This window comes from Tasmannia lanceolata, unplaced genomic scaffold (assembly GCF_043159265.1).
Source record: "Tasmannia lanceolata isolate RefF3 unplaced genomic scaffold, GAP_Taslan_0.1 ptg000018l, whole genome shotgun sequence".
In the NCBI taxonomy this organism is placed as follows: Eukaryota; Viridiplantae; Streptophyta; class Magnoliopsida; order Canellales; family Winteraceae; genus Tasmannia; species Tasmannia lanceolata.
The window spans coordinates 37,765,937-38,054,294 of NW_027518695.1; the positions used below are offsets into that span (position 1 = coordinate 37,765,937).

General features: G+C 38.2%; 1 protein-coding gene and 1 long non-coding RNA gene across 2 annotated transcripts; both read right to left on the reverse strand.

The window, feature by feature from the left end:
- Positions 1 to 250,687: 250,687 nt before the first annotated feature.
- LOC143850323 (uncharacterized) lies at positions 250,688 to 253,434 on the reverse strand. The gene is made up of 2 exons (XM_077359582.1): positions 251,122 to 253,434; positions 250,688 to 251,009 (listed from the first exon to the last, which is right to left on the reverse strand). The coding sequence occupies exons 1-2, from the start codon at positions 253,432 to 253,434 to the stop codon at positions 251,001 to 251,003; spliced, it is 2,322 nt and encodes a 773-aa protein (XP_077215697.1). The 3' UTR covers positions 250,688 to 251,000.
- Positions 253,435 to 253,918: 484 nt separating this feature from the next.
- Positions 253,919 to 261,018, reverse strand: LOC143852039 (uncharacterized). The gene is made up of 2 exons (XR_013236628.1): positions 260,684 to 261,018; positions 253,919 to 254,354 (listed from the first exon to the last, which is right to left on the reverse strand). It is a non-coding gene; the product is annotated as an uncharacterized LOC143852039 (long non-coding RNA).
- Positions 261,019 to 288,358: the final 27,340 nt, after the last annotated feature.

Genomic DNA, 288,358 nt, shown 5'->3' on the forward strand with positions numbered 1-288,358 from the left:
CCGATTGATTGACAATAACTCACTCAATTCAACTCAGAATTGAATCAAATTCATGGCATTGCGAAGATGTCGAAGTGTAGTTGGAAATGGAGATGAAAAACTCCAAGTAATTTAAGAGTTATGATGGTTATAGTTAGACTCGCGCTTTCGCCTAGCAGTTTACAGACATACCTCCGAGTCAATGACCATAACTCACTCAATTCAACTCGGAATTCATTGAAATTTGTTCCATTTTGAAGGACTCGAACTGTAGTTTAAAACGGAAGAAACGGAGATGAAAAAAGCCAAGTATTTTGAGAGTTATGGTGGAAATAGTTAGACTCGCACTTTGGTCTAGCAGTTTACAGACCAACCTGCAATTGATTGACCATAACTTACTCAATTTAGCTCGGAATTGATTCAAATTCATGCCATTTTGAAGGTGTGGAAGTGTAGTTTAAAACGAAAGAAACAGAGATGAAAAATTCCAAGTATCTTAAGAGTTATGATGGAAATAGTTAGACTCGCGCTTTGGTCTAGCAGTTTACAGACCTGCTTCCGATTCATTGACCATAAGTCACTCAATTCGACTCGGAATTTATTCAAATTCATGCCATTTGGAAGATGTCGAAGAGTAGCTGAAAACGAAAGAAACGGAGACGAAAAACTCCAAGTATTTTAAGAGTTATGATAGAAATAGTTAGACTCGCGCTTTCGCCTACCAGTTTACAGACCTACCTCCGATTTAATGACCACAACTCACTCAATTGAACAAGTAATTCAATGAAATTTGTTGCATTTCGAAAGAGTCGAAGTGTAGTTTAAAACGGAAGAAACGGAGATGAAAAACTACTTGTATTTTGAGAGTTATGATGGAAATAGATAGATTCGCGCTTTGGTCTAGCAGTTTGCAGACATACCTCCGATTGAATGACCATAACTCACTCAATTCAACCCGGAATTCATTGAAATTTATTCCATTTCAAAGGAGTCGAAGTGTAACCTAAAACGGAAGAAACAGAGATGAAAAAGTCCTAGTATTTTGAGAGTTATGACGGAAATAGTTAGACTCGCGCTTTGGTCTAGCAGTTTACAGACCAACGTCCGGTTGATTGACCATAACTCAGTCAATTCAACTCGGAATTGAGTCAAATTCATGCCATTTCGAAGATGTCGAAGTGTAGTTGAAAACATAAGAAACGGATATGAAAAACTCCAAGTATTTTAAGAGTTATTACGGAAATAGTTAGACTCGCCCTTTCGCCTAGCAGTTTACAGACCTACCTCCGCTTGAATGACCATAACTCACTCAATTCAACCCGGAATTAATTGAAATTTGGTCCATTTCGAATGAGTAGAAGTGTAGTTTAAAACGAAAGAAACGGAGTTTAAAAATGCCAAGTATTTCGGGAGTTATGATGGAAATAGTTAGACTCGCACTTTAGTGTAGCAGTTTACAGACCTACCTCCGATTGATAGACCATAACTCAGTCAATTCAACTCGGAATTTAGTCAAATTCATGCCGTTTCGAAGATGTCGAAGTGTAGTTGAAAACATAAGAAACGGAGATGAAAAACTCCAAGTATTTTAAGAGTTACGATGGAAATAGTTAGACTCGCGCTTTCGCCTAGCAGTTTACTGACCTACCTCCGATTGAATGACCATAACCCACTCAATTCAACTCGGAATTCATTGAAATTCGTTCCATTACGAAGGAGTCGAAAGTGTAGCTGAAAACGGAAGAAACGGAGATGAAAACTCCAAGTATTTTGAGAGTTATGGTGGAAATAGTTAGACTCGCGTTTTCGCGTAGCAGTTTACAGACCTACCTCCGATTGAATGACCATAAGTCACTAAAATTCAACTCGGAATTCATTGAACTTTGTTCCATTTAGAAAGAGTCGAAGTGTAGTTTAAAACAGAAGAAACGGGGATAAAAAAAACCAAGTATTTTGAGATTTATGGTGGAAATTGTTAGACTCGCACTTTGGTCTAGCAGTTTACAGACATACCTCCGATTGATTGACTATAACTCACTCAATTCAACTCGAAATTGATTCAAATTCATGCAATTTCGAAGATGTCGAAGTGAAGTTGAAAACGGAAGAAACGGAGATGAAACACTCCAAGTATTTTAAGAGTTATGATGGAAATAGTTGGACTCTTGCTTTCGCCTAGCAGTTTACAGACCTACCTCCGATTGAATGACCATAACTCACTCAATTCAACCCGGATTTCATTGAAATTTGTTCCATTTCGAAGGAGTCGAAGTGTAGTTTAAAACAAAAGAAACGGAGATGCAAAAAGCCAAGTATTTTGAGAGTTATGGTAGAAATAGTTAGACTCGCACTTTGGTCTAGTAGTTTACAGACCTACCTCCGATTGATTGACCATAACTCACTCAATTCAACTCAGAATTGAATCAAATTCATGGCATTGCGAAGATGTCGAAGTGTAGCTGGAAATGGAGATGAAAAACTCCAAGTAATTTAAGAGTTATGATGGACATAGTTAGACTCGCGCTTTCGCCTAGCAGTTTACAGACCTACCTCCGAGTCAATGACCATAACTCACTCAATTCAACTCGAAATTCATTGAAATTTGTTCCATTTCGAAGGACTCGAACTGTAGTTTAAAACGGAAGAAACGGAGATGAAAAAAGCCAAGTATTTTGAGAGTTATGGTGGAAATAGTTAGACTCGCACTTTGGTCTAGCAGTTTACAGACCAACCTGCAATTGATTGACCATAACTTACTCAATTTAGCTCGGAATTGATTCAAATTCATGCCATTTTGAAGGTGTGGAAGTGTAGTTTAAAACGAAAGAAACAGAGATGAAAAATTCCAAGTATCTTAAGAGTTATGATGGAAATAGTTAGACTCGCGCTTTGGTCTAGCAGTTTACAGACCTGCTTCCGATTCATTGACCATAAGTCACTCAATTCGACTCGGAATTTATTCAAATTCATGCCATTTGGAAGATGTCGAAGAGTAGCTGAAAACGAAAGAAACGGAGACGAAAAACTCCAAGTATTTTAAGAGTTATGATAGAAATAGTTAGACTCGCGCTTTCGCCTACCAGTTTACAGACCTACCTCCGATTTAATGACCACAACTCACTCAATTGAACAAGTAATTCAATGAAATTTGTTGCATTTCGAAAGAGTCGAAGTGTAGTTTAAAACGGAAGAAACGGAGATGAAAAACTACTTGTATTTTGAGAGTTATGATGGAAATAGATAGATTCGCGCTTTGGTCTAGCAGTTTGCAGACATACCTCCGATTGAATGACCATAACTCACTCAATTCAACCCGGAATTCATTGAAATTTATTCCATTTCGAAGGAGTCAAAGTGTAATCTAAAACGGAAGAAACAGAGATGAAAAAGTCCTAGTATTTTGAGAGTTATGACGGAAATAGTTAGACTCGCGCTTTGGTCTAGCAGTTTACAGACGTACGTCCGGTTGATTGACCATAACTCAGTCAATTCAACTCGGAATTGAGTCAAATTCATGCCATTTCGAAGATGTCGAAGTGTAGTTGAAAACATTAGAAACGGAGATGAAAAACTCCAAGTATTTTAAGAGTTATGACGGAAATAGTTAGACTCGCCCTTTCGCCTAGCAGTTTACAGACCTATCTCCGATTGAATGACCATAACTCACTCAATTCAACCCAGAATTAATTGAAATTTGTTCCATTTCGAATGAGTAGAAGTGTAGTTTAAAAAGAAAGAAACGCAGGTTAAAAAAGCCAAGTATTTCGGGAGTTATGATGAAAATAGTTAGACTCGCACTTTAGTGTAGCAGTTTACAGACCTACCTCCGATTGATTGACCATAACTCTGTCAATTCAACTCGGAATTTAGTCAAATTCATGCCGTTTCGAAGATGTCGAAGTGTAGTTGAAAACATAAGAAACGGAGATGAAAAACTCCAAGTATTTTAAGAGTTACGATGGAAATAGTTAGACTCGCGCTTTCGCCTAGCAGTTTACTGACCTACCTCCGATTGAATGACCATAACCCACTCAATTCAACTCGGAATTCATTGAAATTCGTTCCATTACGAAGGAGTCGAAAGTGTAGCTGAAAACGGAAGAAACGGAGATGAAAACTCCAAGTATTTTGAGAGTTATGGTGGAAATAGTTAGACTCGCGTTTTCGCTTAGCAGTTTACAGACCTACCTCCGATTGAATGACCATAAGTCACTAAAATTCAACTCGGAATTCATTGAACTTTGTTCCATTTAGAAAGAGTCGAAGTGTAGTTTAAAACAGAAGAAACGGAGAGAAAAAAAACCAAGTATTTTGAGATTTATGGTGGAAATTGTTAGACTCGCACTTTGGTCTAGCAGTTTACAGACATACCTCCGATTGATTGACTATAACTCACTCAATTCAACTCGAAATTGATTCAAATTCATGCAATTTCGAAGATGTCGAAGTTAAGTTGAAAACGGAAGAAACGGAGATGAAACACTCCAAGTATTTTAAGAGTTATGATGGAAATAGTTGGACTCTTGCTTTCGCCTAGCAGTTTACAGACCTACCTCCGATTGAATGACCATAACTCACTCAATTCAACCCGGATTTCATTGAAATTTGTTCCATTTCGAAGGAGTCGAAGTGTAGTTTAAAACAAAAGAAACGGAGATGCAAAAAGCCAAGTATTTTGAGAGTTATGGTAGAAATAGTTAGACTCGCACTTTGGTCTAGTAGTTTACAAACCTACCTCCGATTGATTGACCATAACTCACTCAATTCAACTCAGAATTGAATCAAATTCATGGCATTGCGAAGATGTCGAAGTGTAGTTGGAAATGGAGATGAAAAACTCCAAGTAATTTAAGAGTTATGATGGACATAGTTAGACTCGCGCTTTCGCCTAGCAGTTTACAGACCTACCTCCGAGTCAATGACCATAACTCACTCAATTCAACTCGAAATTCATTGAAATTTGTTCCATTTCGAAGGACTCGAACTGTAGTTTAAAACGGAAGAAACGGAGATGAAAAAAGCAAGTATTCTGAGAGTTATGGTGGAAATAGTTACACTCGCACTTTGGTCTAGCAGTTTACAGACCTACCTCCGATTGAATGACCATAACTCACTCAATTCAACTCGGAATTCATTGAAATTTATTCCATTTCGAAGGAGTCGAAGTGTAGTCTAAAACAGAAGAAACAGAGATGAAAAAGTCCTAGTATTTTGAGAGTTATGACGGAAATAGTTAGACTCGCGCTTTGGTCTAGCAGTTTACAGACCAACGTCCGGTTGATTGACCATAACTCAGTCAATTCAACTCGGAATTGAGTCAAATTCATGCCATTTCGAAGATGTCGAAGTGTAGTTGAAAACATAAGAAACGGATATGAAAAACTCCAAGTATTTTAAGAGTTATTACGGAAATAGTTAGACTCGCCCTTTCGCCTAGCAGTTTACAGACCTACCTCCGCTTGAATGACCATAACTCACTCAATTCAACCCGGAATTAATTGAAATTTGGTCCATTTCGAATGAGTAGAAGTGTAGTTTAAAACGAAAGAAACGGAGGTTAAAAAAGCCAAGTATTTCGGGAGTTATGATGGAAATAGTTAGACTCGCACTTTAGTGTAGCAGTTTACAGACCTACCTCCGATTGATAGACCATAACTCAGTCAATTCAACTCGGAATTTAGTCAAATTCATGCCGTTTCGAAGATGTCAAAGTGTAGTTGAAAACATAAGAAACGGAGATGAAAAACTCCAAGTATTTTAAGAGTTACGATGGAAATAGTTAGACTCGCGCTTTCGCCTAGCAGTTTACTGACCTACCTCCGATTGAATGACCATAACCCACTCAATTCAACTCGGAATTCATTGAAATTCGTTCCATTACGAAGGAGTCGAAAGTGTAGCTGAAAACGGAAGAAACGGAGATGAAAACTCCAAGTATTTTGAGAGTTATGGTGGAAATAGTTAGACTCGCACTTTGGTCTAGGAGTTTACAGACCTACCTCCGATTGATTGACAATAACTCACTCAATTCAACTCAGAATTGAATCAAATTCATGGCATTGCGAAGATGTCGAAGTGTAGTTGGAAATGGAGATGAAAAACTCCAAGTAATTTAAGAGTTATGATGGTCATAGTTAGACTCGCGCTTTCGCCTAGCAGTTTACAGACATACCTCCGAGTCAATGACCAGAACTCACTCAATTCAACTCGAAATTCATTGAAATTTGTTCCATTTCGAAGGACTCGAACTGTAGTTTAAAACGGAAGAAACGGAGATGAAAAAAGCCAAGTATTTTGAGAGTTATGGTGGAAATAGTTAGACTCGCACTTTGGTCTAGCAGTTTACAGACCAACCTGCAATTGATTGACCATAACTTACTCAATTTAGCTCGGAATTGATTCAAATTCATGCCATTTTGAAGGTGTGGAAGTGTAGTTTAAAACGAAAGAAACAGAGATGAAAAATTCCAAGTATCTTAAGAGTTATGATGGAAATAGTTAGACTCGCGCTTTGGTCTAGCAGTTTACAGACCTGCTTCCGATTCATTGACCATAAGTCACTCAATTCGACTCGGAATTTATTCAAATTCATGCCATTTGGAAGATGTCGAAGAGTAGCTGAAAACATAAGAAACGGAGACGAAAAACTCCAAGTATTTTAAGAGTTATGATAGAAATAGTTAGACTCGCGCTTTCGCCTACCAGTTTACAGACCTACCTCCGATTTAATGACCACAACTCACTCAATTGAACAAGTAATTCAATGAAACTTGTTGCATTTCGAAAGAGTCGAAGTGTAGTTTAAAACGGAAGAAACGGAGATGAAAAACTACTTGTATTTTGAGAGTTATGATGGAAATAGATAGATTCGCGCTTTGGTCTAGCAGTTTGCAGACATACCTCCGATTGAATGACCATAACTCACTCAATTCAACCCGGAATTCATTGAAATTTATTCCATTTCGAAGGAGTCGAAGTGTAATCTAAAACGGGAGAAACAGAGATGAAAAAGTCCTAGTATTTTGAGAGTTATGACGGAAATAGTTAGACTCGCGCTTTGGTCTAGCAGTTTACAGACCAACGTCCGGTTGATTGACCATAACTCAGTCAATTCAACTCGGAATTGAGTCAAATTCATGCCATTTCGAAGATGTCGAAGTGTAGTTGAAAACATAAGAAACGGATATGAAAAACTCCAAGTATTTTAAGAGTTATTACGGAAATAGTTAGACTCGCCCTTTCGCCTAGCAGTTTACAGACCTACCTCCGCTTGAATGACCATAACTCACTCAATTCAACCCGGAATTAATTGAAATTTGGTCCATTTCGAATGAGTAGAAGTGTAGTTTAAAACGAAAGAAACGGAGGTTAAAAAAGCCAAGTATTTCGGGAGTTATGATGGAAATAGTTAGACTCGCACTTTAGTGTAGCAGTTTACAGACCTACCTCCGATTGATAGACCATAACTCAGTCAATTCAACTCGGAATTTAGTCAAATTCATGCCGTTTCGAAGATGTCGAAGTGTAGTTGAAAACATAAGAAACAGAGATGAAAAACTCCAAGTATTTTAAGAGTTACGATGGAAATAGTTAGACTCGCGCTTTCGCCTAGCAGTTTACTGACCTACCTCCGATTGAATGACCATAACCCACTCAATTCAACTCGGAATTCATTGAAATTCGTTCCATTACGAAGGAGTCGAAAGTGTAGCTGAAAACGGAAGAAACGGAGATGAAAACTCCAAGTATTTTGAGAGTTATGGTGGAAATAGTTAGACTCGTGTTTTCGCCTAGCAGTTTACAGACCTACCTCCGATTGAATGACCATAAGTCACTAAATTCAACTCGGATTTCATTGAAATTTGTTCCATTTCGAAGGAGTCGAAGTGTAGTTTATAACGGAAGAAACGGAGAAGCAAAAAGCCAAGTATTTTGAGAGTTATGGTGGAAACAGTTAGACTCGCACTTTGGTCTAGGAGTTTACAGACCTACCTCCGATTGATTGACAATAACTCACTCAATTCAACTCAGAATTGAATCAAATTCATGGCATTGCGAAGATGTCGAAGTGTAGTTGGAAATGGAGATGAAAAACTCCAAGTAATTTAAGAGTTATGATGGTTATAGTTAGACTCGCGCTTTCGCCTAGCAGTTTACAGACATACCTCCGAGTCAATGACCATAACTCACTCAATTCAACTCGGAATTCATTGAAATTTGTTCCATTTTGAAGGACTCGAACTGTAGTTTAAAACGGAAGAAACGGAGATGAAAAAAGCCAAGTATTTTGAGAGTTATGGTGGAAATAGTTAGACTCGCACTTTGGTCTAGCAGTTTACAGACCAACCTGCAATTGATTGACCATAACTTACTCAATTTAGCTCGGAATTGATTCAAATTCATGCCATTTTGAAGGTGTGGAAGTGTAGTTTAAAACGAAAGAAACAGAGATGAAAAATTCCAAGTATCTTAAGAGTTATGATGGAAATAGTTAGACTCGCGCTTTGGTCTAGCAGTTTACAGACCTGCTTCCGATTCATTGACCATAAGTCACTCAATTCGACTCGGAATTTATTCAAATTCATGCCATTTGGAAGATGTCGAAGAGTAGCTGAAAACGAAAGAAACGGAGACGAAAAACTCCAAGTATTTTAAGAGTTATGATAGAAATAGTTAGACTCGCGCTTTCGCCTACCAGTTTACAGACCTACCTCCGATTTAATGACCACAACTCACTCAATTGAACAAGTAATTCAATGAAATTTGTTGCATTTCGAAAGAGTCGAAGTGTAGTTTAAAACGGAAGAAACGGAGATGAAAAACTACTTGTATTTTGAGAGTTATGATGGAAATAGATAGATTCGCGCTTTGGTCTAGCAGTTTGCAGACATACCTCCGATTGAATGACCATAACTCACTCAATTCAACCCGGAATTCATTGAAATTTATTCCATTTCAAAGGAGTCGAAGTGTAACCTAAAACGGAAGAAACAGAGATGAAAAAGTCCTAGTATTTTGAGAGTTATGACGGAAATAGTTAGACTCGCGCTTTGGTCTAGCAGTTTACAGACCAACGTCCGGTTGATTGACCATAACTCAGTCAATTCAACTCGGAATTGAGTCAAATTCATGCCATTTCGAAGATGTCGAAGTGTAGTTGAAAACATAAGAAACGGATATGAAAAACTCCAAGTATTTTAAGAGTTATTACGGAAATAGTTAGACTCGCCCTTTCGCCTAGCAGTTTACAGACCTACCTCCGCTTGAATGACCATAACTCACTCAATTCAACCCGGAATTAATTGAAATTTGGTCCATTTCGAATGAGTAGAAGTGTAGTTTAAAACGAAAGAAACGGAGTTTAAAAACGCCAAGTATTTCGGGAGTTATGATGGAAATAGTTAGACTCGCACTTTAGTGTAGCAGTTTACAGACCTACCTCCGATTGATAGACCATAACTCAGTCAATTCAACTCGGAATTTAGTCAAATTCATGCCGTTTCGAAGATGTCGAAGTGTAGTTGAAAACATAAGAAACGGAGATGAAAAACTCCAAGTATTTTAAGAGTTACGATGGAAATAGTTAGACTCGCGCTTTCGCCTAGCAGTTTACTGACCTACCTCCGATTGAATGACCATAACCCACTCAATTCAACTCGGAATTCATTGAAATTCGTTCCATTACGAAGGAGTCGAAAGTGTAGCTGAAAACGGAAGAAACGGAGATGAAAACTCCAAGTATTTTGAGAGTTATGGTGGAAATAGTTAGACTCGCGTTTTCGCGTAGCAGTTTACAGACCTACCTCCGATTGAATGACCATAAGTCACTAAAATTCAACTCGGAATTCATTGAACTTTGTTCCATTTAGAAAGAGTCGAAGTGTAGTTTAAAACAGAAGAAACGGGGATAAAAAAAACCAAGTATTTTGAGATTTATGGTGGAAATTGTTAGACTCGCACTTTGGTCTAGCAGTTTACAGACATACCTCCGATTGATTGACTATAACTCACTCAATTCAACTCGAAATTGATTCAAATTCATGCAATTTCGAAGATGTCGAAGTGAAGTTGAAAACGGAAGAAACGGAGATGAAACACTCCAAGTATTTTAAGAGTTATGATGGAAATAGTTGGACTCTTGCTTTCGCCTAGCAGTTTACAGACCTACCTCCGATTGAATGACCATAACTCACTCAATTCAACCCGGATTTCATTGAAATTTGTTCCATTTCGAAGGAGTCGAAGTGTAGTTTAAAACAAAAGAAACGGAGATGCAAAAAGCCAAGTATTTTGAGAGTTATGGTAGAAATAGTTAGACTCGCACTTTGGTCTAGTAGTTTACAGACCTACCTCCGATTGATTGACCATAACTCACTCAATTCAACTCAGAATTGAATCAAATTCATGGCATTGCGAAGATGTCGAAGTGTAGCTGGAAATGGAGATGAAAAACTCCAAGTAATTTAAGAGTTATGATGGACATAGTTAGACTCGCGCTTTCGCCTAGCAGTTTACAGACCTACCTCCGAGTCAATGACCATAACTCACTCAATTCAACTCGAAATTCATTGAAATTTGTTCCATTTCGAAGGACTCGAACTGTAGTTTAAAACGGAAGAAACGGAGATGAAAAAAGCCAAGTATTTTGAGAGTTATGGTGGAAATAGTTAGACTCGCACTTTGGTCTAGCAGTTTACAGACCAACCTGCAATTGATTGACCATAACTTACTCAATTTAGCTCGGAATTGATTCAAATTCATGCCATTTTGAAGGTGTGGAAGTGTAGTTTAAAACGAAAGAAACAGAGATGAAAAATTCCAAGTATCTTAAGAGTTATGATGGAAATAGTTAGACTCGCGCTTTGGTCTAGCAGTTTACAGACCTGCTTCCGATTCATTGACCATAAGTCACTCAATTCGACTCGGAATTTATTCAAATTCATGCCATTTGGAAGATGTCGAAGAGTAGCTGAAAACGAAAGAAACGGAGACGAAAAACTCCAAGTATTTTAAGAGTTATGATAGAAATAGTTAGACTCGCGCTTTCGCCTACCAGTTTACAGACCTACCTCCGATTTAATGACCACAACTCACTCAATTGAACAAGTAATTCAATGAAATTTGTTGCATTTCGAAAGAGTCGAAGTGTAGTTTAAAACGGAAGAAACGGAGATGAAAAACTACTTGTATTTTGAGAGTTATGATGGAAATAGATAGATTCGCGCTTTGGTCTAGCAGTTTGCAGACATACCTCCGATTGAATGACCATAACTCACTCAATTCAACCCGGAATTCATTGAAATTTATTCCATTTCAAAGGAGTCGAAGTGTAACCTAAAACGGAAGAAACAGAGATGAAAAAGTCCTAGTATTTTGAGAGTTATGACGGAAATAGTTAGACTCGCGCTTTGGTCTAGCAGTTTACAGACCAACGTCCGGTTGATTGACCATAACTCAGTCAATTCAACTCGGAATTGAGTCAAATTCATGCCATTTCGAAGATGTCGAAGTGTAGTTGAAAACATAAGAAACGGATATGAAAAACTCCAAGTATTTTAAGAGTTATTACGGAAATAGTTAGACTCGCCCTTTTGCCTAGCAGTTTACAGACCTACCTCCGCTTGAATGACCATAACTCACTCAATTCAACCCGGAATTAATTGAAATTTGGTCCATTTCGAATGAGTAGAAGTGTAGTTTAAAACGAAAGAAACGGAGGTTAAAAAAGCCAAGTATTTCGGGAGTTATGATGGAAATAGTTAGACTCGCACTTTAGTGTAGCAGTTTACAGACCTACCTCCGATTGATAGACCATAACTCAGTCAATTCAACTCGGAATTTAGTCAAATTCATGCCGTTTCGAAGATGTCAAAGTGTAGTTGAAAACATAAGAAACGGATATGAAAAACTCCAAGTATTTTAAGAGTTATGACGGAAATAGTTAGACTCGCGCTTTCGCCTAGCAGTTTACAGACCTATCTCCGATTGAATGACCATAACTCACTCAATTCAACCCGGAATTAATTGAAATTTGGTCCATTTCGAATGAGTAGAAGTGTAGTTTAAAACGAAAGAAACGGAGTTTAAAAAAGCCAAGTATTTCGGGAGTTATGATGGAAATAGTTAGACTCGCACTTTAGTGTAGCAGTTTACAGACCTACCTCCGATTGATAGACCATAACTCAGTCAATTCAACTCGGAATTTAGTCAAATTCATGCCGTTTCGAAGATGTCGAAGTGTAGTTGAAAAAATAAGAAACGGAGATGAAAAACTCCAAGTATTTTAAGAGTTACGATGGAAATAGTTAGACTCGCGCTTTCGCCTAGCAGTTTAGTGACCTACCTCCGATTGAATGACCATAACCCACTCAATTCAACTCGGAATTCATTGAAATTCGTTCCATTACGAAGGAGTCGAAAGTGTAGCTGAAAACGGAAGAAACGGAGATGAAAACTCCAAGTATTTTGAGAGTTATGGTGGAAATAGTTGGACTCGTGTTTTCGCCTAGCAGTTTACAGACCTACCTCCGATTGAATGACCATAAGTCACTAAATTCAACTCGGATTTCATTGAAATTTGTTCCATTTCGAAGGAGTCGAAGTGTAGTTTATAACGGAAGAAACGGAGAAGCAAAAAGCCAAGTATTTTGAGAGTTATGGTGGAAATAGTTAGACTCGCACTTTAGTGTAGCAGTTTACAGACCTACCTCCGATTGATAGACCATAACTCAGTCAATTCAACTCGGAATTTAGTCAAATTCATGCCGTTTCGAAGATGTCGAAGTGTAGTTGAAAACATAAGAAACGGAGATGAAAAACTCCAAGTATTTTAAGAGTTACGATGGAAATAGTTAGACTCGCGCTTTCGCCTAGCAGTTTACTGACCTACCTCCGATTGAATGACCATAACCCACTCAATTCAACTCGGATTTCATTGAAATTTGTTCCATTACGAAGGAGTCGAAAGTGTAGCTGAAAACGGAAGAAACGGAGATGAAAACTCCAAGTATTTTGAGAGTTATGGTGGAAATAGTTAGACTCGCGTTTTCGCTTAGCAGTTTACAGACCTACCTCCGATTGAATGACCATAAGTCACTAAAATTCAACTCGGAATTCATTGAACTTTGTTCCATTTAGAAAGAGTCGAAGTGTAGTTTAAAACAGAAGAAACGGGGATAAAAAAAACCAAGTATTTTGAGATTTATGGTGGAAATTGTTAGACTCGCACTTTGGTCTAGCAGTTTACAGACATACCTCCGATTGATTGACTATAACTCACTCAATTCAACTCGAAATTGATTCAAATTCATGCAATTTTGAAGATGTCGAAGTTAAGTTGAAAACGGAAGAAACGGAGATGAAACACTCCAAGTATTTTAAGAGTTATGATGGAAATAGTTGGACTCTTGCTTTCGCCTAGCAGTTTACAGACCTACCTCCGATTGAATGACCATAACTCACTCAATTCAACCCGGATTTCATTGAAATTTGTTCCATTTCGAAGGAGTCGAAGTGTAGTTTAAAACAAAAGAAACGGAGATGCAAAAAGCCAAGTATTTTGAGAGTTATGGTAGAAATAGTTAGACTCGCACTTTGGTCTAGTAGTTTACAGACCTACCTCCGATTGATTGACCATAACTCACTCAATTCAACTCAGAATTGAATCAAATTCATGGCATTGCGAAGATGTCGAAGTGTAGTTGGAAATGGAGATGAAAAACTCCAAGTAATTTAAGAGTTATGATGGACATAGTTAGACTCGCGCTTTCGCCTAGCAGTTTACAGACCTACCTCCGAGTCAATGACCATAACTCACTCAATTCAACTCGAAATTCATTGAAATTTGTTCCATTTCGAAGGACTCGAACTGTAGTTTAAAACGGAAGAAACGGAGATGAAAAAAGCAAGTATTCTGAGAGTTATGGTGGAAATAGTTACACTCGCACTTTGGTCTAGCAGTTTACAGACCTACCTCCGATTGAATGACCATAACTCACTCAATTCAACCCGGAATTCATTGAAATTTATTCCATTTCGAAGGAGTCGAAGTGTATTCTAAAACAGAAGAAACAGAGATGAAAAAGTCCTAGTATTTTGAGAGTTATGACGGAAATAGTTAGACTCGCGCTTTGGTCTAGCAGTTTATAGACCTACGTCCGGTTGATTGACCATAACTCAGTCAATTCAACTCGGAATTGAGTCAAATTCATGCCATTTCGAAGATGTCGAAGTGTAGTTGAAAACATTAGAAACGGAGATGAAAAACTCCAAGTATTTTAAGAGTTATGACGGAAATAGTTAGACTCGCCCTTTCGCCTAGCAGTTTACAGACCTATCTCCGATTGAATGACCATAACTCACTCAATTCAACCCGGAATTAATTGAAATTTGTTCCATTTCGAATGAGTAGAAGTGTAGTTTAAAAAGAAAGAAACAGAGGTTAAAAAAGCCAAGTATTTCGGGAGTTATGATGGAAATAGTTAGACTCGCACTTTAGTGTAGCAGTTTACAGACCTACCTCTGATTGATTGACCATAACTCAGTCAATTCAACTCGGAATTTAGTCAAATTCATGTCGTTTCGAAGATGTCGAAGTGTAGTTGAAAACATAAGAAACGGAGATGACAAACTCCAAGTATTTTAAGAGTTACGATGGAAATAGTTAGACTCGCGCTTTCGCCTAGCAGTTTACTGACCTACCTCCGATTGAATGACCATAACCCACTCAATTCAACTCGGAATTCATTGAAATTCGTTCCATTACGAAGGAGTCGAAAGTGTAGCTGAAAACGGAAGAAACGGAGATGAAACCTCCAAGTATTTTGAGAGTTATGGTGGAATTAGTTAGACTCGTGTTTTCGCCTAGCAGTTTACAGACCTACCTCCGATTGAATGACCATAAGTCACTAAATTCAACTCGGATTTCATTGAAATTTGTTCCATTTCGAAGGAGTCGAAGTGTAGTTTATAACGGAAGAAACGGAGAAGCAAAAAGCCAAGTATTTTGAGAGTTATGGTGGAAATAGTTAGACTCGCACTTTGGTCTAGGAGTTTACAGACCTACCTCCGATTGATTGACAATAACTCACTCAATTCAACTCGGAATTGAATCAAATTCATGGCATTGCAAAGATGTCGAAGTGTAGTTGGAAATGGAGATGAAAAACTCCAAGTAATTTAAGAGTTATGATGGTCATAGTTAGACTCGCGCTTTCGCCTAGCAGTTTACAGACATACCTCCGAGTCAATGACCATAACTCACTCAATTCAACTCGGAATTCATTGAAATTTGTTCCATTTCGAAGGACTCGAACTGTAGTTTAAAACGGAAGAAACGGAGATGAAAAAAGCCAAGTATTTTGAGAGTTATGGTGGAAATAGTTAGACTCGCACTTTGGTCTAGCAGTTTACAGACCAACCTGCAATTGATTGATCATAACTTACTCAATTTAGCTCGGAATTGATTCAAATTCATGCCATTTTGAAGGTGTGGAAGTGTAGTTTAAAACGAAAGAAACAGAGATGAAAAATTCCAAGTATCTTAAGAGTTATGATGGAAATAGTTAGACTCGCGCTTTGGTCTAGCAGTTTACAGACCTGCTTCCGATTCATTGACCATAAGTCACTCAATTCGACTCGGAATTTATTCAAATTCATGCCATTTGGAAGATGTCGAAGAGTAGCTGAAAACGAAAGAAACGGAGACGAAAAACTCCAAGTATTTTAAGAGTTATGATAGAAATAGTTAGACTCGCGCTTTCGCCTACCAGTTTACAGACCTACCTCCGATTTAATGACCACAACTCACTCAATTGAACAAGTAATTCAATGAAATTTGTTGCATTTCGAAAGAGTCGAAGTGTAGTTTAAAACGGAAGAAACGGAGATGAAAAACTACTTGTATTTTGAGAGTTATGATGGAAATAGATAGATTCGCGCTTTGGTCTAGCAGTTTGCAGACATACCTCCGATTGAATGACCATAACTCACTCAATTCAACCCGGAATTCATTGAAATTTATTCCAATTCGAAGGAGTCGAAGTGTAATCTAAAACGGAAGAAACAGAGATGAAAAAGTCCTAGTATTTTGAGAGTTATGACGGAAATAGTTAGACTCGCGCTTTGGTCTAGCAGTTTACAGACCAACGTCCGGTTGATTGACCATAACTCAGTTAATTCAACTCGGAATTGAGTCAAATTCATGCCATTTCGAAGATGTCGAAGTGTAGTTGAAAACATAAGAAACGGATATGAAAAACTCCAAGTATTTTAAGAGTTATTACGGAAATAGTTAGACTCGTCCTTTCGCCTAGCAGTTTACAGACCTACCTCCGCTTGAATGACCATAACTCACTCAATTCAACCCGGAATTAATTGAAATTTGGTCCATTTCGAATGAGTAGAAGTGTAGTTTAAAACGAAAGAAACGGAGGTTAAAAAAGCCAAGTATTTCGGGAGTTATGATGGAAATAGTTAGACTCGCACTTTAGTGTAGCAGTTTACAGACCTACCTCCGATTGATAGACCATAACTCAGTCAATTCAACTCGGAATTTAGTCAAATTCATGCCGTTTCGAAGATGTCGAAGTGTAGTTGAAAACATAAGAAACGGAGATGAAAAACTCCAAGTATTTTAAGAGTTACGATGGAAATAGTTAGACTCGCGCTTTCGCCTAGCAGTTTAGTGACCTACCTCCGATTGAATGACCATAACCCACTCAATTCAACTCGGAATTCATTGAAATTCGTTCCATTACGAAGGAGTCGAAAGTGTAGCTGAAAACGGAAGAAACGGAGATGAAAACTCCAAGTATTTTGAGAGTTATGGTGGAAATAGTTAGACTCGTGTTTTCGCCTAGCAGTTTACAGACCTACCTCCGATTGAATGACCATAAGTCACTAAATTCAACTCGGATTTCATTGAAATTTGTTCCATTTCGAAGGAGTCGAAGTGTAGTTTATAACGGAAGAAACGGAGAAGCAAAAAGCCAAGTATTTTGAGAGTTATGGTGGAAATAGTTAGACTCGCACTTTGGTCTAGGAGTTTACAGACCTACCTCCGATTGATTGACAATAACTCACTCAATTCAACTCAGAATTGAATCAAATTCATGGCATTGCGAAGATGTCGAAGTGTAGTTGGAAATGGAGATGAAAAACTCCAAGTAATTTAAGAGTTATGATGGTTATAGTTAGACTCGCGCTTTCGCCTAGCAGTTTACAGACATACCTCCGAGTCAATGACCATAACTCACTCAATTCAACTCGGAATTCATTGAAATTTGTTCCATTTTGAAGGACTCGAACTGTAGTTTAAAACGGAAGAAACGGAGATGAAAAAAGCCAAGTATTTTGAGAGTTATGGTGGAAATAGTTAGACTCGCACTTTGGTCTAGCAGTTTACAAACAAACCTGCAATTAATTGACCATAACTTACTCAATTTAGCTCGGAATTGATTCAAATTCATGCCATTTTGAAGGTGTGGAAGTGTAGTTTAAAACGAAAGAAACAGAGATGAAAAATTCCAAGTATCTTAAGAGTTATGATGGAAATAGTTAGACTCGCGCTTTGGTCTAGCAGTTTACAGACCTGCTTCCGATTCATTGACCATAAGTCACTCAATTCGACTCGGAATTTATTCAAATTCATGCCATTTGGAAGATGTCGAAGAGTAGCTGAAAACGAAAGAAACGGAGACGAAAAACTCCAAGTATTTTAAGAGTTATGATAGAAATAGTTAGACTCGCGCTTTCGCCTAGCAGTTTACAGACCTACCTCCGATTTAATGACCACAACTCACTCAATTGAACAAGTAATTCAATGAAATTTGTTGCATTTCGAAAGAGTCGAAGTGTAGTTTAAAACGGAAGAAACGGAGATGAAAAACTACTTGTATTTTGAGAGTTATGATGGAAATAGATAGATTCGCGCTTTGGTCTAGCAGTTTGCAGACATACCTCCGATTGAATGACCATAACTCACTCAATTCAACCCGGAATTCATTGAAATTTATTCCATTTCGAAGGAGTCGAAGTGTAATCTAAAACGGAAGAAACGGAGATGAAAAACTACTTGTATTTTGAGAGTTATGACGGAAATAGTTAGACTCGCGCTTTGGTCTAGCAGTTTACAGACCAACGTCCGGTTGATTGACCATAACTCAGTCAATTCAACTCGGAATTGAGTCAAATTCATGCCATTTCGAAGATGTCGAAGTGTAGTTGAAAACATAAGAAATGGATATGAAAAACTCCAAGTATTTTAAGAGTTATTACGGAAATAGTTAGACTCGCCCTTTCGCCTAGCAGTTTACAGACCTACCTCCGCTTGAATGACCATAACTCACTCAATTCAACCCGGAATTAATTGAAATTTGGTCCATTTCGAATGAGTAGAAGTGTAGTTTAAAACGAAAGAAACGGAGTTTAAAAAAGCCAAGTATTTCGGGAGTTATGATGGAAATAGTTAGACTCGCACTTTAGTGTAGCAGTTTACAGACCTACCTCCGATTGATAGACCATAACTCAGTCAATTCAACTCGGAATTTAGTCAAATTCATGCCGTTTCGAAGATGTCGAAGTGTAGTTGAAAACATAAGAAACGGAGATGAAAAACTCCAAGTATTTTAAGAGTTACGATGGAAATAGTTAGACTCGCGCTTTCGCCTAGCAGTTTACTGACCTACCTCCGATTGAATGACCATAACCCACTCAATTCAACTCGGAATTCATTGAAATTCGTTCCATTACGAAGGAGTCGAAAGTGTAGCTAAAAACGGAAGAAACGGAGATGAAAACTCCAAGTATTTTGAGAGTTATGGTGGAAATAGTTAGACTCGCGTTTTCGCTTAGCAGTTTACAGACCTACCTCCGATTGAATGACCATAAGTCACTAAAATTCAACTCGGAATTCATTGAACTTTGTTCCATTTAGAAAGAGTCGAAGTGTAGTTTAAAACAGAAGAAACGGGGATAAAAAAAACCAAGTATTTTGAGATTTATGGTGGAAATTGTTAGACTCGCACTTTGGTCTAGCAGTTTACAGACATACCTCCGATTGATTGACTATAACTCACTCAATTCAACTCGAAATTGATTCAAATTCATGCAATTTCGAAGATGTCGAAGTGAAGTTGAAAACGGAAGAAACGGAGATGAAACACTCCAAGTATTTTAAGAGTTATGATGGAAATAGTTGGACTCTTGCTTTCGCCTAGCAGTTTACAGACCTACCTCCGATTGAATGACCATAACTCACTCAATTCAACCCGGATTTCATTGAAATTTGTTCCATTTCGAAGGAGTCGAAGTGTAGTTTAAAACAGAAGAAACGGAGATGCAAAAAGCCAAGTATTTTGAGAGTTATGGTAGAAATAGTTAGACTCGCACTTTGGTCTAGTAGTTTACAGACCTACCTCCGATTGATTGACCATAACTCACTCAATTCAACTCAGAATTGAATCAAATTCATGGCATTGCGAAGATGTCGAAGTGTAGTTGGAAATGGAGATGAAAAACTCCAAGTAATTTAAGAGTTATGATGGACATAGTTAGACTCGCGCTTTCGCCTAGCAGTTTACAGACCTACCTCCGAGTCAATGACCATAACTCACTCAATTCAACTCGGAATTCATTGAAATTTGTTCCATTTCGAAGGACTCGAACTGTAGTTTAAAACGGAAGAAACGGAGATGAAAAAAGCAAGTATTCTGAGAGTTATGGTAGAAATAGTTACACTCGCACTTTGGTCTAGCAGTTTACAGACCTACCTCCGATTGAATGACCATAACTCACTCAATTCAACCCGGAATTCATTTAAATTTATTCCATTTCGAAGGAGTCGAAGTGTAGTCTAAAACAGAAGAAACAGAGATGAAAAAGTCCTAGTATTTTGAGAGTTATGACGGAAATAGTTAGACTCGCGCTTTGGTCTAGCAGTTTATAGACCTACGTCCGGTTGATTGACCATAACTCAGTCAATTCAACTCGGAATTGAGTCAAATTCATGCCATTTCGAAGATGTCGAAGTGTAGTTGAAAACATTAGAAACGGAGATGAAAAACTCCAAGTATTTTAAGAGTTATGACGGAAATAGTTAGACTCGCCCTTTCGCCTAGCAGTTTACAGACCTATCTCCGATTGAATGACCATAACTCACTCAATTCAACCCGGAATTAATTGAAATTTGTTCCATTTCGAATGAGTAGAAGTGTAGTTTAAAAAGAAAGAAACGGAGGTTAAAAAAGCCAAGTATTTCGGGAGTTATGATGGAAATAGTTAGACTCGCACTTTAGTGTAGCAGTTTACAGACCTACCTCCGATTGATTGACCATAACTCTGTCAATTCAACTCGGAATTTAGTCAAACTCATGCCGTTTCGAAGATGTCGAAGTGTAGTTGAAAACATAAGAAACGGAGATGAAAAACTCCAAGTATTTTAAGAGTTACGATGGAAATCGTTAGACTCGCGCTTTCGCCTAGCAGTTTACTGACCTACCTCCGATTGAATGACCATAACCCACTCAATTCAACTCGGAATTCATTGAAATTCGTTCCATTACGAAGGAGTCGAAAGTGTAGCTGAAAACGGAAGAAACGGAGATGAAAACTCCAAGTATTTTGAGAGTTATGGTGGAAATAGTTAGACTCGCGTTTTCGCTTAGCAGTTTACAGACCTACCTCCGATTGAATGACCATAAGTCACTAAAATTCAACTCGGAATTCATTGAACTTTGTTCCATTTAGAAAGAGTCGAAGTGTAGTTTAAAACAGAAGAAACGGAGATAAAAAAAACCAAGTATTTTGAGATTTATGGTGGAAATTGTTAGACTCGCACTTTGGTCTAGCAGTTTACAGACATACCTCCGATTGATTGACTATAACTCACTCAATTCAACTCGAAATTGATTCAAATTCATGTAATTTCGAAGATGTCGAAGTGAAGTTGAAAACGGAAGAAACGGAGATAAAACACTCCAAGTATTTTAAGAGTTATGATGGAAATAGTTGGACTCTTGCTTTCGCCTAGCAGTTTACAGACCTACCTCCGATTGAATGACCATAACTCACTCAATTCAACCCGGATTTCATTGAAATTTGTTCCATTTCGAAGGAGTCGAAGTGTAGTTTAAAACAAAAGAAACGGAGATGCAAAAAGCCAAGTATTTTGAGAGTTATGGTAGAAATAGTTAGACTCGCACTTTGGTCTAGTAGTTTACAGACCTACCTCCGATTGATTGACCATAACTCACTCAATTCAACTCAGAATTGAATCAAATTCATGGCATTGCGAAGATGTCGAAGTGTAGTTGGAAATGGAGATGAAAAACTCCAAGTAATTTAAGAGTTATGATGGACATAGTTAGACTCGCGCTTTCGCCTAGCAGTTTACAGACCTACCTCCGAGTCAATGACCATAACACACTCAATTCAACTCGAAATTCATTGAAATTTGTTCCATTTCGAAGGACTCGAACTGTAGTTTAAAATGGAAGAAACGGAGATGAAAAAAGCAAGTATTCTGAGAGTTATGGTGGAAATAGTTACACTCGCACTTTGGTCTAGCAGTTTACAGACCTACCTCCGATTGAATGACCATAACTCACTCAATTCAACCCGGAATTCATTGAAATTTATTCCATTTCGAAGGAGTCGAAGTGTAGTCTAAAACAGAAGAAACAGAGATGAAAAAGTCCTAGTATTTTGAGAGTTATGACGGAAATAGTTAGACTCGCGCTTTGGTCTAGCAGTTTATAGACCTACGTCCGGTTGATTGACCATAACTCAGTCAATTCAACTCGGAATTGAGTCAAATTCATGCCATTTCGAAGATGTCGAAGTGTAGTTGAAAACATTAGAAACGGAGATGAAAAACTCCAAGTATTTTAAGAGTTATGACGGAAATAGTTAGACTCGCCCTTTCGCCTAGCAGTTTACAGACCTATCTCCGATTGAATGACCATAACTCACTCAATTCAACCCGGAATTAATTGAAATTTGTTCCATTTCGAATGAGTAGAAGTGTAGTTTAAAAAGAAAGAAACGGAGGTTAAAAAAGCCAAGTATTTCGGGAGTTATGATGGAAATAGTTAGACACGCACTTTAGTGTAGCAGTTTACAGACCTACCTCCGATTGATTGACCATAACTCAGTCAATTCAACTCGGAATTTAGTCAAATTCATGTCGTTTCGAAGATGTCGAAGTGTAGTTGAAAATATAAGAAACGGAGATGACAAACTCCAAGTATTTTAAGAGTTACGATGGAAATAGTTAGACTCGCGCTTTCGCCTAGCAGTTTACTGACCTACCTCCGATTGAATGACCATAACCCACTCAATTCAACTCGGAATTCATTGAAATTCGTTCCATTACGAAGGAGTCGAAAGTGTAGCTGAAAACGGAAGAAACGGAGATGAAAACTCCAAGTATTTTGAGAGTTATGGTGGAAATAGTTAGACTCGTGTTTTCGCCTAGCAGTTTACAGACCTACCTCCGATTGAATGACCATAAGTCACTAAATTCAACTCGGATTTCATTGAAATTTGTTCCATTTCGAAGGAGTCGAAGTGTAGTTTATAACGGAAGAAACGGAGAAGCAAAAAGCCAAGTATTTTGAGAGTTATGGTGGAAATAGTTAGACTCGCACTTTGGTCTAGGAGTTTACAGACCTACCTCCGATTGATTGACAATAACTCACTCAATTCAACTCAGAATTGAATCAAATTCATGGCATTGCGAAGATGTCGAAGTGTAGTTGGAAATGGAGATGAAAAACTCCAAGTAATTTAAGAGTTATGATGGTCATAGTTAGACTCGCGCTTTCGCCTAGCAGTTTACAGACATACCTCCGAGTCAATGACCATAACTCACTCAATTCAACTCGGAATTCATTGAAATTTGTTCCATTTCGAAGGACTCGAACTGTAGTTTAAAACGGAAGAAACGGAGATGAAAAAAGCCAAGTATTTTGAGAGTTATGGTGGAAATAGTTAGACTCGCACTTTGGTCTAGCAGTTTACAGACCAACCTGCAATTGATTGACCATAACTTACTCAATTTAGCTCGGAATTGATTCAAATTCATGCCATTTTGAAGGTGTGGAAGTGTAGTTTAAAACGAAATAAACAGAGATGAAAAATTCCAAGTATCTTAAGAGTTATGATGGAAATAGTTAGACTCGCGCTTTGGTCTAGCAGTTTACAGACCTGCTTCCGATTCATTGACCATAAGTCACTCAATTCGACTCGGAATTTATTCAAATTCATGCCATTTGGAAGATGTCGAAGAGTAGCTGAAAACGAAAGAAACGGAGACGAAAAACTCCAAGTATTTTAAGAGTTATGATAGAAATAGTTAGACTCGCGCTTTCGCCTAGCAGTTTACAGACCTACCTCCGATTTAATGACCACAACTCACTCAATTGAACAAGTAATTCAATGAAATTTGTTGCATTTCGAAAGAGTCGAAGTGTAGTTTAAAACGGAAGAAACGGAGATGAAAAACTACTTGTATTTTGAGAGTTATGATGGAAATAGATAGATTCGCGCTTTGGTCTAGCAGTTTGCAGACATACCTCCGATTGAATGACCATAACTCACTCAATTCAACCCGGAATTCATTGAAATTTATTCCATTTCGAAGGAGTCGAAGTGTAATCTAAAACGGAAGAAACGGAGATGAAAAACTACTTGTATTTTGAGAGTTATGACGGAAATAGTTAGACTCGCGCTTTGGTCTAGCAGTTTACAGACCAACGTCCGGTTGATTGACCATAACTCAGTCAATTCAACTCGGAATTGAGTCAAATTCATGCCATTTCGAAGATGTCGAAGTGTAGTTGAAAACATAAGAAATGGATATGAAAAACTCCAAGTATTTTAAGAGTTATTACGGAAATAGTTAGACTCGCCCTTTCGCCTAGCAGTTTACAGACCTACCTCCGCTTGAATGACCATAACTCACTCAATTCAACCCGGAATTAATTGAAATTTGGTCCATTTCGAATGAGTAGAAGTGTAGTTTAAAACGAAAGAAACGGAGTTTAAAAAAGCCAAGTATTTCGGGAGTTATGATGGAAATAGTTAGACTCGCACTTTAGTGTAGCAGTTTACAGACCTACCTCCGATTGATAGACCATAACTCAGTCAATTCAACTCGGAATTTAGTCAAATTCATGCCGTTTCGAAGATGTCGAAGTGTAGTTGAAAACATAAGAAACGGAGATGAAAAACTCCAAGTATTTTAAGAGTTACGATGGAAATAGTTAGACTCGCGCTTTCGCCTAGCAGTTTACTGACCTACCTCCGATTGAATGACCATAACCCACTCAATTCAACTCGGAATTCATTGAAATTCGTTCCATTACGAAGGAGTCGAAAGTGTAGCTGAAAACGGAAGAAACGGAGATGAAAACTCCAAGTATTTTGAGAGTTATGGTGGAAATAGTTAGACTCGCGTTTTCGCTTAGCAGTTTACAGACCTACCTCCGATTGAATGACCATAAGTCACTAAAATTCAACTCGGAATTCATTGAACTTTGTTCCATTTAGAAAGAGTCGAAGTGTAGTTTAAAACAGAAGAAACGGGGATAAAAAAAACCAAGTATTTTGAGATTTATGGTGGAAATTGTTAGACTCGCACTTTGGTCTAGCAGTTTACAGACATACCTCCGATTGATTGACTATAACTAACTCAATTCAACTCGAAATTGATTCAAATTCATGCAATTTCGAAGATGTCGAAGTGAAGTTGAAAACGGAAGAAACGGAGATGAAACACTCCAAGTATTTTAAGAGTTATGATGGAAATAGTTGGACTCTTGCTTTCGCCTAGCAGTTTACAGACCTACCTCCGATTGAATGACCATAACTCACTCAATTCAACCCGGATTTCATTGAAATTTGTTCCATTTCGAAGGAGTCGAAGTGTAGTTTAAAACAGAAGAAACGGAGATGCAAAAAGCCAAGTATTTTGAGAGTTATGGTAGAAATAGTTAGACTCGCACTTTGGTCTAGTAGTTTACAGACCTACCTCCGATTGATTGACCATAACTCACTCAATTCAACTCAGAATTGAATCAAATTCATGGCATTGCGAAGATGTCGAAGTGTAGTTGGAAATGGAGATGAAAAACTCCAAGTAATTTAAGAGTTATGATGGACATAGTTAGACTCGCGCTTTCGCCTAGCAGTTTACAGACCTACCTCCGAGTCAATGACCATAACTCACTCAATTCAACTCGGAATTCATTGAAATTTGTTCCATTTCGAAGGACTCGAACTGTAGTTTAAAACGGAAGAAACGGAGATGAAAAAAGCAAGTATTCTGAGAGTTATGGTGGAAATAGTTACACTCGCACTTTGGTCTAGCAGTTTACAGACCTACCTCCGATTGAATGACCATAACTCACTCAATTCAACCCGGAATTCATTTAAATTTATTCCATTTCGAAGGAGTCGAAGTGTAGTCTAAAACAGAAGAAACAGAGATGAAAAAGTCCTAGTATTTTGAGAGTTATGACGGAAATAGTTAGACTCGCGCTTTGGTCTAGCAGTTTATAGACCTACGTCCGGTTGATTGACCATAACTCAGTCAATTCAACTCGGAATTGAGTCAAATTCATGCCATTTCGAAGATGTCGAAGTGTAGTTGAAAACATTAGAAACGGAGATGAAAAACTCCAAGTATTTTAAGAGTTATGACGGAAATAGTTAGACTCGCCCTTTCGCCTAGCAGTTTACAGACCTATCTCCGATTGAATGACCATAACTCACTCAATTCAACCCGGAATTAATTGAAATTTGTTCCATTTCGAATGAGTAGAAGTGTAGTTTAAAAAGAAAGAAACGGAGGTTAAAAAAGCCAAGTATTTCGGGAGTTATGATGGAAATAGTTAGACTCGCACTTTAGTGTAGCAGTTTACAGACCTACCTCCGATTGATTGACCATAACTCTGTCAATTCAACTCGGAATTTAGTCAAACTCATGCCGTTTCGAAGATGTCGAAGTGTAGTTGAAAACATAAGAAACGGAGATGAAAAACTCCAAGTATTTTAAGAGTTACGATGGAAATCGTTAGACTCGCGCTTTCGCCTAGCAGTTTACTGACCTACCTCCGATTGAATGACCATAACCCACTCAATTCAACTCGGAATTCATTGAAATTCGTTCCATTACGAAGGAGTCGAAAGTGTAGCTGAAAACGGAAGAAACGGAGATGAAAACTCCAAGTATTTTGAGAGTTATGGTGGAAATAGTTAGACTCGCGTTTTCGCTTAGCAGTTTACAGACCTACCTCCGATTGAATGACCATAAGTCACTAAAATTCAACTCGGAATTCATTGAACTTTGTTCCATTTAGAAAGAGTCGAAGTGTAGTTTAAAACAGAAGAAACGGAGATAAAAAAAACCAAGTATTTTGAGATTTATGGTGGAAATTGTTAGACTCGCACTTTGGTCTAGCAGTTTACAGACATACCTCCGATTGATTGACTATAACTCACTCAATTTAACTCGAAATTGATTCAAATTCATGTAATTTCGAAGATGTCGAAGTGAAGTTGAAAACGGAAGAAACGGAGATGAAACACTCCAAGTATTTTAAGAGTTATGATGGAAATAGTTGGACTCTTGCTTTCGCCTAGCAGTTTACAGACCTACCTCCGATTGAATGACCATAACTCACTCAATTCAACCCGGATTTCATTGAAATTTGTTCCATTTCGAAGGAGTCGAAGTGTAGTTTAAAACAAAAGAAACGGAGATGCAAAAAGCCAAGTATTTTGAGAGTTATGGTAGAAATAGTTAGACTCGCACTTTGGTCTAGTAGTTTACAGACCTACCTCCGATTGATTGACCATAACTCACTCAATTCAACTCAGAATTGAATCAAATTCATGGCATTGCGAAGATGTCGAAGTGTAGTTGGAAATGGAGATGAAAAACTCCAAGTAATTTAAGAGTTATGATGGACATAGTTAGACTCGCGCTTTCGCCTAGCAGTTTACAGACCTACCTCCGAGTCAATGACCATAACACACTCAATTCAACTCGAAATTCATTGAAATTTGTTCCATTTCGAAGGACTCGAACTGTAGTTTAAAATGGAAGAAACGGAGATGAAAAAAGCAAGTATTCTGAGAGTTATGGTGGAAATAGTTACACTCGCACTTTGGTCTAGCAGTTTACAGACCTACCTCCGATTGAATGACCATAACTCACTCAATTCAACCCGGAATTCATTGAAATTTATTCCATTTCGAAGGAGTCGAAGTGTAGTCTAAAACAGAAGAAACAGAGATGAAAAAGTCCTAGTATTTTGAGAGTTATGACGGAAATAGTTAGACTCGCGCTTTGGTCTAGCAGTTTATAGACCTACGTCCGGTTGATTGACCATAACTCAGTCAATTCAACTCGGAATTGAGTCAAATTCATGCCATTTCGAAGATGTCGAAGTGTAGTTGAAAACATTAGAAACGGAGATGAAAAACTCCAAGTATTTTAAGAGTTATGACGGAAATAGTTAGACTCGCCCTTTCGCCTAGCAGTTTACAGACCTATCTCCGATTGAATGACCATAACTCACTCAATTCAACCCGGAATTAATTGAAATTTGTTCCATTTCGAATGAGTAGAAGTGTAGTTTAAAAAGAAAGAAACGGAGGTTAAAAAAGCCAAGTATTTCGGGAGTTATGATGGAAATAGTTAGACACGCACTTTAGTGTAGCAGTTTACAGACCTACCTCCGATTGATTGACCATAACTCAGTCAATTCAACTCGGAATTTAGTCAAATTCATGTCGTTTCGAAGATGTCGAAGTGTAGTTGAAAATATAAGAAACGGAGATGACAAACTCCAAGTATTTTAAGAGTTACGATGGAAATAGTTAGACTCGCGCTTTCGCCTAGCAGTTTACTGACCTACCTCCGATTGAATGACCATAACCCACTCAATTCAACTCGGAATTCATTGAAATTCGTTCCATTACGAAGGAGTCGAAAGTGTAGCTGAAAACGGAAGAAACGGAGATGAAAACTCCAAGTATTTTGAGAGTTATGGTGGAAATAGTTAGACTCGTGTTTTCGCCTAGCAGTTTACAGACCTACCTCCGATTGAATGACCATAAGTCACTAAATTCAACTCGGATTTCATTGAAATTTGTTCCATTTCGAAGGAGTCGAAGTGTAGTTTATAACGGAAGAAACGGAGAAGCAAAAAGCCAAGTATTTTGAGAGTTATGGTGGAAATAGTTAGACTCGCACTTTGGTCTAGGAGTTTACAGACCTACCTCCGATTGATTGACAATAACTCACTCAATTCAACTCAGAATTGAATCAAATTCATGGCATTGCGAAGATGTCGAAGTGTAGTTGGAAATGGAGATGAAAAACTCCAAGTAATTTAAGAGTTATGATGGTCATAGTTAGACTCGCGCTTTCGCCTAGCAGTTTACAGACATACCTCCGAGTCAATGACCATAACTCACTCAATTCAACTCGGAATTCATTGAAATTTGTTCCATTTCGAAGGACTCGAACTGTAGTTTAAAACGGAAGAAACGGAGATGAAAAAAGCCAAGTATTTTGAGAGTTATGGTGGAAATAGTTAGACTCGCACTTTGGTCTAGCAGTTTACAGACCAACCTGCAATTGATTGACCATAACTTACTCAATTTAGCTCGGAATTGATTCAAATTCATGCCATTTTGAAGGTGTGGAAGTGTAGTTTAAAACGAAATAAACAGAGATGAAAAATTCCAAGTATCTTAAGAGTTATGATGGAAATAGTTAGACTCGCGCTTTGGTCTAGCAGTTTACAGACCTGCTTCCGATTCATTGACCATAAGTCACTCAATTCGACTCGGAATTTATTCAAATTCATGCCATTTGGAAGATGTCGAAGAGTAGCTGAAAACGAAAGAAACGGAGACGAAAAACTCCAAGTATTTTAAGAGTTATGATAGAAATAGTTAGACTCGCGCTTTCGCCTAGCAGTTTACAGACCTACCTCCGATTTAATGACCACAACTCACTCAATTGAACAAGTAATTCAATGAAATTTGTTGCATTTCGAAAGAGTCGAAGTGTAGTTTAAAACGGAAGAAACGGAGATGAAAAACTACTTGTATTTTGAGAGTTATGATGGAAATAGATAGATTCGCGCTTTGGTCTAGCAGTTTGCAGACATACCTCCGATTGAATGACCATAACTCACTCAATTCAACCCGGAATTCATTGAAATTTATTCCATTTCGAAGGAGTCGAAGTGTAATCTAAAACGGAAGAAACGGAGATGAAAAACTACTTGTATTTTGAGAGTTATGACGGAAATAGTTAGACTCGCGCTTTGGTCTAGCAGTTTACAGACCAACGTCCGGTTGATTGACCATAACTCAGTCAATTCAACTCGGAATTGAGTCAAATTCATGCCATTTCGAAGATGTCGAAGTGTAGTTGAAAACATAAGAAATGGATATGAAAAACTCCAAGTATTTTAAGAGTTATTACGGAAATAGTTAGACTCGCCCTTTCGCCTAGCAGTTTACAGACCTACCTCCGCTTGAATGACCATAACTCACTCAATTCAACCCGGAATTAATTGAAATTTGGTCCATTTCGAATGAGTAGAAGTGTAGTTTAAAACGAAAGAAACGGAGTTTAAAAAAGCCAAGTATTTCGGGAGTTATGATGGAAATAGTTAGACTCGCACTTTAGTGTAGCAGTTTACAGACCTACCTCCGATTGATAGACCATAACTCAGTCAATTCAACTCGGAATTTAGTCAAATTCATGCCGTTTCGAAGATGTCGAAGTGTAGTTGAAAACATAAGAAACGGAGATGAAAAACTCCAAGTATTTTAAGAGTTACGATGGAAATAGTTAGACTCGCGCTTTCGCCTAGCAGTTTACTGACCTACCTCCGATTGAATGACCATAACCCACTCAATTCAACTCGGAATTCATTGAAATTCGTTCCATTACGAAGGAGTCGAAAGTGTAGCTGAAAACGGAAGAAACGGAGATGAAAACTCCAAGTATTTTGAGAGTTATGGTGGAAATAGTTAGACTCGCGTTTTCGCTTAGCAGTTTACAGACCTACCTCCGATTGAATGACCATAAGTCACTAAAATTCAACTCGGAATTCATTGAACTTTGTTCCATTTAGAAAGAGTCGAAGTGTAGTTTAAAACAGAAGAAACGGGGATAAAAAAAACCAAGTATTTTGAGATTTATGGTGGAAATTGTTAGACTCGCACTTTGGTCTAGCAGTTTACAGACATACCTCCGATTGATTGACTATAACTAACTCAATTCAACTCGAAATTGATTCAAATTCATGCAATTTCGAAGATGTCGAAGTGAAGTTGAAAACGGAAGAAACGGAGATGAAACACTCCAAGTATTTTAAGAGTTATGATGGAAATAGTTGGACTCTTGCTTTCGCCTAGCAGTTTACAGACCTACCTCCGATTGAATGACCATAACTCACTCAATTCAACCCGGATTTCATTGAAATTTGTTCCATTTCGAAGGAGTCGAAGTGTAGTTTAAAACAGAAGAAACGGAGATGCAAAAAGCCAAGTATTTTGAGAGTTATGGTAGAAATAGTTAGACTCGCACTTTGGTCTAGTAGTTTACAGACCTACCTCCGATTGATTGACCATAACTCACTCAATTCAACTCAGAATTGAATCAAATTCATGGCATTGCGAAGATGTCGAAGTGTAGTTGGAAATGGAGATGAAAAACTCCAAGTAATTTAAGAGTTATGATGGACATAGTTAGACTCGCGCTTTCGCCTAGCAGTTTACAGACCTACCTCCGAGTCAATGACCATAACTCACTCAATTCAACTCGGAATTCATTGAAATTTGTTCCATTTCGAAGGACTCGAACTGTAGTTTAAAACGGAAGAAACGGAGATGAAAAAAGCAAGTATTCTGAGAGTTATGGTGGAAATAGTTACACTCGCACTTTGGTCTAGCAGTTTACAGACCTACCTCCGATTGAATGACCATAACTCACTCAATTCAACCCGGAATTCATTTAAATTTATTCCATTTCGAAGGAGTCGAAGTGTAGTCTAAAACAGAAGAAACAGAGATGAAAAAGTCCTAGTATTTTGAGAGTTATGACGGAAATAGTTAGACTCGCGCTTTGGTCTAGCAGTTTATAGACCTACGTCCGGTTGATTGACCATAACTCAGTCAATTCAACTCGGAATTGAGTCAAATTCATGCCATTTCGAATATGTCGAAGTGTACTTGAAAACATTAGAAACGGAGATGAAAAACTCCAAGTATTTTAAGAGTTATGACGGAAATAGTTAGACTCGCCCTTTCGCCTAGCAGTTTACAGACCTATCTCCGATTGAATGACCATAACTCACTCAATTCAACCCGGAATTAATTGAAATTTGTTCCATTTCGAATGAGTAGAAGTGTAGTTTAAAAAGAAAGAAACGGAGGTTAAAAAAGCCAAGTATTTCGGGAGTTATGATGGAAATAGTTAGACTCGCACTTTAGTGTAGCAGTTTACAGACCTACCTCCGATTGATTGACCATAACTCTGTCAATTCAACTCGGAATTTAGTCAAATTCATGCCGTTTCGAAGATGTCGAAGTGTAGTTGAAAACATAAGAAACGGAGATGAAAAACTCCAAGTATTTTAAGAGTTACGATGGAAATAGTTAGACTCGCGCTTTCGCCTAGCAGTTTACTGACCTACCTCCGATTGAATGACCATAACCCACTCAATTCAACTCGGAATTCATTGAAATTCGTTCCATTAGGAAGGAGTCGAAAGTGTAGCTGAAAACGGAAGAAACGGAGATGAAAACTCCAAGTATTTTGAGAGTTATGGTGGAAATAGTTAGACTCGTGTTTTCGCCTAGCAGTTTACAGACCTACCTCCGATTGGATGACCATAAGTCACTAAATTCAACTCGGATTTCATTGAAATTTGTTCCATTTCGAAGGAGTCGAAGTGTAGTTTATAACGAAAGAAACGGAGATGCAAAAAGCCAAGTATTTTGAGAGTTATGGTGGAAATAGTTAGACTCGCACTTTGGTCTACGAGTTTACAGACCTACCTCCGATTGATTGACCATAACTCACTCAATTCAACTCAGAATTGAATCAAATTCATGGCATTGCGAAGATGTCGAAGTGTAGTTGGAAATGGAGATGAAAAACTCCAAGTAATTTAAGAGTTATGATGGTTATAGTTAGACTCGCGCTTTCGCCTAGCAGTTTACAGACATACCTCCGAGTCAATGACCATAACTCACTCAATTCAACTCGGAATTCATTGAAATTTGTTCCATTTTGAAGGACTCGAACTGTAGTTTAAAACGGAAGAAACGGAGATGAAAAAAGCCAAGTATTTTGAGAGTTATGGTTGAAATAGTTAGACTCGCACTTTGGTCTAGCAGTTTACAGACCAACCTGCAATTGATTGACCATAACTTACTCAATTTAGGTCGGAATTGATTCAAATTCATGCCATTTTGAAGGTGTGGAAGTGTAGTTTAAAACGAAAGAAACAGAGATGAAGAATTCCAAGTATCTTAAGAGTTATGATGGAAATAGTTAGACTCGCGCTTTGGTCTAGCAGTTTACAGACCTGCTTCCGATTCATTGACCATAAGTCACTCAATTCGACTCGGAATTTATTCAAATTCATGCCATTTGGAAGATGTCGAAGAGTAGCTGAAAACGAAAGAAACGGAGACGAAAAACTCCAAGTATTTTAAGAGTTATGATAGAAATAGTTAGACTCGCGCTTTCGCCTACCAGTTTACAGACCTACCTCCGATTTAATGACCACAACTCACTCAATTGAACAAGTAATTCAATGAAATTTGTTGCATTTCGAAAGAGTCGAAGTGTAGTTTAAAACGGAAGAAACGGAGATGAAAAACTACTTGTATTTTGAGAGTTATGATGGAAATAGATAGATTCGCGCTTTGGTCTAGCAGTTTGCAGACATACCTCCGATTGAATGACCATAACTCACTCAATTCAACCCGGAATTCATTGAAATTTATTCCATTTCGAAGGAGTCGAAGTGTAATCTAAAACGGAAGAAACAGAGATGAAAAAGTCCTAGTATTTTGAGAGTTATGACGGAAATAGTTAGACTCGCGCTTTGGTCTAGCAGTTTACAGACCAACGTCCGGTTGATTGACCATAACTCAGTCAATTCAACTCGGAATTGAGTCAAATTCATGCCATTTCGAAGATGTCGAAGTGTAGTTGAAAACATAAGAAACGGATATGAAAAACTCCAAGTATTTTAAGAGTTATTACGGAAATAGTTAGACTCGCCCTTTCGCCTAGCAGTTTACAGACCTACCTCCGCTTGAATGACCATAACTCACTCAATTCAACCCGGAATTAATTGAAATTTGGTCCATTTCGAATGAGTAGAAGTGTAGTTTAAAACGAAAGAAACGGAGGTTAAAAAAGCCAAGTATTTCGGGAGTTATGATGGAAATAGTTAGACTCGCACTTTAGTGTAGCAGTTTACAGACCTACCTCCGATTGATAGACCATAACTCAGTCAATTCAACTCGGAATTTAGTCAAATTCATGCCATTTCGAAGATGTCGAAGTGTAGTTGAAAACATAAGAAACGGAGATGAAAAACTCCAAGTATTTTAAGAGTTATTACGGAAATAGTTAGACTCGCCCTTTCGCCTAGCAGTTTACAGACCTACCTCCGCTTGAATGACCATAACTCACTCAATTCAACCCGGAATTAATTGAAATTTGGTCCATTTCGAATGAGTAGAAGTGTAGTTTAAAACGAAAGAAACGGAGTTTAAAAAAGCCAAGTATTTCGGGAGTTATGATGGAAATAGTTAGACTCGCACTTTAGTGTAGCAGTTTACAGACCTACCTCCGATTGATAGACCATAACTCAGTCAATTCAACTCGGAATTTAGTCAAATTCATGCCGTTTCGAAGATGTCGAAGTGTAGTTGAAAACATAAGAAACGGAGATGAAAAACTCCAAGTATTTTAAGAGTTACGATGGAAATAGTTAGACTCGCGCTTTCGCCTAGCAGTTTACTGACCTACCTCCGATTGAATGACCATAACCCACTCAATTCAACTCGGAATTCATTGAAATTCATTCCATTACGAAGGAGTCGAAAGTGTAGCTGAAAACGGAAGAAACGGAGATGAAAACTCCAAGTATTTTGAGAGTTATGGTGGAAATAGTTAGACTCGCGTTTTCGCTTAGCAGTTTACAGACCTACCTCCGATTGAATGACCATAAGTCACTAAAATTCAACTCGGAATTCATTGAACTTTGTTCCATTTAGAAAGAGTCGAAGTGTAGTTTAAAACAGAAGAAACGGGGATAAAAAAAACCAAGTATTTTGAGATTTATGGTGGAAATTGTTAGACTCGCACTTTGGTCTAGCAGTTTACAGACATACCTCCGATTGATTGACTATAACTAACTCAATTCAACTCGAAATTGATTCAAATTCATGCAATTTCGAAGATGTCGAAGTGAAGTTGAAAACGGAAGAAACGGAGATGAAACACTCCAAGTATTTTAAGAGTTATGATGGAAATAGTTGGACTCTTGCTTTCGCCTAGCAGTTTACAGACCTACCTCCGATTGAATGACCATAACTCACTCAATTCAACCCGGATTTCATTGAAATTTGTTCCATTTCGAAGGAGTCGAAGTGTAGTTTAAAACAGAAGAAACGGAGATGCAAAAAGCCAAGTATTTTGAGAGTTATGGTAGAAATAGTTAGACTCGCACTTTGGTCTAGTAGTTTACAGACCTACCTCCGATTGATTGACCATAACTCACTCAATTCAACTCAGAATTGAATCAAATTCATGGCATTGCGAAGATGTCGAAGTGTAGTTGGAAATGGAGATGAAAAACTCCAAGTAATTTAAGAGTTATGATGGACATAGTTAGACTCGCGCTTTCGCCTAGCAGTTTACAGACCTACCTCCGAGTCAATGACCATAACTCACTCAATTCAACTCGGAATTCATTGAAATTTGTTCCATTTCGAAGGACTCGAACTGTAGTTTAAAACGGAAGAAACGGAGATGAAAAAAGCAAGTATTCTGGGAGTTATGGTGGAAATAGTTACACTCGCACTTTGGTCTAGCAGTTTACAGACCTACCTCCGATTGAATGACCATAACTCACTCAATTCAACCCGGAATTCATTTAAATTTATTCCATTTCGAAGGAGTCGAAGTGTAGTCTAAAACAGAAGAAACAGAGATGAAAAAGTCCTAGTATTTTGAGAGTTATGACGGAAATAGTTAGACTCGCGCTTTGGTCTAGCAGTTTATAGACCTACGTCCGGTTGATTGACCATAACTCAGTCAATTCAACTCGGAATTGAGTCAAATTCATGCCATTTCGAATATGTCGAAGTGTACTTGAAAACATTAGAAACGGAGATGAAAAACTCCAAGTATTTTAAGAGTTATGACGGAAATAGTTAGACTCGCCCTTTCGCCTAGCAGTTTACAGACCTATCTCCGATTGAATGACCATAACTCACTCAATTCAACCCGGAATTAATTGAAATTTGTTCCATTTCGAATGAGTAGAAGTGTAGTTTAAAAAGAAAGAAACGGAGGTTAAAAAAGCCAAGTATTTCGGGAGTTATGATGGAAATAGTTAGACTCGCACTTTAGTGTAGCAGTTTACAGACCTACCTCCGATTGATTGACCATAACTCTGTCAATTCAACTCGGAATTTAGTCAAATTCATGCCGTTTCGAAGATGTCGAAGTGTAGTTGAAAACATAAGAAACGGAGATGAAAAACTCCAAGTATTTTAAGAGTTACGATGGAAATAGTTAGACTCGCGCTTTCGCCTAGCAGTTTACTGACCTACCTCCGATTGAATGACCATAACCCACTCAATTCAACTCGGAATTCATTGAAATTCGTTCCATTAGGAAGGAGTCGAAAGTGTAGCTGAAAACGGAAGAAACGGAGATGAAAACTCCAAGTATTTTGAGAGTTATGGTGGAAATAGTTAGACTCGTGTTTTCGCCTAGCAGTTTACAGACCTACCTCCGATTGGATGACCATAAGTCACTAAATTCAACTCCGATTTCATTGAAATTTGTTCCATTTCGAAGGAGTCGAAGTGTAGTTTATAACGAAAGAAACGGAGATGCAAAAAGCCAAGTATTTTGAGAGTTATGGTGGAAATAGTTAGACTCGCACTTTGGTCTAGGAGTTTACAGACCTACCTCCGATTGATTGACCATAACTCACTCAATTCAACTCAGAATTGAATCAAATTAATGGCATTGCGAAGATGTCGAAGTGTAGTTGGAAATGGAGATGAAAAACTCCAAGTAATTTAAGAGTTATGATGGACATAGTTAGACTCGCGCTTTCGCCTAGCAGTTTACAGACATACCTCCGAGTCAATGACCATAACTCACTCAATTCAACTCGGAATTCATTGAAATTTGTTCCATTTCGAAAGACTCGAACTGTAGTTTAAAACGGAAGAAATGGAGATGAAAAAAACCAAGTATTTTGAGAGTTATGGTGGAAATAGTTAGACTCGCACTTTGGTCTAGCAGTTTACAGACCAACCTGCAACTGATTGACCATAACTTACTCAATTTAACTCGGAATTGATTCAAATTCATGCCATTTTGAAGGTGTGGAAGTGTAGTTGAAAACGAAAGAAACAGAGATGAAAAATTCCAAGTATCTTAAGAGTTATGATGGAAATAGTTAGACTCGCGCTTTGGTCTAGCAGTTTACAGACCTGCTTCCGATTCATTCACCATAAGTCACTCAATTCGACTCGGAATTTATTCAAATTCATGCCATTTGGAAGATGTCGAAGAGTAGCTGAAAACGATAGAAACGGAGACGAAAAACTCCAAGTATTTTAAGAGTTATGATAGAAATAGTTAGACTCGCGCTTTCGCCTAGCAGTTTACAGACCTACCTCCGATTTAATGACCACAACTCACTCAATTGAACAAGTAATTCAATGAAATTTGTTGCATTTCGAAAGAGTCGAAGTGTAGTTTAAAACGGAAGAAACGGAGATGAAAAACTACTTGTATTTTGAGAGTTATGATGGAAATAGATAGATTCGCGCTTTGGTCTAGCAGTTTGCAGACATACCTCCGATTGAATGACCATAACTCACTCAATTCAACCCGGAATTCATTGAAATTTATTCCATTTCGAAGGAGTCGAAGTGTAATCTAAAACGGAAGAAACAGAGATGAAAAAGTCCTAGTATTTTGAGAGTTATGACGGAAATAGTTAGACTCGCGCTTTGGTCTAGCAGTTTACAGACGTACGTCCGGTTGATTGACCATAACTCAGTCAATTCAACTCAGAATTGAGTCAAATTCATGCCATTTCGAAGATGTCGAAGTGTAGTTGAAAACATTAGAAACGGAGATGAAAAACTCCAAGTATTTTAAGAGTTATGACGGAAATAGTTAGACTCGCCCTTTCGCCTAGCAGTTTACAGACCTATCTCCGATTGAATGACCATAACTCACTCAATTCAACCCGGAATTAATTGAAATTTGTTCCATTTCGAATGAGTAGAAGTGTAGTTTAAAAAGAAAGAAACGGAGGTTAAAAAAGCCAAGTATTTCGGGAGTTATGATGGAAATAGTTAGACTCGCACTTTAGTGTAGCAGTTTACAGACCTACCTCCGATTGATTGACCATAACTCTGTCAATTCAGCTCGGAATTTAGTCAAATTCATGCCGTTTCGAAGATGTCGAAGTGTAGTTGAAAACATAAGAAACGGAGATGAAAAACTCCAAGTATTTTAAGAGTTACGATGGAAATAGTTAGACTCGCGCTTTCGCCTAGCAGTTTACTGACCTACCTCCGATTGAATGACCATAACCCACTCAATTCAACTCGGAATTTTCTGGTCGGGGTCTTGCCTAACCCCTCTTTACCGATCAAAAAAAAAAAAAAAAAAAAAAATTCAACTCGGAATTCATTGAAATTCGTTCCATTACGAAGGAGTCGAAAGTGTAGCTGAAAACGGAAGAAACGGAGATGAAAACTCCAAGTATTTTGAGAGTTATGGTGGAAATAGTTAGACTCTTGCTTTCGCCTAGCAGTTTACAGACCTACCTCCGATTGAATGACCATAACTCACTCAATTCAACCCGGATTTCATTGAAATTTGTTCCATTTCGAAGGAGTCGAAGTGTAGTTTAAAACAGAAGAAACGGAGATGCAAAAAGCCAAGTATTTTGAGAGTTATGGTAGAAATAGTTAGACTCGCACTTTGGTCTAGTAGTTTACAGACCTACCTCCGATTGATTGACCATAACTCACTCAATTCAACTCAGAATTGAATCAAATTCATGGCATTGCGAAGATGTCGAAGTGTAGTTGGAAATGGAGATGAAAAACTCCAAGTAATTTAAGAGTTATGATGGACATAGTTAGACTCGCGCTTTCGCCTAGCAGTTTACAGACCTACCTCCGAGTCAATGACCATAACTCACTCAATTCAACTCGGAATTCATTGAAATTTGTTCCATTTCGAAGGACTCGAACTGTAGTTTAAAACGGAAGAAACGGAGATGAAAAAAGCAAGTATTCTGAGAGTTATGGTGGAAATAGTTACACTCGCACTTTGGTCTAGCAGTTTACAGACCTACCTCCGATTGAATGACCATAACTCACTCAATTCAACCCGGAATTCATTTAAATTTATTCCATTTCGAAGGAGTCGAAGTGTAGTCTAAAACAGAAGAAACAGAGATGAAAAAGTCCTAGTATTTTGAGAGTTATGACGGAAATAGTTAGACTCGCGCTTTGGTCTAGCAGTTTATAGACCTACGTCCGGTTGATTGACCATAACTCAGTCAATTCAACTCGGAATTGAGTCAAATTCATGCCATTTCGAATATGTCGAAGTGTAGTTGAAAACATTAGAAACGGAGATGAAAAACTCCAAGTATTTTAAGAGTTATGACGGAAATAGTTAGACTCGCCCTTTCGCCTAGCAGTTTACAGACCTATCTCCGATTGAATGACCATAACTCACTCAATTCAACCCGGAATTAATTGAAATTTGTTCCATTTCGAATGAGTAGAAGTGTAGTTTAAAAAGAAAGAAACGGAGGTTAAAAAAGCCAAGTATTTCGGGAGTTATGATGGAAATAGTTAGACTCGCACTTTAGTGTAGCAGTTTACAGACCTACCTCCGATTGATTGACCATAACTCTGTCAATTCAACTCGGAATTTAGTCAAATTCATGCCGTTTCGAAGATGTCGAAGTGTAGTTGAAAACATAAGAAACGGAGATGAAAAACTCCAAGTATTTTAAGAGTTACGATGGAAATAGTTAGACTCGCGCTTTCGCCTAGCAGTTTACTGACCTACCTCCGATTGAATGACCATAACCCACTCAATTCAACTCGGAATTCATTGAAATTCGTTCCATTACGAAGGAGTCGAAAGTGTAGCTGAAAACGGAAGAAACGGAGATGAAAACTCCAAGTATTTTGAGAGTTATGGTGGAAATAGTTAGACTCGCGTTTTCGCTTAGCAGTTTACAGACCAACCTCCGATTGAATGACCATAAGTCACTAAAATTCAACTCGGAATTCATTGAACTTTGTTCCATTTAGAAAGAGTCGAAGTGTAGTTTAAAACAGAAGAAACGGAGATAAAAAAAACCAAGTATTTTGAGATTTATGGTGGAAATTGTTAGACTCGCACTTTGGTCTAGCAGTTTACAGACATACCTCCGATTGATTGACTATAACTCACTCAATTCAACTCGAAATTGATTCAAATTCATGCAATTTCGAAGATGTCGAAGTGAAGTTGAAAACGGAAGAAACGGAGATGAAACACTCCAAGTATTTTAAGAGTTATGATGGAAATAGTTGGACTCTTGCTTTCGCCTAGCAGTTTACAGACCTACCTCCGATTGAATGACCATAACTCACTCAATTCAACCCGGATTTCATTGAAATTTGTTCCATTTCGAAGGAGTCGAAGTGTAGTTTAAAACAGAAGAAACGGAGATGCAAAAAGCCAAGTATTTTGAGAGTTATGGTAGAAATAGTTAGACTCGCACTTTGGTCTAGTAGTTTACAGACCTACCTCCGATTGATTGACCATAACTCACTCAATTCAACTCAGAATTGAATCAAATTCATGGCATTGCGAAGATGTCGAAGTGTAGTTGGAAATGGAGATGAAAAACTCCAAGTAATTTAAGAGTTATGGGAAAAACCAAGATATGCTGTCAAAAGGGGCCAAGCCCTCCTTGCTCCTCTGTACAGCAAGAGTTCAATGGGTTAGTTCTTCCTCTTCCCTGATTCCTTGTCCCTGGTTTTAGTTAATTTTAGATAAGTTCCATTGTTTCTTTGTATCAAAGCTCCATTTCAAGATTTGGCAGCAATAGAGGATCAAATGGGTGATCAGTTTCAGAACTCTCCTGGTTCTGTTTTGCAACCTGAACCAGAGCGAAGCCTCTCTCACCATGTTGATTCCCTTAGTTCTTCGGGGATTTCGGATGACGAAATAGGAGCTTTTGCAGGGCTAAATAACTGGTCCCCAGGTCTAGCGCCAGCATCAGATTCCCTTCTGCAAGTTCCAAATGATGGACTCCTACCTGATGTCCTTGATGAAGAGCAGAATCCTTTGGACTCCGAGATGGGCATTACTAAAGGAAACTCAGATTCAGAACCTGAAAATCTCTCCTTTCTCCACCTGGTCAAATTCAAAATTGATTCCTTGTCTTCCCCAAATAGAACTCTACAGAGGCTTCATCTCCATATTTGTAATGGCGAACTGGATAACATTCATGCTTCTGTTCATGAAAAAATGGATTTTCTTAAAGCAGTTGATAGGGAGATCAAACTGTGCTCTCCCTTATCTAAAAAGAAGAAAAGCCACAAAAAGTCCAAGAAACTTGCAAAGTCCCATGTCAAGCATCACATAGAAGATGAAGAAGATATTTTCTCATCCTTTGATGATCGTCTGAAGCAGCTAATGAGAACTACCTCTACAAGAAGTGAAAGCCTGCCTTCAGATGATGATCCCACCAGTCCAGTGCAAAAAACCACCATCCTGAATCAGCAAACCACCTTCTTGAATTTCGAAAACCACTTCCCTGGTTTGGCTAATTCCACTGCTACTCCCTGCCATAAGGACAGCCCTAAATGGGTGAAAGACCAAATGCTATCTTCGCTTCCCCAAAAATTCGACCTTGGACCAGCAGGTTCTGCAGCCTATCCTCTGACGAGCAGCTCATCCCAGCTTGCATTACTTGAGCAAGTAAACAAAGGCCTCCATGTTGGTCCCAGTCTCTGTCCCTCAGCAGGCCACCTGCCAATTTCAGAGTCTACAGCAACCCACCTGCAAAGTTCTGTCCTTGCAGGCTGTGAAAAGGACCATTCCACTGGTCAAATGAGTCACCCATGTTCTCTTGATAGGACCTCTGCAGCAAGGACTTCTGGTTCTGGTACTATGGCAGAAAAAGTGATGGAGGGGACACCCTGCTGCCACCCTTCTTTGACTTCTAAGACCAATTCCAGCATGGCCCACGTCCTGGAAAAGGACAATGCACTCTTAGGACCAGTTAATGGTCTTATCTCACCCAGAAAACCACTCCTTGAAGCTGGATCTGAAAATCAAAACGTTGTAATTCCCGCCCAGCCCTCTCTTGTAAAGCAAAACACTTTGACTAAAGTGCAGCTTCCTATTGGCCAGGTTTTGCATCTGTCTGAATCAGTGGACCAGACCCTGGCTATAGACAATGAGTCTCTTCTATCTCATTTTGAAAACCCTTTTTCCCTCCCGGTCCCATCTCAAAATTTTGCTGAAACTTTAGATGGTGGAGAAACCAGGGAGAAGGAACATGTACACTCCAAATCCATAGAGAAGCAAAAGAATCCAACAGAACCCACCCCTCCAAAGACTGCAACAAATGGCATTCCCCCCAACCCTTGGAGATCTCTTTTTGCACCCCAGCCCACTCCCTCTGTGTCCACAAAGCTTAATCACCTCATACCTGGAGAGGAGGAAACAGCTAGTATGCAACTGCTATTCGAAGATGAGGAGATCAAAAATTCGATATGGGAAGATTGCCTTGTTGGGTACTTCTTGGGGAGAAAACCGTTCTTCTCATCTTTAAGAGATAACCTATCTCGTAAGTGGAAGCTCAGAGGTGACATGCAGCTGTTTGCCTTGGAAAATAATTTCTTCCTATTCAAATTTTCTGATTCAGATGACTGTTCTAGAATCCTTGAAGATACCGGCCATTCTTTTGGCGGAAGACCTCTTATCCTTCAGCGATGGGATCCAGAATCTATCCTCGAAAAGAAAAAGATTACGGCTGTTCCAGTTTGGATTCGGCTTCCAGGCCTTCACTTAAAATTCTGGAATCATCACTGTCTTAGCCGAATCGCTAGTATGTTTGGGAAACCTATGTATATGGATTCCCATACGGCTGAAGCCACTAGACTCAAGTACGCTCGATTTTGTGTCCAAGTAAGTGTTGATCAGATTCTTCCAGAATCAATAAAGCTCAAAACCTCATCGGGAGAGATAACTCAAGATATTATCTACGATTGGAAACCAAATGCCTGTAAATTCTGTAGTGATTTTAGTCACACAACAGATCATTGTGATTTATCTAGGCAGATTCTAGCTCCAGCCAAAAAGGAATGGAGGATTGTTCAAAAGAGTGCTGAGAGTTTGGCTGCGCCATCAGATCTTCCTCCCTCAAGTTCAAAGCAATTTTCAGAGGCTAAGGAAAGAATAGACACCCATCAGGATGAGAAAAGTTGTGCCAACAGATTCTCTGCTCTAGAAGTAAAAGATAGTAATCCTCCCTTGAAGTCGAGCATTCGGCAAGAGGAGAAGCTCAAGGAAAAAATGGTCATTTCTTCCCCCCCGATCCCTGATAATGGACCTTGGCATCTGGTTCGAAAAAAAAGGAGCAATTCCCCTTTCTCTCTTCTTTCTCCTTCAGCTAGGGGGCATCCATTGTTCCCTCTTGGAAGAAGATAGTTTGTCGGTTGTGGGTTTGCTACGGGATGATGCAGAGCTCTCATTTTTCTGATCGGATTTTGGGTCTTGCTGATCTTTCTTTTGGTATTTCGTCTAGGTCTTTACTTTTGTTGATCTGCTCGTCTAGCTCAAGATTCCTTGTGCCCGTTCTCTCTTTTGTTTCCCCCCTCCGCATGTGGTTGGGGTAGTTTTTATGTTTTTCTTGATGTAGTATCTATTCTCTTTCTAATATATCTGGTAGGGGTCTGCCTAACCCCAGCTTACCAATCAAAAAAAAAAAGTTATGATGGACATAGTTAGACTCGCGCTTTCGCCTAGCAGTTTACAGACCTACCTCCGAGTCAATGACCATAACTCACTCAATTCAACTCGGAATTCATTGAAATTTGTTCCATTTCGAAGGACTCGAACTGTAGTTTAAAACGGAAGAAACGGAGATGAAAAAAGCAAGTATTCTGAGAGTTATGGTGGAAATAGTTACACTCGCACTTTGGTCTAGCAGTTTACAGACCTACCTCCGATTGAATGACCATAACTCACTCAATTCAACCCGGAATTCATTTAAATTTATTCCATTTCGAAGGAGTCGAAGTGTAGTCTAAAACAGAAGAAACAGAGATGAAAAAGTCCTAGTATTTTGAGAGTTATGACGGAAATAGTTAGACTCGCGCTTTGGTCTAGCAGTTTATAGACCTACGTCCGGTTGATTGACCATAACTCAGTCAATTCAACTCGGAATTGAGTCAAATTCATGCCATTTCGAATATGTCGAAGTGTACTTGAAAACATTAGAAACGGAGATGAAAAACTCCAAGTATTTTAAGAGTTATGACGGAAATAGTTAGACTCGCCCTTTCGCCTAGCAGTTTACAGACCTATCTCTGATTGAATGACCATAACTCACTCAATTCAACCCGGAATTAATTGAAATTTGTTCCATTTCGAATGAGTAGAAGTGTAGTTTAAAAAGAAAGAAACGGAGGTTAAAAAAGCCAAGTATTTCGGGAGTTATGATGGAAATAGTTAGACTCGCATTTTAGTGTAGCAGTTTACAGACCTACCTCCGATTGATTGACCATAACTCTGTCAATTCAACTCGGAATTTAGTCAAATTCATGCCGTTTCGAAGATGTCGAAGTGTAGTTGAAAACATAAGAAACGGAGATGAAAAACTCCAAGTATTTTAAGAGTTACGATGGAAATAGTTAGACTCGCGCTTTCGCCTAGCAGTTTACTGACCTACCTCCGATTGAATGACCATAACCCACTCAATTCAACTCGGAATTCATTGAAATTCGTTCCATTAGGAAGGAGTCGAAAGTGTAGCTGAAAACGGAAGAAACGGAGATGAAAACTCCAAGTATTTTGAGAGTTATGGTGGAAATAGTTAGACTCGTGTTTTCGCCTAGCAGTTTACAGACCTACCTCCGATTGGATGACCATAAGTCACTAAATTCAACTCGGATTTCATTGAAATTTGTTCCATTTCGAAGGAGTCGAAGTGTAGTTTATAACGAAAGAAACGGAGATGCAAAAAGCCAAGTATTTTGAGAGTTATGGTGGAAATAGTTAGACTCGCACTTTGGTCTAGGAGTTTACAGACCTACCTCCGATTGATTGACCATAACTCACTCAATTCAACTCAGAATTGAATCAAATTAATGGCATTGCGAAGATGTCGAAGTGTAGTTGGAAATGGAGATGAAAAACTCCAAGTAATTTAAGAGTTATGATGGACATAGTTAGACTCGCGCTTTCGCCTAGCAGTTTACAGACATACCTCCGAGTCAATGACCATAACTCACTCAATTCAACTCGGAATTCATTGAAATTTGTTCCATTTCGAAAGACTCGAACTGTAGTTTAAAACGGAAGAAATGGAGATGAAAAAAACCAAGTATTTTGAGAGTTATGGTGGAAATAGTTAGACTCGCACTTTGGTCTAGCAGTTTACAGACCAACCTGCAATTGATTGACCATAACTTACTCAATTTAACTCGGAATTGATTCAAATTCATGCCATTTTGAAGGTGTGGAAGTGTAGTTGAAAACGAAAGAAACAGAGATGAAAAATTCCAAGTATCTTAAGAGTTATGATGGAAATAGTTAGACTCGCGCTTTGGTCTAGCAGTTTACAGACCTGCTTCCGATTCATTCACCATAAGTCACTCAATTCGACTCGGAATTTATTCAAATTCATGCCATTTGGAAGATGTCGAAGAGTAGCTGAAAACGAAAGAAACGGAGACGAAAAACTCCAAGTATTTTAAGAGTTATGATAGAAATAGTTAGACTCGCGCTTTCGCCTAGCAGTTTACAGACCTACCTCCGATTTAATGACCACAACTCACTCAATTGAACAAGTAATTCAATGAAATTTGTTGCATTTCGAAAGAGTCGAAGTGTAGTTTAAAACGGAAGAAACGGAGATGAAAAACTACTTGTATTTTGAGAGTTATGATGGAAATAGATAGATTCGCGCTTTGGTCTAGCAGTTTGCAGACATACCTCCGATTGAATGACCATAACTCACTCAATTCAACCCGGAATTCATTGAAATTTATTCCATTTCGAAGGAGTCGAAGTGTAATCTAAAACGGAAGAAACAGAGATGAAAAAGTCCTAGTATTTTGAGAGTTATGACGGAAATAGTTAGACTCGCGCTTTGGTCTAGCAGTTTACAGACGTACGTCCGGTTGACTGACCATAACTCAGTCAATTCAACTCAGAATTGAGTCAAATTCATGCCATTTCGAAGATGTCGAAGTGTAGTTGAAAACATTAGAAACGGAGATGAAAAACTCCAAGTATTTTAAGAGTTATGACGGAAATAGTTAGACTCGCCCTTTCGCCTAGCAGTTTACAGACCTATCTCCGATTGAATGACCATAACTCACTCAATTCAACCCGGAATTAATTGAAATTTGTTCCATTTCGAATGAGTAGAAGTGTAGTTTAAAAAGAAAGAAACGGAGGTTAAAAAAGCCAAGTATTTCGGGAGTTATGATGGAAATAGTTAGACTCGCACTTTAGTGTAGCAGTTTACAGACCTACCTCCGATTGATTGACCATAACTCTGTCAATTCAACTCGGAATTTAGTCAAATTCATGCCGTTTCGAAGATGTCGAAGTGTAGTTGAAAACATAAGAAACGGAGATGAAAAACTCCAAGTATTTTAAGAGTTACGATGGAAATAGTTAGACTCGCGCTTTCGCCTAGCAGTTTACTGACCTACCTCCGATTGAATGACCATAACCCACTCAATTCAACTCGGAATTCATTGAAATTCGTTCCATTACGAAGGAGTCGAAAGTGTAGCTGAAAACGGAAGAAACGGAGATGAAAACTCCAAGTATTTTGAGAGTTATGGTGGAAATAGTTAGACTCGCGTTTTCGCTTAGCAGTTTACAGACCAACCTCCGATTGAATGACCATAAGTCACTAAAATTCAACTCGGAATTCATTGAACTTTGTTCCATTTAGAAAGAGTCGAAGTGTAGTTTAAAACAGAAGAAACGGAGATAAAAAAAACCAAGTATTTTGAGATTTATGGTGGAAATTGTTAGACTCGCACTTTGGTCTAGCAGTTTACAGACATACCTCCGATTGATTGACTATAACTCACTCAATTCAACTCGAAATTGATTCAAATTCATGCAATTTCGAAGATGTCGAAGTGAAGTTGAAAACGGAAGAAACGGAGATGAAACACTCCAAGTATTTTAAGAGTTATGATGGAAATAGTTGGACTCTTGCTTTCGCCTAGCAGTTTACAGACCTACCTCCGATTGAATGACCATAACTCACTCAATTCAACCCGGATTTCATTGAAATTTGTTCCATTTCGAAGGAGTCGAAGTGTAGTTTAAAACAGAAGAAACGGAGATGCAAAAAGCCAAGTATTTTGAGAGTTATGGTAGAAATAGTTAGACTCGCACTTTGGTCTAGTAGTTTACAGACCTACCTCCGATTGATTGACCATAACTCACTCAATTCAACTCAGAATTGAATCAAATTCATGGCATTGCGAAGATGTCGAAGTGTAGTTGGAAATGGAGATGAAAAACTCCAAGTAATTTAAGAGTTATGATGGACATAGTTAGACTCGCGCTTTCGCCTAGCAGTTTACAGACCTACCTCCGAGTCAATGACCATAACTCACTCAATTCAACTCGGAATTCATTGAAATTTGTTCCATTTCGAAGGACTCGAACTGTAGTTTAAAACGGAAGAAACGGAGATGAAAAAAGCAAGTATTCTGAGAGTTATGGTGGAAATAGTTACACTCGCACTTTGGTCTAGCAGTTTACAGACCTACCTCCGATTGAATGACCATAACTCACTCAATTCAACCCGGAATTCATTTAAATTTATTCCATTTCGAAGGAGTCGAAGTGTAGTCTAAAACAGAAGAAACAGAGATGAAAAAGTCCTAGTATTTTGAGAGTTATGACGGAAATAGTTAGACTCGCGCTTTGGTCTAGCAGTTTATAGACCTACGTCCGGTTGATTGACCATAACTCAGTCAATTCAACTCGGAATTGAGTCAAATTCATGCCATTTCGAATATGTCGAAGTGTACTTGAAAACATTAGAAACGGAGATGAAAAACTCCAAGTATTTTAAGAGTTATGACGGAAATAGTTAGACTCGCCCTTTCGCCTAGCAGTTTACAGACCTATCTCCGATTGAATGACCATAACTCACTCAATTCAACCCGGAATTAATTGAAATTTGTTCCATTTCGAATGAGTAGAAGTGTAGTTTAAAAAGAAAGAAACGGAGGTTAAAAAAGCCAAGTATTTCGGGAGTTATGATGGAAATAGTTAGACTCGCATTTTAGTGTAGCAGTTTACAGACCTACCTCCGATTGATTGACCATAACTCTGTCAATTCAACTCGGAATTTAGTCAAATTCATGCCGTTTCGAAGATGTCGAAGTGTAGTTGAAAACATAAGAAACGGAGATGAAAAACTCCAAGTATTTTAAGAGTTACGATGGAAATAGTTAGACTCGCGCTTTCGCCTAGCAGTTTACTGACCTACCTCCGATTGAATGACCATAACCCACTCAATTCAACTCGGAATTCATTGAAATTCGTTCCATTAGGAAGGAGTCGAAAGTGTAGCTGAAAACGGAAGAAACGGAGATGAAAACTCCAAGTATTTTGAGAGTTATGGTGGAAATAGTTAGACTCGTGTTTTCGCCTAGCAGTTTACAGACCTACCTCCGATTGGATGACCATAAGTCACTAAATTCAACTCGGATTTCATTGAAATTTGTTCCATTTCGAAGGAGTCGAAGTGTAGTTTATAACGAAAGAAACGGAGATGCAAAAAGCCAAGTATTTTGAGAGTTATGGTGGAAATAGTTAGACTCGCACTTTGGTCTAGGAGTTTACAGACCTACCTCCGATTGATTGACCATAACTCACTCAATTCAACTCAGAATTGAATCAAATTAATGGCATTGCGAAGATGTCGAAGTGTAGTTGGAAATGGAGATGAAAAACTCCAAGTAATTTAAGAGTTATGATGGACATAGTTAGACTCGCGCTTTCGCCTAGCAGTTTACAGACATACCTCCGAGTCAATGACCATAACTCACTCAATTCAACTCGGAATTCATTGAAATTTGTTCCATTTCGAAAGACTCGAACTGTAGTTTAAAACGGAAGAAATGGAGATGAAAAAAACCAAGTATTTTGAGAGTTATGGTGGAAATAGTTAGACTCGCACTTTGGTCTAGCAGTTTACAGACCAACCTGCAATTGATTGACCATAACTTACTCAATTTAACTCGGAATTGATTCAAATTCATGCCATTTTGAAGGTGTGGAAGTGTAGTTGAAAACGAAAGAAACAGAGATGAAAAAATCCAAGTATCTTAAGAGTTATGATGGAAATAGTTAGACTCGCGCTTTGGTCTAGCAGTTTACAGACCTGCTTCCGATTCATTCACCATAAGTCACTCAATTCGACTCGGAATTTATTCAAATTCATGCCATTTGGAAGATGTCGAAGAGTAGCTGAAAACGAAAGAAACGGAGACGAAAAACTCCAAGTATTTTAAGAGTTATGATAGAAATAGTTAGACTCGCGCTTTCGCCTAGCAGTTTACAGACCTACCTCCGATTTAATGACCACAACTCACTCAATTGAACAAGTAATTCAATGAAATTTGTTGCATTTCGAAAGAGTCGAAGTGTAGTTTAAAACGGAAGAAACGGAGATGAAAAACTACTTGTATTTTGAGAGTTATGATGGAAATAGATAGATTCGCGCTTTGGTCTAGCAGTTTGCAGACATACCTCCGATTGAATGACCATAACTCACTCAATTCAACCCGGAATTCATTGAAATTTATTCCATTTCGAAGGAGTCGAAGTGTAATCTAAAACGGAAGAAACAGAGATGAAAAAGTCCTAGTATTTTGAGAGTTATGACGGAAATAGTTAGACTCGCGCTTTGGTCTAGCAGTTTACAGACGTACGTCCGGTTGACTGACCATAACTCAGTCAATTCAACTCAGAATTGAGTCAAATTCATGCCATTTCGAAGATGTCGAAGTGTAGTTGAAAACATTAGAAACGGAGATGAAAAACTCCAAGTATTTTAAGAGTTATGACGGAAATAGTTAGACTCGCCCTTTCGCCTAGCAGTTTACAGACCTATCTCCGATTGAATGACCATAACTCACTCAATTCAACCCGGAATTAATTGAAATTTGTTCCATTTCGAATGAGTAGAAGTGTAGTTTAAAAAGAAAGAAACGGAGGTTAAAAAAGCCAAGTATTTCGGGAGTTATGATGGAAATAGTTAGACTCGCACTTTAGTGTAGCAGTTTACAGACCTACCTCCGATTGATTGACCATAACTCTGTCAATTCAACTCGGAATTTAGTCAAATTCATGCCGTTTCGAAGATGTCGAAGTGTAGTTGAAAACATAAGAAACGGAGATGAAAAACTCCAAGTATTTTAAGAGTTACGATGGAAATAGTTAGACTCGCGCTTTCGCCTAGCAGTTTACTGACCTACCTCCGATTGAATGACCATAACCCACTCAATTCAACTCGGAATTCATTGAAATTCGTTCCATTACGAAGGAGTCGAAAGTGTAGCTGAAAACGGAAGAAACGGAGATGAAAACTCCAAGTATTTTGAGAGTTATGGTGGAAATAGTTAGACTCGCGTTTTCGCTTAGCAGTTTACAGACCAACCTCCGATTGAATGACCATAAGTCACTAAAATTCAACTCGGAATTCATTGAACTTTGTTCCATTTAGAAAGAGTCGAAGTGTAGTTTAAAACAGAAGAAACGGAGATAAAAAAAACCAAGTATTTTGAGATTTATGGTGGAAATTGTTAGACTCGCACTTTGGTCTAGCAGTTTACAGACATACCTCCGATTGATTGACTATAACTCACTCAATTCAACTCGAAATTGATTCAAATTCATGCAATTTCGAAGATGTCGAAGTGAAGTTGAAAACGGAAGAAACGGAGATGAAACACTCCAAGTATTTTAAGAGTTATGATGGAAATAGTTGGACTCTTGCTTTCGCCTAGCAGTTTACAGACCTACCTCCGATTGAATGACCATAACTCACTCAATTCAACCCGGATTTCATTGAAATTTGTTCCATTTCGAAGGAGTCGAAGTGTAGTTTAAAACAGAAGAAACGGAGATGCAAAAAGCCAAGTATTTTGAGAGTTATGGTAGAAATAGTTAGACTCGCACTTTGGTCTAGTAGTTTACAGACCTACCTCCGATTGATTGACCATAACTCACTCAATTCAACTCAGAATTGAATCAAATTCATGGCATTGCGAAGATGTCGAAGTGTAGTTGGAAATGGAGATGAAAAACTCCAAGTAATTTAAGAGTTATGATGGACATAGTTAGACTCGCGCTTTCGCCTAGCAGTTTACAGACCTACCTCCGAGTCAATGACCATAACTCACTCAATTCAACTCGGAATTCATTGAAATTTGTTCCATTTCGAAGGACTCGAACTGTAGTTTAAAACGGAAGAAACGGAGATGAAAAAAGCAAGTATTCTGAGAGTTATGGTGGAAATAGTTACACTCGCACTTTGGTCTAGCAGTTTACAGACCTACCTCCGATTGAATGACCATAACTCACTCAATTCAACCCGGAATTCATTTAAATTTATTCCATTTCGAAGGAGTCGAAGTGTAGTCTAAAACAGAAGAAACAGAGATGAAAAAGTCCTAGTATTTTGAGAGTTATGACGGAAATAGTTAGACTCGCGCTTTGGTCTAGCAGTTTATAGACCTACGTCCGGTTGATTGACCATAACTCAGTCAATTCAACTCGGAATTGAGTCAAATTCATGCCATTTCGAATATGTCGAAGTGTACTTGAACACATTAGAAACGGAGATGAAAAACTCCAAGTATTTTAAGAGTTATGACGGAAATAGTTAGACTCGCCCTTTCGCCTAGCAGTTTACAGACCTATCTCCGATTGAATGACCATAACTCACTCAATTCAACCCGGAATTAATTGAAATTTGTTCCATTTCGAATGAGTAGAAGTGTAGTTTAAAAAGAAAGAAACGGAGGTTAAAAAAGCCAAGTATTTCGGGAGTTATGATGGAAATAGTTAGACTCGCATTTTAGTGTAGCAGTTTACAGACCTACCTCCGATTGATTGACCATAACTCTGTCAATTCAACTCGGAATTTAGTCAAATTCATGCCGTTTCGAAGATGTCGAAGTGTAGTTGAAAACATAAGAAACGGAGATGAAAAACTCCAAGTATTTTAAGAGTTACGATGGAAATAGTTAGACTCGCGCTTTCGCCTAGCAGTTTACTGACCTACCTCCGATTGAATGACCATAACCCACTCAATTCAACTCGGAATTCATTGAAATTCGTTCCATTAGGAAGGAGTCGAAAGTGTAGCTGAAAACGGAAGAAACGGAGATGAAAACTCCAAGTATTTTGAGAGTTATGGTGGAAATAGTTAGACTCGTGTTTTCGCCTAGCAGTTTACAGACCTACCTCCGATTGGATGACCATAAGTCACTAAATTCAACTCGGATTTCATTGAAATTTGTTCCATTTCGAAGGAGTCGAAGTGTAGTTTATAACGAAAGAAACGGAGATGCAAAAAGCCAAGTATTTTGAGAGTTATGGTGGAAATAGTTAGACTCGCACTTTGGTCTAGGAGTTTACAGACCTACCTCCGATTGATTGACCATAACTCACTCAATTCAACTCAGAATTGAATCAAATTAATGGCATTGCGAAGATGTCGAAGTGTAGTTGGAAATGGAGATGAAAAACTCCAAGTAATTTAAGAGTTATGATGGACATAGTTAGACTCGCGCTTTCGCCTAGCAGTTTACAGACATACCTCCGAGTCAATGACCATAACTCACTCAATTCAACTCGGAATTCATTGAAATTTGTTCCATTTCGAAAGACTCGAACTGTAGTTTAAAACGGAAGAAATGGAGATGAAAAAAACCAAGTATTTTGAGAGTTATGGTGGAAATAGTTAGACTCGCACTTTGGTCTAGCAGTTTACAGACCAACCTGCAATTGATTGACCATAACTTACTCAATTTAACTCGGAATTGATTCAAATTCATGCCATTTTGAAGGTGTGGAAGTGTAGTTGAAAACGAAAGAAACAGAGATGAAAAATTCCAAGTATCTTAAGAGTTATGATAGAAATTGTTAGACTCGCGCTTTGGTCTAGCAGTTTACAGACCTGCTTCCGATTCATTCACCATAAGTCACTCAATTCGACTCGGAATTTATTCAAATTCATGCCATTTGGAAGATGTCGAAGAGTAGCTGAAAACGAAAGAAACGGAGACGAAAAACTCCAAGTATTTTAAGAGTTATGATAGAAATAGTTAGACTCGCGCTTTCGCCTAGCAGTTTACAGACCTACCTCCGATTTAATGACCACAACTCACTCAATTGAACAAGTAATTCAATGAAATTTGTTGCATTTCGAAAGAGTCGAAGTGTAGTTTAAAACGGAAGAAACGGAGATGAAAAACTACTTGTATTTTGAGAGTTATGATGGAAATAGATAGATTCGCGCTTTGGTCTAGCAGTTTGCAGACATACCTCCGATTGAATGACCATAACTCACTCAATTCAACCCGGAATTCATTGAAATTTATTCCATTTCGAAGGAGTCGAAGTGTAATTTAAAACGGAAGAAACAGAGATGAAAAAGTCCTAGTATTTTGAGAGTTATGACGGAAATAGTTAGACTCGCGCTTTGGTCTAGCAGTTTACAGACGTACGTCCGGTTGATTGACCATAACTCAGTCAATTCAACTCAGAATTGAGTCAAATTCATGCCATTTCGAAGATGTCGAAGTGTAGTTGAAAACATTAGAAACGGAGATGAAAAACTCCAAGTATTTTAAGAGTTATGACGGAAATAGTTAGACTCGCCCTTTCGCCTAGCAGTTTACAGACCTATCTCCGATTGAATGACCATAACTCACTCAATTCAACCCGGAATTAATTGAAATTTGTTCCATTTCGAATGAGTAGAAGTGTAGTTTAAAAAGAAAGAAATGGAGGTTAAAAAAGCCAAGTATTTCGGGAGTTATGATGGAAATAGTTAGACTCGCACTTTAGTGTAGCAGTTTACAGACCTACCTCCGATTGATTGACCATAACTCTGTCAATTCAACTCGGAATTTAGTCAAATTCATGCCGTTTCGAAGATGTCGAAGTGTAGTTGAAAACATAAGAAACGGAGATGAAAAACTCCAAGTATTTTAAGAGTTACGATGGAAATAGTTAGACTCGCGCTTTCGCCTAGCAGTTTACTGACCTACCTCCGATTGAATGACCATAACCCACTCAATTCAACTCGGAATTCATTGAAATTCGTTCCATTACGAAGGAGTCGAAAGTGTAGCTGAAAACGGAAGAAACGGAGATGAAAACTCCAAGTATTTTGAGAGTTATGGTGGAAATAGTTAGACTCGCGTTTTCGCTTAGCAGCTTACAGACCAACCTCCGATTGAATGACCATAAGTCACTAAAATTCAACTCGGAATTCATTGAACTTTGTTCCATTTAGAAAGAGTCGAAGTGTAGTTTAAAACAGAAGAAACGGAGATAAAAAAAACCAAGTATTTTGAGATTTATGGTGGAAATTGTTAGACTCGCACTTTGGTCTAGCAGTTTACAGACATACCTCCGATTGATTGACTATAACTCACTCAATTCAACTCGAAATTGATTCAAATTCATGCAATTTCGAAGATGTCGAAGTGAAGTTGAAAACGGAAGAAACGGAGATGAAACACTCCAAGTATTTTAAGAGTTATGATGGAAATAGTTGGACTCTTGCTTTCGCCTAGCAGTTTACAGACCTACCTCCGATTGAATGACCATAACTCACTCAATTCAACCCGGATTTCATTGAAATTTGTTCCATTTCGAAGGAGTCGAAGTGTAGTTTAAAACAGAAGAAACGGAGATGCAAAAAGCCAAGTATTTTGAGAGTTATGGTAGAAATAGTTAGACTCGCACTTTGGTCTAGTAGTTTACAGACCTACCTCCGATTGATTGACCATAACTCACTCAATTCAACTCAGAATTGAATCAAATTCATGGCATTGCGAAGATGTCGAAGTGTAGTTGGAAATGGAGATGAAAAACTCCAAGTAATTTAAGAGTTATGATGGACATAGTTAGACTCGCGCTTTCGCCTAGCAGTTTACAGACCTACCTCCGAGTCAATGACCATAACTCACTCAATTCAACTCGGAATTCATTGAAATTTGTTCCATTTCGAAGGACTCGAACTGTAGTTTAAAACGGAAGAAACGGAGATGAAAAAAGCAAGTATTCTGAGAGTTATGGTGGAAATAGTTACACTCGCACTTTGGTCTAGCAGTTTACAGACCTACCTCCGATTGAATGACCATAACTCACTCAATTCAACCCGGAATTCATTTAAATTTATTCCATTTCGAAGGAGTCGAAGTGTAGTCTAAAACAGAAGAAACAGAGATGAAAAAGTCCTAGTATTTTGAGAGTTATGACGGAAATAGTTAGACTCGCGCTTTGGTCTAGCAGTTTATAGACCTACGTCCGGTTGATTGACCATAACTCAGTCAATTCAACTCGGAATTGAGTCAAATTCATGCCATTTCGAATATGTCGAAGTGTACTTGAAAACATTAGAAACGGAGATGAAAAACTCCAAGTATTTTAAGAGTTATGACGGAAATAGTTAGACTCGCCCTTTCGCCTAGCAGTTTACAGACCTATCTCCGATTGAATGACCATAACTCACTCAATTCAACCCGGAATTAATTGAAATTTGTTCCATTTCGAATGAGTAGAAGTGTAGTTTAAAAAGAAAGAAACGGAGGTTAAAAAAGCCAAGTATTTCGGGAGTTATGATGGAAATAGTTAGACTCGCACTTTAGTGTAGCAGTTTACAGACCTACCTTCGATTGATTGACCATAACTCTGTCAATTCAACTCGGAATTTAGTCAAATTCATGCCGTTTCGAAGATGTCGAAGTGTAGTTGAAAACATAAGAAACGGAGATGAAAAACTCCAAGTATTTTAAGAGTTACGATGGAAATAGTTAGACTCGCGCTTTCGCCTAGCAGTTTACTGACCTACCTCCGATTGAATGACCATAACCCACTCAATTCAACTCGGAATTCATTGAAATTCGTTCCATTAGGAAGGAGTCGAAAGTGTAGCTGAAAACGGAAGAAACGGAGATAAAAACTCCAAGTATTTTGAGAGTTATGGTGGAAATAGTTAGACTCGTGTTTTCGCCTAGCAGTTTACAGACCTACCTCCGATTGGATGACCATAAGTCACTAAATTCAACTCGGATTTCATTGAAATTTGTTCCATTTCGAAGGAGTCGAAGTGTAGTTTATAACGAAAGAAACGGAGATGCAAAAAGCCAAGTATTTTGAGAGTTATGGTGGAAATAGTTAGACTCGCACTTTGGTCTAGGAGTTTACAGACCTACCTCCGATTGATTGACCATAACTCACTCAATTCAACTCAGAATTGAATCAAATTAATGGCATTGCGAAGATGTCGAAGTGTAGTTGGAAATGGAGATGAAAAACTCCAAGTAATTTAAGAGTTATGATGGACATAGTTAGACTCGCGCTTTCGCCTAGCAGTTTACAGACATACCTCCGAGTCAATGACCATAACTCACTCAATTCAACTCGGAATTCATTGAAATTTGTTCCATTTCGAAAGACTCGAACTGTAGTTTAAAACGGAAGAAATGGAGATGAAAAAAACCAAGTATTTTGAGAGTTATGGTGGAAATAGTTAGACTCGCACTTTGGTCTAGCAGTTTACAGACCAACCTGCAATTGATTGACCATAACTTACTCAATTTAACTCGGAATTGATTCAAATTCATGCCATTTTGAAGGTGTGGAAGTGTAGTTGAAAACGAAAGAAACAGAGATGAAAAATTCCAAGTATCTTAAGAGTTATGATGGAAATAGTTAGACTCGCGCTTTGGTCTAGCAGTTTACAGACCTGCTTCCGATTCATTCACCATAAGTCACTCAATTCGACTCGGAATTTATTCAAATTCATGCCATTTGGAAGATGTCGAAGAGTAGCTGAAAACGAAAGAAACGGAGACGAAAAACTCCAAGTATTTTAAGAGTTATGATAGAAATAGTTAGACTCGCGCTTTCGCCTAGCAGTTTACAGACCTACCTCCGATTTAATGACCACAACTCACTCAATTGAACAAGTAATTCAATGAAATTTGTTGCATTTCGAAAGAGTCGAAGTGTAGTTTAAAACGGAAGAAACGGAGATGAAAAACTACTTGTATTTTGAGAGTTATGATGGAAATAGATAGATTCGCGCTTTGGTCTAGCAGTTTGCAGACATACCTCCGATTGAATGACCATAACTCACTCAATTCAACCCGGAATTCATTGAAATTTATTCCATTTCGAAGGAGTCGAAGTGTAATCTAAAACGGAAGAAACAGAGATGAAAAAGTCCTAGTATTTTGAGAGTTATGACGGAAATAGTTAGACTCGCGCTTTGGTCTAGCAGTTTACAGACGTACGTCCGGTTGACTGACCATAACTCAGTCAATTCAACTCAGAATTGAGTCAAATTCATGCCATTTCGAAGATGTCGAAGTGTAGTTGAAAACATTAGAAACGGAGATGAAAAACTCCAAGTATTTTAAGAGTTATGACGGAAATAGTTAGACTCGCCCTTTCGCCTAGCAGTTTACAGACCTATCTCCGATTGAATGACCATAACTCACTCAATTCAACCCGGAATTAATTGAAATTTGTTCCATTTCGAATGAGTAGAAGTGTAGTTTAAAAAGAAAGAAACGGAGGTTAAAAAAGCCAAGTATTTCGGGAGTTATGATGGAAATAGTTAGACTCGCACTTTAGTGTAGCAGTTTACAGACCTACCTCCGATTGATTGACCATAACTCTGTCAATTCAACTCGGAATTTAGTCAAATTCATGCCGTTTCGAAGATGTCGAAGTGTAGTTGAAAACATAAGAAACGGAGATGAAAAACTCCAAGTATTTTAAGAGTTACGATGGAAATAGTTAGACTCGCGCTTTCGCCTAGCAGTTTACTGACCTACCTCCGATTGAATGACCATAACCCACTCAATTCAACTCGGAATTCATTGAAATTCGTTCCATTACGAAGGAGTCGAAAGTGTAGCTGAAAACGGAAGAAACGGAGATGAAAACTCCAAGTATTTTGAGAGTTATGGTGGAAATAGTTAGACTCGCGTTTTCGCTTAGCAGTTTACAGACCAACCTCCGATTGAATGACCATAAGTCACTAAAATTCAACTCGGAATTCATTGAACTTTGTTCCATTTAGAAAGAGTCGAAGTGTAGTTTAAAACAGAAGAAACGGAGATAAAAAAAACCAAGTATTTTGAGATTTATGGTGGAAATTGTTAGACTCGCACTTTGGTCTAGCAGTTTACAGACATACCTCCGATTGATTGACTATAACTCACTCAATTCAACTCGAAATTGATTCAAATTCATGCAATTTCGAAGATGTCGAAGTGAAGTTGAAAACGGAAGAAACGGAGATGAAACACTCCAAGTATTTTAAGAGTTATGATGGAAATAGTTGGACTCTTGCTTTCGCCTAGCAGTTTACAGACCTACCTCCGATTGAATGACCATAACTCACTCAATTCAACCCGGATTTCATTGAAATTTGTTCCATTTCGAAGGAGTCGAAGTGTAGTTTAAAACAGAAGAAACGGAGATGCAAAAAGCCAAGTATTTTGAGAGTTATGGTAGAAATAGTTAGACTCGCACTTTGGTCTAGTAGTTTACAGACCTACCTCCGATTGATTGACCATAACTCACTCAATTCAACTCAGAATTGAATCAAATTCATGGCATTGCGAAGATGTCGAAGTGTAGTTGGAAATGGAGATGAAAAACTCCAAGTAATTTAAGAGTTATGATGGACATAGTTAGACTCGCGCTTTCGCCTAGCAGTTTACAGACCTACCTCCGAGTCAATGACCATAACTCACTCAATTCAACTCGGAATTCATTGAAATTTGTTCCATTTCGAAGGACTCGAACTGTAGTTTAAAACGGAAGAAACGGAGATGAAAAAAGCAAGTATTCTGAGAGTTATGGTGGAAATAGTTACACTCGCACTTTGGTCTAGCAGTTTACAGACCTACCTCCGATTGAATGACCATAACTCACTCAATTCAACCCGGAATTCATTTAAATTTATTCCATTTCGAAGGAGTCGAAGTGTAGTCTAAAACAGAAGAAACAGAGATGAAAAAGTCCTAGTATTTTGAGAGTTATGACGGAAATAGTTAGACTCGCGCTTTGGTCTAGCAGTTTATAGACCTACGTCCGGTTGATTGACCATAACTCAGTCAATTCAACTCGGAATTGAGTCAAATTCATGCCATTTCGAATATGTCGAAGTGTACTTGAACACATTAGAAACGGAGATGAAAAACTCCAAGTATTTTAAGAGTTATGACGGAAATAGTTAGACTCGCCCTTTCGCCTAGCAGTTTACAGACCTATCTCCGATTGAATGACCATAACTCACTCAATTCAACCCGGAATTAATTGAAATTTGTTCCATTTCGAATGAGTAGAAGTGTAGTTTAAAAAGAAAGAAACGGAGGTTAAAAAAGCCAAGTATTTCGGGAGTTATGATGGAAATAGTTAGACTCGCACTTTAGTGTAGCAGTTTACAGACCTACCTCCGATTGATTGACCATAACTCTGTCAATTCAACTCGGAATTTAGTCAAATTCATGCCGTTTCGAAGATGTCGAAGTGTAGTTGAAAACATAAGAAACGGAGATGAAAAACTCCAAGTATTTTAAGAGTTGCGATGGAAATAGTTAGACTCGCGCTTTCGCCTAGCTTTTTACTGACCTACCTCCGATTGAATGACCATAACCCACTCAATTCAACTCGGAATTCATTGAAATTCGTTCCATTACGAAGGAGTCGAAAGTGTAGCTGAAAACGGAAGAAACGGAGATGAAAACTCCAAGTATTTTGAGAGTTATGGTGGAAATAGTTAGACTCGCGTTTTCGCTTAGCAGTTTACAGACCAACCTCCGATTGAATGACCATAAGTCACTAAAATTCAACTCGGAATTCATTGAACTTTGTTCCATTTAGAAAGAGTCGAAGTGTAGTTTAAAACAGAAGAAACGGAGATAAAAAAACCAAGTATTTTGAGATTTATGGTGGAAATTGTTAGACTCGCACTTTGGTCTAGCAGTTTACAGACATACCTCCGATTGATTGACTATAACTCACTCAATTCAACTCGAAATTGATTCAAATTCATGCAATTTCGAAGATGTCGAAGTGAAGTTGAAAACGGAAGAAACAGAGATGAAACACTCCAAGTATTTTAAGAGTTATGATGGAAATAGTTGGACTCTTGCTTTCGCCTAGCAGTTTACAGACCTACCTCCGATTGAATGACCATAACTCACTCAATTCAACCCGGATTTCATTGAAATTTGTTCCATTTCGAAGGAGTCGAAGTGTAGTTTAAAACAGAAGAAACGGAGATGCAAAAAGCCAAGTATTTTGAGAGTTATGGTAGAAATAGTTAGACTCGCACTTTGGTCTAGTAGTTTACAGACCTACCTCCGATTGATTGACCATAACTCACTCAATTCAACTCAGAATTGAATCAAATTCATGGCATTGCGAAGATGTCGAAGTGTAGTTGGAAATGGAGATGAAAAACTCCAAGTAATTTAAGAGTTATGATGGACATAGTTAGACTCGCACTTTGGTCTAGCAGTTTACAGACCAACCTGCAATTGATTGACCATAACTTACTCAATTTAACTCGGAATTGATTCAAATTCATGCCATTTTGAAGGTGTGGAAGTGTAGTTGAAAACGAAAGAAACAGAGATGAAAAATTCCAAGTATCTTAAGAGTTATGATGGAAATAGTTAGACTCGCGCTTTGGTCTAGCAGTTTACAGACCTGCTTCCGATTCATTCACCATAAGTCACTCAATTCGACTCGGAATTTATTCAAATTCATGCCATTTGGAAGATGTCGAAGAGTAGCTGAAAACGAAAGAAACGGAGACGAAAAACTCCAAGTATTTTAAGAGTTATGATAGAAATAGTTAGACTCGCGCTTTCGCCTAGCAGTTTACAGACCTACCTCCGATTTAATGACCACAACTCACTCAATTGAACAAGTAATTCAATGAAATTTGTTGCATTTCGAAAGAGTCGAAGTGTAGTTTAAAACGGAAGAAACGGAGATGAAAAACTACTTGTATTTTGAGAGTTATGATGGAAATAGATAGATTCACGCTTTGGTCTAGCAGTTTGCAGACATACCTCCGATTGAATGACCATAACTCACTCAATTCAACCCGGAATTCATTGAAATTTATTCCATTTCGAAGGAGTCGAAGTGTAATCTAAAACGGAAGAAACAGAGATGAAAAAGTCCTAGTATTTTGAGAGTTATGACGGAAATAGTTAGACTCGCGCTTTGGTCTAGCAGTTTATAGACCTACGTCCGGTTGATTGACCATAACTCAGTCAATTCAACTCGGAATTGAGTCAAATTCATGCCATTTCGAATATGTCGAAGTGTACTTGAAAACATTAGAAACGGAGATGAAAAACTCCAAGTATTTTAAGAGTTATGACGGAAATAGTTAGACTCGCCCTTTCGCCTAGCAGTTTACAGACCTATCTCCGATTGAATGACCATAACTCACTCAATTCAACCCGGAATTAATTGAAATTTGTTCCATTTCGAATGAGTAGAAGTGTAGTTTAAAAAGAAAGAAACGGAGGTTAAAAAAGCCAAGTATTTCGGGAGTTATGATGGAAATAGTTAGACTCGCACTTTAGTGTAGCAGTTTACAGACCTACCTCCGATTGATTGACCATAACTCAGTCAATTCAACTCGGAATTTAGTCAAATTCATGTCGTTTCGAAGATGTCGAAGTGTAGTTGAAAACATAAGAAACGGAGATGACAAACTCCAAGTATTTTAAGAGTTACGATGGAAATAGTTAGACTCGCGCTTTCGCCTAGCAGTTTACTGACCTACCTCCGATTGAATGACCATAACCCACTCAATTCAACTCGGAATTCATTGAAATTCGTTCCATTACGAAGGAGTCGAAAGTGTAGCTGAAAACGGAAGAAACGGAGATGAAAACTCCAAGTATTTTGAGAGTTATGGTGGAAATAGTTAGACTCGTGTTTTCGCCTAGCAGTTTACAGACCTACCTCCGATTGGATGACCATAAGTCACTAAATTCAACTCGGATTTCATTGAAATTTGTTCCATTTCGAAGGAGTCGAAGTGTAGTTTATAACGAAAGAAACGGAGATGCAAAAAGCCAAGTATTTTGAGAGTTATGGTGGAAATAGTTAGACTCGCACTTTGGTCTAGGAGTTTACAGACCTACCTCCGATTGATTGACCATAACTCACTCAATTCAACTCAGAATTGAATCAAATTAATGGCATTGCGAAGATGTCGAAGTGTAGTTGGAAATGGAGATGAAAAACTCCAAGTAATTTAAGAGTTATGATGGACATAGTTAGACTCGCGCTTTCGCCTAGCAGTTTACAGACATACCTCCGAGTCAATGACCATAACTCACTCAATTCAACTCGGAATTCATTGAAATTTGTTCCATTTCGAATGACTCGAACTGTAGTTTAAAACGGAAGAAATGGAGATGAAAAAAACCAAGTATTTTGAGAGTTATGGTGGAAATAGTTAGACTCGCACTTTGGTCTAGCAGTTTACAGACCAACCTGCAATTGATTGACCATAACTTACTCAATTTAACTCGGAATTGATTCAAATTCATGCCATTTTGAAGGTGTGGAAGTGTAGTTGAAAACGAAAGAAACAGAGATGAAAAATTCCAAGTATCTTAAGAGTTATGATGGAAATAGTTAGACTCGCGCTTTGGTCTAGCAGTTTACAGACCTGCTTCCGATTCATTCACCATAAGTCACTCAATTCGACTCGGAATTTATTCAAATTCATGCCATTTGGAAGATGTCGAAGAGTAGCTGAAAACGAAAGAAACGGAGACGAAAAACTCCAAGTATTTTAAGAGTTATGATAGAAATAGTTAGACTCGCGCTTTCGCCTAGCAGTTTACAGACCTACCTCCGATTTAATGACCACAACTCACTCAATTGAACAAGTAATTCAATGAAATTTGTTGCATTTCGAAAGAGTCGAAGTGTAGTTTAAAACGGAAGAAACGGAGATGAAAAACTACTTGTATTTTGAGAGTTATGATGGAAATAGATAGATTCGCGCTTTGGTCTAGCAGTTTGCAGACATACCTCCGATTGAATGACCATAACTCACTCAATTCAACCCGGAATTCATTGAAATTTATTCCATTTCGAAGGAGTCGAAGTGTAATCTAAAACGGAAGAAACAGAGATGAAAAAGTCCTAGTATTTTGAGAGTTATGACGGAAATAGTTAGACTCGCGCTTTGGTCTAGCAGTTTACAGACGTACGTCCGGTTGACTGACCATAACTCAGTCAATTCAACTCAGAATTGAGTCAAATTCATGCCATTTCGAAGATGTCGAAGTGTAGTTGAAAACATTAGAAACGGAGATGAAAAACTCCAAGTATTTTAAGAGTTATGACGGAAATAGTTAGACTCGCCCTTTCGCCTAGCAGTTTACAGACCTATCTCCGATTGAATGACCATAACTCACTCAATTCAACCCGGAATTAATTGAAATTTGTTCCATTTCGAATGAGTAGAAGTGTAGTTTAAAAAGAAAGAAACGGAGGTTAAAAAAGCCAAGTATTTCGGGAGTTATGATGGAAATAGTTAGACTCGCACTTTAGTGTAGCAGTTTACAGACCTACCTCCGATTGATTGACCATAACTCTGTCAATTCAACTCGGAATTTAGTCAAATTCATGCCGTTTCGAAGATGTCGAAGTGTAGTTGAAAACATAAGAAACGGAGATGAAAAACTCCAAGTATTTTAAGAGTTACGATGGAAATAGTTAGACTCGCGCTTTCGCCTAGCAGTTTACTGACCTACCTCCGATTGAATGACCATAACCCACTCAATTCAACTCGGAATTCATTGAAATTCGTTCCATTACGAAGGAGTCGAAAGTGTAGCTGAAAACGGAAGAAACGGAGATGAAAACTCCAAGTATTTTGAGAGTTATGGTGGAAATAGTTAGACTCGCGTTTTCGCTTAGCAGTTTACAGACCAACCTCCGATTGAATGACCATAAGTCACTAAAATTCAACTCGGAATTCATTGAACTTTGTTCCATTTAGAAAGAGTCGAAGTGTAGTTTAAAACAGAAGAAACGGAGATAAAAAAAACCAAGTATTTTGAGATTTATGGTGGAAATTGTTAGACTCGCACTTTGGTCTAGCAGTTTACAGACATACCTCCGATTGATTGACTATAACTCACTCAATTCAACTCGAAATTGATTCAAATTCATGCAATTTCGAAGATGTCGAAGTGAAGTTGAAAACGGAAGAAACGGAGATGAAACACTCCAAGTATTTTAAGAGTTATGATGGAAATAGTTGGACTCTTGCTTTCGCCTAGCAGTTTACAGACCTACCTCCGATTGAATGACCATAACTCACTCAATTCAACCCGGATTTCATTGAAATTTGTTCCATTTCGAAGGAGTCGAAGTGTAGTTTAAAACAGAAGAAACGGAGATGCAAAAAGCCAAGTATTTTGAGAGTTATGGTAGAAATAGTTAGACTCGCACTTTGGTCTAGTAGTTTACAGACCTACCTCCGATTGATTGACCATAACTCACTCAATTCAACTCAGAATTGAATCAAATTCATGGCATTGCGAAGATGTCGAAGTGTAGTTGGAAATGGAGATGAAAAACTCCAAGTAATTTAAGAGTTATGATGGACATAGTTAGACTCGCGCTTTCGCCTAGCAGTTTACAGACCTACCTCCGAGTCAATGACCATAACTCACTCAATTCAACTCGGAATTCATTGAAATTTGTTCCATTTCGAAGGACTCGAACTGTAGTTTAAAACGGAAGAAACGGAGATGAAAAAAGCAAGTATTCTGAGAGTTATGGTGGAAATAGTTACACTCGCACTTTGGTCTAGCAGTTTACAGACCTACCTCCGATTGAATGACCATAACTCACTCAATTCAACCCGGAATTCATTTAAATTTATTCCATTTCGAAGGAGTCGAAGTGTAGTCTAAAACAGAAGAAACAGAGATGAAAAAGTCCTAGTATTTTGAGAGTTATGACGGAAATAGTTAGACTCGCGCTTTGGTCTAGCAGTTTATAGACCTACGTCCGGTTGATTGACCATAACTCAGTCAATTCAACTCGGAATTGAGTCAAATTCATGCCATTTCGAATATGTCGAAGTGTACTTGAAAACATTAGAAACGGAGATGAAAAACTCCAAGTATTTTAAGAGTTATGACGGAAATAGTTAGACTCGCCCTTTCGCCTAGCAGTTTACAGACCTATCTCCGATTGAATGACCATAACTCACTCAATTCAACCCGGAATTAATTGAAATTTGTTCCATTTCGAATGAGTAGAAGTGTAGTTTAAAAAGAAAGAAACGGAGGTTAAAAAAGCCAAGTATTTCGGGAGTTATGATGGAAATAGTTAGACTCGCACTTTAGTGTAGCAGTTTACAGACCTACCTCCGATTGATTGACCATAACTCTGTCAATTCAACTCGGAATTTAGTCAAATTCATGCCGTTTCGAAGATGTCGAAGTGTAGTTGAAAACATAAGAAACGGAGATGAAAAACTCCAAGTATTTTAAGAGTTACGATGGAAATAGTTAGACTCGCGCTTTCGCCTAGCAGTTTACTGACCTACCTCCGATTGAATGACCATAACCCACTCAATTCAACTCGGAATTCATTGAAATTCGTTCCATTAGGAAGGAGTCGAAAGTGTAGCTGAAAACGGAAGAAACGGAGATGAAAACTCCAAGTATTTTGAGAGTTATGGTGGAAATAGTTAGACTCGTGTTTTCGCCTAGCAGTTTACAGACCTACCTCCGATTGGATGACCATAAGTCACTAAATTCAACTCGGATTTCATTGAAATTTGTTCCATTTCGAAGGAGTCGAAGTGTAGTTTATAACGAAAGAAACGGAGATGCAAAAAGCCAAGTATTTTGAGAGTTATGGTGGAAATAGTTAGACTCGCACTTTGGTCTAGGAGTTTACAGACCTACCTCCGATTGATTGACCATAACTCACTCAATTCAACTCAGAATTGAATCAAATTAATGGCATTGCGAAGATGTCGAAGTGTAGTTGGAAATGGAGATGAAAAACTCCAAGTAATTTAAGAGTTATGATGGACATAGTTAGACTCGCGCTTTCGCCTAGCAGTTTACAGACATACCTCCGAGTCAATGACCATAACTCACTCAATTCAACTCGGAATTCATTGAAATTTGTTCCATTTCGAAAGACTCGAACTGTAGTTTAAAACGGAAGAAATGGAGATGAAAAAAACCAAGTATTTTGAGAGTTATGGTGGAAATAGTTAGACTCGCACTTTGGTCTAGCAGTTTACAGACCAACCTGCAATTGATTGACCATAACTTACTCAATTTAACTCGGAATTGATTCAAATTCATGCCATTTTGAAGGTGTGGAAGTGTAGTTGAAAACGAAAGAAACAGAGATGAAAAATTCCAAGTATCTTAAGAGTTATGATGGAAATAGTTAGACTCGCGCTTTGGTCTAGCAGTTTACAGACCTGCTTCCGATTCATTCACCATAAGTCACTCAATTCGACTCGGAATTTATTCAAATTCATGCCATTTGGAAGATGTCGAAGAGTAGCTGAAAACGAAAGAAACGGAGACGAAAAACTCCAAGTATTTTAAGAGTTATGATAGAAATAGTTAGACTCGCGCTTTCGCCTAGCAGTTTACAGACCTACCTCCGATTTAATGACCACAACTCACTCAATTGAACAAGTAATTCAATGAAATTTGTTGCATTTCGAAAGAGTCGAAGTGTAGTTTAAAACGGAAGAAACGGAGATGAAAAACTACTTGTATTTTGAGAGTTATGATGGAAATAGATAGATTCGCGCTTTGGTCTAGCAGTTTGCAGACATACCTCCGATTGAATGACCATAACTCACTCAATTCAACCCGGAATTCATTGAAATTTATTCCATTTCGAAGGAGTCGAAGTGTAATCTAAAACGGAAGAAACAGAGATGAAAAAGTCCTAGTATTTTGAGAGTTATGACGGAAATAGTTAGACTCGCGCTTTGGTCTAGCAGTTTACAGACGTACGTCCGGTTGACTGACCATAACTCAGTCAATTCAACTCAGAATTGAGTCAAATTCATGCCATTTCGAAGATGTCGAAGTGTAGTTGAAAACATTAGAAACGGAGATGAAAAACTCCAAGTATTTTAAGAGTTATGACGGAAATAGTTAGACTCGCCCTTTCGCCTAGCAGTTTACAGACCTATCTCCGATTGAATGACCATAACTCACTCAATTCAACCCGGAATTAATTGAAATTTGTTCCATTTCGAATGAGTAGAAGTGTAGTTTAAAAAGAAAGAAACGGAGGTTAAAAAAGCCAAGTATTTCGGGAGTTATGATGGAAATAGTTAGACTCGCACTTTAGTGTAGCAGTTTACAGACCTACCTCCGATTGATTGACCATAACTCTGTCAATTCAACTCGGAATTTAGTCAAATTCATGCCGTTTCGAAGATGTCGAAGTGTAGTTGAAAACATAAGAAACAGAGATGAAAAACTCCAAGTATTTTAAGAGTTACGATGGAAATAGTTAGACTCGCGCTTTCGCCTAGCAGTTTACTGACCTACCTCCGATTGAATGACCATAACCCACTCAATTCAACTCGGAATTCATTGAAATTCCTTCCATTACGAAGGAGTCGAAAGTGTAGCTGAAAACGGAAGAAACGGAGATGAAAACTCCAAGTATTTTGAGAGTTATGGTGGAAATAGTTAGACTCGCGTTTTCGCTTAGCAGTTTACAGACCAACCTCCGATTGAATGACCATAAGTCACTAAAATTCAACTCGGAATTCATTGAACTTTGTTCCATTTAGAAAGAGTCGAAGTGTAGTTTAAAACAGAAGAAACGGAGATAAAAAAAACCAAGTATTTTGAGATTTATGGTGGAAATTGTTAGACTCGCACTTTGGTCTAGCAGTTTACAGACATACCTCCGATTGATTGACTATAACTCACTCAATTCAACTCGAAATTGATTCAAATTCATGCAATTTCGAAGATGTCGAAGTGAAGTTGAAAACGGAAGAAACGGAGATGAAACACTCCAAGTATTTTAAGAGTTATGATGGAAATAGTTGGACTCTTGCTTTCGCCTAGCAGTTTACAGACCTACCTCCGATTGAATGACCATAACTCACTCAATTCAACCCGGATTTCATTGAAATTTGTTCCATTTCGAAGGAGTCGAAGTGTAGTTTAAAACAGAAGAAACGGAGATGCAAAAAGCCAAGTATTTTGAGAGTTATGGTAGAAATAGTTAGACTCGCACTTTGGTCTAGTAGTTTACAGACCTACCTCCGATTGATTGACCATAACTCACTCAATTCAACTCAGAATTGAATCAAATTCATGGCATTGCGAAGATGTCGAAGTGTAGTTGGAAATGGAGATGAAAAACTCCAAGTAATTTAAGAGTTATGATGGACATAGTTAGACTCGCGCTTTCGCCTAGCAGTTTACAGACCTACCTCCGAGTCAATGACCATAACTCACTCAATTCAACTCGGAATTCATTGAAATTTGTTCCATTTCGAAGGACTCGAACTGTAGTTTAAAACGGAAGAAACGGAGATGAAAAAAGCAAGTATTCTGAGAGTTATGGTGGAAATAGTTACACTCGCACTTTGGTCTAGCAGTTTACAGACCTACCTCCGATTGAATGACCATAACTCACTCAATTCAACCCGGAATTCATTTAAATTTATTCCATTTCGAAGGAGTCGAAGTGTAGTCTAAAACAGAAGAAACAGAGATGAAAAAGTCCTAGTATTTTGAGAGTTATGACGGAAATAGTTAGACTCGCGCTTTGGTCTAGCAGTTTATAGACCTACGTCCGGTTGATTGACCATAACTCAGTCAATTCAACTCGGAATTGAGTCAAATTCATGCCATTTCGAATATGTCGAAGTGTACTTGAAAACATTAGAAACGGAGATGAAAAACTCCAAGTATTTTAAGAGTTATGACGGAAATAGTTAGACTCGCCCTTTCGCCTAGCAGTTTACAGACCTATCTCCGATTGAATGACCATAACTCACTCAATTCAACCCGGAATTAATTGAAATTTGTTCCATTTCGAATGAGTAGAAGTGTAGTTTAAAAAGAAAGAAACGGAGGTTAAAAAAGCCAAGTATTTCGGGAGTTATGATGGAAATAGTTAGACTCGCACTTTAGTGTAGCAGTTTACAGACCTACCTCCGATTGATTGACCATAACTCTGTCAATTCAACTCGGAATTTAGTCAAATTCATGCCGTTTCGAAGATGTCGAAGTGTAGTTGAAAACATAAGAAACGGAGATGAAAAACTCCAAGTATTTTAAGAGTTACGATGGAAATAGTTAGACTCGCGCTTTCGCCTAGCAGTTTACTGACCTACCTCCGATTGAATGACCATAACCCACTCAATTCAACTCGGAATTCATTGAAATTCGTTCCATTAGGAAGGAGTCGAAAGTGTAGCTGAAAACGGAAGAAACGGAGATGAAAACTCCAAGTATTTTGAGAGTTATGGTGGAAATAGTTAGACTCGTGTTTTCGCCTAGCAGTTTACAGACCTACCTCCGATTGGATGACCATAAGTCACTAAATTCAACTCGGATTTCATTGAAATTTGTTCCATTTCGAAGGAGTCGAAGTGTAGTTTATAACGAAAGAAACGGAGATGCAAAAAGCCAAGTATTTTGAGAGTTATGGTGGAAATAGTTAGACTCGCACTTTGGTCTAGGAGTTTACAGACCTACCTCCGATTGATTGACCATAACTCACTCAATTCAACTCAGAATTGAATCAAATTAATGGCATTGCGAAGATGTCGAAGTGTAGTTGGAAATGGAGATGAAAAACTCCAAGTAATTTAAGAGTTATGATGGACATAGTTAGACTCGCGCTTTCGCCTAGCAGTTTACAGACATACCTCCGAGTCAATGACCATAACTCACTCAATTCAACTCGGAATTCATTGAAATTTGTTCCATTTCGAAAGACTCGAACTGTAGTTTAAAACGGAAGAAATGGAGATGAAAAAAACCAAGTATTTTGAGAGTTATGGTGGAAATAGTTAGACTCGCACTTTGGTCTAGCAGTTTACAGACCAACCTGCAATTGATTGACCATAACTTACTCAATTTAACTCGGAATTGATTCAAATTCATGCCATTTTGAAGGTGTGGAAGTGTAGTTGAAAACGAAAGAAACAGAGATGAAAAATTCCAAGTATCTTAAGAGTTATGATGGAAATAGTTAGACTCGCGCTTTGGTCTAGCAGTTTACAGACCTGCTTCCGATTCATTCACCATAAGTCACTCAATTCGACTCGGAATTTATTCAAATTCATGCCATTTGGAAGATGTCGAAGAGTAGCTGAAAACGAAAGAAACGGAGACGAAAAACTCCAAGTATTTTAAGAGTTATGATAGAAATAGTTAGACTCGCGCTTTCGCCTAGCAGTTTACAGACCTACCTCCGATTTAATGACCACAACTCACTCAATTGAACAAGTAATTCAATGAAATTTGTTGCATTTCGAAAGAGTCGAAGTGTAGTTTAAAACGGAAGAAACGGAGATGAAAAACTACTTGTATTTTGAGAGTTATGATGGAAATAGATAGATTCGCGCTTTGGTCTAGCAGTTTGCAGACATACCTCCGATTGAATGACCATAACTCACTCAATTCAACCCGGAATTCATTGAAATTTATTCCATTTCGAAGGAGTCGAAGTGTAATCTAAAACGGAAGAAACAGAGATGAAAAAGTCCTAGTATTTTGAGAGTTATGACGGAAATAGTTAGACTCGCGCTTTGGTCTAGCAGTTTACAGACGTACGTCCGGTTGACTGACCATAACTCAGTCAATTCAACTCAGAATTGAGTCAAATTCATGCCATTTCGAAGATGTCGAAGTGTAGTTGAAAACATTAGAAACGGAGATGAAAAACTCCAAGTATTTTAAGAGTTATGACGGAAATAGTTAGACTCGCCCTTTCGCCTAGCAGTTTACAGACCTATCTCCGATTGAATGACCATAACTCACTCAATTCAACCCGGAATTAATTGAAATTTGTTCCATTTCGAATGAGTAGAAGTGTAGTTTAAAAAGAAAGAAACGGAGGTTAAAAAAGCCAAGTATTTCGGGAGTTATGATGGAAATAGTTAGACTCGCACTTTAGTGTAGCAGTTTACAGACCTACCTCCGATTGATTGACCATAACTCTGTCAATTCAACTCGGAATTTAGTCAAATTCATGCCGTTTCGAAGATGTCGAAGTGTAGTTGAAAACATAAGAAACGGAGATGAAAAACTCCAAGTATTTTAAGAGTTACGATGGAAATAGTTAGACTCGCGCTTTCGCCTAGCAGTTTACTGACCTACCTCCGATTGAATGACCATAACCCACTCAATTCAACTCGGAATTCATTGAAATTCGTTCCATTACGAAGGAGTCGAAAGTGTAGCTGAAAACGGAAGAAACGGAGATGAAAACTCCAAGTATTTTGAGAGTTATGGTGGAAATAGTTAGACTCGCGTTTTCGCTTAGCAGTTTACAGACCAACCTCCGATTGAATGACCATAAGTCACTAAAATTCAACTCGGAATTCATTGAACTTTGTTCCATTTAGAAAGAGTCGAAGTGTAGTTTAAAACAGAAGAAACGGAGATAAAAAAAACCAAGTATTTTGAGATTTATGGTGGAAATTGTTAGACTCGCACTTTGGTCTAGCAGTTTACAGACATACCTCCGATTGATTGACTATAACTCACTCAATTCAACTCGAAATTGATTCAAATTCATGCAATTTCGAAGATGTCGAAGTGAAGTTGAAAACGGAAGAAACGGAGATGAAACACTCCAAGTATTTTAAGAGTTATGATGGAAATAGTTGGACTCTTGCTTTCGCCTAGCAGTTTACAGACCTACCTCCGATTGAATGACCATAACTCACTCAATTCAACCCGGATTTCATTGAAATTTGTTCCATTTCGAAGGAGTCGAAGTGTAGTTTAAAACAGAAGAAACGGAGATGCAAAAAGCCAAGTATTTTGAGAGTTATGGTAGAAATAGTTAGACTCGCACTTTGGTCTAGTAGTTTACAGACCTACCTCCGATTGATTGACCATAACTCACTCAATTCAACTCAGAATTGAATCAAATTCATGGCATTGCGAAGATGTCGAAGTGTAGTTGGAAATGGAGATGAAAAACTCCAAGTAATTTAAGAGTTATGATGGACATAGTTAGACTCGCGCTTTCGCCTAGCAGTTTACAGACCTACCTCCGAGTCAATGACCATAACTCACTCAATTCAACTCGGAATTCATTGAAATTTGTTCCATTTCGAAGGACTCGAACTGTAGTTTAAAACGGAAGAAACGGAGATGAAAAAAGCAAGTATTCTGAGAGTTATGGTGGAAATAGTTACACTCGCACTTTGGTCTAGCAGTTTACAGACCTACCTCCGATTGAATGACCATAACTCACTCAATTCAACCCGGAATTCATTTAAATTTATTCCATTTCGAAGGAGTCGAAGTGTAGTCTAAAACAGAAGAAACAGAGATGAAAAAGTCCTAGTATTTTGAGAGTTATGACGGAAATAGTTAGACTCGCGCTTTGGTCTAGCAGTTTATAGACCTACGTCCGGTTGATTGACCATAACTCAGTCAATTCAACTCGGAATTGAGTCAAATTCATGCCATTTCGAATATGTCGAAGTGTACTTGAACACATTAGAAACGGAGATGAAAAACTCCAAGTATTTTAAGAGTTATGACGGAAATAGTTAGACTCGCCCTTTCGCCTAGCAGTTTACAGACCTATCTCCGATTGAATGACCATAACTCACTCAATTCAACCCGGAATTAATTGAAATTTGTTCCATTTCGAATGAGTAGAAGTGTAGTTTAAAAAGAAAGAAACGGAGGTTAAAAAAGCCAAGTATTTCGGGAGTTATGATGGAAATAGTTAGACTCGCACTTTAGTGTAGCAGTTTACAGACCTACCTCCGATTGATTGACCATAACTCTGTCAATTCAACTCGGAATTTAGTCAAATTCATGCCGTTTCGAAGATGTCGAAGTGTAGTTGAAAACATAAGAAACGGAGATGAAAAACTCCAAGTATTTTAAGAGTTGCGATGGAAATAGTTAGACTCGCGCTTTCGCCTAGCTTTTTACTGACCTACCTCCGATTGAATGACCATAACCCACTCAATTCAACTCGGAATTCATTGAAATTCGTTCCATTACGAAGGAGTCGAAAGTGTAGCTGAAAACGGAAGAAACGGAGATGAAAACTCCAAGTATTTTGAGAGTTATGGTGGAAATAGTTAGACTCGCGTTTTCGCTTAGCAGTTTACAGACCAACCTCCGATTGAATGACCATAAGTCACTAAAATTCAACTCGGAATTCATTGAACTTTGTTCCATTTAGAAAGAGTCGAAGTGTAGTTTAAAACAGAAGAAACGGAGATAAAAAAACCAAGTATTTTGAGATTTATGGTGGAAATTGTTAGACTCGCACTTTGGTCTAGCAGTTTACAGACATACCTCCGATTGATTGACTATAACTCACTCAATTCAACTCGAAATTGATTCAAATTCATGCAATTTCGAAGATGTCGAAGTGAAGTTGAAAACGGAAGAAACAGAGATGAAACACTCCAAGTATTTTAAGAGTTATGATGGAAATAGTTGGACTCTTGCTTTCGCCTAGCAGTTTACAGACCTACCTCCGATTGAATGACCATAACTCACTCAATTCAACCCGGATTTCATTGAAATTTGTTCCATTTCGAAGGAGTCGAAGTGTAGTTTAAAACAGAAGAAACGGAGATGCAAAAAGCCAAGTATTTTGAGAGTTATGGTAGAAATAGTTAGACTCGCACTTTGGTCTAGTAGTTTACAGACCTACCTCCGATTGATTGACCATAACTCACTCAATTCAACTCAGAATTGAATCAAATTCATGGCATTGCGAAGATGTCGAAGTGTAGTTGGAAATGGAGATGAAAAACTCCAAGTAATTTAAGAGTTATGATGGACATAGTTAGACTCGCACTTTGGTCTAGCAGTTTACAGACCAACCTGCAATTGATTGACCATAACTTACTCAATTTAACTCGGAATTGATTCAAATTCATGCCATTTTGAAGGTGTGGAAGTGTAGTTGAAAACGAAAGAAACAGAGATGAAAAATTCCAAGTATCTTAAGAGTTATGATGGAAATAGTTAGACTCGCGCTTTGGTCTAGCAGTTTACAGACCTGCTTCCGATTCATTCACCATAAGTCACTCAATTCGACTCGGAATTTATTCAAATTCATGCCATTTGGAAGATGTCGAAGAGTAGCTGAAAACGAAAGAAACGGAGACGAAAAACTCCAAGTATTTTAAGAGTTATGATAGAAATAGTTAGACTCGCGCTTTCGCCTAGCAGTTTACAGACCTACCTCCGATTTAATGACCACAACTCACTCAATTGAACAAGTAATTCAATGAAATTTGTTGCATTTCGAAAGAGTCGAAGTGTAGTTTAAAACGGAAGAAACGGAGATGAAAAACTACTTGTATTTTGAGAGTTATGATGGAAATAGATAGATTCACGCTTTGGTCTAGCAGTTTGCAGACATACCTCCGATTGAATGACCATAACTCACTCAATTCAACCCGGAATTCATTGAAATTTATTCCATTTCGAAGGAGTCGAAGTGTAATCTAAAACGGAAGAAACAGAGATGAAAAAGTCCTAGTATTTTGAGAGTTATGACGGAAATAGTTAGACTCGCGCTTTGGTCTAGCAGTTTATAGACCTACGTCCGGTTGATTGACCATAACTCAGTCAATTCAACTCGGAATTGAGTCAAATTCATGCCATTTCGAATATGTCGAAGTGTACTTGAAAACATTAGAAACGGAGATGAAAAACTCCAAGTATTTTAAGAGTTATGACGGAAATAGTTAGACTCGCCCTTTCGCCTAGCAGTTTACAGACCTATCTCCGATTGAATGACCATAACTCACTCAATTCAACCCGGAATTAATTGAAATTTGTTCCATTTCGAATGAGTAGAAGTGTAGTTTAAAAAGAAAGAAACGGAGGTTAAAAAAGCCAAGTATTTCGGGAGTTATGATGGAAATAGTTAGACTCGCACTTTAGTGTAGCAGTTTACAGACCTACCTCCGATTGATTGACCATAACTCAGTCAATTCAACTCGGAATTTAGTCAAATTCATGTCGTTTCGAAGATGTCGAAGTGTAGTTGAAAACATAAGAAACGGAGATGACAAACTCCAAGTATTTTAAGAGTTACGATGGAAATAGTTAGACTCGCGCTTTCGCCTAGCAGTTTACTGACCTACCTCCGATTGAATGACCATAACCCACTCAATTCAACTCGGAATTCATTGAAATTCGTTCCATTACGAAGGAGTCGAAAGTGTAGCTGAAAACGGAAGAAACGGAGATGAAAACTCCAAGTATTTTGAGAGTTATGGTGGAAATAGTTAGACTCGTGTTTTCGCCTAGCAGTTTACAGACCTACCTCCGATTGGATGACCATAAGTCACTAAATTCAACTCGGATTTCATTGAAATTTGTTCCATTTCGAAGGAGTCGAAGTGTAGTTTATAACGAAAGAAACGGAGATGCAAAAAGCCAAGTATTTTGAGAGTTATGGTGGAAATAGTTAGACTCGCACTTTGGTCTAGGAGTTTACAGACCTACCTCCGATTGATTGACCATAACTCACTCAATTCAACTCAGAATTGAATCAAATTAATGGCATTGCGAAGATGTCGAAGTGTAGTTGGAAATGGAGATGAAAAACTCCAAGTAATTTAAGAGTTATGATGGACATAGTTAGACTCGCGCTTTCGCCTAGCAGTTTACAGACATACCTCCGAGTCAATGACCATAACTCACTCAATTCAACTCGGAATTCATTGAAATTTGTTCCATTTCGAATGACTCGAACTGTAGTTTAAAACGGAAGAAATGGAGATGAAAAAAACCAAGTATTTTGAGAGTTATGGTGGAAATAGTTAGACTCGCACTTTGGTCTAGCAGTTTACAGACCAACCTGCAATTGATTGACCATAACTTACTCAATTTAACTCGGAATTGATTCAAATTCATGCCATTTTGAAGGTGTGGAAGTGTAGTTGAAAACGAAAGAAACAGAGATGAAAAATTCCAAGTATCTTAAGAGTTATGATGGAAATAGTTAGACTCGCGCTTTGGTCTAGCAGTTTACAGACCTGCTTCCGATTCATTCACCATAAGTCACTCAATTCGACTCGGAATTTATTCAAATTCATGCCATTTGGAAGATGTCGAAGAGTAGCTGAAAACGAAAGAAACGGAGACGAAAAACTCCAAGTATTTTAAGAGTTATGATAGAAATAGTTAGACTCGCGCTTTCGCCTAGCAGTTTACAGACCTACCTCCGATTTAATGACCACAACTCACTCAATTGAACAAGTAATTCAATGAAATTTGTTGCATTTCGAAAGAGTCGAAGTGTAGTTTAAAACGGAAGAAACGGAGATGAAAAACTACTTGTATTTTGAGAGTTATGATGGAAATAGATAGATTCGCGCTTTGGTCTAGCAGTTTGCAGACATACCTCCGATTGAATGACCATAACTCACTCAATTCAACCCGGAATTCATTGAAATTTATTCCATTTCGAAGGAGTCGAAGTGTAATCTAAAACGGAAGAAACAGAGATGAAAAAGTCCTAGTATTTTGAGAGTTATGACGGAAATAGTTAGACTCGCGCTTTGGTCTAGCAGTTTACAGACGTACGTCCGGTTGACTGACCATAACTCAGTCAATTCAACTCAGAATTGAGTCAAATTCATGCCATTTCGAAGATGTCGAAGTGTAGTTGAAAACATTAGAAACGGAGATGAAAAACTCCAAGTATTTTAAGAGTTATGACGGAAATAGTTAGACTCGCCCTTTCGCCTAGCAGTTTACAGACCTATCTCCGATTGAATGACCATAACTCACTCAATTCAACCCGGAATTAATTGAAATTTGTTCCATTTCGAATGAGTAGAAGTGTAGTTTAAAAAGAAAGAAACGGAGGTTAAAAAAGCCAAGTATTTCGGGAGTTATGATGGAAATAGTTAGACTCGCACTTTAGTGTAGCAGTTTACAGACCTACCTCCGATTGATTGACCATAACTCTGTCAATTCAACTCGGAATTTAGTCAAATTCATGCCGTTTCGAAGATGTCGAAGTGTAGTTGAAAACATAAGAAACGGAGATGAAAAACTCCAAGTATTTTAAGAGTTACGATGGAAATAGTTAGACTCGCGCTTTCGCCTAGCAGTTTACTGACCTACCTCCGATTGAATGACCATAACCCACTCAATTCAACTCGGAATTCATTGAAATTCGTTCCATTACGAAGGAGTCGAAAGTGTAGCTGAAAACGGAAGAAACGGAGATGAAAACTCCAAGTATTTTGAGAGTTATGGTGGAAATAGTTAGACTCGCGTTTTCGCTTAGCAGTTTACAGACCAACCTCCGATTGAATGACCATAAGTCACTAAAATTCAACTCGGAATTCATTGAACTTTGTTCCATTTAGAAAGAGTCGAAGTGTAGTTTAAAACAGAAGAAACGGAGATAAAAAAAACCAAGTATTTTGAGATTTATGGTGGAAATTGTTAGACTCGCACTTTGGTCTAGCAGTTTACAGACATACCTCCGATTGATTGACTATAACTCACTCAATTCAACTCGAAATTGATTCAAATTCATGCAATTTCGAAGATGTCGAAGTGAAGTTGAAAACGGAAGAAACGGAGATGAAACACTCCAAGTATTTTAAGAGTTATGATGGAAATAGTTGGACTCTTGCTTTCGCCTAGCAGTTTACAGACCTACCTCCGATTGAATGACCATAACTCACTCAATTCAACCCGGATTTCATTGAAATTTGTTCCATTTCGAAGGAGTCGAAGTGTAGTTTAAAACAGAAGAAACGGAGATGCAAAAAGCCAAGTATTTTGAGAGTTATGGTAGAAATAGTTAGACTCGCACTTTGGTCTAGTAGTTTACAGACCTACCTCCGATTGATTGACCATAACTCACTCAATTCAACTCAGAATTGAATCAAATTCATGGCATTGCGAAGATGTCGAAGTGTAGTTGGAAATGGAGATGAAAAACTCCAAGTAATTTAAGAGTTATGATGGACATAGTTAGACTCGCGCTTTCGCCTAGCAGTTTACAGACCTACCTCCGAGTCAATGACCATAACTCACTCAATTCAACTCGGAATTCATTGAAATTTGTTCCATTTCGAAGGACTCGAACTGTAGTTTAAAACGGAAGAAACGGAGATGAAAAAAGCAAGTATTCTGAGAGTTATGGTGGAAATAGTTACACTCGCACTTTGGTCTAGCAGTTTACAGACCTACCTCCGATTGAATGACCATAACTCACTCAATTCAACCCGGAATTCATTTAAATTTATTCCATTTCGAAGGAGTCGAAGTGTAGTCTAAAACAGAAGAAACAGAGATGAAAAAGTCCTAGTATTTTGAGAGTTATGACGGAAATAGTTAGACTCGCGCTTTGGTCTAGCAGTTTATAGACCTACGTCCGGTTGATTGACCATAACTCAGTCAATTCAACTCGGAATTGAGTCAAATTCATGCCATTTCGAATATGTCGAAGTGTACTTGAAAACATTAGAAACGGAGATGAAAAACTCCAAGTATTTTAAGAGTTATGACGGAAATAGTTAGACTCGCCCTTTCGCCTAGCAGTTTACAGACCTATCTCCGATTGAATGACCATAACTCACTCAATTCAACCCGGAATTAATTGAAATTTGTTCCATTTCGAATGAGTAGAAGTGTAGTTTAAAAAGAAAGAAACGGAGGTTAAAAAAGCCAAGTATTTCGGGAGTTATGATGGAAATAGTTAGACTCGCACTTTAGTGTAGCAGTTTACAGACCTACCTCCGATTGATTGACCATAACTCTGTCAATTCAACTCGGAATTTAGTCAAATTCATGCCGTTTCGAAGATGTCGAAGTGTAGTTGAAAACATAAGAAACGGAGATGAAAAACTCCAAGTATTTTAAGAGTTACGATGGAAATAGTTAGACTCGCGCTTTCGCCTAGCAGTTTACTGACCTACCTCCGATTGAATGACCATAACCCACTCAATTCAACTCGGAATTCATTGAAATTCGTTCCATTAGGAAGGAGTCGAAAGTGTAGCTGAAAACGGAAGAAACGGAGATGAAAACTCCAAGTATTTTGAGAGTTATGGTGGAAATAGTTAGACTCGTGTTTTCGCCTAGCAGTTTACAGACCTACCTCCGATTGGATGACCATAAGTCACTAAATTCAACTCGGATTTCATTGAAATTTGTTCCATTTCGAAGGAGTCGAAGTGTAGTTTATAACGAAAGAAACGGAGATGCAAAAAGCCAAGTATTTTGAGAGTTATGGTGGAAATAGTTAGACTCGCACTTTGGTCTAGGAGTTTACAGACCTACCTCCGATTGATTGACCATAACTCACTCAATTCAACTCAGAATTGAATCAAATTAATGGCATTGCGAAGATGTCGAAGTGTAGTTGGAAATGGAGATGAAAAACTCCAAGTAATTTAAGAGTTATGATGGACATAGTTAGACTCGCGCTTTCGCCTAGCAGTTTACAGACATACCTCCGAGTCAATGACCATAACTCACTCAATTCAACTCGGAATTCATTGAAATTTGTTCCATTTCGAAAGACTCGAACTGTAGTTTAAAACGGAAGAAATGGAGATGAAAAAAACCAAGTATTTTGAGAGTTATGGTGGAAATAGTTAGACTCGCACTTTGGTCTAGCAGTTTACAGACCAACCTGCAATTGATTGACCATAACTTACTCAATTTAACTCGGAATTGATTCAAATTCATGCCATTTTGAAGGTGTGGAAGTGTAGTTGAAAACGAAAGAAACAGAGATGAAAAATTCCAAGTATCTTAAGAGTTATGATGGAAATAGTTAGACTCGCGCTTTGGTCTAGCAGTTTACAGACCTGCTTCCGATTCATTCACCATAAGTCACTCAATTCGACTCGGAATTTATTCAAATTCATGCCATTTGGAAGATGTCGAAGAGTAGCTGAAAACGAAAGAAACGGAGACGAAAAACTCCAAGTATTTTAAGAGTTATGATAGAAATAGTTAGACTCGCGCTTTCGCCTAGCAGTTTACAGACCTACCTCCGATTTAATGACCACAACTCACTCAATTGAACAAGTAATTCAATGAAATTTGTTGCATTTCGAAAGAGTCGAAGTGTAGTTTAAAACGGAAGAAACGGAGATGAAAAACTACTTGTATTTTGAGAGTTATGATGGAAATAGATAGATTCGCGCTTTGGTCTAGCAGTTTGCAGACATACCTCCGATTGAATGACCATAACTCACTCAATTCAACCCGGAATTCATTGAAATTTATTCCATTTCGAAGGAGTCGAAGTGTAATCTAAAACGGAAGAAACAGAGATGAAAAAGTCCTAGTATTTTGAGAGTTATGACGGAAATAGTTAGACTCGCGCTTTGGTCTAGCAGTTTACAGACGTACGTCCGGTTGACTGACCATAACTCAGTCAATTCAACTCAGAATTGAGTCAAATTCATGCCATTTCGAAGATGTCGAAGTGTAGTTGAAAACATTAGAAACGGAGATGAAAAACTCCAAGTATTTTAAGAGTTATGACGGAAATAGTTAGACTCGCCCTTTCGCCTAGCAGTTTACAGACCTATCTCCGATTGAATGACCATAACTCACTCAATTCAACCCGGAATTAATTGAAATTTGTTCCATTTCGAATGAGTAGAAGTGTAGTTTAAAAAGAAAGAAACGGAGGTTAAAAAAGCCAAGTATTTCGGGAGTTATGATGGAAATAGTTAGACTCGCACTTTAGTGTAGCAGTTTACAGACCTACCTCCGATTGATTGACCATAACTCTGTCAATTCAACTCGGAATTTAGTCAAATTCATGCCGTTTCGAAGATGTCGAAGTGTAGTTGAAAACATAAGAAACAGAGATGAAAAACTCCAACTATTTTAAGAGTTACGATGGAAATAGTTAGACTCGCGCTTTCGCCTAGCAGTTTACTGACCTACCTCCGATTGAATGACCATAACCCACTCAATTCAACTCGGAATTCATTGAAATTCCTTCCATTACGAAGGAGTCGAAAGTGTAGCTGAAAACGGAAGAAACGGAGATGAAAACTCCAAGTATTTTGAGAGTTATGGTGGAAATAGTTAGACTCGCGTTTTCGCTTAGCAGTTTACAGACCAACCTCCGATTGAATGACCATAAGTCACTAAAATTCAACTCGGAATTCATTGAACTTTGTTCCATTTAGAAAGAGTCGAAGTGTAGTTTAAAACAGAAGAAACGGAGATAAAAAAAACCAAGTATTTTGAGATTTATGGTGGAAATTGTTAGACTCGCACTTTGGTCTAGCAGTTTACAGACATACCTCCGATTGATTGACTATAACTCACTCAATTCAACTCGAAATTGATTCAAATTCATGCAATTTCGAAGATGTCGAAGTGAAGTTGAAAACGGAAGAAACGGAGATGAAACACTCCAAGTATTTTAAGAGTTATGATGGAAATAGTTGGACTCTTGCTTTCGCCTAGCAGTTTACAGACCTACCTCCGATTGAATGACCATAACTCACTCAATTCAACCCGGATTTCATTGAAATTTGTTCCATTTCGAAGGAGTCGAAGTGTAGTTTAAAACAGAAGAAACGGAGATGCAAAAAGCCAAGTATTTTGAGAGTTATGGTAGAAATAGTTAGACTCGCACTTTGGTCTAGTAGTTTACAGACCTACCTCCGATTGATTGACCATAACTCACTCAATTCAACTCAGAATTGAATCAAATTCATGGCATTGCGAAGATGTCGAAGTGTAGTTGGAAATGGAGATGAAAAACTCCAAGTAATTTAAGAGTTATGATGGACATAGTTAGACTCGCGCTTTCGCCTAGCAGTTTACAGACCTACCTCCGAGTCAATGACCATAACTCACTCAATTCAACTCGGAATTCATTGAAATTTGTTCCATTTCGAAGGACTCGAACTGTAGTTTAAAACGGAAGAAACGGAGATGAAAAAAGCAAGTATTCTGAGAGTTATGGTGGAAATAGTTACACTCGCACTTTGGTCTAGCAGTTTACAGACCTACCTCCGATTGAATGACCATAACTCACTCAATTCAACCCGGAATTCATTTAAATTTATTCCATTTCGAAGGAGTCGAAGTGTAGTCTAAAACAGAAGAAACAGAGATGAAAAAGTCCTAGTATTTTGAGAGTTATGACGGAAATAGTTAGACTCGCGCTTTGGTCTAGCAGTTTATAGACCTACGTCCGGTTGATTGACCATAACTCAGTCAATTCAACTCGGAATTGAGTCAAATTCATGCCATTTCGAATATGTCGAAGTGTACTTGAAAACATTAGAAACGGAGATGAAAAACTCCAAGTATTTTAAGAGTTATGACGGAAATAGTTAGACTCGCCCTTTCGCCTAGCAGTTTACAGACCTATCTCCGATTGAATGACCATAACTCACTCAATTCAACCCGGAATTAATTGAAATTTGTTCCATTTCGAATGAGTAGAAGTGTAGTTTAAAAAGAAAGAAACGGAGGTTAAAAAAGCCAAGTATTTCGGGAGTTATGATGGAAATAGTTAGACTCGCACTTTAGTGTAGCAGTTTACAGACCTACCTCCGATTGATTGACCATAACTCTGTCAATTCAACTCGGAATTTAGTCAAATTCATGCCGTTTCGAAGATGTCGAAGTGTAGTTGAAAACATAAGAAACGGAGATGAAAAACTCCAAGTATTTTAAGAGTTACGATGGAAATAGTTAGACTCGCGCTTTCGCCTAGCAGTTTACTGACCTACCTCCGATTGAATGACCATAACCCACTCAATTCAACTCGGAATTCATTGAAATTCGTTCCATTAGGAAGGAGTCGAAAGTGTAGCTGAAAACGGAAGAAACGGAGATGAAAACTCCAAGTATTTTGAGAGTTATGGTGGAAATAGTTAGACTCGTGTTTTCGCCTAGCAGTTTACAGACCTACCTCCGATTGGATGACCATAAGTCACTAAATTCAACTCGGATTTCATTGAAATTTGTTCCATTTCGAAGGAGTCGAAGTGTAGTTTATAACGAAAGAAACGGAGATGCAAAAAGCCAAGTATTTTGAGAGTTATGGTGGAAATAGTTAGACTCGCACTTTGGTCTAGGAGTTTACAGACCTACCTCCGATTGATTGACCATAACTCACTCAATTCAACTCAGAATTGAATCAAATTAATGGCATTGCGAAGATGTCGAAGTGTAGTTGGAAATGGAGATGAAAAACTCCAAGTAATTTAAGAGTTATGATGGACATAGTTAGACTCGCGCTTTCGCCTAGCAGTTTACAGACATACCTCCGAGTCAATGACCATAACTCACTCAATTCAACTCGGAATTCATTGAAATTTGTTCCATTTCGAAAGACTCGAACTGTAGTTTAAAACGGAAGAAATGGAGATGAAAAAAACCAAGTATTTTGAGAGTTATGGTGGAAATAGTTAGACTCGCACTTTGGTCTAGCAGTTTACAGACCAACCTGCAATTGATTGACCATAACTTACTCAATTTAACTCGGAATTGATTCAAATTCATGCCATTTTGAAGGTGTGGAAGTGTAGTTGAAAACGAAAGAAACAGAGATGAAAAATTCCAAGTATCTTAAGAGTTATGATGGAAATAGTTAGACTCGCGCTTTGGTCTAGCAGTTTACAGACCTGCTTCCGATTCATTCACCATAAGTCACTCAATTCGACTCGGAATTTATTCAAATTCATGCCATTTGGAAGATGTCGAAGAGTAGCTGAAAACGAAAGAAACGGAGACGAAAAACTCCAAGTATTTTAAGAGTTATGATAGAAATAGTTAGACTCGCGCTTTCGCCTAGCAGTTTACAGACCTACCTCCGATTTAATGACCACAACTCACTCAATTGAACAAGTAATTCAATGAAATTTGTTGCATTTCGAAAGAGTCGAAGTGTAGTTTAAAACGGAAGAAACGGAGATGAAAAACTACTTGTATTTTGAGAGTTATGATGGAAATAGATAGATTCGCGCTTTGGTCTAGCAGTTTGCAGACATACCTCCGATTGAATGACCATAACTCACTCAATTCAACCCGGAATTCATTGAAATTTATTCCATTTCGAAGGAGTCGAAGTGTAATCTAAAACGGAAGAAACAGAGATGAAAAAGTCCTAGTATTTTGAGAGTTATGACGGAAATAGTTAGACTCGCGCTTTGGTCTAGCAGTTTACAGACGTACGTCCGGTTGACTGACCATAACTCAGTCAATTCAACTCAGAATTGAGTCAAATTCATGCCATTTCGAAGATGTCGAAGTGTAGTTGAAAACATTAGAAACGGAGATGAAAAACTCCAAGTATTTTAAGAGTTATGACGGAAATAGTTAGACTCGCCCTTTCGCCTAGCAGTTTACAGACCTATCTCCGATTGAATGACCATAACTCACTCAATTCAACCCGGAATTAATTGAAATTTGTTCCATTTCGAATGAGTAGAAGTGTAGTTTAAAAAGAAAGAAACGGAGGTTAAAAAAGCCAAGTATTTCGGGAGTTATGATGGAAATAGTTAGACTCGCACTTTAGTGTAGCAGTTTACAGACCTACCTCCGATTGATTGACCATAACTCTGTCAATTCAACTCGGAATTTAGTCAAATTCATGCCGTTTCGAAGATGTCGAAGTGTAGTTGAAAACATAAGAAACAGAGATGAAAAACTCCAACTATTTTAAGAGTTACGATGGAAATAGTTAGACTCGCGCTTTCGCCTAGCAGTTTACTGACCTACCTCCGATTGAATGACCATAACCCACTCAATTCAACTCGGAATTCATTGAAATTCCTTCCATTATGAAGGAGTCGAAAGTGTAGCTGAAAACGGAAGAAACGGAGATGAAAACTCCAAGTATTTTGAGAGTTATGGTGGAAATAGTTAGACTCGCGTTTTCGCTTAGCAGTTTACAGACCAACCTCCGATTGAATGACCATAAGTCACTAAAATTCAACTCGGAATTCATTGAACTTTGTTCCATTTAGAAAGAGTCGAAGTGTAGTTTAAAACAGAAGAAACGGAGATAAAAAAAACCAAGTATTTTGAGATTTATGGTGGAAATTGTTAGACTCGCACTTTGGTCTAGCAGTTTACAGACATACCTCCGATTGATTGACTATAACTCACTCAATTCAACTCGAAATTGATTCAAATTCATGCAATTTCGAAGATGTCGAAGTGAAGTTGAAAACGGAAGAAACGGAGATGAAACACTCCAAGTATTTTAAGAGTTATGATGGAAATAGTTGGACTCTTGCTTTCGCCTAGCAGTTTACAGACCTACCTCCGATTGAATGACCATAACTCACTCAATTCAACCCGGATTTCATTGAAATTTGTTCCATTTCGAAGGAGTCGAAGTGTAGTTTAAAACAGAAGAAACGGAGATGCAAAAAGCCAAGTATTTTGAGAGTTATGGTAGAAATAGTTAGACTCGCACTTTGGTCTAGTAGTTTACAGACCTACCTCCGATTGATTGACCATAACTCACTCAATTCAACTCAGAATTGAATCAAATTCATGGCATTGCGAAGATGTCGAAGTGTAGTTGGAAATGGAGATGAAAAACTCCAAGTAATTTAAGAGTTATGATGGACATAGTTAGACTCGCGCTTTCTCCTAGCAGTTTACAGACCTACCTCCGAGTCAATGACCATAACTCACTCAATTCAACTCGGAATTCATTGAAATTTGTTCCATTTCGAAGGACTCGAACTGTAGTTTAAAACGGAAGAAACGGAGATGAAAAAAGCAAGTATTCTGAGAGTTATGGTGGAAATAGTTACACTCGCACTTTGGTCTAGCAGTTTACAGACCTACCTCCGATTGAATGACCATAACTCACTCAATTCAACCCGGAATTCATTTAAATTTATTCCATTTCGAAGGAGTCGAAGTGTAGTCTAAAACAGAAGAAACAGAGATGAAAAAGTCCTAGTATTTTGAGAGTTATGACGGAAATAGTTAGACTCGCGCTTTGGTCTAGCAGTTTATAGACCTACGTCCGGTTGATTGACCATAACTCAGTCAATTCAACTCGGAATTGAGTCAAATTCATGCCATTTCGAATATGTCGAAGTGTACTTGAAAACATTAGAAACGGAGATGAAAAACTCCAAGTATTTTAAGAGTTATGACGGAAATAGTTAGACTCGCCCTTTCGCCTAGCAGTTTACAGACCTATCTCCGATTGAATGACCGTAACTCACTCAATTCAACCCGGAATTAATTGAAATTTGTTCCATTTCGAATGAGTAGAAGTGTAGTTTAAAAAGAAAGAAACGGAGGTTAAAAAAGCCAAGTATTTCGGGAGTTATGATGGAAATAGTTAGACTCGCACTTTAGTGTAGCAGTTTACAGACCTACCTCCGATTGATTGACCATAACTCTGTCAATTCAACTCGGAATTTAGTCAAATTCATGCCGTTTCGAAGATGTCGAAGTGTAGTTGAAAACATAAGAAACGGAGATGAAAAACTCCAAGTATTTTAAGAGTTACGATGGAAATAGTTAGACTCGCGCTTTCGCCTAGCAGTTTACTGACCTACCTCCGATTGAATGACCATAACCCACTCAATTCAACTCGGAATTCATTGAAATTCGTTCCATTAGGAAGGAGTCGAAAGTGTAGCTGAAAACGGAAGAAACGGAGATGAAAACTCCAAGTATTTTGAGAGTTATGGTGGAAATAGTTAGACTCGTGTTTTCGCCTAGCAGTTTACAGACCTACCTCCGATTGGATGACCATAAGTCACTAAATTCAACTCGGATTTCATTGAAATTTGTTCCATTTCGAAGGAGTCGAAGTGTAGTTTATAACGAAAGAAACGGAGATGCAAAAAGCCAAGTATTTTGAGAGTTATGGTGGAAATAGTTAGACTCGCACTTTGGTCTAGGAGTTTACAGACCTACCTCCGATTGATTGACCATAACTCACTCAATTCAACTCAGAATTGAATCAAATTAATGGCATTGCGAAGATGTCGAAGTGTAGTTGGAAATGGAGATGAAAAACTCCAAGTAATTTAAGAGTTATGATGGACATAGTTAGACTCGCGCTTTCGCCTAGCAGTTTACAGACATACCTCCGAGTCAATGACCATAACTCACTCAATTCAACTCGGAATTCATTGAAATTTGTTCCATTTCGAATGACTCGAACTGTAGTTTAAAACGGAAGAAATGGAGATGAAAAAAACCAAGTATTTTGAGAGTTATGGTGGAAATAGTTAGACTCGCACTTTGGTCTAGCAGTTTACAGACCAACCTGCAATTGATTGACCATAACTTACTCAATTTAACTCGGAATTGATTCAAATTCATGCCATTTTGAAGGTGTGGAAGTGTAGTTGAAAACGAAAGAAACAGAGATGAAAAATTCCAAGTATCTTAAGAGTTATGATGGAAATAGTTAGACTCGCGCTTTGGTCTAGCAGTTTACAGACCTGCTTCCGATTCATTCACCATAAGTCACTCAATTCGACTCGGAATTTATTCAAATTCATGCCATTTGGAAGATGTCGAAGAGTAGCTGAAAACGAAAGAAACGGAGACGAAAAACTCCAAGTATTTTAAGAGTTATGATAGAAATAGTTAGACTCGCGCTTTCGCCTAGCAGTTTACAGACCTACCTCCGATTTAATGACCACAACTCACTCAATTGAACAAGTAATTCAATGAAATTTGTTGCATTTCGAAAGAGTCGAAGTGTAGTTTAAAACGGAAGAAACGGAGATGAAAAACTACTTGTATTTTGAGAGTTATGATGGAAATAGATAGATTCGCGCTTTGGTCTAGCAGTTTGCAGACATACCTCCGATTGAATGACCATAACTCACTCAATTCAACCCGGAATTCATTGAAATTTATTCCATTTCGAAGGAGTCGAAGTGTAATCTAAAACGGAAGAAACAGAGATGAAAAAGTCCTAGTATTTTGAGAGTTATGACGGAAATAGTTAGACTCGCGCTTTGGTCTAGCAGTTTACAGACGTACGTCCGGTTGACTGACCATAACTCAGTCAATTCAACTCAGAATTGAGTCAAATTCATGCCATTTCGAAGATGTCGAAGTGTAGTTGAAAACATTAGAAACGGAGATGAAAAACTCCAAGTATTTTAAGAGTTATGACGGAAATAGTTAGACTCGCCCTTTCGCCTAGCAGTTTACAGACCTATCTCCGATTGAATGACCATAACTCACTCAATTCAACCCGGAATTAATTGAAATTTGTTCCATTTCGAATGAGTAGAAGTGTAGTTTAAAAAGAAAGAAACGGAGGTTAAAAAAGCCAAGTATTTCGGGAGTTATGATGGAAATAGTTAGACTCGCACTTTAGTGTAGCAGTTTACAGACCTACCTCCGATTGATTGACCATAACTCTGTCAATTCAACTCGGAATTTAGTCAAATTCATGCCGTTTCGAAGATGTCGAAGTGTAGTTGAAAACATAAGAAACGGAGATGAAAAACTCCAAGTATTTTAAGAGTTACGATGGAAATAGTTAGACTCGCGCTTTCGCCTAGCAGTTTACTGACCTACCTCCGATTGAATGACCATAACCCACTCAATTCAACTCGGAATTCATTGAAATTCGTTCAATTACGAAGGAGTCGAAAGTGTAGCTGAAAACGGAAGAAACGGAGATGAAAACTCCAAGTATTTTGAGAGTTATGGTGGAAATAGTTAGACTCGCGTTTTCGCTTAGCAGTTTACAGACCAACCTCCGATTGAATGACCATAAGTCACTAAAATTCAACTCGGAATTCATTGAACTTTGTTCCATTTAGAAAGAGTCGAAGTGTAGTTTAAAACAGAAGAAACGGAGATAAAAAAAACCAAGTATTTTGAGATTTATGGTGGAAATTGTTAGACTCGCACTTTGGTCTAGCAGTTTACAGACATACCTCCGATTGATTGACTATAACTCACTCAATTCAACTCGAAATTGATTCAAATTCATGCAATTTCGAAGATGTCGAAGTGAAGTTGAAAACGGAAGAAACGGAGATGAAACACTCCAAGTATTTTAAGAGTTATGATGGAAATAGTTGGACTCTTGCTTTCGCCTAGCAGTTTACAGACCTACCTCCGATTGAATGACCATAACTCACTCAATTCAACCCGGATTTCATTGAAATTTGTTCCATTTCGAAGGAGTCGAAGTGTAGTTTAAAACAGAAGAAACGGAGATGCAAAAAGCCAAGTATTTTGAGAGTTATGGTAGAAATAGTTAGACTCGCACTTTGGTCTAGTAGTTTACAGACCTACCTCCGATTGATTGACCATAACTCACTCAATTCAACTCAGAATTGAATCAAATTCATGGCATTGCGAAGATGTCGAAGTGTAGTTGGAAATGGAGATGAAAAACTCCAAGTAATTTAAGAGTTATGATGGACATAGTTAGACTCGCGCTTTCGCCTAGCAGTTTACAGACCTACCTCCGAGTCAATGACCATAACTCACTCAATTCAACTCGGAATTCATTGAAATTTGTTCCATTTCGAAGGACTCGAACTGTAGTTTAAAACGGAAGAAACGGAGATGAAAAAAGCAAGTATTCTGAGAGTTATGGTGGAAATAGTTACACTCGCACTTTGGTCTAGCAGTTTACAGACCTACCTCCGATTGAATGACCATAACTCACTCAATTCAACCCGGAATTCATTTAAATTTATTCCATTTCGAAGGAGTCGAAGTGTAGTCTAAAACAGAAGAAACAGAGATGAAAAAGTCCTAGTATTTTGAGAGTTATGACGGAAATAGTTAGACTCGCGCTTTGGTCTAGCAGTTTATAGACCTACGTCCGGTTGATTGACCATAACTCAGTCAATTCAACTCGGAATTGAGTCAAATTCATGCCATTTCGAATATGTCGAAGTGTACTTGAAAACATTAGAAACGGAGATGAAAAACTCCAAGTATTTTAAGAGTTATGACGGAAATAGTTAGACTCGCCCTTTCGCCTAGCAGTTTACAGACCTATCTCCGATTGAATGACCATAACTCACTCAATTCAACCCGGAATTAATTGAAATTTATTCCATTTCGAATGAGTAGAAGTGTAGTTTAAAAAGAAAGAAACGGAGGTTAAAAAAGCCAAGTATTTCGGGAGTTATGATGGAAATAGTTAGACTCGCACTTTAGTGTAGCAGTTTACAGACCTACCTCCGATTGATTGACCATAACTCTGTCAATTCAACTCGGAATTTAGTCAAATTCATGCCGTTTCGAAGATGTCGAAGTGTAGTTGAAAACATAAGAAACGGAGATGAAAAACTCCAAGTATTTTAAGAGTTACGATGGAAATAGTTAGACTCGCGCTTTCGCCTAGCAGTTTACTGACCTACCTCCGATTGAATGACCATAACCCACTCAATTCAACTCGGAATTCATTGAAATTCGTTCCATTAGGAAGGAGTCGAAAGTGTAGCTGAAAACGGAAGAAACGGAGATGAAAACTCCAAGTATTTTGAGAGTTATGGTGGAAATAGTTAGACTCGTGTTTTCGCCTAGCAGTTTACAGACCTACCTCCGATTGGATGACCATAAGTCACTAAATTCAACTCGGATTTCATTGAAATTTGTTCCATTTCGAAGGAGTCGAAGTGTAGTTTATAACGAAAGAAACGGAGATGCAAAAAGCCAAGTATTTTGAGAGTTATGGTGGAAATAGTTAGACTCGCACTTTGGTCTAGGAGTTTACAGACCTACCTCCGATTGATTGACCATAACTCACTCAATTCAACTCAGAATTGAATCAAATTAATGGCATTGCGAAGATGTCGAAGTGTAGTTGGAAATGGAGATGAAAAACTCCAAGTAATTTAAGAGTTATGATGGACATAGTTAGACTCGCGCTTTCGCCTAGCAGTTTACAGACATACCTCCGAGTCAATGACCATAACTCACTCAATTCAACTCGGAATTCATTGAAATTTGTTCCATTTCGAAAGACTCGAACTGTAGTTTAAAACGGAAGAAATGGAGATGAAAAAAACCAAGTATTTTGAGAGTTATGGTGGAAATAGTTAGACTCGCACTTTGGTCTAGCAGTTTACAGACCAACCTGCAATTGATTGACCATAACTTACTCAATTTAACTCGGAATTGATTCAAATTCATGCCATTTTGAAGGTGTGGAAGTGTAGTTGAAAACGAAAGAAACAGAGATGAAAAATTCCAAGTATCTTAAGAGTTATGATGGAAATAGTTAGACTCGCGCTTTGGTCTAGCAGTTTACAGACCTGCTTCCGATTCATTCACCATAAGTCACTCAATTCGACTCGGAATTTATTCAAATTCATGCCATTTGAAGATGTCGAAGAGTAGCTGAAAACGAAAGAAACGGAGACGAAAAACTCCAAGTATTTTAAGAGTTATGATAGAAATAGTTAGACTCGCGCTTTCGCCTAGCAGTTTACAGACCTACCTCCGATTTAATGACCACAACTCACTCAATTGAACAAGTAATTCAATGAAATTTGTTGCATTTCGAAAGAGTCGAAGTGTAGTTTAAAACGGAAGAAACGGAGATGAAAAACTACTTGTATTTTGAGAGTTATGATGGAAATAGATAGATTCGCGCTTTGGTCTAGCAGTTTGCAGACATACCTCCGATTGAATGACCATAACTCACTCAATTCAACCCGGAATTCATTGAAATTTATTCCATTTCGAAGGAGTCGAAGTGTAATCTAAAACGGAAGAAACAGAGATGAAAAAGTCCTAGTATTTTGAGAGTTATGACGGAAATAGTTAGACTCGCGCTTTGGTCTAGCAGTTTACAGACGTACGTCCGGTTGATTGACCATAACTCAGTCAATTCAACTCAGAATTGAGTCAAATTCATGCCATTTCGAAGATGTCGAAGTGTAGTTGAAAACATTAGAAACGGAGATGAAAAACTCCAAGTATTTTAAGAGTTATGACGGAAATAGTTAGACTCGCCCTTTCGCCTAGCAGTTTACAGACCTATCTCCGATTGAATGATCATAACTCACTCAATTCAACCCAGAATTAATTGAAATTTGTTCCATTTCGAATGAGTAGAAGTGTAGTTTAAAAAGAAAGAAACGGAGGTTAAAAAAGCCAAGTATTTCGGGAGTTATGATGGAAATAGTTAGACTCGCACTTTAGTGTAGCAGTTTACAGACCTACCTCCGATTGATTGACCATAACTCTGTCAATTCAACTCGGAATTTAGTCAAATTCATGCCGTTTCGAAGATGTCGAAGTGTAGTTGAAAACATAAGAAACGGAGATGAAAAACTCCAAGTATTTTAAGAGTTACGATGGAAATAGTTAGACTCGCGCTTTCGCCTAGCAGTTTACTGACCTACCTCCGATTGAATGACCATAACCCACTCAATTCAACTCGGAATTCATTGAAATTCGTTCCATTACGAAGGAGTCGAAAGTGTAGCTGAAAACGGAAGAAACGGAGATGAAAACTCCAAGTATTTTGAGAGTTATGGTGGAAATAGTTAGACTCGCGTTTTCGCTTAGCAGTTTACAGACCAACCTCCGATTGAATGACCATAAGTCACTAAAATTCAACTCGGAATTCATTGAACTTTGTTCCATTTAGAAAGAGTCGAAGTGTAGTTTAAAACAGAAGAAACGGAGATAAAAAAAACCAAGTATTTTGAGATTTATGGTGGAAATTGTTAGACTCGCACTTTGGTCTAGCAGTTTACAGACATACCTCCGATTGATTGACTATAACTCACTCAATTCAACTCGAAATTGATTTAAATTCATGCAATTTCGAAGATGTCGAAGTGAAGTTGAAAACGGAAGAAACGGAGATGAAACACCAAGTATTTTAAGAGTTATGATGGAAATAGTTGGACTCTTGCTTTCGCCTAGCAGTTTACAGACCTACCTCCGATTGAATGACCATAACTCACTCAATTCAACCCGGATTTCATTGAAATTTGTTCCATTTCGAAGGAGTCGAAGTGTAGTTTAAAACAGAAGAAACAGAGATGCAAAAAGCCAAGTATTTTGAGAGTTATGGTAGAAATAGTTAGACTCGCACTTTGGTCTAGTAGTTTACAGACCTACCTCCGATTGATTGACCATAACTCACTCAATTCAACTCAGAATTGAATCAAATTCATGGCATTGCGAAGATGTCGAAGTGTAGTTGGAAATGGAGATGAAAAACTCCAAGTAATTTAAGAGTTATGATGGACATAGTTAGACTCGCGCTTTCGCCTAGCAGTTTACAGACCTACCTCCGAGTCAATGACCATAACTCACTCAATTCAACTCGGAATTCATTGAAATTTGTTCCATTTCGAAGGACTCGAACTGTAGTTTAAAACGGAAGAAACGGAGATGAAAAAAGCAAGTATTCTGAGAGTTATGGTGGAAATAGTTACACTCGCACTTTGGTCTAGCAGTTTACAGACCTACCTCCGATTGAATGACCATAACTCACTCAATTCAACCCGGAATTCATTTAAATTTATTCCATTTCGAAGGAGTCGAAGTGTAGTCTAAAACAGAAGAAACAGAGATGAAAAAGTCCTAGTATTTTGAGAGTTATGACGGAAATAGTTAGACTCGCGCTTTGGTCTAGCAGTTTATAGACCTACGTCCGGTTGATTGACCATAACTCAGTCAATTCAACTCGGAATTGAGTCAAATTCATGCCATTTCGAAGATGTCGAAGTGTACTTGAAAACATTAGAAACGGAGATGAAAAACTCCAAGTATTTTAAGAGTTATGACGGAAATAGTTAGACTCGCCCTTTCGCCTAGCAGTTTACAGACCTATCTCCGATTGAATGACCATAACTCACTCAATTCAACCCGGAATTAATTGAAATTTGTTCCATTTCGAATGAGTAGAAGTGTAGTTTAAAAAGAAAGAAACGGAGGTTAAAAAAGCCAAGTATTTCGGGAGTTATGATGGAAATAGTTAGACTCGCACTTTAGTGTAGCAGTTTACAGACCTACCTCCGATTGATTGACCATAACTCTGTCAATTCAACTCGGAATTTAGTCAAATTCATGCCGTTTCGAAGATGTCGAAGTGTAGTTGAAAACATAAGAAACGGAGATGAAAAACTCCAAGTATTTTAAGAGTTACGATGGAAATAGTTAGACTCGCGCTTTCGCCTAGCAGTTTACTGACCTACCTCCGATTGAATGACCATAACCCACTCAATTCAACTCGGAATTCATTGAAATTCGTTCCATTAGGAAGGAGTCGAAAGTGTAGCTGAAAACGGAAGAAACGGAGATGAAAACTCCAAGTATTTTGAGAGTTATGGTGGAAATAGTTAGACTCGTGTTTTCGCCTAGCAGTTTACAGACCTACCTCCGATTGGATGACCATAAGTCACTAAATTCAACTCGGATTTCATTGAAATTTGTTCCATTTCGAAGGAGTCGAAGTGTAGTTTATAACGAAAGAAACGGAGATGCAAAAAGCCAAGTATTTTGAGAGTTATGGTGGAAATAGTTAGACTCGCACTTTGGTCTAGCAGTTTACAGACCAACCTGCAATTGATTGACCATAACTTACTCAATTTAACTCGGAATTGATTCAAATTCATGCCATTTTGAAGGTGTGGAATTGTAGTTGAAAACGAAAGAAACAGAGATGAAAAATTCCAAGTATCTTAAGAGTTATGATGGAAATAGTTAGACTCGCGCTTTGGTCTAGCAGTTTACAGACCTGCTTCCGATTCATTCACCATAAGTCACTCAATTCGACTCGGAATTTATTCAAATTCATGCCATTTGGAAGATGTCGAAGAGTAGCTGAAAACGAAAGAAACGGAGACGAAAAACTCCAAGTATTTTAAGAGTTATGATAGAAATAGTTAGACTCGCGCTTTCGCCTAGCAGTTTACAGACCTACCTCCGATTTAATGACCACAACTCACTCAATTGAACAAGTAATTCAATGAAATTTGTTGCATTTCGAAAGAGTCGAAGTGTAGCTTAAAACGGAAGAAACGGAGATGAAAAACTACTTGTATTTTGAGAGTTATGATGGAAATAGATAGATTCGCGCTTTGGTCTAGCAGTTTGCAGACATACCTCCGATTGAATGACCATAACTCACTCAATTCAACCCGGAATTCATTGAAATTTATTCCATTTCGAAGGAGTCGAAGTGTACTCTAAAACGGAAGAAACAGAGATGAAAAAGTCCTAGTATTTTGAGAGTTATGACGGAAATAGTTAGACTCGCGCTTTGGTCTAGCAGTTTACAGACGTACGTCCGGTTGATTGACCATAACTCAGTCAATTCAACTCAGAATTGAGTCAAATTCATGCCATTTCGAAGATGTCGAAGTGTAGTTGAAAACATTAGAAACGGAGATGAAAAACTCCAAGTATTTTAAGAGTTATGACGGAAATAGTTAGACTCGCCCTTTCGCCTAGCAGTTTACAGACCTATCTCCGATTGAATGACCATAACTCACTCAATTCAACCCGGAATTAATTGAAATTTGTTCCATTTCGAATGAGTAGAAGTGTAGTTTAAAAAGAAAGAAACGGAGGTTAAAAAAGCCAAGTATTTCGGGAGTTATGATGGAAATAGTTAGACTCGCACTTTAGTGTAGCAGTTTACAGACCTACCTCCGATTGATTGACCATAACTCTGTCAATTCAACTCGGAATTTAGTCAAATTCATGCCGTTTCGAAGATGTCGAAGTGTAGTTGAAAACATAAGAAACGGAGATGAAAAACTCCAAGTATTTTAAGAGTTACGATGGAAATAGTTAGACTCGTGCTTTCGCCTAGCAGTTTACTGACCTACCTCCGATTGAATGACCATAACCCACTCAATTCAACTCGGAATTCATTGAAATTCGTTCCATTAGGAAGGAGTCGAAAGTGTAGCTGAAAACGGAAGAAACGGAGATGAAAACTCCAAGTATTTTGAGAGTTATGGTGGAAATAGTTAGACTCGCGTTTTCGCTTAGCAGTTTACAGACCAACCTCCGATTGAATGACCATAAGTCACTAAAATTCAACTCGGAATTCATTGAACTTTGTTCCATTTAGAAAGAGTCGAAGTGTAGTTTAAAACAGAAGAAACGGAGATAAAAAAAACCAAGTATTTTGAGATTTATGGTGGAAATTGTTAGACTCGCACTTTGGTCTAGCAGTTTACAGACATACCTCCGATTGATTGACTATAACTCACTCAATTCAACTCGAAATTGATTCAAATTCATGCAATTTCCAAGATGTCGAAGTGAAGTTGAAAACGGAAGAAACGGAGATGAAACACTCCAAGTATTTTAAGAGTTATGATGGAAATAGTTGGACTCTTGCTTTCGCCTAGCAGTTTACAGACCTACCTCCGATTGAATGACCATAACTCACTCAATTCAACCCGGATTTTATTGAAATTTGTTCCATTTCGAAGGAGTCGAAGTGTAGTTTAAAACAGAAGAAACGGAGATGCAAAAAGCCAAGTATTTTGAGAGTTATGGTAGAAATAGTTAGACTCGCACTTTGGTCTAGTAGTTTACAAACCTACCTCCGATTGATTGACCATAACTCACTCAATTCAACTCAGAATTGAATCAAATTAATGGCATTGCGAAGATGTCGAAGTGTAGTTGGAAATGGAGATGAAAAACTCCAAGTAATTTAAGAGTTATGATGGACATAGTTAGACTCGCGCTTTCGCCTAGCAGTTTACAGACCTACCTCCGAGTCAATGACCATAACTCACTCAATTCAACTCGGAATTCATTGAAATTTGTTCCATTTCGAAGGACTCGAACTGTAGTTTAAAACGGAAGAAACGGAGATGAAAAAAGCAAGTATTCTGAGAGTTATGGTGGAAATAGTTACACTCGCACTTTGGTCTAGCAGTTTACAGACCTACCTCCGATTGAATGACCATAACTCACTCAATTCAACCCGGAATTCATTTAAATTTATTCCATTTCGAAGGAGTCGAAGTGTAGTCTAAAACAGAAGAAACAGAGATGAAAAAGTCCTAGTATTTTGAGAGTTATGACGGAAATAGTTAGACTCGCGCTTTGGTCTAGCAGTTTATAGACCTACGTCCGGTTGATTGACCATAACTCAGTCAATTCAACTCGGAATTGAGTCAAATTCATGCCATTTCGAATATGTCGAAGTGTACTTGAAAACATTAGAAACGGAGATGAAAAACTCCAAGTATTTTAAGAGTTATGACGGAAATAGTTAGACTCGCCCTTTCGCCTAGCAGTTTACAGACCTATCTCCGATTGAATGACCATAACTCACTCAATTCAACCCGGAATTAATTGAAATTTGTTCCATTTCGAATGAGTAGAAGTGTAGTTTAAAAAGAAAGAAACGGAGGTTAAAAAAGCCAAGTATTTCGGGAGTTATGATGGAAATAGTTAGACTCGCACTTTAGTGTAGCAGTTTACAGACCTACCTCCGATTGATTGACCATAACTCTGTCAATTCAACTCGGAATTTAGTCAAATTCATGCCGTTTCGAAGATGTCGAAGTGTAGTTGAAAACATAAGAAACGGAGATGAAAAACTCCAAGTATTTTAAGAGTTACGATGGAAATAGTTAGACTCGTGCTTTCGCCTAGCAGTTTACTGACCTACCTCCGATTGAATGACCATAACCCACTCAATTCAACTCGGAATTCATTGAAATTCGTTCCATTAGGAAGGAGTCGAAAGTGTAGCTGAAAACGGAAGAAACGGAGATGAAAACTCCAAGTATTTTGAGAGTTATGGTGGAAATAGTTAGACTCGCGTTTTCGCTTAGCAGTTTACAGACCAACCTCCGATTGAATGACCATAAGTCACTAAAATTCAACTCGGAATTCATTGAACTTTGTTCCATTTAGAAAGAGTCGAAGTGTAGTTTAAAACAGAAGAAACGGAGATAAAAAAAACCAAGTATTTTGAGATTTATGGTGGAAATTGTTAGACTCGCACTTTGGTCTAGCAGTTTACAGACATACCTCCGATTGATTGACTATAACTCACTCAATTCAACTCGAAATTGATTCAAATTCATGCAATTTCGAAGATGTCGAAGTGAAGTTGAAAACGGAAGAAACGGAGATGAAACACTCCAAGTATTTTAAGAGTTATGATGGAAATAGTTGGACTCTTGCTTTCGCCTAGCAGTTTACAGACCTACCTCCGATTGAATGACCATAACTCACTCAATTCAACCCGGATTTCATTGAAATTTGTTCCATTTCGAAGGAGTCGAAGTGTAGTTTAAAACAGAAGAAACGGAGATGCAAAAAGCCAAGTATTTTGAGAGTTATGGTAGAAATAGTTAGACTCGCACTTTGGTCTAGTAGTTTACAAACCTACCTCCGATTGATTGACCATAACTCACTCAATTCAACTCAGAATTGAATCAAATTAATGGCATTGCGAAGATGTCGAAGTGTAGTTGGAAATGGAGATGAAAAACTCCAAGTAATTTAAGAGTTATGATGGACATAGTTAGACTCGCGCTTTCGCCTAGCAGTTTACAGACCTACCTCCGAGTCAATGACCATAACTCACTCAATTCAACTCGGAATTCATTGAAATTTGTTCCATTTCGAAGGACTCGAACTGTAGTTTAAAACGGAAGAAACGGAGATGAAAAAAGCAAGTATTCTGAGAGTTATGGTGGAAATAGTTACACTCGCACTTTGGTCTAGCAGTTTACAGACCTACCTCCGATTGAATGACCATAACTCACTCAATTCAACCCGGAATTCATTTAAATTTATTCCATTTCGAAGGAGTCGAAGTGTAGTCTAAAACAGAAGAAACAGAGATGAAAAAGTCCTAGTATTTTGAGAGTTATGACGGAAATAGTTAGACTCGCGCTTTGGTCTAGCAGTTTATAGACCTACGTCCGGTTGATTGACCATAACTCAGTCAATTCAACTCGGAATTGAGTCAAATTCATGCCATTTCGAATATGTCGAAGTGTACTTGAAAACATTAGAAACGGAGATGAAAAACTCCAAGTATTTTAAGAGTTATGACGGAAATAGTTAGACTCGCCCTTTCGCCTAGCAGTTTACAGACCTATCTCCGATTGAATGACCATAACTCACTCAATTCAACCCGGAATTAATTGAAATTTGTTCCATTTCGAATGAGTAGAAGTGTAGTTTAAAAAGAAAGAAACGGAGGTTAAAAAAGCCAAGTATTTCGGGAGTTATGATGGAAATAGTTAGACTCGCACTTTAGTGTAGCAGTTTACAGACCTACCTCCGATTGATTGATCATAACTCTGTCAATTCAACTCGGAATTTAGTCAAATTCATGCCGTTTCGAAGATGTCGAAGTGTAGTTGAAAACATAAGAAACGGAGATGAAAAACTCCAAGTATTTTAAGAGTTACGATGGAAATAGTTAGACTCGCGCTTTCGCCTAGCAGTTTACTGACCTACCTCCGATTGAATGACCATAACCCACTCAATTCAACTCGGAATTCATTGAAATTCGTTCCATTAGGAAGGAGTCGAAAGTGTAGCTGAAAACGGAAGAAACGGAGATGAAAACTCCAAGTATTTTGAGAGTTATGGTGGAAATAGTTAGACTCGTGTTTTCGCCTAGCAGTTTACAGACCTACCTCCGATTGGATGACCATAAGTCACTAAATTCAACTCGGATTTCATTGAAATTTGTTCCATTTCGAAGGAGTCGAAGTGTAGTTTATAACGAAAGAAACGGAGATGCAAAAAGCCAAGTATTTTGAGAGTTATGGTGGAAATAGTTAGACTCGCACTTTGGTCTAGGAGTTTACAGACCTACCTCCGATTGATTGACCATAACTCACTCAATTCAACTCAGAATTGAATCAAATTAATGGCATTGCGAAGATGTCGAAGTGTAGTTGGAAATGGAGATGAAAAACTCCAAGTAATTTAAGAGTTATGATGGACATAGTTAGACTCGCGCTTTCGCCTAGCAGTTTACAGACATACCTCCGAGTCAATGACCATAACTCACTCAATTCAACTCGGAATTCATTGAAATTTGTTCCATTTCGAAAGACTCGAACTGTAGTTTAAAACGGAAGAAATGGAGATGAAAAAAACCAAGTATTTTGAGAGTTATGGTGGAAATAGTTAGACTCGCACTTTGGTCTAGCAGTTTACAGACCAACCTGCAATTGATTGACCATAACTTACTCAATTTAACTCGGAATTGATTCAAATTCATGCCATTTTGAAGGTGTGGAAGTGTAGTTGAAAACGAAAGAAACAGAGATGAAAAATTCCAAGTATCTTAAGAGTTATGATGGAAATAGTTAGACTCGCGCTTTGGTCTAGCAGTTTACAGACCTGCTTCCGATTCATTCACCATAAGTCACTCAATTCGACTCGGAATTTATTCAAATTCATGCCATTTGAAGATGTCGAAGAGTAGCTGAAAACGAAAGAAACGGAGACGAAAAACTCCAAGTATTTTAAGAGTTATGATAGAAATAGTTAGACTCGCGCTTTCGCCTAGCAGTTTACAGACCTACCTCCGATTTAATGACCACAACTCACTCAATTGAACAAGTAATTCAATGAAATTTGTTGCATTTCGAAAGAGTCGAAGTGTAGTTTAAAACGGAAGAAACGGAGATGAAAAACTACTTGTATTTTGAGAGTTATGATGGAAATAGATAGATTCGCGCTTTGGTCTAGCAGTTTGCAGACATACCTCCGATTGAATGACCATAACTCACTCAATTCAACCCGGAATTCATTGAAATTTATTCCATTTCGAAGGAGTCGAAGTGTAATCTAAAACGGAAGAAACAGAGATGAAAAAGTCCTAGTATTTTGAGAGTTATGACGGAAATAGTTAGACTCGCGCTTTGGTCTAGCAGTTTACAGACGTACGTCCGGTTGATTGACCATAACTCAGTCAATTAACCTCAGAATTGAGTCAAATTCATGCCATTTCGAAGATGTCGAAGTGTAGTTGAAAACATTAGAAACGGAGATGAAAAACTCCAAGTATTTTAAGAGTTATGACGGAAATAGTTAGACTCGCCCTTTCGCCTAGCAGTTTACAGACCTATCTCCGATTGAATGACCATAACTCACTCAATTCAACCCAGAATTAATTGAAATTTGTTCCATTTCGAATGAGTAGAAGTGTAGTTTAAAAAGAAAGAAACGGAGGTTAAAAAAGCCAAGTATTTCGGGAGTTATGATGGAAATAGTTAGACTCGCACTTTAGTGTAGCAGTTTACAGACCTACCTCCGATTGATTGACCATAACTCTGTCAATTCAACTCGGAATTTAGTCAAATTCATGCCGTTTCGAAGATGTCGAAGTGTAGTTGAAAACATAAGAAACGGAGATGAAAAACTCCAAGTATTTTAAGAGTTACGATGGAAATAGTTAGACTCGCGCTTTCGCCTAGCAGTTTACTGACCTACCTCCGATTGAATGACCATAACCCACTCAATTCAACTCGGAATTCATTGAAATTCGTTCCATTACGAAGGAGTCGAAAGTGTAGCTGAAAACGGAAGAAACGGAGATGAAAACTCCAAGTATTTTGAGAGTTATGGTGGAAATAGTTAGACTCGCGTTTTCGCTTAGCAGTTTACAGACCAACCTCCGATTGAATGACCATAAGTCACTAAAATTCAACTCGGAATTCATTGAACTTTGTTCCATTTAGAAAGAGTCGAAGTGTAGTTTAAAACAGAAGAAACGGAGATAAAAAAAACCAAGTATTTTGAGATTTATGGTGGAAATTGTTAGACTCGCACTTTGGTCTAGCAGTTTACAGACATACCTCCGATTGATTGACTATAACTCACTCAATTCAACTCGAAATTGATTCAAATTCATGCAATTTCGAAGATGTCGAAGTGAAGTTGAAAACGGAAGAAACGGAGATGAAACACTCCAAGTATTTTAAGAGTTATGATGGAAATAGTTGGACTCTTGCTTTCGCCTAGCAGTTTACAGACCTACCTCCGATTGAATGACCATAACTCACTCAATTCAACCCGGATTTCATTGAAATTTGTTCCATTTCGAAGGAGTCGAAGTGTAGTTTAAAACAGAAGAAACGGAGATGCAAAAAGCCAAGTATTTTGAGAGTTATGGTAGAAATAGTTAGACTCGCACTTTGGTCTAGTAGTTTACAGACCTACCTCCGATTGATTGACCATAACTCACTCAATTCAACTCAGAATTGAATCAAATTCATGGCATTGCGAAGATGTCGAAGTGTAGTTGGAAATGGAGATGAAAAACTCCAAGTAATTTAAGAGTTATGATGGACATAGTTAGACTCGCGCTTTCGCCTAGCAGTTTACAGACCTACCTCCGAGTCAATGACCATAACTCACTCAATTCAACTCGGAATTCATTGAAATTTGTTCCATTTCGAAGGACTCGAACTGTAGTTTAAAACGGAAGAAACGGAGATGAAAAAAGCAAGTATTCTGAGAGTTATGGTGGAAATAGTTACACTCGCACTTTGGTCTAGCAGTTTACAGACCTACCTCCGATTGAATGACCATAACTCACTCAATTCAACCCGGAATTCATTTAAATTTATTCCATTTCGAAGGAGTCGAAGTGTAGTCTAAAACAGAAGAAACAGAGATGAAAAAGTCCTAGTATTTTGAGAGTTATGACGGAAATAGTTAGACTCGCGCTTTGGTCTAGCAGTTTATAGACCTACGTCCGGTTGATTGACCATAACTCAGTCAATTCAACTCGGAATTGAGTCAAATTCATGCCATTTCGAATATGTCGAAGTGTACTTGAAAACATTAGAAACGGAGATGAAAAACTCCAAGTATTTTAAGAGTTATGACGGAAATAGTTAGACTCGCCCTTTCGCCTAGCAGTTTACAGACCTATCTCCGATTGAATGACCATAACTCACTCAATTCAACCCGGAATTAATTGAAATTTGTTCCATTTCGAATGAGTAGAAGTGTAGTTTAAAAAGAAAGAAACGGAGGTTAAAAAAGCCAAGTATTTCGGGAGTTATGATGGAAATAGTTAGACTCGCACTTTAGTGTAGCAGTTTACAGACCTACCTCCGATTGATTGACCATAACTCTGTCAATTCAACTCGGAATTTAGTCAAATTCATGCCGTTTCGAAGATGTCGAAGTGTAGTTGAAAACATAAGAAACGGAGATGAAAAACTCCAAGTATTTTAAGAGTTACGATGGAAATAGTTAGACTCGCGCTTTCGCCTAGCAGTTTACTGACCTACCTCCGATTGAATGACCATAACCCACTCAATTCAACTCGGAATTCATTGAAATTCGTTCCATTAGGAAGGAGTCGAAAGTGTAGCTGAAAACGGAAGAAACGGAGATGAAAACTCCAAGTATTTTGAGAGTTATGGTGGAAATAGTTAGACTCGTGTTTTCGCCTAGCAGTTTACAGACCTACCTCCGATTGGATGACCATAAGTCACTAAATTCAACTCGGATTTCATTGAAATTTGTTCCATTTCGAAGGAGTCGAAGTGTAGTTTATAACGAAAGAAACGGAGATGCAAAAAGCCAAGTATTTTGAGAGTTATGGTGGAAATAGTTAGACTCGCACTTTGGTCTAGCAGTTTACAGACCAACCTGCAATTGATTGACCATAACTTACTCAATTTAACTCGGAATTGATTCAAATTCATGCCATTTTGAAGGTGTGGAAGTGTAGTTGAAAACGAAAGAAACAGAGATGAAAAATTCCAAGTATCTTAAGAGTTATGATGGAAATAGTTAGACTCGCGCTTTGGTCTAGCAGTTTACAGACCTGCTTCCGATTCATTCACCATAAGTCACTCAATTCGACTCGGAATTTATTCAAATTCATGCCATTTGGAAGATGTCGAAGAGTAGCTGAAAACGAAAGAAACGGAGACGAAAAACTCCAAGTATTTTAAGAGTTATGATAGAAATAGTTAGACTCGCGCTTTCGCCTAGCAGTTTACAGACCTACCTCCGATTTAATGACCACAACTCACTCAATTGAACAAGTAATTCAATGAAATTTGTTGCATTTCGAAAGAGTCGAAGTGTAGCTTAAAACGGAAGAAACGGAGATGAAAAACTACTTGTATTTTGAGAGTTATGATGGAAATAGATAGATTCGCGCTTTGGTCTAGCAGTTTGCAGACATACCTCCGATTGAATGACCATAACTCACTCAATTCAACCCGGAATTCATTGAAATTTATTCCATTTCGAAGGAGTCGAAGTGTACTCTAAAACGGAAGAAACAGAGATGAAAAAGTCCTAGTATTTTGAGAGTTATGACGGAAATAGTTAGACTCGCGCTTTGGTCTAGCAGTTTACAGACGTACGTCCGGTTGATTGACCATAACTCAGTCAATTCAACTCAGAATTGAGTCAAATTCATGCCATTTCGAAGATGTCGAAGTGTAGTTGAAAACATTAGAAACGGAGATGAAAAACTCCAAGTATTTTAAGAGTTATGACGGAAATAGTTAGACTCGCCCTTTCGCCTAGCAGTTTACAGACCTATCTCCGATTGAATGACCATAACTCACTCAATTCAACCCGGAATTAATTGAAATTTGTTCCATTTCGAATGAGTAGAAGTGTAGTTTAAAAAGAAAGAAACGGAGGTTAAAAAAGCCAAGTATTTCGGGAGTTATGATGGAAATAGTTAGACTCGCACTTTAGTGTAGCAGTTTACAGACCTACCTCCGATTGATTGACCATAACTCTGTCAATTCAACTCGGAATTTAGTCAAATTCATGCCGTTTCGAAGATGTCGAAGTGTAGTTGAAAACATAAGAAACGGAGATGAAAAACTCCAAGTATTTTAAGAGTTACGATGGAAATAGTTAGACTCGCGCTTTCGCCTAGCAGTTTACTGACCTACCTCCGATTGAATGACCATAACCCACTCAATTCAACTCGGAATTCATTGAAATTCGTTCCATTACGAAGGAGTCGAAAGTGTAGCTGAAAACGGAAGAAACGGAGATGAAAACTCCAAGTATTTTGAGAGTTATGGTGGAAATAGTTAGACTCGCGTTTTCGCTTAGCAGTTTACAGACCAACCTCCGATTGAATGACCATAAGTCACTAAAATTCAACTCGGAATTCATTGAACTTTGTTCCATTTAGAAAGAGTCGAAGTGTAGTTTAAAACAGAAGAAACGGAGATAAAAAAAACCAAGTATTTTGAGATTTATGGTGGAAATTGTTAGACTCGCACTTTGGTCTAGCAGTTTACAGACATACCTCCGATTGATTGACCATAACTCACTCGATTCAACTCAGAATTGAATCAAATTAATGGCATTGCGAAGATGTCGAAGTGTAGTTGGAAATGGAGATGAAAAACTCCAAGTAATTTAAGAGTTATGATGGACATAGTTAGACTCGCGCTTTCGCCTAGCAGTTTACAGACCTACCTCCGAGTCAATGACCATAACTCACTCAATTCAACTCGGAATTCATTGAAATTTGTTCCATTTCGAAGGACTCGAACTGTAGTTTAAAACAGAAGAAACGGAGATAAAAAAAACCAAGTATTTTGAGATTTATGGTGGAAATTGTTAGACTCGCACTTTGGTCTAGCAGTTTACAGACATACCTCCGATTGATTGACTATAACTCACTCAATTCAACTCGAAATTGATTCAAATTCATGCAATTTCGAAGATGTCGAAGTGAAGTTGAAAACGGAAGAAACGGAGATGAAACACTCCAAGTATTTTAAGAGTTATGATGGAAATAGTTGGACTCTTGCTTTCGCCTAGCAGTTTACAGACCTACCTCCGATTGAATGACCATAACTCACTCAATTCAACCCGGATTTCATTGAAATTTGTTCCATTTCGAAGGAGTCGAAGTGTAGTTTAAAACAGAAGAAACGGAGATGCAAAAAGCCAAGTATTTTGAGAGTTATGGTAGAAATAGTTAGACTCGCACTTTGGTCTAGTAGTTTACAGACCTACCTCCGATTGATTGACCATAACTCACTCAATTCAACTCAGAATTGAATCAAATTCATGGCATTGCGAAGATGTCGAAGTGTAGTTGGAAATGGAGATGAAAAACTCCAAGTAATTTAAGAGTTATGATGGACATAGTTAGACTCGCGCTTTCGCCTAGCAGTTTACAGACCTACCTCCGAGTCAATGACCATAACTCACTCAATTCAACTCGGAATTCATTGAAATTTGTTCCATTTCGAAGGACTCGAACTGTAGTTTAAAACGGAAGAAACGGAGATGAAAAAAGCAAGTATTCTGAGAGTTATGGTGGAAATAGTTACACTCGCACTTTGGTCTAGCAGTTTACAGACCTACCTCCGATTGAATGACCATAACTCACTCAATTCAACCCGGAATTCATTTAAATTTATTCCATTTCGAAGGAGTCGAAGTGTAGTCTAAAACAGAAGAAACAGAGATGAAAAAGTCCTAGTATTTTGAGAGTTATGACGGAAATAGTTAGACTCGCGCTTTGGTCTAGCAGTTTATAGACCTACGTCCGGTTGATTGACCATAACTCAGTCAATTCAACTCGGAATTGAGTCAAATTCATGCCATTTCGAATATGTCGAAGTGTACTTGAAAACATTAGAAACGGAGATGAAAAACTCCAAGTATTTTAAGAGTTATGACGGAAATAGTTAGACTCGCCCTTTCGCCTAGCAGTTTACAGACCTATCTCCGATTGAATGACCATAACTCACTCAATTCAACCCGGAATTAATTGAAATTTGTTCCATTTCGAATGAGTAGAAGTGTAGTTTAAAAAGAAAGAAACGGAGGTTAAAAAAGCCAAGTATTTCGGGAGTTATGATGGAAATAGTTAGACTCGCACTTTAGTGTAGCAGTTTACAGACCTACCTCCGATTGATTGACCATAACTCTGTCAATTCAACTCGGAATTTAGTCAAATTCATGCCGTTTCGAAGATGTCGAAGTGTAGTTGAAAACATAAGAAACGGAGATGAAAAACTCCAAGTATTTTAAGAGTTACGATGGAAATAGTTAGACTCGCGCTTTCGCCTAGCAGTTTACTGACCTACCTCCGATTGAATGACCATAACCCACTCAATTCAACTCGGAATTCATTGAAATTCGTTCCATTAGGAAGGAGTCGAAAGTGTAGCTGAAAACGGAAGAAACGGAGATGAAAACTCCAAGTATTTTGAGAGTTATGGTGGAAATAGTTAGACTCGTGTTTTCGCCTAGCAGTTTACAGACCTACCTCCGATTGGATGACCATAAGTCACTAAATTCAACTCGGATTTCATTGAAATTTGTTCCATTTCGAAGGAGTCGAAGTGTAGTTTATAACGAAAGAAACGGAGATGCAAAAAGCCAAGTATTTTGAGAGTTATGGTGGAAATAGTTAGACTCGCACTTTGGTCTAGCAGTTTACAGACCAACCTGCAATTGATTGACCATAACTTACTCAATTTAACTCGGAATTGATTCAAATTCATGCCATTTTGAAGGTGTGGAAGTGTAGTTGAAAACGAAAGAAACAGAGATGAAAAATTCCAAGTATCTTAAGAGTTATGATGGAAATAGTTAGACTCGCGCTTTGGTCTAGCAGTTTACAGACCTGCTTCCGATTCATTCACCATAAGTCACTCAATTCGACTCGGAATTTATTCAAATTCATGCCATTTGGAAGATGTCGAAGAGTAGCTGAAAACGAAAGAAACGGAGACGAAAAACTCCAAGTATTTTAAGAGTTATGATAGAAATAGTTAGACTCGCGCTTTCGCCTAGCAGTTTACAGACCTACCTCCGATTTAATGACCACAACTCACTCAATTGAACAAGTAATTCAATGAAATTTGTTGCATTTCGAAAGAGTCGAAGTGTAGCTTAAAACGGAAGAAACGGAGATGAAAAACTACTTGTATTTTGAGAGTTATGATGGAAATAGATAGATTCGCGCTTTGGTCTAGCAGTTTGCAGACATACCTCCGATTGAATGACCATAACTCACTCAATTCAACCCGGAATTCATTGAAATTTATTCCATTTCGAAGGAGTCGAAGTGTACTCTAAAACGGAAGAAACAGAGATGAAAAAGTCCTAGTATTTTGAGAGTTATGACGGAAATAGTTAGACTCGCGCTTTGGTCTAGCAGTTTACAGACGTACGTCCGGTTGATTGACCATAACTCAGTCAATTCAACTCAGAATTGAGTCAAATTCATGCCATTTCGAAGATGTCGAAGTGTAGTTGAAAACATTAGAAACGGAGATGAAAAACTCCAAGTATTTTAAGAGTTATGACGGAAATAGTTAGACTCGCCCTTTCGCCTAGCAGTTTACAGACCTATCTCCGATTGAATGACCATAACTCACTCAATTCAACCCGGAATTAATTGAAATTTGTTCCATTTCGAATGAGTAGAAGTGTAGTTTAAAAAGAAAGAAACGGAGGTTAAAAAAGCCAAGTATTTCGGGAGTTATGATGGAAATAGTTAGACTCGCACTTTAGTGTAGCAGTTTACAGACCTACCTCCGATTGATTGACCATAACTCTGTCAATTCAACTCGGAATTTAGTCAAATTCATGCCGTTTCGAAGATGTCGAAGTGTAGTTGAAAACATAAGAAACGGAGATGAAAAACTCCAAGTATTTTAAGAGTTACGATGGAAATAGTTAGACTCGCGCTTTCGCCTAGCAGTTTACTGACCTACCTCCGATTGAATGACCATAACCCACTCAATTCAACTCGGAATTCATTGAAATTCGTTCCATTACGAAGGAGTCGAAAGTGTAGCTGAAAACGGAAGAAACGGAGATGAAAACTCCAAGTATTTTGAGAGTTATGGTGGAAATAGTTAGACTCGCGTTTTCGCTTAGCAGTTTACAGACCAACCTCCGATTGAATGACCATAAGTCACTAAAATTCAACTCGGAATTCATTGAACTTTGTTCCATTTAGAAAGAGTCGAAGTGTAGTTTAAAACAGAAGAAACGGAGATAAAAAAAACCAAGTATTTTGAGATTTATGGTGGAAATTGTTAGACTCGCACTTTGGTCTAGCAGTTTACAGACATACCTCCGATTGATTGACCATAACTCACTCGATTCAACTCAGAATTGAATCAAATTAATGGCATTGCGAAGATGTCGAAGTGTAGTTGGAAATGGAGATGAAAAACTCCAAGTAATTTAAGAGTTATGATGGACATAGTTAGACTCGCGCTTTCGCCTAGCAGTTTACAGACCTACCTCCGAGTCAATGACCATAACTCACTCAATTCAACTCGGAATTCATTGAAATTTGTTCCATTTCGAAGGACTCGAACTGTAGTTTAAAACGGAAGAAACGGAGATGAAAAAAGCAAGTATTCTGAGAGTTATGGTGGAAATAGTTACACTCGCAATTTGGTCTAGCAGTTTACAGACCTACCTCCGATTGAATGACCATAACTCACTCAATTCAACCCGGAATTCATTTAAATTTATTCCATTTCGAAGGAGTCGAAGTGTAGTCTAAAACAGAAGAAACAGAGATGAAAAAGTCCTAGTATTTTGAGAGTTATGACGGAAATAGTTAGACTCGCGCTTTGGTCTAGCAGTTTATAGACCTACGTCCGGTTGATTGACCATAACTCAGTCAATTCAACTCGGAATTGAGTCAAATTCATGCCATTTCGAATATGTCGAAGTGTACTTGAAAATATTAGAAACGGAGATGAAAAACTCCAAGTATTTTAAGAGTTATGACGGAAATAGTTAGACTCGCCCTTTCGCCTAGCAGTTTACAGACCTATCTCCGATTGAATGACCATAACTCACTCAATTCAACCCGGAATTAATTGAAATTTGTTCCATTTCGAATGAGTAGAAGTGTAGTTTAAAAAGAAAGAAACGGAGGTTAAAAAAGCCAAGTATTTCGGGAGTTATGATGGAAATAGTTAGACTCGCACTTTAGTGTAGCAGTTTACAGACCTACCTCCGATTGATTGACCATAACTCTGTCAATTCAACTCGGAATTTAGTCAAATTCATGCCGTTTCGAAGATGTCGAAGTGTAGTTGAAAACATAAGAAACGGAGATGAAAAACTCCAAGTATTTTAAGAGTTACGATGGAAATAGTTAGACTCGCGCTTTCGCCTAGCAGTTTACTGACCCACCTCCGATTGAATGACCATAACCCACTCAATTCAACTCGGAATTCATTGAAATTCGTTCCATTAGGAAGGAGTCGAAAGTGTAGCTGAAAACGGAAGAAACGGAGATGAAAACTCCAAGTATTTTGAGAGTTATGGTGGAAATAGTTAGACTCGTGTTTTCGCCTAGCAGTTTACAGACCTACCTCCGATTGGATGACCATAAGTCACTAAATTCAACTCGGATTTCATTGAAATTTGTTCCATTTCGAAGGAGTCGAAGTGTAGTTTATAACGAAAGAAACGGAGATGCAAAAAGCCAAGTATTTTGAGAGTTATGGTGGAAATAGTTAGACTCGCACTTTGGTCTAGGAGTTTACAGACCTACCTCCGATTGATTGACCATAACTCACTCAATTCAACTCAGAATTGAATCAAATTAATGGCATTGCGAAGATGTCGAAGTGTAGTTGGAAATGGAGATGAAAAACTCCAAGTAATTTAAGAGTTATGATGGACATAGTTAGACTCGCGCTTTCGCCTAGCAGTTTACAGACATACCTCCGAGTCAATGACCATAACTCACTCAATTCAACTCGGAATTCATTGAAATTTGTTCCATTTCGAAAGACTCGAACTGTAGTTTAAAACGGAAGAAATGGAGATGAAAAAAAACCAAGTATTTTGAGAGTTATGGTGGAAATAGTTAGACTCGCACTTTGGTCTAGCAGTTTACAGACCAACCTGCAATTGATTGACCATAACTTACTCAATTTAACTCGGAATTGATTCAAATTCATGCCATTTTGAAGGTGTGGAAGTGTAGTTGAAAACGAAAGAAACAGAGATGAAAAATTCCAAGTATCTTAAGAGTTATGATGGAAATAGTTAGACTCGCGCTTTGGTCTAGCAGTTTACAGACCTGCTTCCGATTCATTCACCATAAGTCACTCAATTCGACTCGGAATTTATTCAAATTCATGCCATTTGAAGATGTCGAAGAGTAGCTGAAAACGAAAGAAACGGAGACGAAAAACTCCAAGTATTTTAAGAGTTATGATAGAAATAGTTAGACTCGCGCTTTCGCCTAGCAGTTTACAGACCTACCTCCGATTTAATGACCACAACTCACTCAATTGAACAAGTAATTCAATGAAATTTGTTGCATTTCGAAAGAGTCGAAGTGTAGTTTAAAACGGAAGAAACGGAGATGAAAAACTACTTGTATTTTGAGAGTTATGATGGAAATAGATAGATTCGCGCTTTGGTCTAGCAGTTTGCAGACATACCTCCGATTGAATGACCATAACTCACTCAATTCAACCCGGAATTCATTGAAATTTATTCCATTTCGAAGGAGTCGAAGTGTAATCTAAAACGGAAGAAACAGAGATGAAAAAGTCCTAGTATTTTGAGAGTTATGACGGAAATAGTTAGACTCGCGCTTTGGTCTAGCAGTTTACAGACGTACGTCCGGTTGATTGACCATAACTCAGTCAATTCAACTCAGAATTGAGTCAAATTCATGCCATTTCGAAGATGTCGAAGTGTAGTTGAAAACATTAGAAACGGAGATGAAAAACTCCAAGTATTTTAAGAGTTATGACGGAAATAGTTAGACTCGCCCTTTCGCCTAGCAGTTTACAGACCTATCTCCGATTGAATGACCATAACTCACTCAATTCAACCCAGAATTAATTGAAATTTGTTCCATTTCGAATGAGTAGAAGTGTAGTTTAAAAAGAAAGAAACGGAGGTTAAAAAAGCCAAGTATTTCGGGAGTTATGATGGAAATAGTTAGACTCGCACTTTAGTGTAGCAGTTTACAGACCTACCTCCGATTGATTGACCATAACTCTGTCAATTCAACTCGGAATTTAGTCAAATTCATGCCGTTTCGAAGATGTCGAAGTGTAGTTGAAAACATAAGAAACGGAGATGAAAAACTCCAAGTATTTTAAGAGTTACGATGGAAATAGTTAGACTCGCGCTTTCGCCTAGCAGTTTACTGACCTACCTCCGATTGAATGACCATAACCCACTCAATTCAACTCGGAATTCATTGAAATTCGTTCCATTACGAAGGAGTCGAAAGTGTAGCTGAAAACGGAAGAAACGGAGATGAAAACTCCAAGTATTTTGAGAGTTATGGTGGAAATAGTTAGACTCGCGTTTTCGCTTAGCAGTTTACAGACCAACCTCCGATTGAATGACCATAAGTCACTAAAATTCAACTCGGAATTCATTGAACTTTGTTCCATTTAGAAAGAGTCGAAGTGTAGTTTAAAACAGAAGAAACGGAGATAAAAAAAACCAAGTATTTTGAGATTTATGGTGGAAATTGTTAGACTCGCACTTTGGTCTAGCAGTTTACAGACATACCTCCGATTGATTGACTATAACTCACTCAATTCAACTCGAAATTGATTCAAATTCATGCAATTTCGAAGATGTCGAAGTGAAGTTGAAAACGGAAGAAACGGAGATGAAACACTCCAAGTATTTTAAGAGTTATGATGGAAATAGTTGGACTCTTGCTTTCGCCTAGCAGTTTACAGACCTACCTCCGATTGAATGACCATAACTCACTCAATTCAACCCGGATTTCATTGAAATTTGTTCCATTTCGAAGGAGTCGAAGTGTAGTTTAAAACAGAAGAAACGGAGATGCAAAAAGCCAAGTATTTTGAGAGTTATGGTAGAAATAGTTAGACTCGCACTTTGGTCTAGTAGTTTACAGACCTACCTCCGATTGATTGACCATAACTCACTCAATTCAACTCAGAATTGAATCAAATTCATGGCATTGCGAAGATGTCGAAGTGTAGTTGGAAATGGAGATGAAAAACTCCAAGTAATTTAAGAGTTATGATGGACATAGTTAGACTCGCGCTTTCGCCTAGCAGTTTACAGACCTACCTCCGAGTCAATGACCATAACTCACTCAATTCAACTCGGAATTCATTGAAATTTGTTCCATTTCGAAGGACTCGAACTGTAGTTTAAAACGGAAGAAACGGAGATGAAAAAAGCAAGTATTCTGAGAGTTATGGTGGAAATAGTTACACTCGCACTTTGGTCTAGCAGTTTACAGACCTACCTCCGATTGAATGACCATAACTCACTCAATTCAACCCGGAATTCATTTAAATTTATTCCATTTCGAAGGAGTCAAAGTGTAGTCTAAAACAGAAGAAACAGAGATGAAAAAGTCCTAGTATTTTGAGAGTTATGACGGAAATAGTTAGACTCGCGCTTTGGTCTAGCAGTTTATAGACCTACGTCCGGTTGATTGACCATAACTCAGTCAATTCAACTCGGAATTGAGTCAAATTCATGCCATTTCGAATATGTCGAAGTGTACTTGAAAACATTAGAAACGGAGATGAAAAACTCCAAGTATTTTAAGAGTTATGACGGAAATAGTTAGACTCGCCCTTTCGCCTAGCAGTTTACAGACCTATCTCCGATTGAATGACCATAACTCACTCAATTCAACCCGGAATTAATTGAAATTTGTTCCATTTCGAATGAGTAGAAGTGTAGTTTAAAAAGAAAGAAACGGAGGTTAAAAAAGCCAAGTATTTCGGGAGTTATGATGGAAATAGTTAGACTCACACTTTAGTGTAGCAGTTTACAGACCTACCTCCGATTGATTGACCATAACTCTGTCAATTCAACTCGGAATTTAGTCAAATTCATGCCGTTTCGAAGATGTCGAAGTGTAGTTGAAAACATAAGAAACGGAGATGAAAAACTCCAAGTATTTTAAGAGTTACGATGGAAATAGTTAGACTCGCGCTTTCGCCTAGCAGTTTACTGACCTACCTCCGATTGAATGACCATAACCCACTCAATTCAACTCGGAATTCATTGAAATTCGTTCCATTAGGAAGGAGTCGAAAGTGTAGCTGAAAACGGAAGAAACGGAGATGAAAACTCCAAGTATTTTGAGAGTTATGGTGGAAATAGTTAGACTCGTGTTTTCGCCTAGCAGTTTACAGACCTACCTCCGATTGGATGACCATAAGTCACTAAATTCAACTCGGATTTCATTGAAATTTGTTCCATTTCGAAGGAGTCGAAGTGTAGTTTATAACGAAAGAAACGGAGATGCAAAAAGCCAAGTATTTTGAGAGTTATGGTGGAAATAGTTAGACTCGCACTTTGGTCTAGGAGTTTACAGACCTACCTCCGATTGATTGACCATAACTCACTCAATTCAACTCAGAATTGAATCAAATTAATGGCATTGCGAAGATGTCGAAGTGTAGTTGGAAATGGAGATGAAAAACTCCAAGTAATTTAAGAGTTATGATGGACATAGTTAGACTCGCGCTTTCGCCTAGCAGTTTACAGACATACCTCCGAGTCAATGACCATAACTCACTCAATTCAACTCGGAATTCATTGAAATTTGTTCCGTTTCGAAAGACTCGAACTGTAGTTTAAAACGGAAGAAATGGAGATGAAAAAAACCAAGTATTTTGAGAGTTATGGTGGAAATAGTTAGACTCGCACTTTGGTCTAGCAGTTTACAGACCAACCTGCAATTGATTGACCATAACTTACTCAATTTAACTCGGAATTGATTCAAATTCATGCCATTTTGAAGGTGTGGAAGTGTAGTTGAAAACGAAAGAAACAGAGATGAAAAATTCCAAGTATCTTAAGAGTTATGATGGAAATAGTTAGACTCGCGCTTTGGTCTAGCAGTTTACAGACCTGCTTCCGATTCATTCACCATAAGTCACTCAATTCGACTCGGAATTTATTCAAATTCATGCCATTTGAAGATGTCGAAGAGTAGCTGAAAACGAAAGAAACGGAGACGAAAAACTCCAAGTATTTTAAGAGTTATGATAGAAATAGTTAGACTCGCGCTTTCGCCTAGCAGTTTACAGACCTACCTCCGATTTAATGACCACAACTCACTCAATTGAACAAGTAATTCAATGAAATTTGTTGCATTTCGAAAGAGTCGAAGTGTAGTTTAAAACGGAAGAAACGGAGATGAAAAACTACTTGTATTTTGAGAGTTATGATGGAAATAGATAGATTCGCGCTTTGGTCTAGCAGTTTGCAGACATACCTCCGATTGAATGACCATAACTCACTCAATTCAACCCGGAATTCATTGAAATTTATTCCATTTCGAAGGAGTCGAAGTGTAATCTAAAACGGAAGAAACAGAGATGAAAAAGTCCTAGTATTTTGAGAGTTATGACGGAAATAGTTAGACTCGCGCTTTGGTCTAGCAGTTTACAGACGTACGTCCGGTTGATTGACCATAACTCAGTCAATTCAACTCAGAATTGAGTCAAATTCATGCCATTTCGAAGATGTCGAAGTGTAGTTGAAAACATTAGAAACGGAGATGAAAAACTCCAAGTATTTTAAGAGTTATGACGGAAATAGTTAGACTCGCCCTTTCGCCTAGCAGTTTACAGACCTATCTCCGATTGAATGACCATAACTCACTCAATTCAACCCAGAATTAATTGAAATTTGTTCCATTTCGAATGAGTAGAAGTGTAGTTTAAAAAGAAAGAAACGGAGGTTAAAAAAGCCAAGTATTTCGGGAGTTATGATGGAAATAGTTAGACTCGCACTTTAGTGTAGCAGTTTACAGACCTACCTCCGATTGATTGACCATAACTCTGTCAATTCAACTCGGAATTTAGTCAAATTCATGCCGTTTCGAAGATGTCGAAGTGTAGTTGAAAACATAAGAAACGGAGATGAAAAACTCCAAGTATTTTAAGAGTTACGATGGAAATAGTTAGACTCGCGCTTTCGCCTAGCAGTTTACTGACCTACCTCCGATTGAATGACCATAACCCACTCAATTCAACTCGGAATTCATTGAAATTCGTTCCATTACGAAGGAGTCGAAAGTGTAGCTGAAAACGGAAGAAACGGAGATGAAAACTCCAAGTATTTTGAGAGTTATGGTGGAAATAGTTAGACTCGCGTTTTCGCTTAGCAGTTTACAGACCAACCTCCGATTGAATGACCATAAGTCACTAAAATTCAACTCGGAATTCATTGAACTTTGTTCCATTTAGAAAGAGTCGAAGTGTAGTTTAAAACAGAAGAAACGGAGATAAAAAAAACCAAGTATTTTGAGATTTATGGTGGAAATTGTTAGACTCGCACTTTGGTCTAGCAGTTTACAGACATACCTCCGATTGATTGACTATAACTCACTCAATTCAACTCGAAATTGATTCAAATTCATGCAATTTCGAAGATGTCGAAGTGAAGTTGAAAACGGAAGAAACGGAGATGAAACACTCCAAGTATTTTAAGAGTTATGATGGAAATAGTTGGACTCTTGCTTTCGCCTAGCAGTTTACAGACCTACCTCCGATTGAATGACCATAACTCACTCAATTCAACCCGGATTTCATTGAAATTTGTTCCATTTCGAAGGAGTCGAAGTGTAGTTTAAAACAGAAGAAACGGAGATGCAAAAAGCCAAGTATTTTGAGAGTTATGGTAGAAATAGTTAGACTCGCACTTTGGTCTAGTAGTTTACAGACCTACCTCCGATTGATTGACCATAACTCACTCAATTCAACTCAGAATTGAATCAAATTCATGGCATTGCGAAGATGTCGAAGTGTAGTTGGAAATGGAGATGAAAAACTCCAAGTAATTTAAGAGTTATGATGGACATAGTTAGACTCGCGCTTTCGCCTAGCAGTTTACAGACCTACCTCCGAGTCAATGACCATAACTCACTCAATTCAACTCGGAATTCATTGAAATTTGTTCCATTTCGAAGGACTCGAACTGTAGTTTAAAACGGAAGAAACGGAGATGAAAAAAGCAAGTATTCTGAGAGTTATGGTGGAAATAGTTACACTCGCACTTTGGTCTAGCAGTTTACAGACCTACCTCCGATTGAATGACCATAACTCACTCAATTCAACCCGGAATTCATTTAAATTTATTCCATTTCGAAGGAGTCAAAGTGTAGTCTAAAACAGAAGAAACAGAGATGAAAAAGTCCTAGTATTTTGAGAGTTATGACGGAAATAGTTAGACTCGCGCTTTGGTCTAGCAGTTTATAGACCTACGTCCGGTTGATTGACCATAACTCAGTCAATTCAACTCGGAATTGAGTCAAATTCATGCCATTTCGAATATGTCGAAGTGTACTTGAAAACATTAGAAACGGAGATGAAAAACTCCAAGTATTTTAAGAGTTATGACGGAAATAGTTAGACTCGCCCTTTCGCCTAGCAGTTTACAGACCTATCTCCGATTGAATGACCATAACTCACTCAATTCAACCCGGAATTAATTGAAATTTGTTCCATTTCGAATGAGTAGAAGTGTAGTTTAAAAAGAAAGAAACGGAGGTTAAAAAAGCCAAGTATTTCGGGAGTTATGATGGAAATAGTTAGACTCACACTTTAGTGTAGCAGTTTACAGACCTACCTCCGATTGATTGACCATAACTCTGTCAATTCAACTCGGAATTTAGTCAAATTCATGCCGTTTCGAAGATGTCGAAGTGTAGTTGAAAACATAAGAAACGGAGATGAAAAACTCCAAGTATTTTAAGAGTTACGATGGAAATAGTTAGACTCGCGCTTTCGCCTAGCAGTTTACTGACCTACCTCCGATTGAATGACCATAACCCACTCAATTCAACTCGGAATTCATTGAAATTCGTTCCATTAGGAAGGAGTCGAAAGTGTAGCTGAAAACGGAAGAAACGGAGATGAAAACTCCAAGTATTTTGAGAGTTATGGTGGAAATAGTTAGACTCGTGTTTTCGCCTAGCAGTTTACAGACCTACCTCCGATTGGATGACCATAAGTCACTAAATTCAACTCGGATTTCATTGAAATTTGTTCCATTTCGAAGGAGTCGAAGTGTAGTTTATAACGAAAGAAACGGAGATGCAAAAAGCCAAGTATTTTGAGAGTTATGGTGGAAATAGTTAGACTCGCACTTTGGTCTAGGAGTTTACAGACCTACCTCCGATTGATTGACCATAACTCACTCAATTCAACTCAGAATTGAATCAAATTAATGGCATTGCGAAGATGTCGAAGTGTAGTTGGAAATGGAGATGAAAAACTCCAAGTAATTTAAGAGTTATGATGGACATAGTTAGACTCGCGCTTTCGCCTAGCAGTTTACAGACATACCTCCGAGTCAATGACCATAACTCACTCAATTCAACTCGGAATTCATTGAAATTTGTTCCGTTTCGAAAGACTCGAACTGTAGTTTAAAACGGAAGAAATGGAGATGAAAAAAACCAAGTATTTTGAGAGTTATGGTGGAAATAGTTAGACTCGCACTTTGGTCTAGCAGTTTACAGACCAACCTGCAATTGATTGACCATAACTTACTCAATTTAACTCGGAATTGATTCAAATTCATGCCATTTTGAAGGTGTGGAAGTGTAGTTGAAAACGAAAGAAACAGAGATGAAAAATTCCAAGTATCTTAAGAGTTATGATGGAAATAGTTAGACTCGCGCTTTGGTCTAGCAGTTTACAGACCTGCTTCCGATTCATTCACCATAAGTCACTCAATTCGACTCGGAATTTATTCAAATTCATGCCATTTGAAGATGTCGAAGAGTAGCTGAAAACGAAAGAAACGGAGACGAAAAACTCCAAGTATTTTAAGAGTTATGATAGAAATAGTTAGACTCGCGCTTTCGCCTAGCAGTTTACAGACCTACCTCCGATTTAATGACCACAACTCACTCAATTGAACAAGTAATTCAATGAAATTTGTTGCATTTCGAAAGAGTCGAAGTGTAGTTTAAAACGGAAGAAACGGAGATGAAAAACTACTTGTATTTTGAGAGTTATGATGGAAATAGATAGATTCGCGCTTTGGTCTAGCAGTTTGCAGACATACCTCCGATTGAATGACCATAACTCACTCAATTCAACCCGGAATTCATTGAAATTTATTCCATTTCGAAGGAGTCGAAGTGTAATCTAAAACGGAAGAAACAGAGATGAAAAAGTCCTAGTATTTTGAGAGTTATGACGGAAATAGTTAGACTCGCGCTTTGGTCTAGCAGTTTACAGACGTACGTCCGGTTGATTGACCATAACTCAGTCAATTCAACTCAGAATTGAGTCAAATTCATGCCATTTCGAAGATGTCGAAGTGTAGTTGAAAACATTAGAAACGGAGATGAAAAACTCCAAGTATTTTAAGAGTTATGACGGAAATAGTTAGACTCGCCCTTTCGCCTAGCAGTTTACAGACCTATCTCCGATTGAATGACCATAACTCACTCAATTCAACCCAGAATTAATTGAAATTTGTTCCATTTCGAATGAGTAGAAGTGTAGTTTAAAAAGAAAGAAACGGAGGTTAAAAAAGCCAAGTATTTCGGGAGTTATGATGGAAATAGTTAGACTCGCACTTTAGTGTAGCAGTTTACAGACCTACCTCCGATTGATTGACCATAACTCTGTCAATTCAACTCGGAATTTAGTCAAATTCATGCCGTTTCGAAGATGTCGAAGTGTAGTTGAAAACATAAGAAACGGAGATGAAAAACTCCAAGTATTTTAAGAGTTACGATGGAAATAGTTAGACTCGCGCTTTCGCCTAGCAGTTTACTGACCTACCTCCGATTGAATGACCATAACCCACTCAATTCAACTCGGAATTCATTGAAATTCGTTCCATTACGAAGGAGTCGAAAGTGTAGCTGAAAACGGAAGAAACGGAGATGAAAACTCCAAGTATTTTGAGAGTTATGGTGGAAATAGTTAGACTCGCGTTTTCGCTTAGCAGTTTACAGACCAACCTCCGATTGAATGACCATAAGTCACTAAAATTCAACTCGGAATTCATTGAACTTTGTTCCATTTAGAAAGAGTCGAAGTGTAGTTTAAAACAAAAGAAACGGAGATAAAAAAAACCAAGTATTTTGAGATTTATGGTGGAAATTGTTAGACTCGCACTTTGGTCTAGCAGTTTACAGACATACCTCCGATTGATTGACTATAACTCACTCAATTCAACTCGAAATTGATTCAAATTCATGCAATTTCGAAGATGTCGAAGTGAAGTTGAAAACGGAAGAAACGGAGATGAAACACTCCAAGTATTTTAAGAGTTATGATGGAAATAGTTGGACTCTTGCTTTCGCCTAGCAGTTTACAGACCTACCTCCGATTGAATGACCATAACTCACTCAATTCAACCCGGATTTCATTGAAATTTGTTCCATTTCGAAGGAGTCGAAGTGTAGTTTAAAACAGAAGAAACGGAGATGCAAAAAGCCAAGTATTTTGAGAGTTATGGTAGAAATAGTTAGACTCGCACTTTGGTCTAGTAGTTTACAGACCTACCTCCGATTGATTGACCATAACTCACTCAATTCAACTCAGAATTGAATCAAATTCATGGCATTGCGAAGATGTCGAAGTGTAGTTGGAAATGGAGATGAAAAACTCCAAGTAATTTAAGAGTTATGATGGACATAGTTAGACTCGCGCTTTCGCCTAGCAGTTTACAGACCTACCTCCGAGTCAATGACCATAACTCACTCAATTCAACTCGGAATTCATTGAAATTTGTTCCATTTCGAAGGACTCGAACTGTAGTTTAAAACGGAAGAAACGGAGATGAAAAAAGCAAGTATTCTGAGAGTTATGGTGGAAATAGTTACACTCGCACTTTGGTCTAGCAGTTTACAGACCTACCTCCGATTGAATGACCATAACTCACTCAATTCAACCCGGAATGCATTTAAATTTATTCCATTTCGAAGGAGTCGAAGTGTAGTCTAAAACAGAAGAAACAGAGATGAAAAAGTCCTAGTATTTTGAGAGTTATGACGAAAATAGTTAGACTCGCGCTTTGGTCTAGCAGTTTATAGACCTACGTCCGGTTGATTGACCATAACTCAGTCAATTCAACTTGGAATTGAGTCAAATTCATGCCATTTCGAATATGTCGAAGTGTACTTGAAAACATTAGAAACGGAGATGAAAAACTCCAAGTATTTTAAGAGTTATGACGGAAATAGTTAGACTCGCCCTTTCGCCTAGCAGTTTACAGACCTACCTCCGATTTAATGACCACAACTCACTCAATTGAACAAGTAATTCAATGAAATTTGTTGCATTTCGAAAGAGTCGAAGTGTAGTTTAAAACGGAAGAAACGGAGATGAAAAACTACTTGTATTTTGAGAGTTATGATGGAAATAGATAGATTCGCGCTTTGGTCTAGCAGTTTGCAGACATACCTCCGATTGAATGACCATAACTCACTCAATTCAACCCGGAATTCATTGAAATTTATTCCATTTCGAAGGAGTCGAAGTGTAATCTAAAACGGAAGAAACAGAGATGAAAAAGTCCTAGTATTTTGAGAGTTATGACGGAAATAGTTAGACTCGCGCTTTGGTCTAGCAGTTTACAGACGTACGTCCGGTTGATTGACCATAACTCAGTCAATTCAACTCAGAATTGAGTCAAATTCATGCCATTTCGAAGATGTCGAAGTGTAGTTGAAAACATTAGAAACGGAGATGAAAAACTCCAAGTATTTTAAGAGTTATGACGGAAATAGTTAGACTCGCCCTTTCGCCTAGCAGTTTACAGACCTATCTCCGATTGAATGACCATAACTCACTCAATTCAACCCAGAATTAATTGAAATTTGTTCCATTTCGAATGAGTAGAAGTGTAGTTTAAAAAGAAAGAAACGGAGGTTAAAAAAGCCAAGTATTTCGGGAGTTATGATGGAAATAGTTAGACTCGCACTTTAGTGTAGCAGTTTACAGACCTACCTCCGATTGATTGACCATAACTCTGTCAATTCAACTCGGAATTTAGTCAAATTCATGCCGTTTCGAAGATGTCGAAGTGTAGTTGAAAACATAAGAAACGGAGATGAAAAACTCCAAGTATTTTAAGAGTTACGATGGAAATAGTTAGACTCGCGCTTTCGCCTAGCAGTTTACTGACCTACCTCCGATTGAATGACCATAACCCACTCAATTCAACTCGGAATTCATTGAAATTCGTTCCATTACGAAGGAGTCGAAAGTGTAGCTGAAAACGGAAGAAACGGAGATGAAAACTCCAAGTATTTTGAGAGTTATGGTGGAAATAGTTAGACTCGCGTTTTCGCTTAGCAGTTTACAGACCAACCTCCGATTGAATGACCATAAGTCACTAAAATTCAACTCGGAATTCATTGAACTTTGTTCCATTTAGAAAGAGTCGAAGTGTAGTTTAAAACAGAAGAAACGGAGATAAAAAAAACCAAGTATTTTGAGATTTATGGTGGAAATTGTTAGACTCGCACTTTGGTCTAGCAGTTTACAGACATACCTCCGATTGATTGACTATAACTCACTCAATTCAACTCGAAATTGATTCAAATTCATGCAATTTCGAAGATGTCGAAGTGAAGTTGAAAACGGAAGAAACGGAGATGAAACACTCCAAGTATTTTAAGAGTTATGATGGAAATAGTTGGACTCTTGCTTTCGCCTAGCAGTTTACAGACCTACCTCCGATTGAATGACCATAACTCACTCAATTCAACCCGGATTTCATTGAAATTTATTCCATTTCGAAGGAGTCGAAGTGTAGTTTAAAACAGAAGAAACGGAGATGCAAAAAGCCAAGTATTTTGAGAGTTATGGTAGAAATAGTTAGACTCGCACTTTGGTCTAGTAGTTTACAGACCTACCTCCGATTGATTGACCATAACTCACTCAATTCAACTCAGAATTGAATCAAATTCATGGCATTGCGAAGATGTCGAAGTGTAGTTGGAAATGGAGATGAAAAACTCCAAGTAATTTAAGAGTTATGATGGACATAGTTAGACTCGCGCTTTCGCCTAGCAGTTTACAGACCTACCTCCGAGTCAATGACCATAACTCACTCAATTCAACTCGGAATTCATTGAAATTTGTTCCATTTCGAAGGACTCGAACTGTAGTTTAAAATGGAAGAAACGGAGATGAAAAAAGCAAGTATTCTGAGAGTTATGGTGGAAATAGTTACACTCGCACTTTGGTCTAGCAGTTTACAGACCTACCTCCGATTGAATGACCATAACTCACTCAATTCAACCCGGAATTCATTTAAATTTATTCCATTTCGAAGGAGTCGAAGTGTAGTCTAAAACAGAAGAAACAGAGATGAAAAAGTCCTAGTATTTTGAGAGTTATGACGGAAATAGTTAGACTCGCGCTTTGGTCTAGCAGTTTATAGACCTACGTCCGGTTGATTGACCATAACTCAGTCAATTCAACTCGGAATTGAGTCAAATTCATGCCATTTCGAATATGTCGAAGTGTACTTGAAAACATTAGAAACGGAGATGAAAAACTCCAAGTATTTTAAGAGTTATGACGGAAATAGTTAGACTCGCCCTTTCGCCTAGCAGTTTACAGACCTATCTCCGATTGAATGACCATAACTCACTCAATTCAACCCGGAATTAATTGAAATTTGTTCCATTTCGAATGAGTAGAAGTGTAGTTTAAAAAGAAAGAAACGGAGGTTAAAAAAGCCAAGTATTTCGGGAGTTATGATGGAAATAGTTAGACTCGCACTTTAGTGTAGCAGTTTACAGACCTACCTCCGATTGATTGACCATAACTCTGTCAATTCAACTCGGAATTTAGTCAAATTCATGCCGTTTCGAAGATGTCGAAGTGTAGTTGAAAACATAAGAAACGGAGATGAAAAACTCCAAGTATTTTAAGAGTTACGATGGAAATAGTTAGACTCGCGCTTTCGCCTAGCAGTTTACTGACCTACCTCCGATTGAATGACCATAACCCACTCAATTCAACTCGGAATTCATTGAAATTCGTTCCATTAGGAAGGAGTCGAAAGTGTAGCTGAAAACGGAAGAAACGGAGATGAAAACTCCAAGTATTTTGAGAGTTATGGTGGAAATAGTTAGACTCCTGTTTTCGCCTAGCAGTTTACAGACCTACCTCCGATTGGATGACCATAAGTCACTAAATTCAACTCGGATTTCATTGAAATTTGTTCCATTTCGAAGGAGTCGAAGTGTAGTTTATAACGAAAGAAACGGAGATGCAAAAAGCCAAGTATTTTGAGAGTTATGGTGGAAATAGTTAGACTCGCACTTTGGTCTAGGAGTTTACAGACCTACCTCCGATTGATTGACCATAACTCACTCAATTCAACTCAGAATTGAATCAAATTAATGGCATTGCGAAGATGTCGAAGTGTAGTTGGAAATGGAGATGAAAAACTCCAAGTAATTTAAGAGTTATGATGGACATAGTTAGACTCGCGCTTTCGCCTAGCAGTTTACAGACATACCTCCGAGTCAATGACCATAACTCACTCAATTCAACTCGGAATTCATTGAAATTTGTTCCATTTCGAAAGACTCGAACTGTAGTTTAAAACGGAAGAAATGGAGATGAAAAAAACCAAGTATTTTGAGAGTTATGGTGGAAATAGTTAGACTCGCACTTTGGTCTAGCAGTTTACAGACCAACCTGCAATTGATTGACCATAACTTACTCAATTTAACTCGGAATTGATTCAAATTCATGCCATTTTGAAGGTGTGGAAGTGTAGTTGAAAACGAAAGAAACAGAGATGAAAAATTCCAAGTATCTTAAGAGTTATGATGGAAATAGTTAGACTCGCGCTTTGGTCTAGCAGTTTACAGACCTGCTTCCGATTCATTCACCATAAGTCACTCAATTCGACTCGGAATTTATTCAAATTCATGCCATTTGAAGATGTCGAAGAGTAGCTGAAAACGAAAGAAACGGAGACGAAAAACTCCAAGTATTTTAAGAGTTATGATAGAAATAGTTAGACTCGCGCTTTCGCCTAGCAGTTTACAGACCTACCTCCGATTTAATGACCACAACTCACTCAATTGAACAAGTAATTCAATGAAATTTGTTGCATTTCGAAAGAGTCGAAGTGTAGTTTAAAACGGAAGAAACGGAGATGAAAAACTACTTGTTTTTTGAGAGTTATGATGGAAATAGATAGATTCGCGCTTTGGTCTAGCAGTTTGCAGACATACCTCCGATTGAATGACCATAACTCACTCAATTCAACCCGGAATTCATTGAAATTTATTCCATTTCGAAGGAGTCGAAGTGTAATCTAAAACGGAAGAAACAGAGATGAAAAAGTCCTAGTATTTTGAGAGTTATGACGGAAATAGTTAGACTCGCGCTTTGGTCTAGCAGTTTACAGACGTACGTCCGGTTGATTGACCATAACTCAGTCAATTCAACTCAGAATTGAGTCAAATTCATGCCATTTCGAAGATGTCGAAGTGTAGTTGAAAACATTAGAAACGGAGATGAAAAACTCCAAGTATTTTAAGAGTTATGACGGAAATAGTTAGACTCGCCCTTTCGCCTAGCAGTTTACAGACCTATCTCCGATTGAATGACCATAACTCACTCAATTCAACCCAGAATTAATTGAAATTTGTTCAATTTCGAATGAGTAGAAGTGTAGTTTAAAAAGAAAGAAACGGAGGTTAAAAAAGCCAAGTATTTCGGGAGTTATGATGGAAATAGTTAGACTCGCACTTTAGTGTAGCAGTTTACAGACCTACCTCCGATTGATTGACCATAACTCTGTCAATTCAACTCGGAATTTAGTCAAATTCATGCCGTTTCGAAGATGTCGAAGTGTAGTTGAAAACATAAGAAACGGAGATGAAAAACTCCAAGTATTTTAAGAGTTACGATGGAAATAGTTAGACTCGCGCTTTCGCCTAGCAGTTTACTGACCTACCTCCGATTGAATGACCATAACCCACTCAATTCAACTCGGAATTCATTGAAATTCGTTCCATTACGAAGGAGTCGAAAGTGTAGCTGAAAACGGAAGAAACGGAGATGAAAACTCCAAGTATTTTGAGAGTTATGGTGGAAATAGTTAGACTCGCGTTTTCGCTTAGCAGTTTACAGACCAACCTCCGATTGAATGACCATAAGTCACTAAAATTCAACTCGGAATTCATTGAACTTTGTTCCATTTAGAAAGAGTCGAAGTGTAGTTTAAAACAGAAGAAACGGAGATAAAAAAAACCAAGTATTTTGAGATTTATGGTGGAAATTGTTAGACTCGCACTTTGGTCTAGCAGTTTACAGACATACCTCCGATTGATTGACTATAACTCACTCAATTCAACTCGAAATTGATTCAAATTCATGCAATTTCGAAGATGTCGAAGTGAAGTTGAAAACGGAAGAAACGGAGATGAAACACTCCAAGTATTTTAAGAGTTATGATGGAAATAGTTGGACTCTTGCTTTCGCCTAGCAGTTTACAGACCTACCTCCGATTGAATGACCATAACTCACTCAATTCAACCCGGATTTCATTGAAATTTGTTCCATTTCGAAGGAGTCGAAGTGTAGTTTAAAACAGAAGAAACGGAGATGCAAAAAGCCAAGTATTTTGAGAGTTATGGTAGAAATAGTTAGACTCGCACTTTGGTCTAGTAGTTTACAGACCTACCTCCGATTGATTGACCATAACTCACTCAATTCAACTCAGAATTGAATCAAATTCATGGCATTGCGAAGATGTCGAAGTGTAGTTGGAAATGGAGATGAAAAACTCCAAGTAATTTAAGAGTTATGATGGACATAGTTAGACTCGCGCTTTCGCCTAGCAGTTTACAGACCTACCTCCGAGTCAATGACCATAACTCACTCAATTCAACTCGGAATTCATTGAAATTTGTTCCATTTCGAAGGACTCGAACTGTAGTTTAAAACGGAAGAAACGGAGATGAAAAAAGCAAGTATTCTGAGAGTTATGGTGGAAATAGTTACACTCGCACTTTGGTCTAGCAGTTTACAGACCTACCTCCGATTGAATGACCATAACTCACTCAATTCAACCCGGAATTCATTTAAATTTATTCCATTTCGAAGGAGTCGAAGTGTAGTCTAAAACAGAAGAAACAGAGATGAAAAAGTCCTAGTATTTTGAGAGTTATGACGGAAATAGTTAGACTCGCGCTTTGGTCTAGCAGTTTATAGACCTACGTCCGGTTGATTGACCATAACTCAGTCAATTCAACTCGGAATTGAGTCAAATTCATGCCATTTCGAATATGTCGAAGTGTACTTGAAAACATTAGAAACGGAGATGAAAAACTCCAAGTATTTTAAGAGTTATGACGGAAATAGTTAGACTCGCCCTTTCGCCTAGCAGTTTACAGACCTATCTCCGATTGAATGACCATAACTCACTCAATTCAACCCGGAATTAATTGAAATTTGTTCCATTTCGAATGAGTAGAAGTGTAGTTTAAAAAGAAAGAAACGGAGGTTAAAAAAGCCAAGTATTTCGGGAGTTATGATGGAAATAGTTAGACTCGCACTTTAGTGTAGCAGTTTACAGACCTACCTCCGATTGATTGACCATAACTCTGTCAATTCAACTCGGAATTTAGTCAAATTCATGCCGTTTCGAAGATGTCGAAGTGTAGTTGAAAACATAAGAAACGGAGATGAAAAACTCCAAGTATTTTAAGAGTTACGATGGAAATAGTTAGACTCGCGCTTTCGCTTAGCAGTTTACTGACCTACCTCCGATTGAATGACCATAACCCACTCAATTCAACTCGGAATTCATTGAAATTCGTTCCATTAGGAAGGAGTCGAAAGTGTAGCTGAAAACGGAAGAAACGGAGATGAAAACTCCAAGTATTTTGAGAGTTATGGTGGAAATAGTTAGACTCGTGTTTTCGCCTAGCAGTTTACAGACCTACCTCCGATTGGATGACCATAAGTCACTAAATTCAACTCGGATTTCATTGAAATTTGTTCCATTTCGAAGGAGTCGAAGTGTAGTTTATAACGAAAGAAACGGAGATGCAAAAAGCCAAGTATTTTGAGAGTTATGGTGGAAATAGTTAGACTCGCACTTTGGTCTAGCAGTTTACAGACCAACCTGCAATTGATTGACCATAACTTACTCAATTTAACTCGGAATTGATTCAAATTCATGCCATTTTGAAGGTGTGGAAGTGTAGTTGAAAACGAAAGAAACAGAGATGAAAAATTCCAAGTATCTTAAGAGTTATGATGGAAATAGTTAGACTCGCGCTTTGGTCTAGCAGTTTACAGACCTGCTTCCGATTCATTCACCATAAGTCACTCAATTCGACTCGGAATTTATTCAAATTCATGCCATTTGGAAGATGTCGAAGAGTAGCTGAAAACGAAAGAAACGGAGACGAAAAACTCCAAGTATTTTAAGAGTTATGATAGAAATAGTTAGACTCGCGCTTTCGCCTAGCAGTTTACAGACCTACCTCCGATTTAATGACCACAACTCACTCAATTGAACAAGTAATTCAATGAAATTTGTTGCATTTCGAAAGAGTCGAAGTGTAGCTTAAAACGGAAGAAACGGAGATGAAAAACTACTTGTATTTTGAGAGTTATGATGGAAATAGATAGATTCGCGCTTTGGTCTAGCAGTTTGCAGACATACCTCCGATTGAATGACCATAACTCACTCAATTCAACCCGGAATTCATTGAAATTTATTCCATTTCGAAGGAGTCGAAGTGTACTCTAAAACGGAAGAAACAGAGATGAAAAAGTCCTAGTATTTTGAGAGTTATGACGGAAATAGTTAGACTCGCGCTTTGGTCTAGCAGTTTACAGACGTACGTCCGGTTGATTGACCATAACTCAGTCAATTCAACTCAGAATTGAGTCAAATTCATGCCATTTCGAAGATGTCGAAGTGTAGTTGAAAACATTAGAAACGGAGATGAAAAACTCCAAGTATTTTAAGAGTTATGACGGAAATAGTTAGACTCGCCCTTTCGCCTAGCAGTTTACAGACCTATCTCCGATTGAATGACCATAACTCACTCAATTCAACCCGGAATTAATTGAAATTTGTTCCATTTCGAATGAGTAGAAGTGTAGTTTAAAAAGAAAGAAACGGAGGTTAAAAAAGCCAAGTATTTCGGGAGTTATGATGGAAATAGTTAGACTCGCACTTTAGTGTAGCAGTTTACAGACCTACCTCCGATTGATTGACCATAACTCTGTCAATTCAACTCGGAATTTAGTCAAATTCATGCCGTTTCGAAGATGTCGAAGTGTAGTTGAAAACATAAGAAACGGAGATGAAAAACTCCAAGTATTTTAAGAGTTACGATGGAAATAGTTAGACTCGCGCTTTCGCCTAGCAGTTTACTGACCTACCTCCGATTGAATGACCATAACCCACTCAATTCAACTCGGAATTCATTGAAATTCGTTCCATTACGAAGGAGTCGAAAGTGTAGCTGAAAACGGAAGAAACGGAGATGAAAACTCCAAGTATTTTGAGAGTTATGGTGGAAATAGTTAGACTCGCGTTTTCGCTTAGCAGTTTACAGACCAACCTCCGATTGAATGACCATAAGTCACTAAAATTCAACTCGGAATTCATTGAACTTTGTTCCATTTAGAAAGAGTCGAAGTGTAGTTTAAAACAGAAGAAACGGAGATAAAAAAAACCAAGTATTTTGAGATTTATGGTGGAAATTGTTAGACTCGCACTTTGGTCTAGCAGTTTACAGACATACCTCCGATTGATTGACTATAACTCACTCAATTCAACTCGAAATTGATTCAAATTCATGCAATTTCGAAGATGTCGAAGTGAAGTTGAAAACGGAAGAAACGGAGATGAAACACTCCAAGTATTTTAAGAGTTATGATGGAAATAGTTGGACTCTTGCTTTCGCCTAGCAGTTTACAGACCTACCTCCGATTGAATGACCATAACTCACTCAATTCAACCCGGATTTCATTGAAATTTGTTCCATTTCGAAGGAGTCGAAGTGTAGTTTAAAACAGAAGAAACGGAGATGCAAAAAGCCAAGTATTTTGAGAGTTATGGTAGAAATAGTTAGACTCGCACTTTGGTCTAGTAGTTTACAGACCTACCTCCGATTGATTGACCATAACTCACTCAATTCAACTCAGAATTGAATCAAATTCATGGCATTGCGAAGATGTCGAAGTGTAGTTGGAAATGGAGATGAAAAACTCCAAGTAATTTAAGAGTTATGATGGACATAGTTAGACTCGCGCTTTCGCCTAGCAGTTTACAGACCTACCTCCGAGTCAATGACCATAACTCACTCAATTCAACTCGGAATTCATTGAAATTTGTTCCATTTCGAAGGACTCGAACTGTAGTTTAAAACGGAAGAAACGGAGATGAAAAAAGCAAGTATTCTGAGAGTTATGGTGGAAATAGTTACACTCGCACTTTGGTCTAGCAGTTTACAGACCTACCTCCGATTGAATGACCATAACTCACTCAATTCAACCCGGAATTCATTTAAATTTATTCCATTTCGAAGGAGTCGAAGTGTAGTCTAAAACAGAAGAAACAGAGATGAAAAAGTCCTAGTATTTTGAGAGTTATGACGGAAATAGTTAGACTCGCGCTTTGGTCTAGCAGTTTATAGACCTACGTCCGGTTGATTGACCATAACTCAGTCAATTCAACTCGGAATTGAGTCAAATTCATGCCATTTCGAATATGTCGAAGTGTACTTGAAAACATTAGAAACGGAGATGAAAAACTCCAAGTATTTTAAGAGTTATGACGGAAATAGTTAGACTCGCCCTTTCGCCTAGCAGTTTACAGACCTATCTCCGATTGAATGACCATAACTCACTCAATTCAACCCGGAATTAATTGAAATTTGTTCCATTTCGAATGAGTAGAAGTGTAGTTTAAAAAGAAAGAAACGGAGGTTAAAAAAGCCAAGTATTTCGGGAGTTATGATGGAAATAGTTAGACTCGCACTTTAGTGTAGCAGTTTACAGACCTACCTCCGATTGATTGACCATAACTCTGTCAATTCAACTCGGAATTTAGTCAAATTCATGCCGTTTCGAAGATGTCGAAGTGTAGTTGAAAACATAAGAAACGGAGATGAAAAACTCCAAGTATTTTAAGAGCTACGATGGAAATAGTTAGACTCGCGCTTTCGCTTAGCAGTTTACTGACCTACCTCCGATTGAATGACCATAACCCACTCAATTCAACTCGGAATTCATTGAAATTCGTTCCATTAGGAAGGAGTCGAAAGTGTAGCTGAAAACGGAAGAAACGGAGATGAAAACTCCAAGTATTTTGAGAGTTATGGTGGAAATAGTTAGACTCGTGTTTTCGCCTAGCAGTTTACAGACCTACCTCCGATTGGATGACCATAAGTCACTAAATTCAACTCGGATTTCATTGAAATTTGTTCCATTTCGAAGGAGTCGAAGTGTAGTTTATAACGAAAGAAACGGAGATGCAAAAAGCCAAGTATTTTGAGAGTTATGGTGGAAATAGTTAGACTCGCACTTTGGTCTAGCAGTTTACAGACCAACCTGCAATTGATTGACCATAACTTACTCAATTTAACTCGGAATTGATTCAAATTCATGCCATTTTGAAGGTGTGGAAGTGTAGTTGAAAACGAAAGAAACAGAGATGAAAAATTCCAAGTATCTTAAGAGTTATGATGGAAATAGTTAGACTCGCGCTTTGGTCTAGCAGTTTACAGACCTGCTTCCGATTCATTCACCATAAGTCACTCAATTCGACTCGGAATTTATTCAAATTCATGCCATTTGGAAGATGTCGAAGAGTAGCTGAAAACGAAAGAAACGGAGACGAAAAACTCCAAGTATTTTAAGAGTTATGATAGAAATAGTTAGACTCGCGCTTTCGCCTAGCAGTTTACAGACCTACCTCCGATTTAATGACCACAACTCACTCAATTGAACAAGTAATTCAATGAAATTTGTTGCATTTCGAAAGAGTCGAAGTGTAGCTTAAAACGGAAGAAACGGAGATGAAAAACTACTTGTATTTTGAGAGTTATGATGGAAATAGATAGATTCGCGCTTTGGTCTAGCAGTTTGCAGACATACCTCCGATTGAATGACCATAACTCACTCAATTCAACCCGGAATTCATTGAAATTTATTCCATTTCGAAGGAGTCGAAGTGTACTCTAAAACGGAAGAAACAGAGATGAAAAAGTCCTAGTATTTTGAGAGTTATGACGGAAATAGTTAGACTCGCGCTTTGGTCTAGCAGTTTACAGACGTACGTCCGGTTGATTGACCATAACTCAGTCAATTCAACTCAGAATTGAGTCAAATTCATGCCATTTCGAAGATGTCGAAGTGTAGTTGAAAACATTAGAAACGGAGATGAAAAACTCCAAGTATTTTAAGAGTTATGACGGAAATAGTTAGACTCGCCCTTTCGCCTAGCAGTTTACAGACCTATCTCCGATTGAATGACCATAACTCACTCAATTCAACCCGGAATTAATTGAAATTTGTTCCATTTCGAATGAGTAGAAGTGTAGTTTAAAAAGAAAGAAACGGAGGTTAAAAAAGCCAAGTATTTCGGGAGTTATGATGGAAATAGTTAGACTCGCACTTTAGTGTAGCAGTTTACAGACCTACCTCCGATTGATTGACCATAACTCTGTCAATTCAACTCGGAATTTAGTCAAATTCATGCCGTTTCGAAGATGTCGAAGTGTAGTTGAAAACATAAGAAACGGAGATGAAAAACTCCAAGTATTTTAAGAGTTACGATGGAAATAGTTAGACTCGCGCTTTCGCCTAGCAGTTTACTGACCTACCTCCGATTGAATGACCATAACCCACTCAATTCAACTCGGAATTCATTGAAATTCGTTCCATTAGGAAGGAGTCGAAAGTGTAGCTGAAAACGGAAGAAACGGAGATGAAAACTCCAAGTATTTTGAGAGTTATGGTGGAAATAGTTAGACTCGCGTTTTCGCTTAGCAGTTTACAGACCAACCTCCGATTGAATGACCATAAGTCACTAAAATTCAACTCGGAATTCATTGAACTTTGTTCCATTTAGAAAGAGTCGAAGTGTAGTTTAAAACAGAAGAAACGGAGATAAAAAAAACCAAGTATTTTGAGATTTATGGTGGAAATTGTTAGACTCGCACTTTGGTCTAGCAGTTTACAGACATACCTCCGATTGATTGACTATAACTCACTCAATTCAACTCGAAATTGATTCAAATTCATGCAATTTCGAAGATGTCGAAGTGAAGTTGAAAACGGAAGAAACGGAGATGAAACACTCCAAGTATTTTAAGAGTTATGATGGAAATAGTTGGACTCTTGCTTTCGCCTAGCAGTTTACAGACCTACCTCCGATTGAATGACCATAACTCACTCAATTCAACCCGGATTTCATTGAAATTTGTTCCATTTCGAAGGAGTCGAAGTGTAGTTTAAAACAGAAGAAACGGAGATGCAAAAAGCCAAGTATTTTGAGAGTTATGGTAGAAATAGTTAGACTCGCACTTTGGTCTAGTAGTTTACAAACCTACCTCCGATTGATTGACCATAACTCACTCGATTCAACTCAGAATTGAATCAAATTAATGGCATTGCGAAGATGTCGAAGTGTAGTTGGAAATGGAGATGAAAAACTCCAAGTAATTTAAGAGTTATGATGGACATAGTTAGACTCGCGCTTTCGCCTAGCAGTTTACAGACCTACCTCCGAGTCAATGACCATAACTCACTCAATTCAACTCGGAATTCATTGAAATTTGTTCCATTTCGAAGGACTCGAACTGTAGTTTAAAACGGAAGAAACGGAGATGAAAAAAGCAAGTATTCTGAGAGTTATGGTGGAAATAGTTACACTCGCACTTTGGTCTAGCAGTTTACAGACCTACCTCCGATTGAATGACCATAACTCACTCAATTCAACCCGGAATTCATTTAAATTTATTCCATTTCGAAGGAGTCGAAGTGTAGTCTAAAACAGAAGAAACAGAGATGAAAAAGTCCTAGTATTTTGAGAGTTATGACGGAAATAGTTAGACTCGCGCTTTGGTCTAGCAGTTTATAGACCTACGTCCGGTTGATTGACCATAACTCAGTCAATTCAACTCGGAATTGAGTCAAATTCATGCCATTTCGAATATGTCGAAGTGTACTTGAAAACATTAGAAACGGAGATGAAAAACTCCAAGTATTTTAAGAGTTATGACGGAAATAGTTAGACTCGCCCTTTCGCCTAGCAGTTTACAGACCTATCTCCGATTGAATGACCATAACTCACTCAATTCAACCCGGAATTAATTGAAATTTGTTCCATTTCGAATGAGTAGAAGTGTAGTTTAAAAAGAAAGAAACGGAGGTTAAAAAAGCCAAGTATTTCGGGAGTTATGATGGAAATAGTTAGACTCGCACTTTAGTGTAGCAGTTTACAGACCTACCTCCGATTGATTGACCATAACTCTGTCAATTCAACTCGGAATTTAGTCAAATTCATGCCGTTTCGAAGATGTCGAAGTGTAGTTGAAAACATAAGAAACGGAGATGAAAAACTCCAAGTATTTTAAGAGTTACGATGGAAATAGTTAGACTCGCGCTTTCGCCTAGCAGTTTACTGACCTACCTCCGATTGAATGACCATAACCCACTCAATTCAACTCGGAATTCATTGAAATTCGTTCCATTAGGAAGGAGTCGAAAGTGTAGCTGAAAACGGAAGAAACGGAGATGAAAACTCCAAGTATTTTGAGAGTTATGGTGGAAATAGTTAGACTCGTGTTTTCGCCTAGCAGTTTACAGACCTACCTCCGATTGGATGACCATAAGTCACTAAATTCAACTCGGATTTCATTGAAATTTGTTCCATTTCGAAGGAGTCGAAGTGTAGTTTATAACGAAAGAAACGGAGATGCAAAAAGCCAAGTATTTTGAGAGTTATGGTGGAAATAGTTAGACTCGCACTTTGGTCTAGGAGTTTACAGACCTACCTCCGATTGATTGACCATAACTCACTCAATTCAACTCAGAATTGAATCAAATTAATGGCATTGCGAAGATGTCGAAGTGTAGTTGGAAATGGAGATGAAAAACTCCAAGTAATTTAAGAGTTATGATGGACATAGTTAGACTCGCGCTTTCGCCTAGCAGTTTACAGACATACCTCCGAGTCAATGACCATAACTCACTCAATTCAACTCGGAATTCATTGAAATTTGTTCCATTTCGAAAGACTCGAACTGTAGTTTAAAACGGAAGAAATGGAGATGAAAAAAACCAAGTATTTTGAGAGTTATGGTGGAAATAGTTAGACTCGCACTTTGGTCTAGCAGTTTACAGACCAACCTGCAATTGATTGACCATAACTTACTCAATTTAACTCGGAATTGATTCAAATTCATGCCATTTTGAAGGTGTGGAAGTGTAGTTGAAAACGAAAGAAACAGAGATGAAAAATTCCAAGTATCTTAAGAGTTATGATGGAAATAGTTAGACTCGCGCTTTGGTCTAGCAGTTTACAGACCTGCTTCCGATTCATTCACCATAAGTCACTCAATTCGACTCGGAATTTATTCAAATTCATGCCATTTGAAGATGTCGAAGAGTAGCTGAAAACGAAAGAAACGGAGACGAAAAACTCCAAGTATTTTAAGAGTTATGATAGAAATAGTTAGACTCGCGCTTTCGCCTAGCAGTTTACAGACCTACCTCCGATTTAATGACCACAACTCACTCAATTGAACAAGTAATTCAATGAAATTTGTTGCATTTCGAAAGAGTCGAAGTGTAGTTTAAAACGGAAGAAACGGAGATGAAAAACTACTTGTATTTTGAGAGTTATGATGGAAATAGATAGATTCGCGCTTTGGTCTAGCAGTTTGCAGACATACCTCCGATTGAATGACCATAACTCACTCAATTCAACCCGGAATTCATTGAAATTTATTCCATTTCGAAGGAGTCGAAGTGTAATCTAAAACGGAAGAAACAGAGATGAAAAAGTCCTAGTATTTTGAGAGTTATGACGGAAATAGTTAGACTCGCGCTTTGGTCTAGCAGTTTACAGACGTACGTCCGGTTGATTGACCATAACTCAGTCAATTCAACTCAGAATTGAGTCAAATTCATGCCATTTCGAAGATGTCGAAGTGTAGTTGAAAACATTAGAAACGGAGATGAAAAACTCCAAGTATTTTAAGAGTTATGACGGAAATAGTTAGACTCGCCCTTTCGCCTAGCAGTTTACAGACCTATCTCCGATTGAATGACCATAACTCACTCAATTCAACCCAGAATTAATTGAAATTTGTTCCATTTCGAATGAGTAGAAGTGTAGTTTAAAAAGAAAGAAACGGAGGTTAAAAAAGCCAAGTATTTCGGGAGTTATGATGGAAATAGTTAGACTCGCACTTTAGTGTAGCAGTTTACAGACCTACCTCCGATTGATTGACCATAACTCTGTCAATTCAACTCGGAATTTAGTCAAATTCATGCCGTTTCGAAGATGTCGAAGTGTAGTTGAAAACATAAGAAACGGAGATGAAAAACTCCAAGTATTTTAAGAGTTACGATGGAAATAGTTAGACTCGCGCTTTCGCCTAGCAGTTTACTGACCTACCTCCGATTGAATGACCATAACCCACTCAATTCAACTCGGAATTCATTGAAATTCGTTCCATTACGAAGGAGTCGAAAGTGTAGCTGAAAACGGAAGAAACGGAGATGAAAACTCCAAGTATTTTGAGAGTTATGGTGGAAATAGTTAGACTCGCGTTTTCGCTTAGCAGTTTACAGACCAACCTCCGATTGAATGACCATAAGTCACTAAAATTCAACTCGGAATTCATTGAACTTTGTTCCATTTAGAAAGAGTCGAAGTGTAGTTTAAAACAAAAGAAACGGAGATAAAAAAAACCAAGTATTTTGAGATTTATGGTGGAAATTGTTAGACTCGCACTTTGGTCTAGCAGTTTACAGACATACCTCCGATTGATTGACTATAACTCACTCAATTCAACTCGAAATTGATTCAAATTCATGCAATTTCGAAGATGTCGAAGTGAAGTTGAAAACGGAAGAAACGGAGATGAAACACTCCAAGTATTTTAAGAGTTATGATGGAAATAGTTGGACTCTTGCTTTCGCCTAGCAGTTTACAGACCTACCTCCGATTGAATGACCATAACTCACTCAATTCAACCCGGATTTCATTGAAATTTGTTCCATTTCGAAGGAGTCGAAGTGTAGTTTAAAACAGAAGAAACGGAGATGCAAAAAGCCAAGTATTTTGAGAGTTATGGTAGAAATAGTTAGACTCGCACTTTGGTCTAGTAGTTTACAGACCTACCTCCGATTGATTGACCATAACTCACTCAATTCAACTCAGAATTGAATCAAATTCATGGCATTGCGAAGATGTCGAAGTGTAGTTGGAAATGGAGATGAAAAACTCCAAGTAATTTAAGAGTTATGATGGACATAGTTAGACTCGCGCTTTCGCCTAGCAGTTTACAGACCTACCTCCGAGTCAATGACCATAACTCACTCAATTCAACTCGGAATTCATTGAAATTTGTTCCATTTCGAAGGACTCGAACTGTAGTTTAAAACGGAAGAAACGGAGATGAAAAAAGCAAGTATTCTGAGAGTTATGGTGGAAATAGTTACACTCGCACTTTGGTCTAGCAGTTTACAGACCTACCTCCGATTGAATGACCATAACTCACTCAATTCAACCCGGAATTCATTTAAATTTATTCCATTTCGAAGGAGTCGAAGTGTAGTCTAAAACAGAAGAAACAGAGATGAAAAAGTCCTAGTATTTTGAGAGTTATGACGGAAATAGTTAGACTCGCGCTTTGGTCTAGCAGTTTATAGACCTACGTCCGGTTGATTGACCATAACTCAGTCAATTCAACTCGGAATTGAGTCAAATTCATGCCATTTCGAATATGTCGAAGTGTACTTGAAAACATTAGAAACGGAGATGAAAAACTCCAAGTATTTTAAGAGTTATGACGGAAATAGTTAGACTCGCCCTTTCGCCTAGCAGTTTACAGACCTATCTCCGATTGAATGACCATAACTCACTCAATTCAACCCGGAATTAATTGAAATTTGTTCCATTTCGAATGAGTAGAAGTGTAGTTTAAAAAGAAAGAAACGGAGGTTAAAAAAGCCAAGTATTTCGGGAGTTATGATGGAAATAGTTAGACTCGCACTTTAGTGTAGCAGTTTACAGACCTACCTCCGATTGATTGACCATAACTCTGTCAATTCAACTCGGAATTTAGTCAAATTCATGCCGTTTCGAAGATGTCGAAGTGTAGTTGAAAACATAAGAAACGGAGATGAAAAACTCCAAGTATTTTAAGAGTTACGATGGAAATAGTTAGACTCGCGCTTTCGCCTAGCAGTTTACTGACCTACCTCCGATTGAATGACCATAACCCACTCAATTCAACTCGGAATTCATTGAAATTCGTTCCATTAGGAAGGAGTCGAAAGTGTAGCTGAAAACGGAAGAAACGGAGATGAAAACTCCAAGTATTTTGAGAGTTATGGTGGAAATAGTTAGACTCGTGTTTTCGCCTAGCAGTTTACAGACCTACCTCCGATTGGATGACCATAAGTCACTAAATTCAACTCGGATTTCATTGAAATTTGTTCCATTTCGAAGGAGTCGAAGTGTAGTTTATAACGAAAGAAACGGAGATGCAAAAAGCCAAGTATTTTGAGAGTTATGGTGGAAATAGTTAGACTCGCACTTTGGTCTAGGAGTTTACAGACCTACCTCCGATTGATTGACCATAACTCACTCAATTCAACTCAGAATTGAATCAAATTAATGGCATTGCGAAGATGTCGAAGTGTAGTTGGAAATGGAGATGAAAAACTCCAAGTAATTTAAGAGTTATGATGGACATAGTTAGACTCGCGCTTTCGCCTAGCAGTTTACAGACATACCTCCGAGTCAATGACCATAACTCACTCAATTCAACTCGGAATTCATTGAAATTTGTTCCATTTCGAAAGACTCGAACTGTAGTTTAAAACGGAAGAAATGGAGATGAAAAAAACCAAGTATTTTGAGAGTTATGGTGGAAATAGTTAGACTCGTACTTTGGTCTAGCAGTTTACAGACCAACCTGCAATTGATTGACCATAACTTACTCAATTTAACTCGGAATTGATTCAAATTCATGCCATTTTGAAGGTGTGGAAGTGTAGTTGAAAACGAAAGAAACAGAGATGAAAAATTCCAAGTATCTTATGAGTTATGATGGAAATAGTTAGACTCGCGCTTTGGTCTAGCAGTTTACAGACCTGCTTCCGATTCATTCACCATAAGTCACTCAATTCGACTCGGAATTTATTCAAATTCATGCCATTTGGAAGATGTCGAAGAGTAGCTGAAAACGAAAGAAACGGAGACGAAAAACTCCAAGTATTTTAAGAGTTATGATAGAAATAGTTAGACTCGCGCTTTCGCCTAGCAGTTTACAGACCTACCTCCGATTTAATGACCACAACTCACTCAATTGAACAAGTAATTCAATGAAATTTGTTGCATTTCGAAAGAGTCGAAGTGTAGTTTAAAACGGAAGAAACGGAGATGAAAAACTACTTGTATTTTGAGAGTTATGATGGAAATAGATAGATTCGCGCTTTGGTCTAGCAGTTTGCAGACATACCTCCGATTGAATGACCATAACTCACTCAATTCAACCCGGAATTCATTGAAATTTATTCCATTTCGAAGGAGTCGAAGTGTAATCTAAAACGGAAGAAACAGAGATGAAAAAGTCCTAGTATTTTGAGAGTTATGACGGAAATAGTTAGACTCGCGTTTTGGTCTAGCAGTTTACAGACGTACGTCCGGTTGATTGACCATAACTCAGTCAATTCAACTCAGAATTGAGTCAAATTCATGCCATTTCGAAGATGTCGAAGTGTAGTTGAAAACATTAGAAACGGAGATGAAAAACTCCAAGTATTTTAAGAGTTATGACGGAAATAGTTAGACTCGCCCTTTCGCCTAGCAGTTTACAGACCTATCTCCGATTGAATGACCATAACTCACTCAATTCAACCCAGAATTAATTGAAATTTGTTCCATTTCGAATGAGTAGAAGTGTAGTTTAAAAAGAAAGAAACGGAGGTTAAAAGAGCCAAGTATTTCGGGAGTTATGATGGAAATAGTTAGACTCGCACTTTAGTGTAGCAGTTTACAGACCTACCTCCGATTGATTGACCATAACTCTGTCAATTCAACTCGGAATTTAGTCAAATTCATGCCGTTTCGAAGATGTCGAAGTGTAGTTGAAAACATAAGAAACGGAGATGAAAAACTCCAAGTATTTTAAGAGTTACGATGGAAATAGTTAGACTCGCGCTTTCGCCTAGCAGTTTACTGACCTACCTCCGATTGAATGACCATAACCCACTCAATTCAACTCGGAATTCATTGAAATTCGTTCCATTACGAAGGAGTCGAAAGTGTAGCTGAAAACGGAAGAAACGGAGATGAAAACTCCAAGTATTTTGAGAGTTATGGTGGAAATAGTTAGACTCGCGTTTTCGCTTAGCAGTTTACAGACCAACCTCCGATTGAATGACCATAAGTCACTAAAATTCAACTCGGAATTCATTGAACTTTGTTCCATTTAGAAAGAGTCGAAGTGTAGTTTAAAACAGAAGAAACGGAGATAAAAAAAACCAAGTATTTTGAGATTTATGGTGGAAATTGTTAGACTCGCACTTTGGTCTAGCAGTTTACAGACATACCTCCGATTGATTGACTATAACTCACTCAATTCAACTCGAAATTGATTCAAATTCATGCAATTTCGAAGATGTCGAAGTGAAGTTGAAAACGGAAGAAACGGAGATGAAACACTCCAAGTATTTTAAGAGTTATGATGGAAATAGTTGGACTCTTGCTTTCGCCTAGCAGTTTACAGACCTACCTCCGATTGAATGACCATAACTCACTCAATTCAACCCGGATTTCATTGAAATTTGTTCCATTTCGAAGGAGTCGAAGTGTAGTTTAAAACAGAAGAAACGGAGATGCAAAAAGCCAAGTATTTTGAGAGTTATGGTAGAAATAGTTAGACTCGCACTTTGGTCTAGTAGTTTACAAACCTACCTCCGATTGATTGACCATAACTCACTCAATTCAACTCAGAATTGAATCAAATTAATGGCATTGCGAAGATGTCGAAGTGTAGTTGGAAATGGAGATGAAAAACTCCAAGTAATTTAAGAGTTATGATGGACATAGTTAGACTCGCGCTTTCGCCTAGCAGTTTACAGACCTACCTCCGAGTCAATGACCATAACTCACTCAATTCAACTCGGAATTCATTGAAATTTGTTCTATTTCGAAGGACTCGAACTGTAGTTTAAAACGGAAGAAACGGAGATGAAAAAAGCAAGTATTCTGAGAGTTATGGTGGAAATAGTTACACTCGCACTTTGGTCTAGCAGTTTACAGACCTACCTCCGATTGAATGACCATAACTCACTCAATTCAACCCGGAATTCATTTAAATTTATTCCATTTCGAAGGAGTCGAAGTGTAGTCTAAAACAGAAGAAACAGAGATGAAAAAGTCCTAGTATTTTGAGAGTTATGACGGAAATAGTTAGACTCGCGCTTTGGTCTAGCAGTTTATAGACCTACGTCCGGTTGATTGACCATAACTCAGTCAATTCAACTCGGAATTGAGTCAAATTCATGCCATTTCGAATATGTCGAAGTGTACTTGAAAACATTAGAAACGGAGATGAAAAACTCCAAGTATTTTAAGAGTTATGACGGAAATAGTTAGACTCGCCCTTTCGCCTAGCAGTTTACAGACCTATCTCCGATTGAATGACCACAACTCACTCAATTCAACCCGGAATTAATTGAAATTTGTTCCATTTCGAATGAGTAGAAGTGTAGTTTAAAAAGAAAGAAACGGAGGTTAAAAAAGCCAAGTATTTCGGGAGTTATGATGGAAATAGTTAGACTCGCACTTTAGTGTAGCAGTTTACAGACCTACCTCCGATTGATTGACCATAACTCTGTCAATTCAACTCGGAATTTAGTCAAATTCATGCCGTTTCGAAGATGTCGAAGTGTAGTTGAAAACATAAGAAACGGAGATGAAAAACTCCAAGTATTTTAAGAGTTACGATGGAAATAGTTAGACTCGCGCTTTCGCCTAGCAGTTTACTGACCTACCTCCGATTGAATGACCATAACCCACTCAATTCAACTCGGAATTCATTGAAATTCGTTCCATTAGGAAGGAGTCGAAAGTGTAGCTGAAAACGGAAGAAACGGAGATGAAAACTCCAAGTATTTTGAGAGTTATGGTGGAAATAGTTAGACTCGTGTTTTCGCCTAGCAGTTTACAGACGTACCTCCGATTGGATGACCATAAGTCACTAAATTCAACTCGGATTTCATTGAAATTTGTTCCATTTCGAAGGAGTCGAAGTGTAGTTTATAACGAAAGAAACGGAGATGCAAAAAGCCAAGTATTTTGAGAGTTATGGTGGAAATAGTTAGACTCGCACTTTGGTCTAGGAGTTTACAGACCTACCTCCGATTGATTGACCATAACTCACTCAATTCAACTCAGAATTGAATCAAATTAATGGCATTGCGAAGATGTCGAAGTGTAGTTGGAAATGGAGATGAAAAACTCCAAGTAATTTAAGAGTTATGATGGACATAGTTAGACTCGCGCTTTCGCCTAGCAGTTTACAGACATACCTCCGAGTCAATGACCATAACTCACTCAATTCAACTCGGAATTCATTGAAATTTGTTCCATTTCGAAAGACTTGAACTGTAGTTTAAAACGGAAGAAATGGAGATGAAAAAAACCAAGTATTTTGAGAGTTATGGTGGAAATAGTTAGACTCGCGTTTTCGCTTAGCAGTTTACAGACCAACCTCCGATTGAATGACCATAACTCACTAAAATTCAACTCGGAATTCATTGAACTTTGTTCCATTTAGAAAGAGTCGAAGTGTAGTTTAAAACAGAAGAAACGGAGATAAAAAAACCAAGTATTTTGAGATTTATGGTGGAAATTGTTAGACTCGCACTTTGGTCTAGCAGTTTACAGACATACCTCCGATTGATTGACTATAACTCACTCAATTCAACTCGAAATTGATTCAAATTCATGCAATTTCGAAGATGTCGAAGTGAAGTTGAAAACGGAAGAAACGGAGATGAAACACTCCAAGTATTTTAAGAGTTATGATGGAAATAGTTGGACTCTTGCTTTCGCCTAGCAGTTTACAGACCTACCTCCGATTGAATGACCATAACTCACTCAATTCAACCCGGATTTTATTGAAATTTGTTCCATTTCGAAGGAGTCGAAGTGTAGTTTAAAACAGAAGAAACGGAGATGCAAAAAGCCAAGTATTTTGAGAGTTATGGTAGAAATAGTTAGACTCGCACTTTGGTCTAGTAGTTTACAGACCTACCTCCGATTGATTGACCATAACTCACTCAATTCAACTCAGAATTGAATCAAATTCATGGCATTGCGAAGATGTCGAAGTGTAGTTGGAAATGGAGATGAAAAACTCCAAGTAATTTAAGAGTTATGATGGACATAGTTAGACTCGCGCTTTCGCCTAGCAGTTTACAGACCTACCTCCGAGTCAATGACCATAACTCACTCAATTCAACTCGGAATTCATTGAAATTTGTTCCATTTCGAAGGACTCGAACTGTAGTTTAAAACGGAAGAAACGGAGATGAAAAAAGCAAGTATTCTGAGAGTTATGGTGGAAATAGTTACACTCGCACTTTGGTCTAGCAGTTTACAGACCTACCTCCGATTGAATGACCATAACTCACTCAATTCAACCCGGAATTCATTTAAATTTATTCCATTTCGAAGGAGTCGAAGTGTAGTCTAAAACAGAAGAAACAGAGATGAAAAAGTCCTAGTATTTTGAGAGTTATGACGGAAATAGTTAGACTCGCGCTTTGGTCTAGCAGTTTATAGACCTACGTCCGGTTGATTGACCATAACTCAGTCAATTCAACTCGGAATTGAGTCAAATTCATGCCATTTCGAATATGTCGAAGTGTACTTGAAAACATTAGAAACGGAGATGAAAAACTCCAAGTATTTTAAGAGTTATGACGGAAATAGTTAGACTCGCCCTTTCGCCTAGCAGTTTACAGACCTATCTCCGATTGAATGACCACAACTCACTCAATTCAACCCGGAATTAATTGAAATTTGTTCCATTTCGAATGAGTAGAAGTGTAGTTTAAAAAGAAAGAAACGGAGGTTAAAAAAGCCAAGTATTTCGGGAGTTATGATGGAAATAGTTAGACTCGCACTTTAGTGTAGCAGTTTACAGACCTACCTCCGATTGATTGACCATAACTCTGTCAATTCAACTCGGAATTTAGTCAAATTCATGCCGTTTCGAAGATGTCGAAGTGTAGTTGAAAACATAAGAAACGGAGATGAAAAACTCCAAGTATTTTAAGAGTTACGATGGAAATAGTTAGACTCGCGCTTTCGCCTAGCAGTTTACTGACCTACCTCCGATTGAATGACCATAACCCACTCAATTCAACTCGGAATTCATTGAAATTCGTTCCATTAGGAAGGAGTCGAAAGTGTAGCTGAAAACGGAAGAAACGGAGATGAAAACTCCAAGTATTTTGAGAGTTATGGTGGAAATAGTTAGACTCGTGTTTTCGTGTAGTTTAAAACAGAAGAAACGGAGATAAAAAAAACCAAGTATTTTGAGATTTATGGTGGAAATTGTTAGACTCGCACTTTGGTCTAGCAGTTTACAGACATACCTCCGATTGATTGACTATAACTCACTCAATTCAACTCGAAATTGATTCAAATTCATGCAATTTCGAAGATGTCGAAGTGAAGTTGAAAACGGAAGAAACGGAGATGAAACACTCCAAGTATTTTAAGAGTTATGATGGAAATAGTTGGACTCTTGCTTTCGCCTAGCAGTTTACAGACCTACCTCCGATTGAATGACCATAACTCACTCAATTCAACCCGGATTTCATTGAAATTTGTTCCATTTCGAAGGAGTCGAAGTGTAGTTTAAAACAGAAGAAACGGAGATGCAAAAAGCCAAGTATTTTGAGAGTTATGGTAGAAATAGTTAGACTCGCACTTTGGTCTAGTAGTTTACAGACCTACCTCCGATTGATTGACCATAACTCACTCAATTCAACTCAGAATTGAATCAAATTCATGGCATTGCGAAGATGTCGAAGTGTAGTTGGAAATGGAGATGAAAAACTCCAAGTAATTTAAGAGTTATGATGGACATAGTTAGACTCGCGCTTTCGCCTAGCAGTTTACAGACCTACCTCCGAGTCAATGACCATAACTCACTCAATTCAACTCGGAATTCATTGAAATTTGTTCCATTTCGAAGGACTCGAACTGTAGTTTAAAACGGAAGAAACGGAGATGAAAAAAGCAAGTATTCTGAGAGTTATGGTGGAAATAGTTACACTCGCACTTTGGTCTAGCAGTTTACAGACCTACCTCCGATTGAATGACCATAACTCACTCAATTCAACCCGGAATTCATTTAAATTTATTCCATTTCGAAGGAGTCGAAGTGTAGTCTAAAACAGAAGAAACAGAGATGAAAAAGTCCTAGTATTTTGAGAGTTATGACGGAAATAGTTAGACTCGCGCTTTGGTCTAGCAGTTTATAGACCTACGTCCGGTTGATTGACCATAACTCAGTCAATTCAACTCGGAATTGAGTCAAATTCATGCCATTTCGAATATGTCGAAGTGTACTTGAAAACATTAGAAACGGAGATGAAAAACTCCAAGTATTTTAAGAGTTATGACGGAAATAGTTAGACTCGCCCTTTCGCCTAGCAGTTTACAGACCTATCTCCGATTGAATGACCACAACTCACTCAATTCAACCCGGAATTAATTGAAATTTGTTCCATTTCGAATGAGTAGAAGTGTAGTTTAAAAAGAAAGAAACGGAGGTTAAAAAAGCCAAGTATTTCGGGAGTTATGATGGAAATAGTTAGACTCGCACTTTAGTGTAGCAGTTTACAGACCTACCTCCGATTGATTGACCATAACTCTGTCAATTCAACTCGGAATTTAGTCAAATTCATGCCGTTTCGAAGATGTCGAAGTGTAGTTGAAAACATAAGAAACGGAGATGAAAAACTCCAAGTATTTTAAGAGTTACGATGGAAATAGTTAGACTCGCGCTTTCGCCTAGCAGTTTACTGACCTACCTCCGATTGAATGACCATAACCCACTCAATTCAACTCGGAATTCATTGAAATTCGTTCCATTAGGAAGGAGTCGAAAGTGTAGCTGAAAACGGAAGAAACGGAGATGAAAACTCCAAGTATTTTGAGAGTTATGGTGGAAATAGTTAGACTCGTGTTTTCGCCTAGCAGTTTACAGACCTACCTCCGATTGGATGACCATAAGTCACTAAATTCAACTCGGATTTCATTGAAATTTGTTCCATTTCGAAGGAGTCGAAGTGTAGTTTATAACGAAAGAAACGGAGATGCAAAAAGCCAAGTATTTTGAGAGTTATGGTGGAAATAGTTAGACTCGCACTTTGGTCTAGGAGTTTACAGACCTACCTCCGATTGATTGACCATAACTCACTCAATTCAACTCAGAATTGAATCAAATTAATGGCATTGCGAAGATGTCGAAGTGTAGTTGGAAATGGAGATGAAAAACTCCAAGTAATTTAAGAGTTATGATGGACATAGTTAGACTCGCGCTTTCGCCTAGCAGTTTACAGACATACCTCCGAGTCAATGACCATAACTCACTCAATTCAACTCGGAATTCATTGAAATTTGTTCCATTTCGAAAGACTCGAACTGTAGTTTAAAACGGAAGAAATGGAGATGAAAAAAACCAAGTATTTTGAGAGTTATGGTGGAAATAGTTAGACTCGCGTTTTCGCTTAGCAGTTTACAGACCAACCTCCGATTGAATGACCATAACTCACTAAAATTCAACTCGGAATTCATTGAACTTTGTTCCATTTAGAAAGAGTCGAAGTGTAGTTTAAAACAGAAGAAACGGAGATAAAAAAAACCAAGTATTTTGAGATTTATGGTGGAAATTGTTAGACTCGCACTTTGGTCTAGCAGTTTACAGACATACCTCCGATTGATTGACTATAACTCACTCAATTCAACTCGAAATTGATTCAAATTCATGCAATTTCGAAGATGTCGAAGTGAAGTTGAAAACGGAAGAAACGGAGATGAAACACTCCAAGTATTTTAAGAGTTATGATGGAAATAGTTGGACTCTTGCTTTCGCCTAGCAGTTTACAGACCTACCTCCGATTGAATGACCATAACTCACTCAATTCAACCCGGATTTCATTGAAATTTGTTCCATTTCGAAGGAGTCGAAGTGTAGTTTAAAACAGAAGAAACGGAGATGCAAAAAGCCAAGTATTTTGAGAGTTATGGTAGAAATAGTTAGACTCGCACTTTGGTCTAGTAGTTTACAGACCTACCTCCGATTGATTGACCATAACTCACTCAATTCAACTCAGAATTGAATCAAATTCATGGCATTGCGAAGATGTCGAAGTGTAGTTGGAAATGGAGATGAAAAACTCCAAGTAATTTAAGAGTTATGATGGACATAGTTAGACTCGCGCTTTCGCCTAGCAGTTTACAGACCTACCTCCGAGTCAATGACCATAACTCACTCAATTCAACTCGGAATTCATTGAAATTTGTTCCATTTCGAAGGACTCGAACTGTAGTTTAAAACGGAAGAAACGGAGATGAAAAAAGCAAGTATTCTGAGAGTTATGGTGGAAATAGTTACACTCGCACTTTGGTCTAGCAGTTTACAGACCTACCTCCGATTGAATGACCATAACTCACTCAATTCAACCCGGAATTCATTTAAATTTATTCCATTTCGAAGGAGTCGAAGTGTAGTCTAAAACAGAAGAAACAGAGATGAAAAAGTCCTAGTATTTTGAGAGTTATGACGGAAATAGTTAGACTCGCGCTTTGGTCTAGCAGTTTAGAGACCTACGTCCGGTTGATTGACCATAACTCAGTCAATTCAACTCGGAATTGAGTCAAATTCATGCCATTTCGAATATGTCGAAGTGTACTTGAAAACATTAGAAACGGAGATGAAAAACTCCAAGTATTTTAAGAGTTATGACGGAAATAGTTAGACTCGCCCTTTCGCCTAGCAGTTTACAGACCTATCTCCGATTGAATGACCATAACTCACTCAATTCAACCCGGAATTAATTGAAATTTGTTCCATTTCGAATGAGTAGAAGTGTAGTTTAAAAAGAAAGAAACGGAGGTTAAAAAAGCCAAGTATTTCGGGAGTTATGATGGAAATAGTTAGACTCGCACTTTAGTGTAGCAGTTTACAGACCTACCTCCGATTGATTGACCATAACTCTGTCAATTCAACTCGGAATTTAGTCAAATTCATGCCGTTTCGAAGATGTCGAAGTGTAGTTGAAAACATAAGAAACGGAGATGAAAAACTCCAAGTATTTTAAGAGTTACGATGGAAATAGTTAGACTCGCGCTTTCGCCTAGCAGTTTACTGACCTACCTCCGATTGAATGACCATAACCCACTCAATTCAACTCGGAATTCATTGAAATTCGTTCCATTAGGAAGGAGTCGAAAGTGTAGCTGAAAACGGAAGAAACGGAGATGAAAACTCCAAGTATTTTGAGAGTTATGGTGGAAATAGTTAGACTCGTGTTTTCGCCTAGCAGTTTACAGACGTACCTCCGATTGGATGACCATAAGTCACTAAATTCAACTCGGATTTCATTGAAATTTGTTCCATTTCGAAGGAGTCGAAGTGTAGTTTATAACGAAAGAAACGGAGATGCAAAAAGCCAAGTATTTTGAGAGTTATGGTGGAAATAGTTAGACTCGCACTTTGGTCTAGGAGTTTACAGACCTACCTCCGATTGATTGACCATAACTCACTCAATTCAACTCAGAATTGAATCAAATTAATGGCATTGCGAAGATGTCGAAGTGTAGTTGGAAATGGAGATGAAAAACTCCAAGTAATTTAAGAGTTATGATGGACATAGTTAGACTCGCGCTTTCGCCTAGCAGTTTACAGACATACCTCCGAGTCAATGACCATAACTCACTCAATTCAACTCGGAATTCATTGAAATTTGTTCCATTTCGAAAGACTCGAACTGTAGTTTAAAACGGAAGAAATGGAGATGAAAAAAACCAAGTATTTTGAGAGTTATGGTGGAAATAGTTAGACTCGCGTTTTCGCTTAGCAGTTTACAGACCAACCTCCGATTGAATGACCATAAGTCACTAAAATTCAACTCGGAATTCATTGAACTTTGTTCCATTTAGAAAGAGTCGAAGTGTAGTTTAAAACAGAAGAAACGGAGATAAAAAAAACCAAGCATTTTGAGATTTATGGTGGAAATTGTTAGACTCGCACTTTGGTCTAGCAGTTTACAGACATACCTCCGATTGATTGACTATAACTCACTCAATTCAACTCGAAATTGATTCAAATTCATGCAATTTCGAAGATGTCGAAGTGAAGTTGAAAACGGAAGAAACGGAGATGAAACACTCCAAGTATTTTAAGAGTTATGATGGAAATAGTTGGACTCTTGCTTTCGCCTAGCAGTTTACAGACCTACCTCCGATTGAATGACCATAACTCACTCAATTCAACCCGGATTTCATTGAAATTTGTTTTATTTCGAAGGAGTCGAAGTGTAGTTTAAAACAGAAGAAACGGAGATGCAAAAAGCCAAGTATTTTGAGAGTTATGGTAGAAATAGTTAGACTCGCACTTTGGTCTAGTAGTTTACAGACCTACCTCCGATTGATTGACCATAACTCACTCAATTCAACTCAGAATTGAATCAAATTCATGGCATTGCGAAGATGTCGAAGTGTAGTTGGAAATGGAGATGAAAAACTCCAAGTAATTTAAGAGTTATGATGGACATAGTTAGACTCGCGCTTTCGCCTAGCAGTTTACAGACATACCTCCGAGTCAATGACCATAACTCACTCAATTCAACTCGGAATTCATTGAAATTTGTTCCATTTCGAAAGACTCGAACTGTAGTTTAAAACGGAAGAAATGGAGATGAAAAAAACCAAGTATTTTGAGAGTTATGGTGGAAATAGTTAGACTCGCACTTTGGTCTAGCAGTTTACAGACCAACCTGCAATTGATTGACCATAACTTACTCAATTTAACTCGGAATTGATTCAAATTCATGCCATTTTGAAGGTGTGGAAGTGTAGTTGAAAACGAAAGAAACAGAGATGAAAAATTCCAAGTATCTTAAGAGTTATGATGGAAATAGTTAGACTCGCGCTTTGGTCTAGCAGTTTACAGACCTGCTTCCGATTCATTCACCATAAGTCACTCAATTCGACTCGGAATTTATTCAAATTCATGCCATTTGGAAGATGTCGAAGAGTAGCTGAAAACGAAAGAAACGGAGATGAAAAACTCCAAGTATTTTAAGAGTTATGATAGAAATAGTTAGACTCGCGCTTTCGCCTAGCAGTTTACAGACCTACCTCCGATTTAATGACCACAACTCACTCAATTGAACAAGTAATTCAATGAAATTTGTTGCATTTCGAAAGAGTCGAAGTGTAGTTTAAAACGGAAGAAACGGAGATGAAAACCTACTTGTATTTTGAGAGTTATGATGGAAATAGATAGATTCGCGCTTTGGTCTAGCAGTTTGCAGACATACCTCCGATTGAATGACCATAACTCACTCAATTCAACCCGGAATTCATTTAAATTTATTCCATTTCGAAGGAGTCGAAGTGTAATCTAAAACGGAAGAAACAGAGATGAAAAAGTCCTAGTATTTTGAGAGTTATGACGGAAATAGTTAGACCCGCGCTTTGGTCTAGCAGTTTACAGACGTACGTCCGGTTGATTGACCATAACTCAGTCAATTCAACTCAGAATTGAGTCAAATTCATGCCATTTCGAAGATGTCGAAGTGTAGTTGAAAACATTAGAAACGGAGATGAAAAACTCCAAGTATTTTAAGAGTTATGACGGAAATAGTTAGACTCGCCCTTTCGCCTAGCAGTTTACAGACCTATCTCCGATTGAATGACCATAACTCACTCAATTCAACCCAGAATTAATTGAAATTTGTTCCATTTCGAATGAGTAGAAGTGTAGTTTAAAAAGAAAGAAACGGAGGTTAAAAAAGCCAAGTATTTCGGGAGTTATGATGGAAATAGTTAGACTCGCACTTTAGTGTAGCAGTTTACAGACCTACCTCCGATTGATTGACCATAACTCTGTCAATTCAACTCGGAATTTAGTCAAATTCATGCCGTTTCGAAGATGTCGAAGTGTAGTTGAAAACATAAGAAACGGAGATGAAAAACTCCAAGTATTTTAAGAGTTACGATGGAAATAGTTAGACTCGCGCTTTCGCCTAGCAGTTTACTGACCTACCTCCGATTGAATGACCATAACCCACTCAATTCAACTCGGAATTCATTGAAATTCGTTCCATTACGAAGGAGTCGAAAGTGTAGCTGAAAACGGAAGAAACAGAGATGAAAACTCCAAGTATTTTGAGAGTTATGGTGGAAATAGTTAGACTCGCGTTTTCGCTTAGCAGTTTACAGACCAACCTCCGATTGAATGACCATAAGTCACTAAAATTCAACTCGGAATTCATTGAACTTTGTTCCATTTAGAAAGAGTCGAAGTGTAGTTTAAAACAGAAGAAACGGAGATAAAAAAAACCAAGTATTTTGAGATTTATGGTGGAAATTGTTAGACTCGCACTTTGGTCTAGCAGTTTACAGACATACCTCCGATTGATTGACTATAACTCACTCAATTCAACTCGAAATTGATTCAAATTCATGCAATTTCGAAGATGTCGAAGTGAAGTTGAAAACGGAAGAAACGGAGATGAAACACTCCAAGTATTTTAAGAGTTATGATGGAAATAGTTGGACTCTTGCTTTCGCCTAGCAGTTTACAGACCTACCTCCGATTGAATGACCATAACTCACTCAATTCAACCCGGATTTCATTGAAATTTGTTCCATTTCGAAGGAGTCGAAGTGTAGTTTAAAACAGAAGAAACGGAGATGCAAAAAGCCAAGTATTTTGAGAGTTATGGTAGAAATAGTTAGACTCGCACTTTGGTCTAGTAGTTTACAGACCTACCTCCGATTGATTGACCATAACTCACTCAATTCAACTAAGAATTGAATCAAATTCATGGCATTGCGAAGAGGTCGAAGTGTAGTTGGAAATGGAGATGAAAAACTCCAAGTAATTTAAGAGTTATGATGGACATAGTTAGACTCGCGCTTTCGCCTAGCAGTTTACAGACCTACCTCCGAGTCAATGACCATAACTCACTCAATTCAACTCGGAATTCATTGAAATTTGTTCCATTTCGAAGGACTCGAACTGTAGTTTAAAACGGAAGAAACGGAGATGAAAAAAGCAAGTATTCTGAGAGTTATGGTGGAAATAGTTACACTCGCACTTTGGTCTAGCAGTTTACAGACCTACCTCCGATTGAATGACCATAACTCACTCAATTCAACCCGGAATTCATTTAAATTTATTCCATTTCGAAGGAGTCGAAGTGTAGTCTAAAACAGAAGAAACAGAGATGAAAAAGTCCTAGTATTTTGAGAGTTATGACGGAAATAGTTAGACTCGCGCTTTGGTCTAGCAGTTTATAGACCTACGTCCGGTTGATTGACCATAACTCAGTCAATTCAACTCGGAATTGAGTCAAATTCATGCCATTTCAAATATGTCGAAGTGTACTTGAAAACATTAGAAACGGAGATGAAAAACTCCAAGTATTTTAAGAGTTATGACGGAAATAGTTAGACTCGCCCTTTCGCCTAGCAGTTTACAGACCTATCTCCGATTGAATGACCATAACTCACTCAATTCAACCCGGAATTAATTGAAATTTGTTCCATTTCGAATGAGTAGAAGTGTAGTTTAAAAAGAAAGAAACGGAGGTTAAAAAAGCCAAGTATTTCGGGAGTTATGATGGAAATAGTTAGACTCGCACTTTAGTGTAGCAGTTTACAGACCTACCTCCGATTGATTGACCATAACTCTGTCAATTCAACTCGGAATTTAGTCAAATTCATGCCGTTTCGAAGATGTCGAAGTGTAGTTGAAAACATAAGAAACGGAGATGAAAAACTCCAAGTATTTTAAGAGTTACGATGGAAATAGTTAGACTCGCGCTTTCGCCTAGCAGTTTACTGACCTACCTCCGATTGAATGACCATAACCCACTCAATTCAACTCGGAATTCATTGAAATTCGTTCCATTAGGAAGGAGTCGAAAGTGTAGCTGAAAACGGAAGAAACGGAGATGAAAACTCCAAGTATTTTGAGAGTTATGGTGGAAATAGTTAGACTCGTGTTTTCGCCTAGCAGTTTACAGACCTACCTCCGATTGGATGACCATAAGTCACTAAATTCAACTCGGATTTCATTGAAATTTGTTCCATTTCGAAGGAGTCGAAGTGTAGTTTATAACGAAAGAAACGGAGATGCAAAAAGCCAAGTATTTTGAGAGTTATGGTGGAAATAGTTAGACTCGCACTTTGGTCTAGGAGTTTACAGACCTACCTCCGATTGATTGACCATAACTCACTCAATTCAACTCAGAATTGAATCAAATTAATGGCATTGCGAAGATGTCGAAGTGTAGTTGGAAATGGAGATGAAAAACTTCAAGTAATTTAAGAGTTATGATGGACATAGTTAGACTCGCGCTTTCGCCTAGCAGTTTACAGACATACCTCCGAGTCAATGACCATAACTCACTCAATTCAACTCGGAATTCATTGAAATTTGTTCCATTTCGAAAGACTCGAACTGTAGTTTAAAACGGAAGAAATGGAGATGAAAAAAACCAAGTATTTTGAGAGTTATGGTGGAAATAGTTAGACTCGCGTTTTCGCTTAGCAGTTTACAGACCAACCTCCGATTGAATGACCATAACTCACTAAAATTCAACTCGGAATTCATTGAACTTTGTTCCATTTAGAAAGAGTCGAAGTGTAGTTTAAAACAGAAGAAACGGAGATAAAAAAAACCAAGTATTTTGAGATTTATGGTGGAAATTGTTAGACTCGAACTTTGGTCTAGCAGTTTACAGACATACCTCCGATTGATTGACTATAACTCACTCAATTCAACTCGAAATTGATTCAAATTCATGCAATTTCGAAGATGTCGAAGTGAAGTTGAAAACGGAAGAAACGGAGATGAAACACTCCAAGTATTTTAAGAGTTATGATGGAAATAGTTGGACTCTTGCTTTCGCCTAGCAGTTTACAGACCTACCTCCGATTGAATGACCATAACTCACTCAATTCAACCCGGATTTCATTGAAATTTGTTCCATTTCGAAGGAGTCGAAGTGTAGTTTAAAACAGAAGAAACGGAGATGCAAAAAGCCAAGTATTTTGAGAGTTATGGTAGAAATAGTTAGACTCGCACTTTGGTCTAGTAGTTTACAGACCTACCTCCGATTGATTGACCATAACTCACTCAATTCAACTCAGAATTGAATCAAATTCATGGCATTGCGAAGATGTCGAAGTGTAGTTGGAAATGGAGATGAAAAACTCCAAGTAATTTAAGAGTTATGATGGACATAGTTAGACTCGCGCTTTCGCCTAGCAGTTTACAGACATACCTCCGAGTCAATGACCATAACTCACTCAATTCAACTCGGAAATCATTGAAATTTGTTCCATTTCGAAAGACTCGAACTGTAGTTTAAAACGGAAGAAATGGAGATGAAAAAAACCAAGTATTTTGAGAGTTATGGTGGAAATAGTTAGACTCGCACTTTGGTCTAGCAGTTTACAGACCAACCTGCAATTGATTGACCATAACTTACTCAATTTAACTCGGAATTGATTCAAATTCATGCCATTTTGAAGGTGTGGAAGTGTAGTTGAAAACGAAAGAAACAGAGATGAAAAATTCCAAGTATCTTAAGAGTTATGATGGAAATAGTTAGACTCGCGCTTTGGTCTAGCAGTTTACAGACCTGCTTCCGATTCATTCACCATAAGTCACTCAATTCGACTCGGAATTTATTCAAATTCATGCCATTTGGAAGATGTCGAAGAGTAGCTGAAAACGAAAGAAACGGAGATGAAAAACTCCAAGTATTTTAAGAGTTATGATAGAAATAGTTAGACTCGCGCTTTCGCCTAGCAGTTTACAGACCTACCTCCGATTTAATGACCACAACTCACTCAATTGAACAAGTAATTCAATGAAATTTGTTGCATTTCGAAAGAGTCGAAGTGTAGTTTAAAACGGAAGAAACGGAGATGAAAACCTACTTGTATTTTGAGAGTTATGATGGAAATAGATAGATTCGCGCTTTGGTCTAGCAGTTTGCAGACATACCTCCGATTGAATGACCATAACTCACTCAATTCAACCCGGAATTCATTGAAATTTATTCCATTTCGAAGGAGTCGAAGTGTAATCTAAAACGGAAGAAACAGAGATGAAAAAGTCCTAGTATTTTGAGAGTTATGACGGAAATAGTTAGACCCGCGCTTTGGTCTAGCAGTTTACAGACGTACGTCCGGTTGATTGACCATAACTCAGTCAATTCAACTCAGAATTGAGTCAAATTCATGCCATTTCGAAGATGTCGAAGTGTAGTTGAAAACATTAGAAACGGAGATGAAAAACTCCAAGTATTTTAAGAGTTATGACGGAAATAGTTAGACTCGCCCTTTCGCCTAGCAGTTTACAGACCTATCTCCGATTGAATGACCATAACTCACTCAATTCAACCCAGAATTAATTGAAATTTGTTCCATTTCGAATGAGTAGAAGTGTAGTTTAAAAAGAAAGAAACGGAGGTTAAAAAAGCCAAGTATTTCGGGAGTTATGATGGAAATAGTTAGACTCGCACTTTAGTGTAGCAGTTTACAGACCTACCTCCGATTGATTGACCATAACTCTGTCAATTCAACTCGGAATTTAGTCAAATTCATGCCGTTTCGAAGATGTCGAAGTGTAGTTGAAAACATAAGAAACGGAGATGAAAAACTCCAAGTATTTTAAGAGTTACGATGGAAATAGTTAGACTCGCGCTTTCGCCTAGCAGTTTACTGACCTACCTCCGATTGAATGACCATAACCCACTCAATTCAACTCGGAATTCATTGAAATTCGTTCCATTACGAAGGAGTCGAAAGTGTAGCTGAAAACGGAAGAAACGGAGATGAAAACTCCAAGTATTTTGAGAGTTATGGTGGAAATAGTTAGACTCGCGTTTTCGCTTAGCAGTTTACAGACCAACCTCCGATTGAATGACCATAAGTCACTAAAATTCAACTCGGAATTCATTGAACTTTGTTCCATTTAGAAAGAGTCGAAGTGTAGTTTAAAACAGAAGAAACGGAGATAAAAAAAACCAAGTATTTTGAGATTTATGGTGGAAATTGTTAGACTCGCACTTTGGTCTAGCAGTTTACAGACATACCTCCGATTGATTGACTATAACTCACTCAATTCAACTCGAAATTGATTCAAATTCATGCAATTTCGAAGATGTCGAAGTGAAGTTGAAAACGGAAGAAACGGAGATGAAACACTCCAAGTATTTTAAGAGTTATGATGGAAATAGTTGGACTCTTGCTTTCGCCTAGCAGTTTACAGACCTACCTCCGATTGAATGACCATAACTCACTCAATTCAACCCGGATTTCATTGAAATTTGTTCCATTTCGAAGGAGTCGAAGTGTAGTTTAAAACAGAAGAAACGGAGATGCAAAAAGCCAAGTATTTTGAGAGTTATGGTAGAAATAGTTAGACTCGCACTTTGGTCTAGTAGTTTACAGACCTACCTCCGATTGATTGACCATAACTCACTCAATTCAACTCAGAATTGAATCAAATTCATGGCATTGCGAAGAGGTCGAAGTGTAGTTGGAAATGGAGATGAAAAACTCCAAGTAATTTAAGAGTTATGATGGACATAGTTAGACTCGCGCTTTCGCCTAGCAGTTTACAGACCTACCTCCGAGTCAATGACCATAACTCACTCAATTCAACTCGGAATTCATTGAAATTTGTTTCATTTCGAAGGACTCGAACTGTAGTTTAAAACGGAAGAAACGGAGATGAAAAAAGCAAGTATTCTGAGAGTTATGGTGGAAATAGTTACACTCGCACTTTGGTCTAGCAGTTTATAGACCTACCTCCGATTGAATGACCATAACTCACTCAATTCAACCCGGATTTCATTGAAATTTGTTCCATTTCGAAGGAGTCGAAGTGTAGTTTATAACGAAAGAAACGGAGATGCAAAAAGCCAAGTATTTTGAGAGTTATGGTGGAAATAGTTAGACTCGCACTTTGGTCTAGGAGTTTACAGACCTACCTCCGATTGATTTACCATAACTCACTCAATTCAACTCAGAATTGAATCAAATTCATGGCATTGCGAAGATGTCGAAGTGTAGTTGGAAATGGAGATGAAAAACTCCAAGTAATTTAAGAGTTATGATGGACATAGTTAGACTCGCGCTTTCACCTAGCAGTTTACAGACATACCTCCGATTGATTGACTATAACTCACTCAATTCAATTCGAAATTGATTCAAATTCATGCAATTTCGAAGATGTCGAAGTGAAGTTGAAAACGGAAGAAACGGAGATGAAACACTCCAAGTATTTTCAGAGTTATGATGGAAATAGTTGGACTCTTGCTTTCGCCTAGCAGTTTACAGACCTACCTCCGATTGAATGACCATAACTCACTCAATTCAACCCGGATTTCATTGAAATTTGTTCCATTTCGAAGGAGTCGAAGTGTAGTTTAAAACAGAAGAAACGGAGATGCAAAAAGCCAAGTATTTTGAGAGTTATGGTAGAAATAGTTAGACTCGCACTTTGGTCTAGTAGTTTACAGACCTACCTCCGATTGATTGACCATAACTCACTCAATTCAACTCAGAATTGAATCAAATTCATGGCATTGCGAAGATGTCGAAGTGTAGTTGGAAATGGAGATGAAAAACTCCAAGTAATTTAAGAGTTATGATGGACATAGTTAGACTCGCGCTTTCGCCTAGCAGTTTACAGACCTACCTCCGAGTCAATGACCATAACTCACTCAATTCAACTCGGAATTCATTGAAATTTGTTCCATTTCGAAGGACTCAAACTGTAGTTTAAAACGGAAGAAACGGAGATGAAAAAAGCAAGTATTCTGAGAGTTATGGTGGAAATAGTTACACTCGCACTTTGGTCTAGCAGTTTACAGACCTACCTCCGATTGAATGACCATAACTCACTCAATTCAACCCGGAATTCATTTAAATTTATTCCATTTCGAAGGAGTCGAAGTGTAGTCTAAAACAGATGAAACAGAGATGAAAAAGTCCTAGTATTTTGAGAGTTATGACGGAAATAGTTAGACTCGCGCTTTGGTCTAGCAGTTTATAGACCTACGTCCGGTTGATTGACCATAACTCAGTCAATTCAACTCGGAATTGAGTCAAATTCATGCTATTTCGAAGATGTCGAAGTGTAGTTGAAAACATTAGAAACGGAGATGAAAAACTCCAAGTATTTTAAGAGTTATGACGGAAATAGTTAGACTCGCCCTTTCGCCTAGCAGTTTACAGACCTATCTCCGATTGAATGACCATAACTCACTCAATTCAACCCGGAATTAGTTGAAATTTGTTCCATTTCGAATGAGTAGAAGTGTAGTTTAAAAAGAAAGAAACGGAGGTTAAAAAAGCCAAGTATTTCGGGACTTATGATGGAAATAGTTAGACTCGCACTTTAGTGTAGCAGTTTACAGACCTACCTCCGATTGATTGACCATAACTCTGTCAATTCAACTCGGAATTTAGTCAAATTCATGCCGTTTCGAAGATGTCGAAGTGTTGTTGAAAACATAAGAAACGGAGATGAAAAACTCCAAGTATTTTAAGAGTTACGATGGAAATAGTTAGACTCGCGCTTTCGCCTAGCAGTTTACTGACCTACCTCCGATTGAATGACCATAACCCACTCAATTCAACTCGGAATTCATTGAAATTCGTTCCATTACGAAGGAGTCGAAAGTGTAGCTGAAAATGGAAGAAACGGAGATGAAAACTCCAAGTATTTTGAGAGTTATGGTGGAAATAGTTAGACTCGTGTTTTCGCCTAGCAGTTTACAGACCTACCTCCGATTGGATGACCATAAGTCACTAAATTCAACTCGGATTTCATTGAAATTTGTTCCATTTCGAAGGAGTCGAAGTGTAGTTTATAACGAAAGAAACGGAGATGCAAAAAGCCAAGTATTTTGAGAGTTATGGTGGAAATAGTTAGACTCGCACTTTGGTCTAGGAGTTTACAGACCTACCTCCGATTGATTGACCATAACTCACTCAATTCAACTCAGAATTGAATCAAATTCATGGCATTGCGAAGATGTCGAAGTGTAGTTGGAAATGGAGATGAAAAACTCCAAGTAATTTAAGAGTTATGATGGACATAGTTAGACTCGCGCTTTCACCTAGCAGTTTACAGACATACCTCCGAGTCAATGACCATAACTCACTCAATTCAACTCGGAATTCATTGAAATTTGTTCAATTTCGAAGGACTCGAACTGTAGTTTAAAATGGAAGAAATGGAGATGAAAAAAAACCAAGTATTTTAAGAGTTATGGTGGAAATAGTTAGACTCGCACTTTGGTCTAGCAGTTTACAGACCAACCTGCAATTGATTGACCATAACTTACTCAATTTAACTCGGAATTGATTCAAATTCATGCCATTTTGAAGGTGTGGAAGTGTAGTTGAAAACGAAAGAAACAGAGATGAAAAATTCCAAGTATCTTAAGAGTTACGATGGAAATAGTTAAACTCGCGCTTTGGTCTAGCAGTTTACAGACCTGCTTCCGATTCATTCACCATAAGTCACTCAATTCGACTCGGAATTTATTCAAATTCATGCCATTTGGAAGATGTCGAAGAGTAGCTGAAAACGAAAGAAACGGAGACGAAAAACTCCAAGTATTTTAAGAGTTATGATAGAAATAGTTAGACTCGCGCTTTCGCCTAGCAGTTTACAGACCTACCTCCGATTTAATGACCACAACTCACTCAATTGAACATGTAATTCAATGAAATTTGTTGCATTTCGAAAGGGTCGAAGTGTAGTTTAAAACAGAAAAAACGGAGATGAAAAACTACTTGTATTTTGAGAGTTATGATGGAAATAGTTAGATTCGCGCTTTGGTCTAGCTGTTTGCAGACATACCTCGGATTGAATGACCATAACTCACTCAATTCAACCCGGAATTCATTGAAATTTATTCTATTTCGAAGGAGTCGAAGTGTAATCTAAAACGGAAGAAACAGAGATGAAAAAGTCCTAGTATTTTGAGAGTTATGACGGAAATAGTTAGACTCGCGCTTTGGTCTAGCAGTTTATAGACCTACGTCCGGTTGATTGACCATAACTCAGTCAATTCAACTCGGAATTGAGTCAAATTCATGCCATTTCAAAGATGTCGAAGTGTAGTTGAAAACATTAGAAACGGAGATGAAAAACTCCAAGTATTTTAAGAGTTATGACGGAAATAGTTAGACTCGCCCTTTCGCCTAGCAGTTTACAGACCTATCTCCGATTGAATGACCATAACTCACTCAATTCAACCCGGAATTAATTGAAATTTGTTCCATTTCGAATGAGTAGAAGTGTAGTTTAAAAAGAAAGAAACGGAGGTTAAAAAAGCCAAGTATTTCGGGAGTTATGATGGAAATAGTTAGACTCGCACTTTAGTGTAGCAGTTTACAGACCTACCTCCGATTGATTGACCATAACTCTGTCAATTCAACTCGGAATTTAGTCAAATTCATGCCGTTTCGAAGATGTCGAAGTGTAGTTGAAAACATAAGAAACGGAGATGAAAAACTCCAAGTATTTTAAGAGTTACGATGGAAATAGTTAGACTCGCGCTTTCGCCTAGCAGTTTACTGACCTACCTCCGATTGAATGACCATAACCCACTCAATTCAACTCGGAATTCATTGAAATTCGTTCCATTACGAAGGAGTCGAAAGTGTAGCTGAAAACGGAAGAAACGGAGATGAAAACTCCAAGTATTTTGAGAGTTATGGTGGAAATAGTTAGACTCGCGTTTTCGCTTAGCAGTTTACAGACCAACCTCCGATTGAATGACCATAAGTCACTAAAATTCAACTCGGAATTCATTGAACTTTGTTCCATTTAGAAAGAGTCGAAGTGTAGTTTAAAACAGAAGAAACGGAGATAAAAAAAACCAAGTATTTTGAGATTTATGGTGGAAATTGTTAGACTCGCACTTTGGTCTAGCAGTTTACAGACATACCTCCGATTGATTGACTATAACTCACTCAATTCAACTCGAAATTGATTCAAATTCATGCAATTTCGAAGATGTCGAAGTGAAGTTGAAAACGGAAGAAACGGAGATGAAACACTCCAAGTATTTTAAGAGTTATGATGGAAATAGTTGGACTCTTGCTTTCGCCTAGCAGTTTACAGACCTACCTCCGATTGAATGACCATAACTCACTCAATTCAACCCGGATTTCATTGAAATTTGTTCCATTTCGAAGGAGTCGAAGTGTAGTTTATAACGAAAGAAACGGAGATGCAAAAAGCCAAGTATTTTGAGAGTTATGGTGGAAATAGTTAGACTCGCACTTTGGTCTAGGAGTTTACAGACCTACCTCCGATTGATTTACCATAACTCACTCAATTCAACTCAGAATTGAATCAAATTCATGGCATTGCGAAGATGTCGAAGTGTAGTTGGAAATGGAGATGAAAAACTCCAAGTAATTTAAGAGTTATGATGGACATAGTTAGACTCGCGCTTTTACCTAGCAGTTTACAGACATACCTCCGATTGATTGACTATAACTCACTCAATTCAATTCGAAATTGATTCAAATTCATGCAATTTCGAAGATGTCGAAGTGAAGTTGAAAACGGAAGAAACGGAGATTAAACACTCCAAGTATTTTCAGAGTTATGATGGAAATAGTTGGACTCTTGCTTTCGCCTAGCAGTTTACAGACCTACCTCCGATTGAATGACCATAACTCACTCAATTCAACCCGGATTTCATTGAAATTTGTTCCATTTCGAAGGAGTCGAAGTGTAGTTTAAAACAGAAGAAACGGAGATGCAAAAAGCCAAGTATTTTGAGAGTTATGGTAGAAATAGTTAGACTCGCACTTTGGTCTAGTAGTTTACAGACCTACCTCCGATTGATTGACCATAACTCACTCAATTCAACTCAGAATTGAATCAAATTCATGGCATTGCGAAGATGTCGAAGTGTAGTTGGAAATGGAGATGAAAAACTCCAAGTAATTTAAGAGTTATGATGGACATAGTTAGACTCGCGCTTTCGCCTAGCAGTTTACAGACCTACCTCCGAGTCAATGACCATAACTCACTCAATTAAACTCGGAATTCATTGAAATTTGTTCCATTTCGAAGGACTCGAACTGTAGTTTAAAACGGAAGAAACGGAGATGAAAAAAGCAAGTATTCTGAGAGTTATGGTGGAAATAGTTACACTCGCACTTTGGTCTAGCAGTTTACAGACCTACCTCCGATTGAATGACCATAACTCACTCAATTCAACCCGGAATTCATTTAAATTTATTCCATTTCGAAGGAGTCGAAGTGTAGTCTAAAACAGATGAAACAGAGATGAAAAAGTCCTAGTATTTTGAGAGTTATGATGGAAATAGTTAGACTCGCGCTTTGGTCTAGCAGTTTATAGACCTACGTCCGGTTGATTGACCATAACTCAGTCAATTCAACTCGGAATTGAGTCAAATTCATGTTATTTCGAAGATGTCGAAGTGTAGTTGAAAACATTAGAAACGGAGATGAAAAACTCCAAGTATTTTAAGAGTTATGACGGAAATAGTTAGACTCGCCCTTTCGCCTAGCAGTTTACAGACCTATCTCCGATTGAATGACCATAACTCACTCAATTCAACCCGGAATTAGTTGAAATTTGTTCCATTTCGAATGAGTAGAAGTGTAGTTTAAAAAGAAAGAAACGGAGGTTAAAAAAGCCAAGTATTTCGGGACTTATGATGGAAATAGTTAGACTCGCACTTTAGTGTAGCAGTTTACAGACCTACCTCCGATTGATTGACCATAACTCTGTCAATTCAACTCGGAATTTAGTCAAATTCATGCCGTTTCGAAGATGTCGAAGTGTAGTTGAAAACATAAGAAACGGAGATGAAAAACTCCAAGTATTTTAAGAGTTACGATGGAAATAGTTAGACTCGCGCTTTCGCCTAGCAGTTTACTGACCTACCTCCGATTGAATGACCATAACCCACTCAATTCAACTCGGAATTCATTGAAATTCGTTCCATTACGAAGGAGTCGAAAGTGTAGCTGAAAACGGAAGAAACGGAGATGAAAACTCCAAGTATTTTGAGAGTTATGGTGGAAATAGTTAGACTCGTGTTTTCGCCTAGCAGTTTACAGACCTACCTCCGATTGGATGACCATAAGTCACTAAATTCAACTCGGATTTCATTGAAATTTGTTCCATTTCGAAGGAGTCGAAGTGTAGTTTATAACGAAAGAAACGGAGATGCAAAAAGCCAAGTATTTTGAGAGTTATGGTGGAAATAGTTAGACTCGCACTTTGGTCTAGGAGTTTACAGACCTACCTCCGATTGATTGACCATAACTCACTCAATTCAACTCAGAATTGAATCAAATTAATGGCATTGCGAAGATGTCGAAGTGTAGTTGGAAATGGAGATGAAAAACTCCAAGTAATTTAAGAGTTATGATGGACATAGTTAGACTCGCGCTTTCGCCTAGCAGTTTACAGACATACCTCCGAGTCAATGACCATAACTCACTCAATTCAACTCGGAATTCATTGAAATTTGTTCCATTTCGAAAGACTCGAACTGTAGTTTAAAACGGAAGAAATGGAGATGAAAAAAACCAAGTATTTTGAGAGTTATGGTGGAAATAGTTAGACTCGCGTTTTCGCTTAGCAGTTTACAGACCAACCTCCGATTGAATGACCATAAGTCACTAAAATTCAACTCGGAATTCATTGAACTTTGTTCCATTTAGAAAGAGTCGAAGTGTAGTTTAAAACAGAAGAAACGGAGATAAAAAAAACCAAGTATTTTGAGATTTATGGTGGAAATTGTTAGACTCGCACTTTGGTCTAGCAGTTTACAGACATACCTTCGATTGATTGACTATAACTCACTCAATTCAACTCGAAATTGATTCAAATTCATGCAATTTCGAAGATGTCGAAGTGAAGTTGAAAACGGAAGAAACGGAGATGAAACACTCCAAGTATTTTAAGAGTTATGATGGAAATAGTTGGACTCTTGCTTTCGCCTAGCAGTTTACAGACCATAACTCACTCAATTCAACTCAGAATTGAATCAAATTCATGGCATTGCGAAGATGTCGAAGTGTAGTTGGAAATGGAGATGAAAAACTCCAAGTAATTTAAGAGTTATGATGGACATAGTTAGACTCGCGCTTTCGCCTAGCAGTTTACAGACATACCTCCGAGTCAATGACCATAACTCACTCAATTCAACTCGGAATTCATTGAAATTTGTTCCATTTCGAAAGACTCGAACTGTAGTTTAAAACGGAAGAAATGGAGATGAAAAAAACCAAGTATTTTGAGAGTTATGGTGGAAATAGTTAGACTCGCACTTTGGTCTAGCAGTTTACAGACCAACCTGCAATTGATTGACCATAACTTACTCAATTTAACTCGGAATTGATTCAAATTCATGCCATTTTGAAGGTGTGGAAGTGTAGTTGAAAACGAAAGAAACAGAGATGAAAAATTCCAAGTATCTTAAGAGTTATGATGGAAATAGTTAGACTCGCGCTTTGGTCTAGCAGTTTACAGACCTGCTTCCGATTCATTCACCATAAGTCACTCAATTCGACTCGGAATTTATTCAAATTCATGCCATTTGGAAGATGTCGAAGAGTAGCTGAAAACGAAAGAAACGGAGATGAAAAACTCCAAGTATTTTAAGAGTTATGATAGAAATAGTTAGACTCGCGCTTTCGCCTAGCAGTTTACAGACCTACCTCCGATTTAATGACCACAACTCACTCAATTGAACAAGTAATTCAATGAAATTTGTTGCATTTCGAAAGAGTCGAAGTGTAGTTTAAAACGGAAGAAACGGAGATGAAAACCTACTTGTATTTTGAGAGTTATGATGGAAATAGATAGATTCGCGCTTTGGTCTAGCAGTTTGCAGACATACCTCCGATTGAATGACCATAACTCACTCAATTCAACCCGGAATTCATTGAAATTTATTCCATTTCGAAGGAGTCGAAGTGTAATCTAAAACGGAAGAAACAGAGATGAAAAAGTCCTAGTATTTTGAGAGTTATGACGGAAATAGTTAGACCCGCGCTTTGGTCTAGCAGTTTACAGACGTACGTCCGGTTGATTGACCATAACTCAGTCAATTCAACTCAGAATTGAGTCAAATTCATGCCATTTCGAAGATGTCGAAGTGTAGTTGAAAACATTAGAAACGGAGATGAAAAACTCCAAGTATTTTAAGAGTTATGACGGAAATAGTTAGACTCGCCCTTTCGCCTAGCAGTTTACAGACCTATCTCCGATTGAATGACCATAACTCACTCAATTCAACCCAGAATTAATTGAAATTTGTTCCATTTCGAATGAGTAGAAGTGTAGTTTAAAAAGAAAGAAACGGAGGTTAAAAAAGCCAAGTATTTCGGGAGTTATGATGGAAATAGTTAGACTCGCACTTTAGTGTAGCAGTTTACAGACCTACCTCCGATTGATTGACCATAACTCTGTCAATTCAACTCGGAATTTAGTCAAATTCATGCCGTTTCGAAGATGTCGAAGTGTAGTTGAAAACATAAGAAACGGAGATGAAAAACTCCAAGTATTTTAAGAGTTACGGTGAAAATAGTTAGACTCGCGCTTTCGCATAGCAGTTTACTGACCTACCTCCGATTGAATGACCATAACCCACTCAATTCAACTCGGAATTCATTGAAATTCGTTCCATTACGAAGGAGTCGAAAGTGTAGCTGAAAACGGAAGAAACGGAGATGAAAACTCCAAGTATTTTGAGAGTTATGGTGGAAATAGTTAGACTCGCGTTTTCGCTTAGCAGTTTACAGACCAACCTCCGATTGAATGACCATAAGTCACTAAAATTCAACTCGGAATTCATTGAACTTTGTTCCATTTAGAAAGAGTCGAAGTGTAGTTTAAAACAGAAGAAACGGAGATAAAAAAAACCAAGTATTTTGAGATTTATGGTGGAAATTGTTAGACTCGCACTTTGGTCTAGCAGTTTACAGACATACCTCCGATTGATTGACTATAACTCACTCAATTCAACTCGAAATTGATTCAAATTCATGCAATTTCGAAGATGTCGAAGTGAAGTTGAAAACGGAAGAAACGGAGATGAAACACTCCAAGTATTTTAAGAGTTATGATGGAAATAGTTGGACTCTTGCTTTCGCCTAGCAGTTTACAGACCTACCTCCGATTGAATGACCATAACTCACTCAATTCAACACGGATTTCATTGAAATTTGTTCCATTTCGAAGGAGTCGAAGTGTAGTTTAAAACAGAAGAAACGGAGATGCAAAAAGCCAAGTATTTTGAGAGTTATGGTAGAAATAGTTAGACTCGCACTTTGGTCTAGTAGTTTACAGACCTACCTCCGATTGATTGACCATAACTCACTCAATTCAACTAAGAATTGAATCAAATTCATGGCATTGCGAAGATGTCGAAGTGTAGTTGGAAATGGAGATGAAAAACTCCAAGTAATTTAAGAGTTATGATGGACATAGTTAGACTCGCGCTTTCGCCTAGCAGTTTACAGACCTACCTCCGAGTCAATGACCATAACTCACTCAATTCAACTCGGAATTCATTGAAATTTGTTCCATTTCGAAGGACTCGAACTGTAGTTTAAAACGGAAGAAACGGAGATGAAAAAAGCAAGTATTCTGAGAGTTATGGTGGAAATAGTTACACTCGCACTTTGGTCTAGCAGGTTACAGACCTACCTCCGATTGAATGACCATAACTCACTCAATTCAACCCGGAATTCATTTAAATTTATTCCATTTCGAAGGAGTCGAAGTGTAGTCTAAAACAGAAGAAACAGAGATGAAAAAGTCCTAGTATTTTGAGAGTTATGACGGAAATAGTTATACTCGCGCTTTGGTCTAGCAGTTTATAGACCTACGTCCGGTTGATTGACCATAACTCAGTCAATTCAACTCGGAATTGAGTCAAATTCATGCTATTTCGAAGATGTCGAAGTGTAGTTGAAAACATTAGAAACGGAGATGAAAAACTCCAAGTATTTTAAGAGTTATGACGGAAATAGTTAGACTCGCCCTTTCGCCTAGCAGTTTACAGACCTATCTCCGATTGAATGACCATAACTCACTCAATTCAACCCGGAATTAGTTGAAATTTGTTCCATTTCGAATGAGTAGAAGTGTAGTTTAAAAAGAAAGAAACGGAGGTTAAAAAAGCCAAGTATTTCGGGAGTTATGATGGAAATAGTTAGACTCGCACTTTAGTGTAGCAGTTTACAGACGTACCTCCGATTGATTGACCATAACTCTGTCAATTCAACTCGGAATTTAGTCAAATTCATGCCGTTTCGAAGATGTCGAAGTGTAGTTGAAAACATAAGAAACGGAGATGAAAAACTCCAAGTATTTTAAGAGTTACGATGGAAATAGTTAGACTCGCGCTTTCGCCTAGCAGTTTACTGACCTACCTCCGATTGAATGACCATAACCCACTCAATTCAACTCGGAATTCATTGAAATTCGTTCCATTACGAAGGAGTCGAAAGTGTAGCTGAAAACGGAAGAAACGGAGATGAAAACTCCAAGTATTTTGAGAGTTATGGTGGAAATAGTTAGACTCGTGTTTTCGCCTAGCAGTTTACAGACCTACCTCCGATTGGATGACCATAAGTCACTAAATTCAACTCGGATTTCATTGAAATTTGTTCCATTTCGAAGGAGTCGAAGTGTAGTTTATAACGAAAGAAACGGAGATGCAAAAAGCCAAGTATTTTGAGAGTTATGGTGGAAATAGTTAGACTCGCACTTTGGTCTAGGAGTTTACAGACCTACCTCCGATTGATTTACCATAACTCACTCAATTCAACTCAGAATTGAATCAAATTCATGGCATTGCGAAGATGTCGAAGTGTAGTTGGAAATGGAGATGAAAAACTCCAAGTAATTTAAGAGTTATGATGGACATAGTTAGACTCGCGCTTTCACCTAGCAGTTTACAGACATACCTCCGAGTCAATGACCATAACTCACTCAATTCAACTCGGAATTCATTGAAATTTGTTCCATTTCGAAGGACTCGAACTGTAGTTTAAAACGGAAGAAATGGAGATGAAAAAAACCAAGTATTTTGAGAGTTATGGTGGAAATAGTTAGACTCGCACTTTGGTCTAGCAGTTTACAGACCAACCTGCAATTGATTGACCATAACTTACTCAATTTAACTCGGAATTGATTCAAATTCATGCCATTTTGAAGGTGTGGAAGTGTAGTTGAAAACGAAAGAAACAGAGATGAAAAATTCCAAGTATCTTAAGAGTTATGATGGAAATAGTTAAACTCGCGCTTTGGTCTAGCAGTTTACAGACCTGCTTCCGATTCATTCACCATAAGTCACTCAATTCGACTCGGAATTTATTCAAATTCATGCCATTTGGAAGATGTCGAAGAGTAGCTGAAAACGAAAGAAACGGAGACGAAAAACTCCAAGTATTTTAAGAGTTATGATAGAAATAGTTAGACTCGCGCTTTCGCCTAGCAGTTTACAGACCTACCTCCGATTTAATGACCACAACTCACTCAATTGAACATGTAATTCAATGAAATTTGTTGCATTTCGAAAGAGTCGAAGTGTAGTTTAAAACAGAAAAAACGGAGATGAAAAACTACTTGTATTTTGAGAGTTATGATGGAAATAGTTAGATTCGCGCTTTGGTCTAGCAGTTTGCAGACATACCTCCGATTGAATGACCATAACTCACTCAATTCAACCCGGAATTCATTGAAATTTATTCCATTTCGAAGGAGTCGAAGTGTAATCTAAAACGGAAGAAACAGAGATGAAAAAGTCCTAGTATTTTAAGAGTTATGACGGAAATAGTTAGACTCGCGCTTTGGTCTAGCAGTTTATAGACCTACGTCCGGTTGATTGACCATAACTCAGTCAATTCAACTCGGAATTGAGTCAAATTCATGCCATTTCGAAGATGTCGAAGTGTAGTTGAAAACATTAGAAACGGAGATGAAAAACTCCAAGTATTTTAAGAGTTATGACGGAAATAGTTAGACTCGCCCTTTCGCCTAGCAGTTTACAGACCTATCTCCGATTGAATGACCATAACTCACTCAATTCAACCCGGAATTAATTGAAATTTGTTCCATTTCGAATGAGTAGAAGTGTAGTTTAAAAAGAAAGAAACGGAGGTTAAAAAAGCCAAGTATTTCGGGAGTTATGATGGAAATAGTTAGACTCGCACTTTAGTGTAGCAGTTTACAGACCTACCTCCGATTGATTGACCATAACTCTGTCAATTCAACTCGGAATTTAGTCAAATTCATGCCGTTTCGAAGATGTCGAAGTGTAGTTGAAAACATAAGAAACGGAGATGAAAAACTCCAAGTATTTTAAGAGTTACGATGGAAATAGTTAGACTCGCGCTTTCGCCTAGCAGTTTACTGACCTACCTCCGATTGAATGACCATAACCCACTCAATTCAACTCGGAATTCATTGAAATTCGTTCCATTACGAAGGAGTCGAAAGTGTAGCTGAAAACGGAAGAAACGGAGATGAAAACTCCAAGTATTTTGAGAGTTATGGTGGAAATAGTTAGACTCGCGTTTTCGCTTAGCAGTTTACAGACCTACCTCCGATTGAATGACCATAAGTCAATAAAATTCAACTCGGAATTCATTGAACTTTGTTCCATTTAGAAAGAGTCGAAGTGTAGTTTAAAACAGAAGAAACGGAGATAAAAATAACCAAGTATTTTGAGATTTATGGTGGAAATTGTTAGACTCGCACTTTGGTCTAGCAGTTTACAGACATACCTCCGATTGATTGACTATAACTCACTCAATTCAACTCGAAATTGATTCAAATTCATGCAATTTCGAAGATGTCGAAGTGAAGTTGAAAACGGAAGAAACGGAGATGAAACACTCCAAGTATTTTAAGAGTTATGATGGAAATAGTTGGACTCTTGCTTTCGCCTAGCAGTTTACAGACCTACCTCCGATTGAATGACCATAACTCACTCAATTCAACCCGGATTTCATTGAAATTTGTTCCATTTCGAAGGAGTCGAAGTGTAGTTTAAAACAGAAGAAACGGAGATGCAAAAAGCCAAGTATTTTGAGAGTTATGGTAGAAATGGTTAGACTCGCACTTTGGTCTAGTAGTTTACAGACCTACCTCCGATTGATTGACCATAACTCACTCAATTCAACTCAGAATTGAATCAAATTCATGGCATTGCGAAGATGTCGAAGTGTAGTTGGAAATGGAGATGAAAAACTCCAAGTAATTTAAGAGTTATGATGGACATAGTTAGACTCGCGCTTTCGCCTAGCAGTTTACAGACCTACCTCCGAGTCAATGACCATAACTCACTCAATTCAACTCGGAATTCATTGAAATTTGTTCCATTTCGAAGGACTCGAACTGTAGTTTAAAACGGAAGAAACGGAGATGAAAAAAGCAAGTATTCTGAGAGTTATGGTGGAAATAGTTACACTCGCACTTTGGTCTAGCAGTTTACAGACCTACCTCCGATTGAATGACCATAACTCACTCAATTCAACCCGGAATTCATTTAAATTTATTCCATTTCGAAGGAGTCGAAGTGTAGTCTAAAACAGAAGAACCAGAGATGAAAAAGTCCTAGTATTTTGAGAGTTATGACGGAAATAGTTAGACTCGCGCTTTGGTCTAGCAGTTTATAGACCTACGTCCGGTTGATTGACCATAACTCAGTCAATTCAACTCGGAATTGAGTCAAATTCATGCTATTTCGAAGATGTCGAAGTGTAGTTGAAAACATTAGAAACGGAGATGAAAAACTCCAAGTATTTTAAGAGTTATGACGGAAATAGTTAGACTCGCCCTTTCGCCTAGCAGTTTACAGACCTATCTCCGATTGAATGACCATAACTCACTCAATTCAACCCGGAATTAGTTGAAATTTGTTCCATTTCGAATGAGTAGAAGTGTAGTTTAAAAAGAAAGAAACGGAGGTTAAAAAAGCCAAGTATTTCGGGAGTTATGATGGAAATAGTTAGACTCGCACTTTAGTGTAGCAGTTTACAGACCTACCTTCGATTGATTGACCATAACTCTGTCAATTCAACTCGGAATTTAGTCAAATTCATGCCGTTTCGAAGATGTCGAAGTGTAGTTGAAAACATAAGAAACGGAGATGAAAAACTCCAAGTATTTTAAGAGTTACGATGGAAATAGTTAGACTCGCGCTTTCGCCTAGCAGTTTACAATCCTACCTCCGATTGAATGACCATAACCCACTCAATTCAACTCGGAATTCATTGAAATTCGTTCCATTACGAAGGAGTCGAAAGTGTAGCTGAAAACGGAAGAAACGGAGATGAAAACTCCAAGTATTTTGAGAGTTATGGTGGAAATAGTTAGACTCGTGTTTTCGCCTAGCAGTTTACAGACCTACCTCCGATTGGATGACCATAAGTCACTAAATTCAACTCGGATTTCATTGAAATTTGTTCCATTTCGAAGGAGTCCAAGTGTAGTTTATAACGAAAGAAACGGAGATGCAAAAAGCCAAGTATTTTGAGAGTTATGGTGGAAATAGTTAGACTCACACTTTGGTCTAGGAGTTTACAGACCTACCTCCGATTGATTGACCATAACTCACTCAATTCAACTCAGAATTGAATCAAATTCATGGCATTGCGAAGATGTCGAAGTGTAGTTGGAAATGGAGATGAAAAACTCCAACTAATTTAAGAGTTATGATGGACATAGTTAGACTCGCGCTTTCACCTAGCAGTTTACAGACATACCTCCGAGTCAATGACCATAACTCACTCAATTCAACTCGGAATTCATTGAAATTTGTTCAATTTCGAAGGACTCGAACTGTAGTTTAAAACGGAAGAAATGGAGATGAAAAAAACCAAGTATTTTGAGAGTTATGGTGGAAATAGTTAGACTCGCACTTTGGTCTAGCAGTTTACAGACCAACCTGCAATTGATTGACCATAACTTACTCAATTTAACTCGGAATTGATTCAAATTCATGCCATTTTGAAGGTGTGGAAGTGTAGTTGAAAACGAAAGAAACAGAGATGAAAAATTCCAAGTATCTTAAGAGTTATGATGGAAATAGTTAAACTCGCGCTTTGGTCTAGCAGTTTACAGACCTGCTTCCGATTCATTCACCATAAGTCACTCAATTCGACTCGGAATTTATTCAAATTCATGCCATTTGGAAGATGTCGAAGAGTAGCTGAAAACGAAAGAAACGGAGACGAAAAACTCCAAGTATTTTAAGAGTTATGATAGAAATAGTTAGACTCGCGCTTTCGCCTAGCAGTTTATAGACCTACCTCCGATTTAATGACCACAACTCACTCAATTGAACATGTAATTCAATGAAATTTGTTGCATTTCGAAAGAGTCGAAGTGTAGTTTAAAACAGAAAAAACGGAGATGAAAAACTACTTGTATTTTGAGAGTTATGATGGAAATAGTTAGATTCGCGCTTTGGTCTAGCAGTTTGCAGACATACCTCCGATTGAATGACCATAACTCACTCAATTCAACCCGGAATTCATTGAAATTTATTCCATTTCGAAGGAGTCGAAGTGTAATCTAAAACGGAAGAAACAGAGATGAAAAAGTCCTAGTATTTTGAGAGTTATGACGGAAATAGTTAGACTCGCGCTTTGGTCTAGCAGTTTATAGACCTACGTCCGGTTGATTGACCATAACTCAGTCAATTCAACTCGGAATTGAGTCAAATTCATGCCATTTCGAAGATGTCGAAGTGTAGTTGAAAACATTAGAAACGGAGATGAAAAACTCCAAGTATTTTAAGAGTTATGACGGAAATAGTTAGACTCGCCCTTTCGCCTAGCAGTTTACAGACCTATCTCCGATTGAATGACCATAACTCACTCAATTCAACCCGGAATTAATTGAAATTTGTTCCATTTCGAATGAGTAGAAGTGTAGTTTAAAAAGAAAGAAACGGAGGTTAAAAAAGCCAAGTATTTCGGGAGTTATGATGGAAATAGTTAGACTCGCACTTTAGTGTAGCAGTTTACAGACCTACCTCCGATTGATTGACCATAACTCTGTCAATTCAACTCGGAATTTAGTCAAATTCATGCCGTTTCGAAGATGTCGAAGTGTAGTTGAAAACATAAGAAACGGAGATGAAAAACTCCAAGTATTTTAAGAGTTACGATGGAAATAGTTAGACTCGCGCTTTCGCCTAGCAGTTTACTGACCTACCTCCGATTGAATGACCATAACCCACTCAATTCAACTCGGAATTCATTGAAATTCGTTCCATTACGAAGGAGTCGAAAGTGTAGCTGAAAACGGAAGAAACGGAGATGAAAACTCCAAGTATTTTGAGAGTTATGGTGGAAATAGTTAGACTCGCATTTTCGCTTAGCAGTTTACAGACCTACCTCCGATTGAATGACCATAAGTCACTAAAATTCAACTCGGAATTCATTATTGAACTTTGTTCCATTTAGAAAGAGTCGAAGTGTAGTTTAAAACAGAAGAAACGGAGATAAAAAAAACCAAGTATTTTGAGATTTATGGTGGAAATTGTTAGACTCGCACTTTGGTCTAGCAGTTTACAGACATACCTCCGATTGATTGACTATAACTCACTCAATTCAACTCGAAATTGATTCAAATTCATGCAATTTCGAAGATGTCGAAGTGAAGTTGAAAACGGAAGAAACGGAGATGAAACACTCCAAGTATTTTAAGAGTTATGATGGAAATAGTTGGACTCTTGCTTTCGCCTAGCAGTTTACAGACCTACCTCCGATTGAATGACCATAACTAACTCAATTCAACCCGGATTTCATTGAAATTTGTTCCATTTCGAAGGAGTCGAAGTGTAGTTTAAAACAGAAGAAACGGAGATGCAAAAAGCCAAGTATTTTGAGAGTTATGGTAGAAATAGTTAGACTCGCACTTTGGTCTAGTAGTTTACAGACCTACCTCCGATTGATTGACCATAACTCACTCAATTCAACTCAGAATTGAATCAAATTCATGGCATTGCGAAGATGTCGAAGTGTGGTTGGAAATGGAGATGAAAAACTCCAAGTAATTTAGGAGTTATGATGGACATAGTTAGACTCGCGCTTTCGCCTAGCAGTTTACAGACCTACCTCCGAGTCAATGACCATAACTCACTCAATTCAACTCGGAATTCATTGAAATTTGTTCCATTTCGAAGGACTCGAACTGTAGTTTAAAACGGAAGAAACGGAGATGAAAAAAGCAAGTATTCTGAGAGTTATGGTGGAAATAGTTACACTCGCACTTTGGTCTAGCAGTTTACAGACCTACCTCCGATTGAATGACCATAACTCACTCAATTCAACCCGGAATTCATTTAAATTTATTCCATTTCGAAGGAGTCGAAGTGTAGTCTAAAACAGAAGAAACAGAGATGAAAAAGTCCTAGTATTTTGAGAGTTATGACGGAAATAGTTAGACTCGCGCTTTGGTCTAGCAGTTTATAGACCTACGTCCGGTTGATTGACCATAACTCAGTCAATTCAACTCGGAATTGAGTCAAATTCATGCTATTTCGAAGATGTCGAAGTGTAGTTGAAAACATTAGAAACGGAGATGAAAAACTCCAAGTATTTTAAGAGTTATGACGGAAATAGTTAGACTCGCGTTTTCGCTTAGCAGTTTACAGACCTACCTCCGATTGAATGACCATAAGTCACTAAAATTCAACTCGGAATTCATTGAACTTTGTTCCATTTAGAAAGAGTCGAAGTGTAGTTTAAAACAGAAGAAACGGAGATAAAAAAAACCAAGTATTTTGAGATTTATGGTGGAAATTGTTAGACTCGCACTTTGGTCTAGCAGTTTACAGACATACCTCCGATTGATTGACTATAACTCACTCAATTCAACTCGAAATTGATTCAAATTCATGCAATTTCGAAGATGTCGAAGTGAAGTTGAAAACGGAAGAAACGGAGATGAAACACTCCAAGTATTTTAAGAGTTATGATGGAAATAGTTGGACTCTTGCTTTCGCCTAGCAGTTTACAGACCTACCTCCGATTGAATGACCATAACTCACTCAATTCAACCCGGATTTCATTGAAATTTGTTCCATTTCGAAGGAGTCGAAGTGTAGTTTATAACGAAAGAAACGGAGATGCAAAAAGCCAAGTATTTTGAGAGTTATGGTGGAAATAGTTAGACTCGCACTTTGGTCTAGTAGTTTACAGACCTACCTCCGATTGATTTACCATAACTCACTCAATTCAACTCAGAATTGAATCAAATTCATGGCATTGCGAAGATGTCGAAGTGTAGTTGGAAATGGAGATGAAAAACTCCAAGTAATTTAAGAGTTATGATGGACATAGTTAGACTCGCGCTTTCGCCTAGCAGTTTACAGACCTACCTCCGAGTCAATGACCATAACTCACTCAATTCAACTCGGAATTCATTGAAATTTGTTCCATTTCGAAGGACTCGAACTGTAGTTTAAAACGGAAGAAACGGAGATGAAAAAAGCAAGTATTCTGAGAGTTATGGTGGAAATAGTTACACTCGCACTTTGGTCTAGCAGGTTACAGACCTACCTCCGATTGAATGACCATAACTCACTCAATTCAACCCGGAATTCATTTAAATTTATTCCATTTCGAAGGAGTCGAAGTGTAGTCTAAAACAGAAGAAACAGAGATGAAAAAGTCCTAGTATTTTGAGAGTTATGACGGAAATAGTTATACTCGCGCTTTGGTCTAGCAGTTTATAGACCTACGTCCGGTTGATTGACCATAACTCAGTCAATTCAACTCGGAATTGAGTCAAATTCATGCTATTTCGAAGATGTCGAAGTGTAGTTGAAAACATTAGAAACGGAGATGAAAAACTCCAAGTATTTTAAGAGTTATGACGGAAATAGTTAGACTCGCCCTTTCGCCTAGCAGTTTACAGACCTATCTCCGATTGAATGACCATAACTCACTCAATTCAACCCGGAATTAGTTGAAATTTGTTCCATTTCGAATGAGTAGAAGTGTAGTTTAAAAAGAAAGAAACGGAGGTTAAAAAAGCCAAGTATTTCGGGAGTTATGATGGAAATAGTTAGACTCGCACTTTAGTGTAGCAGTTTACAGACGTACCTCCGATTGATTGACCATAACTCTGTCAATTCAACTCGGAATTTAGTCAAATTCATGCCGTTTCGAAGATGTCGAAGTGTAGTTGAAAACATAAGAAACGGAGATGAAAAACTCCAAGTATTTTAAGAGTTACGATGGAAATAGTTAGACTCGCGCTTTCGCCTAGCAGTTTACTGACCTACCTCCGATTGAATGACCATAACCCACTCAATTCAACTCGGAATTCATTGAAATTCGTTCCATTACGAAGGAGTCGAAAGTGTAGCTGAAAACGGAAGAAACGGAGATGAAAACTCCAAGTATTTTGAGAGTTATGGTGGAAATAGTTAGACTCGTGTTTTCGCCTAGCAGTTTACAGACCTACCTCCGATTGGATGACCATAAGTCACTAAATTCAACTCGGATTTCATTGAAATTTGTTCCATTTCGAAGGAGTCGAAGTGTAGTTTATAACGAAAGAAACGGAGATGCAAAAAGCCAAGTATTTTGAGAGTTATGGTGGAAATAGTTAGACTCGCACTTTGGTCTAGGAGTTTACAGACCTACCTCCGATTGATTTACCATAACTCACTCAATTCAACTCAGAATTGAATCAAATTCATGGCATTGCGAAGATGTCGAAGTGTAGTTGGAAATGGAGATGAAAAACTCCAAGTAATTTAAGAGTTATGATGGACATAGTTAGACTCGCGCTTTCACCTAGCAGTTTACAGACATACCTCCGAGTCAATGACCATAACTCACTCAATTCAACTCGGAATTCATTGAAATTTGTTCCATTTCGAAGGACTCGAACTGTAGTTTAAAACGGAAGAAATGGAGATGAAAAAAACCAAGTATTTTGAGAGTTATGGTGGAAATAGTTAGACTCGCACTTTGGTCTAGCAGTTTACAGACCAACCTGCAATTGATTGACCATAACTTACTCAATTTAACTCGGAATTGATTCAAATTCATGCCATTTTGAAGGTGTGGAAGTGTAGTTGAAAACGAAAGAAACAGAGATGAAAAATTCCAAGTATCTTAAGAGTTATGATGGAAATAGTTAAACTCGCGCTTTGGTCTAGCAGTTTACAGACCTGCTTCCGATTCATTCACCATAAGTCACTCAATTCGACTCGGAATTTATTCAAATTCATGCCATTTGGAAGATGTCGAAGAGTAGCTGAAAACGAAAGAAACGGAGACGAAAAACTCCAAGTATTTTAAGAGTTATGATAGAAATAGTTAGACTCGCGCTTTCGCCTAGCAGTTTACAGACCTACCTCCGATTTAATGACCACAACTCACTCAATTGAACATGTAATTCAATGAAATTTGTTGCATTTCGAAAGAGTCGAAGTGTAGTTTAAAACAGAAAAAACGGAGATGAAAAACTACTTGTATTTTGAGAGTTATGATGGAAATAGTTAGATTCGCGCTTTGGTCTAGCAGTTTGCAGACATACCTCCGATTGAATGACCATAACTCACTCAATTCAACCCGGAATTCATTGAAATTTATTCCATTTCGAAGGAGTCGAAGTGTAATCTAAAACGGAAGAAACAGAGATGAAAAAGTCCTAGTATTTTAAGAGTTATGACGGAAATAGTTAGACTCGCGCTTTGGTCTAGCAGTTTATAGACCTACGTCCGGTTGATTGACCATAACTCAGTCAATTCAACTCGGAATTGAGTCAAATTCATGCCATTTCGAAGATGTCGAAGTGTAGTTGAAAACATTAGAAACGGAGATGAAAAACTCCAAGTATTTTAAGAGTTATGACGGAAATAGTTAGACTCGCCCTTTCGCCTAGCAGTTTACAGACCTATCTCCGATTGAATGACCATAACTCACTCAATTCAACCCGGAATTAATTGAAATTTGTTCCATTTCGAATGAGTAGAAGTGTAGTTTAAAAAGAAAGAAACGGAGGTTAAAAAAGCCAAGTATTTCGGGAGTTATGATGGAAATAGTTAGACTCGCACTTTAGTGTAGCAGTTTACAGACCTACCTCCGATTGATTGACCATAACTCTGTCAATTCAACTCGGAATTTAGTCAAATTCATGCCGTTTCGAAGATGTCGAAGTGTAGTTGAAAACATAAGAAACGGAGATGAAAAACTCCAAGTATTTTAAGAGTTACGATGGAAATAGTTAGACTCGCGCTTTCGCCTAGCAGTTTACTGACCTACCTCCGATTGAATGACCATAACCCACTCAATTCAACTCGGAATTCATTGAAATTCGTTCCATTACGAAGGAGTCGAAAGTGTAGCTGAAAACGGAAGAAACGGAGATGAAAACTCCAAGTATTTTGAGAGTTATGGTGGAAATAGTTAGACTCGCGTTTTCGCTTAGCAGTTTACAGACCTACCTCCGATTGAATGACCATAAGTCAATAAAATTCAACTCGGAATTCATTGAACTTTGTTCCATTTAGAAAGAGTCGAAGTGTAGTTTAAAACAGAAGAAACGGAGATAAAAATAACCAAGTATTTTGAGATTTATGGTGGAAATTGTTAGACTCGCACTTTGGTCTAGCAGTTTACAGACATACCTCCGATTGATTGACTATAACTCACTCAATTCAACTCGAAATTGATTCAAATTCATGCAATTTCGAAGATGTCGAAGTGAAGTTGAAAACGGAAGAAACGGAGATGAAACACTCCAAGTATTTTAAGAGTTATGATGGAAATAGTTGGACTCTTGCTTTCGCCTAGCAGTTTACAGACCTACCTCCGATTGAATGACCATAACTCACTCAATTCAACCCGGATTTCATTGAAATTTGTTCCATTTCGAAGGAGTCGAAGTGTAGTTTAAAACAGAAGAAACGGAGATGCAAAAAGCCAAGTATTTTGAGAGTTATGGTAGAAATGGTTAGACTCGCACTTTGGTCTAGTAGTTTACAGACCTACCTCCGATTGATTGACCATAACTCACTCAATTCAACTCAGAATTGAATCAAATTCATGGCATTGCGAAGATGTCGAAGTGTAGTTGGAAATGGAGATGAAAAACTCCAAGTAATTTAAGAGTTATGATGGACATAGTTAGACTCGCGCTTTCGCCTAGCAGTTTACAGACCTACCTCCGAGTCAATGACCATAACTCACTCAATTCAACTCGGAATTCATTGAAATTTGTTCCATTTCAAAGGACTCGAACTGTAGTTTAAAACGGAAGAAACGGAGATGAAAAAAGCAAGTATTCTGAGAGTTATGGTGGAAATAGTTACACTCGCACTTTGGTCTAGCAGTTTACAGACCTACCTCCGATTGAATGACCATAACTCACTCAATTCAACCCGGAATTCATTTAAATTTATTCCATTTCGAAGGAGTCGAAGTGTAGTCTAAAACAGAAGAACCAGAGATGAAAAAGTCCTAGTATTTTGAGAGTTATGACGGAAATAGTTAGACTCGCGCTTTGGTCTAGCAGTTTATAGACCTACGTCCGGTTGATTGACCATAACTCAGTCAATTCAACTCGGAATTGAGTCAAATTCATGCTATTTCGAAGATGTCGAAGTGTAGTTGAAAACATTAGAAACGGAGATGAAAAACTCCAAGTATTTTAAGAGTTATGACGGAAATAGTTAGACTCGCCCTTTCGCCTAGCAGTTTACAGACCTATCTCCGATTGAATGACCATAACTCACTCAATTCAACCCGGAATTAGTTGAAATTTGTTCCATTTCGAATGAGTAGAAGTGTAGTTTAAAAAGAAAGAAACGGAGGTTAAAAAAGCCAAGTATTTCGGGAGTTATGATGGAAATAGTTAGACTCGCACTTTAGTGTAGCAGTTTACAGACCTACCTTCGATTGATTGACCATAACTCTGTCAATTCAACTCGGAATTTAGTCAAATTCATGCCGTTTCGAAGATGTCGAAGTGTAGTTGAAAACATAAGAAACGGAGATGAAAAACTCCAAGTATTTTAAGAGTTACGATGGAAATAGTTAGACTCGCGCTTTCGCCTAGCAGTTTACAATCCTACCTCCGATTGAATGACCATAACCCACTCAATTCAACTCGGAATTCATTGAAATTCGTTCCATTACGAAGGAGTCGAAAGTGTAGCTGAAAACGGAAGAAACGGAGATGAAAACTCCAAGTATTTTGAGAGTTATGGTGGAAATAGTTAGACTCGTGTTTTCGCCTAGCAGTTTACAGACCTACCTCCGATTGGATGACCATAAGTCACTAAATTCAACTCGGATTTCATTGAAATTTGTTCCATTTCGAAGGAGTCCAAGTGTAGTTTATAACGAAAGAAACGGAGATGCAAAAAGCCAAGTATTTTGAGAGTTATGGTGGAAATAGTTAGACTCACACTTTGGTCTAGGAGTTTACAGACCTACCTCCGATTGATTGACCATAACTCACTCAATTCAACTCAGAATTGAATCAAATTCATGGCATTGCGAAGATGTCGAAGTGTAGTTGGAAATGGAGATGAAAAACTCCAACTAATTTAAGAGTTATGATGGACATAGTTAGACTCGCGCTTTCACCTAGCAGTTTACAGACATACCTCCGAGTCAATGACCATAACTCACTCAATTCAACTCGGAATTCATTGAAATTTGTTCAATTTCGAAGGACTCGAACTGTAGTTTAAAACGGAAGAAATGGAGATGAAAAAAACCAAGTATTTTGAGAGTTATGGTGGAAATAGTTAGACTCGCACTTTGGTCTAGCAGTTTACAGACCAACCTGCAATTGATTGACCATAACTTACTCAATTTAACTCGGAATTGATTCAAATTCATGCCATTTTGAAGGTGTGGAAGTGTAGTTGAAAACGAAAGAAACAGAGATGAAAAATTCCAAGTATCTTAAGAGTTATGATGGAAATAGTTAAACTCGCGCTTTGGTCTAGCAGTTTACAGACCTGCTTCCGATTCATTCACCATAAGTCACTCAATTCGACTCGGAATTTATTCAAATTCATGCCATTTGGAAGATGTCGAAGAGTAGCTGAAAACGAAAGAAACGGAGACGAAAAACTCCAAGTATTTTAAGAGTTATGATAGAAATAGTTAGACTCGCGCTTTCGCCTAGCAGTTTATAGACCTACCTCCGATTTAATGACCACAACTCACTCAATTGAACATGTAATTCAATGAAATTTGTTGCATTTCGAAAGAGTCGAAGTGTAGTTTAAAACAGAAAAAACGGAGATGAAAAACTACTTGTATTTTGAGAGTTATGATGGAAATAGTTAGATTCGCGCTTTGGTCTAGCAGTTTGCAGACATACCTCCGATTGAATGACCATAACTCACTCAATTCAACCCGGAATTCATTGAAATTTATTCCATTTCGAAGGAGTCGAAGTGTAATCTAAAACGGAAGAAACAGAGATGAAAAAGTCCTAGTATTTTGAGAGTTATGACGGAAATAGTTAGACTCGCGCTTTGGTCTAGCAGTTTATAGACCTACGTCCGGTTGATTGACCATAACTCAGTCAATTCAACTCGGAATTGAGTCAAATTCATGCCATTTCGAAGATGTCGAAGTGTAGTTGAAAACATTAGAAACGGAGATGAAAAACTCCAAGTATTTTAAGAGTTATGACGGAAATAGTTAGACTCGCCCTTTCGCCTAGCAGTTTACAGACCTATCTCCGATTGAATGACCATAACTCACTCAATTCAACCCGGAATTAATTGAAATTTGTTCCATTTCGAATGAGTAGAAGTGTAGTTTAAAAAGAAAGAAACGGAGGTTAAAAAAGCCAAGTATTTCGGGAGTTATGATGGAAATAGTTAGACTCGCACTTTAGTGTAGCAGTTTACAGACCTACCTCCGATTGATTGACCATAACTCTGTCAATTCAACTCGGAATTTAGTCAAATTCATGCCGTTTCGAAGATGTCGAAGTGTAGTTGAAAACATAAGAAACGGAGATGAAAAACTCCAAGTATTTTAAGAGTTACGATGGAAATAGTTAGACTCGCGCTTTCGCCTAGCAGTTTACTGACCTACCTCCGATTGAATGACCATAACCCACTCAATTCAACTCGGAATTCATTGAAATTCGTTCCATTACGAAGGAGTCGAAAGTGTAGCTGAAAACGGAAGAAACGGAGATGAAAACTCCAAGTATTTTGAGAGTTATGGTGGAAATAGTTAGACTCGCATTTTCGCTTAGCAGTTTACAGACCTACCTCCGATTGAATGACCATAAGTCACTAAAATTCAACTCGGAATTCATTATTGAACTTTGTTCCATTTAGAAAGAGTCGAAGTGTAGTTTAAAACAGAAGAAACGGAGATAAAAAAAACCAAGTATTTTGAGATTTATGGTGGAAATTGTTAGACTCGCACTTTGGTCTAGCAGTTTACAGACATACCTCCGATTGATTGACTATAACTCACTCAATTCAACTCGAAATTGATTCAAATTCATGCAATTTCGAAGATGTCGAAGTGAAGTTGAAAACGGAAGAAACGGAGATGAAACACTCCAAGTATTTTAAGAGTTATGATGGAAATAGTTGGACTCTTGCTTTCGCCTAGCAGTTTACAGACCTACCTCCGATTGAATGACCATAACTAACTCAATTCAACCCGGATTTCATTGAAATTTGTTCCATTTCGAAGGAGTCGAAGTGTAGTTTAAAACAGAAGAAACGGAGATGCAAAAAGCCAAGTATTTTGAGAGTTATGGTAGAAATAGTTAGACTCGCACTTTGGTCTAGTAGTTTACAGACCTACCTCCGATTGATTGACCATAACTCACTCAATTCAACTCAGAATTGAATCAAATTCATGGCATTGCGAAGATGTCGAAGTGTGGTTGGAAATGGAGATGAAAAACTCCAAGTAATTTAGGAGTTATGATGGACATAGTTAGACTCGCGCTTTCGCCTAGCAGTTTACAGACCTACCTCCGAGTCAATGACCATAACTCACTCAATTCAACTCGGAATTCATTGAAATTTGTTCCATTTCGAAGGACTCGAACTGTAGTTTAAAACGGAAGAAACGGAGATGAAAAAAGCAAGTATTCTGAGAGTTATGGTGGAAATAGTTACACTCGCACTTTGGTCTAGCAGTTTACAGACCTACCTCCGATTGAATGACCATAACTCACTCAATTCAACCCGGAATTCATTTAAATTTATTCCATTTCGAAGGAGTCGAAGTGTAGTCTAAAACAGAAGAAACAGAGATGAAAAAGTCCTAGTATTTTGAGAGTTATGACGGAAATAGTTAGACTCGCGCTTTGGTCTAGCAGTTTATAGACCTACGTCCGGTTGATTGACCATAACTCAGTCAATTCAACTCGGAATTGAGTCAAATTCATGCTATTTCGAAGATGTCGAAGTGTAGTTGAAAACATTAGAAACGGAGATGAAAAACTCCAAGTATTTTAAGAGTTATGACGGAAATAGTTAGACTCGCGTTTTCGCTTAGCAGTTTACAGACCTACCTCCGATTGAATGACCATAAGTCACTAAAATTCAACTCGGAATTCATTGAACTTTGTTCCATTTAGAAAGAGTCGAAGTGTAGTTTAAAACAGAAGAAACGGAGATAAAAAAAACCAAGTATTTTGAGATTTATGGTGGAAATTGTTAGACTCGCACTTTGGTCTAGCAGTTTACAGACATACCTCCGATTGATTGACTATAACTCACTCAATTCAACTCGAAATTGATTCAAATTCATGCAATTTCGAAGATGTCGAAGTGAAGTTGAAAACGGAAGAAACGGAGATGAAACACTCCAAGTATTTTAAGAGTTATGATGGAAATAGTTGGACTCTTGCTTTCGCCTAGCAGTTTACAGACCTACCTCCGATTGAATGACCATAACTCACTCAATTCAACCCGGATTTCATTGAAATTTGTTCCATTTCGAAGGAGTCGAAGTGTAGTTTATAACGAAAGAAACGGAGATGCAAAAAGCCAAGTATTTTGAGAGTTATGGTGGAAATAGTTAGACTCGCACTTTGGTCTAGTAGTTTACAGACCTACCTCCGATTGATTTACCATAACTCACTCAATTCAACTCAGAATTGAATCAAATTCATGGCATTGCGAAGATGTCGAAGTGTAGTTGGAAATGGAGATGAAAAACTCCAAGTAATTTAAGAGTTATGATGGACATAGTTAGACTCGCGCTTTCACCTAGCAGTTTACAGACATACCTCCGACTCAATGACCATAACTCACTCAATTCAACTCGGAATTCATTGAAATTTGTTCCATTTCGAAGGACTCGAACTGTAGTTTAAAACGGAAGAAATGGAGATGAAAAAAACCAAGTATTTTGAGAGTTATGGTGGAAATAGTTAGACTCGCACTTTGGTCTAGCAGTTTACAGACCAACCTGCAATTGATTGACCATAACTTACTCAATTTAACTCGGAATTGATTCAAATTCATGCCATTTTGAAGGTGTGGAAGTGTAGTTGAAAACGAAAGAAACAGAGATGAAAAATTCCAAGTATCTTAAGAGTTATGATGGAAATAGTTAAACTCGCGCTTTGGTCTAGCAGTTTACAGACCTGCTTCCGATTCATTCACCATAAGTCACTCAATTCGACTCGGAATTTATTCAAATTCATGCCATTTGGAAGATGTCGAAGAGTAGCTGAAAACGAAAGAAACGGAGACGAAAAACTCCAAGTATTTTAAGAGTTATGATAGAAATAGTTAGACTCGCGCTTTCGCCTAGCAGTTTACAGACCTACCTCCGATTTAATGACCACAACTCACTCAATTGAACATGTAATTCAATAAAATTTGTTGCATTTCGAAAGAGTCGAAGTGTAGTTTAAAACAGAAAAAACGGAGATGAAAAACTACTTGTATTTTGAGAGTTATGATGGAAATAGTTAGATTCGCGCTTTGGTCTAGCAGTTTGCAGACATACCTCGGATTGAATGACCATAACTCACTCAATTCAACCCGGAATTCATTGAAATTTATTCCATTTCGAAGGAGTCGAAGTGTAATCTAAAACGGAAGAAACAGAGATGAAAAAGTCCTAGTATTTTGAGAGTTATGACGGAAATAGTTAGACTCGCGCTTTGGTCTAGCAGTTTATAGACCTACGTCCGGTTGATTGACCATAACTCAGTCAATTCAACTCGGAATTGAGTCAAATTCATGCCATTTCGAAGATGTCGAAGTGTAGTTGAAAACATTAGAAACGGAGATGAAAAACTCCAAGTATTTTAAGAGTTATGACGGAAATAGTTAGACTCGCCCTTTCGCCTAGCAGTTTACAGACCTATCTCCGATTGAATGACCATAACTCACTCAATTCAACCCGGAATTAATTGAAATTTGTTCCATTTCGAATGAGTAGAAGTGTAGTTTAAAAAGAAAGAAACGGAGGTTAAAAAAGCCAAGTATTTCGGGAGTTATGATGGAAATAGTTAGACTCGCACTTTAGTGTAGCAGTTTACAGACCTACCTCCGATTGATTGACCATAACTCTGTCAATTCAACTCGGAATTTAGTCAAATTCATGCCGTTTCGAAGATGTCGAAGTGTAGTTGAAAACATAAGAAACGGAGATGAAAAACTCCAAGTATTTTAAGAGTTACGATGGAAATAGTTAGACTCGCGCTTTCGCCTAGCAGTTTACTGACCTACCTCCGATTGAATGACCATAACCCACTCAATTCAACTCGGAATTCATTGAAATTCGTTCCATTACGAAGGAGTCGAAAGTGTAGCTGAAAACGGAAGAAACGGAGATGAAAACTCCAAGTATTTTGAGAGTTATGGTGGAAATAGTTAGACTCGCGTTTTCGCTTAGCAGTTTACAGACCTACCTCCGATTGAATGACCATAAGTCACTAAAATTCAACTCGGAATTCATTGAACTTTGTTCCATTTAGAAAGAGTCGAAGTGTAGTTTAAAACAGAAGAAACGGAGATAAAAAAAACCAAGTATTTTGAGATTTATGGTGGAAATTGTTAGACTCGCACTTTGGTCTAGCAGTTTACAGACATACCTCCGATTGATTGACTATAACTCACTCAATTCAACTCGAAATTGATTCAAATTCATGCAATTTCGAAGATGTCGAAGTGAAGTTGAAAACGGAAGAAACGGAGATGAAACACTCCAAGTATTTTAAGAGTTATGATGGAAATAGTTGGACTCTTGCTTTCGCCTAGCAGTTTACAGACCTACCTCCGATTGAATGACCATAACTCACTCAATTCAACCCGGATTTCATTGAAATTTGTTCCATTTCGAAGGAGTCGAAGTGTAGTTTATAACGAAAGAAACGGAGATGCAAAAAGCCAAGTATTTTGAGAGTTATGGTGGAAATAGTTAGACTCGCACTTTGGTCTAGGAGTTTACAGACCTACCTCCGATTGATTTACCATAACTCACTCAATTCAACTCAGAATTGAATCAAATTCATGGCATTGCGAAGATGTCGAAGTGTAGTTGGAAATGGAGATGAAAAACTCCAAGTAATTTAAGAGTTATGATGGACATAGTTAGACTCGCGCTTTCACCTAGCAGTTTACAGACATACCTCCGACTCAATGACCATAACTCACTCAATTCAACTCGGAATTCATTGAAATTTGTTCCATTTCGAAGGACTCGAACTGTAGTTTAAAACGGAAGAAATGGAGATGAAAAAAACCAAGTATTTTGAGAGTTATGGTGGAAATAGTTAGACTCGCACTTTGGTCTAGCAGTTTACAGACCAACCTGCAATTGATTGACCATAACTTACTCAATTTAACTCGGAATTGATTCAAATTCATGCCATTTTGAAGGTGTGGAAGTGTAGTTGAAAACGAAAGAAACAGAGATGAAAAATTCCAAGTATCTTAAGAGTTATGATGGAAATAGTTAAACTCGCGCTTTGGTCTAGCAGTTTACAGACCTGCTTCCGATTCATTCACCATAAGTCACTCAATTCGACTCGGAATTTATTCAAATTCATGCCATTTGGAAGATGTCGAAGAGTAGCTGAAAACGAAAGAAACGGAGACGAAAAACTCCAAGTATTTTAAGAGTTATGATAGAAATAGTTAGACTCGCGCTTTCGCCTAGCAGTTTACAGACCTACCTCCGATTTAATGACCACAACTCACTCAATTGAACATGTAATTCAATAAAATTTGTTGCATTTCGAAAGAGTCGAAGTGTAGTTTAAAACAGAAAAAACGGAGATGAAAAACTACTTGTATTTTGAGAGTTATGATGGAAATAGTTAGATTCGCGCTTTGGTCTAGCAGTTTGCAGACATACCTCGGATTGAATGACCATAACTCACTCAATTCAACCCGGAATTCATTGAAATTTATTCCATTTCGAAGGAGTCGAAGTGTAATCTAAAACGGAAGAAACAGAGATGAAAAAGTCCTAGTATTTTGAGAGTTATGACGGAAATAGTTAGACTCGCGCTTTGGTCTAGCAGTTTATAGACCTACGTCCGGTTGATTGACCATAACTCAGTCAATTCAACTCGGAATTGAGTCAAATTCATGCCATTTCGAAGATGTCGAAGTGTAGTTGAAAACATTAGAAACGGAGATGAAAAACTCCAAGTATTTTAAGAGTTATGACGGAAATAGTTAGACTCGCCCTTTCGCCTAGCAGTTTACAGACCTATCTCCGATTGAATGACCATAACTCACTCAATTCAACCCGGAATTAATTGAAATTTGTTCCATTTCGAATGAGTAGAAGTGTAGTTTAAAAAGAAAGAAACGGAGGTTAAAAAAGCCAAGTATTTCGGGAGTTATGATGGAAATAGTTAGACTCGCACTTTAGTGTAGCAGTTTACAGACCTACCTCCGATTGATTGACCATAACTCTGTCAATTCAACTCGGAATTTAGTCAAATTCATGCCGTTTCGAAGATGTCGAAGTGTAGTTGAAAACATAAGAAACGGAGATGAAAAACTCCAAGTATTTTAAGAGTTACGATGGAAATAGTTAGACTCGCGCTTTCGCCTAGCAGTTTACTGACCTACCTCCGATTGAATGACCATAACCCACTCAATTCAACTCGGAATTCATTGAAATTCGTTCCATTACGAAGGAGTCGAAAGTGTAGCTGAAAACGGAAGAAACGGAGATGAAAACTCCAAGTATTTTGAGAGTTATGGTGGAAATAGTTAGACTCGCGTTTTCGCTTAGCAGTTTACAGACCTACCTCCGATTGAATGACCATAAGTCACTAAAATTCAACTCGGAATTCATTGAACTTTGTTCCATTTAGAAAGAGTCGAAGTGTAGTTTAAAACAGAAGAAACGGAGATAAAAAAAACCAAGTATTTTGAGATTTATGGTGGAAATTGTTAGACTCGCACTTTGGTCTAGCAGTTTACAGACATACCTCCGATTGATTGACTATAACTCACTCAATTCAACTCGAAATTGATTCAAATTCATGCAATTTCGAAGATGTCGAAGTGAAGTTGAAAACGGAAGAAACGGAGATGAAACACTCCAAGTATTTTAAGAGTTATGATGGAAATAGTTGGACTCTTGCTTTCGCCTAGCAGTTTACAGACCTACCTCCGATTGAATGACCATAACTCACTCAATTCAACCCGGATTTCATTGAAATTTGTTCCATTTCGAAGGAGTCGAAGTGTAGTTTATAACGAAAGAAACGGAGATGCAAAAAGCCAAGTATTTTGAGAGTTATGGTGGAAATAGTTAGACTCGCACTTTGGTCTAGGAGTTTACAGACCTACCTCCGATTGATTTACCATAACTCACTCAATTCAACTCAGAATTGAATCAAATTCATGGCATTGCGAAGATGTCGAAGTGTAGTTGGAAATGGAGATGAAAAACTCCAAGTAATTTAAGAGTTATGATGGACATAGTTAGACTCGCGCTTTCACCTAGCAGTTTACAGACATACCTCCGACTCAATGACCATAACTCACTCAATTCAACTCGGAATTCATTGAAATTTGTTCCATTTCGAAGGACTCGAACTGTAGTTTAAAACGGAAGAAATGGAGATGAAAAAAACCAAGTATTTTGAGAGTTATGGTGGAAATAGTTAGACTCGCACTTTGGTCTAGCAGTTTACAGACCAACCTGCAATTGATTGACCATAACTTACTCAATTTAACTCGGAATTGATTCAAATTCATGCCATTTTGAAGGTGAGGAAGTGTAGTTGAAAACGAAAGAAACAGAGATGAAAAATTCCAAGTATCTTAAGAGTTATGATGGAAATAGTTAAACTCGCGCTTTGGTCTAGCAGTTTACAGACCTGCTTCCGATTCATTCACCATAAGTCACTCAATTCGACTCGGAATTTATTCAAATTCATGCCATTTGGAAGATGTCGAAGAGTAGCTGAAAACGAAAGAAACGGAGACGAAAAACTCCAAGTATTTTAAGAGTTATGATAGAAATAGTTAGACTCGCGCTTTCGCCTACCAGTTTACAGACCTACCTCCGATTTAATGACCACAACTCACTCAATTGAACAAGTAATTCAATGAAATTTGTTGCATTTCGAAAGAGTCGAAGTGTAGTTTAAAACGGAAGAAACGGAGATGAAAAACTACTTGTATTTTGAGAGTTATGATGGAAATAGATAGATTCGCGCTTTGGTCTAGCAGTTTGCAGACATACCTCCGATTGAATGACCATAACTCACTCAATTCAACCCGGAATTCATTGAAATTTATTCCATTTCGAAGGAGTCGAAGTGTAATCTAAAACGGAAGAAACAGAGATGAAAAAGTCCTAGTATTTTGAGAGTTATGACGGAAATAGTTAGACTCGCGCTTTGGTCTAGCAGTTTACAGACGTACGTCCGGTTGATTGACCATAACTCAGTCAATTCAACTCGGAATTGAGTCAAATTCATGCCATTTCGAAGATGTCGAAGTGTAGTTGAAAACATTAGAAACGGAGATGAAAAACTCCAAGTATTTTAAGAGTTATGACGGAAATAGTTAGACTCGCCCTTTCGCCTAGCAGTTTACAGACCTATCTCCGATTGAATGACCATAACTCACTCAATTCAACCCGGAATTAATTGAAATTTGTTCCATTTCGAATGAGTAGAAGTGTAGTTTAAAAAGAAAGAAACAGAGGTTAAAAAAGCCAAGTTAAAACAGCCAAGTATTTCGGGAGTTATGATGGAAATAGTTAGACTCGCACTTTAGTGTAGCAGTTTACAGACCTACCTCCGATTGATTGACCATAACTCTGTCAATTCAACTCGGAATTTAGTCAAATTCATGCCGTTTCGAAGATGTCGAAGTGTAGTTGAAAACATAAGAAACGGAGATGAAAAACTCCAAGTATTTTAAGAGTTACGATGGAAATAGTTAGACTCGCGCTTTCGCCTAGCAGTTTACTGACCTACCTCCGATTGAATGACCATAACCCACTCAATTCAACTCGGAATTCATTGAAATTTGTTCCATTACGAAGGAGTCGAAAGTGTAGCTGAAAACGGAAGAAACGGAGATGAAAACTCCAAGTATTTTGAGAGTTATGGTGGAAATAGTTAGACTCGCGTTTTCGCTTAGCAGTTTACAGACCTACCTCCGATTGAATGACCATAAGTCACTAAAATTCAACTCGGAATTCATTGAACTTTGTTCCATTTAGAAAGAGTCGAAGTGTAGTTTAAAACAGAAGAAACGGAGATAAAAAAAACCAAGTATTTTGAGATTTATGGTGGAAATTGTTAGACTCGCACTTTGGTCTAGCAGTTTACAGACATACCTCCGATTGATTGACTATAACTCACTCAATTCAACTCGAAATTGATTCAAATTCATGCAATTTCGAAGATGTCGAAGTGAAGTTGAAAACGGAAGAAACGGAGATGAAACACTCCAAGTATTTTAAGAGTTATGATGGAAATAGTTGGACTCTTGCTTTCGCCTAGCAGTTTACAGACCTACCTCCGATTGAATGACCATAACTCACTCAATTCAACCCGGATTTCATTGAAATTTGTTCCATTTCGAAGGAGTCGAAGTGTAATTTAAAACAGAAGAAACGGAGATGCAAAAAGCGAAGTATTTTGAGAGTTATGGTAGAAATAGTTAGACTCGCACTTTGGTCTAGTAGTTTACAGACCTACCTCCGATTGATTGACCATAACTCACTCAATTCAACTCAGAATTGAATCAAATTCATGGCATTGCGAAGATGTCGAAGTGTAGTTGGAAATGGAGATGAAAAACTCCAAGTAATTTAAGAGTTATGATGGACATAGTTAGACTCGCGCTTTCGCCTAGCAGTTTACAGACCTACCTCCGAGTCAATGACCATAACTCACTCAATTCAACTCGGAATTCATTGAAATTTGTTCCATTTCGAAGGACTCGAACTGTAGTTTAAAACGGAAGAAACGGAGATGAAAAAAGCAAGTATTCTGAGAGTTATGGTGGAAATAGTTACACTCGCACTTTGGTCTAGCAGTTTACAGACCTACCTCCGATTGAATGACCATAACTCACTCAATTCAACCCGGAATTCATTTAAATTTATTCCATTTCGAAGGAGTCGAAGTGTAGTCTAAAACAGAAGAAACAGAGATGAAAAAGTCCTAGTATTTTGAGAGTTATGACGGAAATAGTTAGACTCGCGCTTTGGTCTAGCAGTTTATAGACCTACGTCCGGTTGATTGACCATAACTCAGTCAATTCAACTCGGAATTGAGTCAAATTCATGCTATTTCGAAGATGTCGAAGTGTAGTTGAAAACATTAGAAACGGAGATGAAAAACTCCAAGTATTTTAAGAGTTATGACGGAAATAGTTAGACTCGCCCTTTCGCCTAGCAGTTTACAGACCTATCTCCGATTGAATGACCATAACTCACTCAATTCAACCCGGAATTAGTTGAAATTTGTTCCATTTCGAATGAGTAGAAGTGTAGTTTAAAAAGAAAGAAACGTAGGTTAAAAAAGCCAAGTATTTCGGGACTTATGATGGAAATAGTTAGACTCGCACTTTAGTGTAGCAGTTTACAGACCTACCTCCGATTGATTGACCATAACTCTGTCAATTCAACTCGGAATTTAGTCAAATTCATGCCGTTTCGAAGATGTCGAAGTGTAGTTGAAAACATAAGAAACGGAGATGAAAAACTCCAAGTATTTTAAGAGTTACGATGGAAATAGTTAGACTCGCGCTTTCGCCTAGCAGTTTACTGACCTACCTCCGATTGAATGACCATAACCCACTCAATTCAACTCGGAATTCATTGAAATTCGTTCCATTACGAAGGAGTCGAAAGTGTAGCTGAAAACGGAAGAAACGGAGATGAAAACTCCAAGTATTTTGAGAGTTATGGTGGAAATAGTTAGACTCGTGTTTTCGCCTAGCAGTTTACAGACCTACCTCCGATTGGATGACCATAAGTCACTAAATTCAACTCGGATTTCATTGAAATTTGTTCCATTTCGAAGGAGTCGAAGTGTAGTTTATAACGAAAGAAACGGAGATGCAAAAAGCCAAGTATTTTGAGAGTTATGGTGGAAATAGTTAGACTCGCACTTTGGTCTAGGAGTTTACAGACCTACCTCCGATTGATTGACCATAACTCACTCAATTCAACTCAGAATTGAATCAAATTCATGGCATTGCGAAGATGTCGAAGTGTAGTTGGAAATGGAGATGAAAAACTCCAAGTAATTTAAGAGTTATGATGGACATAGTTAGACTCGCGCTTTCACCTAGCAGTTTACAGACATACCTCCGACTCAATGACCATAACTCACTCAATTCAACTCGGAATTCATTGAAATTTGTTCCATTTCGAAGGACTCGAACTGTAGTTTAAAACGGAAGAAATGGAGATGAAAAAAACCAAGTATTTTGAGAGTTATGGTGGAAATAGTTAGACTCGCACTTTGGTCTAGCAGTTTACAGACCAACCTGCAATTGATTGACCATAACTTACTCAATTTAACTCGGAATTGATTCAAATTCATGCCATTTTGAAGGTGTGGAAGTGTAGTTGAAAACGAAAGAAACAGAGATGAAAAATTCCAAGTAACTTAAGAGTTATGATGGAAATAGTTAAACTCGCGCTTTGGTCTAGCAGTTTACAGACCTGCTTCCGATTCATTCACCATAAGTCACTCAATTCGACTCGGAATTTATTCAAATTCATGCCATTTGGAAGATGTCGAAGAGTAGCTGAAAACGAAAGAAACGGAGACGAAAAACTCCAAGTATTTTAAGAGTTATGATAGAAATAGTTAGACTCGCGCTTTCGCCTACCAGTTTACAGACCTACCTCCGATTTAATGACCACAACTCACTCAATTGAACAAGTAATTCAATGAAATTTGTTGCATTTCGAAAGAGTCGAAGTGTAGTTTAAAACGGAAGAAACGGAGATGAAAAACTACTTGTATTTTGAGAGTTATGATGGAAATAGATAGATTCGCGCTTTGGTCTAGCAGTTTGCAGACATACCTCCGATTGAATGACCATAACTCACTCAATTCAACCCGGAATTCATTGAAATTTATTCCATTTCGAAGGAGTCGAAGTGTAATCTAAAACGGAAGAAACAGAGATGAAAAAGTCCTAGTATTTTGAGAGTTATGACGGAAATAGTTAGACTCGCGCTTTGGTCTAGCAGTTTACAGACGTACGTCCGGTTGATTGACCATAACTCAGTCAATTCAACTCGGAATTGAGTCAAATTCATGCCATTTCGAAGATGTCGAAGTGTAGTTGAAAACATTAGAAACGGAGATGAAAAACTCTAAGTATTTTAAGAGTTATGACGGAAATAGTTAGACTCGCCCTTTCGCCTAGCAGTTTACAGACCTATCTCCGATTGAATGACCATAACTCACTCAATTCAACCCGGAATTAATTGAAATTTGTTCCATTTCGAATGAGTAGAAGTGTAGTTTAAAAAGAAAGAAACGGAGGTTAAAAAAGCCAAGTATTTCGGGAGTTATGATGGAAATAGTTAGACTCGCACTTTAGTGTAGCAGTTTACAGACCTACCTCCGATTGATTGACCATAACTCTGTCAATTCAACTCGGAATTTAGTCAAATTCATGCCGTTTCGAAGATGTCGAAGTGTAGTTGAAAACATAAGAAACGGAGATGAAAAACTCCAAGTATTTTAAGAGTTACGATGGAAATAGTTAGACTCGCGCTTTCGCCTAGCAGTTTACTGACCTACCTCCGATTGAATGACCATAACCCACTCAATTCAACTCGGAATTCATTGAAATTCGTTCCATTACGAAGGAGTCGAAAGTGTAGCTGAAAACGGAAGAAACGGAGATGAAAACTCCAAGTATTTTGAGAGTTATGGTGGAAATAGTTAGACTCGCGTTTTCGCTTAGCAGTTTACAGACCTACCTCCGATTGAATGACCATAAGTCACTAAAATTCAACTCGGAATTCATTGAACTTTGTTCCATTTAGAAAGAGTCGAAGTGTAGTTTAAAACAGAAGAAACGGAGATAAAAAAAACCAAGTATTTTGAGATTTATGGTGGAAATTGTTAGACTCGCACTTTGGTCTAGCAGTTTACAGACATACCTCCGATTGATTGACTATAACTCACTCAATTCAACTCGAAATTGATTCAAATTCATGCAATTTCGAAGATGTCGAAGTGAAGTTGAAAACGGAAGAAACGGAGATGAAACACTCCAAGTATTTTAAGAGTTATGATGGAAATAGTTGGACTCTTGCTTTCGCCTAGCAGTTTACAGACCTACCTCCGATTGAATGACCATAACTCACTCAATTCAACCCGGATTTCATTGAAATTTGTTCCATTTCGAAGGAGTCGAAGTGTAGTTTATAACGAAAGAAACGGAGATGCAAAAAGCCAAGTATTTTGAGAGTTATGGTGGAAATAGTTAGACTCGCACTTTGGTCTAGGAGTTTACAGACCTACCTCCGATTGATTTACCATAACTCACTCAATTCAACTCAGAATTGAATCAAATTCATGGCATTGCGAAGATGTCGAAGTGTAGTTGGAAATGGAGATGAAAAACTCCAAGTAATGTAAGAGTTATGATGGACATAGTTAGACTCGCGCTTTCACCTAGCAGTTTACAGACATACCTCCGACTCAATGACCATAACTCACTCAATTCAACTCGGAATTCATTGAAATTTGTTCCATTTCGAAGGACTCGAACTGTAGTTTAAAACGGAAGAAATGGAGATGAAAAAAACCAAGTATTTTGAGAGTTATGGTGGAAATAGTTAGACTCGCACTTTGGTCTAGCAGTTTACAGACCAACCTGCAATTGATTGACCATAACTTACTCAATTTAACTCGGAATTGATTCAAATTCATGCCATTTTGAAGGTGTGGAAGTGTAGTTGAAAACGAAAGAAACAGAGATGAAAAATTCCAAGTATCTTAAGAGTTATGATGGAAATAGTTAAACTCGCGCTTTGGTCTAGCAGTTTACAGACCTGCTTCCGATTCATTCACCATAAGTCACTCAATTCGACTCGGAATTTATTCAAATTCATGCCATTTGGAAGATGTCGAAGAGTAGCTGAAAATGAAAGAAACGGAGACGAAAAACTCCAAGTATTTTAAGAGTTATGATAGAAATAGTTAGACTCGCGCTTTCGCCTAGCAGTTTACAGACCTACCTCCGATTTAATGACCACAACTCACTCAATTGAACATGTAATTCAATAAAATTTGTTGCATTTCGAAAGAGTCGAAGTGTAGTTTAAAACAGAAAAAACGGAGATGAAAAACTACTTGTATTTTGAGAGTTATGATGGAAATAGTTAGATTCGCGCTTTGGTCTAGCAGTTTGCAGACATACCTCGGATTGAATGACCATAACTCACTCAATTCAACCCGGAATTCATTGAAATTTATTCCATTTCGAAGGAGTCGAAGTGTAATCTAAAACGGAAGAAACAGAGATGAAAAAGTCCTAGTATTTTGAGAGTTATGACGGAAATAGTTAGACTCGCGCTTTGGTCTAGCAGTTTATAGACCTACGTCCGGTTGATTGACCATAACTCAGTCAATTCAACTCGGAATTGAGTCAAATTCATGCCATTTCGAAGATGTCGAAGTGTAGTTGAAAACATTAGAAACGGAGATGAAAAACTCCAAGTATTTTAAGAGTTATGACGGAAATAGTTAGACTCGCCCTTTCGCCTAGCAGTTTACAGACCTATCTCCGATTGAATGACCATAACTAACTCAATTCAACCCGGAATTAATTGAAATTTGTTCCATTTCGAATGAGTAGAAGTGTAGTTTAAAAAGAAAGAAACGGAGGTTAAAAAAGCCAAGTATTTCGGGAGTTATGATGGAAATAGTTAGACTCGCACTTTAGTGTAGCAGTTTACAGACCTACCTCCGATTGATTGACCATAACTCTGTCAATTCAACTCGGAATTTAGTCAAATTCATGCCGTTTCGAAGATGTCGAAGTGTAGTTGAAAACATAAGAAACGGAGATGAAAAACTCCAAGTATTTTAAGAGTTACGATGGAAATAGTTAGACTCGCGCTTTCGCCTAGCAGTTTACTGACCTACCTCCGATTGAATGACCATAACCCACTCAATTCAACTCGGAATTCATTGAAATTTGTTCCATTACGAAGGAGTCGAAAGTGTAGCTGAAAACGGAAGAAACGGAGATGAAAACTCCAAGTATTTTGAGAGTTATGGTGGAAATAGTTAGACTCGCGTTTTCGCTTAGCAGTTTACAGACCTACCTCCGATTGAATGACCATAAGTCACTAAAATTCAACTCGGAATTCATTGAACTTTGTTCCATTTAGAAAGAGTCGAAGTGTAGTTTAAAACAGAAGAAACGGAGATAAAAAAAACCAAGTATTTTGAGATTTATGGTGGAAATTGTTAGACTCGCACTTTGGTCTAGCAGTTTACAGACATACCTCCGATTGATTGACTATAACTCACTCAATTCAACTCGAAATTGATTCAAATTCATGCAATTTCGAAGATGTCGAAGTGAAGTTGAAAACGGAAGAAACGGAGATGAAACACTCCAAGTATTTTAAGAGTTATGATGGAAATAGTTGGACTCTTGCTTTCGCCTAGCAGTTTACAGACCTACCTCCGATTGAATGACCATAACTCACTCAATTCAACCCGGATTTCATTGAAATTTGTTCCATTTCGAAGGAGTCGAAGTGTAGTTTAAAACAGAAGAAACGGAGATGCAAAAAGCCAAGTATTTTGAGAGTTATGGTAGAAATAGTTAGACTCGCACTTTGGTCTAGTAGTTTACAGACCTACCTCCGATTGATTGACCATAACTCACTCAATTCAACTCAGAATTGAATCAAATTCATGGCATTGCGAAGATGTCGAAGTGTAGTTGGAAATGGAGATGAAAAACTCCAAGTAATTTAAGAGTTATGATGGACATAGTTAGACTCGCGCTTTCGCCTAGCAGTTTACAGACCTACCTCCGAGTCAATGACCATAACTCACTCAATTCAACTCGGAATTCATTGAAATTTGTTCCATTTCGAAGGACTCGAACTGTAGTTTAAAACGGAAGAAACGGAGATGAAAAAAGCAAGTATTCTGAGAGTTATGGTGGAAATAGTTACACTCGCACTTTGGTCTAGCAGTTTACAGACCTACCTCCGATTGAATGACCATAACTCACTCAATTCAACCCGGAATTCATTTAAATTTATTCCATTTCGAAGGAGTCGAAGTGTAGTCTAAAACAGAAGAAACAGAGATGAAAAAGTCCTAGTATTTTGAGAGTTATGACGGAAATAGTTAGACTCGCGCTTTGGTCTAGCAGTTTATAGACCTACGTCCGGTTGATTGACCATAACTCAGTCAATTCAACTCGGAATTGAGTCAAATTCATGCTATTTCGAAGATGTCGAAGTGTAGTTGAAAACATTAGAAACGGAGATGAAAAACTCCAAGTATTTTAAGAGTTATGACGGAAATAGTTAGACTCGCCCTTTCGCCTAGCAGTTTACAGACCTATCTCCGATTGAATGACCATAACTCACTCAATTCAACCCGGAATTAGTTGAAATTTGTTCCATTTCGAATGAGTAGAAGTGTAGTTTAAAAAGAAAGAAACGTAGGTTAAAAAAGCCAAGTATTTCGGGACTTATGATGGAAATAGTTAGACTCGCACTTTAGTGTAGCAGTTTACAGACCTACCTCCGATTGATTGACCATAACTCTGTCAATTCAACTCGGAATTTAGTCAAATTCATGCCGTTTCGAAGATGTCGAAGTGTAGTTGAAAACATAAGAAACGGAGATGAAAAACTCCAAGTATTTTAAGAGTTACGATGGAAATAGTTAGACTCGCGCTTTCGCCTAGCAGTTTACTGACCTACCTCCGATTGAATGACCATAACCCACTCAATTCAACTCGGAATTCATTGAAATTCGTTCCATTACGAAGGAGTCGAAAGTGTAGCTGAAAACGGAAGAAACGGAGATGAAAACTCCAAGTATTTTGAGAGTTATGGTGGAAATAGTTAGACTCGTGTTTTCGCCTAGCAGTTTACAGACCTACCTCCGATTGGATGACCATAAGTCACTAAATTCAACTCGGATTTCATTGAAATTTGTTCCATTTCGAAGGAGTCGAAGTGTAGTTTATAACGAAAGAAACGGAGATGCAAAAAGCCAAGTATTTTGAGAGTTATGGTGGAAATAGTTAGACTCGCACTTTGGTCTAGGAGTTTACAGACCTACCTCCGATTGATTGACCATAACTCACTCAATTCAACTCAGAATTGAATCAAATTCATGGCATTGCGAAGATGTCGAAGTGTAGTTGGAAATGGAGATGAAAAACTCCAAGTAATTTAAGAGTTATGATGGACATAGTTAGACTCGCGCTTTCACCTAGCAGTTTACAGACATACCTCCGACTCAATGACCATAACTCACTCAATTCAACTCGGAATTCATTGAAATTTGTTCCATTTCGAAGGACTCGAACTGTAGTTTAAAACGGAAGAAATGGAGATGAAAAAAACCAAGTATTTTGAGAGTTATGGTGGAAATAGTTAGACTCGCACTTTGGTCTAGCAGTTTACAGACCAACCTGCAATTGATTGACCATAACTTACTCAATTTAACTCGGAATTGATTCAAATTCATGCCATTTTGAAGGTGTGGAAGTGTAGTTGAAAACGAAAGAAACAGAGATGAAAAATTCCAAGTAACTTAAGAGTTATGATGGAAATAGTTAAACTCGCGCTTTGGTCTAGCAGTTTACAGACCTGCTTCCGATTCATTCACCATAAGTCACTCAATTCGACTCGGAATTTATTCAAATTCATGCCATTTGGAAGATGTCGAAGAGTAGCTGAAAACGAAAGAAACGGAGACGAAAAACTCCAAGTATTTTAAGAGTTATGATAGAAATAGTTAGACTCGCGCTTTCGCCTACCAGTTTACAGACCTACCTCCGATTTAATGACCACAACTCACTCAATTGAACAAGTAATTCAATGAAATTTGTTGCATTTCGAAAGAGTCGAAGTGTAGTTTAAAACGGAAGAAACGGAGATGAAAAACTACTTGTATTTTGAGAGTTATGATGGAAATAGATAGATTCGCGCTTTGGTCTAGCAGTTTGCAGACATACCTCCGATTGAATGACCATAACTCACTCAATTCAACCCGGAATTCATTGAAATTTATTCCATTTCGAAGGAGTCGAAGTGTAATCTAAAACGGAAGAAACAGAGATGAAAAAGTCCTAGTATTTTGAGAGTTATGACGGAAATAGTTAGACTCGCGCTTTGGTCTAGCAGTTTATAGACCTACGTCCGGTTGATTGACCATAACTCAGTCAATTCAACTCGGAATTGAGTCAAATTCATGCCATTTCGAAGATGTCGAAGTGTAGTTGAAAACATTAGAAACGGAGATGAAAAACTCCAAGTATTTTAAGAGTTATGACGGAAATAGTTAGACTCGCCCTTTCGCCTAGCAGTTTACAGACCTATCTCCGATTGAATGACCATAACTCACTCAATTCAACCCGGAATTAATTGAAATTTGTTCCATTTCGAATGAGTAGAAGTGTAGTTTAAAAAGAAAGAAACGGAGGTTAAAAAAGCCAAGTATTTCGGGAGTTATGATGGAAATAGTTAGACTCGCACTTTAGTGTAGCAGTTTACAGACCTACCTCCGATTGATTGACCATAACTCTGTCAATTCAACTCGGAATTTAGTCAAATTCATGCCGTTTCGAAGATGTCGAAGTGTAGTTGAAAACATAAGAAACGGAGATGAAAAACTCCAAGTATTTTAAGAGTTACGATGGAAATAGTTAGACTCGCGCTTTCGCCTAGCAGTTTACTGACCTACCTCCGATTGAATGACCATAACCCACTCAATTCAACTCGGAATTCATTGAAATTCGTTCCATTACGAAGGAGTCGAAAGTGTAGCTGAAAACGGAAGAAACGGAGATGAAAACTCCAAGTATTTTGAGAGTTATGGTGGAAATAGTTAGACTCGCGTTTTCGCTTAGCAGTTTACAGACCTACCTCCGATTGAATGACCATAAGTCACTAAAATTCAACTCGGAATTCATTGAACTTTGTTCCATTTAGAAAGAGTCGAAGTGTAGTTTAAAACAGAAGAAACGGAGATAAAAAAAACCAAGTATTTTGAGATTTATGGTGGAAATTGTTAGACTCGCACTTTGGTCTAGCAGTTTACAGACATACCTCCGATTGATTGACTATAACTCACTCAATTCAACTCGAAATTGATTCAAATTCATGCAATTTCGAAGATGTCGAAGTGAAGTTGAAAACGGAAGAAACGGAGATGAAACACTCCAAGTATTTTAAGAGTTATGATGGAAATAGTTGGACTCTTGCTTTCGCCTAGCAGTTTACAGACCTACCTCCGATTGAATGACCATAACTCACTCAATTCAACCCGGATTTCATTGAAATTTGTTCCATTTCGAAGGAGTCGAAGTGTAGTTTATAACGAAAGAAACGGAGATGCAAAAACCCAAGTATTTTGAGAGTTATGGTGGAAATAGTTAGACTCGCACTTTGGTCTAGGAGTTTACAGACCTACCTCCGATTGATTTACCATAACTCACTCAATTCAACTCAGAATTGAATCAAATTCATGGCATTGCGAAGATGTCGAAGTGTAGTTGGAAATGGAGATGAAAAACTCCAAGTAATTTAAGAGTTATGATGGACATAGTTAGACTCGCGCTTTCACCTAGCAGTTTACAGACATACCTCCGACTCAATGACCATAACTCACTCAATTCAACTCGGAATTCATTGAAATTTGTTCCATTTCGAAGGACTCGAACTGTAGTTTAAAACGGAAGAAATGGAGATGAAAAAAACCAAGTATTTTGAGAGTTATGGTGGAAATAGTTAGACTCGCACTTTGGTCTAGCAGTTTACAGACCAACCTGCAATTGATTGACCATAACTTACTCAATTTAACTCGGAATTGATTCAAATTCATGCCATTTTGAAGGTGTGGAAGTGTAGTTGAAAACGAAAGAAACAGAGATGAAAAATTCCAAGTATCTTAAGAGTTATGATGGAAATAGTTAAACTCGCGCTTTGGTCTAGCAGTTTACAGACCTGCTTCCGATTCATTCACCATAAGTCACTCAATTCGACTCGGAATTTATTCAAATTCATGCCATTTGGAAGATGTCGAAGAGTAGCTGAAAACGAAAGAAACGGAGACGAAAAACTCCAAGTATTTTAAGAGTTATGATAGAAATAGTTAGACTCGCGCTTTCGCCTAGCAGTTTACAGACCTACCTCCGATTTAATGACCACAACTCACTCAATTGAACATGTAATTCAATGAAATTTGTTGCATTTCGAAAGAGTCGAAGTGTAGTTTAAAACAGAAAAAACGGAGATGAAAAACTACTTGTATTTTGAGAGTTATGATGGAAATAGTTAGATTCGCGCTTTGGTCTAGCAGTTTGCAGACATACCTCGGATTGAATGACCATAACTCACTCAATTCAACCCGGAATTCATTGAAATTTATTCCATTTCGAAGGAGTCGAAGTGTAATCTAAAACGGAAGAAACAGAGATAAAAAAGTCCTAGTATTTTGAGAGTTATGACGGAAATAGTTAGACTCGCGCTTTGGTCTAGCAGTTTATAGACCTACGTCCGGTTGATTGACCATAACTCAGTCAATTCAACTCGGAATTGAGTCAAATTCATGCCATTTCGAAGATGTCGAAGTGTAGTTGAAAACATTAGAAACGGAGATGAAAAACTCCAAGTATTTTAAGAGTTATGACGGAAATAGTTAGACTCGCCCTTTCGCCTAGCAGTTTACAGACCTATCTCCGATTGAATGACCATAACTCACTCAATTCAACCCGGAATTAATTGAAATTTGTTCCATTTCGAATGAGTAGAAGTGTAGTTTAAAAAGAAAGAAACGGAGGTTAAAAAAGCCAAGTATTTCGGGAGTTATGATGGAAATAGTTAGACTCGCACTTTAGTGTAGCAGTTTACAGACCTACCTCCGATTGATTGACCATAACTCTGTCAATTCAACTCGGAATTTAGTCAAATTCATGCCGTTTCGAAGATGTCGAAGTGTAGTTGAAAACATAAGAAACGGAGATGAAAAACTCCAAGTATTTTAAGAGTTACGATGGAAATAGTTAGACTCGCGCTTTCGCCTAGCAGTTTACTGACCTACCTCCGATTGAATGACCATAACCCACTCAATTCAACTCGGAATTCATTGAAATTCGTTCCATTACGAAGGAGTCGAAAGTGTAGCTGAAAACGGAAGAAACGGAGATGAAAACTCCAAGTATTTTGAGAGTTATGGTGGAAATAGTTAGACTCGCGTTTTCGCTTAGCAGTTTACAGACCTACCTCCGATTGAATGACCATAAGTCACTAAAATTCAACTCGGAATTCATTGAACTTTGTTCCATTTAGAAAGAGTCGAAGTGTAGTTTAAAACAGAAGAAACGGAGATAAAAAAAACCAAGTATTTTGAGATTTATGGTGGAAATTGTTAGACTCGCACTTTGGTCTAGCAGTTTACAGACATACCTCCGATTGATTGACTATAACTCACTCAATTCAACTCGAAATTGATTCAAATTCATGCAATTTCGAAGATGTCGAAGTGAAGTTGAAAACGGAAGAAACGGAGATGAAACACTCCAAGTATTTTAAGAGTTATGATGGAAATAGTTGGACTCTTGCTTTCGCCTAGCAGTTTACAGACCTACCTCCGATTGAATGACCATAACTCACTCAATTCAACCCGGATTTCATTGAAATTTATTCCATTTCGAAGGAGTCGAAGTGTAGTTTATAACGAAAGAAACGGAGATGCAAAAAGCCAAGTATTTTGAGAGTTATGGTGGAAATAGTTAGACTCGCACTTTGGTCTAGGAGTTTACAGACCTACCTCCGATTGATTTACCATAACTCACTCAATTCAACTCAGAATTGAATCAAATTCATGGCATTGCGAAGATGTCGAAGTGTAGTTGGAAATGGAGATGAAAAACTCCAAGTAATTTAAGAGTTATGATGGACATAGTTAGACTCGCGCTTTCACCTAGCAGTTTACAGACATACCTCCGACTCAATGACCATAACTCACTCAATTCAACTCGGAATTCATTGAAATTTGTTCCATTTCGAAGGACTCGAACTGTAGTTTAAAACGGAAGAAATGGAGATGAAAAAAACCAAGTATTTTGAGAGTTATGGTGGAAATAGTTAGACTCGCACTTTGGTCTAGCAGTTTACAGACCAACCTGCAATTGATTGACCATAACTTACTCAATTTAACTCGGAATTGATTCAAATTCATGCCATTTTGAAGGTGTGGAAGTGTAGTTGAAAACGAAAGAAACAGAGATGAAAAATTCCAAGTAACTTAAGAGTTATGATGGAAATAGTTAAACTCGCGCTTTGGTCTAGCAGTTTACAGACCTGCTTCCGATTCATTCACCATAAGTCACTCAATTCGACTCGGAATTTATTCAAATTCATGCCATTTGGAAGATGTCGAAGAGTAGCTGAAAACGAAAGAAACGGAGACGAAAAACTCCAAGTATTTTAAGAGTTATGATAGAAATAGTTAGACTCGCGCTTTCGCCTACCAGTTTACAGACCTACCTCCGATTTAATGACCACAACTCACTCAATTGAACAAGTAATTCAATGAAATTTGTTGCATTTCGAAAGAGTCGAAGTGTAGTTTAAAACGGAAGAAACGGAGATGAAAAACTACTTGTATTTTGAGAGTTATGATGGAAATAGATAGATTCGCGCTTTGGTCTAGCAGTTTGCAGACATACCTCCGATTGAATGACCATAACTCACTCAATTCAACCCGGAATTCATTGAAATTTATTCCATTTCGAAGGAGTCGAAGTGTAATCTAAAACGGAAGAAACAGAGATGAAAAAGTCCTAGTATTTTGAGAGTTATGACGGAAATAGTTAGACTCGCGCTTTGGTCTAGCAGTTTACAGACGTACGTCCGGTTGATTGACCATAACTCAGTCAATTCAACTCGGAATTGAGTCAAATTCATGCCATTTCGAAGATGTCGAAGTGTAGTTGAAAACATTAGAAACGGAGATGAAAAACTCCAAGTATTTTAAGAGTTATGACGGAAATAGTTAGACTCGCCCTTTCGCCTAGCAGTTTACAGACCTATCTCCGATTGAATGACCATAACTCACTCAATTCAACCCGGAATTAATTGAAATTTGTTCCATTTCGAATGAGTAGAAGTGTAGTTTAAAAAGAAAGAAACGGAGGTTAAAAAAGCCAAGTATTTCGGGAGTTATGATGGAAATAGTTAGACTCGCACTTTAGTGTAGCAGTTTACAGACCTACCTCCGATTGATTGACCATAACTCTGTCAATTCAACTCGGAATTTAGTCAAATTCATGCCGTTTCGAAGATGTCGAAGTGTAGTTGAAAACATAAGAAACGGAGATGAAAAACTCCAAGTATTTTAAGAGTTACGATGGAAATAGTTAGACTCGCGCTTTCGCCTAGCAGTTTACTGACCTACCTCCGATTGAATGACCATAACCCACTCAATTCAACTCGGAATTCATTGAAATTTGTTCCATTACGAAGGAGTCGAAAGTGTAGCTGAAAACGGAAGAAACGGAGATGAAAACTCCAAGTATTTTGAGAGTTATGGTGGAAATAGTTAGACTCGCGTTTTCGCTTAGCAGTTTACAGACCTACCTCCGATTGAATGACCATAAGTCACTAAAATTCAACTCGGAATTCATTGAACTTTGTTCCATTTAGAAAGAGTCGAAGTGTAGTTTAAAACAGAAGAAACGGAGATAAAAAAAACCAAGTATTTTGAGATTTATGGTGGAAATTGTTAGACTCGCACTTTGGTCTAGCAGTTTACAGACATACCTCCGATTGATTGACTATAACTCACTCAATTCAACTCGAAATTGATTCAAATTCATGCAATTTCGAAGATGTCGAAGTGAAGTTGAAAACGGAAGAAACGGAGATGAAACACTCCAAGTATTTTAAGAGTTATGATGGAAATAGTTGGACTCTTGCTTTCGCCTAGCAGTTTACAGACCTACCTCCGATTGAATGACCATAACTCACTCAATTCAACCCGGATTTCATTGAAATTTGTTCCATTTCGAAGGAGTCGAAGTGTAGTTTAAAACAGAAGAAACGGAGATGCAAAAAGCGAAGTATTTTGAGAGTTATGGTAGAAATAGTTAGACTCGCACTTTGGTCTAGTAGTTTACAGACCTACCTCCGATTGATTGACCATAACTCACTCAATTCAACTCAGAATTGAATCAAATTCATGGCATTGCGAAGATGTCGAAGTGTAGTTGGAAATGGAGATGAAAAACTCCAAGTAATTTAAGAGTTATGATGGACATAGTTAGACTCGCGCTTTCGCCTAGCAGTTTACAGACCTACCTCCGAGTCAATGACCATAACTCACTCAATTCAACTCGGAATTCATTGAAATTTGTTCCATTTCGAAGGACTCGAACTGTAGTTTAAAACGGAAGAAACGGAGATGAAAAAAGCAAGTATTCTGAGAGTTATGGTGGAAATAGTTACACTCGCACTTTGGTCTAGCAGTTTACAGACCTACCTCCGATTGAATGACCATAACTCACTCAATTCAACCCGGAATTCATTTAAATTTATTCCATTTCGAAGGAGTCGAAGTGTAGTCTAAAACAGAAGAAACAGAGATGAAAAAGTCCTAGTATTTTGAGAGTTATGACGGAAATAGTTAGACTCGCGCTTTGGTCTAGCAGTTTATAGACCTACGTCCGGTTGATTGACCATAACTCAGTCAATTCAACTCGGAATTGAGTCAAATTCATGCTATTTCGAAGATGTCGAAGTGTAGTTGAAAACATTAGAAACGGAGATGAAAAACTCCAAGTATTTTAAGAGTTATGACGGAAATAGTTAGACTCGCCCTTTCGCCTAGCAGTTTACAGACCTATCTCCGATTGAATGACCATAACTCACTCAATTCAACCCGGAATTAGTTGAAATTTGTTCCATTTCGAATGAGTAGAAGTGTAGTTTAAAAAGAAAGAAACGTAGGTTAAAAAAGCCAAGTATTTCGGGACTTATGATGGAAATAGTTAGACTCGCACTTTAGTGTAGCAGTTTACAGACCTACCTCCGATTGATTGACCATAACTCTGTCAATTCAACTCGGAATTTAGTCAAATTCATGCCGTTTCGAAGATGTCGAAGTGTAGTTGAAAACATAAGAAACGGAGATGAAAAACTCCAAGTATTTTAAGAGTTACGATGGAAATAGTTAGACTCGCGCTTTCGCCTAGCAGTTTACTGACCTACCTCCGATTGAATGACCATAACCCACTCAATTCAACTCGGAATTCATTGAAATTCGTTCCATTACGAAGGAGTCGAAAGTGTAGCTGAAAACGGAAGAAACGGAGATGAAAACTCCAAGTATTTTGAGAGTTATGGTGGAAATAGTTAGACTCGTGTTTTCGCCTAGCAGTTTACAGACCTACCTCCGATTGGATGACCATAAGTCACTAAATTCAACTCGGATTTCATTGAAATTTGTTCCATTTCGAAGGAGTCGAAGTGTAGTTTATAACGAAAGAAACGGAGATGCAAAAAGCCAAGTATTTTGAGAGTTATGGTGGAAATAGTTAGACTCGCACTTTGGTCTAGGAGTTTACAGACCTACCTCCGATTGATTGACCATAACTCACTCAATTCAACTCAGAATTGAATCAAATTCATGGCATTGCGAAGATGTCGAAGTGTAGTTGGAAATGGAGATGAAAAACTCCAAGTAATTTAAGAGTTATGATGGACATAGTTAGACTCGCGCTTTCACCTAGCAGTTTACAGACATACCTCCGACTCAATGACCATAACTCACTCAATTCAACTCGGAATTCATTGAAATTTGTTCCATTTCGAAGGACTCGAACTGTAGTTTAAAACGGAAGAAATGGAGATGAAAAAAACCAAGTATTTTGAGAGTTATGGTGGAAATAGTTAGACTCGCACTTTGGTCTAGCAGTTTACAGACCAACCTGCAATTGATTGACCATAACTTACTCAATTTAACTCGGAATTGATTCAAATTCATGCCATTTTGAAGGTGTGGAAGTGTAGTTGAAAACGAAAGAAACAGAGATGAAAAATTCCAAGTAACTTAAGAGTTATGATGGAAATAGTTAAACTCGCGCTTTGGTCTAGCAGTTTACAGACCTGCTTCCGATTCATTCACCATAAGTCACTCAATTCGACTCGGAATTTATTCAAATTCATGCCATTTGGAAGATGTCGAAGAGTAGCTGAAAACGAAAGAAACGGAGACGAAAAACTCCAAGTATTTTAAGAGTTATGATAGAAATAGTTAGACTCGCGCTTTCGCCTACCAGTTTACAGACCTACCTCCGATTTAATGACCACAACTCACTCAATTGAACAAGTAATTCAATGAAATTTGTTGCATTTCGAAAGAGTCGAAGTGTAGTTTAAAACGGAAGAAACGGAGATGAAAAACTACTTGTATTTTGAGAGTTATGATGGAAATAGATAGATTCGCGCTTTGGTCTAGCAGTTTGCAGACATACCTCCGATTGAATGACCATAACTCACTCAATTCAACCCGGAATTCATTGAAATTTATTCCATTTCGAAGGAGTCGAAGTGTAATCTAAAACGGAAGAAACAGAGATGAAAAAGTCCTAGTATTTTGAGAGTTATGACGGAAATAGTTAGACTCGCGCTTTGGTCTAGCAGTTTACAGACGTACGTCCGGTTGATTGACCATAACTCAGTCAATTCAACTCGGAATTGAGTCAAATTCATGCCATTTCGAAGATGTCGAAGTGTAGTTGAAAACATTAGAAACGGAGATGAAAAACTCCAAGTATTTTAAGAGTTATGACGGAAATAGTTAGACTCGCCCTTTCGCCTAGCAGTTTACAGACCTATCTCCGATTGAATGACCATAACTCACTCAATTCAACCCGGAATTAATTGAAATTTGTTCCATTTCGAATGAGTAGAAGTGTAGTTTAAAAAGAAAGAAACGGAGGTTAAAAAAGCCAAGTATTTCGGGAGTTATGATGGAAATAGTTAGACTCGCACTTTAGTGTAGCAGTTTACAGACCTACCTCCGATTGATTGACCATAACTCTGTCAATTCAACTCGGAATTTAGTCAAATTCATGCCGTTTCGAAGATGTCGAAGTGTAGTTGAAAACATAAGAAACGGAGATGAAAAACTCCAAGTATTTTAAGAGTTACGATGGAAATAGTTAGACTCGCGCTTTCGCCTAGCAGTTTACTGACCTACCTCCGATTGAATGACCATAACCCACTCAATTCAACTCGGAATTCATTGAAATTTGTTCCATTACGAAGGAGTCGAAAGTGTAGCTGAAAACGGAAGAAACGGATATGAAAACTCCAAGTATTTTGAGAGTTATGGTGGAAATAGTTAGACTCGCGTTTTCGCTTAGCAGTTTACAGACCTACCTCCGATTGAATGACCATAAGTCACTAAAATTCAACTCGGAATTCATTGAACTTTGTTCCATTTAGAAAGAGTCGAAGTGTAGTTTAAAACAGAAGAAACGGAGATAAAAAAAACCAAGTATTTTGAGATTTATGGTGGAAATTGTTAGACTCGCACTTTGGTCTAGCAGTTTACAGACATACCTCCGATTGATTGACTATAACTCACTCAATTCAACTCGAAATTGATTCAAATTCATGCAATTTCGAAGATGTCGAAGTGAAGTTGAAAACGGAAGAAACGGAGATGAAACACTCCAAGTATTTTAAGAGTTATGATGGAAATAGTTGGACTCTTGCTTTCGCCTAGCAGTTTACAGACCTACCTCCGATTGAATGACCATAACTCACTCAATTCAACCCGGATTTCATTGAAATTTGTTCCATTTCGAAGGAGTCGAAGTGTAGTTTAAAACAGAAGAAACGGAGATGCAAAAAGCGAAGTATTTTGAGAGTTATGGTAGAAATAGTTAGACTCGCACTTTGGTCTAGTAGTTTACAGACCTACCTCCGATTGATTGACCATAACTCACTCAATTCAACTCAGAATTGAATCAAATTCATGGCATTGCGAAGATGTCGAAGTGTAGTTGGAAATGGAGATGAAAAACTCCAAGTAATTTAAGAGTTATGATGGACATAGTTAGACTCGCGCTTTCGCCTAGCAGTTTACAGACCTACCTCCGAGTCAATGACCATAACTCACTCAATTCAACTCGGAATTCATTGAAATTTGTTCCATTTCGAAGGACTCGAACTGTAGTTTAAAACGGAAGAAACGGAGATGAAAAAAGCAAGTATTCTGAGAGTTATGGTGGAAATAGTTACACTCGCACTTTGGTCTAGCAGTTTACAGACCTACCTCCGATTGAATGACCATAACTCACTCAATTCAACCCGGAATTCATTTAAATTTATTCCATTTCGAAGGAGTCGAAGTGTAGTCTAAAACAGAAGAAACAGAGATGAAAAAGTCCTAGTATTTTGAGAGTTATGACGGAAATAGTTAGACTCGCGCTTTGGTCTAGCAGTTTATAGACCTACGTCCGGTTGATTGACCATAACTCAGTCAATTCAACTCGGAATTGAGTCAAATTCATGCTATTTCGAAGATGTCGAAGTGTAGTTGAAAACATTAGAAACGGAGATGAAAAACTCCAAGTATTTTAAGAGTTATGACGGAAATAGTTAGACTCGCCCTTTCGCCTAGCAGTTTACAGACCTATCTCCGATTGAATGACCATAACTCACTCAATTCAACCCGGAATTAGTTGAAATTTGTTCCATTTCGAATGAGTAGAAGTGTAGTTTAAAAAGAAAGAAACGTAGGTTAAAAAAGCCAAGTATTTCGGGACTTATGATGGAAATAGTTAGACTCGCACTTTAGTGTAGCAGTTTACAGACCTACCTCCGATTGATTGACCATAACTCTGTCAATTCAACTCGGAATTTAGTCAAATTCATGCCGTTTCGAAGATGTCGAAGTGTAGTTGAAAACATAAGAAACGGAGATGAAAAACTCCAAGTATTTTAAGAGTTACGATGGAAATAGTTAGACTCGCGCTTTCGCCTAGCAGTTTACTGACCTACCTCCGATTGAATGACCATAACCCACTCAATTCAACTCGGAATTCATTGAAATTCGTTCCATTACGAAGGAGTCGAAAGTGTAGCTGAAAACGGAAGAAACGGAGATGAAAACTCCAAGTATTTTGAGAGTTATGGTGGAAATAGTTAGACTCGTGTTTTCGCCTAGCAGTTTACAGACCTACCTCCGATTGGATGACCATAAGTCACTAAATTCAACTCGGATTTCATTGAAATTTGTTCCATTTCGAAGGAGTCGAAGTGTAGTTTATAACGAAAGAAACGGAGATGCAAAAAGCCAAGTATTTTGAGAGTTATGGTGGAAATAGTTAGACTCGCACTTTGGTCTAGGAGTTTACAGACCTACCTCCGATTGATTGACCATAACTCACTCAATTCAACTCAGAATTGAATCAAATTCATGGCATTGCGAAGATGTCGAAGTGTAGTTGGAAATGGAGATGAAAAACTCCAAGTAATTTAAGAGTTATGATGGACATAGTTAGACTCGCGCTTTCACCTAGCAGTTTACAGACATACCTCCGACTCAATGACCATAACTCACTCAATTCAACTCGGAATTCATTGAAATTTGTTCCATTTCGAAGGACTCGAACTGTAGTTTAAAACGGAAGAAATGGAGATGAAAAAAACCAAGTATTTTGAGAGTTATGGTGGAAATAGTTAGACTCGCACTTTGGTCTAGCAGTTTACAGACCAACCTGCAATTGATTGACCATAACTTACTCAATTTAACTCGGAATTGATTCAAATTCATGCCATTTTGAAGGTGTGGAAGTGTAGTTGAAAACGAAAGAAACAGAGATGAAAAATTCCAAGTAACTTAAGAGTTATGATGGAAATAGTTAAACTCGCGCTTTGGTCTAGCAGTTTACAGACCTGCTTCCGATTCATTCACCATAAGTCACTCAATTCGACTCGGAATTTATTCAAATTCATGCCATTTGGAAGATGTCGAAGAGTAGCTGAAAACGAAAGAAACGGAGACGAAAAACTCCAAGTATTTTAAGAGTTATGATAGAAATAGTTAGACTCGCGCTTTCGCCTACCAGTTTACAGACCTACCTCCGATTTAATGACCACAACTCACTCAATTGAACAAGTAATTCAATGAAATTTGTTGCATTTCGAAAGAGTCGAAGTGTAGTTTAAAACGGAAGAAACGGAGATGAAAAACTACTTGTATTTTGAGAGTTATGATGGAAATAGATAGATTCGCGCTTTGGTCTAGCAGTTTGCAGACATACCTCCGATTGAATGACCATAACTCACTCAATTCAACCCGGAATTCATTGAAATTTATTCCATTTCGAAGGAGTCGAAGTGTAATCTAAAACGGAAGAAACAGAGATGAAAAAGTCCTAGTATTTTGAGAGTTATGACGGAAATAGTTAGACTCGCGCTTTGGTCTAGCAGTTTACAGACGTACGTCCGGTTGATTGACCATAACTCAGTCAATTCAACTCGGAATTGAGTCAAATTCATGCCATTTCGAAGATGTCGAAGTGTAGTTGAAAACATTAGAAACGGAGATGAAAAACTCCAAGTATTTTAAGAGTTATGACGGAAATAGTTAGACTCGCCCTTTCGCCTAGCAGTTTACAGACCTATCTCCGATTGAATGACCATAACTCACTCAATTCAACCCGGAATTAATTGAAATTTGTTCCATTTCGAATGAGTAGAAGTGTAGTTTAAAAAGAAAGAAACGGAGGTTAAAAAAGCCAAGTATTTCGGGAGTTATGATGGAAATAGTTAGACTCGCACTTTAGTGTAGCAGTTTACAGACCTACCTCCGATTGATTGACCATAACTCTGTCAATTCAACTCGGAATTTAGTCAAATTCATGCCGTTTCGAAGATGTCGAAGTGTAGTTGAAAACATAAGAAACGGAGATGAAAAACTCCAAGTATTTTAAGAGTTACGATGGAAATAGTTAGACTCGCGCTTTCGCCTAGCAGTTTACTGACCTACCTCCGATTGAATGACCATAACCCACTCAATTCAACTCGGAATTCATTGAAATTTGTTCCATTACGAAGGAGTCGAAAGTGTAGCTGAAAACGGAAGAAACGGAGATGAAAACTCCAAGTATTTTGAGAGTTATGGTGGAAATAGTTAGACTCGCGTTTTCGCTTAGCAGTTTACAGACCTACCTCCGATTGAATGACCATAAGTCACTAAAATTCAACTCGGAATTCATTGAACTTTGTTCCATTTAGAAAGAGTCGAAGTGTAGTTTAAAACAGAAGAAACGGAGATAAAAAAAACCAAGTATTTTGAGATTTATGGTGGAAATTGTTAGACTCGCACTTTGGTCTAGCAGTTTACAGACATACCTCCGATTGATTGACTATAACTCACTCAATTCAACTCGAAATTGATTCAAATTCATGCAATTTCGAAGATGTCGAAGTGAAGTTGAAAACGGAAGAAACGGAGATGAAACACTCCAAGTATTTTAAGAGTTATGACGGAAATAGTTAGACTCGCCCTTTCGCCTAGCAGTTTACAGACCTATCTCCGATTGAATGACCATAACTCACTCAATTCAACCCGGAATTAGTTGAAATTTGTTCCATTTCGAATGAGTAGAAGTGTAGTTTAAAAAGAAAGAAACGTAGGTTAAAAAAGCCAAGTATTTCGGGACTTATGATGGAAATAGTTAGACTCGCACTTTAGTGTAGCAGTTTACAGACCTACCTCCGATTGATTGACCATAACTCTGTCAATTCAACTCGGAATTTAGTCAAATTCATGCCGTTTCGAAGATGTCGAAGTGTAGTTGAAAACATAAGAAACGGAGATGAAAAACTCCAAGTATTTTAAGAGTTACGATGGAAATAGTTAGACTCGCGCTTTCGCCTAGCAGTTTACTGACCTACCTCCGATTGAATGACCATAACCCACTCAATTCAACTCGGAATTCATTGAAATTCGTTCCATTACGAAGGAGTCGAAAGTGTAGCTGAAAACGGAAGAAACGGAGATGAAAACTCCAAGTATTTTGAGAGTTATGGTGGAAATAGTTAGACTCGTGTTTTCGCCTAGCAGTTTACAGACCTACCTCCGATTGGATGACCATAAGTCACTAAATTCAACTCGGATTTCATTGAAATTTGTTCCATTTCGAAGGAGTCGAAGTGTAGTTTATAACGAAAGAAACGGAGATGCAAAAAGCCAAGTATTTTGAGAGTTATGGTGGAAATAGTTAGACTCGCACTTTGGTCTAGGAGTTTACAGACCTACCTCCGATTGATTGACCATAACTCACTCAATTCAACTCAGAATTGAATCAAATTCATGGCATTGCGAAGATGTCGAAGTGTAGTTGGAAATGGAGATGAAAAACTCCAAGTAATTTAAGAGTTATGATGGACATAGTTAGACTCGCGCTTTCACCTAGCAGTTTACAGACATACCTCCGAGTCAATGACCATAACTCACTCAATTCAACTCGGAATTCATTGAAATTTGTTCCATTTCGAAGGACTCGAACTGTAGTTTAAAACGGAAGAAATGGAGATGAAAAAAACCAAGTATTTTGAGAGTTATGGTGGAAATAGTTAGACTCGCACTTTGGTCTAGCAGTTTACAGACCAACCTGCAATTGATTGACCATAACTTACTCAATTTAACTCGGAATTGATTCAAATTCATGCCATTTTGAAGGTGTGGAAGTGTAGTTGAAAACGAAAGAAACAGAGATGAAAAATTCCAAGTAACTTAAGAGTTATGATGGAAATAGTTAAACTCGCGCTTTGGTCTAGCAGTTTACAGACCTGCTTCCGATTCATTCACCATAAGTCACTCAATTCGACTCGGAATTTATTCAAATTCATGCCATTTGGAAGATGTCGAAGAGTAGCTGAAAACGAAAGAAACGGAGACGAAAAACTCCAAGTATTTTAAGAGTTATGATAGAAATAGTTAGACTCGCGCTTTCGCCTACCAGTTTACAGACCTACCTCCGATTTAATGACCACAACTCACTCAATTGAACAAGTAATTCAATGAAATTTGTTGCATTTCGAAAGAGTCGAAGTGTAGTTTAAAACGGAAGAAACGGAGATGAAAAACTACTTGTATTTTGAGAGTTATGATGGAAATAGATAGATTCGCGCTTTGGTCTAGCAGTTTGCAGACATACCTCCGATTGAATGACCATAACTCACTCAATTCAACCCGGAATTCATTGAAATTTATTCCATTTCGAAGGAGTCGAAGTGTAATCTAAAACGGAAGAAACAGAGATGAAAAAGTCCTAGTATTTTGAGAGTTATGACGGAAATAGTTAGACTCGCGCTTTGGTCTAGCAGTTTACAGACGTACGTCCGGTTGATTGACCATAACTCAGTCAATTCAACTCGGAATTGAGTCAAATTCATGCCATTTCGAAGATGTCGAAGTGTAGTTGAAAACATTAGAAACGGAGATGAAAAACTCCAAGTATTTTAAGAGTTATGACGGAAATAGTTAGACTCGCCCTTTCGCCTAGCAGTTTACAGACCTATCTCCGATTGAATGACCATAACTCACTCAATTCAACCCGGAATTAATTGAAATTTGTTCCATTTCGAATGAGTAGAAGTGTAGTTTAAAAAGAAAGAAACGGAGGTTAAAAAAGCCAAGTATTTCGGGAGTTATGATGGAAATAGTTAGACTCGCACTTTAGTGTAGCAGTTTACAGACCTACCTCCGATTGATTGACCATAACTCTGTCAATTCAACTCGGAATTTAGTCAAATTCATGCCGTTTCGAAGATGTCGAAGTGTAGTTGAAAACATAAGAAACGGAGATGAAAAACTCCAAGTATTTTAAGAGTTACGATGGAAATAGTTAGACTCGCGCTTTCGCCTAGCAGTTTACTGACCTACCTCCGATTGAATGACCATAACCCACTCAATTCAACTCGGAATTCATTGAAATTTGTTCCATTACGAAGGAGTCGAAAGTGTAGCTGAAAACGGAAGAAACGGAGATGAAAACTCCAAGTATTTTGAGAGTTATGGTGGAAATAGTTAGACTCGCGTTTTCGCTTAGCAGTTTACAGACCTACCTCCGATTGAATGACCATAAGTCACTAAAATTCAACTCGGAATTCATTGAACTTTGTTCCATTTAGAAAGAGTCGAAGTGTAGTTTAAAACAGAAGAAACGGAGATAAAAAAAACCAAGTATTTTGAGATTTATGGTGGAAATTGTTAGACTCGCACTTTGGTCTAGCAGTTTACAGACATACCTCCGATTGATTGACTATAACTCACTCAATTCAACTCGAAATTGATTCAAATTCATGCAATTTTGAAGATGTCGAAGTGAAGTTGAAAACGGAAGAAACGGAGATGAAACACTCCAAGTATTTTAAGAGTTATGATGGAAATAGTTGGACTCTTGCTTTCGCCTAGCAGTTTACAGACCTACCTCCGATTGAATGACCATAACTCACTCAATTCAACCCGGATTTCATTGAAATTTGTTCCATTTCGAAGGAGTCGAAGTGTAGTTTAAAACAGAAGAAACGGAGATGCAAAAAGCCAAGTATTTTGAGAGTTATGGTAGAAATAGTTAGACTCGCACTTTGGTCTAGTAGTTTACAGACCTACCTCCGATTGATTGACCATAACTCACTCAATTCAACTCAGAATTGAATCAAATTCATGGCATTGCGAAGATGTCGAAGTGTAGTTGGAAATGGAGATGAAAAACTCCAAGTAATTTAAGAGTTATGATGGACATAGTTAGACTCGCGCTTTCGCCTAGCAGTTTACAGACCTACCTCCGAGTCAATGACCATAACTCACTCAATTCAACTCGGAATTCATTGAAATTTGTTCCATTTCGAAGGACTCGAACTGTAGTTTAAAACGGAAGAAACGGAGATGAAAAAAGCAAGTATTCTGAGAGTTATGGTGGAAATAGTTACACTCGCACTTTGGTCTAGCAGTTTACAGACCTACCTCCGATTGAATGACCATAACTCACTCAATTCAACCCGGAATTCATTTAAATTTATTCCATTTCGAAGGAGTCGAAGTGTAGTCTAAAACAGAAGAAACAGAGATGAAAAAGTCCTAGTATTTTGAGAGTTATGACGGAAATAGTTAGACTCGCGCTTTGGTCTAGCAGTTTATAGACCTACGTCCGGTTGATTGACCATAACTCAGTCAATTCAACTCGGAATTGAGTCAAATTCATGCTATTTCGAAGATGTCGAAGTGTAGTTGAAAACATTAGAAACGGAGATGAAAAACTCCAAGTATTTTAAGAGTTATGACGGAAATAGTTAGACTCGCCCTTTCGCCTAGCAGTTTACAGACCTATCTCCGATTGAATGACCATAACTCACTCAATTCAACCCGGAATTAGTTGAAATTTGTTCCATTTCGAATGAGTAGAAGTGTAGTTTAAAAAGAAAGAAACGTAGGTTAAAAAAGCCAAGTATTTCGGGACTTATGATGGAAATAGTTAGACTCGCACTTTAGTGTAGCAGTTTACAGACCTACCTCCGATTGATTGACCATAACTCTGTCAATTCAACTCGGAATTTAGTCAAATTCATGCCGTTTCGAAGATGTCGAAGTGTAGTTGAAAACATAAGAAACGGAGATGAAAAACTCCAAGTATTTTAAGAGTTACGATGGAAATAGTTAGACTCGCGCTTTCGCCTAGCAGTTTACTGACCTACCTCCGATTGAATGACCATAACCCACTCAATTCAACTCGGAATTCATTGAAATTCGTTCCATTACGAAGGAGTCGAAAGTGTAGCTGAAAACGGAAGAAACGGAGATGAAAACTCCAAGTATTTTGAGAGTTATGGTGGAAATAGTTAGACTCGTGTTTTCGCCTAGCAGTTTACAGACCTACCTCCGATTGGATGACCATAAGTCACTAAATTCAACTCGGATTTCATTGAAATTTGTTCCATTTCGAAGGAGTCGAAGTGTAGTTTATAACGAAAGAAACGGAGATGCAAAAAGCCAAGTATTTTGAGAGTTATGGTGGAAATAGTTAGACTCGCACTTTGGTCTAGGAGTTTACAGACCTACCTCCGATTGATTGACCATAACTCACTCAATTCAACTCAGAATTGAATCAAATTCATGGCATTGCGAAGATGTCGAAGTGTAGTTGGAAATGGAGATGAAAAACTCCAAGTAATTTAAGAGTTATGATGGACATAGTTAGACTCGCGCTTTCACCTAGCAGTTTACAGACATACCTCCGACTCAATGACCATAACTCACTCAATTCAACTCGGAATTCATTGAAATTTGTTCCATTTCGAAGGACTCGAACTGTAGTTTAAAACGGAAGAAATGGAGATGAAAAAAACCAAGTATTTTGAGAGTTATGGTGGAAATAGTTAGACTCGCACTTTGGTCTAGCAGTTTACAGACCAACCTGCAATTGATTGACCATAACTTACTCAATTTAACTCGGAATTGATTCAAATTCATGCCATTTTGAAGGTGTGGAAGTGTAGTTGAAAACGAAAGAAACAGAGATGAAAAATTCCAAGTAACTTAAGAGTTATGATGGAAATAGTTAAACTCGCGCTTTGGTCTAGCAGTTTACAGACCTGCTTCCGATTCATTCACCATAAGTCACTCAATTCGACTCGGAATTTATTCAAATTCATGCCATTTGGAAGATGTCGAAGAGTAGCTGAAAACGAAAGAAACGGAGACGAAAAACTCCAAGTATTTTAAGAGTTATGATAGAAATAGTTAGACTCGCGCTTTCGCCTACCAGTTTACAGACCTACCTCCGATTTAATGACCACAACTCACTCAATTGAACAAGTAATTCAATGAAATTTGTTGCATTTCGAAAGAGTCGAAGTGTAGTTTAAAACGGAAGAAACGGAGATGAAAAACTACTTGTATTTTGAGAGTTATGATGGAAATAGATAGATTCGCGCTTTGGTCTAGCAGTTTGCAGACATACCTCCGATTGAATGACCATAACTCACTCAATTCAACCCGGAATTCATTGAAATTTATTCCATTTCGAAGGAGTCGAAGTGTAATCTAAAACGGAAGAAACAGAGATGAAAAAGTCCTAGTATTTTGAGAGTTATGACGGAAATAGTTAGACTCGCGCTTTGGTCTAGCAGTTTACAGACGTACGTCCGGTTGATTGACCATAACTCAGTCAATTCAACTCGGAATTGAGTCAAATTCATGCCATTTCGAAGATGTCGAAGTGTAGTTGAAAACATTAGAAACGGAGATGAAAAACTCCAAGTATTTTAAGAGTTATGACGGAAATAGTTAGACTCGCCCTTTCGCCTAGCAGTTTACAGACCTATCTCCGATTGAATGACCATAACTCACTCAATTCAACCCGGAATTAATTGAAATTTGTTCCATTTCGAATGAGTAGAAGTGTAGTTTAAAAAGAAAGAAACGGAGGTTAAAAAAGCCAAGTATTTCGGGAGTTATGATGGAAATAGTTAGACTCGCACTTTAGTGTAGCAGTTTACAGACCTACCTCCGATTGATTGACCATAACTCTGTCAATTCAACTCGGAATTTAGTCAAATTCATGCCGTTTCGAAGATGTCGAAGTGTAGTTGAAAACATAAGAAACGGAGATGAAAAACTCCAAGTATTTTAAGAGTTACGATGGAAATAGTTAGACTCGCGCTTTCGCCTAGCAGTTTACTGACCTACCTCCGATTGAATGACCATAACCCACTCAATTCAACTCGGAATTCATTGAAATTTGTTCCATTACGAAGGAGTCGAAAGTGTAGCTGAAAACGGAAGAAACGGAGATGAAAACTCCAAGTATTTTGAGAGTTATGGTGGAAATAGTTAGACTCGCGTTTTCGCTTAGCAGTTTACAGACCTACCTCCGATTGAATGACCATAAGTCACTAAAATTCAACTCGGAATTCATTGAACTTTGTTCCATTTAGAAAGAGTCGAAGTGTAGTTTAAAACAGAAGAAACGGAGATAAAAAAAACCAAGTATTTTGAGATTTATGGTGGAAATTGTTAGACTCGCACTTTGGTCTAGCAGTTTACAGACATACCTCCGATTGATTGACTATAACTCACTCAATTCAACTCGAAATTGATTCAAATTCATGCAATTTCGAAGATGTCGAAGTGAAGTTGAAAACGGAAGAAACGGAGATGAAACACTCCAAGTATTTTAAGAGTTATGATGGAAATAGTTGGACTCTTGCTTTCGCCTAGCAGTTTACAGACCTACCTCCGATTGAATGAACATAACTCACTCAATTCAACCCGGATTTCATTGAAATTTGTTCCATTTCGAAGGAGTCGAAGTGTAGTTTAAAACAGAAGAAACGGAGATGCAAAAAGCCAAGTATTTTGAGAGTTATGGTAGAAATAGTTAGACTCGCACTTTGGTCTAGTAGTTTACAGACCTACCTCCGATTGATTGACCATAACTCACTCAATTCAACTCAGAATTGAATCAAATTCATGGCATTGCGAAGATGTCGAAGTGTAGTTGGAAATGGAGATGAAAAACTCCAAGTAATTTAAGAGTTATGATGGACATAGTTAGACTCGCGCTTTCGCCTAGCAGTTTACAGACTTACCTCCGAGTCAATGACCATAACTCACTCAATTCAACTCGGAATTCATTGAAATTTGTTCCATTTCGAAGGACTCGAACTGTAGTTTAAAACGGAAGAAACGGAGATGAAAAAAGCAAGTATTCTGAGAGTTATGGTGGAAATAGTTACACTCGCACTTTGGTCTAGCAGTTTACAGACCTACCTCCGATTGAATGACCATAACTCACTCAATTCAACCCGGAATTCATTTAAATTTATTCCATTTCGAAGGAGTCGAAGTGTAGTCTAAAACAGAAGAAACAGAGATGAAAAAGTCCTAGTATTTTGAGAGTTATGACGGAAATAGTTAGACTCGCGCTTTGGTCTAGCAGTTTATAGACCTACGTCCGGTTGATTGACCATAACTCAGTCAATTCAACTCGGAATTGAGTCAAATTCATGCTATTTCGAAGATGTCGAAGTGTAGTTGAAAACATTAGAAACGGAGATGAAAAACTCCAAGTATTTTAAGAGTTATGACGGAAATAGTTAGACTCGCCCTTTCGCCTAGCAGTTTACAGACCTATCTCCGATTGAATGACCATAACTCACTCAATTCAACCCGGAATTAGTTGAAATTTGTTCCATTTCGAATGAGTAGAAGTGTAGTTTAAAAAGAAAGAAACGTAGGTTAAAAAAGCCAAGTATTTCGGGACTTATGATGGAAATAGTTAGACTCGCACTTTAGTGTAGCAGTTTACAGACCTACCTCCGATTGATTGACCATAACTCTGTCAATTCAACTCGGAATTTAGTCAAATTCATGCCGTTTCGAAGATGTCGAAGTGTAGTTGAAAACATAAGAAACGGAGATGAAAAACTCCAAGTATTTTAAGAGTTACGATGGAAATAGTTAGACTCGCGCTTTCGCCTAGCAGTTTACTGACCTACCTCCGATTGAATGACCATAACCCACTCAATTCAACTCGGAATTCATTGAAATTCGTTCCATTACGAAGGAGTCGAAAGTGTAGCTGAAAACGGAAGAAACGGAGATGAAAACTCCAAGTATTTTGAGAGTTATGGTGGAAATAGTTAGACTCGTGTTTTCGCCTAGCAGTTTACAGACCTACCTCCGATTGGATGACCATAAGTCACTAAATTCAACTCGGATTTCATTGAAATTTGTTCCATTTCGAAGGAGTCGAAGTGTAGTTTATAACGAAAGAAACGGAGATGCAAAAAGCCAAGTATTTTGAGAGTTATGGTGGAAATAGTTAGACTCGCACTTTGGTCTAGGAGTTTACAGACCTACCTCCGATTGATTGACCATAACTCACTCAATTCAACTCAGAATTGAATCAAATTCATGGCATTGCGAAGATGTCGAAGTGTAGTTGGAAATGGAGATGAAAAACTCCAAGTAATTTAAGAGTTATGATGGACATAGTTAGACTCGCGCTTTCACCTAGCAGTTTACAGACATACCTCCGAGTCAATGACCATAACTCACTCAATTCAACTCGGAATTCATTGAAATTTGTTCCATTTCGAAGGACTCGAACTGTAGTTTAAAACGGAAGAAATGGAGATGAAAAAAACCAAGTATTTTGAGAGTTATGGTGGAAATAGTTAGACTCGCACTTTGGTCTAGCAGTTTACAGACCAACCTGCAATTGATTGACCATAACTTACTCAATTTAACTCGGAATTGATTCAAATTCATGCCATTTTGAAGGTGTGGAAGTGTAGTTGAAAACGAAAGAAACAGAGATGAAAAATTCCAAGTAACTTAAGAGTTATGATGGAAATAGTTAAACTCGCGCTTTGGTCTAGCAGTTTACAGACCTGCTTCCGATTCATTCACCATAAGTCACTCAATTCGACTCGGAATTTATTCAAATTCATGCCATTTGGAAGATGTCGAAGAGTAGCTGAAAACGAAAGAAACGGAGACGAAAAACTCCAAGTATTTTAAGAGTTATGATAGAAATAGTTAGACTCGCGCTTTCGCCTACCAGTTTACAGACCTACCTCCGATTTAATGACCACAACTCACTCAATTGAACAAGTAATTCAATGAAATTTGTTGCATTTCGAAAGAGTCGAAGTGTAGTTTAAAACGGAAGAAACGGAGATGAAAAACTACTTGTATTTTGAGAGTTATGATGGAAATAGATAGATTCGCGCTTTGGTCTAGCAGTTTGCAGACATACCTCCGATTGAATGACCATAACTCACTCAATTCAACCCGGAATTCATTGAAATTTATTCCATTTCGAAGGAGTCGAAGTGTAATCTAAAACGGAAGAAACAGAGATGAAAAAGTCCTAGTATTTTGAGAGTTATGACGGAAATAGTTAGACTCGCGCTTTGGTCTAGCAGTTTACAGACGTACGTCCGGTTGATTGACCATAACTCAGTCAATTCAACTCGGAATTGAGTCAAATTCATGCCATTTCGAAGATGTCGAAGTGTAGTTGAAAACATTAGAAACGGAGATGAAAAACTCCAAGTATTTTAAGAGTTATGACGGAAATAGTTAGACTCGCCCTTTCGCCTAGCAGTTTACAGACCTATCTCCGATTGAATGACCATAACTCACTCAATTCAACCCGGAATTAATTGAAATTTGTTCCATTTCGAATGAGTAGAAGTGTAGTTTAAAAAGAAAGAAACGGAGGTTAAAAAAGCCAAGTATTTCGGGAGTTATGATGGAAAAAGTTAGACTCGCACTTTAGTGTAGCAGTTTACAGACCTACCTCCGATTGATTGACCATAACTCTGTCAATTCAACTCGGAATTTAGTCAAATTCATGCCGTTTCGAAGATGTCGAAGTGTAGTTGAAAACATAAGAAACGGAGATGAAAAACTCCAAGTATTTTAAGAGTTACGATGGAAATAGTTAGACTCGCGCTTTCGCCTAGCAGTTTACTGACCTACCTCCGATTGAATGACCATAACCCACTCAATTCAACTCGGAATTCATTGAAATTTGTTCCATTACGAAGGAGTCGAAAGTGTAGCTGAAAACGGAAGAAACGGAGATGAAAACTCCAAGTATTTTGAGAGTTATGGTGGAAATAGTTAGACTCGCGTTTTCGCTTAGCAGTTTACAGACCTACCTCCGATTGAATGACCATAAGTCACTAAAATTCAACTCGGAATTCATTGAACTTTGTTCCATTTAGAAAGAGTCGAAGTGTAGTTTAAAACAGAAGAAACGGAGATAAAAAAAACCAAGTATTTTGAGATTTATGGTGGAAATTGTTAGACTCGCACTTTGGTCTAGCAGTTTACAGACATACCTCCGATTGATTGACTATAACTCACTCAATTCAACTCGAAATTGATTCAAATTCATGCAATTTCGAAGATGTCGAAGTGAAGTTGAAAACGGAAGAAACGGAGATGAAACACTCCAAGTATTTTAAGAGTTATGATGGAAATAGTTGGACTCTTGCTTTCGCCTAGCAGTTTACAGACCTACCTCCGATTGAATGACCATAACTCACTCAATTCAACCCGGATTTCATTGAAATTTGTTCCATTTCGAAGGAGTCGAAGTGTAGTTTAAAACAGAAGAAACGGAGATGCAAAAAGCCAAGTATTTTGAGAGTTATGGTAGAAATAGTTAGACTCGCACTTTGGTCTAGTAGTTTACAGACCTACCTCCGATTGATTGACCATAACTCACTCAATTCAACTCAGAATTGAATCAAATTCATGGCATTGCGAAGATGTCGAAGTGTAGTTGGAAATGGAGATGAAAAACTCCAAGTAATTTAAGAGTTATGATGGACATAGTTAGACTCGCGCTTTCGCCTAGCAGTTTACAGACCTACCTCCGAGTCAATGACCATAACTCACTCAATTCAACTCGGAATTCATTGAAATTTGTTCCATTTCGAAGGACTCGAACTGTAGTTTAAAACGGAAGAAACGGAGATGAAAAAAGCAAGTATTCTGAGAGTTATGGTGGAAATAGTTACACTCGCACTTTGGTCTAGCAGTTTACAGACCTACCTCCGATTGAATGACCATAACTCACTCAATTCAACCCGGAATTCATTTAAATTTATTCCATTTCGAAGGAGTCGAAGTGTAGTCTAAAACAGAAGAAACAGAGATGAAAAAGTCCTAGTATTTTGAGAGTTATGACGGAAATAGTTAGACTCGCGCTTTGGTCTAGCAGTTTATAGACCTACGTCCGGTTGATTGACCATAACTCAGTCAATTCAACTCGGAATTGAGTCAAATTCATGCTATTTCGAAGATGTCGAAGTGTAGTTGAAAACATTAGAAACGGAGATGAAAAACTCCAAGTATTTTAAGAGTTATGACGGAAATAGTTAGACTCGCCCTTTCGCCTAGCAGTTTACAGACCTATCTCCGATTGAATGACCATAACTCACTCAATTCAACCCGGAATTAGTTGAAATTTGTTCCATTTCGAATGAGTAGAAGTGTAGTTTAAAAAGAAAGAAACGTAGGTTAAAAAAGCCAAGTATTTCGGGACTTATGATGGAAATAGTTAGACTCGCACTTTAGTGTAGCAGTTTACAGACCTACCTCCGATTGATTGACCATAACTCTGTCAATTCAACTCGGAATTTAGTCAAATTCATGCCGTTTCGAAGATGTCGAAGTGTAGTTGAAAACATAAGAAACGGAGATGAAAAACTCCAAGTATTTTAAGAGTTACGATGGAAATAGTTAGACTCGCGCTTTCGCCTAGCAGTTTACTGACCTACCTCCGATTGAATGACCATAACCCACTCAATTCAACTCGGAATTCATTGAAATTCGTTCCATTACGAAGGAGTCGAAAGTGTAGCTGAAAACGGAAGAAACGGAGATGAAAACTCCAAGTATTTTGAGAGTTATGGTGGAAATAGTTAGACTCGTGTTTTCGCCTAGCAGTTTACAGACCTACCTCCGATTGGATGACCATAAGTCACTAAATTCAACTCGGATTTCATTGAAATTTGTTCCATTTCGAAGGAGTCGAAGTGTAGTTTATAACGAAAGAAACGGAGATGCAAAAAGCCAAGTATTTTGAGAGTTATGGTGGAAATAGTTAGACTCGCACTTTGGTCTAGGAGTTTACAGACCTACCTCCGATTGATTGACCATAACTCACTCAATTCAACTCAGAATTGAATCAAATTCATGGCATTGCGAAGATGTCGAAGTGTAGTTGGAAATGGAGATGAAAAACTCCAAGTAATTTAAGAGTTATGATGGACATAGTTAGACTCGCGCTTTCACCTAGCAGTTTACAGACATACCTCCGAGTCAATGACCATAACTCACTCAATTCAACTCGGAATTCATTGAAATTTGTTCCATTTCGAAGGACTCGAACTGTAGTTTAAAACGGAAGAAATGGAGATGAAAAAAACCAAGTATTTTGAGAGTTATGGTGGAAATAGTTAGACTCGCACTTTGGTCTAGCAGTTTACAGACCAACCTGCAATTGATTGACCATAACTTACTCAATTTAACTCGGAATTGATTCAAATTCATGCCATTTTGAAGGTGTGGAAGTGTAGTTGAAAACGAAAGAAACAGAGATGAAAAATTCCAAGTAACTTAAGAGTTATGATGGAAATAGTTAAACTCGCGCTTTGGTCTAGCAGTTTACAGACCTGCTTCCGATTCATTCACCATAAGTCACTCAATTCGACTCGGAATTTATTCAAATTCATGCCATTTGGAAGATGTCGAAGAGTAGCTGAAAACGAAAGAAACGGAGACGAAAAACTCCAAGTATTTTAAGAGTTATGATAGAAATAGTTAGACTCGCGCTTTCGCCTACCAGTTTACAGACCTACCTCCGATTTAATGACCACAACTCACTCAATTGAACAAGTAATTCAATGAAATTTGTTGCATTTCGAAAGAGTCGAAGTGTAGTTTAAAACGGAAGAAACGGAGATGAAAAACTACTTGTATTTTGAGAGTTATGATGGAAATAGATAGATTCGCGCTTTGGTCTAGCAGTTTGCAGACATACCTCCGATTGAATGACCATAACTCACTCAATTCAACCCGGAATTCATTGAAATTTATTCCATTTCGAAGGAGTCGAAGTGTAATCTAAAACGGAAGAAACAGAGATGAAAAAGTCCTAGTATTTTGAGAGTTATGACGGAAATAGTTAGACTCGCGCTTTGGTCTAGCAGTTTACAGACGTACGTCCGGTTGATTGACCATAACTCAGTCAATTCAACTCGGAATTGAGTCAAATTCATGCCATTTCGAAGATGTCGAAGTGTAGTTGAAAACATTAGAAACGGAGATGAAAAACTCCAAGTATTTTAAGAGTTATGACGGAAATAGTTAGACTCGCCCTTTCGCCTAGCAGTTTACAGACCTATCTCCGATTGAATGACCATAACTCACTCAATTCAACCCGGAATTAATTGAAATTTGTTCCATTTCGAATGAGTAGAAGTGTAGTTTAAAAAGAAAGAAACGGAGGTTAAAAAAGCCAAGTATTTCGGGAGTTATGATGGAAATAGTTAGACTCGCACTTTAGTGTAGCAGTTCACAGACCTACCTCCGATTGATTGACCATAACTCTGTCAATTCAACTCGGAATTTAGTCAAATTCATGCCGTTTCGAAGATGTCGAAGTGTAGTTGAAAACATAAGAAACGGAGATGAAAAACTCCAAGTATTTTAAGAGTTACGATGGAAATAGTTAGACTCGCGCTTTCGCCTAGCAGTTTACTGACCTACCTCCGATTGAATGACCATAACCCACTCAATTCAACTCGGAATTCATTGAAATTTGTTCCATTACGAAGGAGTCGAAAGTGTAGCTGAAAACGGAAGAAACGGAGATGAAAACTCCAAGTATTTTGAGAGTTATGGTGGAAATAGTTAGACTCGCGTTTTCGCTTAGCAGTTTACAGACCTACCTCCGATTGAATGACCATAAGTCACTAAAATTCAACTCGGAATTCATTGAACTTTGTTCCATTTAGAAAGAGTCGAAGTGTAGTTTAAAACAGAAGAAACGGAGATAAAAAAAACCAAGTATTTTGAGATTTATGGTGGAAATTGTTAGACTCGCACTTTGGTCTAGCAGTTTACAGACATACCTCCGATTGATTGACTATAACTCACTCAATTCAACTCGAAATTGATTCAAATTCATGCAATTTCGAAGATGTCGAAGTGAAGTTGAAAACGGAAGAAACGGAGATGAAACACTCCAAGTATTTTAAGAGTTATGATGGAAATAGTTGGACTCTTGCTTTCGCCTAGCAGTTTACAGACCTACCTCCGATTGAATGACCATAACTCACTCAATTCAACCCGGATTTCATTGAAATTTGTTCCATTTCGAAGGAGTCGAAGTGTAGTTTAAAACAGAAGAAACGGAGATGCAAAAAGCCAAGTATTTTGAGAGTTATGGTAGAAATAGTTAGACTCGCACTTTGGTCTAGTAGTTTACAGACCTACCTCCGATTGATTGACCATAACTCACTCAATTCAACTCAGAATTGAATCAAATTCATGGCATTGCGAAGATGTCGAAGTGTAGTTGGAAATGGAGATGAAAAACTCCAAGTAATTTAAGAGTTATGATGGACATAGTTAGACTCGCGCTTTCGCCTAGCAGTTTACAGACCTACCTCCGAGTCAATGACCATAACTCACTCAATTCAACTCGGAATTCATTAAAATTTGTTCCATTTCGAAGGACTCGAACTGTAGTTTAAAACGGAAGAAACGGAGATGAAAAAAGCAAGTATTCTGAGAGTTATGGTGGAAATAGTTACACTCGCACTTTGGTCTAGCAGTTTACAGACCTACCTCCGATTGAATGACCATAACTCACTCAATTCAACCCGGAATTCATTTAAATTTATTCCATTTCGAAGGAGTCGAAGTGTAGTCTAAAACAGAAGAAACAGAGATGAAAAAGTCCTAGTATTTTGAGAGTTATGACGGAAATAGTTAGACTCGCGCTTTGGTCTAGCAGTTTATAGACCTACGTCCGGTTGATTGACCATAACTCAGTCAATTCAACTCGGAATTGAGTCAAATTCATGCTATTTCGAAGATGTCGAAGTGTAGTTGAAAACATTAGAAACGGAGATGAAAAACTCCAAGTATTTTAAGAGTTATTACGGAAATAGTTAGACTCGCCCTTTCGCCTAGCAGTTTACAGACCTATCTCCGATTGAATGACCATAACTCACTCAATTCAACCCGGAATTAGTTGAAATTTATTCCATTTCGAATGAGTAGAAGTGTAGTTTAAAAAGAAAGAAACGGAGGTTAAAAAAGCCAAGTATTTCGGGACTTATGATGGAAATAGTTAGACTCGCACTTTAGTGTAGCAGTTTACAGACCTACCTCCGATTGATTGACCATAACTCTGTCAATTCAACTCGGAATTTAGTCAAATTCATGCCGTTTCGAAGATGTCGAAGTGTAGTTGAAAACATAAGAAACGGAGATGAAAAACTCCAAGTATTTTAAGAGTTACGATGGAAATAGTTAGACTCGCGCTTTCGCCTAGCAGTTTACAATCCTACCTCCGATTGAATGACCATAACCCACTCAATTCAACTCGGAATTCATTGAAATTCGTTCCATTACGAAGGAGTCGAAAGTGTAGCTGAAAATGGAAGAAACGGAGATGAAAACTCCAAGTATTTTGAGAGTTATGGTGGAAATAGTTAGACTCGTGTTTTCGCCTAGCAGTTTACAGACCTACCTCCGATTGGATGACCATAAGTCACTAAATTCAACTCGGATTTCATTGAAATTTGTTCCATTTCGAAGGAGTCGAAGTGTAGTTTATAACGAAAGAAACGGAGATGCAAAAAGCCAAGTATTTTGAGAGTTATGGTGGAAATAGTTAGACTCGCACTTTGGTCTAGGAGTTTACAGACCTACCTCCGATTGATTGACCATAACTCACTCAATTCAACTCAGAATTGAATCAAATTCATGGCATTGCGAAGATGTCGAAGTGTAGTTGGAAATGGAGATGAAAAACTCCAAGTAATTTAAGAGTTATGATGGACATAGTTAGACTCGCGCTTTCACCTAGCAGTTTACAGACATACCTCCGAGTCAATGACCATAACTCACTCAATTCAACTCGGAATTTAGTCAAATTCATGTTGTTTTGAAGATGTCGAAGTGTAGTTGAAAACATAAGAAACGGAGATGACAAACTCCAAGTATTTTAAGAGTTACGATGGAAATAGTTAGACTCGCGCTTTCGCCTACCAGTTTACTGACCTACCTCCGATTGAATGACCATAACCCACTCAATTCAACTCGGAATTCATTGAAATTCGTTCCATTACGAAGGAGTCGAAAGTGTAGCTGAAAACGGAAGAAACGGAGATGAAAACTCCAAGTATTTTGAGAGTTATGGTGGAAATAGTTAGACTCGTGTTTTCGCCTAGCAGTTTACAGACCTACCTCCGATTGAATGACCATAAGTCACTAAATTCAACTCGGATTTCATTGAAATTTGTTCCATTTCGAAGGAGTCGAAGTGTAGTTTATAACGGAAGAAACGGAGAAGCAAAAAGCCAGGTATTTTGAGAGTTATGGTGGAAATAGTTAGACTCGCACTTTGGTCTAGCAGTTTACAGACCAACCTGCAATTGATTGACCATAACTTACTCAATTTAACTCGGAATTAATTCAAATTCATGCCATTTTGAAGGTGTGGAAGTGTAGTTAAAAACGAAAGAAACAGAGATGAAAAATTCCAAGTATCTTAAGAGTTATGATGGAAATAGTTAAACTCGCGCTTTGGTCTAGCAGTTTACAGACCTGCTTCCGATTCATTCACCATAAGTCACTCAATTCGACTCGGAATTTATTCAAATCCATGCCATTTGGAAGATGTCGAAGAGTAGCTGAAAACGAAAGAAACAGAGACGAAAAACTCCAAGTATTTTAAGAGTTATGATAGAAATAGTTAGACTCGCGCTTTCGCCTAGCAGTTTACAGACCTACCTCCGATTTAATGACCACAACTCACTCAATTGAACATGTAATTCAATGAAATTTGTTGCATTTCGAAAGAGTCGAAGTGTAGTTTAAAACAGAAAAAACGGAGATGAAAAACTACTTGTATTTTGAGAGTTATGATGGAAATAGTTAGATTCGCGCTTTGGTCTAGCAGTTTGCAGACATACCACCGATTGAATGACCATTACTCACTCAATTCAATCCGGAATTCATTGAAATTTATTCCATTTCGAAGGAGTCGAAGTGTAATCTAAAACGGAAGAAACAGAGATGAAAAAATCCTAGTATTTTGAGAGTTATGACGGAAATAGTTAGACTCGCGCTTTGGTCTAGCAGTTTATATACCTACGTCCGGTTGATTGACCATAACTCAGTCAATTCAACTCGGAATTGAGTCAAATTCATGCCATTTCGAAGATGTCGAAGTGTAGTTGAAAACATTAGAAACGGAGATGAAAAACTCCAAGTATTTTAAGAGTTATGACGGAAATAGTTAGACTCGCCCTTTCGCCTAGCAGTTTACAGACCTATCTCCGATTGAATGACCATAACTCACTCAATTCAACCCGGAATTAATTGAAATTTGTTCCATTTCGAATGAGTAGAAGTGTAGTTTAAAAAGAAAGAAACGGAGGTTAAAAAAGCCAAGTATTTCGGGAGTTATGATGGAAATAGTTAGACTCGCACTTTAGTGTAGCAGTTCACAGACCTACCTCCGATTGATTGACCATAACTCTGTCAATTCAACTCGGAATTTAGTCAAATTCATGCCGTTTCGAAGATGTCGAAGTGTAGTTGAAAACATAAGAAACGGAGATGAAAAACTCCAAGTATTTTAAGAGTTACGATGGAAATAGTTAGACTCGCGCTTTCGCCTAGCAGTTTACTGACCTACCTCCGATTGAATGACCATAACCCACTCAATTCAACTCGGAATTCATTGAAATTTGTTCCATTACGAAGGAGTCGAAAGTGTAGCTGAAAACGGAAGAAACGGAGATGAAAACTCCAAGTATTTTGAGAGTTATGGTGGAAATAGTTAGACTCGCGTTTTCGCTTAGCAGTTTACAGACCTACCTCCGATTGAATGACCATAAGTCACTAAAATTCAACTCGGAATTCATTGAACTTTGTTCCATTTAGAAAGAGTCGAAGTGTAGTTTAAAACAGAAGAAACGGAGATAAAAAAAACCAAGTATTTTGAGATTTATGGTGGAAATTGTTAGACTCGCACTTTGGTCTAGCAGTTTACAGACATACCTCCGATTGATTGACTATAACTCACTCAATTCAACTCGAAATTGATTCAAATTCATGCAATTTCGAAGATGTCGAAGTGAAGTTGAAAACGGAAGAAACGGAGATGAAACACTCCAAGTATTTTAAGAGTTATGATGGAAATAGTTGGACTCTTGCTTTCGCCTAGCAGTTTACAGACCTACCTCCGATTGAATGACCATAACTCACTCAATTCAACCCGGATTTCATTGAAATTTGTTCCATTTCGAAGGAGTCGAAGTGTAGTTTAAAACAGAAGAAACGGAGATGCAAAAAGCCAAGTATTTTGAGAGTTATGGTAGAAATAGTTAGACTCGCACTTTGGTCTAGTAGTTTACAGACCTACCTCCGATTGATTGACCATAACTCACTCAATTCAACTCAGAATTGAATCAAATTCATGGCATTGCGAAGATGTCGAAGTGTAGTTGGAAATGGAGATGAAAAACTCCAAGTAATTTAAGAGTTATGATGGACATAGTTAGACTCGCGCTTTCGCCTAGCAGTTTACAGACCTACCTCCGAGTCAATGACCATAACTCACTCAATTCAACTCGGAATTCATTAAAATTTGTTCCATTTCGAAGGACTCGAACTGTAGTTTAAAACGGAAGAAACGGAGATGAAAAAAGCAAGTATTCTGAGAGTTATGGTGGAAATAGTTACACTCGCACTTTGGTCTAGCAGTTTACAGACCTACCTCCGATTGAATGACCATAACTCACTCAATTCAACCCGGAATTCATTTAAATTTATTCCATTTCGAAGGAGTCGAAGTGTAGTCTAAAACAGAAGAAACAGAGATGAAAAAGTCCTAGTATTTTGAGAGTTATGACGGAAATAGTTAGACTCGCGCTTTGGTCTAGCAGTTTATAGACCTACGTCCGGTTGATTGACCATAACTCAGTCAATTCAACTCGGAATTGAGTCAAATTCATGCTATTTCGAAGATGTCGAAGTGTAGTTGAAAACATTAGAAACGGAGATGAAAAACTCCAAGTATTTTAAGAGTTATTACGGAAATAGTTAGACTCGCCCTTTCGCCTAGCAGTTTACAGACCTATCTCCGATTGAATGACCATAACTCACTCAATTCAACCCGGAATTAGTTGAAATTTATTCCATTTCGAATGAGTAGAAGTGTAGTTTAAAAAGAAAGAAACGGAGGTTAAAAAAGCCAAGTATTTCGGGACTTATGATGGAAATAGTTAGACTCGCACTTTAGTGTAGCAGTTTACAGACCTACCTCCGATTGATTGACCATAACTCTGTCAATTCAACTCGGAATTTAGTCAAATTCATGCCGTTTCGAAGATGTCGAAGTGTAGTTGAAAACATAAGAAACGGAGATGAAAAACTCCAAGTATTTTAAGAGTTACGATGGAAATAGTTAGACTCGCGCTTTCGCCTAGCAGTTTACAATCCTACCTCCGATTGAATGACCATAACCCACTCAATTCAACTCGGAATTCATTGAAATTCGTTCCATTACGAAGGAGTCGAAAGTGTAGCTGAAAATGGAAGAAACGGAGATGAAAACTCCAAGTATTTTGAGAGTTATGGTGGAAATAGTTAGACTCGTGTTTTCGCCTAGCAGTTTACAGACCTACCTCCGATTGGATGACCATAAGTCACTAAATTCAACTCGGATTTCATTGAAATTTGTTCCATTTCGAAGGAGTCGAAGTGTAGTTTATAACGAAAGAAACGGAGATGCAAAAAGCCAAGTATTTTGAGAGTTATGGTGGAAATAGTTAGACTCGCACTTTGGTCTAGGAGTTTACAGACCTACCTCCGATTGATTGACCATAACTCACTCAATTCAACTCAGAATTGAATCAAATTCATGGCATTGCGAAGATGTCGAAGTGTAGTTGGAAATGGAGATGAAAAACTCCAAGTAATTTAAGAGTTATGATGGACATAGTTAGACTCGCGCTTTCACCTAGCAGTTTACAGACATACCTCCGAGTCAATGACCATAACTCACTCAATTCAACTCGGAATTTAGTCAAATTCATGTTGTTTCGAAGATGTCGAAGTGTAGTTGAAAACATAAGAAACGGAGATGACAAACTCCAAGTATTTTAAGAGTTACGATGGAAATAGTTAGACTCGCGCTTTCGCCTACCAGTTTACTGACCTACCTCCGATTGAATGACCATAACCCACTCAATTCAACTCGGAATTCATTGAAATTCGTTCCATTACGAAGGAGTCGAAAGTGTAGCTGAAAACGGAAGAAACGGAGATGAAAACTCCAAGTATTTTGAGAGTTATGGTGGAAATAGTTAGACTCGTGTTTTCGCCTAGCAGTTTACAGACCTACCTCCGATTGAATGACCATAAGTCACTAAATTCAACTCGGATTTCATTGAAATTTGTTCCATTTCGAAGGAGTCGAAGTGTAGTTTATAACGGAAGAAACGGAGAAGCAAAAAGCCAAGTATTTTGAGAGTTATGGTGGAAATAGTTAGACTCGCACTTTGGTCTAGCAGTTTACAGACCAACCTGCAATTGATTGACCATAACTTACTCAATTTAACTCGGAATTGATTCAAATTCATGCCATTTTGAAGGTGTGGAAGTGTAGTTGAAAACGAAAGAAACAGAGATGAAAAATTCCAAGTATCTTAAGAGTTATGATGGAAATAGTTAAACTCGCGGTTTGGTCTAGCAGTTTACAGACCTGCTTCCGATTCATTCACCATAAGTCACTCAATTCGACTCGGAATTTATTCAAATCCATGCCATTTGGAAGATGTCGAAGAGTAGCTGAAAACGAAAGAAACAGAGACGAAAAACTCCAAGTATTTTAAGAGTTATGATAGAAATAGTTAGACTCGCGCTTTCGCCTAGCAGTTTACAGACCTACCTCCGATTTAATGACCACAACTCACTCAATTGAACATGTAATTCAATGAAATTTGTTGCATTTCGAAAGAGTCGAAGTGTAGTTTAAAACAGAAAAAACGGAGATGAAAAACTACTTGTATTTTGAGAGTTATGATGGAAATAGTTAGATTCGCGCTTTGGTCTAGCAGTTTGCAGACATACCACCGATTGAATGACCATTACTCACTCAATTCAATCCGGAATTCATTGAAATTTATTCCATTTCGAAGGAGTCGAAGTGTAATCTAAAACGGAAGAAACAGAGATGAAAAAGTCCTAGTATTTTGAGAGTTATGACGGAAATAGTTAGACTCGCGCTTTGGTCTAGCAGTTTAGAGACCTACGTCCGGTTGATTGACCATAACTCAGTCAATTCAACTCGGAATTGAGTCAAATTCATGCCATTTCGAAGATGTCGAAGTGTAGTTGAAAACATTAGAAACGGAGATGAAAAACTCCAAGTATTTTAAGAGTTATGACGGAAATAGTTAGACTCGCCCTTTCGCCTAGCAGTTTACAGACCTATCTCCGATTGAATGACCATAACTCACTCAATTCAACCCGGAATTAATTGAAATTTGTTCCATTTCGAATGAGTAGAAGTGTAGTTTAAAAAGAAAGAAACGGAGGTTAAAAAAGCCAAGTATTTCGGGAGTTATGATGGAAATAGTTAGACTCGCACTTTAGTGTAGCAGTTTACAGACCTACCTCCGATTGATTGACCATAACTCTGTCAATTCAACTCGGAATTTAGTCAAATTCATGCCGTTTCGAAGATGTCGAAGTGTAGTTGAAAACATAAGAAACGGAGATGAAAAACTCCAAGTATTTTAAGAGTTACGATGGAAATAGTTAGACTCGCGCTTTCGCCTAGCAGTTTACTGACCTACCTCCGATTGAATGACCATAACCCACTCAATTCAACTCGGAATTCATTGAAATTCGTTCCATTACGAAGGAGTCGAAAGTGTAGCTGAAAACGGAAGAAACGGAGATGAAAACTCCAAGTATTTTGAGAGTTATGGTGGAAATAGTTAGACTCGCGTTTTCGCTTAGCAGTTTACAGACCTACCTCCGATTGAATGGACATAAGTCACTAAAATTCAACTCGGAATTCATTGAACTTTGTTCCATTTAGAAAGAGTCGAAGTGTAGTTTAAAACAGAAGAAACGGAGATAAAAAAAACCAAGTATTTTGAGATTTATGGTGGAAATTGTTAGACTCGCACTTTGGTCTAGCAGTTTACAGACATACCTCCGATTGATTGACTATAACTCACTCAATTCAACTCGAAATTGATTCAAATTCATGCAATTTCGAAGATGTCGAAGTGAAGTTGAAAACGGAAGAAACGGAGATGAAACACTCCAAGTATTTTAAGAGTTATGATGGAAATAGTTGGACTCTTGCTTTCGCCTAGCAGTTTACAGACCTACCTCCGATTGAATGACCATAACTCACTCAATTCAACCCGGATTTCATTGAAATTTGTTCCATTTCGAAGGAGTCGAAGTGTAGTTTAAAACAGAAGAAACGGAGATGCAAAAAGCCAAGTATTTTGAGAGTTATGGTAGAAATAGATAGACTCGCACTTTGGTCTAGTAGTTTACAGACCTACCTCCGATTGATTGACCATAACTCACTAAATTCAACTCAGAATTGAATCAAATTCATGGCATTGCGAAGATGTCGAAGTGTAGTTGGAAATGGAGATGAAAAACTCCAAGTAATTTAAGAGTTATGATGGACATAGTTAGACTCGCGCTTTCGCCTAGCAGTTTACAGACCTACCTCCGAGTCAATGACCATAACTCACTCAATTCAACTCGGAATTCATTGAAATTTGTTCCATTTCGAAGGACTCGAACTGTAGTTTAAAACGGAAGAAACGGAGATGAAAAAAGCAAGTATTCTGAGAGTTATGGTGGAAATAGTTACACTCGCACTTTGGTCTAGCAGTTTACAGACCTACCTCCGATTGAATGACCATAACTCACTCAATTCAACCCGGAATTCATTTAAATTTATTCCATTTCGAAGGAGTCGAAGTGTAGTCTAAAACAGAAGAAACAGAGATGAAAAAGTCCTAGTATTTTGAGAGTTATGACGGAAATAGTTAGACTCGCGCTTTGGTCTAGCAGTTTATAGACCTACGTCCGGTTGATTGACCATAACTCAGTCAATTCAACTCGGAATTGAGTCAAATTCATGCTATTTCGAAGATGTCGAAGTGTAGTTGAAAACATTAGAAACGGAGATGAAAAACTCCAAGTATTTTAAGAGTTATGACGGAAATAGTTAGACTCGCCCTTTCGCCTAGCAGTTTACAGACCTATCTCCGATTGAATGACCATAACTCACTCAATTCAACCCGGAATTAGTTGAAATTTGTTCCATTTCGAATGAGTAGAAGTGTAGTTTAAAAAGAAAGAAACGGAGGTTAAAAAAGCCAAGTATTTCGGGAGTTATGATGGAAATAGTTAGACTCGCACTTTAGTGTAGCAGTTTACAGACCTACCTCCGATTGATTGACCATAACTCTGTCAATTCAACTCGGAATTTAGTCAAATTCATGCCGTTTCGAAGATGTCGAAGTGTAGTTGAAAACATAAGAAACGGAGATGAAAACTCCAAGTATTTTGAGAGTTATGGTGGAAATAGTTAGACTCGTGTTTTCGCCAAGCAGTTTACAGACCTACCTCCGATTGGATGACCATAAGTCACTAAATTCAACTCGGATTTCATTGAAATTTGTTCCATTTCGAAGGAGTCGAAGTGTAGTTTATAACGAAAGAAACGGAGATGCAAAAAGCCAAGTATTTTGAGAGTTATGGTGGAAATAGTTAGACTCGCACTTTGGTCTAGGAGTTTACAGACCTACCTCCGATTGATTTACCATAACTCACTCAATTCAACTCAGAATTGAATCAAATTCATGGCATTGCGAAGATGTCGAAGTGTAGTTGGAAATGGAGATGAAAAACTCCAAGTAATTTAAGAGTTATGATGGACATAGTTAGACTCGCGCTTTCACCTAGCAGTTTACAGACATACCTCCGAGTCAATGACCATAACTCACTCAATTCAACTCGGAATTCATTGAAATTTGTTCCATTTCGAAGGACTCGAACTGTAGTTTAAAACGGAAGAAATGGAGATGAAAAAAACCAAGTATTTTGAGAGTTATGGTGGAAATAGTTAGACTCGCACTTTGGTCTAGCAGTTTACAGACCAACCTGCAATTGATTGACCATAACTTACTCAATTTAACTCGGAATTGATTCAAATTCATGCCATTTTGAAGGTGTGGAAGTGTAGTTGAAAACGAAAGAAACAGAGATGAAAAATTCCAAGTTGTGGACCCCGATCCGAGAGAAGAAATGAGAAGGTGAGGGAACAGGCCCCCTACACCATCCTCTGGATCATCCACGTGAATGAGAGCTCTGCCAAGGAACTCTCAAAACGGATGCCACCCTCATAGCATATCACGAGTGGCGATGTAAAAAGAAAGAGATATGTCTTGATCCGGAACCGAAGTTCAAAATCGAGACATACCTAAAATAAACTCAGAGTCGCCATCCATGGACATGCCATGGAACCCTAAAATCAAATCCTCTGTGCAATGGATAACCAGAAATATATATGGGTTCGTGCCTGGTTACGAATGGAGAAGGTCTGAGAGCACCCCCAATTCGTCCGAGTGCAAGCACTTGGTCTCTTATGCCATTTTCATTAACTCTAAAGAAGTTGGGTAAAAATCATGTGAAATGGGAACAATCCTCAGGAATCGTCTACCTAAGCATGCATTTCCTGAGAATGAAGAAATAAACACATAAAATGAAATGAAAAATGTGTCACCTAAGCAAAGCTAGGTTATGAGTGACATGCCTAATGGGTGTCTAAGTTTCTGGTGGACACACACATGCAAGCTACAACCAAAGGTATAGTATCAGTACAAGAAAGTAAGAAAACACATCAAAACATGAGATACAAATCTATGCTATATATGACAGGACAAGTCCTAACTCTAATGCAGGACTGGACTCGGACCAGAATGGCCATCCATCCTAGCTGCGCTACGTATCCCGGCCTCGGGAAGAATCGGAGCCCACGTAGTTCGATGCCCTATTCTAAGCTAGGATGCCTAAGACACCTAGACCTTTATCCTAGACTCGATCTAAAAGACCGGACTAGTTATTAAAGTTTCTTACACAATTATTTAAATTCCGGTAAATTGTGAATTTTAGGACACCCTATATGCCCTAACTAAATGTAGGTTAGCCCTGGGCTAATGCAGGTGGTTCCTACAACCTATGTGTAACTAGGCCGTGCATCCTAAGGAAAACTATGGGCTGACTATATGCCTAATCTAGCCATCGGTTCGACTAGATGTCTGACCGATCGACTCGAGGCCTCCTAACTCTAGAGACACTCACACGACAAGACATACCATATCAATACCAATCAAGACAAACTCTTAACTCTAGAACACAACCTAAACAGCTAGGACATACTCCTAACTCTAGAGGAAGATCTTTTTGAAAATGGTTTGAATATTTTTGTAATTTTTAAAGATTAAAAATGTTTATTTTTTAAGGTTTGGCTGGACTTAGGATGTGGATCCTGAGCTGCACTACGTACCCTGTTGAAAGGGATCAAGCCAACGTAGTTCGGAACGAACTTTCAAACTACGCTTATAAAAGAAACACTCAACACTTTAGATTTATTTTATTTTTTTTTAGTTTTTTTATATTTTCAAATGTTTTTGATAGTTTTAAAGTTTTCAAATGTTTTTGAGTTTTAAATTTCTAATGTTTTTGGATTTTAAAGCTTTTCCAATGCTCTAAACCTTTAAATGTTTTCAATCTTAAAGGGAACACGCGAGAACAACCACAAACTAGGGCAAAGCCCTAAAACCAAAAGGGGAAACCCCGAACAAGCAACTAACGCCTCAAAGAGACGATCCACAACAAGAAACTGGCGTCTCAAAGAGACAAACCACAACAAGAAAGATAGCGTCCCAAGAAGAGAGAAAAACGATCCAAGATCCCAAGCAAGCAAAGCTCTAATAAGACTGAGTTAGCCTCTAATCAAAGCGAAGTAATCAACAACTCTAAAGGAGAAACTCCGAACTAACAACACTAAAGAGGGAGAATAAATGAGTCAGAGACTCTCTAATAACACTATCGAGTCAAAGACTCACTCTAAAAGAGGAGGCTACTCTAACATGAGGCTAAGTAAGCCTCCTAAAGGGGAAACTGTCTACATGAGACAAGGCTTGTCTCCGAGACACAAATGACGTAAAAAAGAATAAGAGACCCTGCGCATATTTGGCAAAGGTAAAACACCCAGCCGGGCCGGACAGCTACCTAGCCCTAGGGTGCAACAAATGTGCAACCAGATACCCATATAGGATAGGGGTATGAAGCCAAGCCGAGTAGGGTGTTCTCCCAAAACCAAACGACGCACAAAGAGGAGGTTTAGCAAGAGAAAGAGACTGGGCAAGTCTCCTATACACAGAGGTAGGATAGAGAAAAAAAACTAGCAAGACTAGGCAAGTCTCCTATATACAAATGAGGGGTATGCTACTTGGACTGAGCAAGTCCCCTAAGGATGGGCTTGGGCTAGCACCTTCATCGCCCCAATATAAGCATTAAAATTGATATAGGCTCCAAACAATTTTTAAAAAAAAGAAAAGGTGAAATTTCCACCCAATATGTAATTCTCTTCAAAAAATGGTCAAAATGCCAAACAAATCATGGGAATGATTCAATATGTGATTTCTGACTTGCTAGCATGCTCATCATATCCCAATACAAGCATTAGAACTATATAGGCTCAAAACAATCTAAAAAAAATGAAATCTCCATTCAACATGTAATTTTCAACAAAAATTGTAAAAAATGCCAAACAAATCATGAGAATGATTCAATATATAATTTAAAACTTGCTACCAAGCTCAAACATCCAAAACAATTATTAAAATTGAATTGAGCTCAAGTTATCCATGATTTTCAAGAAATAGCACAATTATGACATATAATGTGAAAAATGCAACTTTGCACTTACTTTTGGACCCCTCAAACATCAAAACCATAAAAAATACTACTAATCAAAATTGTAGATCTCATCATAAGAAACATTCTCTCAGTTGACCACTTTGTTTGGATCTGGCCAGAAGTGGTCGGAAAATGGCTTCTTCCGATCCATCGCCATTAAAGGACATATTAGTGTTTTAACTGAAAGTTCGGGCTCAGTTTTGACTCTTAAAACATTGCTTCTGGAAAAATTCACTCAAGGACAAAGTATTAGAAAATCTCTTGAATAACATTTTTTCTTTGTATGGCTTCGGACGAAACAGACCTGGAGTAGTCTAAAAATGGCCAACAAGCTGCTGTTGTAGAAATGACATTGTTTTCAGAAAAACTGAAGCTTGCAAGTCGTTTTTGACATATTAAAAAGCATTTATGGAAAACTTTGATCAATAAGGAAGTTTTAGGAAATACTATAACGAACACTTTTCCAGTTCACAGTTTTGAACAATTCTAAGCAGTAGCAGTCCAAAAGTTTCTCGACACAGTAATTTCTAATACACAACAAAAACATCAATTAAAGGACATATTAGTGTTTTAACTGAAAGTTCGGGCTCCGTTTTGACACTTAAAACATTGATTCTGGAAAACTTCACACAAGGACAAAGTATTAGAAAATCTCTTGAATAACATTTTTTCTTTGTATGGCTTCGGGCGAAACAGACCTGGAATAGCCTAAAAATGGCCAACAAGCTGCTGTTGCAGAAATGACATTGTTTTTAGAAAAACTGAAGCTTGCAAGTCGTTTTTGACATGTTAAAAAGCATTTATGGAAAAATTTGATCAATAAGAAAGTTTTAGGAAATACTATAACGAACACTTTTCCAGTTCACAGTTTTGAACAATTCTAAGCAGTAGCAGTCCAAAAGTTTCACGACACAGTAATTTCTAATACACTTAACAAAAACATCATTATGGACTGAAAATTTTAAACGGGCATAACTCTCTCGTCTTTTGGCCAAATTTGGGCTGCCATATGTCGAATTGACCGGTTTGACGAGATCTACAAGATTGAGATGTTTAATTTTGAAAATTTTGAGCATTTGAGGTCGAAAAATAAAATAAAAAAAAAATAAAAATAAAAAATCAGAACTAAGGATCACTATACCTAGGAAACACACATACACATTCAGAGACACATACATCTATTTGTAGACATGCGCATATATATCTGCAAATAAGTACATATCCATATACATCCATTGTATTGACATACCTGATGTAGATAATTCCCTGAGTTCCAGTAGAGCCAAATGAAGGAACTGTAATTGTGCTATTGACGGAAAGATGGTTGGGATTCGACCAGAGTTGTCGAAGTCCACCCGATTGCCGGAGATCGGTGGGATGATCGGCGATGGAGGAGAAAGTGAAGGTGGAGGGAGGAGATGGGATTGAAGTAGAAGATGGTGGTAGGAGAAGAAAATCTCCAAACCCTCTCCCTCTCTCTGTGTTTCTCTCTCTCTCTCTCTCTCTCTCTCTCTTTTTCTCTCTTTTCTTTCTTTCTGTTTCTCTCTTCTTTTTTTTTCTTTCTTTCCTCTTCTTTTTTTTCTTTTTTCCTTTTCTTTTTCTCTCCCCAAACACCTCTCTACACTCTTCTTTTATAGTTGAAAATCTCAGATCTAGATCTGAGATTTTCTCCCAAAATCTCAGATCCAGATCTGAGATTCTCAAAATATCAGATCCAGATCTGAGATTCTCAAAATCTCAGATCCAGATCTGAGTTTTCCCAAAATCTCAGATCCAGATCTGAGATTCCCAAAATATCAGATCTAGATCTGAGATTCTCAAAATCTCAGATCCAGATCTGAGATTCTTAAAATCTCGGATCTAGATCTGAGACTCCCAAAATCTCAGATCAAAAAAAAAAAAAAAAAAAAAAAAAAAAAAAAAAAAAAAAAAAAAACGAAAATGATAATAATAATAATAATAATAAATGATATATATGCCTCCCTTTTCCATGGACAACCACCTTTAAGATGATTCACCCCCCTTTTTAGATTACACTATGTAGATTACACTATGCTTCCTACATTGCTCGTCTTATTTGACAAATCGGCTTGGATTTTGATGAAATTTGGCGGGGGCCTTGGTGAGACCCTACCCTAATTCGCAATGTAATTTGAGATCTTAGCTTAGTGATTGGATGGGGTTTTGCTTGAACACCGCAAGCTTGGGTCTGGTCAAAATGGGGTGTCTACAGATGCCCCTCTTTGGCAGAGCGTGCTTGTCACGCGAATGGCAAAGCTGAACAGACGACACATTTTGACTGACCCGAAAGCAAAGCAAATTTTTGGGTTTTCAGTTTTAAAATGATATTCACAAAGATAAAACTCTACCAACAATAGGAGATAGCCTCTCACCGACTCTTAACTCGGCAACTAAGACATCTCAAAGAGATAGTCTCTCCCTAATACTCATGACTCAACTATCTAAACTAGTTAACAAAGAGGAACGAGCAATTTTTTTAAAAACACAAACATTTTTATTTATTTTTATATATCAGGCTAAGCCAAAGTAAACATATCAAATGCTCAAAGAGCACAAACCAAACAAACAAACCAATCACTCCAATTACTCAAAGAGCTTTCATTTTTTTTTTTTTTTTTTATATCAACCACGTTGCAATTTGTCTAAGACAAGCACAAACTCAAAGAGTTTTTCCTTTTTAGAAAACCTGCAAAAATAGGCCAAAGACCAATGAATCAAAACTCGTCCAAAACAAGTGCAAAACCAAATACTCAAAGAGTAAAAAAAAAAAAAAAAAAAAAAAATTTATATATATATTTTTTTAAAATCATGCCGATCAGTCAAAGACTCGACCAATTATAGGGTGTTCGAATATTTGAGCTAAACTCAAACTTCTAATCCCGAGGCGAGACTAAGTCTCAGGCCTGGCGATAGATATATAGATCATTGCTGAAAATAAATCTGTTTAACTATCAGAGTAATTCTCACTCCTCTCTTTCAAGGTAGCGAATCACTCTAGGTTACGCGGTTCTGCTAAACAGTTCCACATAAACCCAAATTCGTAGGTCCTGCTAAACAGTCCCCTACAAACCTCTTCGCAGATACACATGACTCCTAACACGTTAGGAAGCTGCACATTGTGGAACGATGATTAGGTAAGTCACTACTTGACATTACATTACTAATCATCGGAGTACTCGAATATTTGAGCTAAACTCAAACTTCTAATACCCAAGGCGAGACTAAGTCTCAAGCCTAACGATAGTTATACAGATCATTGCTGAAAATAAATCTGTTTAACTATCCGAGTAATTCTAACTCCTCTCTTTCAAGGTAGCGAATCACTCCGGATCACATGGTTCTGCTAAACAGTTCCACGTAAATCCAAATTCGCAGGTTCTGCTAAACAGTTCCCTACAAACTTCTTCGCAGATACACATGACTCCTAACACGTTAGGAAGCTGCACATTGCGGAACGATGATTAGGTAAGTCACTACTTGACATTACACTACTAATCATCTGGGTACTAAGTATCCGGGCGAAGACCAATCTGCGTAACGCCGGATCGGAAATATTTTCCTTAAAAAAAATGATCGAAGAAAAGACCAAACCGTGTAACACAGGTTCAGTGAGTTTCTCCATTAAAAATCTTTCAAAAAGACCAAACCGCGTAACGCAGGTTCGGTATTTTCAAACTCTATTAAAATCTTTCAAAAAGACCAAACCGCGTAACGCAGGTTTGAGAATTTCAAACTTTGTTAAAATCTTTCAAAAAGACCAAACCGCGTAACGCAGGTTTGGTAATTTCAAACTCTGTTAAAATCTTTCAAAAAAGACCAAACCGCGTAACGCAGGTTTGGTAATTTCGAACTCCAATAAAATCTCGTCGATCAGTCTAAAACTTTCTCGACCACTTATTAGGGTACTCGAATATTCGAGCTAAACTCAAACTTCTAATACCCAAGGCGAGACTAAGTCTCAAGCCTAACGATAGTTATACAGACCATTGCTGAAAATAAATCTGTTTAACTATCCGAGTAATTCTAACTCCTCTCTTTCAAGGTAGCGAATCACTCTGGATTACATGGTTCTGCTAAACAGTTACACGTAAATCCAAATTCGCAGGTTCTGCTAAACAGTCCCCTACAAACCTCTTCGCAGATACACATGACTCCTAACACGTTAGGAAGCTGCACATTGCGGAACGATGATTAGGTAAGTCACTATTTGACATTACAATACTAATCATCAGGGTATTAAATACCCGGGAGAAGGAAAAAGACCAATCCGTGTAACACAGAATCAACGATTTTTCCCCAATTAAAACCTTTCAAAATGAGCGAAGAAAAGACCAAACCGTGTAACGCAGGTTCGGTGATTCCCCCTAAAAATTTTTTCAAAATGATTGAAGAAAAGAACAAACTGTGTAACACAGGTTCGGAGAAAGACCAGATCGTGGAATACGGAATCTGTTAAGTTTTATCTTTATTAAAAATCTTTCAAAACTCGAGTAACTTGAGAGAATTTTTGAAGGTCAAACACCTTTTTTTTTTTTTTTTTTTTTTTTGAGCGAATTCTCTGGAGTGAAAAAAAAGATGCAAAGCATTTTACTGAAATTTGAAAATCTCTGTAGTGAATTCTAGATTCCACTGGGATAAAGATTTTTCAAAGAAATTCAACTCCAAAGGAAAATAACCTGACTAAGAAGCTCAATATAAAGAGTGTTCGAACTTCTTTAGTCTCTATTTTATAAAAATATTTATTTCAAATCTCAATGATTACTTGACATCTTTTATGACATAAGTCATAAAAGATGCCCCTAGTATGATTACTTCCATGACAAAATTCATTAGAGAGCAAAAAAAAGGGAATGGGCCAAAGGCTGAACATTTGAGATTACAACAAATTTTTCTGATAAACACCTGGGTTTACAAGGTTTTTCATAGGCACCAGAAACTTGTTACACCCGAAATTTTTTCATCTTTGCCATCTGCTGATATCGAAACTGAGCTGAAAGCTTGCCGACATATGAACATTGCTCTGCTTTACATTATCCACAGGAACCACAAATTCTCTGCTTCTCTAAGCTTCTGAGTCTTTATCACCCCGGCTTTGGGAAGAATACTGACTAAACAGGACTCTGGAAATTGACTTTGAGTCGACAACAAACTAACTTTGACAGACAATGATTAAAGACTTTGACGAGTTTTAAACAAGACTTTAAAAGAGACTGAATCTGCTTCTGAAACTGATAAACATTTTTAAAAATGGTTAAAAGTCCACCACTCTTAGGGCCTTTTTTTTGTTTTTAAAATATCATGTTTAAAGATGTTTCAACCTCTTTTCAAGATCTCCATCATGGTTATTATACCTTCAGATTACTTAGTTTCAATTTCCTGACTCAAAGAGTAACCAAAGAAGCTCTGATGGCACTTATTCAGACATTAAAGAAGAGCCAAAGAGAAAAAGAGAAGTTCAACTGGCTTTCAGATAGCTCTGTCCTTCATGAAGTCTTGCCGTGACCAAATCGCTCTTTTGGGTTTTCGATTTAGCGGACCGCGTGCCTTAATTTTTGCCTGGACTGTCTGCCCTTGCAGATTTTCCATCCAGCAGGCCCAATGCCTTGATTTTTGCCTAAACTGCCCTTTCGGGTTTTCAGCTTAGCGGGTCTTAAGACTCCATCATTTTTTATTGTTTTTCTGTTTCTCTACAAACCTGGGCCTAAATACACCAGAAGGACTTTCAGGTAGGCTTAGGTTCAAAAAGGCTAAACCCTAATGTATTTACATGTTACTGGACCGAATCTGGACCCTCCAGACTTCCTACGTATCCCTGAAGAAATGGGAATCAGATCCGCGTAGTTCGCCCCATTTGGCTTTGTGAAAGACGTGACCGAACCCGAATTAATCAGGCTACCTACGTACCCTTAAAAAGGGATCAGGTCATAACGTAGTTCAAACTACTTTCTTTTCTTTTCTTTTTTTTTTTATATATATAAAAAAAAATGCCCCTAGTTTGGGTTCATCAAAGAAACAAATTGTTTTATAGGCCCAAAGGGTTTGCAAAACGGTTTAAAACATTTAGGCTGCTGACTTAAAGCTCAGGTCGATCAAAGACGGCCTCCTGGTGTACTTAAGCATAATACTTTTTTAACTGATCCAGGTTTGTAGGTTCATTTAATTTTTCTCCATTTTCATTGAGGAGTCTTACGGCTTTTCCAGGCAAGACTTCATCAACGATGTAAGGACCAGACCAGTTTGGCCTGAATTTACCTCGAGGATCAAATACCGGTGCCCTGTAGGACTTTAAAACAAGATCTCCAGGCTTCAGATCTCGAACACGAACTTTCTTATTAAAAGCTCTCTCGATTCGCCTCTGATATCCCTGAATATGGTACAAGGCTCTCAACCTCTTCTCGTCTATCATATGCAGCTCATCATGTCTGGCTCTGGCCCAATCAGACTCTGGCAAGTCAGCTTCCATCATCACTCTCAAAGAGGGAATCCTTACCTCAACGGGGAGGACTGCTTCCATTCCGTACACCAAAGAATATGGAGTTACACCTGTTGAAGATCTGATCGATGTCCGATAAGCCCATAAGGCATATGGAAGCTTATTCGACCAGTCCTTATAAGTCTCAGTCATCTTGCTAATAATGACTTTAACATTCTTATTTGCTGCCTCTACAGCTCCGTTTGTTTGAGGTCTGTAAGGAGATGACTTGTGATGTCTTATTTTAAATTCTTCACATAGGTGTAACACCTCTTTCTTGAAATGCGACCCATTATCTGAAATCAGCTCGTGAGGCACTCCATATCTGCAAATAATGTTGGCACGGATGAACTTCGCAACTGTGTTCGATGTTATGGAAGCATACGAAGCGGCTTCAATCCATTTCGTAAAGTAATCAATTGCGACTAGAATATACTCATGCCCGCTCGAAGATTTCGGATAAACCTTCCCAATTATATCAATTCCCCAGACTGAAAACGGCCATGGAGAAGTCATAGAGTGCAACTCCGAAGGAGGAACATGAATAAGATTTGCATAGATTTGACACTTATGGCATTTCTTCACAAATGCGAAGCAATCTGCTTCCATTGTGGGCCAATAGAATCCAAGCCTCAAAATCTTTCTAGACAACATCTTGCCATTCATATGAGGTCCACAAACTCCCTCATGGGTCTGCTCAATAAGCTCTGCGGCTTTGTCTTCATCAACACAGAGAAGCTGTATGCCATCAAATGACCTTCTGTACAGCTCTTCACCACAAATAACGAAGTTGGCAACCAACTTCTGAAGAGTCTTCCTCTCTTTGCTTGAAGCTTCTGGAGGATGCCCTTTACCAGCAATAAAATTCTTGATATCTATATACCATGGCTTCCCATCTGGACACCTGGCTAAAATCTCTATTGCATTCACATGCGAAGGGGCCCACTGAAGTCTGACAACTAGCGGCTGAACCTCCATTGATATAGAAATGTCTAACATCGAGGCCAAAGTAGCCAAAGCGTCAGCAAAATGATTTCTGGTCCTTGACAAGTGAGTGAACGTAATGTTCTTGAACTTTCTGACCAAAGATTCCAAATAAGTGTTATAAGGGATCAATTTATCTTCTCGAGTTTTCCATTGCCCATTAATCTGGCAAATGATCAAGATAGAATCCCCAAACACATCAATATCTTGAATTTCCAAAGCTAAGGCTGCCTCTAACCCGGCGATGCAAGCTTCATACTCGGCCATATTGTTCGTACATTCAAACTGTAGCTTGATAGAAACAGGAATATACTCTTTCCGAGGGGATATAAGCACAGCTCCTACTCCTTGTCCTCGACTGTTTACAGCTCCATCAAAATACATAAGCCACTTAGTACTTGACGCTTCTTCTTCAATATCCATTATCTCTTCGTCAGGAAATTCTGCCTTCAGAAAAGCATTCTCTTCAACGGGTGCATCAGCCAACTGTTCAGCAACGACACGCCCTTTAATTGATTTCTGAGTGACATAGGTGATGTCAAACTCAGACAATAACAACAACCATCTTGCGGTTCTTCCTGTAAGGGCGGGCTTCTCAAACAAGTATTTTAGCGGATCCATCCGTGAAAGCAAAAAGATCTTGCTCGAAAGCAAATAATGTCTAAGCCGCTGGGTAGCCCAAACTAATGCTAGACATGTCTTTTCCAAAACTGTGTACTTTAACTCGTATTCCAGCATCTTCTTACTGATGTAGTAAATGGGCTTCTCCCGTTTAGACTCTGAATCTTGCTGAGCAAGCATGCAACCCATCGCTGTATCTGTGATAGACAAGTACAACAATAATGGCTGGCCTGGTGTAACTGGCGATAGGACAGGGGGCAAGGATAGACACTGCTTAACCTTTTCAAATGCCTCCTGACATTCTTCATTCCACTTCTTCGAGGAATTCTTTTTCAAAAGCTTGAAAATGGGTTCACACGTCATCGTCAGATGTGATATGAACCGTCTCAGATACTGAACTTTGCCAAGGAAACCTCGGATCTGCCTTTCTGTCTTCGGCGGCTGCATTTCTTGAATTGCCTTAATCTTTTGCGGGTCTACTTCAATCCCTCTTTCACTGACCATAAACCCTAAGAGCTTTCCTGATGTAACACCAAAGACGCACTTACTCGGATTTAGGCGAAGCTGATACTTCCTGATCCGTTCAAAGAACCTTCTCAGGGCAACAGTGTGCTCAGGTCGAGTCTTGCCTTTCACAATCATGTCATCAACATATACCTCGACCTCTTTATGGATCATATCATGTAAAAGAGTTGTAGCAGCCCTCTGATATGTAGCACCTGCATTTTTCAAACCAAACGGCATCACCCTGTAGCAGTATGTACCCCACTGAGTAATGAACGCTGTCTTCATCATGTCCTCGGGCGTCATCTTAATCTGATTGTAGCCTGAGAAACCATCCATAAAGGATAGAAGAGCATGACCAGCTGTATTATCAACCAGGAGATCAATATTGGGAAGAGGAAAGTCATCCTTAGGACTTGCCTTGTTCAGGTCTCGAAAATCGACACACATTCGAACTTTCCCGTCCTTTTTGGGCACCGGTACAATGTTTGCAAGCCATTCTGGGTATTCAACTACTTGAATGAATTTTACCTCCAACAGCTTCTTAACTTCTTCATAAACTTTCAACTCCCATTCAGTTTTGAGTTTTCGGAGCTTTTGCTTCTTTGGCTTAATACCAGGGATTAAGGGTAAGCGATGTTGAACAATTTCTTCACTTAACCCTGGCATGTCATCATATGACCAAGCAAAAACTTCCTTGAACTCTTTAAGTAAGGCGATTAATTCCTTGCGTTCTTCAGGAGATAAAGTTTTACCAATTCGAATCTCCTGAATCAAGGTTTCGTCACCTATATTCACGGTTTCAATTTCCTCTTCGAGTGGTTTTGCTCGGCGATTCTCATCCTGTTGAATCATGTATTTGATTTCAGGAGGAGTGTCGTCGGCATCCTCATCAGAGGGGGAGTCTTGATTGTTATTATTAAGATTATCAAATTCTGAAGCAGAAACAGTAGAAATAAAAGTAGAGACAGGAATGTACTCAGAAGAATTTTTTATTTCATTGAATGCTGAATCAAGTACATGAAATGATGAATCACCCACATCGGGCTTTACAATAGACTCTTGAAACAAATTTACGGACTCAACGAACATATTGACATTTATGTCAATTGACTCTGAACTATGTATGGAAATAATATCTGAATCAACGATAGAGGCAGCATCTGACTTGATCCCTCTGGAAGAAGAGGAATCATCATCGACTTCAGGAGACTCGACATTTATATTACCTGCATCAAAAGAATTATTAGAATAAACAGACTCTGAATCAAACTTAAAGACTGACGGGTACTTATGGACAACTGACTCTTTTGGAGGGACACGACTGTTTAGGAAAGTAACCTGAGGTATGACCTGAAAAGTCCAATTGGTCAATGGTTCTTCTGCCGGGATGATTAAATGGGTAGGGTTCAAAATTGAAATCCTCTGGTCGATCACAGCAATAGTCTGTGAATCTTCAAGAAACAATGAACTCAGAAGGCTCGACTCTACATGCTCTGCCCAATCAGCTTCTGACTCAACTTCTGAAATCTGCAGACCAGTCTGCTTGTCTTCCAACTGCAAATCGAAGAAAATTTCAAAGCCTGGCAACCTTTGCCCTGAACTCTCATCCAGCCAAGTCTCGGCAAAACCACAAAAAGGGACATCAGCACCTTCTTTCCTAAACCGGCCGTTCATCGTCAAACTAATCGGCGCCATTGGTAATTCTAACCCTCTGCGGCGACATTCAGCCCATTTCATCATCAGCAACCTCATTTCTTTAATTTCCTTCTTTGAGGGCTTGTACCCTAGCCCAAACAGACCATTGAAGGATTCGAACTCAGGGAATTCGGTCAAACCCTGATGGTATTTCCCCAGCCCTGCACCTGGCATGTATCCCTGTCGACGAACCATCCGAACGACATTCGAGTTTGTACTGGTCAGGAAACAAATTTCCTCATTCATAGCTTCTTTAAAGGTGATGGTAGCCACCTCTAGTGAAAATCCAGTTAAACTAACATCCTCAGACTTCTCCATTGTCAGGTCCTGAGTAATCAGTCCTACTTCCAGGTCCGGGTCTCCCTTTACGGTTACCACTCCGTTTTTACGAAGAAATTTCAGCTTTTGGTGAAGAGAGGAAGGAACAACCCCGAACTTGTGCAACCAGGGGCGCCCAAGTAACAGCAAAAATGAGGCTTTGATGTCCAAAACCTGGAATTCTATTTCGAAGTCTTCTCCTCCGATTTGTATCTCAGTTACTAGGGTTCCGATCACATCTCGGCGAGTACCATCGTATGCCAGAATACCCTGTTCAGATGGGATGAAATCCGCAGGACCAAATCCAAGAGTTGTTGCAGTACTCAACGGGCATACATTCAGAGCAGAGCCATTATCAACCAATACCTCTGGTACTCTCTTCTTGTTGCAAACTACTGTGATTTTCAGAGATTTGGTGTGGTCTCGGCCCTCAGAAGGCAGATCGTCGTCAGTGAAAGATAAAGTCTTAGACACTCTTGTCATGGCAACCAAGCTTACCAGCTCATCAGGAGTAGTGTCTACAGAGACTTGTGCTGAGTTAAGCTCTTGAAGGACTAATTTTCTGTGCTTAGATGAGGCCATGAGTAAACCCCATACAGAAATATTAGCCTGAGTCTTTTTCAACTGCTTTAACAAGCTCTCTTCTTCTTCATCGGCGCTGACCTTACTGACCTTATTCTGTCTCTGGTTTTCAGCATTTCGTGCAACCTCTGCAGGATTTTCAACACACAATTCTTGAGGCTTGAATACACGCCCACCACGGGTCATGTGACGCATCTCGTCACAATGGTTATCCAACAACAATAACTCATCTTCTTCAAAGTCCTCAGCCCTTAAGACATAAGGAGCTGCCCTTGCATTTCCGACACTGTCAGTCTGAAATACACAAGGCTGGGATGATGATGACTCAGCAACTTCGTCATCAACGAAGGAAATCACATAACGTTCTCTCCTTTCTACTGCCTCCAGCTCCCTATCATCAAACTTCATGACAGAGGTTTTTTCTGTTGTAATGGCACAAATGAGGTTTGCTGGATCAAGCAGAGGTTCGTCAGTAAAGATGGCGTTGGTAGTAGGAGGAGGCATGGCATGATGGTTAGGAAGTGGGTTTTGAGTGACGTTTGGTCTCTCCACTGCCAACTCATTTTTGTCAATCATGTTTTGGATGGCATGCTTCAAGGCTAAACAATTCTCAGTCAAATGCCCTGGACCTCTGTGATATTCACAGTACTGATCCGTCTTCCAGAATGTGGGTAAGGGATTGGGTGGAGGTTTGATATCTGGGAGCCGGATCTTCCTGTCTTTCATAAGCCTTTTGAATATCATTATTATCGGATATGGAAGAGGATCAAACTTTCTGTCATATGCAATTCTCCTTGGAGCAGTCTCTGCAGCAACTCTGGCCACAGGCCTGGTATAACTGACAGCATGAATTTCTTTGGACTGGACCATAGGTCTTTTCCCGTCTCGGATTTCAGAAGAAACCTTGGCTCTCAAGCCTTTTGTTATGGCATCTTCTGTCTGAGTACCCGTCTTGATTAAATGGTCAAAGCTCGGGTAATGCTGAGGAGCAAGAAAATGAAAATACGTGGGAGACAAACTCTTCAGAACCAGCTTTATCTGCTCTGATTCAGTCATTTTCTGGCTTAGCTGAGCAGATTTGTGTCTCCAGCGCCTGATAAAGAAAGTGAAGGTCTCTTGAGGACCTTGCTTTAGCTGTTTTAGGTCTCTCTTCGTGACCTCAATACCCTCTTCCATTGAGAATTGCTCTATCAGTTTCTCCGAAATATCTTCCAGGGTTCTCACCTCCTCGGGCTTTAACCTTAGAAACCACTTCTTTGCGATCCCAATCAAAGAAATCGGGAATAACTGGGCCATCTGCTCACGGCTCAGACCATACTGCTGGGACAAAATGATAAACCACCTCATGTGGTTACGCGGACACCCGGTTCCGTCATATTTGTCATAATCAGGAGCTTTGAAGTTGGGCGGTAAAGAAACTGTTGAAGATAGTATTAATTCAGATACGTCAAATTTCTTGGGTCCCTGGACTCTCATCTGCTCCATCTCATGAGCCATCTTGCTGAACTTTTCAAACATTTCCTTCTCAAATTTTTCAAATTTTTCTTTTTCTCTATCAACCTCTGGAGCACAATACTCTGCAGCATACTGATCATCATCTAAATTCACCTCGAAAGACTGGATAACGGGTCTATGCGACTCCGGAGCTGGAACATGAGAAGGCTGAAGTACGGGCCTAGACGTGGAAGTCTTATCACTTATCTGTGTTTTCATGTTTGCCATTTCTTCTTTCATTCCTGCCATGTCTCGGGTGAGGTTTTTCATCATCTCTTGCATGCTCATTAAAAGTTCAGTTGTGTCTGCCATTTGATTTACTTCAAAGGAACCGGAAGACTCTGGTGAAGAAGGTGAGTGTACTGCGGATGGCACAGGAGAATCAAAATGACGAACAAGTCTAGACACTGAAGTAGGTCTAGACCAGGCAGGCTTAGCTTGGGAGTCTTTTTTAGGAGCGATGGTTGCTATCTTTCAGAATCCTGATTGGAAGTTAACAAACTAGATTAATTGATTGACAAATGAAATAAAAGAGTTTGTACCAATAGAGACAAAAGTAAAAACAAACATCCTTTGTATTGATTATACTGGCGGCAATCGGTTACAATGTAAAAATGCTGAAAACCCTGAATCATTGACTGTAAAAAAATTCTTTGAACAAATGAAAACAATAAAATGACAATCTTGATCCAAAGATCCTCATGGTTCATTAATTCGAGCTCTTCGGTTTGCAGGCTCCCCAAATTCTCTTCCCTTTCGAAGTTTAGACATGAAAATAGATCTCCTCTCCGTGATTTTGTTTCTCCAGGCAGCTACTATGGATGCAATGAGATCAGGAGTAAGGTCTTCACAACAAGGTGGTGTGATAACCTTAGGAGGACACAAGATTCCAATAATCTGAGAAGGGAAACACAAAGGTGCATAGAAAGATGATTTTTCTAAACCCATAAGATGGACAAATGAGTATGGGCAAGTACTGGTAACAATTTGTGGACATGATTGACTCACCCAACGAATTTGGCTTTCCTTTATGGTCTGCAACCAATGGTGCCATTCTTTAAGCTGAGATTGCTTAATCTTGGTCTTCCAGGAATGAAGACTTTTAAGGGTGTACTCAATGCGGTTCTGTGGCTGAAGGATAGTGAGTTTCTCACATAGCCACACATATAACAGCTTGGCGCAGCCGAAAAAGTTATCCTGTACCTTTTTACTAGCAATAACGTCTAAGCCATAAAAGGTTTCAGCTAGCATTGTAGGGACAGGATTTCTCCCCTCATTTATCTGATCTACAATTGTTAACAAGGTGAAAGGAGCAGCACTAGAATCTCTACGAAGAACATGACGTGCAAAGACAGCAAAGACTAAGGCATTACGTCGACACTTCTGAAAACGGGAGTCAGTAGGATCGACGTTTTGAGAAAACAGTTCAATGAGGGTTTGAAATTGCACATTTTTCTCAGTTAAGCAAGGCAGAGTTTTCACGATCTTATTTTCAAAAAGTTTGTAAAAAAGATCATGAGGGGAGTCTGTGCTTGAAGGTCGGATCCAGAGTCCCTCGGGAGGAAGCTTTAACAAGGCACACCAGTCCTCAAATATAGGACAGAGTTGAAAAGACCCGAATCGGAAAACATGGAAAACAGGATCCCAACATTTAGCAGCTGCTTGAAGAAACTTCCAATTTATGCCACGACTATTCAGATGAGTAAATGAACCGATGAAACGCTCAGTGATACTCCATTCTTCACACCTTAGCGGAAAAGATTTAATAGTCTCGGCTATCCACTTGTCTAACAGATTGTTCGCCATGATCAGACCTGACACTCAGATAGAACAAGATGATAAGGAAGGGAAGATAACCTTTAAGTGATCAATAGGAATAAGCTTGACAATCTGGGACATGGAATTTTTTCATCAAAGATGAGTGATCACACATCTTTGATCAAACCCTATAATCAACAGATCAAGGACTAAACCTGGCCAAGATAATGGCGACCAAAAAGCCACTGACTAGACTTAGATCTGAATAACGGAATGGATATAACTGATTGAATTAAATAAAGAATCTCTGACTAAGAGGAGAACCATAATATACATAATCAGTATATATATAGATATATACACATACACACAAATCCTAACCAGGGGCACCAGCCCTAAATCTAATCTAGCGGAGTCGAGAAAATCTCGACTCAAGACAGACTGATGAGTGTGCTAGGACCGTGTTGTAGCCACGCAAGGTGAGCTACTCTAGTCTACAGATGGGACAAAGCTCCTAACTCTAGGCTCCACATGTGTAAGCAACACATGTTCGACCCTATATGAATGCAATCTCGAAACGGGTACTTCCTAGTTGGGCTTTACTAGGTTAGTAAGTATATATAATATATATAAAACAAAGTAGGGCTCCAGACTCAATCTATCGGGTACTATGCGTATGAAACATACTTAACATGTATAACACAAGTACGCCCCATGTTATACATAGTATGTTTCATTGCTCATCGGCTGCTGTAGACAAAAGTACGCCCAATGTCTACGGCTGCAGCACCGGCGCATAGCTTGGAAATAGATTCAACAGTACCATCAGGATAAAGATATCCCAGTCGGGCACGCATTGAATCTATCCCGTGGAACCAAGAAGGAAAAACAATGAAAGAAATAACAATTATGATAATGCATGATGTGTAGTGTGTGAATCCCTCATTTTAATTACGCGCCTATCTGGTGCCCCTGGATTCTAACGATAAAGTTCCCATTTAAAATGATTTTAGCTCAAATTTCTTCAAAGTTAGTAAAAATGGCATTTTTATAGAGTTAGGCAATGTTTCAAAAAAAACTCCCCAGCAGAGTCGCCAGCCTGTGGACCCCGATCCGAGAGAAGAAATGAGAAGGTGAGGGAACAGGCCCCCTACACCATCCTCTGGATCATCCACGTGAATGAGAGCTCTGCCAAGGAACTCTCAAAACGGATGCCACCCTCATAGCATATCACGAGTGGCGATGTAAAAAGAAAGAGATATGTCTTGATCCGGAACCGAAGTTCAAAATCGAGACATACCTAAAATAAACTCAGAGTCGCCATCCATGGACATGCCATGGAACCCTAAAATCAAATCCTCTGTGCAATGGATAACCAGAAATATATATGGGTTCGTGCCTGGTTACGAATGGAGAAGGTCTGAGAGCACCCCCAATTCGTCCGAGTGCAAGCACTTGGTCTCTTATGCCATTTTCATTAACTCTAAAGAAGTTGGGTAAAAATCATGTGAAATGGGAACAATCCTCAGGAATCGTCTACCTAAGCATGCATTTCCTGAGAATGAAGAAATAAACACATAAAATGAAATGAAAAATGTGTCACCTAAGCAAAGCTAGGTTATGAGTGACATGCCTAATGGGTGTCTAAGTTTCTGGTGGACACACACATGCAAGCTACAACCAAAGGTATAGTATCAGTACAAGAAAGTAAGAAAACACATCAAAACATGAGATACAAATCTATGCTATATATGACAGGACAAGTCCTAACTCTAATGCAGGACTGGACTCGGACCAGAATGGCCATCCATCCTAGCTGCGCTACGTATCCCGGCCTCGGGAAGAATCGGAGCCCACGTAGTTCGATGCCCTATTCTAAGCTAGGATGCCTAAGACACCTAGACCTTTATCCTAGACTCGATCTAAAAGACCGGACTAGTTATTAAAGTTTCTTACACAATTATTTAAATTCCGGTAAATTGTGAATTTTAGGACACCCTATATGCCCTAACTAAATGTAGGTTAGCCCTGGGCTAATGCAGGTGGTTCCTACAACCTATGTGTAACTAGGCCGTGCATCCTAAGGAAAACTATGGGCTGACTATATGCCTAATCTAGCCATCGGTTCGACTAGATGTCTGACCGATCGACTCGAGGCCTCCTAACTCTAGAGACACTCACACGACAAGACATACCATATCAATACCAATCAAGACAAACTCTTAACTCTAGAACACAACCTAAACAGCTAGGACATACTCCTAACTCTAGAGGAAGATCTTTTTGAAAATGGTTTGAATATTTTTGTAATTTTTAAAGATTAAAAATGTTTATTTTTTAAGGTTTGGCTGGACTTAGGATGTGGATCCTGAGCTGCACTACGTACCCTGTTGAAAGGGATCAAGCCAACGTAGTTCGGAACGAACTTTCAAACTACGCTTATAAAAGAAACACTCAACACTTTAGATTTATTTTATTTTTTTTTAGTTTTTTTATATTTTCAAATGTTTTTGATAGTTTTAAAGTTTTCAAATGTTTTTGAGTTTTAAATTTCTAATGTTTTTGGATTTTAAAGCTTTTCCAATGCTCTAAACCTTTAAATGTTTTCAATCTTAAAGGGAACACGCGAGAACAACCACAAACTAGGGCAAAGCCCTAAAACCAAAAGGGGAAACCCCGAACAAGCAACTAACGCCTCAAAGAGACGATCCACAACAAGAAACTGGCGTCTCAAAGAGACAAACCACAACAAGAAAGATAGCGTCCCAAGAAGAGAGAAAAACGATCCAAGATCCCAAGCAAGCAAAGCTCTAATAAGACTGAGTTAGCCTCTAATCAAAGCGAAGTAATCAACAACTCTAAAGGAGAAACTCCGAACTAACAACACTAAAGAGGGAGAATAAATGAGTCAGAGACTCTCTAATAACACTATCGAGTCAAAGACTCACTCTAAAAGAGGAGGCTACTCTAACATGAGGCTAAGTAAGCCTCCTAAAGGGGAAACTGTCTACATGAGACAAGGCTTGTCTCCGAGACACAAATGACGTAAAAAAGAATAAGAGACCCTGCGCATATTTGGCAAAGGTAAAACACCCAGCCGGGCCGGACAGCTACCTAGCCCTAGGGTGCAACAAATGTGCAACCAGATACCCATATAGGATAGGGGTATGAAGCCAAGCCGAGTAGGGTGTTCTCCCAAAACCAAACGACGCACAAAGAGGAGGTTTAGCAAGAGAAAGAGACTGGGCAAGTCTCCTATACACAGAGGTAGGATAGAGAAAAAAAACTAGCAAGACTAGGCAAGTCTCCTATATACAAATGAGGGGTATGCTACTTGGACTGAGCAAGTCCCCTAAGGATGGGCTTGGGCTAGCACCTTCATCGCCCCAATATAAGCATTAAAATTGATATAGGCTCCAAACAATTTTTAAAAAAAAGAAAAGGTGAAATTTCCACCCAATATGTAATTCTCTTCAAAAAATGGTCAAAATGCCAAACAAATCATGGGAATGATTCAATATGTGATTTCTGACTTGCTAGCATGCTCATCATATCCCAATACAAGCATTAGAACTATATAGGCTCAAAACAATCTAAAAAAAATGAAATCTCCATTCAACATGTAATTTTCAACAAAAATTGTAAAAAATGCCAAACAAATCATGAGAATGATTCAATATATAATTTAAAACTTGCTACCAAGCTCAAACATCCAAAACAATTATTAAAATTGAATTGAGCTCAAGTTATCCATGATTTTCAAGAAATAGCACAATTATGACATATAATGTGAAAAATGCAACTTTGCACTTACTTTTGGACCCCTCAAACATCAAAACCATAAAAAATACTACTAATCAAAATTGTAGATCTCATCATAAGAAACATTCTCTCAGTTGACCACTTTGTTTGGATCTGGCCAGAAGTGGTCGGAAAATGGCTTCTTCCGATCCATCGCCATTAAAGGACATATTAGTGTTTTAACTGAAAGTTCGGGCTCAGTTTTGACTCTTAAAACATTGCTTCTGGAAAAATTCACTCAAGGACAAAGTATTAGAAAATCTCTTGAATAACATTTTTTCTTTGTATGGCTTCGGACGAAACAGACCTGGAGTAGTCTAAAAATGGCCAACAAGCTGCTGTTGTAGAAATGACATTGTTTTCAGAAAAACTGAAGCTTGCAAGTCGTTTTTGACATATTAAAAAGCATTTATGGAAAACTTTGATCAATAAGGAAGTTTTAGGAAATACTATAACGAACACTTTTCCAGTTCACAGTTTTGAACAATTCTAAGCAGTAGCAGTCCAAAAGTTTCTCGACACAGTAATTTCTAATACACAACAAAAACATCAATTAAAGGACATATTAGTGTTTTAACTGAAAGTTCGGGCTCCGTTTTGACACTTAAAACATTGATTCTGGAAAACTTCACACAAGGACAAAGTATTAGAAAATCTCTTGAATAACATTTTTTCTTTGTATGGCTTCGGGCGAAACAGACCTGGAATAGCCTAAAAATGGCCAACAAGCTGCTGTTGCAGAAATGACATTGTTTTTAGAAAAACTGAAGCTTGCAAGTCGTTTTTGACATGTTAAAAAGCATTTATGGAAAAATTTGATCAATAAGAAAGTTTTAGGAAATACTATAACGAACACTTTTCCAGTTCACAGTTTTGAACAATTCTAAGCAGTAGCAGTCCAAAAGTTTCACGACACAGTAATTTCTAATACACTTAACAAAAACATCATTATGGACTGAAAATTTTAAACGGGCATAACTCTCTCGTCTTTTGGCCAAATTTGGGCTGCCATATGTCGAATTGACCGGTTTGACGAGATCTACAAGATTGAGATGTTTAATTTTGAAAATTTTGAGCATTTGAGGTCGAAAAATAAAATAAAAAAAAAATAAAAATAAAAAATCAGAACTAAGGATCACTATACCTAGGAAACACACATACACATTCAGAGACACATACATCTATTTGTAGACATGCGCATATATATCTGCAAATAAGTACATATCCATATACATCCATTGTATTGACATACCTGATGTAGATAATTCCCTGAGTTCCAGTAGAGCCAAATGAAGGAACTGTAATTGTGCTATTGACGGAAAGATGGTTGGGATTCGACCAGAGTTGTCGAAGTCCACCCGATTGCCGGAGATCGGTGGGATGATCGGCGATGGAGGAGAAAGTGAAGGTGGAGGGAGGAGATGGGATTGAAGTAGAAGATGGTGGTAGGAGAAGAAAATCTCCAAACCCTCTCCCTCTCTCTGTGTTTCTCTCTCTCTCTCTCTCTCTCTCTCTCTTTTTCTCTCTTTTCTTTCTTTCTGTTTCTCTCTTCTTCTTTTTTCTTTCTTTCCTCTTCTTTTTTTTCTTTTTTCCTTTTCTTTTTCTCTCCCCAAACACCTCTCTACACTCTTCTTTTATAGTTGAAAATCTCAGATCTAGATCTGAGATTTTCTCCCAAAATCTCAGATCCAGATCTGAGATTCTCAAAATATCAGATCCAGATCTGAGATTCTCAAAATCTCAGATCCAGATCTGAGTTTTCCCAAAATCTCAGATCCAGATCTGAGATTCCCAAAATATCAGATCTAGATCTGAGATTCTCAAAATCTCAGATCCAGATCTGAGATTCTTAAAATCTCGGATCTAGATCTGAGACTCCCAAAATCTCAGATCAAAAAAAAAAAAAAAAAAAAAAAAAAAAAAAAAAAAAAAAAACGAAAATGATAATAATAATAATAATAATAAATGATATATATGCCTCCCTTTTCCATGGACAACCACCTTTAAGATGATTCACCCCCCTTTTTAGATTACACTATGTAGATTACACTATGCTTCCTACATTGCTCGTCTTATTTGACAAATCGGCTTGGATTTTGATGAAATTTGGCGGGGGCCTTGGTGAGACCCTACCCTAATTCGCAATGTAATTTGAGATCTTAGCTTAGTGATTGGATGGGGTTTTGCTTGAACACCGCAAGCTTGGGTCTGGTCAAAATGGGGTGTCTACACAAGTATCTTAAGAGTTATGATGGAAATAGTTAAACTCGCGCTTTGGTCTAGCAGTTTACAGACCTGCTTCCGATTCATTCACCATAAGTCACTCAATTCGACTCGGAATTTATTCAAATTCATGCCATTTGGAAGATGTCGAAGAGTAGCTGAAAACGAAAGAAACGGAGACGAAAAACTCCAAGTATTTTAAGAGTTATGATAGAAATAGTTAGACTCGCGCTTTCGCCTAGCAGTTTACAGACCTACCTCCGATTTAATGACCACAACTCACTCAATTGAACATGTAATTCAATGAAATTTGTTGCATTTCGAAAGAGTCGAAGTGTAGTTTAAAACAGAAAAAACGGAGATGAAAAACTACTTGTATTTTGAGAGTTATGATGGAAATAGTTAGATTCGCGCTTTGGTCTAGCAGTTTGCAGACATACCTCCGATTGAATGACCATAACTCACTCAATTCAACCCGGAATTCATTGAAATTTATTCCATTTCGAAGGAGTCGAAGTGTAATCTAAAACGGAAGAAACAGAGATGAAAAAGTCCTAGTATTTTGAGAGTTATGACGGAAATAGTTAGACTCGCGCTTTGGTCTAGCAGTTTACAGACGTACGTCCGGTTGATTGACCATAACTCAGTCAATTCAACTCGGAATTGAGTCAAATTCATGCCATTTCGAAGATGTCGAAGTGTAGTTGAAAACATTAGAAACGGAGATGAAAAACTCCAAGTATTTTAAGAGTTATGACGGAAATAGTTAGACTCGCCCTTTCGCCTAGCAGTTTACAGACCTATCTCCGATTGAATGACCATAACTCACTCAATTCAACCCGGAATTAATTGAAATTTGTTCCATTTCGAATGAGTAGAAGTGTAGTTTAAAAAGAAAGAAACGGAGGTTAAAAAAGCCAAGTATTTCGGGAGTTATGATGGAAATAGTTAGACTCGCACTTTAGTGTAGCAGTTTACAGACCTACCTCCGATTGATTGACCATAACTCTGTCAATTCAACTCGGAATTTAGTCAAATTCATGCCGTTTCGAAGATGTCGAAGTGTAGTTGAAAACATAAGAAACGGAGATGAAAAACTCCAAGTATTTTAAGAGTTACGATGGAAATAGTTAGACTCGCGCTTTCGCCTAGCAGTTTACTGACCTACCTCCGATTGAATGACCATAACCCACTCAATTCAACTCGGAATTCATTGAAATTCGTTCCATTACGAAGGAGTCGAAAGTGTAGCTGAAAACGGAAGAAACGGAGATGAAAACTCCAAGTATTTTGAGAGTTATGGTGGAAATAGTTAGACTCGTGTTTTCGCCTAGCAGTTTACAGACCTACCTCCGATTGAATGACCATAAGTCACTAAATTCAACTCGGATTTCATTGAAATTTGTTTCATTTCGAAGGAGTCGAAGTGTAGTTTATAACGGAAGAAACGGAGATGCAAAAAGCCAAGTATTTTGAGAGTTATGGTGGAAATAGTTAGACTCGCACTTTGGTCTAGGAGTTTACAGACCTACCTCCGATTGATTGACCATAACTCACTCAATTCAACTCAGAATTGAATCAAATTCATGCCATTGCGAAGATGTCGAAGTGTAGTTGGAAATGGAGATGAAAAACTCCAAGTAATTTAAGAGTTATGATGGACATAGTTAGACTCGCGCTTTCGCCTAGCAGTTTACTGACCTACCTCCGATTGAATGACCATAACCCACTCAATTCAACTCGGAATTCATTGAAATTCGTTCCATTACGAAGGAGTCGAAAGTGTAGCTGAAAACGGAAGAAACGGAGATGAAAACTCCAAGTATTTTGAGAGTTATGGTGGAAATAGTTAGACTCGTGTTTTCGCCTAGCAGTTTACAGACCTACCTCCGATTGAATGACCATAAGTCACTAAAATTCAACTCGGAATTCATTGAACTTTGTTCCATTTAGAAAGAGTCGAAGTGTAGTTTAAAACAGAAGAAACGGAGATAAAAAAAACCAAGTATTTTGAGATTTATGGTGGAAATTGTTAGACTCGCACTTTGGTCTAGCAGTTTACAGACATACCTCCGATTTATTGACTATAACTCACTCAATTCAACTCGAAATTGATTCAAATTCATGCAATTTCGAAGATGTCGAAGTGAAGTTGAAAACGGAAGAAACGGAGATGAAACACTCCAAGTATTTTAAGAGTTATGATGGAAATAGTTGGACTCTTGCTTTCGCCTAGCAGTTTACAGACCTACCTCAGATTGAATGACCATAACTCACTCAATTCAACCCGGATTTCATTGAAATTTGTTCCATTTCGAAGGAGTCGAAGTGTAGTTTAAAACAGAAGAAACGGAGATGCAAAAAGCCAAGTATTTTGAGAGTTATGGTAGAAATAGTTACACTCGCACTTTGGTCTAGCAGTTTACAGACCTACCTCCGATTGAATGACCATAACTCACTCAATTCAACCCGGAATTCAATTAAATTTATTCCATTTCGAAGGAGTCGAAGTGTAGTCTAAAACAGAAGAAACAGAGATGAAAAAGTCCTAGTATTTTGAGAGTTATGACGGAAATAGTTAGACTCGCGCTTTGGTCTAGCAGTTTATAGACCTACGTCCGGTTGATTGACCATAACTCAGTCAATTCAACTCGGAATTGAGTCAAATTCATGCCATTTCGAAGATGTCGAAGTGTAGTTGAAAACATTAGAAACGGAGATGAAAAACTCCAAGTATTTTAAGAGTTATGACGGAAATAGTTAGACTCGCCCTTTCGCCTAGCAGTTTACAGACCTATCTCTGATTGAATGACCATAACTCACTCAATTCAACCCGGAATTAATTGAAATTTGTTCCATTTCGAATGAGTAGAAGTGTAGTTTAAAAAGAAAGAAACGGAGGTTAAAAAAGCCAAGTATTTCGGGAGTTATGATGGAAATAGTTAGAGTCGCACTTTAGTGTAGCAGTTTACAGACCTACCTCCGATTGATTGACCATAACTCAGTCAATTCAACTCGGAATTTAGTCAAATTCATGTCGTTTCGAAGATGTCGAAGTGTAGTTGAAAACATAAGAAACGGAGATGACAAACTCCAAGTATTTTAAGAGTTACGATGGAAATAGTTAGACTCGCGCTTTCGCCTACCAGTTTACTGACCTACCTCCGATTGAATGACCATAACCCACTCAATTCAACTCGGAATTCATTGAAATTCGTTCCATTACGAAGGAGTCGAAAGTGTAGCTGAAAACGGAAGAAACGGAGATGAAAACTCCAAGTATTTTGAGAGTTATGGTGGAAATAGTTAGACTCGTGTTTTCGCCTAGCAGTTTACAGACCTACCTCCGATTGAATGACCATAAGTCACTAAATTCAACTCGGATTTCATTGAAATTTGTTCCATTTCGAAGGAGTCGAAGTGTAGTTTATAACGGAAGAAACGGAGAAGCAAAAAGCCAAGTATTTTGAGAGTTATGGTGGAAATAGTTAGACTCGCACTTTGGTCTAGGAGTTTACAGACCTACCTCCGATTGATTGACAATAACTCACTCAATTCAACTCAGAATTGAATCAAATTCATGGCATTGCGAAGATGTCGAAGTGTAGTTGGAAATGGAGATGAAAAACTCCAAGTAATTTAAGAGTTATGATGGTCATAGTTAGACTCGCGCTTTCGCCTAGCAGTTTACAGACATACCTCATAGTCAATGACCATAACTCACTCAATTCAACTCGGAATTCATTGAAATTTGTTCCATTTCGAAGGACTCGAACTGTAGTTTAAAACGGAAGAAACGGAGATGAAAAAAGCCAAGTATTTTGAGAGTTATGGTGGAAATAGTTAGACTCGCACTTTGGTCTAGCAGTTTGCAGACCAACCTGCAATTGATTGACCATAACTTACTCAATTTAGCTCGGAATTGATTCAAATTCATGCCATTTTGAAGGTGTGGAAGTGTAGTTTAAAACGAAAGAAACAGAGATGAAAAATTCCAAGTATCTTAAGAGTTATGATGGAAATAGTTAGACTCGCGCTTTGGTCTAGCAGTTTACAGACCTGCTTCCGATTCATTGACCATAAGTCACTCAATTCAACTCGGAATTTATTCAAATTCATGCCATTTGGAAGATGTCGAAGAGTAGCTGAAAACGAAAGAAACGGAGACGAAAAAGTCCAAGTATTTTAAGAGTTATGATAGAAATAGTTAGACTCGCGCTTTCGCCTACCAGTTTACAGACCTACCTCCGATTTACTGACCACAAATCACTCAATTGAACAAGTAATTCAATGAAATTTGTTGCATTTCGAAAGAGTCGAAGTGTAGTTTAAAACGGAAGAAACGGAGATGAAAAACTACTTGTATTTTGAGAGTTATGATGGAAATAGATAGATTCGCGCTTTGGTCTAGCAGTTTGCAGACATACCTCCGATTGAATGACCATAACTCACTCAATTCAACCCGGAGTTCATTGAAATTTATTCCATTTCGAAGGAGTCGAAGTGTAATCTAAAACGGAAGAAACAGAGATGAAAAAGTCCTAGTATATTGAGAGTTATGACGGAAATAGTTAGACTCGCGCTTTGGTCTAGCAGTTTACAGACCAACGTCCGGTTGATTGACCATAACTCAGTCAATTCAACTCGGAATTAAGTCAAATTCATGCCATTTCGAAGATGTCGAAGTGTAGTTGAAAACATAAGAAACGGATATGAAAAACTCCAAGTATTTTAAGAGTTATTACGGAAATAGTTAGGCTCGCCCTTTCGCCTAGCAGTTTACAGACCTACCTCCGCTTGAATGACCATAACTCACTCAATTCAACCCGGAATTAATTGAAATTTGGTCCATTTCGAATGAGTAGAAGTGTAGTTTAAAACGAAAGAAACGGAGGTTAAAAAAGCCAAGTATTTCGGGAGTTATGATAGAAATAGTTAGACTCGCACTTTAGTGTAGCAGTTTACAGACCTACCTCCGATTGATTGACCATAACTCTGTCAATTCAACTCGGAATTTAGTCAAATTCATGCCGTTTCGAAGATGTCGAAGTGTAGTTGAAAACATAAGAAACGGAGATGAAAAACTCCAAGTATTTTAAGAGTTACGATGGAAATAGTTAGACTCGCGCTTTCGCCTAGCAGTTTACTGACCTACCTCCGATTGAATGACCATAACCCACTCAATTCAACTCGGAATTCATTGAAATTCGTTCTATTACGAAGGAGTCGAAAGTGTAGCTGAAAACGGAAGAAACGGAGATGAAAACTCCAAGTATTTTGAGAGTTATGGTGGAAATAGTTAGACTCGCGTTTTCGCTTAGCAGTTTACAGACCTACCTCCGATTGAATGACCATAAGTCACTAAAATTCAACTCGGAATTCATTGAACTTTGTTCCATTTAGAAAGAGTCGAAGTGTAGTTTAAAACAGAAGAAACGGAGATTAAAAAAACCAAGTATTTTGAGATTTATGGTGGAAATTGTTAGACTCGCACTTTGGTCTAGCAGTTTACAGACATACCTCCGATTGATTGACTATAACTCACTCAATTCAACTCGAAATTGATTCAAATTCATGCAATTTCGAAGATGTCCAAGTGAAGTTGAAAACGGAAGAAACGGAGATGAAACACTCCAAGTATTTTAAGAGTTATGATGGAAATAGTTGGACTCTTGCTTTCGCCTAGCAGTTTACAGACCTACCTCCGATTGAATGACCATAACTCACTCAATTCAACCCGGATTTCATTGAAATTTGTTCCATTTCGAAGGAGTCGAAGTGTAGTTTAAAACAGAAGAAACGGAGATGCAAAAAGCCAAGTATTTTGAGAGTTATGGTAGAAATAGTTAGACTCGCACTTTGGTCTAGTAGTTTACAGACCTACCTCCGATTGATTGACCATAACTCACTCAATTCAACTCAGAATTGAATCAAATTCATGGCATTGCGAAGATGTCAAAGTGTAGTTGGAAATGGAGATGAAAAACTCCAAGTAATTTAAGAGTTATGATGGACATAGTTAGACTCGCGCTTTCGCCTAGCAGTTTACAGACCTACCTCCGAGTCAATGACCATAACTCACTCAATTCAACTCGGAATTCATTGAAATTTGTTCCATTTCGAAGGACTCGAACTGTAGTTTAAAACGGAAGAAACGGAGATGAAAAAAGCAAGTATTCTGAGAGTTATGGTGGAAATAGTTACACTCGCACTTTGGTCTAGCAGTTTACAGACCTACCTCCGATTGAATGACCATAACTCACTCAATTCAACCCGGAATTCATTGAAATTTATTCCATTTCGAAGGAGTCGAAGTGTAGTCTAAAACAGAAGAAACAGAGATGAAAAAGTCCTAGTATTTTGAGAGTTATGACGGAAATAGTTAGACTCGCGCTTTGGTCTAGCAGTTTATAGACCTACGTCCGGTTGATTGACCATAACTCAGTCAATTCAACTCGGAATTGAGTCAAATTCATGCCATTTCGAAGATGTCGAAGTGTAGTTGAAAATATTAGAAACGGAGATGAAAAACTCCAAGTATTTTAAGAGTTATGACGGAAATAGTTAGACTCGCCCTTTCGCCTAGCAGTTTACAGACCTATCTCCGATTGAATGACCATAACTCACTCAATTCAACCCGGAATTAATTGAAATTTGTTCCATTTCGAATGAGTAGAAGTGTAGTTTAAAAAGAAAGAAACGGAGGTTAAAAAAGCCAAGTATTTCGGGACTTATGATGGAAATAGTTAGACTCGCACTTTAGTGTAGCAGTTTACAGACCTACCTCCGATTGATTGACCATAACTCTGTCAATTCAACTCAGAATTTAGTCAAATTCATGCCGTTTCGAAGATGTCGAAGTGTAGTTGAAAACATAAGAAACGGAGATGAAAAACTCCAAGTATTTTAAGAGTTACGATGGAAATAGTTAGACTCGCGCTTTCGCCTAGCAGTTTACTGACCTACCTCCGATTGAATGACCATAACCCACTCAATTCAACTCGGAATTCATTGAAATTCGTTCCATTACGAAGGAGTCGAAAGTGTAGCTGAAAACGGAAGAAACGGAGATGAAAACTCCAAGTATTTTGAGAGTTATGGTGGAAATAGTTAGACTCGTGTTTTCGCCTAGCAGTTTACAGACCTACCTCCGATTGGATGACCATAAGTCACTAAATTCAACTCGGATTTCATTGAAATTTGTTCCATTTCGAAGGAGTCGAAGTGTAGTTTATAACGAAAGAAACGGAGATGCAAAAAGCCAAGTATTTTGAGAGTTATGGTGGAAATAGTTAGACTCGCACTTTGGTCTAGGAGTTTACAGACCTACCTCCGATTGATTGACCATAACTCACTCAATTCAACTCAGAATTGAATCAAATTCATGGCATTGCGAAGATGTCGAAGTGTAGTTGGAAATGGAGATGAAAAACTCCAAGTAATTTAAGAGTTATGATGGACATAGTTAGACTCGCGCTTTCACCTAGCAGTTTACAGACATACCTCCGAGTCAATGACCATAACTCACTCAATTCAACTCGGAATTCATTGAAATTTGTTCCATTTCGAAGGACTCGAACTGTAGTTTAAAACGGAAGAAATGGAGATGAAAAAAACCAAGTATTTTGAGAGTTATGGTGGAAATAGTTAGACTCGCACTTTGGTCTAGCAGTTTACAGACCAACCTCCAATTGATTGACCATAACTTACTCAATTTAACTCGGAATTGATTCAAATTCATGCCATTTTGAAGGTGTGGAAGTGTAGTTGAAAACGAAAGAAACAGAGATGAAAAATTCCAAGTATCTTAAGAGTTATGATGGAAATAGTTAGACTCGCGCTTTGGTCTAGCAGTTTACAAACCTGCTTCCGATTCATTCACCATAAGTCACTCAATTCGACTCGGAATTTATTCAAATTCATACCATTTGGAAGATGTCGAAGAGTAGCTGAAAACGAAAGAAACGGAGACGAAAAACTCCAAGTATTTTAAGAGTTATGATAGAAATAGTTAGACTCGCGCTTTCGCCTAGCAGTTTACAGACCTACCTCCGATTTAATGACCACAACTCACTCAATTAAACATGTAATTCAATGAAATTTGTTGCATTTCGAAAGAGTCGAAGTGTAGTTTAAAACAGAAAAAACAGAGATGAAAAACTACTTGTATTTTGAGAGTTATGATGGAAATAGTTAGATTCGCGCTTTGGTCTAGCAGTTTGCAGACATACCTCCGATTGAATGACCATAACTCACTCAATTCAACCCGGAATTCATTGAAATTTATTCCATTTCGAAGGAGTCGAAGTGTAATCTAAAACGGAAGAAACAGAGATGAAAAAGCCCTAGTATTTTGAGAGTTATGACGGAAATAGTTAGACTCGCGCTTTGGTCTAGCAGTTTACAGACCTACCTCCGATTGATTGACCATAACTCTGTCAATTCAACTCGGAATTTAGTCAAATTCATGCCGTTTCGAAGATGTCGAAGTGTAGTTGAAAACATAAGAAACGGAGATGAAAAACTCCAAGTATTTTAAGAGTTACGATGGAAATAGTTAGACTCGCGCTTTCGCCTAGCAGTTTACTGACCTACCTCCGATTGAATGACCATAACCCACTCAATTCAACTCAGAATTCATTGAAATTCGTTCCATTACGAAGGAGTCGAAAGTGTAGCTGAAAACGGAAGAAACGGAGATGAAAACTCCAAGTATTTTGAGAGTTATGGTGGAAATAGTTAGACTCGCGTTTTCGCTTAGCAGTTTACAGACCTACCTCCGATTGAATGACCATAAGTCACTAAAATTCAACTCGGAATTCATTGAACTTTGTTCCATTTAGAAAGAGTCGAAGTGTAGTTTAAAATAGAAGAAACGGAGATAAAAAAAACCAAGTATTTTGAGATTTATGGTGGAAATTGTTAGACTCGCACTTTGGTCTAGCAGTTTACAGACATACCTCCGATTGATTGACTATAACTCACTCAATTCAACTCGAAATTGATTCAAATTCATGCAATTTCGAAGATGTCGAAGTGAAGTTGAAAACGGAAGAAACGGAGATGAAACACTCCAAGTATTTTAAGAGTTATGATGGAAATAGTTGGACTCTTGCTTTCGCCTAGCAGTTTACAGACCTACCTCCGATTGAATGACCATAACTCACTCAATTCAACCCGGATTTCATTGAAATTTGTTCCATTTCGAAGGAGTCGAAGTGTAGTTTAAAACAGAAGAAACGGAGATGCAAAAAGCCAAGTATTTTGAGAGTTATGGTAGAAATAGTTAGATTCGCACTTTGGTCTAGTAGTTTACAGACCTACCTCCGATTGATTGACCATAACTCACTCAATTCAACTCAGAATTGAATCAAATTCATGGCATTGCGAAGATGTCGAAGTGTAGTTGGAAATGGAGATGAAAAACTCCAAGTAATTTAAGAGTTATGATGGACATAGTTAGACTCGCGCTTTCGCCTAGCAGTTTACAGACCTACCTCCGAGTCAATGACCATAACTCACTCAATTCAACTCGTAATTCATTGAAATTTGTTCCATTTCGAAGGACTCGAACTGTAGTTTAAAACGGAAGAAACGGAGATGAAAAAAGCAAGTATTCTGAGAGTTATGGTGGAAATAGTTACACTCGCACTTTGGTCTAGCAGTTTACAGACCTACCTCCGATTGAATGACCATAACTCACTCAATTCAACCCGGAATTCATTTAAATTTATTCCATTTCGAAGGAGTCGAAGTGTAGTCTAAAACAGAAGAACCAGAGATGAAAAAGTCCTAGTATTTTGAGAGTTATGACGGAAATAGTTAGACTCGCGCTTTGGTCTAGCAGTTTATAGACCTACGTCCGGTTGATTGACCATAACTCAGTCAATTCAACTCGGAATTGAGTCAAATTCATGCCATTTCGAAGATGTCGAAGTGTAGTTGAAAACATTAGAAACGGAGATGAAAAACTCCAAGTATTTTAAGAGTTATGACGGAAATAGTTAGACTCGCCCTTTCGCCTAGCAGTTTACAGACCTATCTCCGATTGAATGACCATAACTCACTCAATTCAACACGGAATTAATTGAAATTTGTTCCATTTCGAATGAGTAGAAGTGTAGTTTAAAAAGAAAGAAACGGAGGTTAAAAAAGCCAAGTATTTCGGGAGTTATGATAGAAATAGTTAGACTCGCACTTTAGTGTAGCAGTTTACAGACCTACCTCTGATTGATTGACCATAACTCTGTCAATTCAACTCGGAATTTAGTCAAATTCATGCCGTTTCGAAGATGTCGAAGTGTAGTTGAAAACATAAGAAACGGAGATGAAAAACTCCAAGTATTTTAAGAGTTACGATGGAAATAGTTAGACTCGCGCTTTCGCCTAGCAGTTTACTGACCTACCTCCGATTGAATGACCATAACCCACTCAATTCAACTCGGAATTCATTGAAATTCGTTCCATTACGAAGGAATCGAAAGTGTAGCTGAAAACGAAAGAAACGGAGATGAAAACTCCAAGTATTTTGAGAGTTATGGTGGAAATAGTTAGACTCGTGTTTTCGCCTAGCAGTTTACAGACCTACCTCCGATTGGATGACCATAAGTCACTAAATTCAACTCGGATTTCATTGAAATTTGTTCCATTTCGAAGGAGCCGAAGTGTAGTTTATAACGAAAGAAACGGAGATGCAAAAAGCCAAGTATTTTGAGAGTTATGGTGGAAATAGTTAGACTCGCACTTTGGTCTAGGAGTTTACAGACCTACCTCCGATTGATTGACCATAACTCACTCAATTCAACTCAGAATTGAATCAAATTAATGGCATTGCGAAGATGTCGAAGTGTAGTTGGAAATGGAAATGAAAAACTCCAAGTAATTTAAGAGTTATGATGGACATAGTTAGACTCGCGCTTTCGCCTAGCAGTTTACAGACATACCTCCGAGTCAATGACCATAACTCACTAAATTCAACTCGGAATTCATTGAAATTTGTTTCATTTCGAAAGACTCGAACTGTAGTTTAAAACGGAAGAAATGGAGATGAAAAAAACTAAGTATTTTGAGAGTTATGGTGGAAATAGTTAGACTCGCACTTTGGTCTAGCAGTTTACAGACCAACCTGCAATTGATTGACCATAACTTACTCAATTTAACTCGGAATTGATTCAAATTCATGCCATTTTGAAGGTGTGGAAGTGTAGTTGAAAACGAAAGAAACAGAGATGAAAAATTCCAAGTATCTTAAGAGTTATGATGGAAATAGTTAGACTCGCGCTTTGGTCTAGCAGTTTACAGACCTGCTTCCGATTCATTCACCATAAGTCACTCAATTCGACTCGGAATTTATTCAAATTCATGCTATTTCGAAGATGTCGAAGAGTAGCTGAAAACGAAAGAAACGGAGACGAAAAACTCCAAGTATTTTAAAAGTTATGATAGAAATAGTTAGACTCGCGCTTTCGCCTAGCAGTTTACAGACCTACCTCCGATTTAATGACCACAACTCACTCAATTGAACAAGTAATTCAATGAAATTTGTTGCATTTCGAAAGAGTCGAAGTGTAGTTTAAAACGGAAGAAACGGAGATGAAAAACTACTTGTATTTTGAGAGTTATGATGGAAATAGATAGATTCGCGCTTTGGTCTAGCAGTTTGCAGACATACCTCCGATTGAATGACCATAACTCACTCAATTCAACCCGGAATTCATTGAAATTTATTCCATTTCGAAGGAGTCGAAGTGTAATCTAAAACGGAAGAAACAGAGATGAAAAAGTCCTAGTATTTTGAGAGTTATGACGGAAATAGTTAGACTCGCGCTTTGGTCTAGCAGTTTACAGACGTACGTCCGGTTGATTGACCATAACTCAGTCAATTCAACTCGGAATTGAGTCAAATTCATGCTATTTCGAAGATGTCGAAGTGTAGTTGAAAACATTAGAAACGGAGATGAAAAACTCCAAGTATTTTAAGAGTTATGACGGAAATAGTTAGACTCGCCCTTTCGCCTAGCAGTTTACAGACCTATCTCCGATTGAATGACCATAACTCACTCAATTCAACCCGGAATTAGTTGAAATTTGTTCCATTTCGAATGAGTAGAAGTGTAGTTTAAAAAGAAAGAAACGGAGGTTAAAAAAGCCAAGTATTTCGGGAGTTATGATGGAAATAGTTAGACTCGCACTTTAGTGTAGCAGTTTACAGACCTACCTCCGATTGATTGACCATAACTCTGTCAATTCAACTCAGAATTTAGTCAAATTCATGCCGTTTCGAAGATGTCGAAGTGTAGTTGAAAACATAAGAAACGGAGATGAAAACTCCAAGTATTTTGAGAGTTATGGTGGAAATAGTTAGACTCGTGTTTTGGCCAAGCAGTTTACAGACCTACCTCCGATTGGATGACCATAAGTCACTAAATTCAACTCGGATTTCATTGAAATTTGTTCCATTTCGAAGGAGTCGAAGTGTAGTTTATAACGAAAGAAACGGAGATGCAAAAAGCCAAGTATTTTGAGAGTTATGGTGGAAATAGTTAGACTCGCACTTTGGTCTAGGAGTTTACAGACCTACCTCCGATTGATTTACCATAACTCACTCAATTCAACTCAGAATTGAATCAAATTCATGGCATTGCGAAGATGTCGAAGTGTAGTTGGAAATGGAGATGAAAAACTCCAAGTAATTTAAGAGTTATGATGGACATAGTTAGACTCGCGCTTTCACCTAGCAGTTTACAGACATACCTCCGAGTCAATGACCATAACTCACTCAATTCAACTCGGAATTCATTGAAATTTGTTCCATTTCGAAGGACTCGAACTGTAGTTTAAAACGGAAGAAATGGAGATGAAAAAAACCAAGTATTTTGAGAGTTATGGTGGAAATAGTTAGACTCGCACTTTGGTCTAGCAGTTTACAGACCAACCTGCAATTGATTGACCATAACTTACTCAATTTAACTCGGAATTGATTCAAATTCATGCCATTTTGAAGGTGTGGAAGTGTAGTTGAAAACGAAAGAAACAGAGATGAAAAATTCCAAGTATCTTAAGAGTTATGATGGAAATAGTTAAACTCGCGCTTTGGTCTAGCAGTTTACAGACCTGCTTCCGATTCATTCACCATAAGTCACTCAATTCGACTCGGAATTTATTCAAATTCATGCCATTTGGAAGATGTCGAAGAGTAGCTGAAAACGAAAGAAACGGAGACGAAAAACTCCAAGTATTTTAAGAGTTATGATAGAAATAGTTAGACTCGCGCTTTCGCCTAGCAGTTTACAGACCTACCTCCGATTTAATGACCACAACTCACTCAATTGAACATGTAATTCAATGAAATTTGTTGCATTTCGAAAGAGTCGAAGTGTAGTTTAAAACAGAAAAAACGGAGATGAAAAACTACTTGTATTTTGAGAGTTATGATGGAAATAGTTAGATTCGCGCTTTGGTCTAGCAGTTTGCAGACATACCTCCGATTGAATGACCATAACTCACTCAATTCAACCCGGAATTCATTGAAATTTATTCCATTTCGAAGGAGTCGAAGTGTAATCTAAAACGGAAGAAACAGAGATGAAAAAGTCCTAGTATTTTGAGAGTTATGACGGAAATAGTTAGACTCGCGCTTTGGTCTAGCAGTTTACAGACGTACGTCCGGTTGATTGACCATAACTCAGTCAATTCAACTCGGAATTGAGTCAAATTCATGCCATTTCGAAGATGTCGAAGTGTAGTTGAAAACATTAGAAACGGAGATGAAAAACTCCAAGTATTTTAAGAGTTATGACGGAAATAGTTAGACTCGCCCTTTCGCCTAGCAGTTTACAGACCTATCTCCGATTGAATGACCATAACTCACTCAATTCAACCCGGAATTAATTGAAATTTGTTCCATTTCGAATGAGTAGAAGTGTAGTTTAAAAAGAAAGAAACGGAGGTTAAAAAAGCCAAGTATTTCGGGAGTTATGATGGAAATAGTTAGACTCGCACTTTAGTGTAGCAGTTTACAGACCTACCTCCGATTGATTGACCATAACTCTGTCAATTCAACTCGGAATTTAGTCAAATTCATGCCGTTTCGAAGATGTCGAAGTGTAGTTGAAAACATAAGAAACGGAGATGAAAAACTCCAAGTATTTTAAGAGTTACGATGGAAATAGTTAGACTCGCGCTTTCGCCTAGCAGTTTACTGACCTACCTCCGATTGAATGACCATAACCCACTCAATTCAACTCGGAATTCATTGAAATTCGTTCCATTACGAAGGAGTCGAAAGTGTAGCTGAAAACGGAAGAAACGGAGATGAAAACTCCAAGTATTTTGAGAGTTATGGTGGAAATAGTTAGACTCGTGTTTTCGCCTAGCAGTTTACAGACCTACCTCCGATTGAATGACCATAAGTCACTAAATTCAACTCGGATTTCATTGAAATTTGTTTCATTTCGAAGGAGTCGAAGTGTAGTTTATAACGGAAGAAACGGAGATGCAAAAAGCCAAGTATTTTGAGAGTTATGGTGGAAATAGTTAGACTCGCACTTTGGTCTAGGAGTTTACAGACCTACCTCCGATTGATTGACCATAACTCACTCAATTCAACTCAGAATTGAATCAAATTCATGCCATTGCGAAGATGTCGAAGTGTAGTTGGAAATGGAGATGAAAAACTCCAAGTAATTTAAGAGTTATGATGGACATAGTTAGACTCGCGCTTTCGCCTAGCAGTTTACAGACCTACCTCCGAGTCAATGACCATAACTCACTCAATTCAACTCGGAATTCATTGAAATTTGTTCCATTTCGAAGGACTCGAACTGTAGTTTAAAACGGAAGAAACGGAGATGAAAAAAGCAAGTATTCTGAGAGTTATGGTGGAAATAGTTACACTCGCACTTTGGTCTAGCAGTTTACAGACCTACCTCCGATTGAATGACCATAACTCACTCAATTCAACCCGGAATTCATTTAAATTTATTCCATTTCGAAGGAGTCGAAGTGTAGTCTAAAACAGAAGAAACAGAGATGAAAAAGTCCTAGTATTTTGAGAGTTATGATGGAAATAGTTAGACTCGCGCTTTAGTCTATCAGTTTATAGACCTACGTCCGGTTGATTGACCATAACTCAGTCAATTCAACTCGGAATTGAGTCAAATTCATGCTATTTCGAAGATGTCGAAGTGTAGTTGAAAACATTAGAAACGGAGATGAAAAACTCCAAGTATTTTAAGAGTTATGACGGAAATAGTTAGACTCGCCCTTTCGCCTAGCAGTTTACAGACCTATCTCCGATTGAATGACCATAACTCACTCAATTCAACCCGGAATTAGTTGAAATTTGTTCCATTTCGAATGAGTAGAAGTGTAGTTTAAAAAGAAAGAAACGGAGGTTAAAAAAGCCAAGTATTTCGGGAGTTCCGATGGAAATAGTTAGACTCGCACTTTAGTGTAGCAGTTTACAGACCTACCTCCGATTGATTGACCATAACTCTGTCAATTCAACTCGGAATTTAGTCAAATTCATGCCGTTTCGAAGATGTCGAAGTGTAGTTGAAAACATAAGAAACGGAGATGAAAACTCCAAGTATTTTGAGAGTTATGGTGGAAATAGTTAGACTCGTGTTTTCGCCAAGCAGTTTACAGACCTACCTCCGATTGGATGACCATAAGTCACTAAATTCAACTCGGATTTCATTGAAATTTGTTCCATTTCGAAGGAGTCGAAGTGTAGTTTATAACGAAAGAAACGGAGATGCAAAAAGCCAAGTATTTTGAGAGTTATGGTGGAAATAGTTAGACTCGCACTTTGGTCTAGGAGTTTACAGACCTACCTCCGATTGATTTACCATAACTCACTCAATTCAACTCAGAATTGAATCAAATTCATGGCATTGCGAAGATGTCGAAGTGTAGTTGGAAATGGAGATGAAAAACTCCAAGTAATTTAAGAGTTATGATGGACATAGTTAGACTCGCGCTTTCACCTAGCAGTTTACAGACATACCTCCGAGTCAATGACCATAACTCACTCAATTCAACTCGGAATTCATTGAAATTTGTTCCATTTCGAAGGACTCGAACTGTAGTTTAAAACGGAAGAAATGGAGATGAAAAAAACCAAGTATTTTGAGAGTTATGGTGGAAATAGTTAGACTCGCACTTTGGTCTAGCAGTTTACAGACCAACCTGCAATTGATTGACCATAACTTACTCAATTTAACTCGGAATTGATTCAAATTCATGCCATTTTGAAGGTGTGGAAGTGTAGTTGAAAACGAAAGAAACAGAGATGAAAAATTCCAAGTATCTTAAGAGTTTTGATGGAAATAGTTAAACTCGCGCTTTGGTCTAGCAGTTTACAGACCTGCTTCCGATTCATTCACCATAAGTCACTCAATTCGACTCGGAATTTATTCAAATTCATGCCATTTGGAAGATGTCGAAGAGTAGCTGAAAACGAAAGAAACGGAGACGAAAAACTCCAAGTATTTTAAGAGTTATGATAGAAATAGTTAGACTCGCGCTTTCGCCTAGCAGTTTACAGACCTACCTCCGATTTAATGACCACAACTCACTCAATTGAACATGTAATTCAATGAAATTTGTTGCATTTCGAAAGAGTCGAAGTGTAGTTTAAAACAGAAAAAACGGAGATGAAAAACTACTTGTATTTTGAGAGTTATGATGGAAATAGTTAGATTCGCGCTTTGGTCTAGCAGTTTGCAGACATACCTCCGATTGAATGACCATAACTCACTCAATTCAACCCGGAATTCATTGAAATTTATTCCATTTCGAAGGAGTCGAAGTGTAATCTAAAACGGAAGAAACAGAGATGAAAAAGTCCTAGTATTTTGAGAGTTATGACGGAAATAGTTAGACTCGCGCTTTGGTCTAGCAGTTTACAGACGTACGTCCGGTTGATTGACCATAACTCAGTCAATTCAACTCGGAATTGAGTCAAATTCATGTCATTTCGAAGATGTCGAAGTGTAGTTGAAAACATTAGAAACGGAGATGAAAAACTCCAAGTATTTTAAGAGTTATGACGGAAATAGTTAGACTCGCCCTTTCGCCTAGCAGTTTACAGACCTATCTCCGATTGAATGACCATAACTCACTCAATTCAACCCGGAATTAATTGAAATTTGTTCCATTTCGAATGAGTAGAAGTGTAGTTTAAAAAGAAAGAAACGGAGGTTAAAAAAGCCAAGTATTTCGGGAGTTATGATGGAAATAGTTAGACTCGCACTTTAGTGTAGCAGTTTACAGACCTACCTCCGATTGATTGACCATAACTCTGTCAATTCAACTCGGAATTTAGTCAAATTCATGCCGTTTCGAAGATGTCGAAGTGTAGTTGAAAACATAAGAAACGGAGATGAAAAACTCCAAGTATTTTAAGAGTTACGATGGAAATAGTTAGACTCGCGCTTTCGCCTAGCAGTTTACTGACCTACCTCCGATTGAATGACCATAACCCACTCAATTCAACTCGGAATTCATTGAAATTCGTTCCATTACGACGGAGTCGAAAGTGTAGCTGAAAACGGAAGAAACGGAGATGAAAACTCCAAGTATTTTGAGAGTTATGGTGGAAATAGTTAGACTCGTGTTTTCGCCTAGCAGTTTACAGACCTACCTCCGATTGAATGACCATAAGTCACTAAATTCAACTCGGATTTCATTGAAATTTGTTTCATTTCGAAGGAGTCGAAGTGTAGTTTATAACGGAAGAAACGGAGATGCAAAAAGCCAAGTATTTTGAGAGTTATGGTGGAAATAGTTAGACTCGCACTTTGGTCTAGGAGTTTACAGACCTACCTCCGATTGATTGACCATAACTCACTCAATTCAACTCAGAATTGAATCAAATTCATGCCATTGCGAAGATGTCGAAGTGTAGTTGGAAATGGAGATGAAAAACTCCAAGTAATTTAAGAGTTATGATGGACATAGTTAGACTCGCGCTTTCGCCTAGCAGTTTACTGACCTACCTCCGATTGAATGACCATAACCCACTCAATTCAACTCGGAATTCATTGAAATTCGTTCCATTACGAAGGAGTCGAAAGTGTAGCTGAAAACGGAAGAAACGGAGATGAAAACTCCAAGTATTTTGAGAGTTATGGTGGAAATAGTTAGACTCGTGTTTTCGCCTAGCAGTTTACAGACCTACCTCCGATTGAATGACCATAAGTCACTAAAATTCAACTCGGAATTCATTGAACTTTGTTCCATTTAGAAAGAGTCGAAGTGTAGTTTAAAACAGAAGAAACGGAGATAAAAAAAACCAAGTATTTTGAGATTTATGGTGGAAATTGTTAGACTCGCACTTTGGTCTAGCAGTTTACAGACATACCTCCGATTGATTGACTATAACTCACTCAATTCAACTCGAAATTGATTCAAATTCATGCAATTTCGAAGATGTCGAAGTGAAGTTGAAAACGGAAGAAACGGAGATGAAACACTCCAAGTATTTTAAGAGTTATGATGGAAATAGTTGGACTCTTGCTTTCGCCTAGCAGTTTACAGACCTACCTCCGATTGAATGACCATAACTCACTCAATTCAACCCGGATTTCATTGAAATTTGTTCCATTTCGAAGGAGTCGAAGTGTAGTTTAAAACAGAAGAAACGGAGATGCAAAAAGCCAAGTATTTTGAGAGTTATGGTAGAAATAGTTACACTCGCACTTTGGTCTAGCAGTTTACAGACCTACCTCCGATTGAATGACCATAACTCACTCAATTCAACCCGGAATTCAATTAAATTTATTCCATTTCGAAGGAGTCGAAGTGTAGTCTAAAACAGAAGAAACAGAGATGAAAAAGTCCTAGTATTTTGAGAGTTATGACGGAAATAGTTAGACTCGCGCTTTGGTCTAGCAGTTTATAGACCTACGTCCGGTTGATTGACCATAACTCAGTCAATTCAACTCGGAATTGAGTCAAATTCATGCCATTTCGAAGATGTCGAAGTGTAGTTGAAAACATTAGAAACGGAGATGAAAAACTCCAAGTATTTTAAGAGTTATGACGGAAATAGTTAGACTCGCCCTTTCGCCTAGCAGTTTACAGACCTATCTCTGATTGAATGACCATAACTCACTCAATTCAACCCGGAATTAATTGAAATTTGTTCCATTTCGAATGAGTAGAAGTGTAGTTTAAAAAGAAAGAAACGGAGGTTAAAAAAGCCAAGTATTTCGGGAGTTATGATGGAAATAGTTAGAGTCGCACTTTAGTGTAGCAGTTTACAGACCTACCTCCGATTGATTGACCATAACTCAGTCAATTCAACTCGGAATTTAGTCAAATTCATGTCGTTTCGAAGATGTCGAAGTGTAGTTGAAAACATAAGAAACGGAGATGACAAACTCCAAGTATTTTAAGAGTTACGATGGAAATAGTTAGACTCGCGCTTTCGCCTACCAGTTTACTGACCTACCTCCGATTGAATGACCATAACCCACTCAATTCAACTCGGAATTCATTGAAATTCGTTCCATTACGAAGGAGTCGAAAGTGTAGCTGAAAACGGAAGAAACGGAGATGAAAACTCCAAGTATTTTGAGAGTTATGGTGGAAATAGTTAGACTCGTGTTTTCGCCTAGCAGTTTACAGACCTACCTCCGATTGAATGACCATAAGTCACTAAATTCAACTCGGATTACGTTTCTGGGCACATCCAAAACCAGCTGGTCTTGGCCACTACCCCTCATCCCATGGAAAGATGTCTCAAGCAGATTGTGAGCTTGAGGATAATTTTCTCTTTGATGGGCTCTCTTCCCGTGCCGAACAAATGCCATCTCCTCTTTCTAAACCAGTTATGAATTCAACAATGGATACATCTGCTGCTGGAGCATTTCCCACTATAGATCATAGTCTTTATGCAGCTCTAGATCCCATTCTTGAATATGATCCCTCAACTCACTTCAAAAATGGAACCAGACTCCACAAGATTCTGCCCAACCGATTTCCTACCTCCCCATCCTCTGGAAATAATCCATCAAAAAAAAACAAAAGAGAAGGCAAAACTCCAGCTGGTTCTCTTTCTGGTTTGTGTGCTGCTAGGAGGTTGAAGACAGGGGTAGTTTCGGAAATTCCTTTTCCTGCAAAGACCACCAACCCAGCTCACCTACCTTTGTCTCGATTACCCTCAATCACCAACCCAGCTCACCAACCACTGCCTCGAATCCCTCACCTCACAAATCCAGCAGTGTTGACTGACGAGAACCCAGGTCTGTCCTCTGCACTCTCTGCTGGAAAGAGTCCAGTTCTGTTCCCTGTCCCCTCTGCTGGAAATGGTAAAGTCCTATCTACCCCTGGGAGGGAAAACGAATTCTCTATCCTTGAAACCATTTTGAATCCCACAGCACCCACTGACACCCCCCTATTCCCTTATTCAAAACCAGCCTTATCTGTTCCCTCATCATTCCCAACCAGTTCTGTTCTCTCTCCAGAACCCAGTCCTTTTTTAAATCAAAAGCTGATTGCAGCAGCAAAAGTAGAGAAAATTAGCATTGGTCCACACCCCCACTCATTTCTCTTTTCCACCCCTGGGAACTATTCCCGCCCAATTGAAATTTCAAACGCAACAACTCCTTCTCCTAGCTCTGATTTTCCCGCCCACTCTGTTGGGACAGCTCCAACGCCATTTCCCATGCCCCTGGAAACTGATGGGTCTGGTACTACTCATTCAGCAACAGGAGGTACTGCTACCCAAGCTAAAACCAGTCCTTGGAGATCCCTCTTTGGGGAAAAATCTACTAAGGGTCTTTCAAAACTTGAGTTTGTAAACCCTGTAGCTGCTGATTCGGGGAAAAAGAGGATTTCTTTCGAGAATGAGGAGCTTGAGGAGATTGGCAATAAATGGAGAACTTCTTTGGTGGGATACTTTATTGGTAGGAGGCCGTACTTCATGAATCTGAGAGAAAATCTCTCACGAAAGTGGAACCTTAAAGGAGAACTGCAGATTTATACTCTCTCAAATGGGTTTTATTTGTTTCAGTTCACCTGTCTGGAGGATTGTGACTCAGTGCTGGAATCAGGGGAGCACTCCTATGCGGGGAGACCTTTGATTTTACGAAAATGGAAACCAGGGACCCCCCTCGAGAAGCTAAACCTTACCTCCATCCCTGTGTGGGTCCGTCTTCCAGGGTTGCCTCTTGAGTTCTGGAGTGCTAAAGGATTAAGTAAAATAGCCAGTTTCATAGGGAATCCTTTGTACATGGATTCAAGGACTGCTGAAGAAACTAGACTAAGTTACGCGCGTATGTGTGTGGAAGTGGAAGCAGGGGCAGAATTTCCCGAAATCATTCCCATACACACCCCTTATGGCATCCACAACCAAAACGTGCAATATGACTGGAAACCATCAGCCTGTACAACCTGTATTGACTTCAGTCATACCTCAGAAGCTTGCCCCAAAAACCTTCAGGTTCCACAACACAACCATAAGCAGGAATGGCGACCAGTTAAAAACCCCCCAAAGCAACCCCTGCAAGCAGTTAAACCTGATAGAGTCCGGGAGGAAAGGCTAGTCGAACCCACCTGTAAAAAACCCCAAGATGAGGAGCAGAGCAGAATTCTAAGTGCTGGCAGCACCCATGTGGTGGATACATCAATCCAGATTCAAAACAGCTTTGATGCCCTGGCTGATGGTGAAGGAAATGAAAATGAAACTACTGTTACTCCTAGTTCTGACGAATCCATGATGATTCCCAATGAAGTTCAGTGTAATTCTCCTTCCCTTACTCTTGAGCCTGATCCCCAAAATACAGAAGGGCAGATTACTGGTAATGTTGAAACTCCAGCTGAAGATCCTAAATTGGGCCTTGATCAGCAACCCCTCCATAATAGTCCTGGGCATGCTGTTCCCTCTCCTCAATTGCTCGAGAAGGAAAACCTGATGTCCATGATTCTGGTACACGAGCCTACGTCCCTAAGACCCAATTCTACTCAAAAACTCGTATCCAATGCTCAGTCTAGCAGCTTGGAATATTAGGGGCATTCGATCTGAAACTAAGCGGGCAGATATCCGAAGACTTATAATAGAAAACAAGCTATCTCTTATCTGCCTCCTGGAAACAAAAGCTCCCAAAGAAGATATGCAAGGCCTCATCTCTGATATCTGTGATAACTGGTCTGTCCATGCCAATTATGATTATACTCGCAAGGGTCGCATTTGGGTTCTATGGAACCCCCAAGTCATTCAAATCCAAATCAGTTCAGTTTCTTTTCAACATATTCATGGTGAGTGCTTCATCCCTGGCTCTCACCAGAAATTTGAGTTTACTGCTGTTTATGCTTCCAATAATCCAGCTGAAAGACGTATTCTCTGGGGTACTATGGGTGGAATTGCAAATGGTATTCAAAATCCGTGGATCTCGTTGGGGGATTTCAATACTACCCGTTTCTCTGAGGAGAACTGGGGAGGAGCTGATCCGGTTCAGCATGATATGGATGATTTCAATATGTGCATTGACAACTGTTCTCTAACTGATCTAAGGGCTGTTGGGCAATCGCTATCATGGAACAATAGCTCTCGGACTGGCAACCTGAAGCTCCGGAGATTGGACAGAGCCTTAGTAAATGTGGAGTGGCTGACCTCTCACCCAAAATCTGTCCTTCTTTACAAGAACCCCGGTTTATCCGACCATGCTCCTATAATAATTACCCACTGTCCTAAAGAATCTAGTGGTGGTAAACCTTTCAAGTTTCACAACATGTGGTTATCTGACCACTCTCTCTACCCTATTGTTGAACAAGCTTGGTACTGCAAAATAAAGGGGAACCCCCTCTTCAGACTCTCCAAAAAACTCCAAAACGTTAAGCATGCTATCAAAGAGTGGAATAAAAATGTTTTTGGAAGAGTTGACATTAAGGCTCCTCTCCTTAAGCAGAATCTAGACAACATCCAGAGCCAGCTTGCTGGGGACCCTGCTAATCTTGCCCTTCGTCAGGAGGAACTCACCGCTCGCGACGAATATCGTTCCATTGCAAGCCAAGAAGAACAGCTCTACCATCAAAAGTCTAGAATTGACTGGCTTAACCTGGGTGATTCAAATACTGCCTTTTTCCATGCTGCAATGGCAATGAGAAGAAACCAAAATTCGATTCATGGAATTCAGCTCCCCAATGGTGAAATTTCTACATATCAAAGTGTTGTGGAAGAAACGATTGTCAATCACTTCAAGGACCTGCTGAACCATAACCAAAGTCTCATGAATGATGTTCCTGACCCCCTTTTTCCCTTACCTGCTGCAGAAGCTAATCTTCTAATTCGTCCCTTCACTCCTGAAGAGATTAAAGAATCCATATTCAAAGTCGATGGTAATAGAGCCCCGGGTCCTGACGGATTCAATGGAAACTTCTTCAAAAGATTCTGGTACATTGTGGGTGATGAGGTAGTGGCTGCAATTCAATTCTTTTTCCGAACCAGTAACCTCCCCCCTGCCCTGAACTCTACCTTCATTGCTTTAATCCCTAAATGCAACAATGCTTCCATGCCTGAACATTTCAGGCCCATTGCCCTTTGCAACTTCATTTACAAGGCCATTACATCGCTGATGGCATCCCGAATGAGCAGAGTAATGAGTACAATTATTAGTCCAAATCAATCTGCTTTCATTAAGGACAGATTGATTCAAGATAATGTGCTTCTCACTCATGATCTCTGTCACAACTTTCATCGGGATACAAATAAGAAGGCAATGTGTATTAAACTTGATCTCAGGAAAGCTTATGATAATGTTCTTCATGCAGCCCTTATCAAATTCATGCTCAAAATTGGGTTCCCTCAGGTCTGGTGCAATTGGGTTCTCAAATGTATCTCCACAGCCTCTTTCTCAATCCTTATAAATGGATCCTCAAGAGGTTTTTTCAAAGCAACAAATGGGCTTAGACAAGGAGATCCTCTCTCTCCCCTCCTCTTCTGCCTTATCATGGAAATGCTATCTGTCATTCTAAACAATGCCCTTTTAGCTGGGAGAATCTCTACTCCCTTCCGGAAAGGTCAGCTTCAGATCACTCATGTATTGTACGCTGATGATGTTATGATTTTTTCCCTCCCAACATCTACTTCTAGTGCTGGTATTCAAGAATGTCTTGATACTTTCAAAGCAATTTCAGGTCTAGAAGCTAATCCTCAGAAAAGTGAATTGTTTATCACTGGCGTTAATGATCAAACTAAAAGGGATTTGAGTTCCCTCCTAGATATCAAACAAGGTACTCTCCCCATTCGATACCTGGGTCTCCCTTTGGTTACCACCCGTCTAACTGCAAGGGATTGTCAACCTCTTCTCAGCAAAATCCGTAATAAGCTAGCTCTGTGGAGTAACAAGCACCTCTCGAGAGCGGGTAGAATCGAATTGATCAAGACTGTGCTATCGTCCTTTCAAATCTACTGGTCTGCTACGTTCAACATTCCTACTGGAGTTCTAAATTCGATTGAAAAGCTTTTCCGGGAATTCCTCTGGTCCGGGAAGAAAAGTTACCATCCGGTCTCTTGGGATACTATTTGTAGGCCAAAGCAAGAAGGGGGAACTGGTATCCGAAATCTCTCTGATATGAATAGAGCTGCACAAATCAAGCTCCTATGGCAAATCATTGCTGACAGAAAGTCTTTGTGGGTTAAATGGTTTAAATTGAAATATCTAAGGAAGAAAAATTTCTGGTCCAGGCCCATGCCTGCTAATCCTCCTTGGGGGGTTCGGAGTATCTTCCATTGCAGATCCTTGGCTGTCTCTCAGATTTGCTATAGTGTTGGGGAAGGTAAGAACGTTGATTTTTGGTCTCAGCCTTGGCATCCCAATGGGCCTGTCTGTTCCCAAACATCTGAAGGAATAATTTTCAACCTTATCAACTCTGCTTCCATTGCAGACATGAAGAAAGATGGAAGCTGGTCTCATATCTTAAATCAATCCCATCTCAGTGATCTCAGAGGCCTCATTCAATCTGGCCTGTTTGGCCCTACTGACAAGGCTATTTGGAAACCCTCTCCTAGTGGCTTATTTTCTACAAAGTCTGCTTGGGACGGTCTTAGAAACCACCACCCTCCATCTCCCTGGTGGAAAGTCATTTGGAATAAAGGCCACATACCGAGGTATAGTTTCATTGCCTGGCAAGCCTTACTGAACAGACTTAGTACTCGCGATAGACTATACTTCTTGGACCGAAATAGTGACCTCAATTGCCCTTTATGCAGAGTTGTTCCTGAATCCGTCGATCACCTGTTCTTTAATTGTTCCTTCTCTTCGTGGATCTGGCGTACTATCATCTGGAAATGTGGTTATAGACGACGACCTCACAAGACTCTTTTGAAAGAAGAGGAATGGATCCGGTGCAATTTCAAGGGTGATGGTCAGGCTTCAACCCTCATTAAGGTGGGTTTCTGTTCTGCCATCTATATGATCTGGTGCGAAAGGAATAACAGACTTCATGGCAAACCTCCAAGACATAAACAGTTCATCCTCCAGACCATCCTTAGTGCTATTCGAGGTAGAATGCTTCATCTCCATCTCAATGACATAAGGAATCCAAGAAATATAAAAACTGCTGAAAGTTTTGGCCTTGCTTGTATCCAAAAGGATCAGATTGCCCAGTTCTGTTCTTGGGAATGTCCTAAAGCTAACTGGTCTAAGCTTAACTCTGATGCCGCCCTGGTCAATGACAAAGCTGGGCTTGGTGGGATTATCCGAAACTGGCATGGGGATACTCTCGCTCTGTATTCTATCAGAGCTGACGTTGAGGACATTCACCTTCTTGAAATGAAGGCCATTTATTATGGTATCAAGTTGGCTGCTGCCAAGGGCTGCCAAAATTTGTGGATCGAATCTGACTCGCTGCTATCTGTTAATGTCATTCTTCATCTTTGGCAAACCCCCTGGAAGGCTATCCCAATCATTCACAATATCAGACAAATCCTCTCTACCTTCAAGGAATGGCATATCTCCCATATCTGGAGGGAGGCAAATGCGGGGGCGGATTTTCTCTCCAAACCAGACTGCTGCTGTGAAGGTGATGACATTCCCATTCATCTCATCCCCCAAGACCTTAAAGACATTACCTCCCTCGATGCTACAGGGACCTCCTACCCGAGATTATAAGGATTCTTTATGCTGATCACCTGGAAGACTTTCTGTGCCTTCGTTAATCTGGCTTGTTTCCTCATCTTTTGGATCTTGTTAGTGCGTTCTTGGGCCTCTAAATGTATGCTATGTACTACTGATTTTTCCTTGTTTGGTCCTTGGACCTTCTGTACGAGGCTTTTTCAGCCTCCATAGCTCCTTGTATCTTCTTTAGTTCTTTAATGAATTCTGGTCGGGGTCTTGCCTAACCCCTCTTTACCGATCAAAAAAAAAAAAAAAAAAAAATTCAACTCGGATTTCATTGAAATTTGTTCCATTTCGAAGGAGTCGAAGTGTAGTTTATAACGGAAGAAACGGAGAAGCAAAAAGCCAAGTATTTTGAGAGTTATGGTGGAAATAGTTAGACTCGCACTTTGGTCTAGGAGTTTACAGACCTACCTCCGATTGATTGACAATAACTCACTCAATTCAACTCAGAATTGAATCAAATTCATGGCATTGCGAAGATGTCGAAGTGTAGTTGGAAATGGAGATGAAAAACTCCAAGTAATTTAAGAGTTATGATGGTCATAGTTAGACTCGCGCTTTCGCCTAGCAGTTTA

What these genes read in the sequence shown, in the direction of transcription:
- LOC143850323 (XM_077359582.1), bottom strand. Translation starts at nt 253,434, where the DNA reads ATGACTGAATCAGAGCAGATAAAGCTGGTTCTGAAGAGTTTGTCTCCC.